This window comes from Hemibagrus wyckioides, linkage group LG08 (assembly GCF_019097595.1).
Source record: "Hemibagrus wyckioides isolate EC202008001 linkage group LG08, SWU_Hwy_1.0, whole genome shotgun sequence".
Classification (NCBI taxonomy): domain Eukaryota; kingdom Metazoa; phylum Chordata; class Actinopteri; order Siluriformes; family Bagridae; genus Hemibagrus; species Hemibagrus wyckioides.
In genome coordinates, this window is record NC_080717.1 from 10703725 (window position 1) to 10974839 (window position 271115).

A 271115-nucleotide genomic window follows, 5' to 3' on the forward strand; every position below is an offset into this window, starting at 1 on the left:
TGACATTATTGAAGCAATCTCAGTATCCAGAAACTCAATTGTTAATGTTGACCAAATATTCCTTTGTCCTCCCTAAGCATGAGGAAAGCCAAAAAGCTTTCAACACATAAAAGACAGATGCTTTTTTGCTGATGTGAAGTAATAGATATAAAGTCAAAGGATAAACATTTATAAGCCACAGTTTCACAGTTAATAAACATGGTGGCTTAGTGGTTAGCATATTTCCCTCACATCTCTAGGGTTGAGGGCTCGATTACTGCCTCTGCCCTGTTTGTGTGGAGTTTGCAAGTTCTCCCTCTCCTTTCTGGGGTTTCCTCCGGGTCTTCTGGTGTCCTCCTCCAGAGCAAAGACATACTGCAGGATGACTGGCATCTCTAAATTGTCCATAGCGTGGGGATGTGATAGCTTAGTGGTTAAGGCATTGGGCTACTGATCAGAAATTTGAATCCCATGTCCACTAAGCTGCCACTGCTGGGGCAATGTGCAAGGCCCTTTACACTCAATTGCTCAGTTGTATAAAATGAGATAAAAATGTAAGTTGCTCTGGATAAGGGTGTCTGATGTATGACGAAATATAATAGTGTGTGAAAGGGTGTGCAGTTATGCAGTGTGATGGGTTGGCATCCTATACATGGTGTCCCCCACCTTGTGGCCTGAGTCTCCTGGGATGGACTCCAGGCTCTCTGTGATCCTCTGCAGGATAAGATGTACAGAAAACATATGGAAGGAAAAAAAAATTAAATGCTTACCATGGACAGAGTACAGTACAGAGAATAGTGAATATAAAAACAGGACAGTTTCACAAATCTTGCAAGCCTCTAGTAGTGTGTTCTTTTGTCCAGTGTACATTATCAGCGTATGTAACAAAAATGGTGTACATGCTGATGGAACATTGATGCTTTTGTGGCTCTTGTGAAAACTGATCACCTCAAAGCCTGGTTACCTCTACCAGGAGGTTCAGACTTGTTCCTAGCTGGATAATGATCCTAACATTAGGATTTGAATAAACACAGAAATGATTGCATAACAACAAAAATGCAGCCCCTGTGCTCAGGTTACTCTCTGTGTGGAGTTTCATGTGTTCCTGTGTTCATCTGGGTTTCGTTCCAACATCACAAAACATGGCAGTAGGTCAAATATATGCAGCTAAATTGCTGTAGGTGTTTGTATGTGTGTGTGTGTGCTCCAGGGTGTATTCCTGCCTCATGCCCAGTGTTAAGCTCGAAAAAGGCTTTAACTAAACATGCTATTTCATATATCTACTTGTTTTCATCAAGGGCACTAGTATATTGGATTTTTATTGTATGTCCTGGATGGCATTTTGTCTAGTATTACAGTTCCATTGCCACAGAAGGTGTTAGATCATTTCTAGTCTTTCCACATTTTGTGCCACATCGTTCACAATCAAAAGCTGTTGAGGAGGAGCGCTGACATATTATTGCTCTTTAGGATTACTCTTAACAACCTGTCAAGGTGGGGAAACGTTGGCAGCTTGAGTGCAGATTCTTATTTTAGAGACACAAACACTTGTGGCAGGTGCCCTGTGGTCCTTTGGCATACAAAAAGAAAAACACCAAAGCAAGTTGAACATGTTGTTCTCCACAAAGTAATCATTCTGCTAAACAGATGTAGAAAGGTACCATAAACAACTTTTTTTCCTTGTTAGTAGACTAAAAGTGAATTGCCAAATTTCCAAAATATCCTGAATCTTTCAAAGACTGTATCGTTCTGATGGACTAGCATAGAGCAGATGTGTCACTTTTACCTCAATCATAAATTGCTCTCAAGGTTTGGAAATCAGTATAACATCTGATCAGTTTAGCAGGATTTCAGTGCAGTCCTTCATGTTCTTCTACATTATACAGCAGCATACATGTTCAGTATGGATTTGGGCAGTGACACCACTTTAACATATATTAAAAGCACTCTCTGGATACCAGAAAGGAAAACCACATGGACCACAGACTAAAGTGTCTAGCAATAACAGTGACTGAACAAGTTAAACCTCTTCAAGATTTTTACACAAGTCCACACACACTGACTTGCTGCTAACAGTCTTTTACAAAATGACTGAAAATGACCTGTTTTGGCTAAAGTGTGACTCCGATGTTTACAGGCGGACTTGTTTACATTTTGACTTAATTTAAGTGTTATTTTGGAGTACACTCTCTCCAGTGCATGCACATGATGATCTTAGAGCTCTTGGTTGTGTCCTATTTCACTGATGCTTCATTTTCAGTTGCATTTACAAATCACTGTCACAAAGCTAGCCAGATATGGACATGGATAAGGCTAAATGGCTGCATGCAATTAACCTTGTCAAGTGAAAATCTGACCTCAAGTATCAGAAATGAAATTCCTTTTACTATATCATTCATGCAGAGATAATGAATCATCTTGTAGGGGTGTAACACAATGCCACTATCTGTATCTGCAAGTAAGTAGTGCTACAAATATCAATTTCTGTAGCTGCATTTAGATTTAAACCCTAAACTGGTGTGTGCTAAGCAGGACTTTTAAACCACCATGAATCCAGAAACACTGAGAAACCCTCATCCTTGTCAGCATGACATGTACATTCTGGCTCTGATAGCTCCACAACTGTAGCTAATATTATTGTTTGTACCCACCCACAATATTCTACCTCCTAAAGTATAAAAATATTCGTACCTGATTTAAATCACCATGACCCAGACCAGGCAGTTCCTAAGGATGAAGGGACTCTTTAATGAAGGGTGTTAATAAACATGGCCTTCGATTGCCATTTGAGCTTTATAATGTATGTCAATCTTGCATCTTTCCTTCTCTTGCGCCTCCTGTTTTTGTGTTTGTTTCTGTTTAGAACACATTACGTAACCATCATTTTAGGGTTTGGGAGACATTTCTTCTGTGTTAGGTATCGAAAGAAATATGAAGCCAATATAATATTGAAATCAAATCCATCCATTCAACCGTCCATCCATCTGTCCATGCAACTGTCCGTCCATGCGTCTGTCCATCCATCCATCCATCCATCCATCCATCCATTTAATCCATCAATCCATCCAACCATCCTCTGTACAGATTATTCTACACACAGTCACAGGGAATCTGCAGTCTAAGGACTCAGGGCACAAGGTGTGGGACCTCCTGGACAGGGTGATGACCCATCGAAGGGCACAGTCACACACACTCTCCCACTACAGACAATTTAGAAATGAAATCCACCTACAACACATGTGTTTGGACTGAGGAGTAAAATTGGATTACCCATAGGAAACCATGAAGCACTATTGTGATCATTTATTTTGCACCAAATCATATAAACTATTTCGCAAATGTAACTTTATCCTATAAAGAAGTAAACAGTGTCATCTCTCTAATATGTGCCTGCCCCTGCCTTACCACTCCCTGTAAGAAAACCTAGACACATCCCTGGGATATTTTCCTTAGTCGCTTCTCAGAAATGGTCAAGAAATGTGATTTAAGAGATATTGGAGAACAGAGGATATATTTTACTGTAAATGGTTGTGATTAGAGAGCTGGATAAAAAAAAAAAACAACAACCAAGTGATAGATTGTGTGATAGATAGTGATAGATTAGTGATACATAGAGTCTTTATCTAACCAGGCCTAAGAGTCATGATATAATTGTCGATGTTGAATCTGTGTAGTCAAATCCAGTTCTTTACTCTTGCTGCTTAGAAGTCTCTCACTCTGTTTTTTGTGAAAAAGACAGAAAAACCTGTCAGCCAGATGTTTTTGCTGTAATGAACAAAGTGAAGGGGTGAAGTAAGCGTTTTGATGAGAAAATTCTCAGAGAGAAATTAATCGTGGACATGACTTTCCATGACCAAAGCTGTTGTTTTATATGCCAAATGATTTATGTCTCAGTTGATTTACACGCCATCTATTCTGTACAGCTGGGATGGTACTATTAATGAAATTCCTGGATGTCTAGTTTTTTTCTTTTTTCTTTCTTTGCTCTGATTTTTTGCGGTTTGAATTGTGCACACCTCATATTCAAAGTCCCTGCATGTACAATGTCTCGTTTTCAGACAGTGAACAGTGCTTAGTAACACTACTATAAGCACATATCAAAAAGACTTCACCCCTTAAACACAACATTAACAACGCTGTCAAACATTGTAATGTCCCACGCCAAACGTTTCAAATTAGCTACATGGTCTTGTGCCATAATTATAAAAGGATTCTCACATGAAATTACTCTGAAGAACTACAAAAGTGTTTAGCAGTATTTCTGATCTCAGTGAGCGTGGAACATATGGTTAGCATTTTGGAAAGGCGCTCGTTTTACCAGGCAGAGCAGACTGATTCCTCGGGCTGTGCTATGTTACGACAGGTTCCCTAAACAGGATGAGATTTTTATGCCTGATAAATGGAGGACTCTGTGTCCAAATCTAAAAGAGCTGATACTGTATCTCCCGCAGAGTCATGCCAATGTATGGAGTAAACAAATTTTTTTTTTCTGGCAAAGCAAAGATCTCCTAGCTCGGCACCGAAGTGGCCCCCTGAATTTCTTGTCCAGGATTTGGCTGTATTTTGTCATGTGGTAGGAAGGCTTTCCCATGGTTTCTATCCAAATAATTTTGCTTGATCACAGCGGGCATCTACATATTGGATGCCTTGCTTGCAGTGTTCAGCAAAAAACTCATCCATCACGAGTGTCACAGGCAAAATTCGACACAGAGTAATGTATAGGTAACAGAGCAAAGTTAGATCATCTGGCTGATGCGGTGAAAAAAAGGAAAAAATCTTACGAGAAAATGGATGATCGGCTATTTCAACACCCTCGAGAACTTTCTGTTTAAGATATTCTCAGACACGGCTTGGGTGACACTGATTCGCTTATACAGTATGTACATATACACTGAGAGCTTGTGAACTTTTTGAACAGTCAGAAATCCTGGCCTATGCAGGGAAGCTAATACAAACTGAGTTGAGTTTTTCATAGACGTATTTGGGTGCTACACAGCAGTCTAATTAGATGTGGAAAAAGTGGAACTTAAATGGAAGCTTTGCATCTCTCTCCGTGTCTTTAGTGGGGCTTTAAAGGGTTTGGGCCTTATGCAAGGTTCACTGTTCGCACCATAAAAGGTTCCCTTAGGAGCCTCCAGTGCCAGAGTTGAAAATGCCACAGCCATTTGTCACAGACGAAGGTTCACTTTACAGGCAAACTGACTGAGAGCATCTTGGCTGGATGTGGCCTCAGACTAAGACAACAGACTCGACGCATTTCTTCACTTCAGGATCTTCTTGCTCACGCTCAAGCCTCTCTCTTCTGAGTTCATTTCATTCTGTAAACACTCATCAGCTTAATATTGGTCAGTGTCCATGTATAACATGCTTCATCTTTCACCCCAAGCTACCATATGTAAATGTGGGGGAGATTTCTCTGTATTCCACATGAATAAGCAGTGAGAAGTGGAAAAAAAGGAGCTAAAATGAATGAATGACCTGCATGTGAATCAACAATTAATAGCCAGAAGGATAGATTACAGATTGCCGTTAGTACCTGATGTACTGATAATATGGATCACTGTGTGCTTTTTAAAGTTGCAAAAACTTGGCAATAAAGGAGGACTGCATGGTGGCTGAAATAAAACACAAGGATCTTTCATGTACAGTGTAAGTCAAGCAAAATTCGATTCTGCATATGTTACTGGAATTGTTTTAAATCATATCCTTTATAAAAACAGAATAATGTTCTAGAGAATAGCCGATATAACAGCCTACATGTACTTCCTGGTAGACTCTGAACATGCTGTAGGCATTTCTTTGACTGTTGAAACAAGTAGAAACAATAAAAGGAGCCTTTAGAACATTTTCATTCTTACTGCATGCATAGAAACACGAAAGCAAAAAAAATTCCCAGTTAAAGTGAAAAACAAATGATTTTACATCACATGGACTAAATTGAAATGAGTTAATGCTAACCACATAGCATATTGCATGTACCTTATGGACTTAATTTAACTTTTTTGTTCTTCATGTGTGTTTTGGTTTTCATTCCTTGGTCAGATGAGATGGATGTAGATTTGAAATGAATGACTTCCTCAGAGTGGAGTGATGGAGCTGGTGGGGAAGATGGTTCCCTCAAAGTACTGAGAGTTGGGTGGTCCATCCTTCAGCAGCCAGATTTGGAGGAAGGGGGAGGCCTGAGAAACACAGGCCACCTCATATCACTTTCAAAGAGTGAAACCTAAACTCCCCCCAGAGCCTCTCACTCGTCCCTCAAGTCTGACAAAGACACCTGTTGTTTGATTTTGAGGAAGCAGTGCTGAATTGAGTGGCCTGTTCACGAGAAAATGTAATATTTAGTAACGCCGGTTCGAGTGCAAACAAATCTCCTTGATAAGATGTCTTCCAGGTGAACTAATGGATTGGGCTTCATAGCTGCTTTTTCTGTCAGAAGATTTTGGAGTCATACCCGAGCCTCTGTTTGCTTTTGATTTTGAAATTGGTGCATGTGTGTGTTGGTTCTGTTCTCCTTCATTTTGCTGTCATTACAAAAATCATTTCCTCAAATGGGTTCTGATGTATTGGCAATGTTATCCTCTACTAATGTTACACCTGTTTGTACAAAGAAACAACCCCAATAACTTTAAGAGTTGTCAGGAGTGTGAAACGATGCCGATAGAAACATCAAATTGTATGAGACAATGCTGTGATCTAGACAGTGAATGAGTTCTCCTGCTATTCGTTGGGGTGGTCTTGTGACAGTGAAATCAGGTATAAACAAGGCCCTTTTCTTTTATTTTTGTTACGTCATACTGCTCTAGTGTGCCATTTAAAGCCTATCAATAATGTGTTGGTTTGCAGTTTGCATGTTTTATCTCTTGTGCAAGACCCAGTCCAAACACACATATTTCATTTCCTTAGAAGAGAACTTGCCTAAAAGGAAAATAAATGTTGTTGATAATGAAGGAGAGAAGTGAAGCATATGAGATCATGATAACTGCTGCCCACCAGCTTGTAAACACTGTTGATGTTAGATGATGTTATGAAGATGTTAGCACTTGGAAAAAATGTTTTCAATAGAGTTTTCCGGGCTGGTGTCATGTAGTCTGTTATCTAGCTTTTGAAAGTTCAATGGAGAAGACATGTGTTGCTCGAGGTAGCCATAGCAGATGAGTAGTGGAGCTTTCCAGACTGTCACAAAAAAGTAAGGTATAAAACACAGAAGTGCATGCAGTCATAGATGTGTGATTAACAACAGGGTGGTGTGAAAGCAGCCCAACATTAAGCAGTGTTACTAGGTGGTGGAAGTGGTAGATTAGTGGTTATGGTGACTCCTCAGGGGAAGCTTGTGAGTTTGAATTCCAGTTTCACCAAGCTGCCACTGCTGGGCCCTTAACCCTCAATTTGCTCAGTTGTATTAAAAATGACATCAAATGTAAGTTGCTCTGGATAAGGGCATCTGCCAAATGGCAGAAATGTAAATGTTATTTCCTATAATGATGCCCTGAAATGTTCTATTCCTCTTATACACCAGCAGTTTGCCATCACTAACAAAATCATACTGTAAGTTTGTTTACTATGTTAGCTTTACCTCGGTACAAAGCACTGGCACAAGTGCCTACTTCCAAAAATGCAAAATAGGTGTCACTTCACAGAAAAATAATCAATGATTGCACAGTTTTATAAAGGTGTTACTATAGTAACAAGAACATATTATAGTAAGTGCACTGACATAAGCATATGATTTGATTAACAGCTGTATAGCTGTCAGTACTGTCTGAGCTGCTAGAAAAAATGAATCCAGACCTTCCGACCAATTAGAATGAAGAATTTGACAGCTTGGATATGAGAGTAAGGGAAAGAACAGCAAGAGTAACGTAACATAAATCATTTAACATAACAAATCTACCTAAATGATGTGGTGTGTAGGTAATGATATATATATATATATATAATATTGCCAAAAGTTTTGGGACATTTTCCTTTATATGGACATGAATTTAATATGGAGTTGGCCCGAATTTTGCTGCTGTAACAGATTCAACTCTTCTGGGAAGGCTTTCCACAAGGTTTCGGAGTGTGTATGGGAATTTTTGACCATTCCAGCAGTCTCCACTCTAATTTTAGTTCTATCAGGTTGAGGTCAGGACTCTGTGCAGGCCAGTCAAGTTCCTCCACACCAAACTCACTCATCCATGTCTTTATGGACCTTGCTTTGTGCACTGGTGTACAGTCATGTTGGAACAGGAAGGGGTCATCCCCAAACTGTTCCCACAAAGTTGCGAGCATGAACTTGTCCAAAATGTCTTGGCATGGTGAAGCATTAAGAGTTCCTTTCACTAGAACTAAGAGGCCAAGCCCAACCCCTGAAAAACAACACCTGAATTCAATGATTTGGAGGGGTGTCCCAAAACTTTTGGCAATATAGTGTAAATATAAACACACTGTTAACTATTAATATTTTTTATTTTTTAAAAAATAGATAACATTTCTCTTTTTGAAATGTAGCCTTTTAACGGCTTCTGTTCATTGTAACATCAGAAGCACTGGTCAGATATACACAGACTGATTCCAGTCAAGCTGATTGAAGAATCACATTAAGCCGTTTGAATTTACATGAAGGCATTATTAACATATAATTACTGCTAATGACTGTGTCATCGAGTTGACTGGGTACTCCTGTCAGACAATGACCTTAATGAGTTCTAGGAATGGACGTTGGAATGGCATATTGTAATGATGAGCTAACAGCGTGAGTCAGGGTGAAACTATGACTTTGAGTAGCCTGCATGCATGTAGGCGTATGATCTGTACTTCCATTCGGGAAGCAACCGTTAATTCCCAGCAGCGCTGATGTATTTTCCACTCTCTATGGAAGTGAACCTCAAACAGAATGACCCAATGGAAAGGAAGATCAGAGAGCATAGATATGATGGAAACCTCCACATTAATGAAAAAAAGAGATGGGGAAACAGGTAGTATTATATAGTCCACATCAGGGGTAGTGATGAAAAAAAGAAGCCATTCATGATGGAACAAAGACCAGCTCCAGACACTGAAGCACATGCTTACCTTACTCAGACAGAATGTGGTATGTAAGGTGAAATTTAGTTTTCAATCCAACAAAAACATTGTCTCCTCAAAATGAGGATTACTCTTACTTAATCTTGGAAAGTATCCCAAACATATTATTTGGTTTAAAAAAAAAAAAGGAGCAGCGATCCACTGCCATCTGTGACTGGCAGCCAAGGGTGTAAAATTGGCCGTGTTCTCTCTCTCTCTCTCTCTCTCTCTCTCTCTTAATCTCTCTATCTTGATCTATCTCTATCTGCCACTAGCCAATCATTGGCGTCTTTGAGCTCACAGGGTAGATAACGCTTTCCTCCGAATGTGTTAAACTGCTCTGTGATACAGCATGAGCAACACTTCGAAAAGATGCGGTTGGCTGCCTTCAAGTGTCTTGGAGGACACCCATGTTAGCCTTCACCCTACCTGGCTGGTAGCTGTTATATGTGAGTGGAGTGCAGGCGGGTGGGTGGGAAGAACTGGCAGGGGACCAAATTGGGGAGAAAATAGCGTAAAAAGACAAAAGTTTGTAAACATTCTTTTCATTCTCTGTGATATATCGAAGCCTATCCTACCGTTAGGGTGCAGCATTTGGTTACATTATACTCAACAAACTGCACAATTAAGAAACACTTAAAGTCATGCAAAGAAAGAAGATACTGATTTGCATCTTTCCAGAAGAACAGATGTAGGTATGAATAGTTACAGCAGTACTGGAGGAATGGCAGTTGTTCATGAGGGGTAACTGGTTTAGAAACCAGGGCTTGGTTAAGAAGAAACAATTTCCAGTGCTTTGTTAGCACTGATGCACAAAAGCTTTAGGTTCAAACTGAGGTAAAAACACAAGTAGCTTCCAATATTTTCCAATATGTTCATGGAACCTGGAAAATGTTGGTCTGACTTTTTTTTGTCTTTCAAAATCTGAAGGATGACGTGTTTGCCTCATTTTAGCAGATGTCCCCTTACAAAACTCTATTTTTTTAATTTGTCATGATTTGGTTTCAGCTATGATTTGGTTCCAAGTTCTTTTTTTTTTTCTTTTTTTTTTGACATTTTCTGACATTTTATCCATCATTACACTTTTCTTTTAATGTTTTGCAGCCTGATATGAGGCGTTCCAAGCAGCAACATCCTCCTCTTCACTCCGCTTTTGTCTTATAGCATAATGACAACTGTAATAAGTAAACTTATTTTGTTCATCTTGCACCTTGTGCCCATGGGAATCAATCGTACAAAAAAAAGCAGATTAACTTTCCCCAAACTGGTGATAAAAAAGATGTTGAACGGATTCTTTAATTATCAGAATGGCTGTTTGTGAGGCTTTGTAGAATATTGTGGTGTAGAATATAATAGACTAAAGTGTTAATGTCATTTGCCATGTGTAAGAAAATTAAACACGTCAGTTTTTGTGTATTGTAGCCTCATAGCAATAGTCTTTCATGTTTATCCAACAGCCTCATATGACATGGGTTGAGTTTTCATTCCCTTTTTGGGGGTTTTCATTATTTTCCACCTGTTACCAGTAATGTGGCAAACATCTGGGCTGTTTGGAAAATTCACAACACTGGCCAGTGAGGATACTAATATTTGTTCAGTATTGACTTTGCATATGTCTTACCGAGAAATTAATTTCAAAGAACTCTGACAGAAAGTGAAATAGTCAGTATTTGAATTTCTCTCAGTGGGCCACGAGTTCAAGTTAGGGCTTAATGAGACTGAGCTTCCAGTTAGTCTGCATATTCCATTTCCATTCGTTTTCTGAAAGACAGACATGTTTTCAAAAGCTGTGTGAAATGAGACTCTTTCTACACAGCATCTGACCTTTTGATTACCTGTTTAATCCTCTCTGGATTGTCTGCCAGAGACTGAAGGGCAACAGTTCAAGGTTTGTCACAGTGATGACTGTCTGGGTCGTGTCTACTCAAAAAAGCATTTGTGTTGGTACACGTGGCCCAGCCCACTGTGTCATATGGGAAGCAGTGGCACAAGTGAGCAATACGAAGAGAGGGATGCTCCAGGTTCTCTTCTGTTTCCTACATTCTCCGTCTTTGTCAGTGTCGTGCTAAATCATTTGCTCCCCAACGCTCATAGCTGTGGCTTCACAGCTGTTTCAGAAAGACACAGTAAATTCATCAGCTCTTATGTGGTGAAAGCAGCCAACCATGATAAATGAAAAAGAGGAATGTTTACAATGGCACAGGGACTGTTTGGACAAGTAGCATGTTCTTGTCAGCTCACGTGCTGCACACAAATGTAAAAATGATTAATAATGCCCTTCTATCAAAAGACTTCTAGATTTATTACTGAGCTCTACTGAGAATAGCAGAGGAAAGGATTAAAATGTCACCCAGATCCAGTGCTTTTCTTCATCATGGCTGATGCCCTCACTGCTCGCAAGTGGAATGCTACTGTTCACAGCAGATATATATATATATATATACATATATATATATAGTATATCGCTAACAGCTTTGTCAAAATGAAATGGCAGGAAAAATGGTGCATTTTAAGAGACTCATCTTAATCATTAAACCACTTTATTCATCATGCAGTGAGACAAATAATAATTCTGCTAAATTCTGTTACAGATGGGACTGCTGTGGGTTAGGTTTTATTTTTGGCATTCATATCAGCTTATTAGCTTTTACCCAGCGTTTATGGTAGATCATTTTTAACATTTTATTTGGAACCAAGAGCCACAGTATTACCAATAGCCAAAAGTAAAATACAAGGAACAGCATGACAAAGCAAAGCTGGGGCTGATTTCTTTCTAAAAGTCAAACTGTAGATTCATGCAGCTCAGTAGAGACATTCATGTCAAGTGACGACACAAAGTGAAACACCCCTTGGATTTTCATATGTGCTGATATTTTACCCATATCTGATTCCCATATCCATAATTAATTCATCAGCAGTGACTGAGAAGGTGCAAATGAAATATCTTTCTTATTTCGTTCCTAAAATTTGAAGAAACTAAAATTCGTTAGACTAAACATTTGTCCAGGTACAAAATACATGGTGTCAAAATGGGCAGCATTACATCACAGCTGCAGGGTCCATGGTTAGATAATGAGCTTTTTTGATTTTGTGCATGTTCTCACCATGTCTGAGTTTCCTCCAGATTCTAAAGTTTCCTACCTGCTAAAAACAGGGCAAGTGGACAGGCTAAGACAACTTGCCCCTAAGCATGAATGTGTGCCCTGAGATTGACTGGCATCCCATTCAGGGTGTATGCCTGCCTTATGCCATGTGTTCTTGGCAAAGGCATCGGATACACTGCAACCTTGAGTTATTTAGACTGAGTGATTGAGTGAGTGAGTGAGTGATTAAAGACAGATGACAAAACAGTATGTTTAATGTTTTCTGTTTTGAAAAAAAGAGGTTACAACTTTGCTATTAACCAGGTCTGGCATTCAGAGGAAACACAACATGCACTGGTTATAGCATTACAACTTACAAACATAGTAATTAACATATGCAGCTACTCGTCTGCTGTTTGCAGAATAATTTGCATCACATTACTCTTATTATGGCACTGATGAGACCTTGTGATATAATGCATTGCTTAAGCCTAAAATATGTCAAGCTGATGACAGCTGTTGATGAAGCTATTGATTGATATTAGATTTTAGCTAAGATCAAGATGAACCATTACAGCATACAGACAGATCAGATGATACAGACTCGATCTTTATGTCATCAAACACTGAAGAATGTCAATAGCATCAAACAAGTAGAGAGAAAACAGTTCTAGGCCATCTGCTCACTTGATGACCCGTGTTTCATGGAACATACAAATGCTATAAAAGAAAAATGCCATTAACTGTGCTTTGTTCTCGATAAGGAATGTTTGTACTCATTATCATCTCGTTGTCTTCCTGTTATCTGCAGACAAAGAGAGCTGACCAAAATTGTCAGGTATGTCCAGGCCACAGAGCCAGCATGTGCATAGGTGAGGTTACCCCAGGGTCAGCAGTTCCTTTGAAGGGCTCACTTAAAAGAATCTGGAATACTTCAGCAGCATGATGTCACTTTCATGAAAATAAGCTGTACAAAAACAACAGTGTGAGGTTAATGGCCAACATTAGTTACCTTTCCGTGCCTTAAGCTCGTTTCTCTACTCCCTCAGCCTGGGCTGTTTTTTGGACTTGATTTCAGTTGTTCCTTTACTTCCTCTTTTCTCAGGCTTTGGAATTTGGACTGGGTTTTGGAATTTGGACTGTTTCACAGTCAGACTTGTCCATATTTCTAATCTGAGAAATGAATCATTTTGACTTTATTTCTCATTTTTGCCTAAAATAAATTAATTATCTGACTGGACTGAACCTGTTGCCTGAAGGAATTAAACACAGTAGCTCATTGCCAATTATACTGTCTTAAAAGGGTGTTACTGTAGAAAACGTGAGAATGCGTCTAGCATTTAGTTGTGAACATTTTGAATCAATTATTTAGAATTTTAAAAAATCATATTGTAAATGAAGCCACTTCAGTTGTCTGTTTTTAATAGCACAACATTCTACACAATACATTAAGATGTGTCGTCACCAAATCTATCAAATTTCCAGCAGCGGGCCATCTTGTAGGAGATTTTCAAATGCATAAGCCAAATAAAAAACATACTGACTGACATGAGGTCAAAGATATAAAGTTTCACAATCTGGTGATTCCTCTAGAAGACCCAGACAAGTCTGTGCTTTGAACATGACCTCCATTCCTCCTGTGGAAAATGATTGTTCAGACTAAAAGGAATGTGTTTATATGGAACTGTCAATCAGAGAGATTCAGATATATTCAGCACCATCTCTTACCACCTTGAAGCTTGCGGTAATGTCTGCTGCACAGTGCTCTTTTACAGTCATGTAGTCTTACAAACTTAAGATGAGAAAACAGACAAACTTACCAGATGAAGAGTTTTGTTTTTCTGAGCTTCTGCTGTAGGTGCAGGATTACCGTGTTATCTTTTCATGTTGTGTGTATGAGCAACCTTCAGAACAAGTTGTTGTGAAGGGATTCTGAAAAGTGCTATTTTTAAAATGTCATTGTTCCTTGAGAAAGAAATACAGGCGATGTAAATCCACAACCAAGCACACTTATCATGTTGTGAGACAGTGGAAGATAAATGGCGATTCTTCTGTTTTATGTAGTGGAGAAGTCCATGGAGGCCGAGCAGCTGTTGTAAGCTGTTCTCTGCAACTGCTGAATTGTTCTCATGACAGACCATCAGTTCAAGACACAGTCCGCGCAGACGGTTTGGGCCTTGCGTGAGCTTTCCCTCTGTGTTTCCCCAATGTTTGTGGTTGCCTGTGCCAAAATGTGCAGATAGGCTAAAAGTGGCCTGTAGCTGATGATGTCCGGGACTGATAGGGGTATCCACTTTCATTAATACAACACTATTAGCCAAGGGTGTGAACTTAATGTTTGTTTTTGAGCCCAAGCCTGAATTGAAGGTTATCTATAGCTTGCTAATTCGATCCAGCAGAGCGTGGGACTATTTCTCCTGCTGATTTTTGACATTTGTCTGCCCCAGTCACTGGAAACAGATGTCTAAAGGATCCTTTCAGCATTTCTGATTCACATTGGCCTTTGGTAGATGGTAATGCTGATGACATTTTGTTTGCCTGTGAACATATTCTTTATTGGATTTATTAGTGCCTCTTTCCAAAACACCTGCTGTATTTGGAATGAACGTGCAGATCTTGGGAAGGGCTTGAGACATTTCACCATTTTTTATATTGCTTAGACTGGGCTATAGGTTTGCCTTGAAAGTTAGGAGGGACACATGAAAGCGAGGTTAACCTGAACCTATGTGAATTATTTTGAAAAACAAACACCTTCAACTCTGAGAACAACATATCTCACAGCACTGCTTGAACTTAATTTGAGCCATACTTTTCAAGTCCATGCATAAGGTTAACCTTATATATAACATGGGTAGAAATTAGATTACTTAAAGGGAAATTGCCATCCTTTTTTAATTTTTCCTTATGTTCTCCCTAGTCTGGTCACCTGCCAATCCCCCTTCACCAGCCTGCATTCTGCCTCCTTCTGCATACATGGGATTACAGATGGCTTGAGTCCCTAAAGATTTATCCCTAAAATATCGTGTCCCTAGGCAGGAAAAAAAGCTATTGCACTTTATTTAACTAAAACTGCACATGGAAAGATTAGTGCCTAAGGAGTAGTACAATTTAAAAATAAGAAATAAACTTGTAATGCAAATAATGATAGAGTGGTATAAAGAGGATTGTAAATGATATAAACACAGAGGGAGGTAGTAGTGCAGAATGTGCAAACTGTATATTGAAGTTGCATAAAACGGTCAGTCTGGTGAAGTCGGGAAAGCCAGCATCAGTTAACACCTCATGTTAATAATACTTATTGGCTGAGGCAGGAAGCTGCTCTTTAGCTATGCAGCATGAGCTGTGATGCTACAGAGGCATTTGCCAGAAGGGAGGTTGGAGAACAAGGCATGAGCTAGGTATGCTACAAAAGCAAAGTACCATCTTGGCAAGTAAAAATACACAATATGGCACAATATGGTTTTTGAAGACCTGACCAAGCATATCCTGCATATTCCCCAATCTGATGCCACAAAGTTGGACGCATGCAAATGTATAGAATATCTCTGTATGCTGTAGCATTACACTAACAAAAAGGCCCAAACATGATAAATTCTATGCAGCCATGCTCCAAAGTCCAGAGGAAAGCTTTCCCAGATGAATTGAGGTTATTCTAACAGCAAAAAGGGAAATAAATCTAGACATGGTCTTTTTTGCTCCCTTGGCTTCCAGCCACAGAGAGTTGTGTGTTGGGGTTTTAACTCGCTATCTCTTGCCGTTAGGGTAAATGTTTTTCTGTTGCACCACTTGGGAGCCCTGGGAATAGCTACATTTAAATGGAAGCTGCACTTAGTTCCAAAGCTTAAAGAACTGGCCCATAGGCACTTTACCATCCATCCATTTTTGTACCTCTTATGCTACACACCTGGAGCCCATGGTAGGGGACATTCTGGATGGGGTACTGATCCATCACAGGGCACAAAAACTCCCACACTTTGGACAATTTTAAGAGCCTACAACACATCTCTTTAGTCTGGAGGAGGAAACCCCCTCCAGAAGCACTGGGAGATTATGCAAAGGGTGGAGGCAGGCATTTGACCCCCCAATTATGGGGATGCGAGACAAACGTGCAAAACACTAAGCCCCCAACTCCCCCAGACACAGTACTAATTTCTGCACATTACAATTAGTATTAGCAAACTAAATACCAAGCTGGGATAGTGTCTATCAATGAGGGAACAAAGAGAAACGATTCCTTGTAACCGTCTGAAATGTCAAAAACAAATCATAAGATAGAAACGAACAGTTCACTCCATTCATAACATATTGTGCTTTGTTGATGAGGTAATTACTAAAACAAGCTTCTAACCAACAAGAGACTGTTTGACAGTCTGTCAGAAGCTCAAATGTTGGTAAATTGTGAAATTTGTTGGGACATGTTGCTACTCTATGACAGAGATCCAAAGCCTGTGAACAAATCTGATAAAAAGGAATGCTGGTAAGAAGAAATCATCCAGCAATGCTCCATAAAAATTCATGCGGTGACATTATATTTCTCTGTGCACATTATAAATACTGAGGCGTGTCACACTTCTCATTTTATTCTCCGCCGTCTTATTTTCTTTGGACAGCCCTCTCCCTTGTATAGTCTTCCCAAGACAAAGCAATCATTTTAACACAGCAAATGACTTGAAACTGAAACATTTTTCTATTGAATTTACTTCTGAGCATCTCTAAAACTGCAACACTTTCTTAATGCACAATCATTCAACATTTAGCACAATATATCTCACTGACTCAGGTAGAGTAATAGAAGCAATATGTATCTCTCTGGTACCTCACACTAACTCTAACTAATAACATTAATTATGTACAGGAACATAGTCAGTGGTGCAGAAGGTTAAACTCCACTGAAATGATAGAAATACTTTCGATGGTATGAGTGTAATGTAGGTGTGGATGGTGGCCTAAAGTGGACTGCTTTTCCATCCAGTGTGTATTCCCACCTCACGCTCAGTGTTCCCGGCAGAGTCTCTAATCCCCCCAACCCTGACCAGGATAAAGCTCGTCCTTTCAACCAGAGCTTGTGTTTTAGTTAGCTAGCTACTTAGTGTGTAGTATGCTATTTGGGGCTCAGCTTTGAATGTGTATTGACTTGCTACTCGCAGCTGTCAGGTTAATCCGTGTTGTGGAGACAGGCACAGAACATTACGAAATTCTCTGTCATGACTAGGTTGAAATAGCATTTTTACCAGAGGGGAAGAAATTCCCAAATCTTTCAGCCAACTTTTGTAGGATATTTTACCCTAGTGTAACCACTGCTGATGATCTTTATGATAATTCAATCATAAAGTGATGGGATATAGACCACTCGAAACATTTATTGTACTGAACTCAGCTGTAGCTTCCCATATCATCTTTTTGATGCTCTGTATAAGGGTCACCATGTGATGTGAGCCCTAGGATAAACAAACGTTATGACAAAAAACCCCTTTAGGATTTCTTCTTTACACCAAGTCCTCTTCTCTTATCAAACCTACTGTATTCAAACCATCTGTAAGTGTTTAATCCGGATAAAATCTTGTAAATGTCTTCTTCTCTGGTTCACATGGAACAATCTGCTACACATCCAATCTGCAGATCGTCACCCAGAAGAAGATGGGTTCCTTTTAGACTCTGGTTTCTTCGTCAGGTCGTCTCAGGCAGTTTTTCCCCTTGCTACTGTCATCTCTGGCTTGCACATTTTGGATCTAAAACTAAATCTATATCCAGATTTCTGTAAAGCTGCTTTGCGACAATGTCCATTGTTAAAAGTGCGATATAAAAAAAAAACTTGAAATCGAATATGTTACTGGTTTAACACCACTGTAAAATCACATCATGATGAATGATAAGCTGGAGTTTTCCTGGCAATGTGTTTAGGTAATGATAGTTTTCTGATGTACAATCCAATAATTCCATCAGGGATTGATTTTAGTGGATTTTGATGGCAAAAAGAAAATCGGCATTGAACATACAGCTCACTGGGATTGGAAAGAAGCTGAAGATGAGAGAACGCTAATTTTTTAAACTGTTGATATAAAAGGATTTTATGATGTAACAGTCAGGGTTGTTAGAAATATTATTCTTTTAGACCCAATATAATAAAATCCATAGACTGATAATTGGGAAAATATGCAGTGTTACTGTTAGGTTGCCATGGAAACTTGCCGGTATTTATATAAAGTATATCTGACTTGAAAGTTAACTTTGAACTTGTCAAATAAAAAAGGAACTTGTGTTTGAAATTTCAGCCCATACCCAAAGGCCCTAAATCATTCAAAGAAAACAGAGCAGACAGAACAAATTAAACATGAATTTTCTGCAATGCTCACGTGAGTATTAGTAGCACAGCCACGAGAAAGTCATTACAATCCTTTTTCTTTCCCAAGGAATGCAGGTTTTAGCTTTCACAAGTCTGTTAAACACCATAAAATCTGTGTGCTTGTTTTTATCTGTCAATTACTGCAAACTGAACATGAAAAATTTCATCTACAGGTTAGATTGTTAAATAAAGGTCAATTATTATTAGCTATAAACATTAAATTAGGCTTCTAATTAGAGGAGTGTATCAAGACCCATGAGACCAAACAAATGTAGCTGGCGGAGCAGGACGTTTTACTCTAATCTGGGTTGTAAACCTAGCAAGATAAACAGAGAGGGAGAGAAAGAAATAAAGCCCATACCATTGGGCATTTTTTTTTAAAAAAGCTTATCATAATGGTGTTATTTTTATGATTTCATTTTCTAGAGATAGAATCTAGCAGATGTGCAAAAAGTTAGCAGCATTTATCCCAAGGACAACTCTACATCGAATTGCTACTCGTTCCAAAATAAACACAATAAACACTGGCTATGTTCTACTGGCTAGTTCCATGGCTACTTTTCCAGGCTGGCAGAAGTCCACAGCTTGTCCTCGTACTCTTGTGGCTAGTGGACGCTCTAAAATGTTGGAGCTGTGGCACTCTGCCTCATTGCCTCCCGGTGAGTAAATGAGGAATGCCCTGTCCTTTCAAAAGTGTAAGTAATGTCATACTACCCACAAACTGTATGACTGGTGATCAGTGAAGGAGACATGGAAAACTGAGATTGGGTTCAGACAGATGCAAGCAATCTATCCATCAGCAATCCATTCACAACTGCTGTTCCTTCTGGAATCTTCCAGATCTGATCTGACTGTTGCGACGTGGCCAAGCAAACAATGCAGATGGATGGGGAAAGATCAGACAGATATAGCAGGGTGGACAGCAGTTGTCTAGAAGGGCCAAAAAATATAATTATAAGGCATATTTGATTTGGCTGATCCACATAAAATGTGTGCTATGACTATATATGACTATATCAGGGCACTAAGAAATGGCTTTGAAAAGGACACAGCCTAGCAAAAAACTTCAAATCAAATCTGCTGGAACATGTGCTCTTAGGGTCCCTTTTCATCCGTACATCAGTCCTGCCTATAATGGACATTTTGGAATATGTTGGTCATGTTTTATTCAACACAAGAGCAGGGCCAGATTGGTGATGGTCTGACATTCCATACACATCTAGTGTATATTCCCACCATGTGCCCAGGACAGGCTCTGGATCCTTCATATGACCCTGAGCAGGACAAAAGTGCTTAGTGGACATGAATGAAGTTCAGGAAGTTCAAGTTCAGTGTTTTTTCTTTCACGTCTGTGGCTATGCTGATTAACATGGGAACATATTGGATGTGGCAGAGTGCTCACGTGGCACATGTATCACATTCATTCATCTTCAGCAGCTAACTGATTTATCTTGGCCACAATCACAGTGGTTTCAATGAATTTGTTTCATTTTTAGGTAATGTATGACCAACTTAAGTTCATTTAAAAAAATATACAGGCATGTACAAACAAAAATAACTGCAGGAACTGGATAGCATAGGTTACTCGGATTCATACAATCCAGAGATGTCCAATCGGATACACAAAGGGTCGGAGAGGGTGCAGGCTTTCATTCCAATCATTCAGGAGCCACACCTGATTCCACCTGTTAAATCAGTTGATCTTGGCTTTCAGTAGACTCAGGTGTGGCTTTTGCTCAGTTGGAATGAAAACCTGTAGCCACACCAGCGCTTGAGATTGAACAGTCTGTGCACACATCCAGCTCAAAGTTTAAAATAAAAATTAGTACTGACCTTTCAAGCTATGAGAAACACTGGGGGGGAAAAAACCCCATCAGAATGAAATTTACTCCAGAAAAATGTGGTAACAATTTCCACACAAATATATTTAAATATATATACATTCTAATTTAGGTGAGGTTTACCACAAATTATTCTCAGTGAAAGAGATACACCTCAGTATGTGATGTAGAAAGAGTTGACTCACATTGTAGAGTCATGGAGGAAAAACTGATTCTTCTTCAGTACAGCTTTAAACATTAGCCACGAAAACAGAAGAAACATGATCAGCAGTGAGGCAGGGCTACCAGCTTTGCATCCAGACGCGTTGACAAGGGTAGTCCAGTTCCTTCTCTTTTTTTGTGCCTTAAATTGAAACACAGAATAAACTGTCTGGTGGAGGCTTTTCAAACTCGCCATTAGTCACTACAGCGAGCATGTCTCAGTGATAATCTACAACTCTAGCCTCACAGTGAGCAATGTTCAAACCTCTTATTGTTTATTATTAAGTGGCAGGTTTGTAGTGTCCAGACCATTAATCAACAGAGCAAAAGCAAAGAAAATGATAAAATAGAAAGTATTTTTAAAATACATGAGAGATGAATATGTCATATTCACACAATACTTGGACAAATTAACAGAAATATTGCTGTCCTTACTGTATAAAGAGGTTTAGGTTTTTCTGGTAGTATAATTCTAACTCATTTTGGTTGTTAAGGCTTAAAATGCTGGGGTGTGTGGCATTTACTTAGCCCAAATACAACACAACACATGCTTTAGGAACAGAGAGAATTTACTAGTTGACAAGAAACAACATAAAACAGACATAAAACCTGACACACAAAACTCATTCAGCCAGCACAAATGTATGAAAATGATGGAGGACATAGCATGCAACCTGAGATTTGCCACTTCCTCTAGGATACAGCGTGTTATGTTCTTACATCTTTGCCTACTCAAATGTTTGCTGTCTCCTTAGCTTTCTTTGTGTCCTGCCCATGCAGAAGTGTTCTGTTAACCCCCTTGGTGTAAACTGACAGGTGATGGCTGTGAAGGAGGCAAAATATTTCTCTCAGTTACCATGAGACGCTTGTGATGTCAGTGTCATGAAGCGGATGCGCTTCAAGAGTGACATGGCTCTAAACTTAAAACCAATAATCCCTACACAGTCCAAACCATCAGGTGGGTGTTGAGATCCTGTTCCGTTGACAGCACCAGGCAATGGAGGATTGTTAACTCAACTCTTTGCTATGGAAATGTTCCAGTATGAGACCAGCCTTCCCACTTACAAAGGGCTTCCTGAGCAAAGGGGTCTGTAGTAAATGAGAAATAGCTTTGACCCAGGACTCTCAAAACTACTACAACTTAAAACCATACACATTGGCTGCGATCTCCCAGGACTGTGTAATAAGTAGAACAGCTTAACTCTGTTTTCATTCTTTCTTGGCCAGATGCCTTTGTCTCATCTCACACACCTGCACTGTGTGTTAACAAGAATGCACCCTGAGACCAGAGCTCTTGGTGAGAGTGGCTGGCTTTTCCAGAGAAAGAGCGAGAGAGAGAGAGAGAGAGAGAGAGAGAGGCAGAGAGAGAGAGAGTACATGGTAACATGCTCATGCTTTCTGCACTAATTCTGCTTGTCGGGCTGCTGAAGCAGGCTTGGGAATAAGCTGTGTGTTTATATGTGTACATGCGTGCGTTTAACTAGCCGTGAAGCATGTTTGTGAGGCTAGAATCTGTTCTGATGAACACGATCATGCTAATGATAACCCACCCTGCGCTATGACGTAAAAAGAGAAGAAGAACCCTGGTGATTGGTTTCCAGTGGTCTGCTAATGCTACGAGTGTCACTGCCAAGAAATTCAAAGCACGATATTTGTCTCCCATTGGCCCAAATTAAGAGTTAGAGCTGAAATTAGGTGGAATGAACTCTTGGACTCAAAGAGAGAATAGGTTTGGGAAAGGAGAGATCCGAATTCACAGATGTCGGTAATGGTTGGAATGCTTTGATTATGTTGAATATAATTGGTTCTTACTGCGTAACAGCAATTCTTTTAAGTTTTGTGTAAATTATAAAGAGCAACAGAGTGAAGCAATGCCACATCAGATGATCTCATGCTTAGTGCAGACGAGACAAAATTGTCTTGATCTTTTGTCCTTCCATCATAATGTCTTTTTTGTCTTTGTTTCTCCAAATGATCGAAATTCTGCCATTCTCATCACATCTGCTGATCCCATTCAGTGCTCCTCTGTCTCCTACCTATTTATGAAACAGTCATGACTGTTCGCGCTTCTTAATCCCCCAGGCTTCATTGTTCCTGGGAAGCGCACTGTCACCATAGAAATCGCCAAAGAGAAACAGCAAAACAAAACAAGAAAGGCATAATACTAACTGAAGGGGGAGGGCAGGAAAAAAGTGGATGGAAAAAAAGAAAAGAAGAAGAAGGGGAAAGGAACAATTGTGAAAAATCTCCAAAGGTCAAAGCACTTGTAAGGGAAAAAAATAATAATAATAAAAAAAAGTGAAGGAAAGAAAAGAAAGTGTCGGCATGGAGCATGTGACGCACTGGCGGAGCGGACGTTGCCTGCTAAAGCGAATGGGTCTCGCGGGCTCTTTATATCTGACGCTCGACTACAATTTGGAGCGCAAACGCAGTGATCGCACATGTCGAACCTGTGCCAGGACTGACAGGCTGGTTGAGGAACGGCGTAGGAGTGGACTGAAGGTCACCATCCACCAAAACAAGCTCTAATGATAATTGATGTCTTTGTGGCCATGCAGGGGGCCCAATGGAACCAGGTTTAATTGTGTTCTCCACTTGTCTCGATTCTGATTTAATTCTGTGCACCTCTGAAACTGATACACCAGTAAACATTTGGAAGTCTTCCCACTGAATTGAGGCTGTAGAATCCAGCAAATCAAAATGTGCACTAGAAAACAAGAAATGCTCAATTTATTTTGGTGAAATGGCATTTTTGATTTAACCTGGACTAATGCGATCTGGACATTTGTAATGTTGTTAATGAAGGGGAGTGAGCAGGGGAATACAGCATGTGGTGTATTTCATTAACTGATACTAAGCGATTGATCCAGTGGAGCTGTAAATCCCAGTTCTTTGAATGCCAAGATGCCTCATCTGAAATAGATATACAGTACAAAATGATTCCATTGCTTTTAACGGCATGAATATTAGCCTGGGCCAAAGGAAGCAGTTTAGACTGTATATTGTGCTGGTTTTGGGCTACTATTAGCATTTTTTAAACTTTTACAAAATTTCGAAACTTTAATGGTTCTTCAGATTTCCCTCTGGAAGATCCCCTAAATGTTTGAACACTAGAAGAGTAGAGCTTTTCATACTGGTGATTGTAAACTCTGGGTAAAGGGAATCTGGGTTATCTTATTTCACATTTCACACTGCTCACACTGTACCTAGGGTTAACAATTAAATCCTGACTATTCATAATCTGACCTTTAACACAGTACATTATTAAACCCTGGGTTAACCTTCTTATTTGAGTTAACAACCACCACTGGATAAATACGGTCAGTGACTGCTTTGAGTAACAGCTTGTCTAGTGCTTTCACATCTGTGACTAAAAAATATCGCCACATAAATCCTCCTTGGCTGTTTTTAAGCCTCCTGAAATGCACAAAGGGAAGAAAGCACAAAAGAAAAAAAGAAATAAAAATTTGAACTACTGTTTACACAACATGCAAGATTTACTAATTTTTTTAAATATAGCAGCAGTAACCGCAGTATGAGTCCCAAATTAGTCCTCTTTTCATAAACTAGGAACCTATTTTCACACATTTCACAGATAGGACATGCTCAGTGTTGGATCTAATATCACACTGGTAACAGTGACAAAAAATAAAGAGGAAGCGTCTTCTCATGGCAAATGGGACAATATAAATAAATTGCAATGTTGGATGCTGGTGCAGTGAGTAGACTTACTGCCTCACAGCTCTAGGTTCTCCGGTTCGAGCTCAGGTTACTGTCTGTGTGGTGTTTCTGTGCATGTTTTCTCCAGGTCCACATGGGATTCCAACAAATTCCTCCCAAAAACATGCCAGTAGCAGGGATTGTCTATGCTAAATTGCTCGTAGGTATGAATATTTGTGCAGAGAAGAAAAGGCATCCCATTCAGTGTGTATTTTTCCTGGGATAGACTTGATTCAGTCACATTTTTCTAGTTTTAGTTGCAGTTACAGCTTTTTTTGTTTGCATATGTTTTATACTTTCTCCCACTCTGTGCTAAAATTTCCACAGAGCAAGAGAACGACGATGCTTTTTTCCCCTTCAGTCTGTTTTGAGCTTTAAAACAGAGATGGGTGTGATATATGTAGTTAATCATAACATATAGTCATGTACATTAAATACTACAGCCAGCAAGTCCCTATTGTGTATATTTGTAATGAAAAGCCCAGCAATAACTCTTCAAATGGAGAAATGCTGGGTGGTTAGAGGGCTAGTGTTAAAAGCATGGTTGCACTTTATTGCAAGTGGGCTTTCAGAAGGGATTAGCTGGTGGCTGGATAAAACCACAGCTATAACAACGCTATATCACTTTTTTTTCTCCCTAAAACTGTCAGTGGAAATAATGCTGTTCTATACCTTAAAGAAATGGCAGGGAAAATATCTTCATAATATCTCTGGCAAGCATGAAAAATAGGTGTATGTTTGCAGCTTGGATTCATTGTAAGCTGAAATTGTGACTGTTGATAAGAGGAGTCTAACAGTTTCTGTGGCCTGTAGCCTCTATGGGAAACATAAAATTAAAGCAAGTGGGCTTAAAAAGGTTTGCGCTCTCTCTCTGTCTCACTTCTTGTTTAAAATATGGATTTATAGAAAGCTGTGATATAATTTGGGGCTTTTGGGGCTTGCTGTAAAATTCATATAGAATGAGGCCAAGATTATGCAGGACATGTAGAACAACAGAGAGAGAGAGAGAGAGAGAGAGAGAGAGAGAGAGCAAGATGAGAGAAATCATAGTTAAATGTCTTAAGAACTTGGAGTGTATAGACAGCTTCCCAGAGTGCTTTGCTGCTCTGACCCAGCATTTTAAATGTTTTGGTGTCAAAACAATTGCTGCCATATGGTTTCAAGAGAGTGTCTCCTCTGTGCTTTTTGAAGCTGCCAAGTTAATCAATCAATGCATTGCAAGCACAATAGTAATTCCATCAACAATAATAATAATTTTCATTTTCCCTACCGATTGTCCTATACAGGGTCACAGTCTATCCCAGGGGACTTGGTGAAGAAAGTAGGGGACAACCTGGACATGGTCCCAACTCATTACAGTGCACAGTCGTACACTTTATGGATAATTTAGAGATATTAGATGGTAATCTGCCTACATTGCATGTTTTAGGACTAGGAGTAATTCTTAGGACATGCAAACTCTGTGCACATAGAGCAGAGGTGTGAATCGAACCCTCAACCCCAGAGGAGGGCCACAAACATGATACCCACTAAGCCACCATGCCCTACAACAATAACAACAACAACAAACAACAAGAGAATATGCATAAAGGTAAATCACACACTCTCACAGTGCACAGCTGTGGTCTGGTGCCACTCAAAAAAAATATTACAGCTTGCTGCTGAACAGCAAACACTGAAGAAAAGCATTAAACATTACAGCAGTGCCCTAATTTTTATGACCTGTTTTAGTAGTGTACATGACTCTAATGCATGGATGACGCAATCTACGTATTTTAAGAGCACAAATCTAATTAGGCTTTGAAGTGTACTGGATTTTACTGCATTTGAGGCAATCATAAGCGCTTATCATGGCTATGTAGTTGTAGCTAAAATGTATAAATATCATTACAATTACAGTTCTGGTTTTCTTTTAATGCATAGTCTAATTTATTTCTAATTCTCTGTTTCCCGCTTCCTTCCTTTCTTCCTTTTCTTTCTTTTATTTCCTTCATGAAATGTGCTATTGAAATATAATTTCCTTGGCATCTGATTTAAAAATTTCCTTTGTAAGGAAGGTATGAACATGAAAGACACAAGTACAACTGTTTCCTAGACACTGAAATAAAGTATAAAGTTTAACAGTCTGTCTTTTTACTTTTATGTTCTTATTGTGATTAAAAACAAGATCTTCCCATTATGATAAAAATAGGCTCTCTGGACTCATTTGCAGTTCTGGGTTTCTCCATATATATACGGGTGTGTGGGGGCGTGTATGTGGCCCTCCACCCGTCCTCGATGATAACCCCCAAAAGTATGAAATGGATCTCGCAGGAGTCAGGCCTCCATACTGCCTAGCACTCCATTACTAGCAGAGAGTCTTTTTCAATCCAAAAAACAGCTGTGCTTCAGGCCTCATGCTGAAAAAGAAAAAAAAAAACTTGAACGTCCCTTTAGAAATGCTTTCTTGCTTTTCTCTCCCATTTTTATCAGAAATATAGAAATACCCACCCAGTTCTGTCATGTGTGATTGGTTTTCCTCCAAGTATGACATGCTACAACTCATCTGGTTCTAGTTAGGGTGGAGCACCCTGTGGAGATGAAATGAACGCAAATGTCATTACAGAATCGATAAAGCCATTTTAGCCTGTTTGGATATAGATGGGAGACAAAAACGGGTACTTGTTCTTAAAAGCCATCTCCAGAAATTGGCATACAGCAAGTGCAATTTTAATGTAAACTTTTCAGCCATCTACCCAGCAGCTGCTGTTACAGAACTTTCACTCCCATCATCTGGAAATTTCACCACCATGGCTTTAGCTGTGTAGGAAAGTAATTGCTTTAATGCAAGGGCTACAACTTCTTTTCCACTGGGACATTATAGTAGAATACTGCTGGAAATGAGTGTTGCATCCATAGCCTGTACATGCAGGAAGCAGAGTAAAATAAATAAAAATCTCCTGGCAGAAAGATTTGCTAATTCATGCCTTGCTGCAGTTTCAGGTCAGTGACCCTTAATCAACAGAGTTCTGTAGTGAGTGCGGACTTCTTTAGCAGAATGATGTAAGAATAAATGTGAAACCAGGTAGACAATTGAACCAGTTTCTATTCCATTCCACCACAAGGGCTGTTTCATTCAGAACTGATTGATTTTGCTAATTTCAAACGGCCCCTGCTCTGCCATGCTTGTCTTCTTGCCCATTATCATCTTTGTGAGGAGCTGAGGAAGTGGATTGAGGATGATAAGAGTAGTGCTCTACTTTGATGTTTTGATGCTGTTATTGTTAAAGTGTGCACTGTCAAAGACAATGCGTAAAGGTACACCACTGATGATGGTACTTTTGATATTACTCATTTATTACTCAGTTGACTATGTAACTGAACAAGACACACGGCTTATTGTAATAGCTGGTGTGCAGCAGTGTGGTTGCTGTGGACACAGTAATTAATCATACCTTAATAAAGTTACAGCTTGTCAGAACTTTCTCAACCCTTTTTGCTTTTAGATATTTCAGATAAGATGGTGAGTTATTTGTCCTGAAGTTGGACATTATCAATGCCTGAATTTTTTTTGCTACCTGAACCTAGTAGCTCAACCTTGAACCATACTGAACATTTATGAAAAGTGAAAAGTAGGAGAAGAACCCAGCAGCAGAATTAAATCAGGAGCACTGAGGCAGAAGGCTGGCTTGCAAAAAAAAAGTTGGATCCTCCACCTCTTCATGTACCAATCTCACTGATGGGCATTTATACAGATTGATCTCTTCAGAAGATATGCTGGTTTGTAAAGCACATGATACACATGATACATAATGTATGTTATATCGCTAATATAGTGGGACACTCACTACTGGCCCTTAAGGAAAGATCTTGTAGACATCACTTCAAGCTATGTGACTCATTGCAAACAGGGTGTGGGAAATAACTGGGGCTGTTAATGCAGATGAGGTGACTACGACTGTGAAATCAATGTGGTTCACAGACAGGGCTGGACCCTGAGTATGGTGACCAATCAGAGGTTCAGCCAGCTGTTGAAGTTACTGGCCTGCCTTGCCCACTACCCATAAAATTAGACCTACTGTCCAAAATAATGGGCTCTAAGAAGTGATCTTAGCATATTGTGTTGTTTGCAAGGGGTCAGATATTCTCTTGTAAGTGCTCTCTGACAGTGTTCAGGGCTCAGACACAGTCTCCCAGTTTAAATGTAGACTAAAGACTTATCTCTTTAGCTTGGCATACATCTAACACTTCCCATAACCTTGTGCCCAAGTACATCTGATTAAATGCAGATTATCATCTAGTGCTGCTAATATTATCAACAGCAGCTACGCTAATGCTGTTCCATTGTTTCCCTTCTTCTACCCATCCCGAGGCATACAGAGACTGTGCTGGCTCCAGTGGCATCCGGAGATGGACCAGCTCCAGCCGGGTTCTGCTTGTGAGGATTGGGATATTCAAGCAGCGCTGTGGACAACAACCTCCTTATTGACTTACATAACATTATACACATGCTGTATCAGCATCACCCAAATGAGGATGGGTTCCCTTTTGAGTCTGGTTCCTCTCAAGGTTTCTTCCTCTTACCCTCTAAGGGAGTTTTTCCTTGCCACAGTCCCCTCAGTCACCTCAGGCTTGCTCACTTGGGATAACATCTAGGACTGTTTGTCTGTTTATATGTTTGTTGTTTTCTTGAGTCGTTTCTCATGTAAAGCTGCTTTGAGACAATGCTCTTTGTTAAAAGCGCTATACAAATAAAATTGAATTGAATTGCCCTCCATCTATTTGTTGGTTGTGTTCAGGCAAGTGGAAAGGTTTTTAGAAAGTGTTAAGCAGTAGTTGTGAGTAAGCTCATTGTCTGCATTATAAACAATGGGTTAGTCTGTCTATAAGTGTCTCTTTCTGAGTCTAATGTATGTGGCAGGATTAGCTGTGGTAGTGTCCCTCACACAGAACAATGATCCCACAGTGGGCTCTGGAATTGTTACTAATCAGCTTCTGTAACTTCCCCCATGAATCTTTGGAAAATGCAGACGTAGCATGGCTTTAGATATGCTTAAAACAGCTTTTTACTAGCCATCACAACAGCTAAATAAGTAAGCTAAATACATGCCTTTTTGGTTGGCATGCATTATCTGCATAGAGGACCAGAATTTGCCAGAACATGGCATGCTGTAGCCATACCCAGCATTTCCACCAAATCAGTTTCCACAGCTGTAAATTAATAAACCTGCAGTTAAAACTGTTAGGAACAATAAGCAACCAACTGCACCACAATCATCTCTGATCCCAGTCCACATCACTTCACAATCAACCCCACACCAACCCCTCTGCTAAAACAGAAGCACAGTGTATCTGGTCAGATGAAACAAAAGGTTGTATGTGTGATCCCAAGACCACCACAGTGAAGCATGGGAGGTGGGAGCATCATGACATAAGGCTGCAAATGATACTGGGGCATTACATACCACTGAAGGAAACATTAATGGAGCAAAGCAGTGGGATATATTAAAGTAAAAGTTTATCTCATTTCAGTAAAACAATAACCCCAAACCTACAGCCAAGATAACTCAAGTATGGCTTTCATGGCCGAGTCAATCCAAATGCTAGATTTTGCCATCAGACATTCATGTCCAATCTTATCTGCAAAAGGCAGGCGTGGGTGCAGGTTTTCATTCAAATCAAGCAGACGCCACACCAGATTCCACCTGTTTAATCAGTTATTCTTGGCTTTTAAAATACTACGAGGTGTGGCTTCTGCTGGGTTGGAATGAAAACCTGCACCCACACTGACCCTTTCCGTATAAGATTGGACAACCCTGATATAGTCTAAGAACAGTTTCATTACAGATTTAGTAATTAGAGGTTAAATAAACAGAATCACTCTTTATTTTCCACAACTAAATAAAAACAAAATATTTTAAATGGCATATTCTGTCTACTAGAAGGATTCAGATACACAGTAAACTTCATAGCAGCCCTAACTGTATTTTTGCAGAACCAAAATCGTCATCGGATATGCATTACTACTGACCTCTATACTTTGCATATCAAATATTTTAAGTAGGATGCTGTTATATTTTTTGTTGCTGCGTACACAATGATACGCCAGATAAATTTTCAGTTTCCGTCTGGATTTGTGTTATCTGTTTTACAGGGATCATGCTCTGACCTTTTTTACCGGCCTGGTATCTATGCAGACTTTTTACATACTGACATCTTCTTTCACTTCCTTGTTGTGATTGTTAGCGACAAGCTTTTATCCATTTACACATTTAATCAAGTTAAGACACTGACAATGTTAAGACAGTGTTCGAATAGCTAACATTTTCCTTGCATCCCTTCTGATTACATATGAAAGGAGGTAATAAGGCATCAAACTGGTTTTTCAGTCCTTCCAAATATGCAAGCTCAAATGCAAGATTCATTCCCATTCTCCGAGGCAGCCTTTGATGCCAGCAGTGAACAATCATTCAAATTGGCCGTGACAATGCTGATGAAAACATGTGAGAACAGGCCGAAAAACATGGATTGGAAAATTGAATCAATATCATTAATCACCCACAGAACTCTCATGATAATTAGTTCTGCCTTATATTAGGAGCCAAAAGGACAAGTGCATGAAGGCCTCAGCTTTCCACGTACCAAGTTCAGCAGAAGATCACCTCTGTGCTGCAACTTACCACACAATCAGTCTGCCAATAACAACATGATTCACTAAGCAGTATTGAGAATAGTTGATAAAAAAAAATGTGTATACTAAGAGAACTCAGGTCACCCTTACAGGGAAGGATGAGAGAAAGTGAGATTTGACTGTGCTCGTGGGTGTGCTCCTTGAATGACAGTCTTTCCTGCTCTACTTTGTTACAAACATGACACAACATTGACTTTGGAAAGCAGATGATATGGAGTTTTATCAGATCTCAAACAGGCGTAGTCATCCTTCCTTTTGGTATTATTTGAGCAGGCCTGAGGTATTTTTCAGTAGACTCACTCTTTTGGGCTGTATCAGTGTGGATCAGCGTGTCTCTAAACTGTTATTCTAGTGCTATGGTTGAATTATAGCACCTTTGAATTTTATTTGGGCCACAGTTATCGACCCCGAGACTCTTAATTATATTGCATCATTACAGATCATTATTACAAAAATGAGTCTCTTTCATACAGAAGCATTTCAGCTCCATTCTCGCAGCAAGCCAACATTTATTCTGTTAAAGTGAGGGGGTGAAGTTAACCATGACAATAGCAGAGAGGAGAAAAAATTTTAACATGACAGATCATGAGCGAAGCAGCAGGAACCTGAACAGAAAAAGCTTTTAACAAGCAACAATGCAATTTTATGAGTGAATGAGTGTGCCTTGCCCAAAGTGACATGACGGCCGGGTGAACTCGTGCCCATCTGAATTCATCTCTGAACACTGAGCCAGACACGGAGGTGACTGGCGGGGCATTCAGTGAGACAATAGCAAGGAACCGCGGACCTGATTATTGGCACTTTTATCAGGCCCTTATGAGACCCTAGTCACTTTGTTTTTTTCTCTTTAATAATTCTGTCTGGAAACTTTAAAGGACCTTGTAAAATGGGAGAGGCTGAGAAATTTTAAAGAAACTACCTCAACTGGAAAGTTCTTATGCAAATGCAGCATGAGCAGCTGTGCAGAGCCCAGAGTCTGCGCTGTCTGCTTTGGCTGACTGTGTTTGCAGAGGATCGTACCATGCCTTGCCATCTTTGAAGTGGAGTTGCTTATGCACTGTTTTTCTTGGCTATGACTTCTGTGTGGAAAATACAGTGCAACAAAGTTCTTGTCACCGCCGAAGCTCATGTTTTCACATTTATTTGTATTTAAAGCACAGATTTAAACATGCCACTGACACATTAATTCTCTTTAATCCCCAACTCAATACAAAAGTTTAATTTTAGGTTAAAAGGATCTATTAACTTAACATGCTTGAGTAGAGATGTCATTGTTTGAATGCAGTCATCACCTTTACCTGCAGGTATAAACAATATTTTGCCTGCCCTTTATCAGAGGACTGAACTAATCCCAGAACTAATCCCTCATCTGTTGTCATAGTGAAAGCCACATCACTATCTCAATAGTCTATATTTTCCTAACATTCCTTGTATGTCATAAAGATGACATAAGATAAATAAACTAATGCGTCAAACACAATGTGAATGTCATTTCTGTTTGTTGTACAGTATTGACATTGCTCTACAATTAATCCCTATCTCGTGGCCCAGTTGTTCATAGTGTTACACTTCAGAACACTTCGAAGTGTTATTCTTCAAAATTACAACTGCAAAAATATAATACATACTTACGGATAAGTGTGAAATGACTGTCTAACATTTAAATATGATCAACAAATTTGGCCATAATCTAATATTGAATGACATAATTCAACTAACGCAATATTCATGTTCATGTTTTTCAACACAGATCAATCTTTACCTCATATATTTTGAGAAATGATTTTATTAAGAATGTCCAGGAGTGGTGATTCGAACCACATCAGAATCAGAAAATAGGCTCCAAAGTGGTGCAACAGTAAAGCAGTCACCTTATCATGGGGGAGATCATGAGTTTAAATGCCAATTAAATCAACAAGACAGTCCTTGCTGCAGAACCAAAAGTCCAGGAGGTTGAGCTGGACATGATCCAGCCTCCACCTATATCCCCTAACCAATGAGATGCTCTACAATATGGAACAACATATTTTTCTAACGCACACATCCAACCTGGACACTGAGCTATCTCCACATCTTGGCCTTTTGGTCTAACTCTGTTCAGGTAAGAGGAGCTGAATCAGATTGGACTCCAAGCTCTGAAGCTCTGAAGTGAGGGTTACTTGAAATGGGCTATGCTTTCTGGGTGGGATGGATGGCATTACTTTTTCCACTGTCGATCAGAGCAACACTAGCCAATTATAGGCACCTCTGAGTGCGGAAGAGGGTAGTGTAATGCTTTTCACCAAGTGTCTTAAGCTTCGCTTATTATGTAGCTTTCAATATAAAATAAAATATTATGGCTTGTGCTAGCCTTTAGCCCCTCTGGTTGGTAGCTGTCCTATGCTAGGGAAGAGCTAACTGACCAAACTGAGAGAAAATTGTGTTATTTGAGCTTATACTTTGCATGCTATAGCTGTGAAAAGTTGGCAAGGAGCAGGAATCTGTTCTGGCCAGTGTTAATGCTTACATCCAGCTAGGCTGCATTCAGTCTGCAATATGATTCTGTAATTAGCCTTTTGTACTGTTGTCATTAATCAGCTAATGACATACAAACACTCAGAGAACAGATGTTGTGTCATACTGTGTTCTATCCTAAATCTCACACTGAAAGATTAGTGTGTCTGAAACGGTCGTGTGTAGTATCTGGATGGCATACTACATCATGTCGAAATCACAGTATGTAAACGCTGCATACTATTCTAACCTATAATTAGAGCAAATGAAAGGGGTCTGGCATTTGAGAGGCTCTATGACCTTTGAGAAGATACAGGGACCTTTTAATAAGGCATCAAAAACTGTTGGTGTAATCTGACCCTGTTAGCAAACTGCCGTTGAGGCATTTCTGTTTGTGGTAATAAAACTATAAGTGAAACAAATACTGGTGTGCTGAGGTATGTTATTATTACTTATAAAGTGTTTATTATCAGGAAATCATGGAAGTCATAGAGTGGGCTAACCGGGACACTGTATTAATTCCTGGGGTAGGGAAAGGACTCATCCTGAGCAACAGCTCACCAGAGTGACACAGAGCACAGATAGGTAAACACTATCACACACAGTCACATACTCCTTCACACCTGGGGGCAATGTAGAGTGCCACCACACAAACTCTAACCTGAGCTTGGAATCGAACCCAGGACACTGGAGCTGTGGAAAGACAGTCCAAAAAAAAGTGACCAAAACCTCCAACCACATAATGTACACAGGACAGGGTTATGGACAAAGGTTTATTATAAGGTTTTTACCTGGCATTCCTGAGTTAGACTTTAAAAAAATAAGGAAATCCGTTTTAATGGCACAGTTTGAAGAGCTTGCTTTGCCTTTGTGTATGTGTTAAGTGATAGGACCATTACATCCTCTTAGAAGGTGTGTGAGGTCAGCCATTAAATGCTTTGACTACCACCCGGCACTCCTGTGGCTACTACTGCATCTGTCAAATTCCACAGAAAGCTAAACACCACAGTGTGGCCCATTTATTTTGCTAACCCAGCACACAAAAATACATCAACAGTCCAAGAAAGTGGCTTAAATGCCGAGGTGATCATTTTTTCTTGTGGTTTACAACTCTTCAGAATGGCCACCTTTGGCTGGCTTTCCCCTCGCAGCTTGCTGGCTGGTGAGACCTGGATTGCAGAACTTTGCCTGATTTTTGAGCTCCAAAATATCCTCCTAAGCCCACTCTTGGCCAATCATTCGGTCTGTTCCATGCTTGACTTGCACCATGCCAGTACAAACTTATCCGGTGCTTACCCTCTTCTAGTTCTAACCACATTCACATGCAACATCACTAAAGTATGATGCAAACAGGTTGCTACAGACCTGGCATTAAAATTCAATCCTTCTTTACTGTTTTGTGATAAGATCCATAGCCAGCTGTCAAAGAAATCGAAACCTTGGCTTGCTAGAAAAGTGCGACATATGATTACTGTACCTCTTAGATAGATAGATAGATAGATAGATAGATAGATAGATAGATAGATAGATAGATAGATAGATAGATAGATAGATAGATAGATAGATAGATAGATAGATAGAAGCCCTTATGTTTTGGGCTTGAAGCTTTTATTTATTAATGTTTCATTTTTGGAGGGCATTTACTTGTGCTGGGTTCAAAAAGGGAGCAGCCATAAATTGGCGTAAGCCGTACACATTTGACACATTTGAACATTCTTGCCCAGACTCTCTGAACGCTACATTAGCATGAGCTCAGTCTTTCTCCTGGGTTGACTCAGTCTCTCTTTCCTCAAAACCGTTCCTCCAACAGACTGGAGAACAATATTGTGGTTTATAATCGAGACCCTCTCTGTGTGACTGCAGGTTCACACACAGCAAAGCAATTCCCAAGAACAGCCTGAGACAGATTTCTGTTGAGTGCTGTGTATTTCATCAAGCAGCCTGGTAGAACCTTCAGAAAGTCTTCAAATTCTCATTCTTTTGCTTACCAAATACCCTCTATATATTGTGATGCTCCTATAACTTTTCTATACCATTGTCTTTCTTAACAAGGTTTTACCCAGAACACACAATAAATCCACCTTTATAGCTCAATATGCCAAACACTGATCATCAAGCAGAGAGCAGACCTGATGCACTTGAACAAAAATGCACCAGTCATAGGTCTGGCTTGGGAAGCAACTGCCCCTGGTGACCTGAATGCAATCCTTCATCCACAAGGCCTTATCATTGCGTCACCTTAGTTGGATAATCAAGTGCTAATGAGTTTCGTTACACTTTACTTCACAATTCCCAACAGAAACTTTGTCAAAGAACAGGCTCCAAGAATCACGAGAGCAGACGCCTTGCCATATCTATAATATAAATCTGCTTCGCTACTTTGTCTGTATCCATGTAATGATTTATGGTAAAAGAAAAGAACTGTATCATAATCCATAATCCATAATCCATGCGTTCTGGGTGTCCGTGTCTATTAACTTGCTTTGTACAGCAATATGTTGGAATGTGCTGTACCTTGGGAATAAGGGTGTGGACAAGTGTCAGTGATTCAGATGATCAGATGAGGCCCAGATGTGGTTTCGTGGTTTGGGACTCCAGCCTGAGACATGGAGGGTTGTTGATTCAAGAGCCAGGTGGGTCGCAGATGGCGTTTGAAATCCCCTCAGATGGCTGCAGGTGTCAGAATTGCTGGCCTTCTGCTCTGCTGCAGTCGCACCCTCTACTAGGCAAAATATACAGAAAAAAGACAAAAGAAGGGCAAAAACATGGTAAATCTAAACACACAGTTCAAGGAGTCAAATATATCTGGTGTATCTGTGATTCATGAACATTTTCTGAGCCTTCTAAAATAATCCTGATAACAGAACCCATGCACTAAGACTACGTGTCACTTCCTTATCCACATCCATTCCACAACACTTGCTGGTCACCTTGGAGACATCAACATTGTGGATAAGAAGCGGTAAGGAAAGATAAAGAGAAGCCGAACACAGGTAAAGCATAGTGATGAGACCAGAGATCAGCAGACAATGAAGTGCAAACAGTCTGTAAACCGCCAGCATGATGGGCTTTCCAGCTGTCTTTCCTCTGATTTCCAAGACACGACTGCACAATCTTCGCACCAGCTTGGTCGAGGTACAGCCGCCATTGTTGTCTTACTTCCTTGTCATTCAACAGAGTGACATGTATCAGCGCTACCGACCGCATTTGTGGAAACCTGATCAGTGAGCGATGAAACCACTGTAAAGGAACGGATTGCTCTTTTGTTCTGGCTGTTTCCTGGCACATGAGAGCATATTTTTAGGTTATATTTTCCAGTTGTTGTTTTGGATTCCAGTGATGCAGCTAACTTCAGATAAAGAGTTTCAGTCAAAGTGTCCATCTGTGAAAAGATTCCAGAAAAGTGTGTGATGTTCTTTAATATTTGTAGTGTTCATATAAACAAAATCTAAACTTATTTCTTTTTTTTTAAATTCAAAAACCAATATGAAGCATTCTTTTCTGTGATTATTAAGAATATCGTTACACACCTATAATTGTATGATTGCATCACTAATATATAATTATATGATATTATTCCCATACAGAGAAGGCTGGTGAGGGTCCCAAGTCCAGCACCGTTTGATGATTTTCCTGTTTAAACAAGCCTCATTCAATAAATTAGTTAATAAACACGTTCACCAAATTCCACGAAATTCCAGGACCAGATATGGAGATCCATGATCTAGGTATTACGCTTTTATCAACTGTAGACAATTTGTTTGCTGTATTTGGCAGCATTTTCAGTAATTCTACAAATACCAGGGTATAAACGTAACCTCCGACTTACACAGCGCTAATTTACTGCCTTTATTATCATGGGCATTCCCTTATGTTGTGGCATGGGTGTTAAAAATTTCCATGATTGTTCAAGACACACTCACTCCACCCATAGAGTGGATTTATTTTCACACATGGTGGATGTGATGTCTTTAAATTCTCCCCACCCGCCTGTTGTTTATTCTGCTGTTAAGGATGAATATAAGCAGAGATGGGGTACAAAGGAAGACGTCCCTTCTTTTTGAACCCTCATCTTATCTGTACCTCCCAGTCTGCATCTTATAGCTCTGTGTAGATGTGTTTATGTGCAGTAGTGAATTACTGTTTAGAAGGTCTGGGGTTCAAGCCCCAGCACTACCAAGCTGCCACTGTTGGGCTTTTGAGTAAGGCCCTTAATCCTCTCATCTCCAGAGGTGCTGTTTCAAGGCTGTGCTCTGACCCTAACTTCCTATATATGAAAAAAAAAAAACATTTCACTCTGTCTATATTTGAGAAATAAAGGCTTCTTCTACTCCAAAGCAGATTAATGTGTGTGTATGTGTGTGCATGGTATTTATTTATATATCTATGTCTAGGTAAATTTTGTATCTATGATTGCAGTAACACACTTAGGCTTTTTCCATATTTTGTTCTATTTGTAACCCACTTTGAAAAGGTCCCCAAAGGGACCAATAAAAATAATCGGTTCCTTTGCACTGGTTTCTATAATCCATTAATCCAAAACAAGGTTTGTCTCATGAAGTATTAGGATCAACTGTAATGCAGACGCTGCCTGAAAGTCGCTTCAGAACGAATGAACTTGTTTTAATCAGCCAGTCAGTAATTAGTATATTCATGTCAAATTTCCTTACAAAGCGAGAACTTGACAAGACTAACTATATAAAGCAAATAGACAAGAGGTTTCTTAATCACCTGCGCAGATTGGTGACTGAGGGCCTCGGTGAATACAAAGTTTCCAATAGGTATTCCATCTTCACTTCAAAAAGTGGCATGGATGATGAATTCTCCATCCAGACATTTGAGCATGCAGGGAATGAAATGGGAATGCTATTACACTCTATTCAGTGTGATTCAAAAAACACTAGTCATGGACATAAACTCTTGCCAAGGCACCACGACAAGAGAGCCACTCAAGCAGACAGCTTGGAATCTGGGAATGTAATTAAAAATAGACACACGTTCACTCATGCTGTTCACTCCCTCTCTCATCCACACAAACACTTACTGATTCATTCATATACATCACCCAGACTCATTTGCAGCCTCATATGTTGTGTATCATAGGCAATATGTCGCTTTACAGAATTACAGAAACAGATGGAGGCTTCATCCTCCACCATGTGTTCCATAAGAGGTACATTAACAACAGAATAATGCTAGTGCAACATGAAGGAAGAAGGAAGATTGTAAGAAAATTGGCCTACTGCACTGCACAGGTAACACACTTATGTTATATGACTGATGAATGCAGAACCTCTCCTCAAGGGGGCCCCTGCTGGATTTGGGTTTCCTCCACCAGTGTGATCACTCTCACTAAAAGATTTGTCCAGACTTGCCTTTGTGAGCTGTTTGTGCTTAACTGGATAAATGTTTTGATCAGGACTTAGTTACTATTATGATAGAAACAAGTGTTTTTTTTAGCACAACGGCTGACATGCTGATGGACAGGCCTTCTTTCCTCTACCTGAAACACATGAAAATACCAAACTGTCAAATAACATTGTTAAAGGAAGTAACTTATAGATAGCTAGGAACATCGTAACAAGCTAGGTCTAATTGTCATAAAAGCTTGACATAATTACTGTATATTATAATATATCTTTAAACTACTTCCTTTAACAATGTCATTATGTTAAAATTCACTCATTCCGAGCCCTCATACACATCTTAAAGCTGCATATTGTCATTGTCCTTCAGCTGCTCCTGTTCAGGGTTGCCAGGTCATTCGATCCACACATTTTTGATTTGGCACAGGTTTTATGCCAGATGCCCTTCCTGACACAACCCTCCCTTTTTTTTTATCCTGGCTTGAGACCGCCACAGAGAGTTAACGCCTCAGCGGCTGGGTTGGCTTCCTGCCTGGGAATCAAACCCAGGCCATGGCGGTGAGATCGTGGGATCCTGTTGCTGGACCACCAGGGACACCAGTGAAGTTGCAAGAATACATATCTGGTACTTGTTGATACAGAAATTTGTAAAAAGTCTGTTCATTAGCATGATGACATACACTGGGCGTAGGTCATATAATATCACATGGTATTGGAAATTTGGTCAGTATTTTGCAAATAAGCATGGCATCAGAGTGATTCTTGATAGCAGTATCTGTATAAATATATACCTGTTTTGAGAAATAGCCTTTCTAACTCCAGGATTACTTCTTAACCTTGCCCCTCCCCAGATTCATAGGGATTATTATAGCACTGATTTGTATAGGCCCGCTTTTGCCATGATTCATCCTTTTCCTTATGTCTGGCAGTCTGGCAATAATATTACATACCTCTCACAGACGCTCTATCCTGGGGGCTCCAGATACTGCTGGCTGACAATCAAATACCACGTTCCTAGAGGTGTGGAAATCCCAATCTGTGGTGAATATGGCTAGCTGGGTGGCCAGCATAAGGGTTCCGTGGTCCATCAGTCTTTTGGGATTACCTTTGGGATGAAAGGGACAGATTCTGGTCTTCCCTAGCCCCAGCTGTTGCAGGATCTCTGCATCACTTCTACCCCTGGTCAATGTGGAACTCTTTTCAAATGAAGCTACAGAATATATACAACATCACTGCTCCACTTAGAGCATGACGTAGATCAAAGACATCAATTAACATTCAATACAAAGAAACAGGGCACATTATGAAGCAAACATCACTGCAAAAATCAATACTAACAATATTCCTAGACCTTTGCCTATGATGAAACATGTCTATCCTGACATTTGGTGTCTTTCAGGAAGACAGGGATTCATTAACAAGGCATGAGGGCTCACAGGATTGCTGAGGATAAACATGACATAAATCCTAGACCTATTTTGGGCCAAATCCTTATGCTGTCTACCACAATAATCAATACACCAATACACCAACTGAGCGAATGTCTTTTTGAAGAGCCGTGTTCATCTCTCCAGTACAGAGCCTTGTAAGATCTGTGCCAAGGTGCATTAAAGCTGTTCTGGTGGCTTGTGGAGGCACTTAGACATATTGGATTTTCCTTTAATTTATCTCTCAGTGGACAATATGAGGGAATAGGTAGCTTGGTAGGAGAGAACACAACCAAAAATAAGAATAATTAAAAGATTTTTGTGAATACCTTATTTTTTATGCAGTCAATGAAATGTCTGGTTGAGATGGAGAACTGGCGAGAATTCATTTTTAATAATCTGGAAAGATTTAGAACTGATGCCACTACCGAAACAAATAGACAGTAATCCTTACAAATGCATGAAGAAGCAAACAAGGTTAAGACAAATAAGTCCTTGTCTCTTGTGGCAAAGCATTTGACAAAGCCTGTAGTAGGCTAGTGAGCTGCACATGTTGCCTCTTTTGAAACCCTCCACACTAGACTGGCTCAGGTTTGTGGGTCTTTAGTGCTAGGCATCTGCCAACAGACTTGTGGCTACTTCTTTGATGGAGTGTAGTCCTTTATGATCTTCATGATTTTAAATGCTTCAGAAACTCTAGTACAGCAGATAGATTTAAAAAGATAAAAAAGACACTTTATATTCAGTCTCATATAGTACAAAGAAACTCTCTGATCATTTAAAGCTGGCAGTGAATTCGAAACATAGCCACTCCAGTGCTTTTACGTTGTTGTCATTTACTTAGCAATTTTAGAGGTATGTTTAGGATCACTGTCCTGCTGCAAGCCCCATTCACGAACAAGTTTTAACTTTGTCCTGTGTCGGTATTTCAAGATAATTCTTCCTTTTGATGCCTTCTGCTTTCTGAATTGCAGCAGTGACTCTTACAGCAGAACACCCCATAACATTATTCTACCACCCCTATGTGTTACAGTTGGAATGGTGTTCTTAAGATTAAAAGCCTTACACTATTTCTTTCATACATATCACTGATCATTTTGGCTTTTTATGCTAGTCTTAGTGTAAAGCCTTCTTCATTGCATGAAAGCCTTTCAGAGCATGGCGATACAGGACTCTTTTAATAGTAGATGATCACATTTTGATACCTGATGACTGCAACTCAAGAACTTCACCAGTTTCTTTGTTGCTTTAGGGATAAGTTGAACCTTTCAGACCAAAACTCTTTCATGCCTGGTAGTTAATTTGTACATGTTTCCTGAGCGATGCGGTGTCCAGGTGGTCCGAAGATTTCTGCATTTGCATTTTAAAAGCCATTACATTGCAAGAGGCAGTCAACTTAGTTTATGTAAACTTTGATTTCTGATATAGTGAATTAAACCTGAAATACGTCTGTCTCTAAGAGTTTATTTTAAAATGACATATAATGTGAGCAAAGCTCTAACTGCCTTGTCATTTTATGCTGGATCAGTTTAGGAACTTTGGAGTATGCTCTGGACAGAAATCCCTGCTGCACTTTAAATAAATATTTGGTTAACTCCAATCTACAACTACTATAACTACAGTTTCTATGTTTTACCAAATAATTTGATTCATATTTCAGTTTTACAAGGTATCGAAACAAAAATTATTTTAAAAACCCTTTAACAAGAAACAATCTAACATTTGCACTCAACTGTTCATCTTAGTGTTAGAATCTCACTCTCTCATATGTAGACTTGCTGCTCTTGATAGAAAATAAAAATAAATAAATAAAAATAATTATTACTGTAGTATCCTAGAGCTGTACTATTTATTGTCTTAACTTGAACAGGCCAATCTTTATAACATTTGTTTGAACAAAATCTAGTTGAAAAAAAGGGTGCTATGTGAAAGAAAACAAAGACAGAAAAAAATATAACGCCTTTGCAGACTTTGGGGTTATGGCTAATAGCCAATGGTGTATGGCTTAAGTTTAAGGACACTGTTATTTACAGTAGTTCATGAGGTTTCTGTTATGGCTGGTGTGAGAATAATTGACTTCTTTTATTTTATCAGTAGTTGTGTAGTGACACCTATTGGTGGAAATGTGTAATGCACAAGTGATACAATACACTGAGCTCTTGCACGGCATTTTATTAGACTAGATACATGATGAAGGAAGTGAATTATTCACTTCTATAAACAACAGTACTGTAAACAACTGTATATACCAGTCAAAAAAAGATCTACTTTGCAACACCTGTTAGTGGGTGGGATATATTAGGCAGCAAGTGAACATTTTGTCCTCAAAGTTGATGTGTTAGAAGCAGGAAAAATGGACAAGCGTAAGGATTTGAGAGAGTTTGACAAGGGCCACATTGTGATGGCCAGACAACTGGATCTGAGCATCTCCAAAACTGCAGCTCTTCTGGGGTGTTTCCGGTCTGCAGTGGACAATATCTATCAAAAGAGTCCTATAAGTGTCCTTTGGGTCCAGTAAGTGTCCTTTAAATCCTGTAAGTTGTGAGCTGGGGTCCACCTCGCAACTTACAGGACTTCTGCTACCATCTTGGTGACAGCACACCTTCTAGTGGAGTCCATGCCTTGATGGGTCAGAGCTGTTTTGGCAGCAAAAGGGGGACCAACACAATATCAGGCAGGTGGTCATAATGTTATGGCTGATACATGCTCGCGTATGCGTTGTGTATCTGACTCTATATTACCTACTGATGTACGTTTGTTTCATTCAAAAAGGTATTTGTTTGTTTTTAACAATAGTGCACTACCCAGAGCATAGACATGGTTGTTTTTTAAATACTGTTATTACTCAGTTTACTTATTTAACAATCAGCCTTTCTGTCCTCTAGGCTGACTTTAAAACTTGTTCGCCGCAGTCTCAGTCAACCGAGTGCAGAATTACTTCCGGTTTCCAAGGCGAGGATTAGCAGTAGATAGCGGAGAACATGATTGTGGTATTAGTCCGACTATGGCTCTGTCGAGAGGACTGAGATGTTGTCAGAGAATATTTTCCTGGATACCCGTTGTCATTATCTCAGCCGTGGTCCTATGGTCTTATTATGCATACGTGTTTGAACTTTGTTTCTGTAAGTATTGTTGATGATGATGTTTTCCCTCTAATTTAGCGCGCTAACCTCAGCTAGCTTGATATCGACCGTAGCTTTGTTGACATTACAGTAAGGAGCTGATTTTCGATCTCGGGTCTAATCGTTGAGGTAATCCATGTGAAATAGTGAAGAAAAAAAAGTTGAAACATAATGCAAATTAAATTCTGTTCACATTATATTGACTATGTAGCTGTTAGAAGTCGTCTTAGCTATCGTTATATACACCTGTACTTATTATATTTACAGGTAAAGCAGCTGACTGAGCTTAGATAATATAAACAAACAGCATACAAACAAAACATCATATTCTTTTATTTATACATTACGTGCTTTCATATCTTATTATTAAGAAAGACTAATTGATTTGGGACTGTATCTGTGTTGCAGTTACTCTCCATAACACACTGGAGAAGGGTAAGTCACTGTAAAGATTAAATCTCAAAACCGGAAAAACTAAAAAAATTAATTTCCGATTTATTCTTCAGTTCATGTCTTATCTTTGACTTGATTACAAATTGCAGTTTTTTTGGGGGGTTGTCTTTGAGTATAATTATCAGAACATGTCTGCTGATGAAATCTTGTCTGATGTGATCTTCTGCAGCTGCTTATCTTCTGGTCTTCCACGTATGCTTCGTGATGTTCTGCTGGACCTACTGGAAGGCCATCTTCACTCCAGCCGCCACTCCGTCCAAAAAGGTGGACATTGAATGCATGTATTTTTTTTTTTATTCAATTCTTTACCAAACTGTGCTCCCAGTGTTCAGCATGTATGTACTCTTCTTTTGCGACAGTTCCACCTCTCCTACAGGGACAAAGAGAGGTATGAGATGGAGGAGAGGCCTGATGTTCAGAAACAGATCTTGACTGACATAGCTAACAAGCTCCCTATCTTCACACGAACTCAGTCGGGAGGTAGACATCCTTAATTTGTCTTTGTTAAAAAACCTCTGAAGTAAAGCCCATGCAGTAGAATGGGTACATCTACACTATATTGCCAAAAGTTTTGGGACACCCTGCTAAATCATTGCATTCAGGGGTTGGGCTTGTCCCCTTAGTTCCAGTGAAAGGAACTCTTAATGCTTCAACATACCAAGACATTTTGGACAATTTCATGCTCCCAACTTTTAGGGAACAGTTTGGGGATGACCCCTTCCTGTTCCTGCATGACTGCGCACCAGTGCACAAAGCAAGGTCCATAAAGACATGGAGCGAGTTTGGTGTGGAGGAACTTGACCTGACCTCAACCCAATAGAACACCTTTAGGATGAATTAGAGCGGAGACTGTGAGCCATTCCAAAACTGGGACGTCTGCCTTTACATGCACATGGATTTAATATGGAGTTGGCCCACACTCTGCAGCTATAAGAGCTTCAACTCTTCTGGGAAGGCTTTCAACAAGGTTTAGGAGTCTGTTTATGGGAAATTTTGACCATTTCACTAGAAGCAAATTTTTTAGGTCAGGCACTGATGTTGGACGAGAAGGCCTGACTCACAGTCTCCGATCTAATTCATCCAGAAGGTGTTCTATCAAACTCGCTTATCCATGTCTTTATGGACCTTGCTTTGTGCACTGGTGTGCAGTCATGTTGGAACAGGAAGGAGCCATCCCCAAACTGTTTCCACAAAGTTATGCCTTGGTATGCTGAAGCATTAAGGATTACTTTCACTAAAACTAAGGGGCCTGAATTCAATGATTTGGAGGGGTGTCCCAAAACCTTTGGCAATATAGTGTATTTCAATAATACATTTATACTGTGATCAAATACTAGATAAGATAAAGGGTCTTTCATAACTGTCTCTTTCTTTCTGCTGTTGAACTCTGTTGAATAGCCTACACATTACATCTGCACATAATGGTCTATATGTTTTAGGAACAGCAGTATATACTGTCTATAGTGTGTTTGCTGAAGCATGGATCTCAATTCAGACACTTGCAAATTTCCTTTCATTTGTGTGTGTTAAGCTGTCAGGTTCTGTGATTACTGTCAGCTAATAAAGCCAGACCGCTGTCATCACTGTTCAGTCTGTGAAACGTAAGTGTCTCTTTCTGTCTTGTACCATTTGATCTTAATGACTGGAAAAGAGGATCTCACTCTACTCGAGACTCATGTGATAATTAGCAGGTTTATTAGAAGTTAAAACACAAGATTGGATTTATCAGAGCAGATAACTCAATTCTGTTCTCTTTACATTAACAGCATTTTAACTTTCTTTCTGTAGGTGTGTCCTGAAAATGGACCATCACTGTCCATGGTAAGTTAAAGAAATAATGCTGTACACCAGTTCTGTTTTAGTCTGGAAGTATGAAGGGTATATTTATTTTTACTTTACATTATTGAGGAGAAAAAAGTTTCTTTGTTGTCATCTGAGGTTATTTTTTGTTTACAGAAGTTGTTGACCATGCAGCTGTTTAGGTGTTGTTAAATAAAAACATAAAATTGAAGGACAGTGTACTATCTTTTTCCCCCATGACAGTATGTGTGATCATAGACAAGAAGAAAAGAAACAAACAGGGAAACTCTATAGGCAGCTGTTGAATTCAATATATATATTTTTGTAAAACAGGCATAACATTATGACCTAATATTGTGTTGGTCCCCCCTTTGCTGCCAAAACAGCCCTGACCCATTGAGGCATGGACTCCACTAGATCCCTGAAGGTGTGCTGTGGTATCTGGTACCAAGATGTTAGCAGCAGATCCTTTAAGTTCTGTAAATTTAGAGGTGGGGCCTCCATGGCCCCCAGCTTACAACTTACAGGACTTAAAGGATACTTCCTAGACCCAAAGGACACTTAGAGGACTTAAAGGATACTTTGTCAAACTCGCTCAAATCCTTACGCTCCCCATTTTTCCTGCTTCTAACACATCAACTTTGAGGACAAAATGTTCACTTGCTGCCTAATATATCCCACCCACTAACAGGTGCCATGATGAGGAGATCATCAGTGTTATTCACGGCACCTCTCAGTGTTCATAATGTTATGCCTGATCGGTGTATATACACAGTGCTTAATGCTCATTTCTGATTGGTCAGAGAGTGTCGAAGAATATTCTGGAACAGCGGCAGCTCTGGAGGTTGTTTCACCTTTGCGGTTTACATTAATGCACTTACACAGGGACTCAGTTGGTAGAAGATCCACCTAAAGTAATTTAAAATTGTTCACTTGTTGATATGGTGAAGTTTTCAGTGAATAGGTGTATAGATCGCTATAAAGATGTATCTAAATGTGTGACAAAAAATGGTAACATAACAAACTCCAATTTTTTTTTATCTTCATAAGAGGGGAAAAAAGGGAGAGTGATGTGGTAACAGCTGTTTATAGCTGCTATAGTATAAGTGCTAACAGGAATGAAGTTGTTTTGATGTTGCACTTTATGTGGATAGGACAAATTGCTTTCAGTCTTTAGTATCAGCTATATATGGTTGAAATGACAATAAAAGCTTCTTGACTCGACTTGACATCACAACCTGAAATGTACTGTAATTTATAAATTGTCATTCAAAAATTGTTAGCTTAGGCAATTGTGTATAAGCAGAATAATACACTTAGAGATGTGTGGTTATAGGAAATAATCAGCTTTAGTGCTTGCAGTAATTCAGTATAAATACCCATGGGCTGTGATTGATTTGTATTTATTTTTCTCCTACCCAGGGTGAACAACTGCGTCGGTTACTCAAACTACAAGTTCTTCCTTCTCTTTCTGTCTTACTCCATGCTCTACTGTGTCTTCATCGCCTCAACTGTGTTTCAGTATTTCCTCAAGTTCTGGGTGGTGAGTGTCATCATAAAGTAAAACAAACAACCCTTTGTCTCAACACCTTCACTTGGTGGCCAATTCAAATATGAAACACTGCTCTTTTTGAGTTTCCAAATCTGATTAGTCAGAAACTGTTGCCCAATTTTCCACACAGCAGCTCTGACTGTAACGTCTGTTGTAATTCAGATCCCAGGGTGGTATTAATGGGCTCCTTCTGATTATTAAAATTCTGATTATTGATATGATGTGATGTTTCTCTCCTTTATTCCATGCATATTAAGATCCTCTGTGAATAAATACTTGAAGCAAGATCTTTGCCCCTTTCCTCAGTTAAAAGATTCTAAAAGGATTTCCTTTGTGTTTTTCAGGGCGAGCTTCCAAACGGTCACGCTAAGTTCCATGTCCTTTTCCTTTTGTTTGTTGCTGTCATGTTCTTCGTCAGCCTCATGTTCCTCTTCGGCTACCACTGCTGGTTGGTGGCCAAGAACAGATCCACACTGGGTATGATTGCTCAAGTCAAAGTAATGCTGTATGATTTGTTTGGCTATATACACCGATCAGGCATAACATTATGAACACTGAGAGGTGAAGTGAATAACACTGATGATCTCCTCATCATGGCACCTGTTAGTGGATGGGATATATTGGGCAGCAAGTGAACACAAAGGCTGGCCCGTGTGATCCGATCCAACAGATGAGCTACTGTTGCTGAAATTGCTGAAGAAGTTAATGCTGGTTCTGATAGAAAGGTGTCAGAACACACAGTGCATGACGGGTCAGGGCTGTTTTGGCAGCAAAAGGGGGACCAACACAATTATTAGACAGGTGGTCATAAGTGGTACTTTTTCCAGTACCCTTTAGAAGCTACATAAGATATGTATGTGTTTCCCAGAAGACTAAATAATACCACTTTACACCTATCACCCTGTTCAAAAGTTTACACACCCTGGCTCTTAACCTATTGTGTTGCCTTCTTGAGCTTTAGCAAATGTTTGCACCTTTTGTAATAGTCCCTGAGAGTGATTAGGAAATAGATTCATAGAGCCTCTGTTGGAAAGGGTTGACTGTTAGCAGTTTAACTGCTCAAGACAAACAAGGAACTTATGAAAAACTATTACAAAACAAATGCATAAAAATGAATGTTTATGATCTTTTTTTAATGATTAACAGATTATGAAAGAATTGATTTTGTAAACTTATGACCATAGCGATGGATGGATGGATGGATGGATGGATGGATGGATGGATGGATGGATGGATGGATGGATGGATAGATAGATAGATAGATAGATAGATAGATAGATAGAATATCCATGAAGACCTCTTCACCCAACATTAAGGCCTGACCTCAGTAATACCCTTGTAGCTGAATGAGCACAAAACTTCACAGACACGCTCCAAAATCTAGTGGAAAGCCTTCCCAGAACAGTGGAGTTTATTATACCAGCAAACAGGAGACTAAACTGGAACTGGATGTTTAATAGTGGGTGTCCACAAAGCAAGGTTGTGGTCATTTAGTGTAAATTGATAGATTATACAGCACATCAACTAAAATAAATGTTTTCTGTGTTACACTCTGACTATTTTCAGAGGCTTTCTCTGCACCTGTATTCCAAAATGGTCCTGACAGGAACGGCTTTAACGTCGGTTTCCGCAAGAACCTACTGCAGGTCTTTGGAGAAAATGTAAAACTCTGGTTTTTCCCAATTTTCACCAGGTTAGTAAACTGCAGTACCGTATGTTGTGTATTATGGGTGGAAGGATATTAAAAAGAATGATAGAATTGTCGTATCTTGGCTTTCAGAATGCAATGTGTGTATATTTAACCTGCATTGCTTGTGGTCTTTAGCCAAGGTGACGGCCACCGTTTCCCGCTGCGGACTCTGAGCGAATGTCGAAACCCTTTACTGTCCAGTGAGAGGAGATGGCAGGAAGATGGCTCAGATGAGGACAGCACAGGTAATGACATGATGATGGAACTGAAAGAACAAACTCTAAACCATTCCAGCTCATTGAAGAGACAGTGTGATTTGTTTAACTGGTTGCAAAGACATATTTGAGTCTCCTCTAAAAGAAATCACACATCAGAGACAAACAAATGGGGGTTTATGCTTAGCTGTTCTATTCAATAAACAGAAAATGTGCTAAAGGTTGACAGATATAAATAAATTATGGCAAGTGCTTTTGATTTCTAATCTCGTTTCTCTTCGCATAATAACAGGTGATGAAATCACACAAACCTGCACCCAGATTTTTCTGAAGGTTTTCTTGGATTTCTAAAACCATGCAGACAAAAACAGATTTATTGCTTCTGTAGAAGTAGTGGTTCTGTCATCTTGTGGCTTGTGGTCTGTTTACATAAGAACACTTAAATATGTGGTTGGCCACAAGTTTGCGTAATTGGCACATCACTGCTTCTTCTTCATGATCTTCCGACATTAGTTACACTAGTTAGTTTATTTAGACATTTAATTTGCGATTTCTATTCTGCCTCATAGCAAATAACAAAAAAATATCTATGCATATATACATATACTGTATAAATAAAAACTGATGGAGGTTTTCATCACCTTCCTCCTGATGGTCTGGCAGCCAAAAGCCATAGCTACAATCTCAAGTCTCCTGAAATCCTTAAATAGGATTTATTGTGCTGGTTTATCTAGAACAGTTTAGATTATTATTATTATTATCTGGTTATGTTGATGTGGCAAAAATAGTAAACAGACTATATCTGCTTCCCACATTAGGTGCTACACACTATGCGCTGTGTACTCTACTACTCATCTAGTGGATGAGTTAAAGACGGTAGAATCATGTCAAATAGAACACTAATGTTTATTTACTGACTGGAACATTGCATGCGTTTGGCAAATGACTTCGATGCGATGCCGCTAGCTTCAGTGGATGTTAAAAAGTTTAAAAAGAAATCAATTTAAAATACATTTATAAGAAGCCTTGTCCACTGGAGTGTTGTCAGCCATCTTGAAAATTTGTAATCTCTGACCCTCTAACCCTCATGGAAATAAGCGCATGGTCTGGGTTCTTGAAGTGCTCTACTTCTTGGAGGGATATTTTAGGGATAAAATAGTTAATAATATTACTTTAAACTTCCTTCTCTGTTTCTATACTTCTGTAAAGCTGCTTTGAGACAACGTCCATTGTTAAAAGCGCTATACAAATAAATTGAATTGATTTGAATTTTCAGTGTGAACACACTACTCAGACTATTTACCCTACAAAATGCAATAGAATAGTTTGGGACACATGTTTGTTATCTTTCTGTACAGATGGTGAAGTGGAGCATGATTCTTCAGTCAGACTGGATATTGAATAGTCATGGTTTGAGGTACATGTCATGGTAAGTATAGACTTTTGTTTGCTTTGGTTATTCGATACTGGATGAGGGAATATATTTGCTCTGACTCATGCTTTGTTTTCTGTTTACCAGAGAAGCACTTTCAGCTGCTTCAGGCTTGCACTGTAGAAGCGACTTAACACCAAATCTTGGATGAAGAGGCAGCATTCCAAATACTTAGAGAATTCCAGAGAAGCATATCCTCATAGAGTAAAATGGTCAGAGGGAGTGGCTTTGTCTTCTTTTTTTCTATTTTACTTTGTACGTTTTCTGTACATCATCATCATCATCACCACAAGCACCTTCGTCCGGTACGAGATTCATCAAGGACAATCACAGACTGTTCCCTGGGGCTTGGATTTGCTTTGTCTACTGTGTGCAAGATAATGAAGAGTGTTCTGACCTTGCATCTCATATTGTATTACATTTCAAGCTCACAGATTCGTCTTACCATGTTCGCTCCAGTGGCAGTTGGTGTCAACAAAAGCTGCCATTTTTTTTTTTCCTGTGGTCACTTGCTCCAAGTACTAATATTTGTCCTGCAAGCCTGATGTCTCTCCAAGCCTTAAAGATTCATCAAAGACTGTAAAGACTCTCCTGTAAAATCACTGTGGTGCAGTGAGATAGTACTTTTTATTTAAATATTTAAATTGTCCTTTTTTTATGACGTATTTACAAACATATGTGTTTTCATTATGTGTATTTCTTTAATGGCAGCTTGCTGCAGCCTAAATCCTAAACATGGTATGTAACAAATGATGAGCGCTGATGTGAGTGTGTGATGTGGCTGACACAGTATTTTCCCTTCAGAGAAATCGCACCTGACTCGGCTTACCAGACTTATTAGAGTCATGACCTGAATCCGGTGAGAGCAGAAATGCAGAAGCAGTTAGAAGCGAGCGTTTCTCGTCATTTCTCCAATAAAGACAAATAATTTTGTACTGTAATCTCATGTCTTGAGTGCCACTAGGTAACACTGACTGTATCCCATATCAGCGTCCTGTCCTTATTTTTGTACTTAAGCCTTTTCTTGGTATTATGGAAAAATGTGTAAGACCTTTACACCCTTCCTGTCGTAATGTGTAACTGTGTTTATGTCATATGATCCTTTCTTATGAGTCATTATGTTGACGTGATCTATTTCATGTGACCTTCCTCTTTTTAAAACCTTTATTTATTCTCACTTCTGGTATAATGTTCACTAATACAGATTATGCATTAAAACAGTTTAATCACTGCATAAAACAAACATCATCGACAAATTATTTTCAGATCATCTCAGTGACCATAAATAAAGGCGCCGTTTCGACCAAACAACTTCTGTGGCATTCCTGAAGACGGGCGACAGTTTAAAGGAAAAATCACTGGCTTTAGTATGCGGTAGGGCATGGCTAAAGGTTCCTGAATGTTGTAAATACTCTGTATTTAAATGTATAAAATAATATTTTTGATATTTATTGGAGATTTTTATTGCTGAACTTTCAATCAGGGGAAATCAATAGATCCTGAGATACTGCTGTTTGGATTAAATCCCATATTCAAACATCCAATTAAAATGACCAGACAAATAGATAAATAAGTATATGAAATACAACAATGAATGTAATAGACTCTGATAATGGTGGGTTATGCTTTCCACCACTGAAACATTAAAATAATAATAATAAATAATAATCTCACCCCAATTTGAAAGAACCACTACTGCTGGGTATTCTGTTGAATGGTTTTGGTTTAAGAATCACTTACTGCAAACCAATACTAACCTCTTCTAACTGAACTAATTTTATTGCTGCAAGTTGTCATTCAGTGGTTGCCATAGCAATAACGTTTATCTGGGGAATGCTCGCGCCGACTAGCATTACAAATTGTCGCTAAAATTAAGCATTTGTTTATACACAAAGTCCATCATGTATATATGCATCATATCATACAAGATGAAGGAGAAACACTGTGTCTCGCATGCACTCGACCTTCTTCCCTCCCATTGTCGCTCCATATTCACATAAAGTTAATCCTTTCACAACTTTGTCACACGCCCACATCTGGTCAGTAATGGTTGCTGTTGCTCATGTCATCAGAAGTCACCAGGTCTCATTGCAAATGAATTGTCTGAGGTCGCTTTGTTGCTGTTTGTGTGTGTGTATGTGTGTGTGAACGCCTCTTTTACCTATGACCTTTATCCTATTGCTATCCTGATGGGAGTGATCTATTTCAGGATGATCCTGCCCACATCCAGTAAGAATTAGGGATCATTATTAAAATTGTTTCAGTCAAATGTTATGGCAGGGGGACACAGCATTATGGATGCAGACCCAACAAAGAATTTCAGCCGAATAAACCTAGTACTTATAGATAATACTGTACTGATACATAAATGTAAAAATAACTGACTGCAGTGAAGCAACTTTTCTTTTCTAAACATAAATCAGCTCTGTTTTCTGTACTGCTGCTGCTTATCAAATCACATGCAATTTTGGAAATTAAATATCTAAAAATCTTCACATATTTTCATATATATTTTTCATTTTACTTCACTCTTCTCTCTGGGCTGCTTGACAAGCTGATGATGGATGAAAGGCAAAGATGAAGATGAAAACAATGCGGACTGGACAATGAAATAAGCATTTATTTTCTGATCAAATTTATAAATGTGTCTCGCTTGTTCGTGGCACTAGTGGTTGAGTGTCATATCGACAGCCATAAAAACAATCATTCATGTTTAAGCAATAAAAAGTAATGGATCTTTATAAACTAGCCCTCCAGTATAGTTCAGAGACTTGAAGTATGGATGCTCAAGACTCACTGAAAGCTCATTGTGGAACTATACTTTCCTTTCATTTGCCACCTATTTGTATTTATAATGTATACTAATGTATCTAAAGGGGAAGAAAATATGTAAATAACAATAATTTGCTAGCTAGCAATCACTGGCTCTTTTATTAGACTTTCATTACTCCAGTGGATACTATCCATTAAACCCTTCAAATACAAGTGAACAGTCAAACACCGATAATGATGGATTGCGATTTCCACCAAAATAAAATCACAGCCCTTTAGCTATGCTTCAGAGACCCTACTTTGAGAAGCACTGCATTAAATAACCCTTCACTGCACTTCTAACATGCTATACTGAGGCACTTCAAACAATTATAATGCAAACCATCTCCAGTCCGAGAGAAACGGAAAGAACTCGATAACGAGCTTCTGAGCTCCCAATGAAAAATCAGTCTGTACCAAAATATTTCTGTCCAAAGTGAGTTGGAGCTACAGAATGGACTTCACTGGTGAGGATAGTGAGCTCTGGAAATTCTTCCACTATTGACTTAATGCCTGAAATCACAAAATGAAGCAAAAATAAATAGCTGTTTTGGTGTTAAAAATGCTAAATGCTACATTGATGTCATTTTACCATGAGGGGTAGAGAAAAGGCTCAGGAGAATGATGTGCGAAGGCTGGACGGCGTGATCGATCAGCACTCGCACTGCTTCGATGACAGCGTTCCCGCTACCTACAGGGCAAAATGATCAATGCAGATTTGTTAGGTCATGTTTCCACACATATCACATGAAAATAAAACATTTTTTATTTTGAAATTATCATTTCAGTTCTATTTGACAATTCATGATCGTGAGTCAAAGTTATTTTATAGTTATAGTTTAGAAAGTTATATTTCTTCTTTTAACTTTTTTATTCTTCGGGTGGTATAATCGAAAAATAACATGGTGCACATTTTTATTTTAAAAATAATTTTAATGTTTTGAGTTGTTTAGCTCTGTGGTATCACCTAACACTGGTATTTTCTGGATAAGCCTGGACCGTCCAGACCTAACAGGATCTATTGATAAAAAGATGAAACTGTTTAATTGTATTTTTTTTAACACTACTATGCTGACAATAACACAATAGCACTAAATCTGTTATGGATAACTACTTCCCCCCCCCCGAAAAATTACTTAAGTAAAACAAATATGTATCTTATGTTTATCTTAATATTAACCTAATATTTATCTATCCTTGAATAGATAAAATAACAAATGATTTAAAACACTAGAAAAAAAGATCATATGGACATTGGACTTGTTTAATATGAAAATTAAACAAATTTCTTTATACTTCATATAAAACTTTTCACATATACTCAGTGGTATTTAAATAATATATAACATTGCCTTATTTTTGCCAGATCTTTACAATACACTTTAGGTCTTATTTTAGGCTAGGTTTTATTGTAGTTGTTTTTTACCAATAAATAAACTAACATTTAGAAACGAAGAGGGGAAAAACACTCTATAATTCAATAACATGTAGCACCACCTCTGGCAACAATAAACTGAAGTAAACATATGAGTTTATCAGTCTCTTACAGCATTACTTCAGTTCACTGATGTTTGAAGGCATTGGTTTATGTACAGCTCTCTTATGATTTCCATGAGATCCACAGCACCTCAGTGGGGTTGAGGTCTGGACTTTCTAATTTCTTCCTTATCCATTCAGAAGCTGGTGTGTTTTGTACACTACTTTTCTATTGCATGACCTTAGCTTACACTGCTGGACAGATGGCCTCAAATTTGTCTCAAAGATATTGTGGTAGAGTACATTGTTGTGTGAATGACTGCAAGTTTCTCAGGGCCTGTGGCTACAAAACAAGTCCAAATCATCACCCCTCCACCACAGCTGGTTTGAAGTGTTTGTAGTGATATGCTCTGTTTGGTTTTCAACAAACATGGCACTGTGCATGATGACCAAACTTCTTGGTCACCTTAGTCTCATCAGTGCAATGGATATTTGTGGTTTGGTCAGATTTTGAAAAACATTCACCATATTCTTTTAAGAGAAAATGGGCTTTTCCATGAAAGCCATACTGCTTACAGAGGTCACATGATGTAGCTCTTGGGTACATTAAACAAACTGATCTTGGACTGAATTTGCTGGGATGCACAGTCCTGGGAAGACTTTTCACTGTAGAAGGTGAATGTTAAATAGTTAGGAGATGGCCTTATAACCCTTATCAGAATGATGACCAGCAACAATTGCTTCTGTAAGGTCATGGCTGATATCCTTTGTTCTTGACCTGATGTAGACACACACCTAACACATCAATCTGCCAAATGTTCTGCTTGTACAGAGGTAGTCACACTTTCTTGATAATCTTGTGCATTTCATTAGGAACTTCTGACATCTGATTACACTGTGTGACTAATAATTACAATGACTGTAGGTAGGATGGGTGTACATATTTCTGAATGTTGGTTCATATATATGGAAAAAAATGACTTTGGAAGTGATTAAATGCTCAGTGGTTAAGGCTTTACGACTACTGTTACTTTCTGAATTCGGACCCTGGCACCGCCAAGTCACCACTGTTAGGGTCTTGAACAAGAAGAGCCTGTATTCTGTTGTAGGTCACTGGATAAAAGCTTCAGCTGACTGAGCAAATGTTTCTTCAAGTGGAGGCTTAAAAATATCCTCCTGTGTTTGAGAAGATTCCAAGAGTGCAATGATTCAGCAGGAATCCTGCTAATAATTTAAAGTATAAATTATCATTTAACTGTTTAAGACTTTTCTGGGTCACTGCATATTTAGGTTTATCCTTATCCTTAGGTTTAAGGTTTATCCTTTAGTTCTTACATTTATGACACTGTATCTTCTTTTTTGTGGTTTTTGTTAAAATTACCTGCAAAATGTACAAATCTGAACGCAAATGAACGATACAGTGCTGTCTAAACATTTTGTATTTCTCTCTCCAACATTGAACCAGATTAATCTGATGCCACCAACAGTAGGACAATGAGTACATGGTAAATATATGTTCCTAACATCCCAGGAAATGAATGACGAGCACTGATGAAGACATTATTCATTGTGGCATTTGACTTTGAACGGCGCACAATGGTTAAGTGTATTAACGTCCAACATAAACCACCCATTACGCTGCTATTTCAAGGGCCCATCCTCGTGCTATTCAGCACTTTGTGCCTAACTGGCAGTGCCTGTATAATTTCCTTGCCAGACCCATAATTATCCTGGGTGGCTGAACAAGCTGGAAACGTGGAACGAGACGCAAAGGTCAGCTCTAACAAAGTGGCTAGGCTATAGTGCTCTGGGATTTTAACTGTGTTGTAGAAGGTGATGTGGAAATTGCAGGTGTCTGTATGTACATGATGGACAAAATGTCTGTGGCAGCCAATGAGGAAACCCACTGGATGTCACTACAGATGTATTCTGGAAAACGTTTAGAAAACATGAATATAATTTACCAATACAAACTTTTTTAAATTATTTTTATTTTTTTTTACACAGCTTTTTAAACTCATCTGCAAATATAATGTTCATTAAGCAGCCAGTTACACAAACACAAAGGGAAAATCAGTCAGTGTACCTGTATGTCTAAAAATGTGTGCAAGAGACTTAAGCTGAAGTAATTTGGTTCGTGATCAGATAACGATGGTCAAAATATCCAGAATGCACCTGCTATGTCAAAGTCTGAAAAGAGTGCTTAAACATTTTGTGCAATTGTGTAAATGGCCTAATAAAAAGCAATATAGCTGCACGGAGAACAGACTCACTGTGTTTCTTCTAATTACCCATGACAATAGTGTTCACCTGAACTGAGATGAGTGGAGTGAAGAGATACCTATGATGCTGCCAATGATTTTTACTTCAGGTGATGAGACATATGTATATATTGATTATAAAGTGATAACTCTGTGTGTTACATTTTCTTTTCAGGTTAAAACTAACTAACTTTCCTGGTTACACAATTGTACTTTTGGAGCATATAGTACAATTATAGACAGGGACTCATTTATAATTACACCCTCTGGTGTCACCCAGGTGAGGATGAGTTCCCTTTTGAGTCTGGTTTCTACCTCATATCATGTCAGGGAGTTTTTGCTATGATTCATTACCTCTGGCTTGCTTAATAGGGATACATTTCTAATACAGCAATCCCCCGCTATATCGCAGTTCATATATCACGGTCCCGGTATACAATGAGGGAAAAAATTATTTGATCCCCTGCTGATTTTGTACGTTTGCCCACTGACAAAGAAATGATCAGTCTGTAATTTTAATGGTAGGTTTATCTGAACAGTGAGAGACAGAATAACAACAAAAAAAATCCAGAAAAACACATTTCAAAAAAGTTCTACATTGATTTGCATTTTATTGAGTGAAATAAGTATTTGACCCCTTTGCAAAACATGACTTAGTACTTGGTGGCAAACCCTTGTTGGCAATCACAAACGTCAGACATTTCTTGTAGTTGGCCACCAGGTTTGCACACATCTCACATCTCAAGGAATTTGGGCCCACTCCTCTTTGCAGATCCTCTCCAAGTCATTACGGTTTTGTGGCTGACCCTTCAGCTCCCTCCACAGATTTTCTATGGGATTAAGGTCTGGAGACTGGCTAGGCCACTACAGGACCTTAATGTGCTTCTTTTTGAACCACTCCTTTGTTGCCTTGGCCATGTGTTTTGGGTCATTGTCAGGCTGGAATATCCATCCACGACCCATTTTCAATGCCCTGGCAGAGGGAAGGAGGTTCTCATCCAAGATTTAACGATACATGGCCTTGTCCATCGCCCCTTTGATGCGGTGCAGTTGTTCTGTCACCTGGGGATGGTGTACTTGGGGTCATAGGCAGCATTCCTCCTCCTCCAAACACGGCGAGTTGAGTTGATGCCAAAGAGCTGGATTTTGGTCTCATTTGACACAACACTTTCACCCAGTTCTCCTCTGAATCATTCAGATGTTCACTGGCAAACTTCAGATGAGCCTGTACATGTGCTTTCTTTAGCAGGGGGACCTTGCGGGCGCTACTGGATTTCAGTCTTTCACGGCGTAGTGTGTTACCAATTGTTTTCTTGGTGACTATGGTCCCAGCTGCCTTGAGATCATTGACAAAATCCTCCAGTGTAATTGTGGGCTGATTCCTCGCCGTTCTCATGATCATTGAAACTCCATGAGGTGAGATCTTGCATGGAGCCCCAGACCGAGGAAGATTGACAGTCCTTTTGTGTTTCTTCTATTTGGGAATAATCGCACCAACTGTTGTCACCTTCTCACCAAGCTGCTTGGCGATGGTCTTGTAGCTCATTCCAACCTTGTGTAGGTCTACAAACTTGTCCCTGACATCCATGGACAGCTCTTTGGTCTTGGTCATAATGGAGAGTTTGGAATCTGATTGATTGCTTCCTTCTGTGGACAGGTGTCTTTCATACAGTTAACGAGCTGAGATTAAGAGCACTCTCCGAGAGTGCTCCTACTGTAATCTCAGCTCCTTACCTGTATAAAAGACACCTGGGAGCCAGAAATCTTTCTGATTGATGAAAGATCAATTTCGATCAAATGTGTTCGAGTGTTTGGTTTTGTTCTGTGTATGCTGTATTTTTACGGTTTTTCTGCAAGCCCTTACTTTCTAAGGCTTCTGGCAAGAAACATACATACATACAGTACTCACTATAAATGTGATATTTCTATGAATTGACCCAAAATTCATCTCGCTATATGCTTGCGAATGTTTTCTGTGTGTGTTTAAAGCGTGTGGGAGGGTCATTTATGGCTTAAACAATAAAAAAAATGCATTTGGGGGTGGCATACGTGTATCATGGATTTTCGTTTATCACATAAACGGGGGATTACTGTATGTATCCTGAATTGAGGGACGCATCTACATGCAGTTTTCTCCTTTTATATCCTTTTGGGGGACTTATTTTAAATTGCTGGGAATGTTAAGGAAAACTAGTTTTCCGAACTACATAGAGTATAATAATGCTGGTCACAGTAGTGAATTAGACAATAGGTTCATAGCATATATAACAGTAGCTGCAGGGAGAACATGCCAGAAAACAGGAGAAGAATAGTTCTCCAGTAGATCAGGACTGGCTCTTGCACTCCAATGCTGGTCCTGTGCCTTCACTGACCTGCCCTAGCTATTTCCCAGAGGGAATTCTCTGCTACTTTTAGCTCATTTGAAGTGTAGATGAGCTTTGGTGGCCTGGGGGATCGTATCAGCATGACTGCAGATATCAGCAGAAGGAATTGTGATCTGAAAGCTGAGTATTAGAATACTTAATATTTAAAATGCATAAACTTTCTTCCTTTAATCTGCTACCAACTTAGGAAGCCAGCTAATCTGCAAACTCATACGACTCATGTGGATAAAGTCAGAAGGACATTAAATCTAATAAAATCATTGCATCTTCATTGTTTCTCCTTTGAAGAGCGAGTATGTTTTGCTCTATGGTCTACTCGCTCGAGTGCAGAGCTGTGTACAATAAGTGACGCATATGTCTAAACTGTGAGGGGAAGTTGTCAAGAGCACTTGGGAAAAGAACAAGGTATGTTAGATTTAATCAGAGGTAAAGAAATATATATACTATATACGAATGAAATAACATAAGATGAAAAGCTTTTAACCTCTAGTAATGTGCACTAAAGGATTTTATTTTATTTTATTTTCTGGCCAAGTAAGCTGCAGAACAGCAAAGCCTCATTTTCCCCCCATTCTTCCAATTAAATACACACAATAAATTGTTTTATTCATTGTAATAATTTTAAATGTATACAATGCTCATTAATGATAAAAATGTAATGTCTATTCAGACATATTTTAACCGTAGATCTATAGAAGGAATCTGTAATGTAAATGTACACATTACACATGAATGTTTTTTTTTCCATTATACAGTCGAGTGCAAATGTTTGCACACCCATAGGACAAAATCAATGTGTTTCATTTATAGCAACTACACATTTAATATTTTAGGCGACCAAAATCAATGTTAGTAAGGTAATATTTAAAAAATATATATATATTTTTTCAGTTCAGAATAAAGTTCAGATTTCTAACCTCTCTGTTGCTGAGTCAGCTTAAAATTAAAGTCTACACAAACTGATTATGTTAATCTGAAATATCTGAAGCTTTTAGTGATTCTAGTGCTTTGTGCCAAGCTGGCATCACATGTGGAAAGTGATAGTGACAGGTGATAACACTCTCACATTGCATTACTACGACCATTAACATAATGATATTCTAGATTCTGAAGGTTCTTCATATTCATTATCTACTGCCAGTTTGCATGTGTGTACTGTGATGTTAATACTGATGGAAATGGTTTCTCAACTGCACTACTATGTTTAATTTATATACACTGATCAGGCATAAAATTATGACCACCTGCCTAATATTGTGTTGGTCCCCCATTTCCTGGCAAAATAGCCCTGACCCATCGAGGCATGGACTCCACTAGATCCCAGAAGGTGTGCTGATGTTAGCAGAAGATCCTTTAAGTCCTGTATGTTGCGAGGTGGGGCCTCCATTGATTGTACTTGTTTGTCCAGCACATCCCCCAGATGATCGATTGGATTGAGATCTGGGGAATTGGGAGGCCAAGTCATCACCTCAGACTCATTGTTTTGCTCATCAAACCATTCTGAGCACAATCAAACTGAACCATTTTTGCTCTGTGGCACGGTGCATTATCCTGCTGAAAGAAACCACAGCCATGAGGGAATACCATTTCCATGAAAGGGTGTAAATGGTCTGCAATAATGCTTAGGTAGGTGGTACGTGTCAAAGTAACATCCACATGGATGGCAGGACCGGAACATTACCCAAAGCATGACACTGCGTCTGCCAACTTGCCTTCTTCCCATAGTGCATGGTGCTTTGATCCAGTCGTCTAGCCATCACAATTTGTCCCTTGTCAAACTCGCTCATTTTTCCTGCTTCTAACACATCAACTTTGAGGACAAAATGTTCACTTGTTGCCTAATATATCCCACCCAACAGGTGCCATGATGAGGAGATAATCAGTCTTATTCACTTCACCTGTTAGTGCTCATAATGTTATGCCTGATCGGTGTATAACAAGATACAATACACGTACACACACACACAAAATATGTACACTATATTGCAAAGTCATGGGACGTCTGGCTTTACATGCACATGAACTTTAATGACATCCCATTCTTAATGCTTAGGGTTTAATATGGAGTTGGCCCGTCCTTTGCTGCTATAACAGCTTCAACTCTTCTGGCTTTCCACAAGGTTTAGGAGTGTGTTTATGAGAATTTTTGACCATTTCTCTAGGAGTGCATTTGTGAGGTCAGGCACTGATGTTGGATGCTTTGTTATAATACCACTAACAGTTGACCGTGGATCCATCCATCCATCTATCTAACAACAGGATGTAATAAGAGAGCAACTATCTTGAAAATAAGGGTTGGGTTAGGGTTAGGCATAAGAGATTTATCAGTCATTTATGTCACAATAAGGATAAATTAAAAAGAAGTCTAAGAGACAGAAAACTCAAATGTACTCAAATTTCCAGAATGCATCTGTTTCAGCCGAGACTTCAGCAGAGCTCAGCTAGTAACTGATTCATGAGTTTGCAAGCGCGCTGGAGTTGACGGAGGTATTAGCATGAAAGTCAAAGCTTTGGAAGCTGATCTGTTTGAACAGAGTCAACAAAGGCTAAGTCCTACTGGTGTCAATCAGCATGTAGTCAAACTGCACTGTGTGTAATGTAGAGATCTGCTCAATGCAGTTAAAACACAATGTGAATTCAAGACAAAAAAACGCATCTCAGAATTTAATTGCAAATAAAATCTTGGATGCTACTGAAAATCATAGATTAGATTAATATTTTTTTGTATCTTTAAAATATTATGGATATTATGTTTTTTAACCAAAAGCATTTCACTACATGTACTGTGTATGTGTCACACCACTGCCATCTCCACACACTAAATACCCAGCATACAATCATGGCCACCTTGCACTACATTACTCCTTACAACACAAGAACACTTTCTTCAAGCTATTCAATCAGCTTCATGCACACAAACTGGACAAGGACTTTCTTCCAGTTGAATCACTGAGAAGTGTTCATGCTATAAGCTCAGTTCATGCTAGTTGTATCACATGACCAAGCTGTTTCATGGTTTGTTTGTTTTCATGTTGCCTGACTTGTACTCTGAATTGTTTGCTAATCACCAGACCCCTGCTTGTCCCACGCTTTTGATTCGGCTTCCCGACTTTCATGACAGTATGTTAGTGTATGTGACATAACATTTGCATTTGAAGACCCATGAGGGACACAACTTTTGCACACAATAGCAATAGATCTGGACCTTTGTTTAGTCTACAGCTGAAACAGGTTCATTCAGCACTTACTCAGGATAGGGTACATGAGCAGGATTTTTCGTCTGTAAATATCCGGTGGGAACTTTGCGTAGTATACTTTAGCTTTCAGCGTCTCCTCATCAGTCTGTATAAGAATCTTGCCGATGCGGATAGATCGACAGCAGTCCCTTAGGCCTTGCTCCATCGCTTCACCTGTTTTGGATGACAGATATGTACAGAGTCACACTAGAGCTAGAAAAACAGGATTGTGTTTATATATAAAGGTATAAAAAGTGACAGACCACTTCTCATTATGCTGACGCCGCAGTTGCCTCTCTTAAATTTGACACCTTCATACTTCTGTCCTGGAAGTTATGAATGGAGATGAATTATTCATGAAAAGTGACATACAGTGGTGTGTACAAACACCTGAACAAACCAAAAACATGAGGGCAAATCAGAGACAACCAAATGACAACAAATCCAACACAAAACAGAACGTTCGAAAACACACACACACACACACAAAAACAACAACACATGAGCAGATCAGAAACACAACATAACAGCAGATGAAAAAGCAAGCACAAATAAAATAAATTAATAACATTATAAAAATAGCAAAATAGCAAAAACAAAAACACAACAGCAAAAAAAAGAATTGACAGCAAAACAAAAATTACAATAGCAAACAAAAAACACAACAAATAAGAAACGAAACAGGAAAACAAAACAGAAATAAATAAAAACAAAAGTGCAATACTAAAAACAACAACAAAAAAATCAAGTCATGAAATAGATAGATAGATAGATAGATAGATAGATAGATAGATAGATAGATAGATAGATAGATAGATAGATAGATAGATAGATAGATAGTTGCTGATTGGCTACAGTCTGTGTCAGTCAGAGACACTGGGGAAATCTGAGAGCTGGAGGATGTTTACACTTGAGAGAAATATGATCTGAATTTTATGACTTGTGACGGTTTCGGACCCAAAAAGCAGAACTTAAACTCAGGGACAGAATGAAAAACTTGACAGATAAATGAAGTTAGGGATGTTTTGGGAAGAAGCATGGCGTGGTATGTCTGTCGAAATCGGGACTCAAACTCGGCTTGGTGAAGTTTTCGCTGGGTTTAGTGTCACTGTCAACATTTATATAAACTGATTTTTTTATTTGTGCTTTTTATATCAAGAACATTTATGTCATGTAATTCAGATATGCTATTGACATTGCACAGGAAGATTTCATATAAGGAAGTGACTTCATGTTATTGTTTTGGCTTTTGCTGACTAAATATCTGACTGAAAGCGCGTGATTGATTTTCCATGTGATAGTCATATGGAGTGCTGTCTCAGCAACAAGTAAGGGATTTTTTTTTTTTACAAGCGAGTTACTTTTTCTGTTTTGACTTCATATTTATATGTTTCTGAGATTTTCACTGTGAATTTTTTCACTTATTTATTTCTTTGGCACTAACAGGCCAGTGTAGACACACAATTCACCGATCAGGCATAACATTCTGACCAGTGACAGGAATAAGTGAATAACACTGATTATCTCCTCATCATAGCTCCTGTTAGTGGGTGGGATATATTAGGCAGCAAGTGAACATTTTGTCCTCAAAGTTGAAAAATTGTGATGGCTAGACGACTGGATCAGAGCATCTCCAAAACTGCAGCTCTTGTGGGGTGTTCCTGGTCTGCAGTGGTCAGTATCTGTCAAAAGTGGTCCAAGGAAGGAACAGTGGTGAACCGGTGACAGGGTCATGGACGACCAAGGCTCACTGATGCACGTGGGGAGTGAAGGCTGGCCAGTGTGGTCCGATCTAACGGACAAGCTACTGTTGCTCAAATTGCTGAAGAAGTTAATGCTGGTTCTGATAGAAAGGTGTTAGAATACACAGTGCATGATGGGTCAGGGCTGTTTTGGCAGCAAAAGGGGGACCAACACAATATTAGGCAGGTGGTCATAATGTTATGCCTCATCAGTGTATTTTAGATATTAACACATTGGAATTTGGAGATTCATCAGCAAGACTTGAGGTATCCATTTAGCTCTAAATACAATAGGGAAAGATTATGCAAACAGACTGTAGAAATGTGGCTCAGCAATGAATTAATAAAAAGAAGTGAAGCTTCTCACCTGTTGGTGTAGTCACTGTGCACTCAATATAAGGCAGCTGATTGAGTCCTTCTTCAACTACAAGTCTAATCTATGAACAGATAAAGCGTGCGTCTTAATGAAACAGCAGCTTAATGTACACTTAGTGAGCACTTTATTATGAACACCTGTACTGCTACTTATTCATGCAATAATTTAATCAGCCAATGGTCTGGCAGCAGTGCAATGCAGCTATGAGCCAGAAACTTCAGGTCATGTTCACATCAAACATCAGAGCGAAGCTACACTGGGCACAGACTCAGTGGGACAGCTGGGAATTAGAATAAAATCTCCAGGTTATTTTCCAGTTTTCAGTTGTCCAGTTCTGGTGAGTCTGTGCCTACTGTAGTCTCAGATTCCCAGATCTTAACAGAAAGAAGTGGAACCTGATGTTGTCTAATGCTGTTGTAGCCTATTCACCTCAAGGTGTGAAGCTTTTAGTGTTCTGACATGCTTTTCTGCTCACCATGTTTGTAAAGAGTGTTTATTTGAATAACTGAACCCTTCTGGTTGGCTTGAACCAATCTGACCTTCAACAACAAACAGAACTGTCACTAACTTGATGTTTGCCCATCCCATCTGGCATCAACAACTATGTCAAGGTTAAATCACAGAGATCACATGTTTTCTCCGTCCTGATGTTAGATGTGAACATTACCTGACGCTCTTAATGTGAATCTAAATGACTGTATCCATTTGATTTGATGGCGTTATGATTGGCTAATCAGATAACTGCATGAATAATTAGTGTATAGGTGTTCCTAATAAAATGCTGAGTGAGAGGATATAATAAATGCTATCAGAAGTACACTGATACAGTTAATCATTTATTTCCTTCCGGTCTTCTACATTTCAGAATACTTATTATTATATAACCCAGGGTAAAACCTGGGCCAAATAAAGACCCCGAACAGGGAGCAGCCGAAAGAACAACAACAACTTGTAATTATATACTTATAAAATATTAGTTTATAACACTGCTTTCTGGGTGTGCATGTGAAGAGAATGTACTATGTGCGCAAAGACTGTTTAAAAAACATGCCTGTACTCAATATATTACTTTTTCATCAGCACTATGCACTTAAACACGTGTCCTGGTAACAGATATAATATATTTATGCACCTCGCTTTGAGATGATCATACATGGTTTTGCTAATATAATCTTGACAGATGGATGTTATTCAATTTTAGACCACAGCGCAGTTCAACTGAAACTGATTGGTCAGATTGGACTGGTCAGAAGGTGTTGATTAAATTTCTATATTAGCAGCTCTGAAAATAATTTTTGGCTGTAAGGCAAAAAAAAAAAAAAATATATATATATTAATGTACTTGTTCTAAAGCATTATTGTTTCTATAGTAACAGCTCATTCACAGGATGGATAATATATATAGCCTACAGCTAATAACGAACTAAACATGGAGGGAAAAGTAGTGCTGTCGTTTAACACAGAAAAATGTAAAGCTGATGTGGTGAAGCTTTTGGTAAAGATATCTCCAGTAGCAGTCTCCAGTGTCAGCACTTTTGGAAGGTCAGTACATTTTCAGGACGGAGGACTTTACAATTTCATGAAAATACAGACATGGGGGAAAAGAAAGTACAGCCTTGTTCAGTTCTAATTTTTTTAGTTATTCGGGCCTAAATAACAATTGTGTGGTCCTCTTCTCATCACGTAGAACTACATTTAGCAACTATAACCTGAAATAAATATTTGCTGCAGAAGTTTATCAAAATCGTATTGATTTGGAGCAATTATTGGCCTTCATCATTGCTTCAGTTCATTGATGTCTGGGTTTATAGCACAGAATCTCACATGGGTTGAGAATGGAATGGCTCAAGTCTGGACTGGGCCATCTCGACACCTTGATGTTTTCTTTATCAGCCATTCAGATGGTGATTTGCTGGTGTGCTTAAAAAACACCACTGCATGAAACTTTGGCCCAGCTTATGCAAGAACATTCCAGTATAATGTGGAGTTCATTGTTTTCTGACTGGCTGCCATTTCCATGTCCTCTGGCTACAAAACCAGTCCAAATCATCACCCTGCTCAACAGTTGGTATGAAGTGATGCATTGTGTTTGGTTTTTTTTTTTGCCAAACATCTCGACCTTGGTCTCATAAGGATAATGTTCCAGTTTTGGGTTGTTTTTGTTCATATTCAGTTTTGAGAAACATTCTCCACATACATTTCAGAGAGAATGAAAGCTGTACTTGTTGGGGTTTTTTTCTGCACATAAACATGTAGGTTACAAGCAGTAGCTTTTGGGTTTTTCATTATACAATATATCTTGGACTGAATTTGCTGGCACTCCCACTCCTGGGAAGTTGGCAACTATCTTGAAGGCTCTCCATATGTAAACAATCCTCACTGTAAAAGGTGATGTCTTTATAAGCTTTCTCAGATTAATAAGAAGCAATAATGCTTCCCTGATATCATGCTGATGTCTTTTGTTTTTGGCAAAAACATAGACACACTTCTGTGCTCCTGAACACCAAATTACCAGAAGTTCAGATTTTACAGCGGTAGTCTTCTCTTCTTGATGATTAACTCACTTTTATACATTTCATTAATACTACCTGGCTGTTAAATTACACTCTAAATGACAATGGAAGTAGGAAGGGTGTACTTCTATTTGTCCTCACCTATTTTTATTATTATTTTTATTTTCTATTTTTCTCACCTTTTATTCTGTAAATAAGCGCTAATAATTACAAGTTGCCTAATACTGTTTTTCTAATACCATATATTTGACCTATATTTAACCTGAATTACAAGAGCATATAATTTTTTTTATTGAACAAAAACAGTGGAATATAATTTAGCAACTCTAATTTGCTAATATAAAACATATATTAATTAGTGTACATACAATATACAAAAATGTTACAATGCCATTGTATACTGCAGGGCTTTATATATTGTAATTATGAGTAAAATGGGTATAAATGTGGCTTATATCCAGTGCAATAAGAGCACATATTAGTTAAAAAAATAATAGTACAAAATAACTAGCACATGCTTTTGAGGTGTTTTAAGTTAAACTAAAAAGAAATCTGCTTGAAATGTGTCATAATAATGGCAGTGACATACAGTACTGTGTAAAAGTCTCAGGAATAACAATTTTTTATCCTAAATTTTAATTTTAGATGTTTATTTTAGGACTTCTGCATTATTGGTCAGTTAAAACAGAAAAGGATCCCCACACTAGGTATGTTTAAATGCAAACAATTAATATGTTAGTAATCCGATTGATATCTCAATCATTAATTGAAAAATAATTGGATTGCAATGGTTATGATACATATAAGCATGTGAATATGCAATCAGATTCAGAAAGACGTCCGCATCTGACCTAATAAAGTCAGTCAGGTTTTGCATTCAACAAAAGAAGCAAGTGTGACTGACTGAGTCTCTAAAAGAATTGCAGCAAAGTCTTCAAGATGCATCATTAAAACTTACAAGCCATTTTCCTTATAAAACTGCACAAGGTGTACCTGACACTACTGATGTATCTGAATGAAGCAAAGCTCTTATCAGACATTATTAAATTTGTTTACTTTATTAGTGCTTAGTGTTCTTTATAGTTGTTTAACTTTGTACAAGCATTTAATTTTGTTATTTTTATAGGCATCTTCACTTGACAGAATTTCTTTACATGTATCCACTCCTTTTGCACAGTACTGTATGCAAGTATATGTAGTATAAGTAAACTGTGAGCTACACGTGTTTGTGTGGAGAAGGTGCACATGTAATCACTGCAGCACTAACTTACTGAAGGGAATCCTACAATGGGATCGGTCAGTGTATTGGTCAGATTCTGTACATGATTGACTCTGAGTCTTACCAGTCTGTCAGCACTGAACACAAAGTCGCCTCTACTTGTGGTTCTGTGGGGAACACATTCAAATGTTAGATTAATTACAAGAGGTAACTTAAGGTCATGCATGATTCAGGACAATGGACACGGTTAAAGCTCACTTGTCCCTGATTATGGTCTGTAGTTCACGGATTTGGTCAGTGAGGGGAAAAAGCTTCAGCTGGATCGGGAGGTCGCCGTTTATTGCGGCTCCACTCTCTTTCTCCAAAGACTCGCTGTCTGAACCATCGCCACTGGCAAAACGCACCTGCTTCATTGAGTGCTGATCACAGCTACTGCCACGTGCAACCTGTTGATTATGGCAAGGCATGGTATTACACGTCACTACGTCTCGTTAGAAATAGGCTATAAAACGTGCAATCGTTCACAGGAACCTACAACACGTGCACTGCAAACTAATGGTCAACGTGTCTTCTCACACCGGGGCAGTACGTGACAAGGCAATCTGCGCTACGACTTGTGTTTTGGTCAAATCGAAACGTCACATCCTTTCGCGGTTGCTTCACAGCGTCAAAGTTGCGTATATTTGTGCAGAAGATTTAAAATTTTTTATTCATTATAAGTAAGTGAATCGTCACATAAATTTGCACCGAGGTATAGTTATCTATCTGTGTAAAAAAATCTGTCACAGAAATGTTAAAGCATACTTTCAATAGCCATGTGTATTGAACTAAGGAATGCGCAGACGTGTGAGAAAGTTGAGTCACTCAAACACACCAATCGTTCAAGCGCAGTATTTTATATATATTATATATACATTAAAATCGATTAAACAAAAGAGTCCATAACGAACATTATACTCTAAGAATAATTTAGAAAGTGTGCTTTTAAACCTTTCTAATGTCTGAAACAGATTAGCAGCAACTTTCCTCTCTTAAACCGCCTAGTGGTTACCATAAAAGCCTGTATATAAACGCAGCCTGAGTTTTTAGAACTGTGAGCTCACCAAAACCTGACATGACAACTTATAACAACCGAATAAAGTATTTGTATACCATAAGTTATACATTAACATTAAGCGTAATTCCCAATTTATTAGCGCAAGACCTAGCGTTTCTCAACAGCGCACCAACAGACGCAAACCGGTGTAACTTGACTGCAAACTTTCAAGTGACTTCCGCGTGATCACGTGACCACAGAGTCTCCATCATGGCGCCGCTCTTGGTCCCGGTATGGTGCGGGTTCAACATTCAGAGACGAAACTTAGCTCTTCTCCTTCAGAGGTCCAGCTCTTATCATACATGGAGTTACAGCAGAAAAAGCGGTGCTGGTGAATTCAAAAGGAAACACAGGAGCGCATATGAGGTACGCTGCAAAACTGAAGTGGGACACGCGTCAGAATATGATGCCAACCTACCGGGAGCTAACAGCTAACTAGCTCAGTAACAACAAGGACGGGCGAGCTAGCTGTGCTAACATCGGCGCTTAGCTATGACTCAATTTCTAATGGACTTCAGGAATAAAGTGCAGCACAGAAGCGGTGTGAATAAGCCACAGCTTGTTTACGATACAAATAAATAAATATAAATACGCTTATGTTATAAAAATGGCAACCGCCGTTTAGTTTAAAAGAGAAGTTGTCGCTGATTATGTATGGGTGATTAGTTTCTAAAAAAGTTTTCAGATTTGCTTTACTAGCAGTATTTTCTCATGTCTTGGGTTACAGCTTGACGATGTAATATCGATATCGTGATAAATGATCACGGTATCTTTTGCCATATCGCTATAATCTGTTGAAAGTTATCTTGTCTTTTGTGCAATTCTACGATAGATAAATAGTTTTCTGATGACATCAGGATTGTACCCCATATATCTCTGTGCCTTCCTGCTCCTTATACAACTGTGGGGTGAAATAGTGGTGTTTTGTTTGTGAACAAATTATTCTTCTTCCTGACCCCAGTAGAGTGCGGGCTGTGAAGGAAAAGGTCATCGGCTGGACGTATTGAACGAGTTCACCTCTTACTGAACAAGACTTGGTGAACGAGAGTGATGATTCTGTACACACTGGACAGCCCGAACTGAATGAACCGGTTTATGAACATACTGGGATTTGTCAGTCAAGTACAAGAAACGAGACTTCGTTCAATCAGTTCAGATGTGAATCTTCCTGGTGCGAAGAAAGCCTAGCACTTTAGAGAACTTTTATATCTCTGTACTGAAGCATATTCCCAGTTTAAAAACAGGCTGCGAAGACGCTTGTCATTGGTTGGTTGAATTGAATGAATCCGTCCCTTACTTTGAGACTGAAAGAGTTTGATAGACGAACTGAACTTCTGAACAAACTGCTAATTGTCGTTTGTGAACGAAATGAATGAATGCATGAGGATCTGCTGACTCACTGATTTTGTTTGTTTAGTTCACCACAAGATAAGAAAGAGACAAGATGAGATCAGTGCAAGTCTTATGTGTTGTACAGAAAGATCTGCTATACACACATCACTATATTAATTTTTTTTTATATTTTTTTTATTTTATTTTATTTTTTTTACTATTGTAGCATTGACAACTATATAAATGTTTATTTTTTCTAATTTCAATAGTATCCTTATTTGCGACCACTCCGTCTGCCCTGACTGACATGTGGATTGGACATGCCGGTTTTAATAAATCATAAACTTGTCTCTTGAAAACTTGGCTGAGCGATTCAAATAATAGTCTACTCATGATATCTAAAAACACATTCACTGATGTGGTGTTCTGTCATTGTCTCTGAATGAATCTGAACATTTTTGGTAAAAGAAAGCAAAAGATTTGAGTTACTGTGATGAATCAAAATGACCATCTCTAGTATGTAATCATATACCCTACCTAGTTCACTATACACTATATTGCCAAAAGTTTAAGGATATCTGCCTTTACATGCACATGAATGTGATATGGAGTTGGTCCTCCCTTTGCAGCTATAACAGCTTTAACTCTTCATTGAACCTTTCCACAAGGTTTAGGTGTGTGTTTATGGGAATTTTTTGACCATTCCACTAGAAGCATGTTTGTGAGGTCAAGCACTGATGTTGGTTCTGTCAGGTTGAGGTCCGGACTTTGTGCAGGCCAAGTCAAGTTCCTCCACACCAAACTCGCTCATCCGTGTCTTTATGGACCTTGCTTTTGCACTGGTGTGCAGTCATGTTGGAACAGGAAGGCTTGAAAGGTTTGCAGACTTTCTTCATGGGAAAGTAACTAATTGGCTTGTAATATTCATTGTAGTAGTGGGATCATTTGGATATCAAAAAAGAAAATTCTGAAGACACACAGTGCAAAGTCAAAGAAGCTTTATTGTCACTTCAACCATATATAGCTGATGCAGTACACAGTGAAGTGAAACAATGTTCCTCCTAGACCAGAGGTGCTACACAACACAGACAAAGTACAGTGACGCAGACAAACATAGAGCTATAACCTAGAGATAAAAAATTAAACTATAATTTAAAAATTAAAATTAAACTATACTTAAGGTGCAGTCTTTAAGGACTAGACATACAACAGAAGTGCACAGGAAGACAAGACAAGACAAGACAAGACAGTGCAGACAAACAACATATAGGCCGACTTTGTGCAATGAACAGACAATGTGCAAAGAACAGTGTATACAGTGATTGCAGATATTAAAGCAACACATGTAAACAGGATTAATATAAATATATATAAATGTAAAGTGGCATGTGCGTGCAAACAGGACAATTTAGTGTGTGTGTGTGTCTGACTATGTCCAGCACAGTTCAGTTCTTTTTTTTTTTTTTTTTTTTTTGTGCGTGCGTGCGTGCATGCGTGTGTGTGTGTGTGTATGTCCGTGTCCAGCACAGTTCCGTTCTCCTCTGAGATCAGATCTCAGTAAGAGTAGAATGTAGAAGAGTAGAATGTAGAGTCTCTTCAGAAAAAAATAAATAATAGAAAATAATAGATAATTTCTGTTAGTTCTATTTCTAGCTCTTATTTCTTAGCAAGAAGTCATATTTGTTCACTGCAACACAAACTAATTATTTCAGTATTTAAACAGTGCCATATTTTCTGTCAAGAGTGCAAACAAAATGAAGCTGTGGAGTGTAGACGTGAAGGAACCAGTCACAGACACAATTACTCACTTCTATTACTTATAAATATAACCAAGAAGAGAGTTCAGAAATAAGAAGAAAAGTGTATTAGTGATGGTCAGTGATTGGTTGTTGTCAGGAGACGTGGTGGACAGCAGTTGGTTGCTGGGAGCCATGGTGGTCAGTGATTGGCTGTCAGGCGACGTGGTGGTCGGGGATTGGTTGTTGCGAGACGTGACGGTCGGGGATCGGTTGTTGCGAGACGTGACGGTCGGGGATCGGTTGTTGCGAGACGTGACGGTCGGGGATCGGTTGTTGCGAGACGTGACGGTCGGGGATCGGTTGTTGCGAGACGTGACGGTCGGGGATCGGTTGTTGCGAGACGTGACGGTCGGGGATCGGTTGTTGCGAGACGTGACGGTCGGGGATCGGTTGTTGCGAGACGTGACGGTCGGGGATCGGTTGTTGCGAGACGTGACGGTCGGGGATCGGTTGTTGCGAGACGTGACGGTCGGGGATCGGTTGTTGCGAGACGTGACGGTCGGGGATCGGTTGTTGCGAGACGTGACGGTCGGGGATCGGTTGTTGCGAGACGTGACGGTCGGGGATCGGTGGTTGCACAAGCGAAACTCAGACTTTACAGTGGTTGATCAGACCTGCTCTTTCAAATCTATCAAGTCTCTTTTTTAAGTAAAGTTTTTTTAAGTCAAATTCAGTTTGATTGAGTTGAGTATTGAGTAAATGAAGAAAATAAAATCTTTGAATTAACTGATGCAAATGTTGCTGTTTCTTAACACAAGCCCTGCTCAATGTGATTAACTTCCTTTAAACACTGTCATCGGGTCATGTGCCGGTATCCGATTACATCGCCGTATCACCCACATCTACTACCTAGTGTGCTACATGTTGCACGGGGAGTGACCTGGACTGCTGAAGGAATGTTTATAAGTAATTAAAAGTAACTAATTATCACTTAAATAAAGTTCATCAACTCGATCAAATCAGTTTTAATGGCATTTTATTAAATGAGCGTGTGTGTCTGGCACGCAGTCTCTAACGTGACGGCTGATCGTTCCACCCACTGCAGTTTCGTGACATGACAGTTTCAGAATAAAAAACGAAGCAAAAGGATTTTACTGTAGAGATAAATAAGTCGTGCAGAATCTAATGATAATTTCTCACACAGCAGTGTGATCCAGCACGTTACACCTACACTGTGAGACGTTCTCATGCATAAATTGTGCTCTTGCTATCATGTTGTCCTTACAATGACCACTTCTGTAGAGATGATCCTGGAGGTGTCAGGATATGAGGCAAACTTGTTACAGATCAAGACTTGGTATGTGATTGGCTGTTGAGAAACTGTAATGGTCAATGATTGGCTGTTGGGAAATGATAATGGTCAGTGATTGGCTGTTGGAAAACTGTAATGGTCAGTGATGAGCTGTTGGGAAACTGTAATGGTCAGTGATGAGCTGTTGGGAAACTGTAATGGTCAGTGATGAGCTGTTGGGAAACTGTAATGGTCAGTGATGAGCTGTTGGGAAACTGTAATGGTCAGTGATGAGCTGTTGGGAAACTGTAATGGTCAGTGATGAGCTGTTGGGAAACTGTAATGGTCAGTGATGAGCTGTTGGGAAACTGTAATGGTCAGTGATGAGCTGTTGGGAAACTGTAATAGTCAGTGATTGGTTGTGATTTAAAGGTGACCACAACATTTCCTCATTAAAATATCAAAATGATTCATCATACCAGCTGAGTTTCAGTTGATTATTGAGCAAAGTAATGAAATACAACAGACGATTGCAGAAGTGAAATAATATTTGAATGATATTAAATTGATTTGTAAGAAAGGCAGTACGCCTGCACTATTTTGCATTTTGGTTTTAATCTTGCTTTATTTTGCTGTTCATCTCAGAAAATCTGAAGTATTAATGTGTTATATGTGTTAATAGTGTTAATATGCTGTAGCAGTATACATAAAGGCTTGTTTAATATGTAATAATACCCTTTTTCTTGGTGCAGTGCTTTGGTTGGATTATTAGTTCTGGCAAATTTTAAAAGCTGGAAATCCTGCCATTTAATGAACAAACCCAGCAGGTGAAGATCAGAGTAAGCTGCTATTGACAGCCAAGAGGGATCAGCCGAGAGGTGACTTGTTGGTTGTAGCTGAAAAGAAGGTGTCTCAGTATTACACTAGATCTCGCAACAAAACGTTGCTTTAGCACAACATGGCTGCTCATGGAGTATGTGCAGCTAGCTTTGGCCCATTGTCACATTGTCACATGATGGCAGCTGTCAAAGCAAATGTTTGTCACATTTTGTGACTTGTGCCAAGCAAAGATAAGGCTGCACAGGCATTCCCTCCCTCCACGAACAAGATTAGGTAGCTCCAGCACTCGCTGGTGTTTAGTGAGTAATGACTGGCTCTGCGTCTGCAGATTATCAGCACTCAGGCTAGAGCAGAAACCTAACACTGTCACTTTTACAGTACTCGAAGGAACTCAAGTGGCTTTCTCATACTGTTTTAACAGACGCTTATTGATTGCTCCTTGACTTTTCCTCTTGATTGAGGTGGAATCAGGGTCGTTCCCGATGCTCTATTAGCTCAGGGGAGGTTTGGTAGGTGAGCTCATGGAGGACAGAGGGATCGAGATTTAGTTACACTGGAAAGTAGCTAACTACCAAAGGTTTGTGCACACCTTTATTATTTCTTACACCTTAAATAGTTGCCAGAAAGTTTATTGCCTACAGTTATAAGCCCATGCGGGCGGTGGTAGCTCTTTGGGTCGTTGACCGGAAGATCGGGGTTCACTGCCAAGCTGCCACCGTTGGGCCCTTAACCCACTCTGCTCTAGGGGCGCTGCATCATGGCTGACCCTGTGCTCTGACCCCAACCCCCAACGATGGGATATGCAAAGAAAGAATTTCACTGTGAAGTAATGTAATGTTACAAGATAAACACAACGTATAATTGTGTAGAATGTCTTTGCGTGCTGTAGAGTTAGTTTCCATTCACTGGAACTAAAGCCGTTTTAGTTACAGCTTTTACGATTATTACTGCTCACACTCTACAAGATAATCCCAATACAAACCCTGTAACAGTCTCTTCAGCTTATTCTTCTAACTTTCTTCCTGTCAAATTAAACCTTGAAGATACACTATATTGGCAAAAGTTTTGGGACACCCCTCCAAATCATTGAATTCAGGGGGTGGGCTTGGCCTCTTAGTTCCATCGAAAGGAACTCTTAATGCTTCAGCATACCAAGAAATTTTGGACAATTTCATGCTCCCAACGTTGTGGGAACAGTTTGGGGATGACCCCTTCCTGTTCCAACATGACTGCACACCAGTGCACAAAACAAGGTCCATAAAGACATGGATAGTGTAGTTAGTAGGTTCTGTCTGGTTCTTCAACTGGAAAGCTTTCACATTCTCATAGTAACTAAACTCTAAAAACAGAGCATTTGCTTGTTTATCAACTAGCTACACATCTAGAAGCTGTTAATAATCCTCTTTTTCATGTCTGATCCATTTTTGTCCTGTCCTGATATAAGTCTGATGAGATTATAAAGACTTCTGGGCTTTTGGAAACACTGTTCTTAACCACAGGTAGAGGAACGTGATGCATTGTAATTTAGAAGCGGCGTTAGTACCAGGTTTTACTGGTTATGAAGCTCGGGGTTTAGTACAGCTTTTGTATCGTTAACCCCACATTCTGTGCCACACGTGTACAGTGTGTACCTAGAAACATGAAAGTTGTTTTTGTCATTTAAAAGTGATCCAGTCATCGTCGATAAATGCGCTGGTTGTAACTTGACGCCACCAGTGAAGACTGGGACGGCCCATAATTTCCCAGATGAGGACGGAGCAGTAAACAATGACTCTACTGTCCTATTAAACACAAGTCTCTGTATGCTTAAATGGAATTAAAAAATATCCTTAGAATTTGCTCCTCTCTTATGTCTCTTTTGTCTTTGTTTTCTTGCCTTTGTGTGTCGCATGAGGCTTAAAACAGCCAAGGAGTATTTACATGCCGACATTTTTTCTCACTGATGCGACGTGAGACAAGTCAGTTATTTAAACCAGTCGCTCACTGTATTTATCCAGTCATGGTGGTTGACAGCACAAATACGCGAGTGAGAAGGTTAACAAAGGGTTAGGAATATAACAGTGTGAAACGACAGTTTATAAATATTATATTAATTGATAACCCCGGGTGAAGTATGAACAGTGTGAAATGTGAAACAAGATAACCCAGGATTCCCTTTATTCAGCTTTTACAATCAACCAATTCAAATGTGAAATGCCCTACTCTGTCTCCTGCCACAATTTAACACACTGCTCTTCTTTTAAATCCCATGTGTTTTTATATATTTTGGCATTGTTGCTACTGTGTGTATAGCTGTTGTGTGTGATCATATGAACTTCTGGTAGATTTTAGATGAGTGTATCACACACTGAAATTTGAAGCATAATTTTCTGACCCTGCAAAATTTTATTTGCTGTCTTTGGTTGCACTAAACAGACACCTTGTGAGCGTGTCACTTTATGTAATCCAAGACCGCTGATCTTGACTTTCAACCAAAGATTATCCTTTGATTAAGTGCGATGAAGTTTGATTGTGCCTGCAAAAGTCGTACAGCATAAAGCCAGTTTAAGAGGCCCGAACCTGTTCCAGCATGTCGGAACCCCTGTGCATGGTCCATAAAAACATAACTTGCTAAAGTTGCAGTGAAGGAACTCAAGTGTCCTGTACAGAGCCTTAAAGTTAACCTGAATGAACACCAACTCGCCCCAAACCTCCTCACTGGACATTAGTGTCTGATCTCACTAATGCTCTTGAGCCTAATTGAGGCAAATCCCCACAGCCATGCTCCAAAAATCAAGTCTTCCCAGAAGATTTGGAGCTTATTATAACAGTAACAGGGGACTAAATATGTTTATAAAACACACATGGGCATGATGGTCAGGTGTCCAAAAACTTTTGGCTATGTAGTGTACATCAGGGCCTTGGGATCAGGCCTTTGTCCTAGCACTCAATAAACCACTGAGTATTTTAAATATACCCGCTTATCTTCTCATTTCGAAACCCAATCTAAAATCTATGATTTCTGTGTCAGTTGTGTATTTAGACACTTAGATAACAGAAAGCTGAGGGTTCAAATTCCCGAGTTTTGCTTGAGCTCTTTATCAAGCCATTTGTCATTCATTTATATTCAGGTGACTTGTCAGTGAAGCAGAACCGAGCATTAACGCTCCTCTCAGTTCCTCTCATTTAAGTCAGTATGGATCGGCACATGAACATTACTTCATTATTGTACATAATGTTTTTACGTTTAAGAGAAATACTCACCCAAAGCAAGGGCCTAAAACATGAAGAATAGTGTTGGAGTGTGTAAAAGTGTTCTTTAGCTAGTGTGCTATCTAATTAACCTTTTGTCAGTGATTCTTGTTACTAGGCGAGAGTCTGTATGCTATAAATAAAGGTCGCATAGACACAAGTTTGTCCTTTCAGATTGTGCAGGTGCAGAGAATATAATACAGATGTGTGGAATTGGCTGCAGTCTGATCCTGTGAAACAGATCTGTTATGTTAATGCAGTATTTACAGATCTATCTGGCTATCACATAACTTTTGTATTCTGTAGCTCACTGGGTCCTCATGTTTCAATTTGGCACAGGTTTATACGCCGGATGCCCTTCCTGACACAACCCTCCCATTTTATCCGGGCTTAGCATCGGCACTGAGAGTTAACTCTTCAGTGGCTAGGTTAGCTTCCTGCCCTGGAATCGAACCCGGGCTGCGGCAATGAGAACACAGGATCCTGACGCTTGACCACCAAGAGGCAGTTGATGCTTTGTGATTATTGCTTTAATGTATTGTTTAAATGTTCAGTTGTTTGGTTCGCCTCAAATGACAGCGTCTCGTGTCTACTCCAGCGCCTCTTTTGACCGCTCAGACGCCACATTGTGAATCGTAATCATATGACCACAAAAGAAAACACAACCCCCTCCTGTGGTCATTTTACTGCTGTCAAGATGTAAGCGTATAACACTGAGGAGTGTAAAAATGTATTACTGGCCTCCCCCTGATAGAAAACTCCAATCCAAACAGGGCTTTAGATTTTATCCACATAAGTAACTTTAAAAAAAAATACAGCTGTACATGTGAGTGCTACAAAGTGCAGCCAGGTTTGTTAAAAAAAACAGCACTTTAAAACATCTGGTTTTTGTTTGGATGCATTAAATGACGCAGTGTTGCGTTTATGCCGAAATTTTCCTTATCTTATGATATGAACTTTACAGAGAGTCAGCTCAGTTAGTAAAAGTTTGTCAGTTTTGTTATAATAACTTTTGGTTAAACTTTTGGATATATTTATTAAACATCACATACACTCACTGGTCAATTTAATAGAAAACCTGCTCATTCATGCAGATATCCTTGGGGTAGCAGTTTTTTCTAATCTTCATCTGTCCAGTTTTAGTGGGTCTGTGTCCACTGTAGGCTCAGATTCCTGTTTTTGGCTGATGGAAGCCGAACCCAATATGACCTTCTGCTGTTTTAGCCAATTGGAATTTTGTGTGTTTCTTTGTATTTCTGTTTACCACGGTTATAAAGATGTGGTCATCACGTCATATTTACCTCAATTCTGATGTTTGTTGTAAACTAGTGGTGGGCCGTGCATTTCACACCTAGGCCTTCACTGGTGTCCTTCCTGAATTAATCCACCTCTATACCATCATTATGACGCCACCATTGGCATCGCTAGGCCATTTTCTACTCAGCCCTCCTAAAATTCTGCGATTCTCAATAAACTGTACACAAATTTGTGATCGCTCAGTCCCCTTTAAATTTCATGTGAAAACGGCGGCAGACTGCGGCTCTTCCCCGTCTTTCAGCACGTTCTTCAATCTGCAGACCGTGGCGTCGCAGAGCAAGGATCAGTGTGTGTGTGTGTGTGTGTGTGTGTGTGTGTGAGAGATCAGGAAGACTCGTATTTGCCTTGTTCAGTACTCAAATGTTATACACATCTATGCAATACAGTGGAATGCTGCAATAAGTTTACCATCATACCCTGTTAGTCAAACCTTTATTTTATTTTATTTATTTATTTATTTTTTACTATTATACCCTCATTGGGGGCTGAGCCCCCCTTAAATGAAAATTCTAGAAACGCCCCTGGACGCCACGGCAATAGATACTAATCAACTGTTAAATAATAAATTAAAAAAGAAATTAGTCTACAGTATTTCACACCTCACAAGGAATAGTCAATTTTATTACGGTTACTTTTCTCAAAAAAGACATTCTTGATGCCGTGTGCAGCAAACTGCAATCTCCGGAGGACGTAGCATCCGAAATGAGTGAATATAGAAACAATGTACACTATATTGCCAAAAGTATTCGCTCACCTGCCTTGACTCGCATATGAACTTAAGTGACATCCCATTCCTAATCCATAGGGTTCAATATGACGTCGGTCCACCCTTTGCAGCTATAACAGCTTCAACTCTTCTGGGAAGGCTGTCCACAAGGTTTAGGAGTGTGTTTATGGGAATTTTTGACCATTCTTCCAGAAGCGCATTTGTGAGGTCACACACTGATGTTGGACGAGAAGGCCTGGCTCTCAGTCTCCGCTCTAATTCATCCCAAAGGTGTTCTATCGGGTTGAGGTCAGGACTCTGTGCAGGCCAGTCAAGTTCATCCACACCAGACTCTGTCATCCATGTCTTTCTGGACCTTGCTTTGTGCACTGGTGCACAGTCATATTGGAAGAGGAAGGGGCCAGCTCCAAACTGTTCCCACAAAGTTGGGAGCATGGAATTGTCCAAAATGTCTTGGTATGCTGAAGCATTCAGAGTTCCTTTCACTGGAACTAAGGGGCCAAGCCCAGCTCCTGAAAAACAACCCCACACCATAATCCCCCCTCCACCAAACTTTACACTTGACACAATGCAGTCAGACAAGTACCGTTCTCCTGGCAACCGCCAAACCCAGACTCGTCCATCAGATTGCCAGATGGAGAAGCGCGATTCGTCACTCCAGAGAACGCGTCTCCACTGCTCTAGAGTCCAGTGGCGGCGTGCTTTACACCACTGCATCCGACGCTTTGCATTGCACTTGGTGATGTATGGCTTGGATGCAGCTGCTCGGCCATGGAAACCCATTCCATGAAGCTCTCTGCGCACTGTTCTTGAGCTAATCTGAAGGCCACATGAAGTTTGGAGGTCTGTAGCGATTGACTCTGCAGAAAGTTGGCGACCTCTTCGCACTATGCGCCTCAGCATCCGCTGACCCCGCTCCGTCAGTTTACGTGGCCTACCACTTCGTGGCTGAGTTGCTGTCGTTCCCAAACACTTCCACGTTCTTATAATACAGCTGACAGTTGACTGTGGAATATTTAGGAGCGAGGAAATTTCACGACTGGATTTGTTGCACAGGTGGCATCCTATCACAGTTCCACGCTGGAATTGACTGAGCTCCTGAGAGCGACCCATTCTTTCACAAATGTTTGTAAAAACAGTCTGCATGCCTAGGTGCTTGATTTTATACACCTGTGGCCATGGAAGTGATTGGAACACCTGATTCTGATTATTTGGATGGGTGAGCGAATACTTTTGGCAATATAGTGTATATGTGCAGCTGGCTGCCTCTGACTACTCCAATTATCCAATCAAAGGACGGGAAATTGCTGACGTAATCGTATGCCTGCTAGATGGCCCCAGTGATGCCAACTCGGAATCTGATTGATTAATACAATTATTGCCACTTATTTTAAGTTTAAGGCAGATTTTCACTCTAGCGACACATGACGTCAGCCACCGGCTGAAATATAATTGGATAAATACTCATCATAAATATACACTACTGGAAGCAGCACAACCGAGAGAAAAGCTATGAAATGTAGAGAATTGACAATTGGGAATAATTTAATACACATTCATGGAAAAATATATTAAAATGCAAGTCAGTGATTCAGATCACTGCTGTTTAGGCCAGCAGAGAAGGCCTTGCTGGCCCTGACGGCCCACCACTGGTGTAAACATTATACTGTATATTATGTTTGCATGATATTTTGCAGTGGCAGCAGCTCAAAGGGGTATAGCTGTTCCTATTAAAGTGGCTTCAGCCTTATGGTTATTAGTGTCTATCTCCTGTGTGGTACTTGTGTGCTTAAGTGTGACCTTTTACACAGCACATTGCTCGAGTTAATGGTGGATGGTATACCGGTAGAAACGAGGCGCCGCTTACAGTCCGATGAAACAGTATTTATTTGGCATTCTGGGTCATGGGTGGGCTGTTCAGACATGAATAAAATATCACTAAACTGAAACTAGTCTCTTTACCACCCACCCAAAGTGTGAGACTTTTCAATATCAAACCATGTATGTGTGTGTACTGTACTAGCATTGTTCCAGTATTCCGGTATAGGCCACTGAAACAGTTGGTGCATTATGGGTCACTGGTGCAGACCTCAGTCTCTTATTCCTGTCAACAAAAAAAGAGACATTCAAATAAGCTCCATGGTGGTTGTTGTGGTGGTGTTTTTTTCTAGGTCATTTAAGTGTAAGAACATGGGTCAGCTGGTGTTTTGGTAAAACTACCTCAGAGCCATTTAAGTAACAACTTCTTTTCACTCAAGCTGTTATTTGCTTATTTTTCGGGGTCATGTGTAAACTTAGGCAGCATTGTCCACCAGCAACCGCCACCAAACAAACAAAAAAAAAAACCCAAAAAAATGGCTAGGATTCATTTAGTATACTTTGCTTTAGTCTTCGCTGTTTCATTTTGTGCTCATATTACTGTTTATTTATTTATTTATTACAGATTTTCCATCTCAGTATTTTTAATCAGCTCTCAGGTGACTCTTCACGTTAGCTAGTAAACGGCTGCCCTCCACACCATTAAATGCATTGTTTATAACATCGCATTGAGCCAAGGACTATAATGTCCAGTTTCACTCATTGACCACAGTTTGATTTTCAGTTCCGATAAGAGTTTTGTGCCTCAGTACAAATTCATAGCAACATTATGACTTGGAAACAAATTTCAAGAACTCTGAATACTGACAGATTCAAGGTTTTTTTTGTAGGTTATTGCAGGCATTTCAGTGTGTCGGTGCAGAATGAAGCTATTAATTAGATTAGGGTCTGCATTTGTGAGGGATATTATGTCAAGGTGCCACTTTGCCAAAGGTCCCGGTGCGTTATTAATAAGATGAGATGAGAAACTATTTAAAAAGTGATATGAAAGCAAAGCAACCGAGTAGCCGTGAGTTGATGGGGTATTTATGAAGAATCTTTTCACAGGCTTTCTTTGAATGCTTTTAGCATTAGGAGTGTGTAATAGATACGAAGTATTAGTTTGGAAAATATTTCTTGGTATGCATTAGTAAATGGTTTTATTTTTCCTTCAGTGGGCTTCTATAGTTAGACAAGTACATGACTGAGAAGCCCAGCTGTGGACAATAGATTAAAAAAAAGTGAGGGAAAAGGTGCATGAGAAGCTTCTTAAGAGTGCATTAGGTTCAGCAAAGTCCTTTTTTTTTTTTTTATAAGTCTGTACTTGTATCAAGTGGTCAGGGTTAGAAAACAGATGCTGATGCATGCAATGCTTTGGCTTGGACTCATTTGCATCGTCATCATGACCTATTGGGTGACTCAACACTGTCTCATAGGTGTATGCTTCCTCCTAAATGTTATGTAAATGAGCAAAATGTAATAAAAAGAGAATGCAAATGAAGAGAGCACAACAGAAAGCTACAGCCCTCAACCTGAACCCAGCTGAGCATGAAGGCAGAAAGAGCCACAGACTAGCAGCAGCTGAAGGCGGCTATGGTACAAACCTGGCAAAGCATCTCAAGGGAGGAAACTTGCTGATATCAGTGGGCTAGGCTTTCATTGAGTACAAAGGATCTGTATCCAAGGAATAAAAATAATGCTTATATATCTAATTGAGCCCGATTAGTTTATGATTTATAATACATCAGACATTGCTTTGCATGTATTCTTTATTAATGCTCTGACTGTTTCACCAGAGTATTGTAAAAATTCTTCTTGAGCTTGTCTTATGCATAAAATTTTAAAAAAGATATCTCTCTCCTGCTTCATCTGCGTTTCTTTTGTGTTTGGTTTAGATCTTCATTTAATCAGTGCCTCTTTATTTTCTTTGATCGTTGCAGGGTCTCAGTCTGTCATCAACATGGACATCCAGTCGAGGAGATACCAATCGACAACTGCTGGAAGCCATAAAAGTACATTTAATGACCTTCCTTCTATCAAGGGTTCCTATAAATGCAATCATCCATGTTTTAAGTGGGATTGTGCCTCATTTCTAGATGAATGTATTCTCGGATATTTTCAAATTATTTAATTAATTATTTTTCTTTTGTCTTGTATCATCTGCTCTGATATAATTTTTGTAATTCATATGGGTTTATAAAGCATTCAAGGTCATTTATTTTCTATTGGAATAACATTTAAAAAATAAATAAATAATAAGATTCCCAAGTCTTGATCTACTGAAGCATTCCTAAAACCCTGTATAAATGCCCTGATGAAAATATCATCCATGCATGTTGAAAATATTATGATTAATCTTTGTCTTTCAGCATTTAAAGATACCAGAGAGAACATGCTGGCATGGTCATGCAGGTGGAGGCCTGAGTGCAGATCCCAAAAATGTGGTAAGCTTTACTTTATGGAACTACTCTTTATAACCATAGTGTAGAAAAATCTCCAAGTTGCCCAACACATCAGGTGTAGGTCACCTATTTAGCTGTCCAGTTTCGGAGATCCTGTGTTGCCTCAGATTCCTGTCTTCGGGAGACCGGTGTAATCCGCATGGCCTTCTGTTGTTCTTCTGTAACCCATCTGCCTCAAGGTTCTGTGTGTTGTGTTGCTCTGAGCGCTTCGTGTTCTGCACACCATTGTCGTAAAGAGCGATGTGATGTAAAGTACAGTCATAAAGACTGTAACCTTCCTGACAGATTTCCTCTGACCTCTCTCATCAACAAGGCATTTCCGCCCACAGAACTGCCACTCACTGGATATTTGCACCATTCACTGTAAACTCTAGAGACTGTTGTGTGTGTGAAAATCATAGGAGATCAGCACTTTCTGAAACACTCAAATCAGCCTGTCTGGTACCAGCAACCATGTCACAGTCACATTTTCTCGCATTCTGATGTTTCATAAGGACTTTAACTGAAGCTCGTGATCTGTATCTACGTGATTGTATGCATTATGCTACTGGAACGTGGTTGGTGTGTTAATTACACAAATGAGAAGGTATTATAGGTGTTTTCTTATCTGACTAGCTGACCAGACTAAATCATCAAGCAGTACTGATACAGAATTAAAATACTGCGTTTTCAGTATTTACACTGGCCTGAAATCAAAACAGTTTTCTTTTCATTGTTCAGACAGAGAAGTGAAGTGAAGCTCATGCCTTTCTTTTTTTTTTTTTCTCCTCATCATCATTTTGCCTCACTGGATGCGACCATGCACAGGTGTTGGCTATTTTTAATTTGATTTATTTTGTCCTCTTGCCTTTCTGTCAGTCCCTCATTCTTATGTTACCATATTGACAGGATTAGAGGGAGTTTGCTCTTTTTTTCGTTCTTTTTTTTTTGCGCAACAGTAATGGCAGCAGGTGGGTTGACGGCGTAAACAGGTTGGCTGGCATGCGCAGGCGCAGGGCGGCTCTAGGGAGCTGAGCTGCGTGGGATGCCAGGCACCACCTGCAGCGGCTACTGCTGCTTTCTGCCTGGGCCATATGACACCGCATCCCTTGGCAATGCAAACGATGTGCGTCTGTTTGTGGCCTCAGAGAAGGCTTTACCTGCTTCTAAACTCGGCTGTCTCTTATTCTCCGATGGCAAACTTCTCCTTGGTCGGAGGGCGCTCTTGAGTAACTTGCGCAAAAGTGCTGATTTAGGAGAATGTAGTTTGTTTAATATAAGAGAGGTACAACAAAGCAAACTCCAATCCAGTGCTTAAAAGAGTTCACAGTGTTTCTCACTCACTAATTTCCTCAATCTCTGGCAGCTTGTAATGAACAGGATGATCTGTAGTAATTGAGCATAGTTGCATGTTTGATTAGGAGATGAAGCAGTCTTTAGCTGGTTTCTGGAGCATCAGTGTCGTGTGTGAGCTGTACATTAAGGGTATAGACCTCTTAGTAATAGAGATTTTGAAATCAAGGAGCCAAGCTGATTAAAGAATTCAAATTCTGCTTAATGTATGAGTCAAATGTGCTCGGTTTAACATCATTTTAAAAACAAATTAATCTAATTATATTCCCGGAGGACCTTAGCACACACAGCTTTAATGTGTCATCAGATTCATCACATCAGTTAATTATCAAGTCCATCATGAGGTGAATTGTGTGTCGAGAGAAAGGAAAATGCTAAACTGTGCACTGCTGTGAGTCACGCAGTGGCTGACTTCAATGCTCGGGTTCTAAAACTGCAGATACATTATTTTTATTAGTAAAATCTGAAGGACCTTCCAGCCCTTGAGTTAACAGCATGTTTTTTTTGCCCCCCCCCATAACTTACATCCTTCATTAATATGAAAAATGGTACAGAATTAACATGTTTTTTCCCCCCTTTTTCTAGCTAAAGGAAGTGGACTCGACAAAGATCCTTTCAGCCATGTTTGCATACGTTTGGCCTAAAAATCGGCCGGATCTACGAGCTCGAGTGGCCATCTCACTCGGCTTGCTTGCCGGAGCGAAGGTAGGTTAACGTCCTTGAACCATGATGTCTGTTCGTTTGTCGCTTCCACCAGAAATTACGTCCGTTATTTGATGTCTGTGATGTCTTGTCTAGCTTCAATTATCTCCAGCTCTTCTGATGTGCTGCTGTTTGAATCATTTAAAAGAGTAATAGTCCAGCTCCTTTTTGAGACTTTTTTTTTTTTTAACAGTCAACAAAGAGTAGCCTTACAATTTAGCTGCTGATTTGTTTTCCTTGTTATGATTTGTCACCAATTTGCACCCAAAAGAAGACTGACAGGAGCACGACTCACAAGTTTATTTCCGCCTTTTTCCTCACTCAGCGTGAGCACAAACGAGCTGCTGCAGCACACACACTCCAACGATGAGCCCAGTCGCAGTAAAACACGGCCTACCCTATATTGCTATTGTTATGGCTTTTGAAGGATTATGTGTCGTGCCTCCAGCATGCCTGAAGTTCTGCAAGGGAAGGGGGCATTAATATTTCTCAGTGTGTTCCTGCTGGAGTTCAGGAGAGGGCGTATCTGGAAACACCAGATAAAGATTGACAAGCGTGTCAGAAACTGATAACCCGCACCGTTTTATCAGCCTGTCTGGTTCTGTGCCACCTAATCACGCTGGGCCGATCCGTATGAGGAAAGCTTGTCCATCAGCGGTCCTTCATTAAAATATATATCACACTGAGAAATCTTAAAACAGCCTCTTTGTCATGACTGCAGAGGATTTTTAGCTGCATTCAAGCTATCCAGTGTTATTCTCCTACTTGCGTTAGTAATTAAAGTTGGTTTCAGTCAAGTCACCCTCAGATGTGTTCTTTACTGAAAAGGGCAGCACTGTAGACATATGGAAGTGAGACTCAAAAATGAAGTTATTAGCTGAGTGTTGGCAGCAGATTCTTTGGGGTTTTTTTCTGCACTTCAGTAATTGGTAATTGTGCTTTTTCTTGCTTGTTGCAAAAACTGTTATTTCGAAGCACTAGTTCTATTCATAGCAGCCTTACATGCATGATTTGTAATTAAAGACCGTTTGCTTTGTTCTTTGTTTGTGCTTAAACATTATGCAGTTCAGGAAGACAAGGTGGGGAGGGAAATAAAAACCACCCCAAAAGCTGGAATGCTGCCATTCACCCAAAATTCCATCCCTCACTTTCATGGTCCCATTGCGCATAAGGGTTAAAACAAAAGTGGGGGAGCAAATTAAAGGGAAATGGCACAGTGCATACACACTCCGGCCCTGTCTAATGCGAGGCAGAGCTCGACAGCCGAGCAGCTGTCCCCAAGCTTTTAATTAGCTTTAATAACCATTTCAATTCCATTAGCGGATGCATCAACCAACTCATTTCCAGATCTGTCTAGAGGAGTGTGCGCAAAACACTCTGCCCCTAATGCAGTGCCACTCTATCTCTCATCAGCATGCTTCCTAAGCTCACTCCATCTCTCACTTACACTGTTTCCCTGTTTTTTTCCCCCTCCTCCCCACTCTCTCCCCATTTTCCTCCCATCCTCCAGCTCACCAATATTATGGTGCCCTTCATGTTTAAATATGCGGTAGACAGCCTGAACCAGATGTCGGGACACATGTTGAACCTCAACGACGCACCAAACACGGTGGCCACCATGGCAACGGCTATTCTCATTGGCTGTAAGTAGTACCCTTCCCCCCTCCTCCTCCTTACTTGGCAGGTGTTTGACTTCATCTCAGGCAGAACAGCATCCTTATGAGCCAAGTGACCTTTACCTAGAAAGATCGGCATCCGTATTGCTTTTAAACCGTTTGTTGTTTTACTGAGGACCCGTCACATCTGCCTGCACAGATGCTAATATAATTTGGTGTTTTATTTGGTGTCCGTTTTATTTCTTCTGATAAGGAGATTCTTTTTTTCTGGACTCCTTCTTAACACCGACGCGGTGCACACTGACACTGCCTCTGTCGCCCAGCTCATATTTCAGATACCGTGCTTTTAAAATTGCATGAATGGGACGGGGCAAAGCAGTGCTGTAATAACCTGATTAGCAAATCCAAGGGCCTTAAATAATGACCAGATCGGTCAGAAGATCAACAAAGTCAGATTACATTCAATGGCACTGCTATTGAAATAGACATTGTGAGACGGTCTGCTCTAAAACACCGCTAACGTGCATGTGAATGCACAAAGGGTGACACTTTTGTGAATTTTAACATGCCTGCCTATGTGCTTGCTCACTTGAGGAAAATAAAACGAACTTAACGAGTAATAGCAACTACTCACTTTGCTAGAGCTATTGTAGCATGCCGTCCAAATGTATTGTCACTTCTCCCTGTGGCTGCAAATTTAATGAGAGCCATTAGGTTCTGTGCACACAGACCATTAATTGGAGCTGTCTGTCTGCGCCTCTGCAAACACACACACACACACAATTTTTACTTTTTCACCTGAACAGAATTTGCCATCGCAGGAACTATGTGTTAGCATTCACAAGCTTGAATGCTGAGGGAGAAAGGATATTATTTTGCTAGTGCAGAATTTATTTTCATATTTGAGGGATAAACAGCCTGTGATCTCTTGTTATTGTCTTGTTGAAGCTTCATGTGAGACTTCAGTAAAGTGAATACGTACACTGTGATCAGGGCCGAAACTACAGGTAGAGGTTTTTTCCCTCCTCCAGGAGTGTAAGCTTTGTAGAAATTTCTGTAGAAACTTAACTTAAATAGTTTAACTCTACGTACTATTTACAATGCTTTAATGGATTTGAGTCAAGCTGCATTTTATACTAGCTTTATATGTAGTGCAGTGTAGTGTAATGTGATTTAATCACGTCCGTGACTGACAGTTGGAACAATATTCTCAACCACGATGTTGTGCTATGTGTTTGGTGAAGCACTGTTGTAAATCACTCGCTGAGAAACTGTTTGTTTGCCTCAGACGGCGTGTCCCGAGCGGGTTCAGCGCTCTTCAACGAGCTCCGCAATGCTGTGTTCAGCAAGGTGGCACAGAGCTCCATCAGGCGCATCGCCAAGAACGTCTTCCTGCACCTGCACAGCCTGGACCTGGCATTCCACCTGAGCCGGCAGACAGGCGCACTGTCGAAGGCTATCGACCGAGGCACGCGCGGCATCAGCTTCGTGCTCAGCGCCCTGGTCTTCAACCTCGGACCCACCGCGTTCGAGATGGCACTAGTCAGCGCCATCCTGGTCAGTACACAAGAGATACGACATCAGTTCTCAGATATTTCAATATTTCAGTGTTATTATATATTGATATACATAATATAGGCTCAAATAGCGTGATCAAGCATTCAGTATCACAAGGTATCAAACATTTATATAACCCATTCAGAAAGCATGGAAAGAGCATTAAGATACCAGACATCTGATAGAGGGCATTAAGATATCAATCAGTTATCTGATTTTAGACAAGAAGCATTAGCTCCCAGATAAACAGCCTTTAGCTACTGTTTGGCTTATAATCCAAAAGCAGTAGTTAAATTTTAGTTGAGCTGCAAGTAAGGGTAGAACTATTTTACAGTTAAATATATTCTCATTAGGTTCTCATTATGGTGTTAATTATCTCAGTGTTGATTTCTCAACAGCTTCACACCATAGTGCAGGGAAAAACCTGCAAATATCTGAAGGGGAAAAAAAAACAAAACGTTTGAATCACCAAGCAGTCATGCTTATTAAAGACTGAATTATCCAGTCTTCTGTTTTGGCTTTTCAGTTCTAATGCAGTGCTCTTGAAGATCACGCACTCACTGCATATCCACTAGCAGTGTGTGATTAACCTCCTCAGCTTCATCACCTTCAAGTCCTTTAACGATGTCCGTGCTCCGATGACTGAGACATTAACTTTGACCGCACCTTTACTTTGTCCATTTGTAACACTCAATTTAATGGGTGTAATCACCAAACGGAAGCGTGTTAAGTGCTAAGGGAAACGACTACTGCTGCTTTTTAGCCAAGGCTGCAGTAGGCATTCCCTCGTGATCTTGTGAAATGTGAGTCTGCTTCAGTTAAACACTGCTGTTTGTCTCTTTGGCAGTATTATAAATGCGGCGGTCAATTTGCTCTCGTCACTCTGGGGACCTTATCGGCGTACACGCTGTTCACCGTGGCGGTTACACAGTGGAGGTACAGTATAACACTTTAATTACATGTGTTATAGACAGGTGTGTGTATTGTTTATTTGTGGTTTAAACATAGCACAGTTGGTCAGAGGGTGCTGTTAATATCCTGTAACAATTTTCTGTTTCGTTACAAGACAAATCTCAGGTTTATAATGCCGCACTGCTTCTAAGACCTGATTGTTTCGATAGTAAGTGCTAATTAACAGAGACTTGTATAGCAGATGCTCCACGTGAAGCAGGATTAATACTAAACAGAGAAAGTTATTTAACAGAGAGAAACATATGGTCGATTAGTTGATGTTCTGCAAAGAGACATTTATTTTTTTTGGAAGGAGTCTCCTGTGTCAGCACTGTAGGACACTCATGAAGAGGTCTTCAGGACTGACATATTTTTGGAATTTCTTTTATTTTGTTTTGTTGTTGTTTTTTTTGTTTTTTGTTTTTACCTCCAAGAGAGAAATAAATTAGAGGTTAGCGAGGCCGTAAATGTTTCAGCGGTTATAATGTAATTGAGAACAACTAATTCTATACTAAACAAATGTTTAATTAATAAGAATTATAATTGCTGTCAGATTGCTGTGGTATTAAAAGAATATAAACACTGTTAGAGAAGAATAATCGACTCATGGGTGGTAATGCATCACCCCATTTTATCGCCCATTCTTTTCCTGTAACACGCGTCACAAAGGCTTTATTTCCTTATTCACCGTGTACCTTTAACATCCCTAATGTGTAATTTCTCTTCTGTCCTGTTTGGCAGCATTGCAGTAGAGTTTAGACCAAGTACAAGACCATTACTACAAATGTTACATATTTGTAATCGTTAAACTCTCCTCGACATGCTGTGTATTTTCGAACAGGACCCAGTTCAGGATAGCAATGAACAAGGCGGATAACGATGCGGGCAACGCAGCCATCGACTCTCTCCTCAATTACGAGACTGTAAAGGTGAGTCACCCTCGTCGTCCCTGTCACGAGCCACCGGCACATTTACTGCCATGAAAATCTCTCTTCTGATTGCCATGTTTAATTAGCTCTTTTAATTCTGTGATGCTTGAACATGCAACAAAAAAAAATATATAAAGATAATCTGCTTTTAGTATTTCAAAGCAGAGTACAAAATAAAGCAATTTGTGCGATAGGAGAATATTAACTCTCTTTAGAAATCCCTTTCCCTTCTGTTTACAGCATTAGTCTTGAAGATTCTCCACTGATGGTTTTGATTAATGCCTTCAGCTTCTTTGTCAGCTCTCCACATTTTTTTATTTTTTTTTTTTATTTTTACTCACTTTCGGCTTCTCTTCTATTCCGCCTGCTTTTTTCTGCCCTTGTTGTTACACGCAGATGTATTTTGTATAAGGCTTTATTTCCAGTCACTGATGTCAATGCAGCTGGATTTAGTATCACTGTAAGCCAGCGTGCATACATAATTAGATCCCCACCCACTCCTAATCTGTTCTACACTCGCAAGCTTCTGCAGAACATCAAAACACACACACACTTTACTGCACACTTGTCTCCTCTATCCTGTTGAGCACATTTCCTGACAGCAAAGAAATTGCTATGAAACTCCTCTGCTTGCTTCTTGATACCTTTCGCTCCCGGAGCTAATTGGCACAGGAAGTTCTTGTTAAGTTTGTCGTGATCTGATGAAATATTCTGATTGTCATTACGGTCCAGGAGTTATATATTTTTTTGATCATGTTGCCAGTGGAGGCAGCCACACACACTGCTAATGCGCTAATGAAGCCAAGTAGCGCTCTCTGCGTGTAGCAAAAAGGGTCTCAAAACACTGTCAGCGTGGACCCATATTGGAGAGTTGGCTTCTCTCATTTGCATCGATGCTTTTTGTAATCATGTCATCAGCAGTTCTGTTGATAAGACCGATTCATTTAATAAGCTACGTTTATCACCTCACCTCTGTTTGTCACGTTTTGTGACTAATGAATGTAGCTGTGATGCAGTTCTGTTTTTTAACAGCACTGTGAGTTACACCGTAATCTCTCTATTCAGCTTTCAGATTCTTCAGTGCAACAGCCTCTCTGTGTGGCCCTTAAGCCTCTACTGAATTTTGTTCATTTGTTTACCTTGGTTGCTTTATAAATCTGAAAGCATCTCCACTTCAATTCAACATATGTTTTGGGTAGAAGAGCACAAGACTGTATTATTCTTTGTAAATTGAGTCTCTCGGTTAGTTACAGTTACAGAAGTTTACACGGTTACTGTAAAGGCAGTTTGTATACCTGTCTGTGGAGAGAGGGTTTGTTTTTGCCATTTGTCCTTGCATGTCCTGTAATAGCTGTGAACTTCAATATGCATCCAGGCCTCTAGCTATATTATGTGTCCTTTTGTGCTTGTTTGTGAGTTTCACACTTATTTTCCTCCATCTCTCTCTCTCTCTCTCTCTCTTTCTCTCTCTCTCTCTCTCTCTCTCTCTCTCACACACACACACACACATTTTTCTTTAGTACTTCAACAATGAGAAATACGAAGCAGAGAGATATGACAACTTCCTGAAAGTCTATGAGTCCTCTTCTTTGAAGACTACCTCGACCTTGGCCATGCTAAACTTCGGACAGAGCGCAATTTTCAGCGTGGGGCTCACGGCTATCATGGTGCTGGCTAGCAAGGGCATACTGGCAGGTGAAAACCATTACTGCATAGTGAACTTTTAGCATATTGCATATAACAATTATGATGTCAAATCATAAATTTATTATATGATAAAGCTTCAGTGTGAGGCTCAGTGTCCTATGTATTCATTGCTTAGAAATCTAAGCTAACAACCCATTAATATCACATTATGTTTGCACCTTAAAAGAAGGCAGCAAGATGTTGGCAAAAGCTTCAGCTGTGATGATGTTCTCTTCTCACATAAAAATATATGATTCATGTCTGGCTCGTGTCTTTTTTTTTTTTTCTTCCTCGTGATGACACTGTAGCAGGCAAGAGAGTTTTATTTCACCTTTGTGTTAAACTTTCTCACCTTCTCTCCACATGCCTGTGCATCACACTTATATATTCATTTAATCTGCCTACAAGACTGATACCTAATTTTGTTCATTGTTGTCTCTGATCTTGAAAGGAACCATGACTGTCGGAGATCTGGTGATGGTAAACGGACTCCTCTTCCAGCTCTCATTGCCCCTCAACTTTCTGGGCACAGTATACAGAGAGACCAGACAGGCTCTCATTGACATGAACACACTCTTCACTCTGCTCAGCGTGGACACCAAGATTAAGGTAGACTGATTTCCTGATGTCTTTATGCCGCACATCATTGCTCAAACAGTGCTAGGCGACCCACTGCAGTTGTTTTATCCCTCATTTAGTTTGATTTATTAATGTGGCCTGCTTGATTGAGCCAATTCACTGTAAATGATGTGGAATTGTTCCTCTTGTTAATAAGTGCAATCCCAGCTTCATCAGGACGTTATTGTTCTGGCTTTCCTGAAATGTCAGTGCATTTTGCAATAGGCACATATTCTTAACCCTGGCTCTTTCTGTGCATCTGAGATTTGCATAACATTTGATATAGATTCATATGCAATATTTTTTTTCTTCGGGGGTTGGGATGGTGGTGGTTAAATTGCATTTAAGGTTGATGACGCTCATTCTTCATTGGACTAATTCTGCATGCAGCCTATAATTATTTCGCATAAAATCTGGCTAGTTGTTCCCAGTGATCAGTAATGTGTCGTAGTCATAAACCCCCACCCACGTAACGCCTCTCTGCATGACTGACCAGCCCATCAACCCATTACACGGGATTTTCATTTGATTTCTCTAATAACATGTATGAATGCAGAATGAGCATAAACTTACCAAATGCTTCTGTTGTGTCTTGCTACAGCAGATGTCTTTACATATCAAAACATGTTCAAAAATATGCATAATTCAGATGCTGGCTTATTTTAAACAATGATGTATGATTCACATGCAGCTTGGCAAGGTTAAACTGGCTAAGCTCACCCAAAGATTATACGTATTTGGTTAAACATGCCTGAGATGTGCACAAGTTTTGCTTTTAATGCTTTTTATAATTTTGTGAATTCTCTATTTTTTTTTTTTTATTATCGAATAATTTACACATTTTATTGCTGAAATTTGCTGCTCAGATGTTATTAATATATTTGTATTATTTTACTAATCAATAAACCCAACCATTGTGTGCTTTCTGTGTCACAGGAGAAAGACCTGGCCCCCCCACTGCTCGTTACCCCACAGGAGGCCTCGATCCGGTTCGAGGATGTCTACTTTGAGTATCTGGAAGGACAAAAGGTCCTCAATGGGGTTTCCTTCGAAGTACCCATTGGGAAAAAAGTGGCCATTGTTGGTGGGAGCGGATCTGGGTAAAGGCATCACTTCAGCTCTTATATATAAGTCCTGTTTTATGATGTTTCTCTAGTTGCTACCGCTAAACATTTTTATTTTATTTTATTTTATTTTTTAAACAGGAAGAGCACAATCGTACGGTTGCTGTTTCGCTTCTATGAACCTCAGCAAGGTAACATCTATATTGCAGGCCAGAACATTCGAGATGTCAGCCTGGAGAGCTTGAGGAAAGCTTTGGGTGTGGTGCCTCAGGTGAGTTTTATTAAAAAAAAAAAAAAAAAAAAAATACAATACATATTTCCCCCCTGTATTAAAAATTCTTATAATGATGATAAACAATTAATATGAATAAACTCTTTGCATTAATCCTGATCTAAATGCAATATCAGTGCAGTCCTGATATATGCAGCATAAAAGCAGATTGTTTGTTGTTGGTCAGACTCTCAGGTGTGTGCCCTCCAGTTAGCTGAGGAATGGTATAAAACTGACAGGAGCTATCTCGAGACACTGGTGGTATCCTGGCAGAATTGACACTGGTATTAAGGCGATGAGGCGTAACCACGTATTTGGGGGGAAAAGATGACACCTGTGACAGTTATTTTTTTTTTTTTTTTGTCTGGGGAGCTTATTTGTAAAATGCAAAATATCAGCTGAAAGAAATGAAACTATGCATGCATTCAAGAAGATGTGCAGATACAGAGCCAGTTTGATAAAGCATATAGGATTGAAAACGTAGGTGGATAATTAAGAGTACAAATGGATTACTGCTTGTGTAACGCAACAACTTGTGTGCCACTAAGTGTTAAACATGAAGACCGCAATTTGATTATACTCATTGATGAGCCTCACATTTGCCAAGGCAGACCTGCTGAATTCCCTTGACATTTATATGGAAACACAGGCTAATAATAGTGCAACCCTACACTGTTTATGTTCCATTGCCTGATGGCACACTCTCATGTTGTAATGATAACATTCAGCTAATTTCGTATCTCAGTGCTCCCAGTGTCCTCTGCAGATAGAGACCAGGCTTTAAAAGATTGAAACAGTCACCAATATTATGCATTACATGTAATGTTAGTATTCAGATTATTACAAAACAAAGCAAATGGTTTGTAAAATGGATATTTAACTGGATTTCTGCGAAACAAAAAGAGTTTTAAATAATGCACTTCTGAATAATAATAGTTTTATTCTTCAGATCTTTTATTTGAAATCTCAATACTGAAATCAGACCTGTTGGACCTAATTGAGACCTCTTGGTAATAGATTTGTTAAGAGATAAATACAGTATATGTTTTGCCTTGATGCAAACACCTCTTTGGTCTTTAGGACGCAGTCCTCTTCCACAACACCATCTTCTACAATCTGCAGTACGGTAACCTCAGCGCTTCCCAAGAGGATGTATATCATGTAGCCAAGCTTGCCGGCCTTCACGATGCCATCCTCAGAATGCCTCATGGATACGAGACACAGGTTGGAGAGCGAGGCTTGAAACTTTCAGGTACATTTTACACCAATATAAAGTGCACATTCTTAAAGGGGTAATTCACATAAAGTGCTGCCGAGAATCTAGCGAGGGCAAGGTAGTATACATAATGTTAACAACAATCTTTAAAATGATTAAAATAGCTTAGATGCCAGTGACTTATGAAATTTTCTGAATTAGTAACATACATGTATGTGGAACACCGATGCCGTGAAAGTGCAGTGCGAAGCTGTAAGTATAACTCGACTGCTTTCTACACACATGCACTCACTTCATGCTTAAACCTGTCGAGAGAAAATAAAGATGCTTAGCCAGAATGCAATGCAAGAAGAGAGCATGGCTAATCACTAAATAAAAGGTGGGCAGTGTCTTGTTTTTTGTCGAGGGTGCAAACACAATGTGCTGCTTAAGACATGGTCTATGTCTACATAACATCAGGCATAACATTATGACCACGGGTGAAGTGAATACGACTGATTATCTCCTCATTGTGGCACCTGTTAGTGGGTGGGATATATTAGGCAGCAAGTGAACATTTTGTCCTCAAAGTTGATGTGTTAGAAGCAGGAAAAATAGGCAAGCGTAAGGATATGAGTGAGTGGTGGCCCCACCTTGTAACTTAAAGGATCTGCTGCTAAGATCTTGGTGCCAGATACCACAACACACCTTCAGGGGTCTAGTGGAGTCCATGCCTTTATGCATCAGGGCTGTTTTGGCATCAAAATGGGGACCAACACAATATTAGGCAGGTGGTCATAATGTTATGCCTGATCGGTGTATGTGCTCTGTCTGAGAATTCGTGTACTCCTCTTTAGCTAGTTAACTAGTGCATTATTACATTTATCAAGTCCATATGGTTTAACTTAATAAACCAATGGTAGTATTTGTAACATTCACTATCTCTATTCTTTACTGTAAGATACAAACTATTTCATACATTTATGTTAAAATGGTTTAATGAGTCATTGTGAACTCTGTGTAAACAAAATCCTGGGTTATCTTGTTTCACGTTTTCACACTGCTCATACTGTACCCGGGGTTAACAATTAATCCTGGCTAGTCATAATCAGATGTGTGGGTTAATGTTCTTATTTGCATATTTGTGGTGTCAACAACCACGATTGGATAAATATAGCATGCAACGCATATTGACGATCTTTTAAATTATTTAAAGAATTCCAGCATTTGGCAGATTATTCGTTATGTAAGGTCCCTCGCTAGGTCCTGTGCTAATAGAGCTTTCAGCTTTTGAGCTTAATTGAGACAGCTGCTCTCATTATAAAGCAAAATACTCTTTCTAATACAATTGCCTAGTACAAAAAAATCTAATACAATATTAATGAGAAACACTGTGATGACGCATGCAAAGTGCAGTGACCAAAGCACTCGCATACACAATTATTCAAGGTCAGGGCATTTTACTGCCTGAAATAAAAGCTGCATGTCAGCAGTAATTACAGCTGTCGATAATAATTAGCACACTTAAATGTGAATAGCGTCAATCGGGCCCTCGGCTAAGAAGTGCGTGTGTATCGGCATAAATATGTATAACGATGTATTACATAATGCCTTCATTAATGAGCTCACACCTTTCTGGCTGCTGATAGGTGGAGAAAAACAGCGTGTGGCCATCGGCAGGGCGATCCTGAAGAATCCTCCTATCCTGCTCTACGACGAGGCAACTTCCTCCCTCGATTCCATTACGGAAGAGGTAGCTCTTTTGGAAATATGTATTATAATACATATATACAAAATGAAAGTGTCTCTAAATAAATTAGACGACTAAGATTTCAGTGTGATATTTTAGCGAAATAGCTCTTATTGGCGTACAGCTATTTATTTGTTAAAAGTGCAGCAGACAATGAACTTCAATAGAGCATAGATAATTTTCTCTCAGTGTAGTTGAACATTTTTCATATTTACATTCAAGAAGGAAGCTCAGTGTTTTTTTTTTTTTTTTCCCTTCATAAGGATGAGGCTTTATAAGTTATTACAGACACAGGCGATGTTTGCTTTTGAAGGCTTTCACTTTTATTTAGCTATTTTTTTTTCCCCTTCATGTGTCATGTCACAAGGAAGTCCTCATATAAATTCTGTCAATCATATTGTTGCAGATGAACAGGAAGGCTCTCGTAGAAACTCCGTAGTGCGGGTGGGTGGAGGTTCATTTGAATGTTTTGAAATTGATTGAATTTTACCTTGTGGATTTCTAGAACATTCTGAGCTCCATGAAAGAAATGGTAACCAACAGAACATCTGTCTTCATTGCCCACCGGCTGTCCACCATTGTGGATGCGGACGAGATTATTGTGCTGAATCAGGTACGATCACATGTAGGAGTAATTAAGTTCTGTTTGCTTCGCAAATAGGAGTTGTTTCTCACACACACACACACACAGTCTGTTTATTCATTTTGCTGAATTAACTACGTCCATCGAAAGTGAGTCATAGAGATGAGCATTTCAGGGTCGAGGACCATTCTCTGGTGGCTGGAGGAAAACTTTCTGGTTACAAAACCCTTAAATGCTGATCGTTTATTTCACCCAATTTTATTTTGTAATAGTTCTAAACTTGATTTAAAATATTGCAGTAGCGCCTGAGAATGACTCAAATCTTGTTATTTCCAAGGATTATTGAAAACAAACGTTAAATCCAAAGAAGACTGATGGATCGGTTTTGAGACGTAACATCTACCCCCTAAATGCTATCATTTCAGTTTAACCAGCTCATTAAAAGAAATGATTAATATGACAAGAAAGTGTTTCTGTTGTGCGCATTTTCCTAGTCACCGTAAGAAAGCAGTGTTCGGGGCGAAGTGGCCTTGAGCATGATGCTGGTAATCAGAAGCTGGGCCTGTGTGCGATAGAGAGGAGGTCTGTGAAACGCATGTGCTCTGTCCTCCAAAGCCGACCTCAAAAAAAAACGAAAGGCTTTTTACCTTTTCATAAGCAGTACTGATTTATTAGTGCACTCGTGGAAATAAGGCCATTTTCTCTGACCAAGAGTTTAGCCGCGGAGCTGTGGAAACCACATCACATACAAAACATGATCACTAGTGTCATTCTCCGTTAGTGGAGGAAAGAGCTAAAATGGCTGGCATGGCAGTTAATTTACGGAACATCCTTTAGTAGCTTTCATTCCTTATTATCGGTTATTTTTGGGTGCTTTAAGTCTAATGATGTGTCTGTCATTACTATTATTATCGTCAGAAACATAATGGAGTCGGTTCAGCTGCAATGGGTTCTTTTTATAGAGTTACATAGAGTTATTTTCTTAAAAACGTCAAGCAACTTATAAACACACTCTTGACTGTTTTTGGTCTACACTATTTTAATGTCAAGAGACAACTCCTTTTATCAGGACACACTTTCATAGACTTATATTGTAAGATAGGCCCTGGGAAACCATAGTGATGTTTAAGATGAGTAAATCATTGTAGTAATGATTTCTGAGCCTGTATTAAAGTGCACAAACTGCGACTTGTTGTCCTGACACCATTCCTCTACTCTAAAGAGATGAGACTTGGCTCCTTTGAATAGGTACTTTTCTGTTCATTCATCTCCAAACATTCTGCTTTCATCATCATTTACAAGCGAGGGTAAAGTCCCTTTCTGACTTCTCCAGCTCTCTCTGTTCTGATGAGCTGCCTTCACTTAAATAGCTTACATAAAAGCATGTGATTGAATAAACCACAGCAAAGGATCTGCTGCAGAAACCAAGCAGATTAATCTAAAAAAAAATAAAGTTTGCTGAACTACAGCTGATTTTTTTCATGCATTCACTTCTACCTGAATTTTTCAAGTGCTTGGTCGAGTCCACTCTTCCTGGCTCGCATCTGAAGTGTGGTCCAGCCATTGAGGATCACGCAACAATAGGTTTTTTCTTCTGATACTACAGCAGTTTGCCAACAATTTATTTTAAAATGTATTTCTTCGACTTTCCCTTACATAGCATAAAGCATAACAAAATTTTTTTAGTACCTTTTATAAACATCTGACTCTAGAGACTCCTAAAAATAATTGAATGTTACTTGCATACAGGGAAGTGGGAGCTCAGTGGTTAAATTGTTGGATTGCTAATCAGTAGGTTGTGAGAGTGAATCCCAGGACCACCAGTCTGCCCCTTTTGGGCCCTTGAGCAAGGCCCTTAACCAAGGCCCTTAACCATCGATTACTCAGTTGTAAAAATGAGATAAATGTAAGTCACTCTGGATAAGGGTGTCTGCCAAATGCCATAAATGTAAATGGCAGATTTTTTATTATTTTTTTTGCCCATATATAATGACATATGAGGGGCTTGATGGCTGAGTGGTTAGCACATTTGCTCCGGGGTATAAGGTTTGATTCCCATCTCCGTCCTGTGTGTGTAGAGATTGCCTGATGCTTTGTTTTTTCTAGGTGCTCTGATTTCCTCCCCCAGTCCAAAGACATGTGTTGTAGGCGGATTGGCATCTCTAAATTGTCTGTAGTGTGTGTGTGTGTGTGTGTGTGTGCGTGCCTATGAAAGGTTGGCACCCTATCCAGGGAGTCCGCTGGGATAGGCTCCAGGTTCCCAGTGACCCTGTGTAGGATCCATGGTTCAGAAAATGGATGGAAGGATGATCTGAAATACTATTTTATTTTCTATAAATTACCTGCTACCCCCCACATCCACAGGCTATTGTTACAATTATAACAGTTGGCCTAGCCTAAACCGTTATTTATGTTCGTCGTCATGGTTACTAGCCAGCATGGTTAAAAAGTAAGCTGTTAGAAGGATAGATACCATTAACCTGATGTTTTTTAGACGTAAAAATAAGAAAATGATGCCATCAGAAAAGAGTAATGTCTGTGGCTGTGGTGTAAATTGAAAGCTCACTGAGAACATGAACAATATCTGTCACTCTACCGTTCCATCTGAGCAATTTCAGCAATTGCAGGAAAACATACGTCACGTGTACAGTGAAATCGTATGATGAAGCTGAATGGTGGACAGACCGTGTTTCTCAACAAGAAGTTGAGAAATCTTGATTTTAATACACCGTGGTAAAAGGCAAGAGAGTTTTCTTGATGTGAAAATGTAATGTAAATAGAAATTTTTCCGACTTGTGTAATTTAGGGCGTAATGACTACGCACACACATGGACGAGATGTTCGGCAGCATCAGTGGTGCTCGGGAGAGGAGGAGAGGGAGGATGGGGGTTGCTGGAGCTCATTAAAATAATGAGTGGTAGTGCTTCATGCTTGGCTCTAGCTTCAACACCTCCATGCATCTCTCAAGGGTGGAGACCTTTCAGCCTCAGGAATGGGGGAAGCATCGAGACAAAGGTCAGAGGTTGTGCCTCATGCCTTCTGGAGGTCACAGATCGTCTTGACACTGCGCGCTGCAGGAGATGGTTTGCTGTAAATCGTTTCTTGAAAGGACGGATCTCAAAATTGCTTGTGTCTAAAATACAGCCAGCACATTAGTGGGTATGTCTGTAAGTAAGTAGTTTCAGACATATTCAGCTGTCATTGTAGGAACTAATTTAATATTTTTTAATATATATATTTTTTTGATTTTCTCTTTTTTTTGTTGTTGTTGTTGCTGGCAATCTTTTAGGACCTGGTGCCGCGAGCGCGCCCACACACAGCCTGTGTGAGCCTGCTCAGGGCCGTTACATGTTTTCGCGGTCTGTGTCTTCTTTCTCTCATCCGCCCTCTTTCTTTGGCTCATCTGCCATTGCCCCTCATCTCAGTGCTCTCATTTGCTTCAGAATCACATCCATTTAAGACAGTCGATAATGCTCGGCCGAGCAACACTGTAATACACTCATACAGGCTCTTCAAGCACTCCCAAGGCAAAGCCTGTCTGAACTGCCAGATTTTGTGTGTGTGTGTGTGTGTGTGTGTGTGTGTGTGTGTGTGTGTGTGTGTGTGAGAGAGAGAGAGAGAGAGAGAGAGAGAGAGAGGGAGCGAGAGCATGCACAGCTTTTGTTTACTTACTGCACAGAACAGTATGAGGAACAGAGAGCTCTAGATCGCCGAAGAGGAGGCTACTGTCACGACAGTTGTGGCAAAAATAGATACTGTAAATTGTCATTAACCTCGACTGCTCTGTGGAAGTTTAATTGTGAGTCTCTCTCTCTCTCTCCTCTTGCCTGTACTTCTCTTTCATGCACCCTCTTAACCCACCCCCACTCATCACTGCCTTCTATCTGATTCTTCTCTCTGTCTTGTATGAGCTCATGCCCCCTCTTCAATTTCCTCCTTTCTCACCTCTTCTGTTCTAATACCTCCTTCTGTCTTTGTCTTAAGCCCTCCCCCCTTATTTCTCTCTTTTGCCTCCTCCTGTGCCCTCTCTTCTCTCACCCTCTGCTATCTATCATGCCTTCCGTCAACTCTCCCTGTTTCTCACCTCATCTATTCTGTCCCTCCACTTATTTCCGCCGTGCACTTCTCTCTCTCTCTCTCTCTCTCTCTCCTCTCACCCTCCCCGTCTCACCTCTGTTATCTCTCATTTCCCATGATGCTGCAGGGTAAGGTGGCAGAGCAAGGCGATCACCACACACTCCTGAGCACGCCAGGCAGCCTGTATGCCGAGCTGTGGCACACACAGAACAGCAAAGTGCTAAACAACAACGGAGACAAGATGCAGCCGGCTTCAGCCGAGAGAATCTCACAGAAGGAGGAGGAGCGCAGGAAGCTGCAGGAGGAGATCCTCAACAGCGTCAAGGGCTGCGGCAACTGCTCCTGCTGAAACACACACACATGTACACACAGGTTGTGGTTTTTTTTGTGGAGTCAGACTTAGTGAGAGCGTGTGTGCACATACAGTCATACCTATGACAGACTTTCTCTGATCACGTGCCTGAGTTTACTCAGAACTCAGCAGCGTTGTTCAGCTCTGTAGCTTCAGCAGGTCTCCTGGCTTGCCGTGGTATTCTGTAGTCTTTTTCACGTGCACAATACATGCCCTTCACTTAGCACATTATATACGTGTTTGAACTTTTAAAACATTTTCTGTTTTCCATGTGGAAAAAGCTTTTTATCATGGATGTGTAAATATATGAACAGAACATGCAATGGGTTTGTACATGAGAGAAGAATCACATTTGTACAGCTGCACACGTGACTCTGATGGCTATTTTGTAAGTGAAATATTCACTGGAAGTAACAGGAACATTTTATATTTGTCCTTCTCAATATAAAATTTGGGTTCTTGTTATATCAGATGTTTGAACCAACCTTCATTTATGCCACAAATATTAATGGATGTTCACAAATATCAACGTGAAAGGAAATTTCATGAAATTTGATAGGCTATTTAAGGGGTATAATGATTTTCACGCAGTATTTGACCCTAGCCTTGATTTGCTCGTCGTGAGCACTATTCAGCATAATGACTACTTGTTTAGCACTGTTTCTTTTTCCCATCAGCCCAGTTTGTGGATAGATTGACTGGAAATATTGTCAAAAAGCAATAAATATGTAATTTAACTCTAATTCAGCTTTCTGGATGGGGGCATTTATAGTAGTGCCTAGTGATTTCTCCTCATTGAAAGACACTCAGAAGTGTTAAAATACACCGTAATGTTTAAAAAATATGATGTGCTAATTTAAGAAGTGAAAAAACATTGTCCCGTCGAGGCATTGCGTTCCTGGTCCATAAACACCAGGAGCAAAGGCGACTGAAGTGTTGGAAATAAAAACCCAAATAATTACGTCAATTTCAGCACAGTGTGTTTGCACTAATTGTTTTGCTATGATAAATGTGTCACTCCAGTTTATGATTGATGTCTGAATGTTGTTGGAGGTCTAATTTGGAAGCTGTTGGCTTGTGTGTAGGAAGATAATATTAGACCAGATGTTCATGGCTAAATCTAATTGAGCACATGTTCAGGAATGCATATGTTTATGGAGCAGAGATACTGCAGTGAACGCGATTGGATTCCACGAAGGATGAAATGGTGGGACTAGAAACTGCATTTGGAAACCAAACCTCTTCGCAGATGTTTTGGGATGAAATGTGATAGCTGGACTAACACTTATCTTGCCGTTCAATTAGACCTTAATTTTAATTTGGTGCAACTAAAGAAACATGAAACACACTGGATTATTTTGCCATCTTTCTGCTTGTGATAAATTGCCAGAAGCCATTTTTGGGAGAAAAATGCTGCATTATTAGTCAATAGGAAATGAACAGTTTTAGCCATTTACAGTTTTAGCAATTTAGCCCACCTTAACAGCCAGTGATAAAATAATTGACAATTGTCCAAGTAGCTAAAATGAAATGCCACTGAACTCAAAAAATCACATACTGATATAGCCACAGGCATCAGTTTTCAGGGTGCAAGTACCCATAAAAAATAGCACCTGCAGAGACCTGTTCTTACCAAAATACACACTGTGGACATCTGATCATCACATCCAGATATGACAAACTCTCTTGCTACAATGTTGGAAGCAAACAATTGCAAAAAAAAAGTCTCTATATGCTGTAGTTTTAAGATTTCCCTTCACTGGAACTAAGGGGCCCAAACATATTCTAGCATGACAACGCCCCTGTGCAAAAAGCACGCCTACAAAGTAATGGTTTGGACTGGAGGAACTTGAGTTTCCTGATCTCAACCCCACTGAACACCTCTGGGATGAACCATCAGTGCTTGAAATTCACTAATGCTCTTCTGGCTAAATGAGCAGATCCCCACAGTCACGTTCCAAAATCTAGTGGAAAGCCTTCCCTGAAGAATGCAAGTTATAGAAGGCAAAATAATCTCAAATGGAATGTTCATAAAGCACATGGCTGTGTCAGGTTTCCATTTTTAGCCATACAGTGCACACAAAACAATGAAGAGACTAGAGATGAACGTACTGTCCATATCATGATGGTAGCTCACCGCTTACCTTGTAAAATGAACCTAAATTAGAAATCCACTTCAAAATGAACACACTAATACAGAATTTTTGATTTCAAAATAGAAAGTGTTTAACATTTTTGAATGGCTTTGTTTGCACACCTAATGCCTTCTGACCACACTACATGGGATGGGAGGTAACAGGTTCAAATATTTAGGACCCTTTAATGAACTATCAATCAATGAAAGTACCATACCATGCATTTTTATTCTCACAAATGTACATTCCAAAGATAAGAGACAGATTCCTGTTTCGTCAAGCTTGCTCACTCTCACTCTCACTCATGCCACTACTGCTTGAGTAGCTTTACTCCCTGTCCTGTCATTCAAGCAGCAATAGCACAAGGCTGCTTTGTTTTAAACCAAGCTCTTTTTTTCCTGAAGGGCATACCTGCTCTCATCTTTCTGCTACTATACACTATTAGATGTTCACATATGGTGTGTTACATGCTATCTTTCAGCCATATGCTGAATTGCTAGGATCCTATAAATGCATTTGAAATCATCTGTTTATTGTGCTGTTGTTTTTAAACATATAAATACCTCTTAGGATCTACTGTATCTTGCATAAGTATTCCTGCAATTGGACCTCTCTATGTTTTACAGTGAAAATCTGAGATTGAAATGGTTTAATTTGACTTTGTATCATTGGATTTACGAAGTATGTGTAATATGCTTTTTTAGTGTGCAAAATATTTTTATTGTGACACAAAGGGTAATTAAACAATAAATCTGACATTTCTTGGTTTTATAAGTATTTGGTTTTTTTAATAGAACCACCTTTGGCTGAATTTACAGCTGCAAGTCTTCTGAGATACATTACAATCAGCTTTGCACATCTGGATCCAGACTGGATGCAGACCGTTGCTGAATCTTGCTGCCGATTCTCAGATCCTGGGTCCAATCCTGGCATTAGGTGACTATCTTTCTAAAGTTTTGTTCCCATGTACATGCCACTTTCCACTGGTTATCTTCCACCTCCCAAAAACATCCAGGTAGGTGGATTGGCTAAGATAAATTGCCACAATGTGTAAATGAGTGTGCTGGATTGATATGTCCCAGGATAGACACTGGATCCACCACATAGCTGATGAGAATAAAGCAGATACTATGAGTCAGCAAGCTTTGGATTATTTTTTTATTTCTTAGTTCTTTAAATGTAACATAGTAGATTTAAGTAGGTCACAGGATTCTGTACTTCGTATCCTACACTTGGTCACAGGGAGGCTGAAACCTATCCCGGGGGCACAAGGAAACAAGGTAACCCATCACAGTCCACAATCACACACACTCAGTTTCACACACTTATGGTCAGTTAAGTGTAGCAAAGAATAAACAAAACGCAAATGTGTATGCAACAGCTGTACTCAAAGCAATTGATTTGAATAAACCTGCCAGATGTTTCACTGCAGCTTTGTGGTTGTCCTGTGACAAGTATGAACCCCAGCTCCACTTCCATTTGATGGAGAGCCTGGTTATGACCGGTTTAGGTTGTGCCATATTCTTTCTATTTTTAAATTAACAGATTTAATGGCACCTTGTGGGATGTTTGGGATAGAACTTTGTCCTAAACCTGTTCTGATAGCTCTGTTGGTCTTCATGATACTGTTTGTGATACAAACTCTAAGATCTTCTGGGATAATGTTTGTTTATACTGAGATGACCTTGACACATAATTCATGACATGCAGTTAATTAATCAGATAATTAATGAAAAGTACAAATGTAGAAATGGTAATGAGGGCTGAATATTCATGGAAGGCACTGCATTTAGAGAATGGCATAGAGGGACGGGTTAAACTTATTTACACTCCCATTGTTTGAATACTGAGAATTGACAAAGGCCATGGAGGACTCAGCTATGCTCATTAACATTAAACTACTATTTTCTGGTCAAGCAGCTTAAACATTACTTACAGTAATGACTCTTGGTATGTTATTACCATTATTATAAAGCAAGTCCAAACTTAGGTTTCATTCCAGACTAACCTAACGTTTAAACTCTCTGTATTTACAGACTGTCTGCCATTCAACTCAATAAATGAACTGAGTCATCATACTGTAGAGGTAGTAACTGTGCCAGTGTGATTATATTTTAATCCAGAAAATTATATGACGAAGTGGTCTTGACCTTGTTTTAGTCTTCAGATTTCTCCTATAATAATAATAATAATAATAATAATAATAATAATAATAATAATAATAATAATCCATCTATGAATTTTCTGTACTGCTTATTCTACACAGGGTGACTGGGAACCTGTAGTCTATTCCAGGGTCTCAGGGCACTTTGGACAGGGTGCTAACCAATGGCAGGGCACAATCTCTCACACACATTCCAGTCAATTTAGAGATGCCAATGATCCTACAACACTCGTCTTTGGACTGGGAGAACACACACAGTGCAGAGGTAGGACTCGAACCTCTAGCTTCAGAGGTGTGGATAAACATGATAAGCACATGGAGCATGTGCCACCCACCTATTAACCAGCCACTAGTGCTTTAAATGTCTGATTGAAGTTTTTTGGTAAATCACATGAAATGTGGGACTTCACTTTATTAAACCAGGAGACATTTATTCAGTAAATATTCTCAATTCTAAGTGAGCTAGGCAAAATGCTTGGGAATCACCTGTTTGTTTTTATTTATTTGTTTTTTCTATATATTAGATATTAAAAACGAGATATTTCTCTTCTCACTGTGGCTGTTTCCCAGTGGACTCGGTACGGAGAGAATCATTTCTGCAAGGCAAAATGTGCAACTTTAGCTGTTTTTTTTTTGTTTTGGACAGAAGGGTAAATGAACTGTACCAGCCACAGATGTCCGTGTCCAACAAGATCTGCGCCTGCATAGATTCAAGAGTTCAGAACATAATGAGGACTTTTCTTTTCACTGTTTCCCGGGATAATGTTTCAACGTAGGCAGGAAATCACACAAAAGGCACTAATAAGGCCAAGTGTGAGTGTATTTGTGTGTGGTGGTGGGGGTTTTGGAGGGATGTAGGACGAGCCAGGGCAGTGGGAGATCTACCACTGATGCAAACGCAACCTTTGATGTGGTTATCTGTAAAGCATGGCTGGTCATATTCAGTGGATATGTGATTAGGTTTCATCCTTTAGTTGTGATTAAGTCTTGTAAAAATTCTTTAAACTGGATAGATGAGGTTTGGGCAGTTCTTATGTCCAGCCACACCAATTTTTTATTTGTTCTTACACACAATCATGCTGTGCACAAAGCAAGAAATAAAATATTGTTTTAATTTTTTATCACCTTTAGACTAATATAATAATAATAATAATAATAATAATAATAATAATAATAATAATAATAATAATAATAATATATTAACATTCAGGTAATTTCCAGAAGCTGCTGCAAATGTTATTTTATGTAAGATTCAATACTTTTTTTTTTTAAAAATCCCTTTTTTCCCCATGTTATTCTTTAAACAGTTCTGTACAGACATTTAAATGAGAAACATTCCCTAAAAATCAAATACCGAAACTGTCACTGGAAGCAAAAACGATCCTTTGCTAAGAAACAGTATATGCAGCTGTATTCCATGCTGTATTCAGTGTTTATCCTCATATCCTCCTCTGTCACTGCATACAGCCTGAACCAGGCTCAGTGTGACTCATGTTGGCTTTTGACAAGCTGAATATACACTCGATACCCAGTCAGAGCAATTCTCTCTCCACATGATAAAAATGGCATGTCTGCCTTCTCATAACCGATACGCCACTGACCTCTGATCCTTCTATTAAGGAATGCAGTATAGTAATGAACAAATGATGAATCTAAAATCACAAATACAAATACAAACAGTAGGTGCAGTATTCTGGTTTTTTGCTTTGCTTTTCTTTTTTTTTCTTCTTTTTTTAAGGGAAGCTTGCCAGAAAGGTTTACAGGGCATCTCATTGAAACTAGAGGTTTGCATGAAGATTCTAATACCACAGAAAATAAACACACAAGTCGTGGGAGCTTTTTATTTTCATAGTTGAATAGTTTAATAGTTTCATACGTCGTACTCGCTACAAGCGTGAAAAACAACGATGCGAGAGCATGACGATACTCACTTATGAATGGGAGGTGAACGATTTTGTTTAGGATCAGTGGCATGCTGCAGTATTCCAACCTAAAATACCGCCTCTAAAATTATTCCTCTATAGGTCTCTACAAACTGGCCCAAAATTCACAAAAGTCAAGCACTGTTATTGATCGAGCTGCAGCTTCATTCCAGAGATGTGCACAGAGCTGCACAGAGTCTCGAATAAACATTTAATTAACTTAAAAATAAATAGCATTTCATTGTGCATGTTTTGCGACATTCTGAAATAAACCTTTTTACCTCGCCACAGCTTTCCGCCTTCTGATCGCATGTCCAGTAAAGTTTTCTGACCATTCTGGAATATAACAATCCTAAAGACTGAAGTAAAGCAGATCAAATATTATTTGGTGACATTAAAGATGATGAAAGATAGTTCTCGAATTTGTTCAGTCACATGAGATAGAAAGCTTGCAAGAAAGTTCCACAGGGCAGCAGAGGGACATGTAGAAGTGATGCGAACTGAGCATCACTGAGAATGAAAAAATGACTTATTCCCAACAGCTCTGAGGTTTTCTTTTTTCTCCCCAGGCCAAGGTAGTAAGGTAAGCATAATATTCATGCAGATAAAGATCCAGCTATTTTCAGCACTAAAGAGATACAGATATAGTTAAAGCATTGTGTTATACCTCTAAATGCTGGATGTCACTTAATCAATTGTCTCCATAGAAACCAAGAAACTCTTACTTAAAAAAAATAGGATTAAAAGCTTAAATAGGTAGGTCTGACTGAAGTGATATGTAACCCCAAAAGATATCATTGGCAAAAGATCAAATTAAGGCAGAAATTACCCTTAAGATTGAGTTATTGGTAGTACACTATTTGGTAGCATCAATACACTTTGGAATGATTATGTAAATGAGCTTTAAGACAATTCATTTATGTGCCTGGGGTCAGAGAAGCTCAACAGCTGTTGTTAATGGGTAATACAGTGAAGCATCAAAGAGTCTGTGCAAATACGCATGCTTGTGCGTGTGTGTGTGTGTTTGCATTTGCAAGATGAATATTCATTGTAACCTGTAAGAAGATGCAGTTATTCCCACTGCTCTGTGTAGGAGGGTAAATCCATGTGGGTAATGCATGTGTAAAGTCTCAGCGCTTCTGGTCAAAACAGATATGAATATTCACATGAAGCTAAAGCTCTTTTCATCACCCATCGCTGTAAGGTGAAGTCAATAGCAAATGCAATACAACGGGCATAGCAAACAGAAGTGTAGTGCAATCTTAACATCGCTAAGGTCCACCGTACGCTTATAAATTTCATGTCTTATTAATGCGTGATCAATTGAAAAAGGGGTGCCAATAGTTCTGGAGCTGTAATATGGTCACTAAATCTATCATTTATTATTGTTATCAGTTACTAATTCAATCACAATCATTAATTGATTGACCTGTTCTAATACCTTTACTAGTCCCCCCCCCCCAAAAAAAAAAATAAAAAGGTAAAACTTTTTTAATGACGATCATGAAATTTGAAACTGGGTTTACAGAAAGCATGGGCCACATTCATCTTATCAAATATAAAACTGACCTTTTACTTGATCTTACTGTGGAAATGTCACTGGGGTCACAGGAAAAAATTAGAAGTTTGCAATAAGTCACTTCACATCTGAGTCTCTTCAAATCTATCTTCAAATCTCACATGTAATAAGATTGAAACCTGAAATAGATTTAGTGAAGGCAATAAACAGCTACTTTCACATATACACAAGAGTTTAGCAGATTATACATAAATAAAAGCGGACCAACAATAGAGCCTTGAGGGACTAAGTCTGAGGTGGAAAAGTAAAGAGTAAATAGAAGGAAAGATTTTTTTTTAAAAATATATATAGTTATATTCTTTAGCTATATTTCAGTGATCTAATCTTACCAGTTAAAGGTATATGCTGCTGACTGGAAGGGTTATGAGGTCAAATCCCTGGACTGATAAGGAATGTTGGACCTCTGACCAAAATTCTTGAGGCATATGTTCTAACCACTAAGCTACCTGTACCTAACCAACTGCAAAAAACAAAACAAAACAAAACAAAAACATTATTGTCTAGAAATTTACCTGAAGCAAAATTCCAGTAAGCATACAAAATACCAAATGCACTAGTTTAATAGCACCATTTAATACATTTTTCCAAGTAAGTAAGTGAGTAAGTGATTGGATTTAGATAAGTTATCAGATAATTCACTTAAATGCCATTAATATGCCATTAATCTTGCAGGGAGTAGTGTTACTTTGCCACATCTCCAGGTTCCCTGGTTCGATCTAAAATGCTGATTGCTGACTGTAAATATCCTCTAGATGTAAATGAGTGTGTGTTTGTCTTTGCAGGCACGAGTTCCCCACAACCCTGACTAGGATAACGCAGTTACTGAAAATGATATTTAATTAAAATGAAAACTAATTGAAAGATCAAGAACCATGTGCTTAGATGCAAAAAAGTGAATATTTTTATTTGATAGTAAAATTATTTCCTAAATATTGACCATAAATGGGTGCAGAGGGCAGATATAAGCATCACATTTTCTTTTATGAAATATTACTATTATTTTTATGAAATATCCAAAACACTACAGCCAAGTACACACTGAAACACAGACAAAAAGCAACACATAACAAGACAGGGACCAGACTAGTGGCTGGGTTATAATTAGAAAATGCATCCACTATTATGAGCATGCTAATGTTGATTAAAATGAAGAAAAAGTTATGAACCCTAGTCCCTCAGTGCCAGTGTCAGAGCTCATATTAAAATAATCTATAGTAGTGTTTTTAAAATATCATTTATAAACATAATTAGATCATTATTTGAAAACATATGAGTGATTTTAAGAGAAGGAAAATGGCCAGTAACTATTATTGTATAATGAAGGCCATTAGCAAACAAAACTGCAGTCCTATTAAAAATGGCACAGGCTTGATTAGGTAGATTTCACATAGCTAGGCCAAGGTGTTGAACATGGAAATCTAAAATCTCATCCACAAGGCAGCACGACTCGTTCCATGCAGTCTTGGAAATTGATAGCCTTATTAAAACTAGCTCCCTTATGAAGATTAGAAAGGAAAGTACAGAAAAGTGTGACTTACTGTGCTATGCCCAGTTTGATAGAAATTGATTGTTGGAAAATGGAGGTTTTTACTGTGTTTTTTTTTTTTTACTCGTCTATCAAGTACCTTGTGTCTTACCAGAGTTTAAGACAGATGTAATGCTACCCCTGAGCAGAAGATAAAGACCTGAGCTCTTCTCCATCAATTTATAATAGAGTGGCTGTGTTTCTCCCATCTTCAGCTGTCCAGTTTGAGTAAGTCTGTGTCCACTGCAGCCTCAGATTTCTGTTCTACACACACAGGCGTGAATCCCAATGTGGCCTTCTGTTCTTGTATCTGCTTCAAGTTGCGATGATGTGCATTCTGCTATGCTTTCCTGCTCACCACGATTGGAAAGAGTGGTTATTTGACTTACTGTTGCCTTCCAGTCAACCCAAATCACTCTCCTCTGACGTCTCATCTACAAAGCATTTCCTCCTTCCTGTCTGCCTCCAGCAACCATGCCTTCACTTGGAAACATGGATACGGTGTACCTTTGACACCCTAGACGGATTGCCACACGCTACGGATAATTTAGAGATGTTATTCAGCCTACAGTGCATATATCTGAACTGGAGGAGGAAACTGGAGTACCCAGAGGAAACCCTTGAAACAGGGAAGAACATGCACTCGAAAACCCCCAACACAACCCCCCCCCCACTAAGCCACTGCACCCTCTGAATTATTATTATTATTATTATTATTATTATTATTATTGTTGTTACTATTATTATTATTATTATTATTATTATTATTATTACTGTTGTGGTTCTTGTTGTTGGTCAGTTGCTGTGACCTAAATTTGTAATTGTTCTTGAGCCACACGGGTAAGGGGGCAAAGAAGGAACGGTGAGTTAACGAGTGCGCGTGCGAGCAGAGCAGGTGGGGGGGATACAGAGAGAGAGAGAGAGAGAGAGAGAGCGAGCGAAGAGGAGGAGAGGAGAGGTCCAGCTGCAGAGAGAGAGAGAGAGAGAAAGAGAGAGAGAGAGACGACTTGATACGACAATGGAAGCAGCCTCGAGCACCCGGTAGAAGACGACGAGAAGGCGAGGAGAAAACGAAAAGCACGCACGAGGAAGGCTTGTAAAAACGAGGGATTTAAGACTCGGCTCGCGCGCCTAACGCGGACTTCTGTTCTAAAATGGAGCAGTGAGATTTTGGGGGGGGAACGAGGCTCTGTCTCCATCACTGAGAGGCGCGTCCACCTGCTACGAGCCGAGGCCCGGAAAAAGAGAAGAAAACATGGAGAAGTGGTTGCGCTGAAGGGGGGAAAACGTTTATCCGACCGGCCCGAGCTTTGATTTTATGTGAAGTGAAGCGACATCTCAGTCAGAGGTAAGGGGAAAACCGTGTCAACTTCACGCGCTTACGTTCCACTTCCGCTCCCGGACATAAACACGCGTGCATTTGATCTCGCGCGTCCATAAAAAGAGGTATATCGGGCTGCATGTGTACGGGGTACCGGCATCGTTTTGAATGAAAATCATATGTTGTATGCCTAAGAGTTGAATAATCCCCACACTGTCCCATCGTAAGGCGCTGGGAATCAGAATTAATGGGCAGTGTGTGTATGTGTGTGTAGGATGACTTGACAAGGCTCTGCCAGGACAATCTGTGCCCTTAAGAGATTTTATACTGGGGCAGCTCTGAAACATTTATATTTCATTGCTATCAAGACTCTCATAGCACAGATCACATTAAATCGATGAAGAAATGCGGAATGGCATTTATTCCCTTGTTTAAAATGTGAAATTAGAGATGTCATGTCTTTCTTTTAAAAGTCATCTGTTTTTGCTTTGTCTGTGATTCATATTTCTGGTCACTAAAATTGTACACACTTTGGACATCACAAATCCGGAAACCTACTGTACTTTGTTCTAAATGGTGTGGTACACCTTCTGGCGTGTGTTAAAAACTATGCAAAAAGCCCTTGGTTTGGATGCAGCATCAAGACATACTGAATATAGTATTATATCACTATCTGTCTGTTTTGCTCACTGGCTGACTCACAAGTCCATCAATGGGACAGTCTTTCTTTTTTTTCCTCAGGATTTAGTCATGTGCACTTGTTTGTTTTCACAGTGGTCATCATAACAATGTTTGTCTGGACAGTGGCTATGAATATGAATTCATTTAGAGGTTGACCAGATGGCAAAATCAAATGGTGGTTGAACCAGGAACTAGGCTGAGCTGCACAATGTGTAAAAGAGAGAAACACGCTTATGTAAATAGAGAATAAGGCTGGCGCTGCACCCAGCAAGCGCATCTCACTGATGCACCATTACATCAATTTTGGGTTGATATGCCTTAGTAAAAGCTAGACTTTTGTTATTATCACATCTATTTGTTGCCTTGAATCGATAATAAAGATAACATTTTTTGGGCTTCAATTCAGTCTTCAGCATTGATTCTTTTTGAAATTTGCAGCTAATATTGATTTAACATACTATACATTGGACGAGCCCTGCCTGGCGGGTAGGCTTTTAGCAATGATTGTGCGTCTTTTATTAGACTATTGAATATAGACCTGCCGTACCAATTAGGGCCTGCTTGAAGACATGCTGTGCCTCTTGTGCTCCTTCATATTGGATGTCTTATTTAAATTCTACTTTTGTCATTGTGTTTTGTGTTTCTTTCCCCATTCTGAAACACAACAGCTCATATTCTTATTTTGCCGTATATACGTCTTCACGGCCGAGGGTGTACATCCTCCGTTAAAGAAAGTTGTTCAAAAGACCTTGGCCTAAGGCATGCTTTATAGCGTGCCATACATTGCATGCATGAAGAAAAAAAAATTCTTATTACTCAGATGAAAGCCAAAGCTAATCATTTTCCATCCCACACGTGATGACTCGCTTATTCCCATTCAGAACAATAAGACGTTGATTCACATTAGTGTAGTCTATTTACACAGGAGCAGTGTATTTGTATCATAGCAACATTCAAAAAATAGGTTCAAGTTGTTAATTTAATTAGGAACAGTTTCAAGCTGTGGATTAAAACTTAACATTCACGGCTCATGTCTCATGTAATTTGATAATAGGAAGGGTTTGTTATATATAGTTTTCCTGAGTTTCTTCCAACTTTTAATCATTTTCTACTTTCCAACCACTTGCTAGTTCTTTTAATTCAACTAGCTACTGGGGAGGGTGATGATTACCGTGACACCGGCCACCAAACTGATGCATATGGGACATCACAGGACAGCTTAATAAACTCAGAAGAAATCGCTCTCTCTGCCTCCAGACTGCAGATTGCTGTGTCTTATAATGCTTTTCTCTTATGGCATTTGAAAACACTAAAAGAAATGTTTAAATAGATTGGTAATCACAAACATTTCCATCAGGACTTCCTCACACTTATCTATGTCTATGCTTGTATAGACTACACAGGCAAGCTTTTCTAAAAATATTTTTAGGATGATGAGCATAATGGGTAATAGATAAATATGTATGCAGTCATACTGTATCATAGGCTTTCACACTGGCAGTTTAGGCTGAAACAGTGCAGGATTTGCATGAGAAATTGGTCATGTCAAAGGTGTTATACAGACCAGGAAGCACAGCACGGTACTGAACCCGAGGCTGTAGGAGGTGGTCTGAGTTCTGTTGTACCAGAACTGTGCATCGATTCTTGTGAATGTAGCTTGTCCACATTTGTTTAGGAAGTAAAGTAACCTGCACATGTGTTTTAGTCGATGATGAAATCATTTTCCACAATACATGTGAACCATCAGTGGCAGGGGAATGCTGTGGGCACAGAAGAGATGCTCTGCCATGTATAACAGCACCAAAATAATAAAACAATGAAAAAAAAATCCCCATAGTGAGACGTGCTGTGTTCTTCATGTGCACGTTTGTGATGACATAAAATGAATGCAAATTCACTGAGGTTTGAGTGAGTCTGAAACCCGACAAATGCTTCAAGGGCTGCTGGGAAAAATCACACTCAGATTTGGTCCCAGTGTGAAAACCAGCATATAGAACAGGGATAGCTTAACTTGTACATTGTTCCTTGTACAGCGAGGCTCAGAAAAGCTCAGAAAATCATGCGTGAAATGTGACGATTGTACATTTTTAACACTTAACCATTAGATTAGACATTTGAAGTGGTTATATATTGGTTTGTTGTGACGCTTCACTCACACAGCATTTTTGGCTAGTGCCACAGACCCTGAATAGATGAGACACAACTGATTTATTTTTTCATTTTATTGAGGCAGGTGTAAACACATACTTCTCTGAACAATCATCTTTAAAAATGCTTGTCAACTCTCCCCTTCATGAGCTAATGTCTCCAGACCTGTAGCTAGTCTAGATATTCAGCTTAGTAATGTACATGAATACATATGTGATTAGACAAACCACAATCTGCGCATGTGGCATACCGGTTCATGTTTATAAAACTGGATTTAATGAAACAGGACTTTTTTCTTTCATACACGATTCAGTATTTGATTAAAGTCCACTGTTGCATCTGCATCCAGACTGCAGATTTCTAGTTGCTGAGTGCTGATATAGAAGCTCAGGCTATAGGTTCACACACACAGCCTTGTTGTTCTTTGATCACATTGTGTCTGTGTTGGATATGGAGCCTCTGCATGGCAAGCCATGCTGTGTCAGGAACAGGCAAGCACTAAAACACTTTAAAGTGGGTCACGGATGTTGGTAAAAATGCTGACGATGGCTTTCCGGACTGGGTCTCTGTCTCATGCACTATCACAAATGAGAGCCCTATTGCACCATGCTAATATATAAGCTTCGTGCCCTCTCCTAAACACGCCCTCCCCCAACATGGGCTGCCGGAGCGTTCTGTAATTACATAGAGGTGAGATCCAGGGGAGATTTGCTCAGTGCCTTGATTGCATTTCATATCCGCGTGCACTCTGCCTTCCAGACTTACTCTCGCTTGCTTCCGTATTTGCTTCTATTCAGCATTTTTCCTCTTGCCGTGTTTTAGCACACTTTAATTCAAGCTGCAGTAGAATGGTAGATTTTTTTTTTTTTTTTTGAGACACAGACAGAGATGCCTCAGTATTGAATGCTGGTCATGTTTGCGATTGACCAGGGCTTAATGTAAACAACAAACATATTATAATGGTGTTACTGAGTTTGCATGTCTGTCATTGTTCAGTATTCTAGCAGTTGCCGCAGTGTAAGTGTTCTTTTCAGTCGAGACGTAGCTTTTTGCCATTACAGACAAGCAGACAAGCAGAGTGCACATGGCACAGACTACCGTGCAAATACTGCAGTTTCCCTCACATCCTTCACATTCAACAGCTCTCTTATTAAACACCTCATATAGCACCCGATGTCTCTGTTCATGAAAAGCTCGATTCTTCTTTTATTTTCCAATGAAATAAATATGACTGCACTAACTTTAGTCTATAACTGGATAAGCAGCACTATTTAGGGAGAGTGACTTTCGAGTTTTTTTTTTTTTAAGTATCAAGCCAGCATTTTCATCTCCATGTGAGTAGTGCACAGATTTTACACCGCATGTAAATTACTCTACTTTAGTAGTTGTGGTCAAGAGCTCCTTGATTAAATTATGGCCCCATCATGTGACGCTCCAGCGTTGTTAGCGGCGAAATGACTCAGCTGTGGATGATTGCAGGTGCAGAGGCATGGATTATGTCTCTGAAAGCAAAGAGAGTGATAAGCATGTGAAAACTTCTGGACTTATTTCTAGTCAGAATGTTTTAGATGCCATGTCTTGTGTTCTGTAAAGTTGAAGATGGTTTGTAATTATCTTTCTATTTCACCTCCCTGACAACTTCTAAAGGGGAAAATTAGCCTTTGTTAGCAGGCTTTGACTAGGTGGTAAGTGCACGTCCCCCTTAATGGGCATTGTAAGGACTGGGAGTGCAACTCAGATAGGGGGGTTTATTCCCTCTGGATCAGCAATGGGCAGGTCCCATGTGAGAAAGAAACCGGGACCTGCCCAGGACTCGAGAATGACAGGAGCTCCTTTGTGCACTCGGGCCCTTCATGCTGCAAAGCTCTTGTTTCAGGCTTTGGCACGGGGGCCAAAGAGGCCGCTTTTTGGAACAGAGGGGACCGGAGAAGGGGCAAAGGGACGTTGTTAGGATGTTTCCTGCACTTCTCATTCTTTTATGGAAGAAGGTGGTTTTGTCCTCGCAGAATGGTTACAACTCAACAGAATTCTGCAGGCAGGAAGTAGGAGGGCACTTCATTTGTTTAGATGCTGTGATGACATGTACACTGGCGTATATTTTATGTAATCATGAAAAGACAAAATAGAAATAAGTCTAAGTAGAAATTTACATCACCTTTGGTGTGTCTAATTCGTTTTTCCTTTCGGCTCTTCACTGACGTGATAAACCTGTGAGATATTTAGAAATACATATGTCATTTATTAATGATTATGTAACACACAACACTCAGAACTATACAAGATAATACTACAATCCATTTTTTGTTCCTTTTGCACTGCTCTCGGTTCTTCCTAGGTTTCAGAATCTGAACTGAGGAATCATTACGTTGCTTTTTGCTTGCAAAAGGACAACCGCCACTTCAGTGCCAATAGTGTTGAAAGCACTACACTTAAACATTTAAGCAAACATTTCAAACACGCCGATTTTACGCTCAGCCTCACACACTTGAAAACCTTTACATAAACATGTTGTGAAAAGGATAGGTTTTTTTTCTCCAACTTTTAACGTCCTCCTCAATTAGACACCACTGTGACTTCAATACCTAATTAATTTATGCGTTATTATTGTGCTAATAAATGCACAAAATATAATTAGCCATGTTAATGAATCAGTTCAGCTCCTGCAAGGCACTCATATATTCTTCGTGTTTAAACTGAAAAATCATTTTAGCGTTGAGCAAATAATAAACTCATAGTTTGGGTGGAAGTTGTAGATATGAGGTTGGATTTTCGGAGGATTTTATGATGGTGAAGTTTATCATTTTGGCATACGAGTCGGTCCTGTGTTAAAATAAAGTCATATCAAATACAGTGTCCTTTCTATCCACGAATAAGCAGCAGCGATTAATCACACACTGGTGTTAGAGATAAAAGACCTTACCTTGGAATACCTTGGATTTATTATGCTAATTAGTTCCTACAAGTAATGTTAAATAAACACGCGAGTGTTACAATTGCTTACTTTTGTAATTAATAATTATTCAAACAAGTAAATGTAAGACACATGTCTGATGATACACAAGCCAAATCATGAGATTCATTCCGCAGTGGTGTTGGAGCTTTATTCTGAAAAAGGGATTTTTTAAAATAATTTTTCTTTACTAATATATGAAGTATTTATGTCAGGAGGTGAAGGATGTGCAGACTTTTATTGTGTGTGGTGTAAAAAAATAACAACAAACGCGAGTACAATCCAAAATAGCAAAGCACACGGGCTACGAGCAAGCCTATGGAAGGCAAAGCCGCACACAAAACAGAAGCATGACAAAGACGCTGACAGAATCCAGATAGCGATTCGGCATAATCATGACAATTTACTTGCATCATTTTTATAGAAATTGATGTGAATGGCCAGTAAAGTAGAGTGAGTAGAAATGCTGCTGTGTGTCGACGATGAACAAAAAAACCTGCATAATGATGTTACTATATAGTGATATTTATATCATATTGCTATGGCCTGCTCTTGTAGATCTTGTTTTTTTTTTTTTTGAGGCAGAAAAGTATGCTTTCAGTCTCTGACAGCCCTATAATTGTCTTTAATCGAGTATGAGGTTGTACACAACCCTGTAAAATCCTTTTGGACTCCTGGCGTCTGTCACTATGAACAAAATCGAAGAGCATTCCCCTAAAGAAACACAGAGTTGTTGACCATTGCGATGTGAATCGTTAAGCAGAATTAGGATATTGATAAAAAGTTTTAAAAAGATGGAACAAATGTGCCAGAATGGGGATAATATTTGGAGTGGATTTGAAGAAATCATCAAATGCTTTAGGTTTATGGTCCTACATCATAACATACTGGCTCACTGATGATTATACTAACGATTAATAAAGGAACACTGAACAGATATCAAGTCATAAAGAGACAAACAGAAACAGAAGAATAAAGAATAGCTATAATCTAAAACATTCCAGACTGCATGTGAGCTAGTCAGGGGCATCATCTGGGAGCCGTGTAGGAGAGCTGCACCACTCAGCTGTACAGCCGACCGAAACTTTATTTTTAGCACTAACATGAATCCACATCTGAATCGCATTCTGTCATCATGTGACATTAAACTCACCTATGATCAGGTCTGCAGAGTTCCCATTTCACATCATCTAACACCTTAAACGTTTTTCTTTTTTTTTTTTTGGCGGAGCTTTTCAGCTCTGCATCGTCTTTTCTTCCCCTTTTCTATACATGGGAATCAGTGTCACTGTCTGTGTGAGGTAGATGTGAAAGGGGGTGTGTTTGAAGATATGCAATGAAGCGGACCATATTAATATTTTGGATGGGTTGGGGGGGAAGGAGATTAGACGGATTTTGAGGGAGACAAACAGCAAAATACATCCCTTCCCCACCAAGATGGGCCATGCTGGTGACTCACCCACACTGACGGAAAGGAGACACAATATTATCATTACTGTTGTTATTTTATATATATATATATATATATATATATATATATATATATATATATATATATATATATATATATATATATATATATATATACACTACTCACAAAAAGTTAAGGATATTCCGTTAAGGATATGCACTATAACCTTTACAGGTGAACTTAATTTGACTTTCTCTACACTTTTGAATGTTCAGTGTTTCAGTACTTTTTTCATAACTTGCTGTTCTCTAACAAGGTGCATAACGGCAAAATTCACAACTGGTGTTTGATCCATGAATCGACCAATAAATTTTCTGGTTCATTTAGAATTGGTATTTAAACAGTCCTCTTCATCATGCAGTTCACATTTTGACATCATGAGACTAAGACCACACCCAACAATTGATCAACAGTACCTTGCCATTGTGAGGCTTCAAACAGGATGTTCTCAGAGGGAAGTGGCCACTGAGCTTAGAGTGTCACAGAGTGTCATCAGCAGGTTGCGACAGAGATACAGAGACACTGGAAGAGTCACAGAAAGGCATAGAAGTGGACGTCCTTTGGCCACATCCCACTTTGATGACTGCTTCATTGTGAACAGTGCCGTGCGGAACCGGATGATGAATGCCACTCAACTCCAGGCACATTTAAGGGAGGTGAGAGGCACCAAAGTGTCACGTCAGACCATTCGAAACCGTTTACATCAGCGTGGTCTGCATGCTAGACGACCTGCAAGGGTACCTGACCACACCACCAGACACAGGCATCGGGCCAGGTAGCAGTTACGCTGGACGAGGGACCAATGTACCTCAGTGCTGTTCTCTGATTGATTCACGTTGAGCAGAAATGATGGCCGCCAACGATGTTGGAGACGTCAAGGAGAGCACTATGCATCAGCTGCTGTTGTGTTACAGTCTACAGAACTGCCCTACATCTTGTGAATGGTACAGTGACAAGCCAATACTACCTGAATAACATCATTAATCCAGTCATTGTGCCCCTGCATGAACAACACAGACCTAATTTCATCTTCATGGACGACAATGCTCCAGCTCATCGAGGTCGCATCATTAGAGAACTAAGTAATTGATGGTCAAGGGCACATGACAAATTATTGAGACATTGATATTTTTTGTTGTAGTATACCCACCACTGTTGTTGGCTTTTGTTTCAATAAATTGTTTGAGATGAGGAAATCACCATTTCATGCTTCTACTTAAATGCCCTACTTTCATGATACAATATCACTGTAGCTTGAACTTTTTACATTTTCCATAAATTTCACCGAAAATCCAAATATCCTTAACTTTTTGTGAGTAGTGTATATATATATATATATATATATATATATATATATTTCTGTAGCACTGAGCCATCCCACTTTGCTCAGCAGCCCACTGGGAGAACATGGCCAGTCTGCCCCTTGATTTTCAGTAAAGCACCAGGATATTTTAGATCAAATCCTGATTACCTTTGCCTGAAGGAATGGCTGTTGATGGATCTTGCATCAAGATAATGACCATAAACATCAAAATTAACACAGAAATAGGTTTGGGACACAAAATCAATGTTAGACTCTAATAGGATTTAAAAACTATTAAAAACCCTGTGCTTGGAATTGTAGAAAGCTGTTCGCTTGCATATAAACATTAATGGCTTTGAGCTGTTAAATTGTTGAGTCTGATTGGTCAGAGAGTTTTGATTGATTTTCTTTAACAGCAGCTTGGTTATAGTTTCCTCTGCAAGACTAATCACAGGTTTATATTAATGCACTATTGTTTCTATTGCGATAGAATGCTTCACTTTATCTAAGAATAGTTATAAATGTATTTGTTAGAATGAAGTGTTGTTTTTTTAAACCATGATAAACATGCAGGGGTCATGGTAGCTTAGTGTTAAGCACAAATCCCTCATACCTCCAAGATTAGGGGTTTGATTCCTGCCTCTGTTTGCATGTTCACCTCATTCTGTCCCCTGCCTCTGGGGGTTTCTCTCTGCGCTCTGGTTTCCTCCCCAGTCCTTTGACATATGTTGTAGACAATTTATGAATTGTCTGTAGTATGTGAATGCAATAGACTGGCTTCCTGTCCAGGATATACCCTGCCTTGTGCCCTGAGTCTCCTGGAATAGGCTTCAGGTTCACTGAGACCCAGTAGGATAAGTGGTGTAGAGAATGGATGGATTGATGGATTTAAAATATATAAGTGGTTTTCTGGTGAAACTTACTGTAGGAAATATTTATGTGAACATATACGACGAGACTTCAGTGTCAGCGCTTTGATCTAAAGCTGTTCCTTTAAGCTTTCCTTGAAGACTTCTGGATAGAGGATTTGCACTTATGGATCTCGCTTATGTAACAGACTTTTTCCTTCTGGCTGAGAGAGAGAGGTTAAGGTGTTTACAGCTGTTATAGTGAAAGCGATAAATGCGAACTTGCTTTATATAGTAGATGTTTCACCCCTGTTAAATATAACTATAAATGGATTAGGTAGTAGGTCTTTGGCATTGGTTTCACAATTCGGTTAGTATTGCAGCGTCATTGTCTTCATTTCTGTTTGAAATGATATGTTATAAGTGCATGGTGATGCCACGTTCATTTCTCTTCAGTATTATTTCATTCTGATGAATCCAGAGTCTGTTCCTGGCTTGAGGTGGGAATACACTGTGCATAAGATGTCATGGAACCATGCGCACACTCATTCGCATGCTACACTCGCATGCAATTCAGCACAGCCAGTCCATGCTGTGGCATGTTTTTGGCGGTTGGACGAAACCAGAGTAAACATATGTGGACACATGGAGAACATGTGAAGCAGTAACACTCAGGATTGAACTCTAGGGCTGTGAAGTTGCAAATTTGTCTGTGCCACCCTTCTGCCACCCTTGTATTGGAGCAGTGGTGATTATGTAACAGTTGTTGTGGTGCATAACGTTCACGCTACTGTATTTTGTTTCATCTAGTCATGGTCACTGTGCATTTTTGAAACCATAGTTAGCTAACCAGGCTACAGCCTTGGCCCTGAAATGATTATGTGTGGTAAAAGTCTCACCTGGATTCCTGCTTCTAACTAGTCACAACATTTCAAATGATGAAAGATTTGAAAGAAGACACTTGACACGTGAAAGAAATGTAATTAAAATAAACCTTAATTGACACATTTATTATGCTATGTTTATCGAAGTAAAATGTTACATGCGAGTTATTCCCAGCATCAGCAAATTGTCTTTGAGTAAAACATAAAGTTGATAAATCCTACCTTTATTTTATTTTATTCAAAGTTACACAGAGATCTCGTTCTGCTGTGTTTAGAGGTATTAGCGCTATTGCATCATGCGTTTTCAGCTCTGATGTTTTTGCAGTATGGCCAGAGAGAGATTGTGGGCATGCCGCATTATAGCAGTCAGGTAGAATATAGTAGTGTATGTATATATATATTTATATATATATATTTCCAACGTATGATTTATTCATGGTGTTTAGCTCAGATTTTCTCCCCTGCACTTCACTTCACACGTCAAGCTTTTCAGTGATCTCCAGAAGTTCTGATCTTTTTTAGGAATGTTTGTCGGATTCGCATAAAACCACTCCATGTGGAAATATCTCCCAGACTTCGCTTGTAATTAAATATCAGAACATAAATATCACAACCATGTAACTATCTCATTAAAACTGGGACAGGAGAGCTAACATTATGCATTATGCTAATTTTGGTCCGTTCGATTTAGTTGGTCTTTTTTTAAAAAATTTGGGTGGAATATTTCTCTGATACATGCCGCAGATGCGCAGATGGTAATGTATGTCGCAGATGCAAACATGGGGGAGGAATCTCGCTAAATGAATTTATTTCTCTGGCGAACAAGGATGAGTCATGATTCTTGAAAGCCGAGCCTTTTTATCACCCTAAACTCTCTCGCTGGAGTGTTTAAATGGGGACAGGGAGCGTGTGATTAACGAGATTAAGCTCAGAAAGCTTTCACCTGTTTGCCGACACACTGTCTTCTCCAGAAACCTCGAGCGGCCTGGCAAAGCATGGATGAAATCAGTATGCGTCGCCACATTGGGACCTGTCAGGGTTTTACTGTCAAGGTCTGTACGGTCTGATTATAATTATTTTTTTTTCCCTTTCTATTCTTACTTCCCTTCACTCAGGGGAACGGAGTATCCAAAACATAGATCTCAGCCCATTTCGTTCATTATTCCATTAAAATGTTTTATCAGGTTATCCTTTGGCATGGACGATTAATTTTCCTGTCAGAATCAATTTGCATTTCTCACAGGGCAAGTCCTTGATCAATCTGTAGGAGATGAAATACAGTCTTTACTACTTGGATATGTACTGTATGTTACGCTGCATTCTGTTTGTTGTTGTTGTTTTTTTCTGTAGTAGATTTTTTTCCCCAGGCTGCACCATCACAGAACTTTATATTTGCAAAACTAATGAATTGTTGTACCAAGACAAATGCCATGTCAAAATGACTCCCAGGAAGGAAAAATACATATGAGATGTGTACATTATGACTTTATATTCCGCTCATGTCTTGATGTATGTCCTTGCCTTCGGAAGACAAGTCTCAGTATGACATGTTTCAACACCTCCAGGCATTTACTCAGGAGTACCACATATGGGACAAGGCTGAGTAGAAAAACAGTCCCCTCCCACCCCCTAAAGAAATGATCCAATGGAGAAATGATCCAATAGAGAACACCCCCTCGTTCTTTCCCTTGTTTGTGAGCTGCTTATAGAAAGCATTAAGGCTGATGGCGCAGAGTGCTCACCTTTTTAATATCCTTTTGAGCAGGAATTGAAAGACCTATAATTCAGTGGTTCCTCAGCAAAATAAGTAGAAAAGCCTGGTGCCAGTGTAGCAGTTAAGCAAGAAAGAGAGGGATGTGAGACAGGAGAGGATGTAAAAATGGGTGTGTGAGCACAGGGAGATGGCCTTTAGCTTTAATCTTTAGCACATGAAAGAGAGGGAAGACACATTGAGCTCTGGGGATTTGGAAGATCCCCTCAGCTCCAGGGTCTGTTAATGAATGTAGTCCGTTTATTGCAGTGGACTGATAACCTTGCTTGGCAGGATTCTGGGTTTTCTCCTGGCACCTGGCAGGCGCGCTCACTCGATTAGCGACAGGGCCACCTCTTTTGGGTGGGCAGATTGTTTTTTGGAAGCATTAATGCATGGATGATATCAAAAATGAAGGAAATCCTGTTGTCCTCATGGTTTGTAGCTCCAAATAGATAAAATGTTATATATGTCTAGGATGTTTTGATCGATCAGAAAAGTTTCATATTTAGACCTCATGATTCATGTGCCACTGAAGGAAATAATTAGCTTGGCAACTATTGCTGCATTTGCTCACTGCTAGTGGGTGTGGTATTTGGCTGTGCAATGCAAGATGCATAGAGCAAAATAAATCTGTTTTTGATACAAATTATTTCCTAAATGGACCATTTTGGATGTTTCCTGGATATGGGATTAAGTTGTCAAGTTGACACATTTAAGAAAAAATATTAAGTTTCACAACAAAACGTGATCTATACTAAATTAATTTAAACACGCTTCTATGTACTAGATTGATTGATGTAATGTGAACGTGACCAATTCACATAGTACTAATGAAAACCAGTTACATTGTGAAATCTCATGATGGAAACTATAGTATGGTATTAAATTTAAGGTAAATAAAGCCTGTGTCTGTTGACAAACACTAGCATTGTGGGTTCGATTCTCAGCTCGGATGTGATCTTGGTGTTTGCATGAAAATGAATCCTGTTAATGTTAGTTCAATCATGTGAAAGCCTTGTTTTTGCCATTTAGTAATCTCTTGTCCAGACCTTAAAGTGGTTTAGTTGAAAAGACTTGTTCTGCAGTGACATGTTCTTGTAAAATAAAGAAATGTTAAAAAAAAAAGAATAATGTTCGTTCGGATCAGGGTGAGCAAATTCAAATGAAAACATTTTTTTTTCAGTCCATATGCTGTATATTCTGAAAGAAGAGCTTCCACATGTTAAGGTATCTGGTTATCTAATGTGCAAACATTTTAAGAGCATTGATGTGAAGCTACGAAATGAAAAAAAAAAAAAAGTTTAAACACTAATGATTTCATTTCATCAGTGCTCATTCTAAACTCTTTTCCTTTTCATTTTCCAAGCTGTAATATCTGTGTTAGGAGACTATCTAATACAGGCTGAAGCTTTATGATAATATTCGTCCAGCCATGTTCCCCTGCCACTTCTGTGCTGATGAGCTCCAGATCCCCCCGGAGACTGTGGCTTCCCCCGTCACTTTTTAAATCAATTACTTTTTCTTCACCTGTGTGTCCCCCAGTTCTCCCTGGACTCTTGGTTGTGGCTCTCCAGCAGCAACCCTTTTTGTTCTGAGGCTTTTATATTTTTTGTCCTTTCCAGGGCCGTTAGCATTGAATAATGAATCCTCCAGAGACCTAAATATCCATGGTTGACTTGTAGTTAGCTATCGATTCCAATTTAATTCCTTCCTTTGAGATGGCTATTTCCACATCTTCCTTGGGTCGACATATGGCCATATGACAACACGTTTCACTTTATGCCTTGTATATTACGTACATAGATCGAAGCTGTTTTTGTATGAGCTAGGGAGGGGGTTAGTCCCCTAGGTGCGTTGACACAATGTAGCCTCTCCACATATGCCAAGGTGCACTTGTCGAAGGGAATTAGCGTACATGTTCTTGATGGCTCCGTCTTATTTTAGCACACAGCAGGTAGGCGGATAGCTTGAACTGCGGAGGCTCTCTGTGCAACAAAGTCTGCGTCTAATTAGTTTGTCTAATTATGTCTTTGTGCTGGAAATTTCTCAAATTAGTGGTATCATGCGGAATGTGAGGATGCTCATTAAGAACTGTAAGGCTGTTGCATTGTTCCAAGTGGGTCCCTGTTGGCTCTCATGTGGTCATGGTCTTCCTCTGGGTTTACCATCCAAGATATTCAGTCACCTTGCTGGACTTTTATAGTGCCTATACATGAAGCATACTCTGTTTGTTATTTTTGGTGGATCACACATGATGATTCGGTATAATAACAATAACCAGAGAACTCATTATCATCTTCTATCATGATGTCTTTTTTACATTTCTAAATTTTTAAAAAACATTCCCCTTTTAACATTTTTTCTTATCATATATTCTGTGGCGCACAAGGCAGATTTCTTCATTATGATATGCTGTCATATCAACTGTACACTATATTGTCAAAATTATGTGGACACCTGACTATCACATTCTTTTGTGCTTGCTGAACATCCCATTCATGTTTAGTTCCCCTTTTGCTGATATAATAACCTTCAAATCATAGATTTTGGAACATGGCTGTGGGAATTCATTTATTCAGTCATTAGTGAGGTCAGGGTGAGGAGATCTGGGGTGCAGTTAGTGTTCCAGTTCATCTCAAAGGCGTTCACTGGGGTTGAGGTTCGGGCTCTGTGCAGGACATTCGGGTTTTTCCACTCCAGCCTGGGCACATCATGCCTTTATGGACATCACTTTGTTCACAGAGGCATTGTCATACTGGAACAGGTTTGGGTTTCTTAGTTCCAGTGAAGGGAAATCTAAATGCTACAGCATACATTCGAGACAATTATGTGCTTCAAACTTTGTGGCAACAGTTCAGGAAATATCCTCATATGGGTGTGATGATCAGGTGTTCAAAAACTTGCCATATTTATGCAGCACTTTTAACAACTAAATGTCATTGTCACAGAGCAGCATTACAGAAATCTGGATGGAGATCTAGATGCCTAATGAGCAAGCCAGAAGCGACAGTGACAAGAAACAACCCCCTTAGACGACACGAGGAGGAACGGAACACATACTCTTCTGTGTGACATCGCATAGTAGAATTTTTATTGTACAGAGTTCATATAGTTGGGGAAAAAGGATGAAATGTCTTCAAAAATATAGGCATGCGAATGACATATACAGTATTTCATCAGCAAATGGAGTGCACACACTTTTCTGCTTGCATGTTTTCACAAAGCAGCATGCACATGTGGAGCTCAGGGACCTCTTGTTTCTCGGTGCACTCCCACTGCTGTGCGATGACTGCTGTTAACCCCCCTCACCCACCGTCCGTCCATCCGAAAGCACACAGTTATTGGTATTCAGACTGGCTGCTGGGATCCACACAGCCATTGTAGACAGAGAGCGAATTCAGTGAGTCAATACGCTGGTTCATTAGAGCACTGAGTCACTGCGAGCTGCCTCATTTGTTTGTGTTTGTCCAATACTTGCTCTTAAGAAGCACCCGCTGCCCATTCATATGACAGTCCTGACATACAGAGATTGTAGCTGCCTTGCATTCTTGTCCTAGACATTTGAATCAGGCTGAATTGATTGGGCTAGTTCCATGAACCTTGCATTTGCTGTATGAATGCTATAAAGCTGCGTATACAGCCTGAAGACAAGCTATTTAAAAACGCATACGAAGAAAGCAATATATGGTGTCCATTTAGTTTGACTTCTGAACTGGGAGTCACAAGCCGCTATACGTCGCTTCCCTTTTAAGCGGGAAAGACTATGTAACCTTGTGTTGAGTGCAGCACGGCTTACCTTAGTATGTTCCTTTAGTAAAATAGAAGAAAGGGCTGGTGGGAAAGGGTCTCGGTGTTCATCTCTCTTTGGCCTGCTCGTTTAACGCTCTTACATCCATACACACAGTGTGTCTCGACCCTCATTATGGTTGCTTGGAAGAGCGTGTAAATTCGTGCATTTTAACCATAACTCCAAAGGGCAGCAGGATGGAGGCACCTAACCTTTGAAACCGCCAGAAGACATCAACCATACAAATAACTCATTAACCTTATCCACTTAATGAAATGACCCCCCTTTTCCCCTGCATTAGATTTGTTTAATTGGGCATTGCTGAACCTAAAATGGCAAGTTCTCTTTATGAGCCACTGTGAAAGTAGGAATTGGCACCTGCTTACCCTAACATTCGTCCCGCTTTGCTAGCAGTACGTTCAGAGGTTGTCTCTCAGCTCTGTTCAGGATCACAGAGAGCCATTGATTAAAGGGGGGGAGCTCAATAAGAAGGCACTTTTAATCACCTCACTCAGAGGCGCTATTGTCTTGAGGCAGCACAAATAAACCTGCCAAACACCCCCAAAGTATATACGCTGATCCACGGATGCAGAAAGCCCTCTAGAAAGCTCCCACACAGACCGATCAATATGGTTGATTACGAAAGGGAAAAGAGCAGGGGCTTTGGCCTCATTTGTTCTCTTGAAGCATGGCCCTGCAGATATGTTGCTTAGCTTAAAGCAGTCTGTCCTCTCTGCAAACCCATGGACTGTTTAAATGTAACAAATTTAAGGTAATGATCCTCAATATGTGTCTACAAGGTTGAGCTCGCTAACTTATCAACGCAAGGTTCTTATTTTGGTAGCGCTCTTAAAGCGTATGATTATTATGTTATTGTGTGCCAGTAGTAATCAGGTAATATGCAGTAATGAAAGATTCATCAGATGTAGGTTTCTGAAAGGTACTAGGATTAAATCATTCCTACTAATAGAGTCTCATTACCAGTTTGTTTGGTATAATCAAAAGCAGCAATCAGTGGAGAGTCAATAATCATGTTCTTGTGCACATGTTGAAATATGTACTGCAGAAATTTGATACGTCTAGCATTTAGGTTTATTTGTATTGTGTTGTGCCACTGTGGAACAGCTGATAGTGACAGAGTGGTGTCAAAATATGGAAAATGCTCCACCTTGCTGCCTGGTATAACGTTTTATTTTCTTCCAAAGCCATACAGTGAATGGCAGCATTCCATGTGATGGGCTGCCAGTCCGACGGCGGTAGATAAACATACCAAAAAAAAATCAAATGACATGAAAGCTCTGACGGTCTGCTTGTCTATGCTGATAATGAGAGCTGCCAATTTATTTCAAAGAGAGCATTCTATCAAATGTATTAAGAACCAGTCAGAAAGGATATATTACAGACACGGTGATAGATATTTATAAAGCGCATGTTGGATGGAAGAAAAGCGTAATCAATTAAAATGAACCCAGTTATTACAGAATTGAACCGGCCGGTCTGTACAGATCTGCTGTTTGAGTCATGCATCAAAAATAATCATATCAGTGAAAGGCAAAAGCACATCAAAGACAATGTTGGAGCCAGTAGTCTAGCTACAGTGTCTTAAGGTTAGAAAAAAAAAGAAAAACATCAGAAATGATGCTACCTTTGAGAGATGTCCTTGGGGTGAATCCAGCTGAAAGGGTTGTTTTCTTAAGCTATGGCAAAGGTTCTGGAACATAGAATAAAAGAAACTAATTATGTGCGAACATTTTTTTTTTTTGTGTTTTTGTTTTAGACAGAATAGCTTTGGCATAAATTACAAAATTTCCCATCTGCTATATCCATCCATACGTCTACACATATATGAGCAGCATAATAAGGACTAGAGTCCATGCCTATGCACAGTGCTAATTTTTTGAAGTACTATATTAGATAGATCTTTACAGCGGGATATCATAAAGATATGACACTCAGATGAAAGCTGTATTGTGTCTAGCAGACACGCAGTTACAATGATGAGCCTGAAAAACCACCAACAACAAGGACTTGCGGTGTATTAGATAGAGCTGTTTTTGGGTGAAGCAGCTGTTGGTTCTTCTGCAGGTCAGTGCTAGGAGTTGATGTGGATGGGTAATTATACATGCTGCTGGATTGAGATGGGGGGTTGGTGGTTCCCTCTCTCAACCCTTCTGCTGTATGCTGAGGAAACTAATGAACTGAGAATGCTGGAGTTGTCCATCTGTGCCATTAACTAGCAGCTATCTCTGAACTCTGTCATGTGTCGCATGTCAGGAAAGAGGTATACACTTTGGAGTTATGAAACCTTGTTTGAGACAACAGAATATCCCACAATCCACAATGTCATGTGGTTCATCGAGTCATTTTTACAATGCTCCTCTCAGTAGCTGAAGTCTGCTGCCTGTTACAGCTGATAAAGTTGGACAGCTAGCTTCATTTGATAAATAGACTGTTTACTAGCATCAGATTTCATGTGCCGGAGCTGCCAGAGACGTGAGAGCTGTGGATCGGCGCAACGAGAGGAGACGCGAAGGAAAGATGAGGAACAGCATCCCATTGATCCCTCTCTGCAGCGTACACAGCAAGAGTTGTGCCAAGAGATTCTTCAGTCGCTGACAAACACACACATACTTACACACATACACTCACACACACACACACACACACACCACGGCGCAGTCTTTCACACGGGCCCACACACGGCTTATTGGCACTTTTTTCCCTCCTTCCCTCATCACTGCCGGTTCAGTAGCAGCAGAGATGTTTGTAGCGGAATACGTTCTCATACGTCATTTAATGGGTTGGTGTGAACTCTGCTCCCATTGGCTGAAAGAATTTGCGTGGATGTTAGTGTAGACGTGCAAACCAGGCTAGGCTTGCTCGATGAGCTTGTTTTTTTGTGTTTAGTGTCCAGACTCTTAAGAATTACTGTGCAATCATTGTGCAACCTTTTGTCTCCCTCCCCCTTCCTGCACTGAGCCAAGTTCAATACCCTCCCTCTTTCCCTCCCTCCTGTCATTTGAAATGTGCCCTGCATAAATGGAGGCAGCTGCTTGAGCATAGACCAAGGGGAGAGAGGAGAGGCTGAATCACAATTAGCAAGGCTTTTCCTTTTTCGATGCAACCCAAAGCTAGGTATGCTATTCAAGCTAGACCATTCAGCCACAACGACTGAAAAAATGACCGGATGTTAAGGTGTTCTATTTAATTTTTTTTTTGTCAAGATTCACTGTGTTTAGAAATCCTAACCCCTTTCTGTGACTCCATTTTTATAATTTGCACACATTGAAGTGAAAGCTTTTTTTTTTGTCATGCAATTTTAATGCAGCTCTTTGTATTTAGGATGAACACCATGTGCGTTTTTTCCTTTTTGCAATTTGCAAACCTCAAGGCAGTTTTGTGTCTCTTTTAAAACAGTGCAAGGACTGAAAACTAACTCAATCCACTGCAGATGGCATTACTGGTGTTTGCCATATGGAAGCTAGTATTCTGGATGTGTGTGTTTTTCAGTGAAGCTTTCACTGAAATGCCTGAATCGGGAGCAGCTCTGATGGGTGTGTTTGCTGTGTTCACTCACTGTATCCTGCGTATTTCTTTAAAAGCATTGGCCAGCGTGGGGAAATACACAGCACCAGTGACATACATCCAGTCGTTAGCGACTGTCAATCAAAGTGCTAGCAGCCTCAGTGGAGACGATCATGGTGAGACGGAAAGCCATGGTGATATGTCATGATTTAAAGAAGCCTAACAAGGTCAACGTGAAAGCAGTGAGCAAAATGGCTTTCAGAGCTTTTTGACATGGCGTCTGGAGACCCTGATGCCAGTTAAGCGTATGAGTCCTGCAGTTCATGCAAGTGCCCCATAGTGCTATATCCACCGCTGGACCTAATTTAGGTTTGCAAGAATAGCAGGTCTATTACTAGTGAAGTCGGGGTAACAGCACAGGTCATTGTGACTTTCATTACTTCCTGCTTGTTAACCGAACTTAGTAGCCTGCTAATCTAGCTGTTTCAAGGGAATACTGATTTGTGGAAGACTCTGCTCCATTGGTGTTTCCATTAAAGTTTCCATTCTTGTGTCTCAAACCCAACACTGTTGCTAAACTGATTAGAAAAATGGCTTGCAAACTTGATATGCTAAAATAGTATGTTTGGAAAGCTATTAGAATGCTGATAAGGGCACACAGGCTGTATGGAATGTTGCTATTTGTGTTGTGAAATATAGCTATAAAATATCCCACTTTCATTTACCAGTCGCATTGACATGCTGACGCAGTGGGCAACAATATTGCCTCACAGCCCTGAGGTCCCTGATTTAATCCTGAGCATGGATTAGTGTCTCTTTCTGAGATTCTGTGCATGTTCTCCTCGTGTTCACATGGGTTTTACTGTTTTCCTTCTACCTCCCAAACATATGCTGGGATGGCAGGTGGACTGGCTACGCTGAATTTCCCTTGTGAATGTGCATGTGCTCTGTGATGGAGTGGTATGCCATTCAGGCTGTATTCCCACCTTGCTCCCAGTGTTCCCATGATTACCTCTCTATCCATCATGATCTTACCTGGTTAAAGCAGTTACTAAAGATGAATGAAAATTCATAAAGTGAATGAATTTTCCAGAGGTTGTTGTTATCAAAATATCTCCAAATGCAATGTTACATATCAGAAGAGAGAGCAAATTTCTAGCACTAGAGTTAAAATTGCATAGAACTGCAAGCTGGCTAAATGCATGTTCTTTGTCTGGGTTAGCTAGCTATTATGTTTCAATCTGTCTTTTGTTAGCTAGCTATTTTGACGTTTAGAGTAAGAGAAATTTTGTCAATCTTTTTCGAATAGATTCTGTGCTATTATAGTGATACTCTGACAAATAATGAAAGATAATGCTGTTAACCAGGAACAGAGATTTCAGATTAACTTTTATTTTCCAAAATAATTACGATTGTGTTTGATTTTGTTCCTTGTTTAGAGCCCTGGTGGAAGCATGATCTACTGTTGCTTTATGCCAAGGGAAGAGTCATACTGAAATGTCATAGAACTTATATTCTATAGTTAAAGCTTCTGTACACAATGCTAACTGAATGTGTTCATTGCTCTGTGCCCTTCATCAAAGCTCTTATAACTTGTACAGATTTTCAGGCAATTATCTGGTGTTAGATTGACAATATTTAATAGCTAGAAACTAGCAGATAATTAAGGTGTGATGTGTTAATGTGGTTTTCTAGAAGATCCAGTAGCACAGACTTGCTCAATGCACCCAAAGTTAAGGGAAACAGCCTTGTGTTTTGTTTTGTTTTTCATCTAAAAATGTAATAATGTGAGGAAAAAAAGGCAACTACAGTATATTCTTTTTTAAAAGCAGCTAAAGATATTTTTTATTTATTTACTTATTTACTTGTTTTTATTTACTCAGATTCTACATTTTCTCATATTGTTTCTTAATGATTTTTAGTTTATTATTATTGCTGCATATTATATCTCTACTAGATTCTTATTCTTATCTCTTTTATTGCCTTTTTAAATTCATTGTGAGCCACTCTGAGCTGTGGTTTATATATGAAAAATCCTTCTCAGATTAAGATTCTTATTATGATTCCTTGTACTTCACCAGCTGAAGAAGATAGAAGATATACAAAATACAAGGCCAGCATGGAGCTGAACTCCACAAAATATCAATGCTAGCATAGAGTTTAAATGTGCTCTGTACAAGGCTAGCACAAAGCTGACAATGTACAAAAGCACAAAGTTATTGCAAAGGAGAAAACCTACAAAAATACAAGGCTTGTCCAAATCTTAAAAATGTACGAATGTACCAGGATAAAGTCGAACATTCACAAAGGTACCATGTATAGCAAAAAGATAAAAAAAACAAAAAAACCAATTAATAAAGTACATATATACAAGGCTAGCATAATGCTGTAAGTTTATAGAGATACAAAATTAGCATAAAGATGTTTAGAATGTTTAGAGCGATACAAAGCTAGCACAGGGCTGAATGTTTAGAGAGATTTAAAGCTGGTATAAGGCTGTAGGTTTCGAGAGATAGAAAGCTAGCTTAAGGCCAAAAGTTTAGAAAGATTCAAAGCTAGCATGAGGCTCAAAGTTTAGAAAGATTCAAAGCTAGCATGAGGCTCAAAGTTTAGAAAAATTCAAAGTTAGCATGAAGCTGAAAGTTTATTTCATATGCTAATCTGATGGTTTTCATATGTCGCATCACTGTTGCTAGTAATCACCTTTTTATACTCTTCAAATGCAGCGGTGTTTTCCTTTCTGTCATTGTCTTTTATTTTCGGTTTATTTCTCTGATATTCAAACCAGACAAAGTAGTAAGAGTTCGGGATGACACTATTTTACTTTTTGTTCTTTAATTTGATCTGATTCTTGATTTGGCTCATTCTTATGAACGCCATGGTGGATTTTATTAACAACAACAACAACAACAAAAAAAAACAAAACAGCCACAACAATATCAAGTGCTGGTTTCTCACACTAGACATACAAATGAATATAAATGAGTAGTTCCGGCTGAAACAAAGCCACCTACATGCATGTGGTTCTCCTGAACACCCTTCCTCCAACCAACATACACACACACAAAGGCAATGCAGTGTGAACACCATAATGGCATGTTCTCTCACTTATACTTAACCAGGTGTGGGAATGGGCATTTTGCAAAAGAGATGGAACACCTGCAATATCCATGAATTCTCCGTTATTACCAGAGCACAATGTTCAATACTGCTACTAAGCTTAAAGGATTAAAAGATACTCACTTAACCTTCAGCAGGAGGAAAAAACATCTTTAATTTGATGTAATCAAGTATCACTTTCTACTGGAATTAAACATGTCTCAGAACATGTCTTGACAGATGTAATACAGATGTATGCAATTGGGAATAATGCCTTGTGGATTTATGTGTTCTGTTTTTTTCATGTCAACATGGATTTTTTTATTTCGCAAAAAAACAAAATGGAAATGGACCTTTTGCATATGCGAATGTGTGCGAGTGTGATACTCTGTGTGTCTGTGTGTATTACTTATTATATTCTTGCCATCTTTGTGTATTTTGAGACCTTTTTAATCACTTCAGACTTGTTTTCATTCTACAACGATTTGGAAAGCTGCATCAGTGAACACCTGGTTTTCGAACCTTTGTGTTGTTGGTGTTATTTGACTTTAGAATATCTTTATCAATGCTATCACTAGGGGACATGGTGGTTTAGTGGTTAGCATGTTTTCTTCACACCTCTGAGAATGTAGGTTTCATTCAGAGGTACTGCTTCTGCTCTGTGAGTTTGCTTGTTCTCCCTGTGTTTCTTCCAGGTTTGCTGGCTTCCAGTCCAAAAGAAAAGTGCTGTAGGCTGATTTGCATCTCTAAATTGTCTGTAGTGCATCTCTAAATTGTCTGTTATATATATATATATATATAATTTTTTTTTGTACATTTTTTATACTTTTTTCCCTGTCGGAATACCATCTAAAACCATACTATTCCAGACCTACACAAAAACCATGCATAGCTTAATCAGTTCCAGTGAAGTTCGAGTGAACTAAACTAATAAAAATGCTACTGCTAATGACTTCACTGTTAAATCCATTACTCCTATGCAGCTTGTTAACCTATGTGATAACTAATGTGCACTCTGATATATAAATACATGCACAGGAGACACAGAAGCACCGCATGTTCATGTTTCTGGGTTATGATACTCAAAGGGGCATAAGTGCAACTCTCATAATTTTTAATTTGTTTGACAGAAATACAGCTATGTATAGGCACATGTATATAGTAACAACATAATGATTTTATTTACACGTACCTGTGTGTTTCGAGCCGTAATTGATCAGTAGCTGTGAGCCTTAACCACTTGGCCTTAAATTCTTTAAATTCAAAACAGTTAAAGCTACTTTAATGGTGTACATTTGTATTTGTACATGATGTACGAGACAGAAAATGTCTTTCAGAAGAAACAGCTGAAAAGAAATTCTACATTTTACTGAAGGCAGAATGTAACAGTGTGTGAAATGCATATTTCTGCTTAAAACAGCTCTATCAGGGTGAACATATGAGGTAGTGGAAAACAAGAAGGCAGGACTATCCTCTTTGGGTGGTAAAAAGAAATGGAGTAGCTGCTTATTACTAAATACTTGATCATTTTTGCCTTCTGTTACACTAACAGATGTATTTCCATTAATGCACTTTAATGAAAATTGCCATTAATGGAATTTAAATTAGCATTTTCATTTTAAGTGGCCCACGCTTTAACACGGGCTTTAATTCATAGCATTTATTGTGAAATGAGGGTTAACACTCTCTGAGATGAACTAAAGCGCTTTACAACTATTGCAGAAAGTGGCATCACAGCTTTGGGTCAGCAGGAGTGCATCACCTGCTAACCAGATTGCACACAATTCAGTGATTTTCTGGCTGTGCACCACTATTGCAAAATGCGCACCATGTTATCGGCAATGCCAAGTACATAGTGTCACTCTCTGTCACTTTGTCTCTTGGTATTTTTCCAAAGTGAATTTTTTCTCTGGTTTTTTTTTTATGACTGACTTCTCACTGAGCTTCTTTTTTTTACACTGATGTTTGTTTAATCATAAAATACTGTTGTTCCAGAGGTTGAGAATGTGGAATTTCTCATTTCTAATTAACTGTTGTAATTACTGAGTCTGTCTGCTGTAGTTATGTTGATTAAGATAATAAAGACAGTAGTTTGCACTTTATGATCATGCCATTTATTATTATTTTTCAACAATTAAACAACTGCATTGAAAAACAGTATGTTTACATGATTCTTGGATGATTCAGTTGGATTGGATTATAGTTAACTCAGAGGTTTGAATGGCTGTCATGGACTGATTATCAAGACTATTGCAGCATGGTATCCAGAATCAGTAGCCACTGAACCTGCATTCTGTACTACTCACAGGTGACAAGAAAAAAAAAACGGGGTCACTGTTGTGCTTTTTGAGGAATTTTACTTCATGGTTTGAACTTGAAGACATTTGTCCTTTTATAAGAAAGAGTCATTGTATATGAAAGTGACATAAATCATATGGTCTTCACAGTCACCAGAACTCAACCCTTATTGTACACTGACACCCGCTGAGGGAATAACAGGGTTCATGCCTGTGGTACAGTTCCAGTGACTTGCTGAACAAGCTGTTCCAGAGGCTCATTATGGCCCAACACCTTACTTTAGTTTGTCACCTGTTTGAGCTAGCTAATGGACTTCATTCATTTGTTCATTCATTCCTTGATTAATTTGTTCATTCATTCGTTCATCTTTACTGACCACTTTACTAAGTCAGGTAGCAGTGAATCTGGAGCTAATCCCAGTACTGGGTGAGAGAATTTACCCTGGATGGGATGCCAGACCATTGCAGGACACCTTGCACATGGACACACACACACACACACACACAGAATTTAGCATAGTCTGCACAGTCTGCCATATGTTTTAGAGAATGGAAGAAAACCAGAGAACCAACAGGGAACCGCATGAACATGGAGAGAACATTACCCACACAGTTACACCACAACATGCAGCATTAACTGTTCATCTGATCATAAGGTTCAGGTCAAGATTCACCAGACAAGGTGATGTTTCCTTCAGCTGTCCAGTTTCACTAAGTCTTTGCTGAATGGAGCTTTGCTGTTCTTGTCTGTCTGGAGTGGAACCTGATGTGGTCTTCTGTTCCTGAAGCTCATCTGCATCAAGTTTTGATTTTTCTGATGTTATTTTTTTACTTGCTTTTCTGCTCACCACGGTTGTAAAGAGTGGTTATTTGACTGTAATCTTTCTCATTAACAAAGCAAGTCCCTGAAAATCCCAGGATATTAGCAGTTTCTGAAATACTCAAACCAGCCAATCTAGCATAAACTGTGCTAGTCACTGAGATGACAGTCCACTCTTTCTGATGTTTGATATGAACATAATCTAAATATATAGTTTAATAGCCTGAACAAGTATGTAGGGTTTCCTAATAAAGTGGCTGGTGAGTGAGTGTATGTATTTGATCTGAAAAACGATTTTCCAAATGATCATGTCAGGGATTTTCAATAGCACAAGAAAGCCATAATTTAAATCACAGTTAAAACAGCACTAAAGCAGCACTATCCTAATCACTGAGCGCATTCATTCATCCCTTAGTTTGACAGCGTCACATTTGATGTCTGCTGTTGAAATGAGAAATACAGCATGATTCAATGCAGGCCTGCTGGTAAGCATGAATAATTATAGCAGTTCTGCCACCTAAGGCAAGTTGCTGACACAAAAGGCAACATTTGTGTGTGAGGTCGGCAGTCAAAGGTGGCAGAATGGGCTTCTACACACCAGGAGGTCAGGGTGTAGAGCTGCAGCTTCAGGCTTCAATGTTAACACAAGCCTTTCCTAAACCAGGGCTAACACTAACCCTGCAAATACCCTGGCCTTTATAGGCATTGGAGTTTTGGATTAAATAAAAAGTCAAATCCAAATCTTGTTAACACAATGCTGCTTTTTATTCAAATGTGCTAATGTAATATCCTATTCTAAGTGGATAGGGTTTTATCAATAAAATTATTTTTAATTTTATTATCAATAAAATAATAATGAGTAGTGTAGTGTCATTTAACAAGAATCTCAGACCACAGTTTGGCTCGGTAGCTTGCTGTGGTTTAAAGCAGCTTTTGCTTTTATTTTTTTTAAAACCACTATTGTGGGAAAATGAACATGGTTGATTGTCATTACAGTTATTATTAAATTTTAAAGGCAGCAGAATATATATATATATTGCTTTTAATATGTGTGGGGTGGTCTGGACAACCCATTAGATATCACTGTGGCAAATAGTTTAATGTACAGTCAGTTTTAAGGCTAACCAGTCATCAATTTGTAAGCAAATACCAGCAGTTTTCACAATTCCTGTGATGCTCCTACGCACTATTTGAATGCATGTTTCTCTCTTTTCAGTTGAAAATGCTATCATTTTATTTCTAGTTCAAATACATGCCAAAGAAAAACATATTTCAGTTCACATGAAAGCTATAGTTTCCATGTAATAGAATATGCCAGAAGGCCACCACACATTTACTACACTGGAAACGGTTCACTACAGATGAATTCATATAAGCATCATGTTTTATGCCATTGTTCAGGTGCAATGAAAAAGTCTTGGAACTGGAAGGAATGCAAAAAAAAAATATATATATATGACTATTATTATAAATGATGGTCTTAATTTGACTCTTTATTCCTTTTGAGTGGACGAAGGTTCTGTAATCACTTTCATTTTCCTCACTTCTGAAAAGGATTCTTTTAAAGATTTTACCCCTAGCTCTGTTTTTATTATTTGTCACTCACATTGATTGACAAGGATCTCCCCCTTCCTCTTTCTGCCTCTCTCTCTGCATACTGCGTGTGCGCTCGTGTAGAACTAAAGATAGCTAGCACTAATTGATGATCGCATTACCGGAGTCCAACTCAACAGTGGGAATGCGGCTTTGTCAATTTGCCAACAGGTTCTTGAATACATTGTGTGCTGTTTATGTTTTTTTTAATGCTGCTGAACAGAAAAGATGGTAGAACAGTAATTATCAGGGGCTTCTTGGTTTTCTTGTCTTGGAGGAACTTCATATTGCTGGAGCTTGGAAAGGGTTAAGGGGACGATAGCTGGCACTAATAGGAAGTTCCTCACAAGGAATTCATTAAAAGGAACAAAGCCAGCTAGCTGAGTCTGCCTGACGCAATGTGCACCTCTGTTCCTATATATAATATATAATGACTATGACATCCATAGCACCTTTTATCTATATAAAATAATGTCTAGAAGTCTAAGCCCCCTACCAACAGTGGAGGGAAGGAACAAGTACAATTACTTCACCAAAGTCTGTTTTTTTAAGTATCAGTGCTTTATTTGATTTTTTTCCCTAGACCTAATACATTTGACTTTTCTTACTGCTTTTCAAATGTAAAATCTCTCATTTCTACTCACTGCTTTTCTCTGTAATCATATTTCTGATGCTAAAAAGGTGACAGATGTATTCCCACTTCGTGCCAAGCGTTCCTGGGATAAGCTCCAGATCCTCTGCCATATAAACAGTTACTGAAAGTTGTGTGAGTGAGTGAGTGATTGAGTTAAATATTATGGGTGAGGATGGTGGTGCAGCAGGGTTGAGGGTTCCAGGCTTCGATCCTGAGCCCTCATTACTGCCTACTGTGCGAAGGTTTTCATAGATTTCCTTTGGTTTGTTTTCCCTCCTTGCGCCTATGTTCCCCGTGTAAGTTCAGGATCTATCACAGTCCTGACCATGACACAAGTGAAGATTTGTTGATCACTTTTTATGATAAAAACACATTTGGTGCGTCCTTTAACTGCACATGTAGCCTTTGAACAGTAATCCATAATTCATAATTTCTTCATAACCTCTTTTAATTAATAATCTCATTCTCATTAGTACAAGACGTCCTAGTGAAGGGTGGTGATATAAAGAGAGACAAAGTAATATTCCTGTTTAAAGAAGATAGAACGTTTCACTGAATGTTTGACCTGTTTGACTGGGCATTTCGGCATTAGAACCTCGAAAGCTTTTGATATTGATATTCCATGGATATTGCAAATCTGTCTCTTTATCTCCTTGTTTTTCTCACCACAATGGTCAGAACAGCGTCCTGGAACAGTCGCATTATCGCACTTCATCAGAATTTTTCCTCAGACCTGCCAGCTTCTGTGTGAGGATGCTCGCTCTGCCAAGTAGGCGACTGGCACGTGCCCAGGGGCTAGTGACAACAGCCGATAGTAGAGAGAGATCCGTGTGGCAGTGCCAAGTCTATTCTTCCGACTAGCGCGTGCACGCCAAATAGTGTTGATTTCCTGACTATATATCTGAGAAAGGCTTACTGAGTGCTAAGTGTGAGTTTCTGTTTTACATGTTCCACAATATGAAGCAGTATGTCCTCTTTGCAGTGCATCTGTGGGGTTTGAAGGTAGGACAATTGTTACATGACTAGCATCCATCTACCCTACAGTAAACACTGAGAAGGTATAACAATAGCAACACACGGTTCTTTTGACTCTTGGCCTTATCAGCCCTCACAGCGAATTCCTATGGAAACAATTTTCTGGCATTGAAAAGCAAAGTGATTTTCCCCCTTTCCCCTGGCTGTGTCACAGATGGTGGAAAAAAACCTTTGTAATGCTAATATAATATCAAACTGTGCAAGGGCTAGCTCAGCCTGCGCTTTCTGTGCTCCCAGTGCTATGGCACGATTTAACAGGAATTATGAAGAGGAAAACGGCCGCCCTTGGACATAGCTAAAAAGCCAGCATTGCCACTGGGTTCTGTTGCACGGCCTTTTTTTTTTATTTCTCCTTATTGCCTCAGTGCATCGTTCAGTTAATTAACTCTGGCCCAAAGCGCACTGCACAATGTATAATCCTCTTGCTTTATACATTAAAAAATGTCTGATGGAACCTAATAAGGTTTGTACCTGATAAGCAGGATTTTGTTGTACTTTAATTTGATCTGATTCTTGATTTGGCTCGTTGTTATGGCTGATTTTATTTTAAAAAAAAAACAACAACAACAACATGACACTCCTAATTTCTCACAGAAGACATACAAATGAATATGAATGAGTAGTTTCGGCTGAAATAAAGCCACCTACATGTGTGTGGATCTCCTGAACACCCTTCCTCCAACACACACACACACACACAAATATAGACTCACACTCCTGTCTCTTGAAGCAGCATTGGTTCAGAAGATAATGAAAAGAGTCAGGCACAGTAGTTAAGAAATGAAGTGTGGAGAAGGGTGGAGAAGGCTGTGTCAGCAGTCAGACGAGACGTACAGAAGGAAGAGAGAGAGAGAGCAGACATCCACCAAGTTCCTTCAGCACTTCCCTTTAAAATCATTTATGTAGCAGTGCTTTTGGTCAGGCTGCTGACTTTAACTGTAGAAATCTATCAGCTGTGTTGGAGGTAGAGTGTGTGTGTGTGTGTGTGTGTTAGGAGGATGCTGGGTAAATTGCTCCTCCTGGATTATTGCATCACTCTGTTTTGGCCGGTATCTGAATCACCAGCAAGACTTTCATATTCTTGTTGGAGGAAGCTGCTTGTCTGTCAGTATAATAGTTCACGCTGGATTAAGAGGTTATTTCCCTCGAGTGCAGATAGAAGTGAGAGTTTTTCCTCTCCCTTCTCTCCTTCCCTCCTTCTTTCCTTCCAACTTTCTGTTTTCCTTTCTCTTTATGTACCTCTTTCTTACTCACCGCTCCATTTTCTATTTCCATCTTCCTTTGTTTTTCTACGAATTTCTAGATTTCTACAAATCTACCTTCATCAATTCTCCTTAATTCTTGCTACGTTACTGCCTTTGGTTTCTTTATGCTTCTTTTTTCTTTCACCTTCGTCCCCTATATTTCTTCTTTCTCTTCTCTTTTCTCCTCTCCCCATCTGTCTATTCTCCTCTATTCTCATTGTCTCTCTTTTAGCTATTTTTTTATCTTCATTTTTCCATGTTTCCCTCTAATTAAATTTTTCTCTCTTTTCCTCATTCATCTCCACCCCATGCTCTTTTCCTTTATGCAATCTCTCTATCCATCTCACTTTTTCATTCCTATTTGTTGTCCTTTATTCTTTCCTTCTCAGTGCTGTCAGTTATCCCTTCATCTACTTAGTTATCCTTTTTTCTTCTGTCCCTGTTTATGCTCTTCTTTTTCTTGCTCATTCCTTCACATTTATTTTCTTCCTTTTGATTTCTTTTTTTGCCGTTCTCCTCTGTTTCTCTCAATATTCTGCATACATTTTTCTTGCCTCTTTTCCTTTCTCTCTCCTTTCCACAACTTTGTCATCAGTTCTTAATTTCTCATGCTTTCTAGTTCTCTTCTTTATACCCTCCTCTGTCCTGTCTGTGTTCTTCTCTTCTTTGTTTTTGTTCAGTTTCTCTTTTTAAATGTTCTCTTGTTCATCCACTCCTATATTCTTTCTGTTTTTCTTTCTAGCCCCCTCTTCTTCCTCTCACCTGATCACTTCTTTCTTATCTCTTCGCTCCTTCTCTCTCTCTCTGTAATACTGCGTCTTTCTCTCATCGTGCTCTCTCAGATGTTCTGTCTTCCCTGCCCTCTCTCTCTCTCTCTCTTTCTCTCTCTTTCTCTCTCTCTCTCCCCGTCTATCTGTCTCTGTTTTTGGCATGAGCTACGGCGTTGCCAGGGAGCCTTCTTGCACCAAAATTTTTCTCGTGCCTGTGTTCTGTACACTTTGCCATGCGGTGGTGAAGGAGCTAAAATGTGCCATTTGGAGATTCGTTGTTATTCCAATCACACTTCAGAGGCAGCAGGGTCCAATAAATTTCAGAGTAATTGGCTGGCTCCAGCAGCTATAGACAGGCAACGAATAAAGCCCAGGTGGGGCTTTTCAGAAGGATTTATTATAATGGCTATTTCATTAATTAGCAACTCTAATGTGCATGTTAATCAATACGGAGATGTGATTCAAATGTGGCACAGATTGCAAAATGTAGATTAAGCACTAATATGTGCACCCTGGTAGTCTAATGTTTAACTTTATGGCGCATGTGAACAAAGCTTCGAAACTATTTTTTTTTCTAAATTATATTTCATTTGAAGATTTCATTAAGGGACTTTTCTAACAGCATACTATTTCTGTGCAACTGTTTTTGCACTCCTTGGGAATCAAAGACTTTAGAATGTTAAAGAAAGGAATGTATTTAGCGAACTGAGACACGCTCAACAACTGCTCAAACCAGATTAAATTATAAAAAAAGCAATTAAATTATAAAATATATATATATATATATATATATATATATATATATATATGTATAGAGAGAGAGAGAGAGAGAGAGAGAGATAGAGAGAGAGTGTTAAAAGTGCTTGTGAAGTGCTCAGAGTCATACAGATTTGTCCAGTGATAACAGAATGTGTGGCTTAATGCAGTCAGAGTCAACCTTCAATAGCAGAGGAGCAGATGTGTAATGCAAACACTCTTAATCAGCCAAGGCTGGTTTTTGGTCAAAGGTCCTGCAATAAACGAATGAACAGCCTCTCTCTCTCTCGCTCCCCTGAGAATAGATGATGGACTAGACTCCTGCAGCACTGCTTGCTGATCGGTGCTTGTCAATGGGCCGGAATAGCGTTTTAAGCCCATCACCCAGAGATAGACGAGATATTTCTGAGCAGATTTTGTCACTGTTGCAGCCGAAATGCAGCACAAGAACCGACCTAACTCCCTCAGAAAAAACAGAGAGTCAGATTTACATTGATTTTAGTAGTAGTCAAGTCAAAATTGAGATCTCACCCACACGCTGCCCTCATCAATGCAAGGGTGCATATTATTTTTCATCTCTGCGTAGATATTCAGGCACTGCAGCAAATTAAGTGTGACTGGTGTAAACACTGCTGTCATGGTTAGGGTTATTTTCACACCTGCCTGATGCTTCAGCCATATATTCCTAATAACTTGCCATCACCTGAATAAAATCAGGCTTGTACTTAGAATATTCATGTCATTTACATGATCAGATAAATGTAGAACACATTTGTCAGGTCTGTATAGCAGTTTACTGATGCTGTCTAGACACCCCACTCCACTCTGCCCCCCCCCACCCGCCACTACTGTAACTCCAGCTATTGATGGCCTGCTTTTACAGCAAGCATGCTGCTATTAAACTCAATTACATTCAGTTTTATTTTGTCTATATAGCACATTTAACAATAGACATGCAGCTTTACAGAAATACTGGCACTGCGGTAGCTAGGAAGAACTCCTTGACATGACATGAGTAAGAAACCTTGAGGGGAACCATGACATTATGTGATGACATTATAGGACTCGTTAAGTAGATGCAGGATGACTGCATTCACCAAAATGTGAGACAGTGGTCTTGTCCTTATTACGGAATGTCTTGAACACTGCTTCAAACAAACCTAAGAAAAATAGTGTTCTATATCTTCCAAGATGCAATGGTTTGGTCATCTCCCCAGCCGTCTGCTGTGTCAAGCTCCATCACCACAATGGAAAGTGCTAGTCACTGCCCCAAACAGGGGAGGATGTTATCAGAGGTGAACTCTTAAATTGAATACTCAACCTCAATGATGCTGAAGAAGAGATCACTGGTTAAATGACTCCAAAGCACCAGCTCCAAAGGGCACTGGCTTAAGCCACACCCACTGTGACTTGTGTGCTAGAAGACAATCCAGTCAAATAAATATGACTATAAATGATGCAACTGTAAACAATAGAAAACACATTGCACTTTGACACATTATGTGAATGTGTCCTATTGGCACCCGTTGTTCCCCCAGTGGTCTAGATTGAAACACATCTTATTTGAACATGGCTCGTAAAGTGACAGATGTTATTGTCAATCATAACATGTCCTGCTAGACGCTCCCGCTGACCTGCACCTGTACAGCTATTTCGAAGGCAAGGGAACTTTTTTAATACTATAAATGTTGATTAGTTTGCAGCTTGTGCACAGGCAGAACAAAGTGGCTGTAATAAAAAATATTGATTGAGTTCAGCAATAATGTGTCGGTCCAATAGCGTGTGAGTAGAAAAAGACATTGATGGAATGCCTGAGCTGCCTGCAACACCTTCAGGACATGATGTGCCTTGTATTAGCAGTGATCACTGCAGCATTACCGCAGCCTACCCCCCCACCCCCCGAGCTCCTGATTTGGATTCAGGCAAGCAAACAGAAATGGCGTGCAGAGAACCAAGTCTGCAAGTGGGATAATTACATCTCAGATAGATGACCTTTTTTGCCTCCTATTAGATATCATTTAATGCACATGCTGCACACAGATATGATTATTGCCATTCTGGATGGCCGTGTATTTTCCAATATTTGATCAAGACAAACAAATGTGTTTTTCCCTCAATTACTGTTATTTTTCCGGCTGCATTATTTCATCAATCAGTGTATTCGCCGCTACAGCGCACCTGTCCAGACCTTTGTGACCAGTGAGCAGCAGATACATTAGCTGAATGCAGCTAGCTTTGGCTCATTAAACTGTGAGACTGTGGGACTCTAGGACGCTGACACGATCGTGGGTAGGTGACCTTTAGACACCTAATCAACTTTTAACACCTCCCTGGATCTGGTCACCTGGTGAGACAGGAAGGAAGATGGCCAGTGGCCCAGAATCACCTGGTACCGTCATGACAAACCCTTTACTCACTTAACTCCAGAGAGAATCTGCTCACTTTAGAGGGTGCTAAGCGCGAGCTTGTGCTACAATCATATAATAAAAGACAGAAGTGTTATGCCAACGTTCAGTAAATTTAGAAACAAATAAGGTTGTGTGATCTTCTCTGTAGGGATGGCTGTTCTGTTTTGACCAACTCACGTGCTCGGAGGGTGGTTATTTGTCGCGCTTCTGCCTCTGCATAAAGAAAGAACGGCTCGATTTTGAAAGCTATTGTTAGCACCTGCCACTGCTTCTCTGCCTCCTTTCTTCTTGCGTTGCATGGCTTGTCAAAACCCACCCTCACAACATCGTTTTATCAGTATTGTCATCTGTCAAAGGTGAAGGCTTTGTTGGAAACAGAGAAACGCGTCAGGGAAAGAATTAGGAGGGAGTATTAGGCTCTCGGCGTGTACATAGCCTGTATTGTTTTCCTCCCTGACAATGCATTTATGTACTGTTCTCTATTCACCAATCCAGGAGTATTCAAACATTAGGAACAAGGCAAAAACGACAAAACTGTAGGTGACTCGTTCAAACCTCAGAATACAGGAAGCACCTTAGTGATAAGGTCACATATAATCAGGTCCTTAAGTATCCACAATTTTTGTGTTTTGCCTCTGTTTAGCACCAGAATGGATTGTAAATGAAGCAATCAAGATGTGATTGAAGTGTAGAGTTTCAGCTTAAATTCAAGTGGTTTAACAAATTTATTGTAGTAATCGTTCAGGAATGACAGGCTGAAAATGATTGGACAAACTAAGATAATTACTGGTATAGAGGCATTTGTAATCAATAACAGAAATATGAAACCCCTAGACTAAAAGTTGAGTTTTTTTGCTATGCCAGGTCTTTACTGCAGCTGCCTTCAGTTGCTGCTGGTTTGTGACTCTATCTTCCTTCAGTTTAGTCTGCTGTAAGTGAAAGCGAGCTCAGTTAGGTTGAGGTCAGGTGACTGACTCGGCCATTTAAGAACATTTCATTTCTTTCCTTTAAGAAGCTCTTGGGTTGCTTTCACAGCATGTTTTGGGTCATTATCCATCTGTACTGTGAAGCAGTTTTGCAGTATTTGACTGAAACTGAGCAGAAACTATATCTCTGTATACTTCAGAATTCATCCTGCTACTTCTATCAGCACATGCCTGTGCTGTATCACTGCCTCCACCATGTTTGACAGATTATGTGGTTTGCTTTGGATCATGAGACCGTCCTTTCCTTCTTCATACTCTTTTTCTTCCCATCATTCCCATCAGGTTCATCTTGGTTTTTCATCTGTCTAAAAAAAATCATGTTCCAAAACTGTGTAGGCAGTTTTTAGATGTTTTCTAGCAAATCTGACCTTTCTGTTCTTGAGTGTTATCAGTAGTTTGCATATTGAGTATATTGCACCTCATGTATTTACATTCATTAAGATGTCCTTTGATTGTAGACAATCTTTAACAAGGATACCTGCCTACTTTAGACTGTTCTTGACATGGCTAGATGCTGTGAAGGACAGAATTCTGCACCCATCCACTTCACCAAATTCAAATTCAGTACAACTCCAGACCTTTTATCTCCTTACATGAAATAAAGAGGAAACAGGCCACGCTTGGCCATGAAACTTATTAGTCAGTTGTCTGATTATTTTAGCGCATGTGTAAATGGATGAAGCATATTAAAAAAATGCTTCCTAAACATTCCTAAACCATTGAAGCACTATTTTTGTTAAACCTCCTGAATTTAAGCAATTAGATCCATTGTAGTGATGTATAGAGGAAATATTATGAAAAAATCATAGTCTTACTGTCCTCATATTTATGGACCTGACTGTATGTACCTCTGAAAGGGTAAGGCTATTCGGGCTTCTCTTCCATGACCTTTTGGAAAAGCAAACAATAGGACTATTTACTCTTGCAAGTCGTATACACGAGGCTTTTCCTGAGATCCCTGTCACAGTACAAGGAGAGCCTCTCCAAGCTACCCATCAATTAACAAGTGAATGTCAACAGTGGGGATAATGAGAGGCAGATAAGAACAGATGGTGAAACTCAACCCTTCCCCATCCTCTTGGCTTGAACATACAGACGAATATGCAGCACAACACGATTTCACAGGCTAAGGCTGGAGTACGGATGGAATCAGTTCTCTGTTTTTTTTGAAATATTACAACTCACATATCATCCATTGTTGAGTTGATTTTTGTGTGAACAGCATCCCTAGAAACTTTCCAGAGCTGCAGCACACAGAATATTAGATGTCAACTGGCTGACTTTAGAGGATTAGTGTGACCCTCTGACTGACGGCTGAAGTGACACTCTACTGAGAATTTGACTAGATCAGAAAGAGCGTGATATTTGAAGAAATGTAAAATTTAAAGCTGCGTTCACAAAGCCAGCGTGACGTGATAACATAGTTTAAAATTGCATTCCTCAGTTTGTTAGCACTACAGAAGACCCTGAAGGTCCTCGATGTGGCTTGACAACCTGTGCTGATTATAGAAATGGCATTGACATGTTGAGTACAAAGATGAATATTGCCACAACCCAACTTTGTGGCTTAAATGGCCTGCATATAATAGCCTATTATGTTTCAAGTACTGTCTTCTGCATGACACAACTCATTTTTGCCAACTCCAAACCACTTCTATTAGGTGTCACTGCCTCTCTATATCTAACCCACATTAAATCTGAATGTACCCACTGACTGCAGATTTCGTTCTTCTAAAATAAGACTATTCATTAAAAAATGGAGACAAATAAAGGAAATATGAGCACGTTTTCAGTGTTAGTATTTGTGCTGCTTCGGTTAGAACTAACACAGCAAATGTCAATGAATTTACCATTTGTATTCTTGCATATTTCTCTCCAGGGTAAAATCCTTTCCTTTGCATTACTAACATGAAAACAGGAAGGAGGTGCAAGGAAAACGAGGGGGGGAACTTTTGTTCATTATTGTTAAGGCTTTGCATTAGTCTTAAAACAGCATGGTTATGGACGTGATCTTTAAGAAGTGTAAATAGTTGTAGGATGACACATTACTGTCACTAACAGCGACAACGTTTCCAAGAAAAGGCACCCAGTCGGGTGAGATTGCGTCAGTGGGCGCCTTCGCCTTCTGTCCGCAGTTAGCATTTCCCAAAAGCCTGTGCACCCTGTAGACAATGTAGCCTGTATAACGACATTACTTAAATTAACCAGACAGACGCTAAGAGAGAATATTTATTTCTTTAGCACCAACAAATCAAATTGATCTCAGGTTGATTAGCTTGCTGGGCTGCTGCACAGTCTAGCTTGGCTGCCAGAATGATTTCTTCTTCAGAAGTGTGAGGTTACATAAAACGGCAAAGCAAATGCTAAACCTATTCTTTTTAATTAAACTATCTTCATTTATCATAGCATGAGCGTGCCAATAGATTCAAGTGCATTCGATTTTTTTGCATTAGAATGTGAAGTAGAGGCCCAGTGTGAATAAACCCCCCTTTCAGTCATTGCATAATAAATATGTGACATGGTGGATTTATGTTACATTTAAGACAAGAGCTAGTTTACAAGTGTTCAATCCCTGAAGCTGTGATTCATAGTCCATACAAATGTCTGCCAGATATCTTGATAATTAAAGTGAGTGACTGAGGAACGAAATATGCCAGACAAAGGCTCGCAGAAGCTGGACAAAAAGCTTGGAAAAGACCTGGCAATATTTTTCCAATCTTCTGCACTCCAGTTTTAGTGAGTTTGTGCCATTGTAACTTCAGACTCCTGTTGGGTGAAAAGGGGTGGAATATGATGCGCTCTTCTTCTGCTGTTGTAGCCAATCTGCCTGAATGTATGATGTGTTTTGCATTCTGCTATGCTTTTCTGTGCAACATAGTGCAGTTGTGTTACCATAGGACATTGAGTAAGCTCAAATTAGTGTAGCCAAAAAAAAAAAAAGCACTTTTGTGTGTGAAAATACTAGTAGAGCAACAGTTTCTGAAATATTCATTACACCCTGCTACCACACAATACTGTAGGCACACTGGACAGTCCGTACAGGATTTCATTGATTGTTGCAACCAAAAAGAACTTTAAAAAAATTCAGGTTTTTTAATATGCAGTGCAATCTTTTGTGTTTTTATTTATTTATTTCTTTTTTTTTTTTTGGAGAAATTACTACTATTGAACTACTAACAGTGATGACACATGTAATTACTTTCTATGATAGCTGTACTCGTGTTCCACACATGAATGGAACAGGGCTTTGGCTGAATGTGTGTCGTGTCACATGGTGCCACAGGACATGTCTTGGCCCAAATCTGTGGAGAAGCTGTGGTAGTTTTGAAAAACTATCAAAACTACCACAAAAATATCTAAATATCACCTGATTGCATTCATTTCAGGGACAACAAAATCTCAAAAACCTAAAGGGACTGACTGGATACGTGTCTCAATGGGCATGTATAGGTGTTGATATGAGTACTAATAATTAGCTTTAGCATAAATTTTTGCATAAATTGCAACTAAATAATTTTTTAGGTTTTCGAATATTATTCTTTAATTCCATTTGTTTATTAATGCATAGTTAGGAAAAAACACTTTCCCTTATACATCAATAGTGAGTACAATTTTCAATGACAATTTCCTTATTAATCTGTTTTTAACCCTGAAATTACTGATTTGCTGTTAATTAATCAAAATCAGTATCAGTATCATCAGTAATTATAGCAAGCATAGTAAGTAGAGTAATAGAAATAATAACGATGGCAGTCGGCAATGAAAATCACAACTGCATATGAGTAAACCTCGTACTAAAACATAGGTAATGGTTTGTAGTGTCAGCATATAATTTGGAAATGTGAATCAGAGGCACACATGATGGATTATTATTAGTGGACTTTCGGCTCATTAGTTCTTCATTTGGGTAGCGGTCGCATCCTCTGACCTGGATGCAGACTGCTGGAAAGATGAAGGACACGCCCGAGTTATTTAATAATGCATTTCTTTAAAAAGTTGTGTGTGTTATCAAGTCCTCAGACACAGCAGATGCTATTTCAGTTTTAATACATTCCTTTCAAAGTTTTGTCTATATGAACTAAGGATTTGTTTATTTGATAAGGATGAAATATGTAATTATACTTAAGGCTTTAATTAAATCTGAGCAGTTTGAGTTCTAAAATGAATAAACACCCAACTATAAATAGAGTTTACATAACCACCTGCAGGTGAGGCTGGGGCTCAGTTTTCTACCTGATTCTTTTTAAAAGCCAACTTCATTTCTTTTTTATCAGAGAAACTTCAGAAAACATCATTTCCATGTTGTTGGTTCTATGTAGAACTTAAAATGGTTCCATCACTTGGTTTAAGAAAACCCTCAAAAACATTCTTTTATGATGATGAAGAGGATGATGAGGATGATTGCTGTTGTTATATTCAAAAATTGTATAAATTTAATTCAAGCAGCAATGTATTATGAAAAATTGTATTATATTGTATTAATAACAGCAAAATTCCTCTCTTTTATTTAAGTATTTTGCCGGGATGGTTTTTAATTATTTCACACATTTAATAAACTATTTGATCGTTTCTAAAGTCCTAAACATGTCATTATAACACATCTTGAGCATTTTGGGTTGGGTAAAATTTGGGTTGCATATCTCTTTCTTTGCAATTAATGCATTTGTTGTTTTGGGGAGTTTCTCCTTTCACTCTCCTCTACTGGATCTAAATTGCTGCTCAATTGGGTTAAGGTCTGGTGACTGACTTGGACAATCTAAATTCTTCCACTTTTCCACTTCCAAATTAGCAGTGTGTTTTGGGTCATGGTCTTACTGCATGATAAAGTTCCTCCCAATTAGAAATCTTTTCTAAATTGGCAGACAGAATGTTTCTATAGAATTTAATGTTAAAACATGCTTGTGCAATGGCTGTGGTTGATTTTCCCTCTTTTCTCAGCTTCAAAATGGCTCACTTTTCCTCCCAAAGCCAGCTCTCTGGTCTTTGTGTTGGTTTATCCTTTTCAACCGCAAATGCAGACTTCATAGGCGAAACCCAAAACTTTAACCAAGACCATTCACAGCTGTTATTTATTTATTATATTTGTTCTCATATTTGTTTGTATTAAAACAAACTCAAAACAACTTAAAACAACTTGCTATTCAGGGACTTTTAGTGGGGACTGTATACAGAGTGGCTTACACAAGTATCCACCACACTTGAATTGGGATAATAATATGTCATTAATATAGCTTATGAATAAGTTATTTTTAAATGAGTCCTGATCAGCAAGTCAATTTTTCTGTTTGCTAATGAAATGATGTTTATTGCTCTATTTTGCCCTCTAGTGGAACAGCAGAAAAGCAGCTAAAAGTCTGGTCCAAAAGGTGATTTTAATTTAAATGAGATTAAATTAATTAAAATCTTAAATTCATTTGGTGGGCCACATTAGAAGCTTCATGGTCCCAGCCAGGGGGTTGTACATTTGACATCCCTTCATAACATACACTATATGACCAAAAGTATGTGGACACCTGACCATTACATCCATATGTAGGTCTTCCCCATACTGTTGCGGAAAGGGCAGTATAGAATATAGGTTATATAGAATGTCTTTGTATGCTATAGTCTTACAGTTTTCCTTCACTGGAATAAAGGGGTCCAAAGCTATTCCAGCATGACCATGCATAAAGACATAGTTTGCAAATTTTACTTTGAAAGACCTTGAGTGTCCAAACCTCAAAGCCCACTGAACACTTTTGCAATCAACTGGGACTATGACTGTATCCCAGGCCTCCAAAACCATGATCAGTACCTGACCTCACTAATGCTGTTGTGACTGAATGGACAAATCGACACGTCCACGCTTCAAAATTAATACAAAGCCTTCCCAGAAGTGTGGATCAATCAATTTATGTCATTGTTCAGACTTTGTAAATGTAAAGTGCCTTAATGGGATATGGTGTTATTTTGTAAGTTTTCCTTTGTTTTATTAAGTTTTAAATAAATGAAAAATGAAATGAAAATTAATTGATATTTCAGCTATGAGAGATAATAACATTATTTGCTGAGCTCAGGAGACATCGGCTTGCAATTTTCTTGGTGGCATCTTGCTGCAGCTTGATGACCCTTAATTCCCTCAATCCTGAAAATATACAGAAAATGGGGGAGATTGTGTGCTCATTAGGCGCACTGCATTTCATCATTTAAAAAAATATATTTTTTGTTTGTTTTTTTTTTAAACAATATTTATTTAAAATGACTTTCCTAAAGTGACAAAAATAAAGGGCCTCTAATTACATGCTTTTGTCCCTTCTACATAATACTTACTTTAGTAATAGTACAAATACTTTTGTAATTATGTAGTTTGTACTGATATTCTGTATTGTCTGAAAAAATGTATGACATTATTATTACGTGTGTTGTCCTGTGTTTCTTGCTACATAAGAGGTGGTCTGTAATGAGCCAGAGGAGGCAGAACATAGTCACATCTTCATTTTGGGATTTTTAATTCAAATATCCATATGGGGTGAAGTGGACAGCCACTAACAGAGACACCACTGGAAATAGCAATTCCAATATAGAGATAATAACAAGTGCTTTATTCTGCCCTGAAACAAGGACTTGCAGCTCCAGTGTGTGCCCTCAGGTTTCTTTGTCTGGAGCGGATCAGCAGCATAGAGCATGGGGTTTAGGACCGCAGCCAGTCAGACTGATTTGCGAGCTCTTTGGAATAGTTGGTGAATGAAGCAGGTATTATGGCTGGATAAAAATAACCAGAGTATGTTACGATCTTGCTCTTTATCTCTGGACCATAGAACAGATCCTGATGTAGCATGGAAGAACGAGCCCAATCTCACTGAATTTGACCTTACATGATTCAGTTATTTCTTGAGGTAAGGTTCCTACCTAGTTCCCAGAACCCCTTTTAAAAACATGTTATACTGTCTGTAGTTGAAATTTGTCAAAATGATGCTTTAAATTAAAAGGGCCAGTTGGAAGTGAGAGCAGTGAATGTAGGGAAGGTCATACTGCTTATAAATATCTACTGCATCCACGTCTTGGCCTTCTGCAGTTCAGGAGTCTTTAGTTATAGGTTTTTAAAATCAAAGATATAGCCAAAGAGTAAACAAGGGCAAACTGAAAGTCAGGGACAGGTAAGAAACATGACAAAAACGGTAATTACATGATGACTGAAAAATAAGAAGGGCAGAAAATACTGCAAAATACCTCTGGATCTTCTGGAAGTACATCTTTATACACATATAAACACGTTTGTTTTGCTGTCTTTGTGAGGACCTTAATTTAATACAGCAAATAAATGCTGTGCTTTTTAAATGAACCCCACAGTTTTTGTAATCTTGTTGAGACCAACCAAATATACCCACAAGGTCATATATTCATATGTTTATGGGACGATTTGGTCCCAAACAAGATTTGCATTCTTTGGAACTAAGAAAGTAAGACTTATCACAAGTTTTATCACAAGTTCCCACAACAGCCATTCGCTTGTTTTATTATGGCAATTAAACCTCACTGCAGTGTTAAACCAGGTAGAAAAGATTTTCTGCTCACTAAAGCACATACAGAGCAGTTCTACTTCTAATCACTGTATCAGAGCATGATGGCTTGAAAAATCTGAATGATAAGTGTGTGCATGTAGGGATATACATATTTCATACTTCTTTTACGCGGATTTAATATGTAGTATAATCAGTGTCAGCGAGGCATGTTTCCTATAGCCTTTCTTGATAATCTTTGCTTCCTGTCTTCTCCCTCATTCTGCATCTCTGCTGGTGCTATTGTAGATGTGTGTATGAATCATGACAGGGACACTCAAACGCTATTCGTCACACGAGCAAAGCTATGAATGAACAAGAAGCTGGGATGGTAATTACGGACGTGGAAGTGAAGGGCTGAGCGGGTTTCATGTGCCTGGTTGTCTAAATGGCAGGCTTTGTAGATAATGAGTTCAGGGCCCACTTGAATGAATCACACTGCTGTCCAGGCCTGTTAGCTTTGCGTTTAAGGCACGCTCTCCTGCACTATCACACGATCAGCCGTCATCCCTTTAATTCACCCTGTGCGTGCTTCTTGTTCTGTTAAATATCGGGGTTATTTTATATGCCATTGAACATTTCTGGATGATGCTGGTCAAACATCTATTAAAAGTATTTGTCATTTAGTCATTACAAGTCAGTCTGAGGATGTTGAGTATTAAAAATAGGAATTTGTGGATAGTGTGAACTGCATCAGCCCTGTATATAAATGCAGTACTCCAGATGATATGGTGTTTAAACTGTATTTTTAAGTATGAGGGCAAGCAGCCTGAGCCTGAGTGCAGTGTCGGAGAACATTGTCATTAAAAATGAGTGCTGTACTGTAATATGCACCTTGACTCCTGAGCAAAGGAAGCATGTATGTCTCAGTGCTCACAAAACTGAAGTGCTTTTACATCTGACAGTTTCCCTGCACTCTCATTTTAGTGCTCCATGCTCACAAATACATGTTGTGCATGCAATTCACGGCACCATGCGCTTGCGCTTTCTGGTACTGCTCTGGGCACTCATGCTCCAAGCTAAACACCATAAGATGTTTTATCACATTATTTATATTGTAATAATTCCTCTGACATTTTCAGCAGCAATTTAGATTACCATTTATAATCGAAATACATTTGTGCTCTCTGTTTATTAGCATACACTAGCCTACTGTCATGTATGGTCTCAGATGTTGGTATTAATGCAAAAAAATATATAACATCTTAGAACAAAAGTCAACAAAAAGCAAAAAAAAGCTAAACAAAAACAGTAAAATCAAGACACAAAAATAGGTCTTGATGTGCCAAGAAACCCCCAAAAAGCACCATCTCTGTGATTCCTGTTGTCATCAGCAACATGTTATTCGCTCTTGTTGTGTAAGTCAAGAACAAGATGCTTTGTTGTATTTCTCTGCTGTGTGTTTGTCTCTTTTAGTGAATATCCCTAAGTGTATACTTCCTGCCTAGAAGCAATACAAATGTAAAACAGCCTAATTGACTTTCTGCCCAAAGACGAGGCTTACCACACACAACATGGTAATTACTCAGTGACCCACTGAGACTCTGTGCGGAGGAATTGCCCACTCGCGCCCACACCGTGTCTCATCTATTGTTCTACCTGGAGATTGAAATGACGTCCTACAATTGACTTTTGCTATGTTCAACTTCTGTCGTATAGATAAGCACCTATTTAATGTTATTAATGTTAATTAACGTTAAGGTTTATTATCAAACTGCAGATATATTTTGCAAACCGTCTGAAAAAGATTTGGCATTTATAACTGCTCTGAAATTCATGGCTAATAAATTAGTAGCAAATTGGACGTTTTAAAGGTTGCTGCAGGAAGGGCAAGGCACTGGTTTTGTAACTAATTCATTCAAATGAGTTTGTTCTTAATTGGCTATCCTAGTTAAGTAAAGGTTAAATAAACACTGCATTAAAAAAGTTGAGTGACAAGCCGGCTCAACACAAAGCCAATTATGGAAGGATTTCCTGTGCTAGGGGGCCATGGGCACATTGTTGGATGTTGGTTTATTCTTCAGCTGAATGCAAAAAGCCAGAGGGATGCTATTTCATGCAATCAACATCCCTCAACTGACATTTAATACATTGTGTGCATGACTGCACGACTGCAGAGGGCCTCTCTTGCTATCCACCGCTTTAGGCAGCCTTCACTGACAGCACACACAATGCACAGTGCAAACTGTATTATTTCAGCCCTGTGGCTGACTTCCCCGCTCATAAACTTCTGCTCACGTTCATTTTTTTCTATAAGCACAATCTCTTCATCTCCATTTTTTATAACCTTCCCTTTTGCTTTTGCTGACCTGTCTTTTTATATATAATGGCTAGAGTTCTACTTAGAAATCTCATTTTGCTTTCACCTAGTGTAACTGAAATTCAGCTCCATGGTTCCCATGATCCTTCATTGCATGTTAATTCGACACATTAGGAGGCGAAGGTTCCCAGCTGCTTTATTTATAATAGATTGAAATCTATATTTACATGCCAAGGTTCCTAGGGTTAACAGCTACGATGTCAAGTTGAAATTGATTGGAACATGTTTTAGTGTGTTACCTTGGAGATGGTAGATACAGCTATTTACAAACTTAACTTAATTCTGTGAGTGACTCAGGTGCATGACAGCAGATACTTATTTAAATAAGTGCACAGGTCAGTATACTGCATAATGAACTGTTTTTACTCTCTACCAGTAGCTTATATGGATTGCCACAGTGGCCAAGGAACATGTTCACTAAGAAAATGATATGTCAAGTCCTCTTTGCTTGTCTCTACAGGTGGGACAGTGGAGATGATGCACAAGCGGAGTGACGCCCTCTCTCATTGATGGATGTCCTAAAGGAGACCGGTCTCCTTGTGCCGGCTTTGAATTCAGTGCAGACCAATGCATTGGACCAGACTGGTAAGACAAAAAATACTCTGATAAAATCTGATATCTGGCACTTATTTCTTATTTTTCTTCTGACCCCATTAGCATTTAACTCTGTGCCATCTATCAGTCCAAAACAAGTCTTAGCTTTGTGATTATGGCTATTGTTCAATGAAGAACAAAAAATGAAAATGCTTTGAGGTAGTGCAGCTCCCATGACATTCCACTTTCTCATGCCTAGATTTATCTTATTGTGACATTAGTCTCTAGTCTTAGCTCACTGACTCCCTTGTTCACTTGGCATACAGTGATATGCTCCAGTGCAGGTAGCGTCTCTACACCATGACTATAAGCCTGTCAGGCTTTCGTTTATCATGAGCAGCCCCCTCCTCGCTTCCAGATGAGGGATTTGGAGCTAAGAGCTGAGCCGACCCCACTGTCATAGTCACAAAGATAAGTACTGGAACTGCAAGTCCTCACTCTGACCAAGTGAAAAACGGCACCATTGAACTCTGGATCTGAGCCTTTTTTCAGAGGAATGGCGATGAATCATACTGCAATAACTCGGCACTCATTACTAAAATCTGGTGTGGATAAATTGATCTTTCGCCACCATTCACAAATGCCAGAGGCCATTAAGGACCAGACTGACAGCTGCTTTAACAAATGCTGCTAGTTGCTTGCTCACACGTTCTCTACACCCCTGGAATTTAAGTGCTTTGGTGTTGTGTAGTGTCGGATGAGAGAACACGCGAGATACTGGAAATGTCAGGAAAGAAAACAGTGTTAGTTCACTGCAGCTTTCACTTCACGTCTGTGGTGCGAAGTTATTGGGAAATTGCCAACATGATATTTTAATTTGTACCAGCTGTAGACTTCCTGCTGACAACCCAGAATGTATTCACATTTGTAAATATTTCAACATAGGAAGATGGGGTAAGGTTTGTGAAAAGCCGTATTATAAGGCTTTCAAAGCCTGTTAGTTGTCTTGACATGCTTAATTTTTGGCCAAACTTAAATCAATGGAAGAGAAACTTGCTTTCCTGAATACGAGCATATAATCCAGGACCTTCATCCTGCCAATTCAAAACAGGCAGGCATGTGGTCATTTATTCACAGAGCTATCTGGCAGAAACCAAATCTGGCCTGGTGATTGGAGACTGACTACAAATTGCAAATGTCTGGGGATGCCACCACCAGTCTGGGTCCAGACCATTTTAATAAACCAGCAATATTTATTTCCACGCGTGTGTGGCATTAGAGAGGGTATTTAGTTAGAACCTGTTAAATCCTAACAGTGAAATAAGGTTTTGGTTGTTCATCTTACTGTGTGTCTAGCATAAACTGTGTTGGCAATGTAAGGCTCAGGACATTGTAACCAATTGCCAAAAGTCAGGGTAACTCCATATGCTGCTTTATGTCTGCCTGGAGTTAACATTGTAAAAATATTGTTACACAGTTGTAGAAAATACACTGATATGCATAGAATAAAAATAACAACTATTTTTAAAAACCTACTTAGTTTTTTTTTTTGTATTTACACTCTTAAATGTTTCAGATATCTGAGAGCAAGCGAAAATATGTGATGCTACTTTCCTCTCACCCTCCAGTGTCAGAACCAATTAGTGAGCTTCTGTCAACTCCCTGTGATACTCTGCTCCACAGCTTGGCAGAAAGAGGAGCAGTCGGCTGTTGGAACAGCTGAGGATTCTGGACGAACATGCAAAGTCAAGTCCAATACATAACAACTAAAACTGTTACATTAGATGAATTGTCATGAACATGGAGTACATCCCATTGTCTAAAAGAATAAAATGGAGTACAGTCAGTGGTCTTGAAAGAAGAAAAAAATGTTTTTCTGGTTCTAACCCAGTGTTAACGTATAAAATTTTGGATTCCAACATTTCATACCGACTTTCTAAGTGCAAGAGTTTTTGGCTGCAGATCCTACTGAGTCATAGGGACAAATAGGGCCATTATCTATGAGATGTTCAAGAATGCGGCACTGTCTATGTTATATTTACACAGTGAATGTGACTGATCAAGGACAACATGCAGTTCTGTCTTTTGCATCATTTGACACATCATTCGCTGATGATGTGGAAGGTCAACTCCATTTACGTTTCTTCGCTTTTGAAGTTTCACCTTGAGCTGCATTTAATATCAAATATATTATGAGACATTCTATTCCTACATAGCATTTTTAACAATAGATATTGTATAAAGAAGCTTTACAGAAATCCAGATGTACATTTATATTCCAAATGAGCAGGAGAGAAGCGACAATGTCAAGAAAAATCTTCCTGAGACAACAAAAGGTAGAAAATTTGACAGGAACCAGATAGTGGATAGTGGGGTTATAGATTTAAATACGGGTTAATACAGGTCCCCTGGTAAGCACAGGAATGTCTTTATGATTGCTACAGCAATTTGTAGGTACAATTACTGGTTACATTATTGGTTACCTTTGTTTTTTTACTTTGTTTCCGCCCAGTTTTAGATTGTGACTATCTTTCAAAACAAGCATTTTTCATAATGTTCATGTGGTATTTTGATTATATTTGTCCATTTGTGGTCATCGATGGTTGTGGTCAAGTGTTTTGGCTTTGAGGCCTATCATGCTCATGCAACCTTCTGTTTTCAACTGGACCAAAAGGTGTTTATACCAACATTTATCCTAAAGGTGTTTAGTGGGGTTGAGGTCAGAGCTGTGTGCAAGCCACCTGAGTTCTTTATAGACCTCAGAGAGAAATCTTAATGCTATAGCATACAAATACGCCCTAGACAATTGTGTGCTTCCAAATGTCTGCCAACAGTTTGGGGAAGGTCCATATAGGCATGATGGTCAGGTGTCCACATACATTTGGCCATAATGTGTACAAGAAAAAAAATAGATTCAACGATAGACTTCATTGTTTAACTTTACTTTGAGAAATAAAACTAATCAAATAATGCCATTATTTCTTAGTCATATCTATATTATGTGGCGCTGATATTATGTTTTTTCTTTCTTTGTGTAGGATCATGTGAGCTGAGAGGTAATCTAAAGCTGTATGCTGCTGCAGATAACACCTTTCCCCTATCCTCCTCGGTTGCTGTATTGAGTGCCCAAAGAGGTGGTTCTGACGGCCACAGAGTAGCACTGGCATTAAGAGAATACTGCATCACTAGCCCACCCTCACCACAGACTCTAACTGAGGCTCCAGAGCAGCCCACTGATGAATCCAGCAGCTGTGCCATATCCCTCACAGCTTGCGTTACCAAGGATGTAAATCCCTGGTCCCTGTCAGAGGAAAGTAATAAACCACCCCTCACCATGATGGAGCCAATGGGCATATCTGGGATGACAGAGGACTGCCTAATCCAGCAAAGCCGCACTTGCCTGGGCTGTATCATTGAGACCAAGGATGCACTGGATAATGAGCCCATTATCAACCTGAAAATGACGGACATGAACCGTGAGTATGATGGTTGCTCCATCTCCAACATGCAGTGTATGGGCCTCAGTGAAACAGGCAATTGCTCTGAGCAGCTTCTGGCTGACCAGCTTTTGAGCTTTCCAATGCCCAAATCACAGATGGAGGAGAAAAAGAATTTAGATAAAACAGAAAATGACCCAGATCAGACATCCAGAAACATGTATGAAGGTCTTTTGCTGGACAAATGCAATGGAGAGGATGGTCTGCTCCCCAGTTCAAACCAGGACTGGGGCTACATCGAGTCCTTTATCAGTGAGAGCAAAATGGAATTACTGGACCTATGTTCAAAAAATGAGCTCTCAGTAAACCTTTTCTCAGAGGAGGATGTGGATAACTATATGTTTGACGATGATGATGATTCTGCCCTGAGCAGTGACATGTGCTCGTTGAAAATCCGCTACGAGTCTTTCCAGGACAACATGAGGGAAAAGACAAATGTCCTGCAGGAGGAAACACAGTTTAACTTCTTTCCCAGTGTTCTGGTAAACTCTACGAAAAGTGTGGATAGTGTGGTAAAGAAGAGTGCAGATGACCTCTTACCAAAACCTGATGACCTTGCACTCGAGAATGAACATAAAGAAAATGACAGTGAAAGCTCCTTAGAGCGGGCATCTGATTACAGTCCAAAAATGAACTACTTTATCGATTCTAGCAACTCAACTGAAGACTCAGAAGACTATAGCGATGACAGCTCTAGCACAGGGTCCTCCATTGACACTTTTCATGAAAGCAAAGAGAGAAATTTATTTTTACGAAAGAATGTTTGCTCTTCCAACCCACTAAACTATGGATTAAGAGCAAAAAGAAAAGTCAGGTACAGTGATGACTACCTTTATGATGTTGACTCCATTGAAAGTGAAAAAAACAATGAAAAGCGTGAACAGACACCTTCTGGTCCGAGACAGGAAGAGGATGATGACTGGTGCCCTAAAAAGAGAAGAAAATCTTCTCGCAAAGAGCCACCGGTGATAGTCAAATATATTATTGTCAACAGGTTCAAAGGGGAAAAACACATGTGTGTAAAGCTGTGCAAAACTGATCCAACAGTCACGACTATAAGTTTAAATGAGAATGCAATTAGTGAATATGAAAAATTGGCTCCTCTGAAGGATTTTTGGCAGAAGAAACAGAGGGAGCATGAAGAACAGCTTAGACTGCATGCAGGAGATCAACACTATTTACATCTTAATGGCCGGAATCGACCATTTAGTTCTAGTCCTCCTAAAAGGAAACATAAACTAGCAAACAGACTTAGGTTTCAGAGGATTCGAGCTGTGCTTCAATCACCTCACAAGCAGGTCTCTTACTCTGATCTGAGGCTGGAATCTGGCTCTAAAGAAGAGACAGCTCCCACAGCAAGACCATTAACAATATCAGACCCCAGTTGTTCGAGTACATTAGACCCAAATGACATCATACACACTGTTACCCCAAAGAGCAGATCACAAGAGAGGGAGGAGAGGAGAATAGGGAATAAAATGGGCAGAATCCGGAAATTCAAAAGTGAAGCAAGACTCAGAAGTGAGAAAATGAAGAAATTTGAAGAGAACAGTGAAAGCAAGACAAACAAGACTGAAGCATGTGCTGAGACAGAAAATAAGGACACTGCAGGGGGTGGGAACGAAACAGAGATCACCTCAGCTGCACACAGTCCTCAGAGTCAAACAGCTGAGACTGCTGAAAAAATAGTTTTCATGTCTAGCACCTGCTCGTATAACAAAGCTACATCATCTGATGATGTGGCCACAGGTATGTCTGTTATCCCTGGGGGCTATCTGCAGACATTGCTGGAAGCCTCTGAATCCTTAGGTGGCTCTAGCGGCTCTTTTTTCCCTCAGCAGAACAACAATCCCAGGCAACAATCTCTGGGTATCTCTTTGGAAGAGCAGCAGTTTGCTTCTCTTCAGCTGGCCCAAAGCTGTGTACTGTCCCCACCCTCTGAATCAGAGCTCCAACAGTCTCCTCAGAACTGCCCCAGTCTCTCTCAAATGTGGCACACCCAGCTTGATCCAAATCAGCAGTTCACTACAGATATCCCTGAGACAACGGTCTTGCCCAGCAGCTTCCCTACTACCATGTCTTTGCCAATCTCAGAGAACCTTGCAGTTCCAGGGTACAGTCAGATGGAGCTGGATACCAACAGAATACTTTATGAAAAAAATTACATGCCTGAGCAGACACTGCCACCTGATTCAGATTTCCAAGCATGTCAAGTTCCCAATGTGGAAGGCCAGCTACAGTTTCAGAGAGGGACACTGCACAGTGACAATGGAAGGCTCATAAGTTTCGACTCAGTTGGCTCGTTGTCAGCTACTTCCAGCAATTACAGCTCTCTAAGTATCAAATCATGTGAGAAAGATGGTGAGAATGATGTGAATGAGAACTTTCTGGCCCACTGCAGTCCCAAACTGGTGATTCAGCAGAGCATTGATGCAATCACACCACTGAGGGAGTCAACAGACTTGCTAGATATCTCCAATTTCACTCCAGATAAATTCAGACATGCATCACTGTCAGAGCTCTCACCTCCTGAGACACCCAACTTGTCCCCGCAGGTCACATGGCGAGAGCTGAAGATATTGGGAAATCCCAAGGTTCTACAGAATGGGTCTGAGCTGACATTGGAGGGTGCTCAAGAGGTAAAATGGAATTGCAGTATGATAGAACACCAGGAACACCTGGGTGGATTTGCAGTAGATAATCACCAGTATCAGTTGAACAGCTCTAATAATGACAACCATATAAACTTGGAAAAGAAGTCTATGAACGAAACTGACTTTGATGAGCAAGGTGCTGACCTGACCAGTGGGAAAAAAGGCTCAAAGAGGAAAAGCAGCAACAAGCAAACTTCAGGACAAAGTGCTAAAAAAAGCAAAGCAACCAAACCAAAAGCCGCAAAGGGAGAGAAGGTCAAGACCCCACGACAGAATTCAAGAGCATCCAAAAAGCTTAAAGCCTTATTGGATGAAAAGGCTAAAGGCCAGCTCGGGGACTCAAAGTGTATGACACACCAGCTGACAGATAGCAGCTCTGAGGACTGGACAGGAATAGGCTGGTCAGAGACCAACAGCTACACGGATGACCAGCGAGAGTTTGAAGAGCCATCCAACATCCTTTCTAACATAGTATCAGGAATGGCTGAAGTGCAGCGTTTCATGATGACCTCAATTGAGCCTATATGGGGCCCTGCAACAGACATCTGTTTACCCTCAGAGGCAAATAGTCTAAAGTTAAAAACTCTCAAAATCCTGGCAGGTACCTCATCTGAGCCCAAGAAAAAAGGTGCTGTGTCTGCTGAAGGTGCAAAAGGCAAAAAAGGAGGGGGCAAATGTGGCAAAAATCAAGCTAAGTTCAATGCCTCTCATCCCCTTTTCCCCCAATTGGCTCTGGGCTGTAACATGTTTGATAAGTCTAATCTTGGGGTACCAGGCATAAATGGACCTGCACACAAAAAAATGTACCGTCACAAAACCAGCGCAAAATTTCCTCGGATCGAAAACCTTAAAGGCAAGCGGCCCGACCCAAATAAGGACATAGCATTGATGACCTCATTTGAAAAACTGAGGTAATATTTTGTAACTAGCTGCTGATGCACGTTTCTCACTTTCCCCCACTTCCTGCTCAGCCCTTAATCCCTGGCATACCTGCACTGACTCTAAGCCAGAGATGCATGGAAATTACCCTTGACCCACCCTCCTTATTTTGGCCCTCTGAAGAAGATATAGATATCTTGCATGAGAAACTACATGTACTTACAAACTACCTATTGAGTGATTGTGCAAGGCTTGATTGAGATTTTAACCTACCATGGCTGCATTTTCATTATGCTTTTGCAATTTTTCCTTGTAGTTGTTTTGGTTCTTTTTGTCTGAAGATAAAAAAAAAAAAAAAAAAAAAAACTTCATAAATGCAGTGTGTCTTCTTGGGAGCCATTTTTAAAAGTTAAATTTGCTACCCTAAACGTGTGTTATTATACTTCTTTGTTTGAAACGTAGCTATTTGGAGAAAAATGATGTTGTGTAAAGTAAGCTCCCCGATTTGATTTTGTATGCAAAACAGGATGACCTCGTCTTGCGCTCTCCCACATACTGCCTGACTTTTTCCAATTCTAAATGCTCATCCTGCTCTCTTGGATAAGCAACATCCTTTGTAGGCCCTAAAAACATCGATAGCACATATTGGGACCATTTTGTATCAAAGACATATCAGATTTACATTTTGTCCTATTTTTTCTTACTGATGGCATGGAATTATAATTTTATTCTTATGCTTTTACTATGCTTTTACAGGAGTATTACTGGAACTTATCTTAGAGGGACATTTCTAAGCCATGGAAACTCACTTTTTTTGGTGTCCCTGTACAGAAATGCACTATTTAATGACAAACATGAATTCTAAAGATCAATGTGCCAAATGTAAACTCTGTGCAAATTTATTATCGATATAAATACTGGCTGTTGAATTTACTACTCATAAGAATTTTGGCCGTACCCTTTCAAGACTGTGAGAGTTAACATTCCAGATTTTTTCCATTTTCCTTTTGGGATCCTATATTGTGAAGAGCACCTGCAGCTGACAGTGGTACATAGCCACTCACATAACCAAAACAACAAGACTGAACTGTCGACTTTTTTCCACTGACTTGCCAAAATCAATTTACCTCAGCATTATGTGGCTTTGACAAACAAGGAATGATGAAAAGCACAGAAGATATGGACACTGTCCCATCTGCGTAATCAAGGACACCATACTGACATTAAAGGGTGAGCACGGTAATGATTATGTGATTCTTTTCACTGAAGTTCTTGGGAATGCCAGTTTCAGGTTATTTTAAATGAGTGCTAAAATTAAATGGAATACTTTTGGAGAAATTTACATATTTTCTACATGCCTCCAATGAAGGTTCAGGAAAGATGAAAGTGTACAAAAATCTCAAATGTAACTGAATGATTAAAATATTTGCTATTTAGAGTTCATTTCAGGAACTACATGGCTAACAAACACTTAATGGAAGATTATGACCACTAATTTATGAAGGTCCAGAAGGCCATCCATTATTTATTTCGCCCCAGTATTCTCAAGACTTATTCTTCACATATTATTGAGGTAGGAAATTGTTTTATCAAGACAGTAATCTGGTCAGTTAGACAGAGATATATACACTTTTAAGAAATGCAAATTATTAAGCTTAAGTGTAGCACAGTGGGTAGCGTTGCTGTCTTTCAGCCCCAAGGTCCCGGGTTTGTGTCTGAGCTCACGTCATTGTCTGTTTGGAGCTTTGTTTAGGTTTTACGGTTTCCTTCTACTCCTTCAAAAAATGTGCAGGTAGGCAGATTGGTGACACTAAATTGCCCCAGGGTTTGAATGTGCATGAATGACACCCTGCATCTTGTTGTTATTTTCTAACAGTTGTGGGAGCTTTGCACATTAACAGAGTTTGACACAGCATACTGTTTCGTAGCCAGTTAACTGACACAGCTTGAAGGAATATGCAGAAAGCTAGAAGCGACTTGGTTAAAAATATAGATTTAACTTTAGTACATACTTATTTCGTTACATAGCAATTGGTGTCTGAGGACTTGGGTTTGCCTTTATTGGTTGATAATAATTGGTGATCATAAACTTCTACTACTTGTTACCATTATCCATCCATCCATTTTCTATACCCACACATTGGGCGAAAGGCAGGGGTACACCCTAGACAGGTCACCAGTCCATCACAAGGCCACATATAGACAGACAACCACACACACTCACTCTATGGGCAATTTAGAATTACCAGTCAACCTAATGTACATGTTTTTGGACCATGGGAGTACCCAGAGTAAACCCGCACAGGCACGGGGAGAACATGCAAACTCCACACAGAAAGGCCCCTGCCTGTTCGAACCTGGTATTTGAACCCAGGACCCTCTTACTGTGAGGCAACACCACCAAGCCACTGTGCTGCCCTACATTAGCATTATTTCAGTGAAAAACAAAGTCCAGTTGCATCTGAAGTAGGTAAGGCATTTAGGGTCCACAAATTTGAAAAGTACTGTATGTGAATCCAATTTTCCCTATTTTGCATATCACATATCTGGTGTACCACTAACACTGGTGGAATAATGTCAACATCCAGCAATTAAATGATCATTATCATCCGTGTGTTATTTACATATACACATATGCACAACTTGTTACTGCCTGCATTTTGTACATCTGAATGGAATTATTGTTTACTAGATGTTGGCATTTTTTCTGCAGTTTCATCTGTGAAGTTTTCACTCATAAATGCTTACTATTCAAATCTCTTGTGTATTGACTAACTAAGTCAAGAACCAGGACCTGTTGCTACATGCTTACAGATATATTAACTAATATCAAGTTAGGGAGAGCACGGAAATTAAACATTGACCTTGAATTATCCATTTACACCCATCAGCCAACACCTGTACACCTACCCATTCCTGCAGTTATCCAATCAACCAATCAGGTTGCAGCAGCACAATGCATAAACTCATACAGATTTTTCTCCATACAGGTTAAAAGCTTCAACTAATGTTCACATATTCACAAAATCAAAGACGGTTTCTCAAATGATTAGTCTGTCTGGCCCCAAAAAACTATGGTCAAAGTCAGATCATTGATTTTCCCCAATTCTGATATAAGATATTTAAGAATATTAACTGAAGCTCTTGATGAGTGTCATGATTTTAAAGCCTTGCACTGCTGCCACATGATTGGATAGCTGCATGAATACAGGTGTTTCTATTAAAATGGCTGGTATGTGCATGACATTGTATTTATCCACATTTGATTTAAAAAAGCGATATTCTAGAAAATATTTAGAGGGACAGGGGACATGGAAAATGCCTTAATGCCTAAAAAGTATGCTCGTTCATTACTGCAACATTTCAACATAACATTTTTGCTCAGTTTTGCTCTGTGTCCTTTTGCCTCTCTACATTCTGTCTAGCATGCCATAATTAAGGACCAGGACATGCTGGTGATGGAAAAAAACTGCACATGGGCTGTCATGCCCTCTTGCCTGCCTTCTTTCATTTCTGCCTATTTTCAATTGAATGTACTTCTTTGAGATTTGTACAGTGTGCCACTGTTGAGCTGCCTCTTCTTACTGGTGCTAAGAAAGCAAATGTTCATCTCCCTGATATGACTATATCTAAATATATATAGTTATAAACAAGAGAAAACCCTAATCCTCTCTTTATGAATGTATAATATATGGTTATGTTTGATGTATCCACACCATAATTATTTGACGTTAATTGGATTACTTTTTGACTGAAAAGATTATTGAGCTTTATAAGTATTGTCTAGAGTTGATATTAGAGGGATTCTTAACAAACTCTTGACATAACAAAAAATACTGTATATTTTTCTCCGTGCCAATTTGTAACATATTTTCTAAGTGTATATTTTTCTTAGAAAGTGCTGTGAAGTATTAGTATGTGTGAGTAACCTTTTTTGTGCCTATGCAGGCAGTGAAAAGGATGGATAATAAAAAGGTTTCTGGTTTTAAAAACCAAAATATCAAGTAACCTAAAAAAAAAAAAAAATTATCGACATTTTTGTTGGGAGTTTTGTATGACGAAATTGACCTTGTTGTGGGAGTATTGTGTTATTGTGAAAAACACAAATACAAAATCGAAGAAAAATGAAGACAAAAATCTAATTTGTGAACTATTTGCTGTTTTATAGATTTTTTCATGTAAATTATTCTAGTATTTTTTGGTTTATGTTGTAACTGTTGCAAAAGTTTTAAATATTTGTGAACCCGCCTGTATGGTGACAATGTAATATTGGTAACTTGCTGAGTTTTTGTAATAATGTTTATGGAGTAAATATACAAATTAAAATGAGATTTTGAATGCTGCTTTTGGAAATTGTCAACATTTTTCCTGTCACTATTTTTTTTTTAAACTGCCCAAATCTTCTTAGTTGCTTGACTTGTATATGTGAACCATGGCACTTCACATGCTGTTCTTAATCATGGGCCTAATGAACATTTGTTACGTGGGTGCACTGTGTGCCATTTTTTCTTTTTCCTTGTTTGCAGCATTAAGAATTAACTAGGCAGTTCTTGTTCTCCAGAACACTTCTACTCTGGTCATTTAACACAATTTGTAACTTCTCAGGTCAACATCTGTCTAAATTGAAAAGTTGAAAACAACTTGTGTATTTTAAATCATTGTGTAGGCTTGTGCCTATTCTGATCATAAATTACTTCTACTTCCACCAGCTAAAAAATGAATTTATTTTTGCTGCATTTCTTGATTAGCAAAACACAAAGAAGAACTGGATAAACAGTAATTAAATATAAAAGTGTTACTTTTATTTATTTCAGATACCATATGTTTGGGGTTTTATTTTTTCTTTTGTAATTTTGCAGGTATGAATTCAAATTATGGATCTAGCACAATGCAGACTTACATGCATTATAAAGCTGTTTGTCTGGACCGCCACTCATGACCCAGACTAGAAAATCAGCCACATAACATTAGTGGCCCCAAATATCCAGTGCCTTGCATAAGTATTCACCCTTGTGAACTTTTCAGCATTTTGCAGTGTCAGAGCCTTGAAGTGAAATGGACTTAATTGGGATTTTGCCATTTAATCTAAATAATATTTCTAACATTTGAAGGTACAAAATATTACAGAAACACAAAGGGTAAAAAAACAAACAAGCAGAAATTTGTTGGCTGTACATTTGAATCCTGATATTGTGCCCGAGCTCTGTCAGATTGGATGGAGATTGCTGGTAATTCATACTACAGATTTTCAATCAGATTGCGGTCTGGCACAATGTAAGACATTGTAGTTTAGCTGGAGCAGTGGGCTTAGAGTTTTGTTAGAAGGTGAACAGCCTCCCTAGGCTAAAGTCTCTTGCAGACTTTTTTCAAGGATTGTGCTCTGTTTGTCTCCATCCATCTCATCTTCAGCTCTGACTAGTTTCCCAGTCAATGCTGATGTAAAGTACCCTACAACATGATGCTACTAGCAACATGGTTCAGTTTTGGCCTCAACAGATCTGTAAAGCCTGGCTTTAGGAAGTGGTTCTGGTGCTATGGGCTATGGTTGTCCTACAAACAGCTTCAAGGTTACCCATGGCCTCTTGGTTGCTTTTAATTCCCTGCTTACCACTGACGTTTCGTGGACGTGCAAAACAATATGCAACTATATAAGAAGAATTCAAAGGTACATCTTACACTCCAAAACTAAAAGCATGTTGGAATTATACAAATATGAGAGAATGTCTTACCAAAATCATTCCTCTGTAAATTTATCTAGGGCCTGAACAATAACAATATTTTGTCAGTTATACTGATTTTCAGGAGAGAAATGAAACTATCAACAAGAGCAGATCTATAGCTCGCTGTCTGGAGTTTCCAAATGGTGCTGGTGTAGAATCAGACAGATGAACATTAATATAATTTGCCTGGCAAAATGAAAAAGATAGAAATGAATAACTTGTAGTATCGGTTTATTTTGCTTAATGCTAAAGTTATTATGGAGGAACTAGTGTACTCTCACATTAAAAACTGATGCAGAAGACAAGTAGAAGAGGGTATATTTAACAATATTGGAAAGCAGCCTAGATGTTGAGTAATCATAAACACTTGCTCATGTATAGAAAATAGCTGGGGTTACCTTAGTAAGAAGTAAGAAAATGGAAGGAGCTGGATATCAATAATTGTACTTATTTTAGAGAAGCTTATGTCTTTTATGAGTGTAACCAATTACTGTACAGTATACTATACATGAGTGGATGGATACTATACATAAGGCAGTAATTAGTTCCATTTACTGCCTCATTGATGAATCTTTTACAAATGTGTAGCCAAACCAAACTCAAATTTTCTAATTTTTCAAGTTTACCAAAGTTTCACAAAATGCTGATTTTCCACATAAACATATGTTGAGTATGTAATGTACAGTGTATAGTATCACCTGTAGTGTAAGGTGCATTCTCAGCACAGCTTATATGCATTTAATGTCCACAAAACTCCAAAAAATGTCAAGTGCAGAGAGGACTGGAAACGTGAAATGACTAATCGATGATGAAAGAAAAGGCAGAAGTGGAAGTCATTTTGACTCATTTCTATACCAATAATAAATATATTTAGTAACAGCACCATGGAAAGGTCAGACTCTAGGTACAAATTACAGGTGAATTAGATGTGAAAGAAAAAAACGGTGTAACATGAAAGCAGAGGAGGAAAAAGCTCTAAATTGTACCTTGCACATAAAGCATGTTACACAGGGAAACTGCTATTTTAAGCTCGTTTTAACGTGTCAGCCGATTGAGTCTTGCAAAGCCTAAGAGATATCATGGCATACAAAATCGATTTATAAGCCAGTTTCCATCCTTAAAAAAAAATCACACTGGTCTTTAGACATCTGTTCCTTCATAAGTGTGTGTGCTAAATGCTGTACATGTGATAAAAATAAGCCACTCATGTTTGACAGTATAATCTATATATATAAACTTGAAGAAATCTGTACGGGTCCAAAAAAATTTAGACAGTGACAAAGGAATATTTGCTCAAAGTGCAGACTTTTAGCTTTAATTTTGATATTTATACCTTAATCTGGTAAATGGTATAGGAATTACAGCACTTTTTACATACAGGCCTCCTGTTTTTTAATAGACTGCTCAGCTATTCCATGGCAAGTTGTATATTATTCCTCCATTATTTTTGCACAGAAGTTTAAAAGACTGAAGTTGATCTGAAGTATTGATTTTGGATCTATCTATCTATCTATCTATCTATCTATCTATCTATCTATCTATCTATCTATCTATCTATCTATCTATCATTAGGCTGAGAAATCAAAACAAGTCAACTATTTTATACATTCTTGAAAAGGTACGAATGCAGTAGTGAGCTCCAGGAACACCAAATGTCCTGGAAAACAATAAAAAAAAACAACCTTGGGAGAAGACACACCCAGCACTTTACACTTTATTAGACAGACCTATACACCTAATCATCACTATGTAAGTCTGATGAACGCAACAAAGCCCACAGCTTACAGTATGTGTGAATATATATATATATATATATATATATATATATATATATATATATATATATATATATATATATATATATATATATATATATATATATATATACACACTATATTGCCAAAAGTATTCGCTCACCCATCCAAATAATCAGAATCAGGTGTTCCAATCACTTCCATGGCCACAGGTGTATAAAATCAAGCACCTAGGCATGCAGACTGTTTTTACAAACATTTGTGAAAGAATGGGTCGCTCTCAGGAGCTCAGTGAATTCCAGCGTGGAGCTGTGATAGGATGTCTCCTGTGCAACAAATCCAGTCGTGAAATTTCCTCACTCCTAAATATTCCACAGTCAACTTTCAGCTGTATTATAAGAATGTGGAAGTGTTTGGGAACGACAGCAACTCAGCCACGAAGTGGTAGGCCACGTAAACTGACAGAGCGGGGTCAGCGGATGCTGAGGCGCATAGTGGTCGAAGAGGTTGCCAACTTTCTGCAGAGTCAATCACTACAGACCTCCAAACTTCATGTGGCCTTCAGATTAGCTCAAGAACAGTGCGCAGAGAGCTTCATGGAATGGGTTTCCGTGGCTGAGCAGCTGCATCCAAGCCATACATCACCAAGTGCAATGCAAAGCGTCGGATGCAGTGGTGTAAAGCACGCTGCCACTGGACTCTAGAGCAGTGGAGACGCGTTCTCTGGAGTGACGAATCGCGCTTCTCCATCTGGCAATCTGATGGACGAGTCTGGGTTTGGCGGTTGCCAGGAGAACGGTACTTGTCTGACTGCATTGTGCCAAGTGTAAAGTTTGGTGGAGGGGGGATTATGGTGTGGGGTTGTTTTTCAGGGGCTGGGCTTGGCCCCTTAGTTCCAGTGAAAGGAACTCTGAATGCTTCAGCATACCAAGACATTTTGGACAATTCCATGCTCCCAACTTTGTGGGAACAGTTTGGAGCTGGCCCCTTCCTCTTCCAACATGACTGTGCACCAGTGCACAAAGCAAGGTCCATAAAGACATGGATGACAGAGTCTGGTGTGGATGAACTTGACTGGCCTGCACAGAGTCCTGACCTCAACCCGATAGAACACCTTTGGGATGAATTATAGCGGAGACTGAGAGCCAGGCCTTCTTGTCCAACATCAGTGTGTGACCTCACAAATGCGCTTCTGGAAGAATGGTCAAAAATTCCCATAAACACACTCCTAAACCTTGTGGACAGCCTTCCCAGAAGAGTTGAAGCTGTTATAGCTGCAAAGGGTGGACCGACGTCATATTGAACCCAATGGATTAGGAATGGGATGTCACTTAAGTTCATATGCGAGTCAAGGCAGGTGAGCGAATACTTTTGGCAATATAGTGTATATATATATACACACTAATCACAAAAAGTTGAAGCATGCAATTTATTGAAACAAAAGCCAACAACAGTGGTGGGTATACCACAACAAAAAATGTCAACGTCTCAATAATTTGTCATGTGCCCTTGACCATCAATTACAGCTTGACAACGATGTCTTATGCTGTTCACGAGTCCACTTATGGTCTGCTGAGGCATGGCATTCCACTCTTCTTGAATGGCGGACCTCAGGTCATTGAGGTTCTGTGGTGCAGGGTTACGAACCTCTACACAGCGACTCAGCTGATCCCATAGGTTTTCTATGGGATTCAGGTCTGGAGAAAGTGCAGGCCACTCCATTTGAGGTACCCCAGCCTCCAGCAGACGTTCCCTAATGATGCGACCTTGATAAGCTGGAGCATTGTTGTCCATGAAGATGAAATTAGGCCTGTGTTGTTCATGCAGGGGCACAATGACTGAATTAATGATGTTATTCAGGTAGTATTGGCTTGTCACTGTACCATTCACAAGATGTAGGGCAGTTCTGTATTGAGTAGACACACCTGCCCAGACTGTAACACTACCACAACAGTGGCTGATACATAGCGCTCTCCTTGACGTCTCCAACATCGTTGGCAGCCATCATTTTTGCTCAACGTGAATCGACTTTCATCAGAGAACAGCACTGAGGCCCACTGGTCCCTCGTCAATGCGTAAATAGGGAGCGTAAATGCTCCCTGGCCCGATGCCTGTGCCTGTTGGTGTGGTCAGGTACCCTTGCAGGTCGTCTAGCACGCAGACCACGCTGATGTAAACGGTTCCAAATGGTCTGACGTGACACTTGGCTGCTGATGACACTCTGTGACACTCTAAGCTCAGTGGCCACTTCCCTCTGAGAACATCCTGTTTGAAGCCTCACAATGGTGAGGTACTGTTGATCAATTGTTGGGTGTGGTCTTAGTCTCATGATGTCAAAATGTGAACAGCATGATGAAGAGGACTGTTTAAATACCAATTCTAATTGAACCAGAAAATTTATTGGTCGGTTCATGGATCAAACACCAGTTGTGAATTTTGCCGTTAAGCACCTTGTTAAAGAACAGCAAGTTATGAAAAAAGTACTGAAACACTGGACAGTTGGACATGTGCATTCAAAAGTGTAGAGAAGGTCAAATTAAGTTCACCTGTAAAGGTTATAGTGCATTTTAGGTAAGCCGAATATCCTTAACTTTTTGTGAGTAGTGTAAAATATATATAAGTATAAAAGTATAAAATATAATTATAAAATATATATATATATATATATATATATATATATATATATATATATATATATATATATATATATATAGTATGTAAATGTATAATATAAATATATATATATATATATATATATATATATATATATATATATAATATGTAAATGTATAATATAAATATATATATATATAAAATATAAAATAAAATATATTTTAACTAATACTGTAATGTAGTCACACTTGTCTTTCCTCTAACGATGTTGTTTCACAAAGGAGTCGTCAAACGATTCCTGTCTTTCGTAAGATTTCCCATCATTCCTTACACACCGGAAACGGAAACTAGCGCGAAGATAGCGGATGGTCTGATGTTCGAGAAAATAGATTCTTCCTAATGCCGGAAAAGATCGCTGTTTTTGAAACACACACTAAGACACATCGCCCTGAAGATTAGGATCAAAATCAACGGTTTTGAAAAAGGTAATCTTTCAGTCGTTGTTTTATATATACCGACCAAGGAGCTGTAGCTCGTGTCCTGCTAACTGTGCTAGCTGACTCGTTGGCTAAAATACGCAGTTAGAGGCCAGAATATCAAATCTGACCCCGTTCTCCTGTATTGGGGTTCTCTTTAGCTAGGGTCTGGAACAATAGCTTTTAATCCGTAAATAGTGCAACACGTGCTCATTTTTTAATGGATCCTTAGCTTTAGCTTAGCTATAAAACTGTCGGAAGTGATAAGGCCTTTGAGAAGCTAACTAGCAGGTAGCTCATTTCAAAGGAAACGGGGTTTGTGCAAACAAAGGTAATGATCCCTTTATCTGTTAACAATGGTGATATTTCACTAGTTTGATCATAAGTGACATTAGTGTTCTCGTTATGTTTTGGTGAAACCCTGCTGACTTTTCATTTTCGTGTGAGAGAACTTGTTTAGCTAGTTTACTTAGCCGAATGGTTATCATTGACATGACTTATTAGCTAACACTAATAACAATGGCAGTGTTTTTCGATAACTGCTCTTACATGGTCTTGCCGTAGATATGGATGACTAAATCTTTCAGCGTTATAATGGATGTGGTGATGTTTAAGAGTAAGAAGCTTTGGTTTATTGTCTAATTTTGGCTCTTTTCGTAAGAAGCTGCTCGCTAGCTAGCTAATCAGCCGGACTTCTGCTTTAATTGGATCATCTGTCTGAGGATGTGTGCAGTTCAGGATGTGTTGCCTGGTCATTGGTAATCTAGTTGTCACGATTAGTTGCCGTGTTGGATTCCTTTTACGATGCCATTTTGTTTTTATTTCCTCTGTCAGTGTCCATTTTTAAGGCCAGCTCGTAAGATACGTATTAACACGTTATAAAGGGATCTGATGGAGTTCACGACAGCTACCAGCTGCCAAAACACAGGCGGAGCTGGTTAAACTGGCAGACCATCTTTTTATTATTTCACTTTTTATTGTTTTTATTGGTGGTGAAATACTTGATTCCACAAGAATCCAATCACTTAATAGAAATAATCTGATGTGCATGGCAACAATGAAAATTATGCAATGTACCAAAAAGGAGGTAATCCCTGTATGACCAGTTATACTAACCATCTCTAGATATTGAAGTCATTTGGACAAAAAACATTGTCAGTGCAGTGCAGTATGGCTTTTTACACTGCTTTTTACCCCAGGTTATTGTTGTTCTATACCCAGTTTTTAATCCCAGGTTATTTTCATTCAGTATCCTGCTTTTAATCCCAGGTTATTTTTGTTCTATACCCTGCTTTTAATCCCAGGTTATGGTCGTTCTATACCCTGCTTTTAATGCAGGGTTATGGTCGTTCTATGCTCTGCTTTTAATCTCGGGTTATGGTCGTCTATACCCTGCTTTTAATTCCGGGTTATTTTCGTTCTATACCCTGCTTTTAATCCCAGGTTATGGTCGTTCTATACCCTGCTTTTAATGCAGGGTTATGGTCGTTCTATACCCTGCTTTTAATCCCAGGTTATGGTCGTTCTATACTCTGCTTTTAATCTCGGGTTATGGTCGTTCTATACCCTGCTTTTAATTCCGGGTTATCATCGTTCTATACCCTGCTTTTAATCCTGGGTTATTTTCATTCTATATCCTGCTCTTAATCCCGGGTTATCGTTGGTCTATACCCTGCTTTTAATCCCGGGTTATCGTCGGTCTATACCATGCTTTTAACCCATGGTTATCGTCATTCTGTACCCTGGTGTTAACCCATAGTTATGGTAATTCTGTACCCTGGTGTTAACCCAGGGTAGATTATATTTGAAATTTAGAAGTGAGGGTAATGCATCTTTTTACCCGGGGTAAAGAAACACTGATCTGAAGCAATTTTAGCATGGCTTTTGCATTCTTAACCTCGCATTGTGGTGCCAAATGTGTAGTGTTTAAATTGGTTGCATGCTGTCTTTCTTTAATCATAGTTGTTGACAGTGCAAATATGCAACTAAGAACCCAGGGTTTAGAAATGTCCCGTGTGAAATGTCAGACTATAAATAACCAGGATTAATTGTTAACCCCTGGCTAAAGTATGAGCCGTGTCAAACAGAAAAAAGATAACCATGGATTCTGGTCACGTGAAGTTTACGAAGACCCAGAGTTAACTATTTCATATGGATAATCATAATTTGCTTGTTGTACTTGTGTTGAAAACATTTGCAGATCTTTGCCTTTTCATCCTTCCAGGTGGTGCTGACATATTCTTTCTAGGTTTGACTGCAATGGAGGGCTCAGACAATGCAGAGCAGGGCAGTAGTGAACAGGCTGATTCACAACGCAGGCAACAACAGGACCGCCTTCACAGAGAGGAGGCCTTCTACCAGTTTGTTAACAATCTGAGTGAGGAGGAATACAGGCTTATGAGAGACAACAATCTTCTTGGCACACCAGGTAACTATACTGTTCCTTACTGTTTATTTCTGTTTGTAACATTTGATTTTTAAAGGTTTTAAAACACAAGTGCGCCTTACTCCATTACAGTTTGGTCCCTTTACATGTAGATATTTTTTGTTTCTTTTTTTCCCCCCATTTCCTCCACTGGTGGCTTACCTTAAAATCTTTGTAGTTGGGAGAGTTATTGATACTGTGGATATTGACACATTGGATACTCTTCTCTCATGTAGAATCTTGTAGCACACAAATTAAGGGTGGTACTTTGTGGCAGTCGTCCTGGATAATTGTAAACTTTAATGAGCAAATTGATTATTTGTGATTTTCTTCATTTTTCTTTATTAGGTTTATGTATGGCATTTCACTAGTAAAAGACTACTGGAAAAGTTATTACCAAAAGGTTTATTGCCGAAAAGGAGAGCTAACTTTTTTGTGTGTGTGTGGCTGGGTTTTTTTTTTTTTTGTCCTCATGCTTTGAATTTCGTTTTGTGCTCAAAACGAAACCACCACACAATTTCACGGCACTCTGAAGATGTCCAGTTCATTTCTGTCCCAGGATAGTGGCAAGGAATGTTGTTTTGGAGCATCCTTTAGCCGAGGCCCCTGCCAGGAGATGGCATTGATTGGACAATTCTTGTCCTGGTAAGTCCGGTGGTTTTCAGTAATGTCCTGTTCCTGGTTCACAAGTTTTTTATGAACAGCAGTTATAAACTGAACATACACCATCTTATTATGTTGGAAAGAACAAACATTCATAGTGAAATTCTGCATATTCGACTTTGTCTTGACATCTCTAACTTCCGAGTATTGTAGGATTTTTTTTATACTTGTAGTGGTGGTACATGCTTTTGAGCTCTTTCAATCATGTATACCTTGGTTTTGTGTGACAAGATATGTGGAAATAAAGGCTAGTAGTTGGCTGTATTTATAAATTAAGTTTTTATGTGATTCCTCTACAAACATATCTTTGTGATGAACTTTATAGTGGCTGATGAGTCTCTCTCTCTCTCTCTCATATATCTTTTATATATGTTTTATATATAACTATATCTGATAGTTGCTTCTCTGACAAATGCCCTCCTTATCTAGCCACTAATGTTTGGTGGTCTGCTTCCGGCTGTATGGTCAGGTACATACAGCAGTACATTTTCCTAGCCATACGCTGTAGCACCCACTGCTACTATATCTGGGGAAAATGTAGTAATATTAGGTTGTTGAGCACAATGCAAGCCCGTAATGTTGCACAGAAACCAACAGCATTAATGCCTGGTTTAAGTATTATTTGTGTTAATTCTTTCTATAACAAATTGGGAAAGCAATATAAAATAAGGGAACCAGATGAGTCTTCCTTCATAAACACTATATGATGTGTCACTCACAGTTTTAAGCAATGCATCACTTGTGGCTATGAATCACCTGCCCTATTCATTAATGTCTGCAATTGGGCATGCAGTCTTCAGTACATTGTATTGAATAATTGCTTACAATATATTTGTTCCTTCTCATTACAAGTGGACATTTGATTTTTTTATCATTTTTATATCTTGTAGCTTAGCGTTTGGGCATTCTCTGTTACTTCTGTAAACTGAATCTGTGTGCTACTGGTACAACCTGTCAAGACTTATATAATCTATTGTTTTGCTTTTATTTTCTTTCAGTGTATAGGTTTCTTTGTTATACAATATGCCCCCCCCATTAAAACTGAACTAGTTTTGATCAACTCAAAGACCAAAAGTCGGATATGCAGTATTTTACAAGTTTTCTTTTTATAATGTGTATTCAATGTTTTGTTTATTGATGTCATTATATGTCATGAATTTCTAAATAAAGAATTGATATTCCTGGTGATGTTTGTTTATTTCTGTCCTTTCTTTCAATTTCTTTTGTTGTTCCCTGATAAGAAGTCACTGAATAAAGAGATGCTTACCAACCTTGGCATCTCATCTGTCCTTAAACAGCCATATAAGCATACAAACCATTTCACAGACACAAGATATAAAAATGGATCATTATTTTAACATGCATTGTATGTTTTTTTATCAGGTGAAATTACTGAGGAAGAGTTGTTGAACCGCCTTCATCAAATTAGGGATGGCCCTGAACAACCACACAGTAGCAGTAGCAGCAGCACCAACAGCAACAATAGTCCTGAAGTCAGCAGGGCAGAACCCAGAGGTATGTTTGACTGCTTGCCCTCACGTATAAATTATTAGTTCACATTGTGCAATTGGTTTTTTAAACGTGTTGGACACTCAGATCTAAACATGTCTGCAAAATGTGGTTTTCTCCAGTTTCAGAGGCAGAGGGTACAGATGAAGCATCTAATGGTGACACTCTTCTTGACTGGCTCAACACTGTTCGTCAAACAGGCAACACCACAAGAAGCGGGCACCGGGGCAACCAGTCGTGGCGGGCGGTGAGCCGAACCAATCCAAGCAGCGGAGACTTCCGCTTCAGCTTGGAGATAAACATCAATCGCAACATTGCTGAGCAGCAAACACAGACTGAGGCCGATCGGCTAGATGCAGACCAAAGCCGTGCTAGTGGCACTGCGCCTGAACCTGAGACACCCATGGAGGCGGCAGAGGTGGTTGAAGAGCCAGTGGTGGAAGAGATGGCTGTTATAGTTGAACCAGAGCTTCCTGCACCTACTAGCCCAGTTGCAACCCGGCCGGCAAGTCCACAAATTCAGGTTCCACTTCCTCCAAGTCCTCCTCCAGTAGAGCGCCCAAGTAGAGGCCAGATTAGAGCTCGTAGTCCAAGCCCAGAACAGCGCAGAACCAGGGCGCGAACAGCTAGGAGTCATTTAGCTCTCAGTCTGGACCAGTTAGATGGGCTTCCGCAAGCTCGCCATGGACTTCCCTCTCGAAGTCCTGATCCTGTTCCAGAAGTTCAGGTAGGCAGCAGCTACAGGACACGACTACATGCTTTTTCTCGGCAGAATATACAGTTAGAAAGTGAGGAAACTGTAGCAACTACAGAGCCCCAACCAGCACCTCAGTCTCCCCAGGAAACTGAAGCATCTTCAGGAGAAGCAGGTGCTTCAGCCCGTCGTCCTCCAACAATAATGCTGGACTTGCAGGTTCGTAGGGTGCGACCGGGCGAGTACCGTGAGAGAGACAGCATTGCCAACCGCACCCGCTCTCGATCACAGACCTCCAACAACACTTTCTTGTATGAAACAGAGCGTGGAGGCTTTCGCAGGACCTTTTCGCGTTCAGAGCGAGCAGGTGTGAGGACGTACGTCAGCACTATTCGCATTCCCATCAGGAGGATCTCAGACGCCGGTCTTGGTGAGGCCACCTCCATGGCCCTGCAGTCCATGATCCGTCAGATCATGACTGGCTTTGGTGAACTCAGTTACTTCATGGACTCTGACTCGGACTCCACAGACTCAAGCCGTGGCTCCAACCCCGCGGCAGATCTCGCAGATGCTCTGGGAAATCCAGATGCTGGAAGCCCCTCTACTGAGCCATCACCTGGGGCAGGAGGCTCAAATCAGAGTGGCTCTGAAGCACAGACTGAAGAGAGGGAGGACAGTGGTGCAGCTCTCCGAGAGAGCAGGGCGAGGCAACGAGCTCCTATCAGCCTAGAGGATTCTGGCTCTTTGCCCTTTCTGCGACTTGCACATTTCTTCTTGCTCAATGATGAAGATGATGATCAGCCCAGGGGCCTCACCAAAGAGCAAATCGATAACCTCTCCATGCGAAATTTCGGTGAGAGTGATGCACTCAAGACCTGTAGTGTCTGCATTACAGAGTATGCTGAAGGCAACAAGCTTCGTAAACTTCCCTGCTCACATGAGTACCACGTGCATTGCATTGACCGTTGGCTTTCAGAGAATTCAACTTGCCCCATCTGTCGCAGGGCAGTCCTTGTTTCTGCCAACAGAGAGAGCGTTGTCTAGACTCTTATCAAACTTCATGCTATTCTTTCGCCTTATTATAACATTTGGTACCTTGTAATGAATCGTGTCTCACAGACACGCAAACTATGTTAGAGTATCAGCTTGATGAGATGTGTAGAGTACATTTACAGAGACACTTCACTTCAGCTCAAATCCAGACTTTTACATACTTAAGGTTCCAATAAAATAGTAAATGTTATTTATCCAAAATATGTTTGATTACCTTGCAACCTTGTGATTAAGAATTAAGAACTAATAATTTGTGCTTATACGTTAGACTGGGTGCAGTTTGATTAGGTGGAAAGCAGGCATTCTGGTAGTCAAAAGATATATTTATGTACGATTTATTGCTTTTGGATTACCTAAAGAATTGTTTTACTCCATTGTAATTGCAATTTGGACACCATTTTTAAGTTCTCAGTGAAAGTTAATAAGTAACATTTTTCCTTCATTATACATAAGTGTAAAAAGATTTAATGCTATTAAATGATCTATAATTGAGTTTCCAGTTTGGCCAACCAGAAGCTTTACTTCAGCTAAGAACTGTTTCCTCACACATTAATGAAACCTAGTCTAATATATTGTCATTAGAAGGTCTTGAAAATCCATTTTAGCCTTAATTTAATCTGTATGGAATATCTTACTGATTTCTTTTCTTTTTGTAAAGAAGGAGCGTTCCTGAGTATTGTTGTGTGGCAAATTGTGTGGCGAATGTGACTTTCAAGCCCTATATAATGCCATCATGCTGTATTTACTCCCAAGGCCCAAGATCAAATCATATCACTTTCTATTTCCGACTAAAAGACTTGCCTACATATCACAAATGCTAGTGCAATATTTACAACAACAACAAAAAAGTAGAATTTGATCTGTATAAACTTCGAGATTCAAGTTCGAATTGAAGAGCTATCTCCTGGAAACAACGTTTCTCTACGTCTTCTGTGTGTTGCAATAGCACTACTCTGTTGTGGCGAACTGAAACACTGAAGGTTATTTTCTTCATCTTATCCAATAATAGGTTTTTAATGTATTTGTTAAATAAAGTTTCTGGTTGAAGAGTTCTGAAGAATGAGTAAAGACAGACAAAAACAATCAAGTTGTCTTAATCCTTGGAACCCATCGCAAGTATTCTGACTTTTTTTTCTTTTTTTTTTTTTGCACTATTGGCATGCAGCCTCCGATGTCCTTTATTGCAGCCCAAATATAGTTCAGATTGTTTTATAAATGCAAGTTGCATTTTATTCAACAGGGTGGCGTTGTTGCTTTTTTTTTTTTTTTTTTTTTTAAGTATGTATAGGCTTTCAGTTAAAATATTTTAGTTAGTCACTTGTATGGCTAACTCACTAATTTTAGGTCTCCAATTATGCTGACAAACTGAACACATTAAAAAAAAAATCACCCTATACCAGTGTGTTGTGCTAATTGAACCCAGAGTGCTTCGAACTCCGTGCACTTTCCGAGACTGTGGTGGTGACATTTAATAAATTTGAATGTGGTACTCCTTGGACTTTTGCTGAAATGAATTCTAGTTCTGCACATTGTCAGTACTTTCTCGCGTTCTCTCACCTTATGTTCAGTTTGCTCTATTATTAACCTGAATGAGTCATAGTATGAGCTTCTGAACTTCAGGAAACAATGTACGTAGGTGTGCATTTCTATCTTAAATCAAGCAAGAAAACAAGTTTTATAGGCTTTAACCAATAATAGATGTTCCTAAAGTTGTTTTGTGGGGGTTTGGGCTTAACGTTGGCTGCTGTATTCATTACTTATTTCTTTGGTTGAAAGTTTTGTGCACCTGTTCTCTCCACAAGCATTTTTCTGCATTGTTAGACACGGCAACAACTGGGAAATATGGGTTCCTTTAAGCCATGGTGTGGGTGTGTGTGTGTGTGTGTGTGTGTGTGTGTGTGTGTGTGTGTGTGTAAAATATCTAAGTATGTGAAAACACTAATTATTTATATATAACATCCTATTTTTATTCTGCGTAAACCTGGGTAGTTATGCATGAGTGAGAGCTTTTTATTCATTGGCTATAAGAATAAGATCTGGATCGTGTTTGTAAACCTGCATTCTGGTGACTAAAAAATCAGTCACTTAATGTTTAACGTTGACAGTAAACCATTTCAGACCCTGTGGCTATTACAACGGACATCATGTGTTTGTATTTATTTATTTATTTATTTATTTATTTTCTGTCTTATTTGGTACAAAAAAAAAGACACCACCTGGAGCTTTAAACAGCAGATTAGATGCCAACACAGTGCTTTCTATTATATTTAACAACAAAAGATTGAGCTCATTGCAATCGTGTATGATTTGAAAGTGTAAAGCTATGGAAGTCTGTTTATTAAGCCATTGTAAACATTTATGGCTATTTATTCATTGCTTTAAGTGTTTGTTATATTATTAGAAAGCTGCCAATGAAATAGAATCCAGTATAAACCGTACTATAAATGTCTATACAGAAAGAAAAGAAACCTTTTCTTAGACTAGTCCTTTAGCTAAATATACCACTGCAAACATTTGCATAAATATTTGCATCCCAACAAATTTGAGCTGTTGAGATGTTGATATATATATATATATATATAATTATATTATTTATATTTATATATATCTATATATAATTATATTATATTATTTATATTTATATTTATATATATCTATATATAGAGAGAGAGATAGAGATAGATATTTATATATATATATATATATATTTTATAGGAAATAGGAATATAAAATATAATAGGAAATTGCTATGGACTATTAGAAATTAATCACATGCTAAAATTAGAATTTATCCATCTTCAGGGTAACCAGTATCTCACTGTCAGTTAACTCAAGCACTTCAACATCAACAGCTCAAATTTGTTGGGATGCAAATATTTATGCAAATGTTTGCAGTGTATATATATATATATATATATATACATACACACACTATATAAATGACACATTTTACATCCATTTATGATTTTGCACAATAGGCTGTTTTCTACTGTAATTTCTATCAGTGCTGTGCAAAACTTCATTAGAGACAGCACCTAGTGGGCAGAAAGTCTCCATAGTGTGCCATCTTTGTCTTTATGGACCTTGCTTTGTGCAATGGTGTGCAGTCATGTTGGAACAGGAAAGGGTCATCCCCAAACTGTTCCCACAAAGTTGGGTGCATGAAATTGTCCAAAATGTCTTGGTATGCTGAAGCATTAAGAGTCCCTTTCACTGGAACTAAGGGACCCTGAAAATGAAATTCAGTGATTTGGAGGGGTGTCCCAAAACATTTTGCACTATAGTGTACTGTCAGGTTTGGTGGTTAGCACGTTTGTCTCCCACCTCCAGGTTGGTGGTTTGAATCCTGTGGAGTTTGATGCTCGCCCCCTTGCTTCAGTGGTCCAAGGTAGACTGATTAATTGTTAGTGGTGGTGATTGTGCCCTGTGATGGACTAACACACTGTCCAGATCTTGTGTCACGAGTCTCCTGGGATAGGATCCAGGATCCCTGAGGCCCTGTGTGGGATAAGCAGTTCAGAAAATGGAAGGATGGAGGATATAGTCATTGTTTGAGAAGTTTCTGTCATTACGGTAAAAGGTATTTCACATTGAAACGGAACGAGGTTATCGAGCTTTTCCAGAGTGTTTAGCGAAGAAGCAGACAGTTTATTGACTGCTGTCATGGCTTTACGAATCTGTGGCTTTTTCCGACAGGGAATCTACACAACGGTAACTATCGCCATTGTAACTTAACAAATTTCCTGATTTCATTACTGTATTATAAATTTGAATGACTGAACACTTCCGTACTTTAACAGAGTATGCGCTTTTGAAGTAAAATTTCGAAAACATAAAATTATTGGATGTGTTACATGTCATATATTATTATGTTTTTATGAACAATTTAAACCTAAAGCGAAAATTAGATTTTTAGTTTAATAAACCTGTGCTTATTCCGTAAGCGAATTTCCTTGTACCGTAAATATGCTAGTACTAGCGGAAAAGTAAAGACAAAAGTAAAAGGGTAATACACGTGATTGAATTCTGCTGAATACAAAGGCAAATATATGTGACGTTTGAATGACATATTTCTTTTTATTCATGTCTTATAAAGTCGGCTGTTTGGAGTGGAGCAGTCCGAGCTCGCCTGAAAAGCTCGTGTCCGGTTCAGATCAGCCATCTGGATCATCTCGTGCTGACGGTTCGGGATGTGAAGAGAAGCACGGATTTCTACTCTTCAGTCTTGGGAATGGGTGTAGTTACATTTAAGGTAGATCTAGACCACCTGTAGCACCCTGACAACGCATGCAACAATGGCCTCTCCAGTCTCTTCTGTTAGTGATAGAAATATTGTGTTGTTGTAATATGAGTTACCACACGGGGGCAGCAGTGTACCAATAACGCGCATTAAGCAGTGGATGAGTTTTCAGAAGAACAAGCTTAAACGGAAATGTTTACTTGCTGACAATTGATAATGCATGCATTTTCACCGCTGTGTATTAGTTAATCCTTCCTTCCTTCATTCATTCCTTTTCTTCCTTCCTCCATTCCCTTCATTCATTCATTCATTCATTCATTCATTCATTTCCTTCCTTTCTCCATTCCTTTCCTTCTTTCCTCCATTCCTTTCCTTCCTTCCTTCCTTCCTTCCTTCCTTCCATCCATCCATCCATCAAGCCCCCTGTTCATCTTCAGTTCAGGAATTCTTCATTACAAATCATTTAGAATTGTTGTGTTCTTATGTTCCCTACACTGTGATGTGTAATGTGAATGTTACGTATTTATCAGCTTTATCCCACAAACATATTTACTCTGTTCTACATCTTAGGGAAACCGTAAAGCATTGAGCTTTGGAGAGCAGAAATTCAACCTACATGAGGTTGGGAAAGAGTTTGAGCCAAAAGCCAATAATCCTGTGCCGGGCTCAGCCGATCTTTGTCTCATCACGAAGACCCCACTAGAAACAGTCGCTGCCCATCTGAAGGTGCATCTAATTCAGAACAATCCAGTCTTTCACACAAAAGAACAATATGCAATAATGAGTTCTATTTTTAGAAATTTTGATTTGCTTATATTTTTTCCCCTTAACTATTAACAGGAATGTGGTGTGAAGATTGAGGAAGGGCCAGTCGAGAGGACAGGAGCGGTCGGCCCCATCAAGTCCCTGTACTTCCGAGACCCTGACCACAACCTGATAGAAGTTTCCAACTATAGCAACTAAGACTTGAACAACAGCACACTAATTGTGGAGGAATCTGATATTTGTCTGTTACTCTCTTAACAATAAATCCTGGACCAAAATCATCCGAAAGAATTGTGAAAATACAAAACTGTAACACTTTTGAAAATGTACATTTCTGGTAGATGCCTATGGCAAATGCAATAAAATATATCATGTTTTTTTGAGAGTTTCTGTTCTGGAAATACATTTATTACATTTGTTGGCTTAATTATATAGCAAATCTTCAAAATATTGACACCAAACTAAGGGTCTCAACTGATCCACAAACTCTATTAGCATACCCTTGTGTCACAATGTTGAGCTAATCTGTAAATCCATATTTTCCATTTCAATCACTTCATTTAAGGTCACTGTCTTAAAACAGTGTTTCTTTAACTTCAGTATTGAGAGTCACTATTTTACATTCAGTATGGAAAAAGTTAGTGCTTGGATACCACATTGTAGTAACTGTAGCACCCAGTGTTCAATAAAACTACATAAGTACTATTTTAGGAGCATTTAAGGCTTCCTCTTGGGGGTATATTGGCTTGGTGGTTTTCAACGTACCTCAGCGGTTTCCTCTGGGTACTCTGGGTTCCTCCCCTATGCGTTGTTTGTTGATTGGCATCTCTAAATTGTATGTATGTGTATGTGTGTGTGTGTGTGTGAATATGATAGACTGGCATCCTTGTCCAGGGTGTGCCCTGCCTTGTCTCCTGGGATAGACTTCAGGTTCCCCGTGACTCAGTAGGATAATCGGTGTAAAGAATAGATGGAAGACTTTCTCTCATGTCTGTTTCATCCTCTATTAACCTCTGTTGTTTGAGTGTAATGGTTGTCAATTTAAATTCACGTCACACAGCTGACTGTATTAAATGTTTGTTTTTTGTTTTTGTTTTTTTTTTTGCCAGAATTCAAGAACAGCCCTTTGACTACCATTATAATTGAATTTTGAATAGACAGGTTTCCTTGTCTTGTCAGTAAAGGATAGTTTGAGAAGTTATGGGACTCTCACAAAGACTGGAAAACTATTTCAACCTGAAGGGGGAGCTGTTTGTTTTTTAAAAGCCTAATTACGCTATTTAACACATCTTTACGTATTTCTGATGCCAAATTGTCATATAAAAGAAAGCCTTTAATGGTTCTTTTCTTACTCCAGCAAGTTATTCATTCATTTATTTATTTATTTATTTGCAATAACACAAAAACATATGAAGAAATAAAGACTCACACAGCAACTTTACTTCATTTCACCAACTGCAATAAGAACATTATGCATACAGACATATCTTTGCTACATATGCAGTAAAATAAATTATTTCAATTAAGGAAATCAGTAGGAAATGAAACATGATTAATGAGACTGCTGAAACAGGTCCTTTTTTAGATACAGGCTACAATATTGATTTACTTGATCATAATTTAGAAATAAATAATTGCTTCTAAATCTATCTGTTTAGGGCTTAAATGGATGTGTGTTGAATCGGAATATTGTGCATTATTTTCGTTCATCATCATCAAGGTGTGCAATGGAAACTAAATGGGTTCTGAATAACTGTATTTAATACAGTCACATGTGTTTGTGTGTACGTGTGCCTGTGTGTGTGTGGGAGAGGCTCCAGTGTTTGCACTCTGGCTCTGTGGAATGCACTCAAACAGAAGTTTTTCCAGGAGGGTAAGTCCCATGGTGTGGTCTCATGCCTCATATTGTCATGCTGTTTTGTTTCCCTCAAACACACCCTAGTGCCCAGAGCTACATCCTGTGCTCACGTGGATAAGAGAGAACAGCACACAGAACAGTTTCTCAAGTCTGTTCCAGGTCAGGAATGTTGTTCTGCTACAGAAGATGAGTAGAAGAATGTCAAAATCCAACAAAGCTTGAAATGTTAATATTTATAAATGTACAGGTCAACTGTTAGAGCACAGATTCCTTTTTTTTTATGAGCTCTAATCATTTTGACATTCATAATTTTACATTTGCATGAGAGCTAGCTAGGAGATTCGGCCAGTAACTGAGAACTAAATAGTAAAAATGGTTAGTGAGGAAAATGGAAAAAGGATATTAGCAATCTCCACACTGTACAGTCATGCATTTGTTAAATAAAATGTAATATAAACCAAGCAGGATGTGAAAATAAATATTTATATTTGCAAGTTTCACAGCTGATTCACTAGAATGGACTGGACTTTCAGGGCCCTGAAATAAATGTCAGCTATTATATCAATTACATTACTGTCACCTTAACGTTTCCACTGAAACATATTCATATTTTGCATAAGTAGGTAGTGTTCCTTTTCTATGAAAGTAATTAATAGTACTAAGGAAATTGTCTACTTTTCAGTCTACAGGGGAGGTGTAAAGAAATTACATGATGTTTCCCTTACTGCTTACAAGCCCTTCAGAATTGAACTTAAAAAGACGAAAGTAAATGAATGCAAATGAGTTGGCATTATGCAAATATGAGTAAGCAAAACAGTACAATTTCTTCTAAGAATATTTAACTATATATAATTGTTAGAGTACCTACTGCAATAGCTTCCTGGTTCTTTTGTATTCTGCCCTTTGCTGATGTCATACAGGGAAAATGTCCAGATTTCTGTGTCAGCCATCACGTCACCTTTCTTACTACCTGTAACTCATTTTTCCTTGTACCAGACACATAATGTTTTTATATTTCCATTCCATATCAACCCCAGTCCATGTACAAGTTTATTGTCACACATTTCATGATTTTTAATTGAGTTTTTTAATGGTAACCTTGTAGGATAGGGAAATCTGTACACTGAAGCAAGACAATAGGCAAGAATAGTATAAGTTTTAGAATTTCTCCTGGAAATACTGTGAATATTTGGGGAGAACATTTTATTAAAATGAGTTCCTCTTGATCAATACTTACCTTTAAATTGTATTTCAATACAATGTATGGTTAATGAGATTATTATATTATTTTATATAATGCCACATTATCACTACCTTTATAATCTAAACAGCTAGACTGTGGGCAGTGAGAAATAAAAATTTGTAATAAATACACACTTATATATATATATAACCAATATACAGTATGTCAAGCCCTGACCATCACAATCATATGCTGGCCTTCCCCAAACTCTTGCTGCAAGGTTGTATAATTTTGTATAAAAAACCCCCACAATGTTCTTGAATCTTGGTAGGATGTAGAATTAAGAAGTAAGATAAGTAAAAGAGCCAATACATGTTCCAGCATGACAATGCCCCTGTACACAAAGCGAGGTCTATCTGGAGTGGAGGAACAACAATAGAGGGACTAAATTAAATGCTCTCTGTTTTAGAATACTAAATATTTTTCTTTGTGTATTTGGTACGGATACAATGCCATTTAAAATCTTTCTTGGGTGGTGATAGCTCCAGTGGTTAAGACTTTGGGTTGAAGATCGGGGTTCAAACACCAACACTGGCAAGATGCCACTGTTGGGCCCTTGAGCAAGACCCCCAACCCTCCCTGCTCCAGGCGTGCTGTATCATGGCTGACCCTGCGCTCTGACCCCAACAAAGAATTTCACGGTGCAGTAAACAGCAAAACAATACAATTTCTTCTAAGGATATTTAGAAACTGTTAGAATACCTACTTATGCAATAGCTTCCTGGTTCTTTTGTATTCTGCCCTTTGCTGATGTCATACAGGAAAAATGTCCAGATTTCTGTGTAAGCCATCACGTCTCCTTTCTTACCACCTGTAGCTCATTTTTCCTTGTACCAGACACATAATGTTTTTATATTTTGATTCCATATCAACCCCAGTCCATGTACAAGTTTATTGTCTCACATTTCATGATTTTTTTTATTGAGTTTTTTAATGGTAACCTTGTAGGATAGGGAAATCCTGTACACTGAGGCAAGACAATAGGCAAGAATAGTATAAGTTTTAGAATTTTTACTGGAAATACTGTGAATATTTGGATAATATATAATATAATTTAATATATAATTTAATATATGGATACAATGCCAGTTGAAATCTTTCTTGAGTGGTGATAGCTCCAGTGGTTAAGGCTTTGGGTTGAAGATCGGGGTTTAAACACCGACACTGGCAAGCTGCCACTGTTGGGCCCTTGAGCAAGACCCCCAAACCTCCCTGCTCCAGGGGTGCTGCATCATGGCTGACCCTGCGCTCTGACCACAACCCTCTAAGGATGGGATATGCGAACAAAGAATTTCATGGTGCAGTAACGTATATGTGACAAATAAAGGGTACTTAAGCCAAAAATATTTGATTTTATTCCATAGGATTATGCACAATTACCTGTTTTCCCCAGTCAGCATTTATGTATTTTAATGATTTACAATGAACTGAAAATCAATCATTGTGTAATTTTGAACATTTGGCTTTAAACAACAAAACGAAATATAGTGTATTACCAGCAAAATGTAATGTAGTTCAGCTGAACGTGACAAAGTCACATGTTAAGGGCATTACGTTTGCCTCTGTCAAAGTCATCCTCATTTGTATTACTCATTGTGGGGATTTTATGTGGCTTATTATAAAAATATATGGTCATGGAAAAGAAAAGAGAAGTTCCTGAAATGAAAGTAAAAATAATCTGTTAAAGTCTTACTCATATAAAAGTGGAAGTATCCATTCAACAGTTCACTCAAGTGACAGTAAAGAAATTGGTAGAAATCAAGAATTAAAACCAAAAAAACAATTAAAAAACAAACAAACATTTTACCGGTGAAATTAAAGTGGAAGTTAAAGTCACGTAATGTGAATAGTAAAGCTGCTATGCTGCTTTGACAGAAAATATGCTGAATCACTGTATGATTGCTGCTCTTTAATGCACTTGGCCTTGTCATTCACAAAATACATGACTAACTCCATACTACATAGTTTGAAAATTAATTTATTAAAAAAAAATGTTCCTTTAATTAAAAACCTTTACAATTAGCTATAAACTGACTGGCTGCCTATTATATTAGCCATTGAAATCTCGTCTAACCTGGAATTCCAATTCATATATAACCAGTTCATGTTAAATAGTTAGTTCAATTAATCAAGTGCCTTTTTAGAATTGGTTGTGTTTTAGGGAGTCAATGGAGACTTTTTATGAGTCTTTGACAAGAACAACATATTGAAACAATCAATATCTTATGAGGTAGGACCCCAGGGTGCTCATCCTCAAGTTTAACTGCAGTACCCATAACCATTTCATTTCACAAGTCTATATAGACAAATATATACAAATCTATATAATCTATATCATATATTATTGAATTTTGAGGAAAAAGCAAAATTAGTTACAAATTAAAACAGTAAAATTATTCACTGCTTGTGGTGTGAAAACCCAAAACTAGCCTTTATTAACATCAGAAAGTCCCTTACCTAAAAAGATCCCAAAGAAATCTCTATATATAGCTCAGCAGCTTATTTTTGCCTGTACCATACAGTATGCACAGCATGTACTATATACAGTACTATGTACTATATCAGAATAAATGAGTACACATTTTCTATGGGATACTATAAATACTCACAGAAATGTGGGCCATTGATTGCAAACAAGATTTGTTCTGGCTGCTGCATGCAACTGCCTTCTATCGTAGCCATTGTGGATATGTAAGTTGATGTGACTGCAGAATAAAAACAATTGTATTTGCTCATTTCTATTTCTATTCTAATATGAAATGTAGACACTCAAGTCTCAACAAGGGAATGAAAAGAAATTAAAATGTAAACAAAGTGGCTTTCTTATTTAACTTGTACTGTAGGCTCCTTTAATAGAGCATCTCTTATGTTGCTGTTTTGAACTCTGGCATATAAATAATAATAATAATAAAACAATATAATAAAATGATAAAAAAAAAAAAACCTTTAAACCTACAGTATTTTCTTTTATACAACTAGACACAATACCTTCCATCGTTATCGCGAAGGCCTTAGGATTAGCAAGGGATGGAACTACTTTATTAAAATTTATACCATCAGTTTTAAACCACATCATTTCTAAATTTGGAATTCTATAGACGTTTTATTACCTCCACTTATTTGGAATTGTTTTTAGAACATTTGCTTGAGGTAATGTTTGCTATAGGCGTGGCTTTATACTACACATACTCGGTTAATTATAACTTCTGTCATTTAAGTGTTTGAATTTCTAGTTCATTAAACCTGGGGATTATTTTACAGAACCATAGTTACATAACAGCCATTTCAAAAGACTTCAATGAAGCTATTTAATCACTTCATTATCTCCCCCTTATCATAAGGAACAAGGACCTGATGTGTTTTCAGAAACAAACAATGTGATGTGACAAAAAGGTTTCTGTGGGAAAAATCTATAATGGGGCTTTTCAACACGAACATTTACCCTTTTCCTTGTATAGTCAAAGTTCAACAGACCCTCAGTAAACCATTAAAAAAAAAAAACTAACTTATAAAAACATTATGTTATGGGATATCTGTGAGACACGAAACCTAGGAACCTTCCCCATCAGGTTTTCACACTGTAGACTTCCATACATTATAAATCAATATATTCTTATATCAATATATATTCTATCAGAAAATCTAGTCATAGTCATATCTTTTTTTTTTAAAATCAATTATTTATTATTAACCTTAGATGAGCCGTTGTCATGGCATGATTAAACATGCTAATAAGATGAATTCACCTAATTGTTTTGCTGTAAAAAGCAGATGGCGTCAGATGATATTTCACCCTTTTTGTAGTCACTTTTATTCTCGTTTAGAAATGACAAAAAAATAAGCAGTGGCTTTCACTCTGAGATTTCACTCTGGATAAATTTAACAAATAATCCAGTGGTGACAGATATATTGACTGAAAGACGCTAATGCATTCAAGCCAAAAGTATGGGGAAACGTTCCGCTTAGAAAAAAGGCGTAAGCCATACAGGTCATTTTTTTTGTGACAGACAATGACAGTATTGTTCTTTGTATGAGGAAACATGCCTAGTATGTTCTTTTCACTGTGAGGTTAAGATTTATAATCCAGAAGGATTACCAGAACTCTTGACACATGACAAATGACTAATCAGTAAAACTATCATGTCATAGGTTTTTGTTGTATAATTGAAAGTAAAGGCTTGTGAGTTGGGGTTTCAGTAGAGTCAATCTAACCTTTTCTGAGTGGGTGTTTCAGAAAAAACATGCATTTTCTCTGCCCATTATATAGTCAGCAATGTTTTGCTTTATAAGTGCCTTATATTTGAAACAGCATTGTCTAAGGTTTTTATTTCATTCTATTTATTTCAGAAACCATGGTATCTGTATACTGATCTGTGAAAAAAACAACATTAAGACTCAAAGAAAAAAACCCAAAAGTAACCTAACACCAGGTCTATTTGCTGCATGGAGGCTTGGGGAGTATTATATGGCTATTGTTAAACTGGCCCACTGTATTCATTAGTTATCAGTTTTCTTTTATCACTTTTATCTCCTTATTTCACACACAAATAGACATAGTCATCAGAAAGTCTACCCGATCCAGGTCCTTATGTCTTTTCTTTGGATTGCCTTGGTCTCCTGACAATATCAGATTATTTCTTCTTTATACCCCTTCACTGAAAAAAATGACTTTTTTTTTTTACATACATACACATTTAATTCATGTAATAAATTAATTTTAAGTATATTTTAAACATTTTAATAGTTGTAGGGCTCTGATGACATGTCGTTTCATGTATTGTTTGCTATTATTGTGTGCATTAAATGTATACGTTTTTTGTTGTATGTATTATTTATTTATTTATTTATTTTATTAAGACGTTTTGTTTAATTAAAGGGTTCCAGTCCCTGGCATCATGCAGTTGTTCCAGTTCCAGTGAAATTTCAGTAAATGCACTTTAAAAAAAACCCTGTGTTAAGATTGTGTTAAGACTGTGAACATTAAGTTACTTTTGTTAATGATTGGCTAAATAAATCTTGCCTCACAGCAAGAAGATCCTGGGTTCGAATCCCGGGTTTGACATCTAAATATTAAATATAATTAAGTAAATTTTACTCAATTTATTTATGAGTATCAAGTTAAATATTAAGTAGATTTTACCTAATAATGACAGGTGAGTTGTACTTAATTTCAGAACAGTAAAATTTAATTAAAATGTGTGCAAATTGTTACAAGGATTTTAGTAAGTAAATCTTACAAGTTTGTTTTTTCAGTGTTCTGACACTTGTCAATGCAAAAATTATTATTATTTTTTTTTATCTTGTTTTTTATAAAAACAACCATTATTTATATATTTTATAAAGTTTTGATAACATACTTTGTATGAATCTAAGATGTAGCTGGAGGAGAAAACAATGTGTCATCGTTATGGCCTTATTCTTATTAAAGGTTTGTTGATCTTTATTGTGTTTATCAGTAGACTAACTTGGCTGGTGTAACCTGGTTTTAAATATGTACTGTACAGAGAAACACCAAACACACACGTTCAGCTGATGCATCACTCACTCAAATCAAAACTGCAGTCTAATTGCATGAAGTACAACTTCAATATAATATTTTTGCTGTTGTTGTTGTTCTTCTTGTTGTTGTTGTTACTTTTCAGCAAACTGACATTAATTTTAAGTGCCTGCATTTCCCTGGTCTATGCTAAAACTGCTATTTTTCTGAATAAGTTTACATAGATTTGATCCTTTCCTTGGCTGCTCTGCAAAAAGTGACTAGATAGCCAATGAGAAATTTTGGTCAAAACGTTATACCGGAAATGTATTCATTTGATGAACATTTAATTACAACTAGTATAAAACATGAGAATGAACAAAAATTAATTAAAATTAAATTAATTTAATTTTAAGGATCAGCTGGAAATTACTTAGAGTAACAAACTGCACTGGCTGTGGAGTCTATGAAAATGTTTCCTTTTCTCGTCTGTGGTCATTGCTCTAACTTTGTGTTCTGAGGGAAAATAGACATGGTTATAGTCTGAACTATATTAATAGATTGGGGTTAAATGGAGGAAAATTATTTGCACAGGTTCATGTCTTTGTTGGAGAACACAGGAGTAAAATTTTCATTGCATTTCAGTACAGGCATACTTGTGCACATTAAAGATTTTTTTAAAATATAAAATGTTATTTTGTTTTTTTCTCTCTCTCTCTCTTCTGTCTATTATAAAGATTTTATTTGGGGATTTTATTGGGTGAGCAATAGTAGTTTTCTTCTTAAAGTTTATGTATATGATTTTAATGTATACATATTCATCTAAGTAAATATAAATTCAATCATATATCTAATCATCACAGCTCAGAAATGAAATGTAATAAGTCACAGAAGTGGATTTAAATATCTTTGTTTTATTCATTTGTCTGTTGGCATATTGCAAACAAATAAAATAATATCATAAAAAAACGAATGAATACAATAGATAAAGAGGATCTCACAAACAGAATTGCATGTATTACAGGTAATATGTTATATAGTTACAGCATTACAAATATTATTATCTACAATTGACTTTACTTCTCAGTAAATTACAGTACCTTATGATTCAGGGCTACTGTTTTTCAGTTTCAGCGAATCAGCTGCAATCTGCTATACTGTCATTGTCTAGTATAGTATTTTTAATAGGCAAGAAATTACAAGTGAAAGCAAACATGTTCTGCAAATAACACTTATTAAACAAATAATGAACAAATTGTCATACATTTTCCTTCTAAATAAGTGTCCTTCAGTACTTCAGTTGACAGTTCAGTAACTGCTCCAAGCTAACATTTATAAGCTGTTTATTGCAGCTGAGCTAGCAGTGGTTTGCAATCAGACATGAACTCCAACTGCTCTACAGCTTCTATGAGTTGATCTACCCTCTCAGGTGGCAGCACTGCACTTGCATTGTTGCGGAACTTGTTTTGTAGGCTCTCATCACTCAGTGGTTTCCTCCAGTGGCCATAGAAGGTGTCACAATGGCCGCGTAAAACAATGCCACTTACCAAAGTGACCTGCACCTCGCCATACATGCGGTCAAAGTTGGCTGGATTGTCCTGGGGGTGCTCTACTCGTACACGGGAGAGCAGTGCATGAAGTTCTGGTCTCAGAAGTGCTTCAGGCTGGAAGGATTGCACTGTTACCTGGCCGTCCAGCAGGGTGGTGCAAGCATTGAACTGGAAGGAGTGACGAGCCTGGTGCTCTGACTCTGGGAAGGGCCGATTAATATACTTAGAGCGGGGAACCCGTAGCAGGATTTCCTGCACTGAGCTTGGGGAGATGATTCCTCCAGAAAGACCCAGCAAAGCTTTGTGGACATGGGCAGCAGCATCAGAAACCCAGTGCATGCCCAAATGGGCTGGAAACCTCTTGAAGGCAATGTCTTGTGTCTCAAGAAGAAATGTGTGGTCCCCCTCTTCAGGGAATATCATTGGAATTGGGAGGTAGTCTTCATAAAAAGCACTGAAGCCAGCTACCCCAGGTATTGCATCTAGGACGAGGGAACTTGCCTCCAGCCCACGAGAGGCCAGCAAGGCAGCTTCAAGGCCCAGACGAGAGGCATTGCCAATGTGCAAAGGTTTGGACTGAGTGGCAGCATTGGCCATTGGGGCCCCTGCTAAAGAGGCAGCAATGGCCAAGGCATGGCTGCACTGAGTATGGTTGAGGCAAAGGAGCCGGGCACAGGCAGCAGCACTGCCCATTGTCCCTACAACACTAGGGGGGTGGAACCTTGGGAAAGAAATAAAAAAAGAACATCAAATTCATGTCCAAACCCTGAAAAGTGACGTACAATTGCAAAATCTTAAGCCTCAAGTGGGATATGTTCAGGTGTTATTTAAAGACTAATAAGACCAACATTTTCTTAATTTTGCAAAGTAATATAAATTCAAATTGTTGAAAAAGTTACATAGGATAACATTATTTTAAAATAACTTAAAAAACCTTTTTATTGATATGAAATTCACATCTTCCCTGTTCATTTGAATTTATACAAATTCCTAATGAGATTAGGTTGGTAAAAAAAACCCATAAAGATTCTCTTAAACCATTTTAAAAACAAAGGCAGTCCTTTTTTAAATGAGTTTTGCTATCATTTCAAGTTATAACAGTCCTATGAGTTAATAACCACAGACGTCCACAAACATCATTGAAATGGCAAAGGTGTTTCTGTTTAAAGAACATTTAAAGGAAATAACAAATTATTAGTCATTTCATTCCACTCTGGGAGTAAAAACATCACTAACAGGGCAGTATGGACAGAAACAGAAGCGGTTTGTATGAACACCTGTGTGAATGATTTCATCATAACCTCCTCTCAGTGTAAATTCAGTTAGCGCAGCCTCTCCCGTCTCTGTAAAGGCTTGGAGAATACCCATGTTGTTTACCACAGTGGCTGTTCTGTTGAGACTACCCTCAAAATATTTCTGTATTTAATAGTATTATTACTCATTTAGAGACTATATTAGAAGACTGAGGTATACTGTTATGATGGCTTGCTCACCCTTGTTTTTTGGTGTTGTATGGAGAACTGTGTGTGCTATAGAGACAATTCTCACCTCTTGGGAATATTGTGAGCCTCACTGGAGAATCTCATCAAGCGACCTTGGACCTCAATGCCAATATTGAAGGCCATCAGGAGGTCCAGACCACTTGGTTTGCTGTTTTGGGACAGCATATCACAAATGGCAAGAAGAGCAGGAAGCACTGCCCCAGAGGGATGAGTTGCAGGGTGCCAAGTATCGTCAAAGTCCATGGAATGAACCTGAGGAAGACAGGCTAATCATCAACGGCTGGTGCATCACTTCAATTATTTATATATATATGTATATATACATTTATATACAGTGAGTACATGTTTTGACTTATTTTTAACAATCCAAACTGTCTGCTAGACATAGTTCAGAATTCTGTCAACTCTATTATAAAGGTCAAGATGTAGATCTTAGCCATCTGCCCTACCCTACTCTAACAATAACACATGGATAGGTTAACACTTGACCACAGGAAAATATGACTAAGGCTTAATAATAATTCCATGACCTGTCTGGCTTTGAAATGACTAATACAAAACCCAGATGATGGTAATGCTGTTGGTGTTAGAGTTTGGGTTAGAGAACCAAACTGTTTTCAGTCCCTCCTTTCAAACCTGACTTGAACTTGCTATGTTTCTTTTACCCCTTTATTCTGTCTGAGTCACGAAAGTAGTGAAAATGAAAGTGACAAACCACAGTGATTCATCTTTTCATAAACCATGGCGATCAGCATTACACAATATTTATTTCCAAGAAAGTGAAACAATTCTTTTGGAAAAGACAGTTCTTGTTTTTAAGATGTAAAAATCTATTTAAACAACACAGTATAAACAGGGATACTTACTGCTACTCCATTTACTAAAGCAGCCAGGGTTGGGGAAAGCTTGGTCCCACTTCGTCCGTAGACAAAGCTGATGTCATCGGGAGCATACATGTGCTTTTGGAGAAAAAGGAAAAGGAGGGTCATTTGAATGCTTGTTGCTACACACACTTGACTGGGCCAAAATTGTCTGTGGACAGACTTGTGTAAGCATTGAATACAGCACTGCTTCTGTACAAATGGGGGTTCGGTTTTGGAAGCTTGCAAAAAAATATTTGAGTCTAGACGATGCACATACATATTAAAGTCAAATAAGGTGGTGGGGGTGAAGTAAAGTATAAATTACCTGGCAATGCTGAAGTATCAGATCAAACACTTCAGTGGTGCTTCCCAGCAGCCCTACACCAATGTTGTCCAGCACCATGCGTTTGCTTCTCTGGAGTACGACCGGTGACAGATGCTTTGGCTGCACACTCTGGATGAATCTGCCAAAGCTGCTGGTTATAGTCTCCTCAGGGGTTGGCTGCTCCATGACTGAAAACACAGGTTGAAGAATGGAATGCTCACATTGCTGATTTACCAACCAAGTGATCTGATAAATAGAGTATGTCTTGGTTCAAGCAGTTAATTTAAATCTTAGCCTGATGTAACAAATTAAAAAAAGAAAGCAATAAGTAGTACTGGCTCACCATTTAGTGCAGTTTTATGGAGTCTTCTGACTGCAGACAGGGAGGACACTGGTCTGATCAGTTTCTAGATAATGTAAGAAATCAGGGTATTAAATGTAGATGTATAACATTGAGACAAGACACATTCCATGTTCTTTATTCCACCAAATATGAAGTATTTGATTGAAGATGATTCTCCTAAAAGTAATTTCCTCTTTCTGTATAATCCAGCTAATTAGATTCAACCTTTTTAGATTACATATTACAACTAGTATAGCATTCTGTGTATTTTCCAAGAGAACATGCATGCATGTATATTTGTTTGGCAAGAGATAAAGAAAGTGGTAATATATAAGCAGTTAGGGCTTACATCACTAAGCAGGTTTTATTTTATATATAAAGTGAAAAAGCACAAAAGTCGAAAAAGTCAAATTACCTGCATTGTGGAAAGCATATTGTGTCTCTGAGTGGTAAAGATTTCTGTGGATGTCAAGTTGAAGTATCCTTAGGTGTGCCTCTGTCTCTGCGCAGGAAATGTTTCGTATGTGATTCCCTTGCTACTCAGGTGAGTCTTCATATTCTCTTTATATAGCATGGTGCACTCAGTGAAGGCAAGACTGGAATTTCCAAAACCTTTTTTTAGCAACATGGGTGGGATTTTTCATGATCTTTACCGGAACCTTATTGTTTTAGCAGTTGACCATTGATGTCATCATTCAAGATGAGGCAAATGATTGGTTGGGTACCTTCAAGCTCCTCCTACTTTACTTAAGCATGTTGCTTATAAACAAAAAGCATCCCACTGCCATCTGATAATGCTAATACTACAGGCCTTCAGCAGGTAAGTGAAGTTTAGATCTGTTATGTATGATTTTGTAATGTGTCTTAATAGACATCAGTATAGTAGAGAATAATACTATCTCTTAAAAGAAAAGAAAAGAAATTAATTACTCTTACCAAGGTACCCATATGGGTCCACTTGATCTTCATCATGCATTGGTACTAAGCCAGCCTTCATCATACCGTTAACAGTGTCAATCTGTAAAGAACAAATCAGAGTCTTAAAAAAATGAAGCAGTGTTATCCTCTGCCTCTATGTGGAGCAACATAGTCAGTATCAGTATCACTATCATTGCTCTGCCTGAGTGCTGCCACTGTTTTTTCTCAACCGGCCGCTAAACAGAGCACCTGTGTAAGCTCAGAGCAGAGGCGGTGTGTATAATGAAATAGATCTGTGGCTAGCCTATGACTGACTGTCTGTTTTACATGCTTTGGGTGGAACAGGAATGCAAGAGTTAGTGACAGAGAAGGAATGGAACATTTTCATGATACATGAATTTTAGAAGAAAGAAAACAAATCCTAGCCAAATGATTTATTAACTCTATTTCATTAGAGATATCAACAACTTAATTGGGTTACATTGTTAATTAGAATATGTGTAAATAATCATTACTTTTATAAATTCCTTTACAAAATGGAAATCCAAGATATATAGTCAAGTATATCAATACATGATATGTGATTTAATCATTTCATTATGTGCAGAACCTGTATAGTAAATTTGTTTACTATAGATTAATGTAAAGAATACTTAACATATAGAACATAAAATACATTTGTTAAATAAATAACCAGCTGATAAAAGCATCAAATTTCCAAATCAAATTAAATGAGCATTGATAGTGGTAGGGATATTCAGTGTCTTACTGAAATACTTGAAATCTTACCATGTCCTTATCGTCTAAGGTTAACAGATGTAATGGCATCAGCAAGTGGGTTTCCTGCCAGCTTCTACAGTGAGCCTGGTGTGCTTGGGTTTTTGGCCAATGGCATAAGTGCACTCTTAGTACTTCTGCAGAACTTCCATGGGGCCAGAACTGGCATTCCAGCATTTGGAGTGGAGAACATCCTTGCAGGTCTTCTTTACCTGGATTTTATTTGTATATCCACCCCTAAACCATAGAACACTTAGGGTTAAACCCCAGCCATTCAGTAGTTTTATGACTTAAGCAATGTCAGTTGTAACTTAGTAGTTAATGATTTGAAATGGAAATGATTACTACATGTAATTATCTCCATTATTATCTATTGCATTATACAATTCCAAGTAAATGTACTACACTTTCATTCTAATAATTATGGTAATAATTTATACTGATGTGTTATGAGATATAAATAGCAGTTGTCATCACAAAAAAAACCTTTCTATACACCTAAAATATCTGATATCTCTCTGTTTAGGTGTTCATCTGATTCTAATTGGTGGAGTGTGCCAAATGATTGCTGGTTTATTGTCCTTCCGCAAATATGATCATCTTAGTGGCACTTCTTTCATTGGCTATGCAGCACTTTGGGGAAGTTACGGTGCCACAAGAATATTTCTAGGAGCAAACCAGCACAATATAAACAGCACCATGATAAATAATACGCTGCGGAACATTGACTTAAATGCTTCTTCTGTTATCGAGATTCCCACATACATCAAGGAGTCGGCTATAGCAGGACTGGTACCCTACATCTTGCTCTCCTTACTGTTGGCATTCTGCTCAGCGACAGTAAACTACATTATGCCCTTTGTATTTGGGTCTATCACCCTTACACTGGTTTTTGAAGCTGTGGGACTAGTGGCTGGCTGGGGTCTTGTGGTATCAGGAGTGCTAGAGCTTCTCATCTTGATCTTTGCCATATATGGCTCAGCAGCACTGCTCATAAAAGGAGTGGCCCAACGCTATGTCCTCAAGGGTTTTGGTAACCCTCTATTTAATGTGCTGCTTCTTGGGACAACTAATGCCAGCAGCTCCAAGAGTATTGGTCAGGAAAAAAAGAACACCAAATATGCTGAACCCATGGCCTTAGGCTTCTTCTGTGACACAGTATCACCATTCATATTTGCCTTCTATGCCTTTGGGTACTTCCCATCAATAGCAGTATCGGCAATCTGGATATCAATCAACTCTGCTGCCCAGCTCCTCTCCAGTTATTATGCTTATTTGCGCCAAGATTGCTATCATGCCACCAAATTTGGTATGCACTGTACCTTTTGGCTTGTGAAGACCTGGGAAGAGTATGTGATAGCTGTGGTGACTGAAAGGAGTGAAGCAGCTACAGCAAGGCAAGCTATGGTGGGAAACTGGTTTTTTCTAGCAGCAGCTCTAGTCCTTTGTCTCGCCAGTCTGAACATGGACATCCTGGAGTTGATCCACAATGGCACCTTCGTTCTGCTAACTATCTCAACAATCTCCCAGATTCCTCTCGATGGGTACTACATCTTTTATGGAGTGGCTTGCTCTATCTTCACGGCTGTCTCATTATATGGCACCTTTGCACGTCTCATTAACACCATTGCTGAGAAGTCACTGATTCCAGTTGGACCCCAGCCTGTCTCAACTGATCGACTGCAGAGTGGCATTGGTTGTCTAAGAAAGTCTCAAAATGAGCAGCACCAAGGAAAGGGTACCCAATTGCCTGAAGCATTGTTTTACCTCACCAATGGGGTGGCAGCTCTCTCAGCTATTCAGAGCAGCCAACCCCACCAAAATTTTCTGGACCTGACAGTACCCTGGGTGTTAATACCAGGGGCCATCATCCAGGGATATGTAAGCCGACTGCAGGTTCAAGGAGGGCAGAGGTTTGGATCGGTTATTCCATCCTTCTATTTGGCCATTTGGGCCACCTGGACCTGGTTCAGATTTGCAGGTATGTTATTTTGTAAATATTGAACCTTTTTGGAATTAAAGTAACTAAGTCACCAGTAACATTTAATGAGAATTACCTATAATCTTAAATTAATTAGAGAAGTCTAATATTAATAGCAAAATATTGAATTGTTTCCTTATAGGGCATCAGCTGCAGTTTACACCAGCATCAGCAAATGGAGTTGCAGCAGGAGCAATAGCATTCTTGGTGATTAATGGTTTCTTTATACTAACTGGTGAGTTTTAGCACTGACTTTTTAATCACTATTACTATTTTGTGGAATTTCTACTGGGTATTCACATAAGTATTTAGTATGCTACTTTTGATTTAATCCTATTTGTCATTTGCAGCTGCTTATGGCAATCTTGTTTTGCTGGCATTGACCACTATCATGGAGGTCATAGTGGTTTGCCTTCTTCTCTCCACTCTTGATAGACTACCATACCAGTTGGAAGGTAATGTTTGTTTCAAAGCAGACAATTCATTGCTTATATCCATCAACTTTGAAGTATGACTAAATCTTCAATTACTTATTTTTCAAATATTCTTTTTCAGTTGCCATGCTTTCAATATTTGCCATAATTTGCTTATATGGGACTCTGGCATCACTTGTTAATTGCATATTCTCCAAGACCCTAATACCAGTTGGACCTGCACTCATAAAGGTTTTTTTTTTTAACTTCCATCAGTATGCAACATAGAAGTTATTATGTGTAATGTAAAGTTATTTGATTATAACAAGATTCTTTCATCTTAGAATAATACTAATAAGAAAAAAGCTGCTGCTACAGCTCCATGCCCAACTCCATCCTCTCGTGGGACCAGTGGGCTCCTCCAGATTGCCAAATTGCTGGAAAACAGTGGTGTATGTGGTATTCCAACAGATACTGTCTATGCTCTGGCTGCTTCTTGCAAAAATCCAAGTGCAATAGAAAAAATCTACAATATCAAAGTGAGTACTGAGGGATTGTTAATTTATATTTGATGCGCTGAAATATTTGAGAAAAAATTAATTATGCCTTAATCTACACTCCACAGGAACGTCCTGCAGAGAAGCCCATCTGCATCTGCATCTCTAGTCTGGAGCAGCTTGTTGCAACCAAACCACCATTTAGTCCTTTGCTCTGGGAGTTTATGAGAAACGTCTATCCAGGAGGCATCAGCTGTATTGTACCAAAAGGAGATTGGCTTCTCAAACTTGGTAAGAGAGCTACATCGGAATATGCGATCAAACTTTCTGGGTATTTTTGCTTGGTAATAATTTGCGGGAAATGATTGTTCCTTAAGGCGTGGGAGCTGCATACGATCGTGTGGGAACCAAGGACAGCATAATGATCCGTGTTCCTGACCACACAGTCACTGCCCACCTGTGTGACATCACTGGACCTTTGGCTATCACATCTGCAAACCCTAGCGGTGAACCTGACAGCACACATCATGACATGGTGATCAAGTAAGCTGATTTTCATTATTATTAATAATTTTTTGTACATAAAACTGCAATATACATAAAAGTCAAATTCACATTGTTTGTAGCCAAATATTATACTTGAACATTTTTTTTGACTCATTCATTTAATACATAGTGAGGAAACTCTTAGATGTTCACTTATATAACACATTGACTGTTTTCTGTAAAAACAAAACCATTGTGCAAGCAAATAGTTTTGGCAGTAACTGATGATATTGATATCAGGGCGTAACAGAAGCACTTTGTCACAATTGTCTTACAGCCGCCTTGGACACAAGATCCAAGGAGTTCTGTGTGATGGGCATTCCAATGAGCTGGTAGGGTCAACTGTGGTCAGCTGCCTTAAAATTGATGAAGGTAATCTGGGAACATAATTTACCATATGCCAAAGATATTTGTAAGTCTTTTCAATGTGCTTACTAATACGATTTGGATTTCAGGTGCGATAAATATTCTGCGTGAAGGTTGCGTCCCTGCAGCAAAGGTGCAGCAGATTTTTGAGAGGGTGAAGAACAGCATGCTATAAGAAATGAAGCTACAGTATCAAAATATGCAAAAACATTGAAACTGTAAAAAGTCTTTTGAAAAAGTTTGAGAGCAGCAGTTTCTAGCAGATTGTTGATAAATTGTTTTTAAAAGAGAAACTCTTATGTAAATATATATATAACCATGGGAACCATTAAAAACATTTAAAAATGCTCTTTTTTAATAATATGGCCAAGGGTTCTTTTTGAAATCTATATGTTTCTACATATGTATTTAATTTTCATTGTTTTACAGTTTTGTAAATGTGAAATTGTAAATATGCTATAATAGTATTGTTTTTCTGCTATACATACATACATACATACATATATATATATATAGCTTTGTTGTGCATGTAAATGAAGGACCATTGATACCATTTATAAACATAGACAATAAAGACAAAAAAAATTATATGCTAAATGATAAGCTCTCTATGAATTATAATTATATGTGTGTTTTTTTTTTTGTGACCAGGAGTGTGAGAAATATTAATAAAGCAGCAGCAGTGTGTTATTCAACCAATTTCTTTTTCAGTGTATTTATTTATAACAATATATTTATAACCAAAGACCAGCATATTTTGGGTGACTGCTGTGCAGTTACATCAATATATTTGAGCTATAAAATATTTATAAAATATATAATATAAAATATATATATAAATATCCATAATTTATTGTAATTTAAATAATCTAATAATTAATCATCAATATGACCTTCTGCTTCAAGAACACGGGCAAAAAAAATAGATAGATAAATAAATAAATAAATAAATAAATAAATAAATAAATAAATAAATAAATAAATAAATAAATAAAAATGAACAAAAACATTTGCAAACACATTGCCACTGGCCCAAGTGCACTATATGGTCAAATGTATGTGGACACCTGACCATCATCACCTGACATACATCACCATCATCACAAACATCACCCATATGTGCTTCCTGAACTCCCATTCCAAACCCTCACACACCATTTGCCACACCACTGTTCTGGGAAGGCATTCTGGGAAATCTTTCCACTAGACTATGGATTGTGGCTTTGGGGATTTGCTCGATCAGCTTTAAGAGCATTAGTGAGGTCAGGAACTGTCAGGGGAAGAGGTCTGGGGTACAGTCTGTGTTCCAGTTCATCCCAGTGGGGATATAAGAGCCATACAGTGTATGTTAAAAATGAGCAAATGTGAATACTAAGTGTGATTCATAAACTGCTAAACAGGTTTGTTATTTTGTTTATCCTCTTTGCTTCTCTTGTAAAACTCTAGTAGGCCTGTGGGTGAAAATTCCGAGCTATTCAATGATTTCTAGTATTTCATGTGTAGTGATAGTTGTGGTATCAGGTGAGAGTCAGTTTGACAGTGAAATTATTATTGTGCATAATTATATAAAAGGTTCAATGGCATAATAAGAATGATGTCGGCCAAACTATTTCGCACCCACACCCACACCCACCCACCCACAACATTCACATATAGGTAGGTTAAGGTAATTAAGATAATGAATCAAACTGAAACCTAACCCTAACCCTAACCCTAAGAGCTATTACTTTGCTAGAAAACCAAACCAGCTGTTCAATTAATGATAAAGAAAACCTCACAGATTTCCCCTTGTATCTTTTATATTTGCATATGCCACTCTCACAGGATTTATGCTACTGAAAGGATTATTTTCTGTCACCCCTGAATGCATGTAGATTATATTTAATATTGTATGACAGCTTGGAGTTTCCACTTGCATGAAATTGCATAGACACACCCTGCACTACACTATATTTTCCTAGCAGCAACAACCTGAATCACACAAAAAAATGCCCCAAGATAGCAGATTATGTTGCCTAAATGTGAAATTTGACTCTCCATGTGGGCAAGTCTTTTGCATTTATTTCAAAAGCAGCAGCTATAAAGTTAAACTATGGAACACTTGTTTTCACAGTGCTGCCTTTCCAATAATATCTAGTGAACAGAATCTGTACAGGAAATCTGTGACACTATAGCACACACAGCCACTGAGACCCGAATGTGAACAAGGAAGTTTTTTCAGCTGTGAGAGGCATCAGCACACAGTCTGAGAATTCTAATATCTGGCTAAAGCTGGACAGGCAGAAAAATAAATTTTCTTCCTTCCATTAACTGGGACTAGGCAACATGTAGGCATGCAATTTAGAGAAGGTGCAGTTCCTTTTCCTTGTAAACTCAGATGGCTATCTATGTACTATTAAAAGTACTATGGGGTCTGTAACTCATTGTTTAAAGGTATGAGCTATAAATACTTAACTGCACTTCCTTGTCACCCACGAATAATGTACAATCTCTGTAGATAAGGAAACAAAATAAACCTGGTTAGCTAATTAATAATTGAAATAGAGGATGTTGTCTGTCTCATTGAGGGCTCTCTGGGAACTTTTCTGAAATTGCTTATTAATATATACTCATCACGTCTATTGACGTTGGTCACTGGTGCTGGAAATGACATAAAGGAAAAAGAAATAAAATGGCAAATGGTATCATTGCAGACAATCATTGTAATCCGGTAAGCCTATTCAAGCATGTGTCAGACATTTCGACTGATGTCGGAGGTGTGATTTTAACTGAATACAATAATCCTTTCTGACTTTTGTTTCCTTATAGGAAATAGAGATGGATTAGCTAGTATATTACAGAATGATGGCAAATATATAGTAGTAGTAGTTTGGATAGAGCATTTTGACATTCACTCTATTACTACATGTAATTTATTTGCCTTTACAACCTCACACTCTCAGTTCTTTCATCCATCTATCATAGCTTCAGTATCATAATCATAAATTTGACTGCTGCACTTAAAAAAATTTGTGAGCTAAAACACATGACTCTATTTTATTTTACTGAGGGAGCCCTGACCTGTCACTGGTACAAACCTGTTATCTTAATTAATTTTTAAAAGTTTGCTACAAGCACGACATATATGGCTGTTAATTAATTTAGTGCTAATTGAGTAAAGTAGGCAAAAACGAAATAAAAAGATGAGAGTAGTAGTAAAAAGTAGCCATTAAATTACTAATAAAACATCTAAAAGTAGCACATCTAGTAGCACATTGGATCAAATTTAAATTTCAGAACAAACCATGACACCATGATAACTTTTGTGACGTTAATGTTGCTGGAAAAAACTAATAGATCAAGGCAGTCATCATAACTAAATGGTTATGTAAAAGTGTCAAATATTTCTCACTTTTTTTAACTTTCAAATAACTTCCATTTTCACAGAAATGTTTTTGAATTTCTTTTGCATCTTCCTTGTAAACACTTGCTTATTCAACTCACAGTTATGACAGTAAATGTTTTATGCCCTGTATCACAATGTTTGGGTGATTCATGCACAAAGGTCTTTCAGCTATCTGCTCTTGAGAAATGTGTGACAGACACCAACGTAAAAAGAAAATGTATAAGGAAAAAATAATAGAAACTTTGATTAAACAACACTCTTTGTTCGCTAAATATCTTAATATGATATAATAATAGCTTGCCTATTCATAAATCATGTCATATCTTCCACAGCATCAGAAAATGCAGTACGTGCAGCATCAAGATGCAACTCACTTAAAAAAACCAAGGATCTTGAAAGACTTGTTTGTGTGGTTTCACAGGAACATTTTTTAAATTGTTCTTTCTACTGCATTTTATTATTGTTAAATGTTTGACAATGAAATCTCTAAACAACAACTGTTGACTTATACACACAAATAAATTTACTCAGTTAATCTTACTTACAAAATGCTTATAGGAATGTGGACACCTGACCATCACAGCCATATATATGGGCCTTAGCTAAGCTACTGCCACAAAAAGCCAACCCCTAGAAAAAAAACACTCAATATCAGTGCCTGAATTTAATAGTATTTTTCAGTATGTTTTTGTTATATTCCTATTTTAATTTTTTATTTATTACCTTATTACCTATGCTTGCGGATACTGCTGGAAGTTGTAAATCTATCTATCTATCTATCTATCTATCTATCTATCTATCTATCTATCTATCTATCTATCTATCTATCTATCTATCTATCTATCTCTCTATCTATCTATCTATCTATCTATCTATCTATCTATCTATCTATCTATCTATCTATCTATCTATCTATCTACTAATGTTCATATAATGTCCCAATGTCCCTAATGTCCATGGATTTAGAATGGGCACATATGTTTATGTTGATCGGACCTCCACATGCTTTTGGCCATATAATGTGCTTAAACTTACTAAAATCCCCTCGGTTTAATCCTTTCTATCAGATGTTTTCGATCAGCATGCCTGTTATAAGATTAGTCGGAACACTCTGTGCTTTTTGTGTTTATTTGCTGGTGAGCAATATGATGGGAAAGAGGAGGGATGTGAGCCCACTGCTGGGCAAACAATTCAACCATCTCCATAATAACACTGGTACAGAGAAGACAAATAAAATTGTCTTTATGGTAAAACACCACATACAACTGTCCCACTAAAATTCTAACATTTAAACCTAGTACAAACCTAGATTAAAATTAGATTAGCCATGGGTCTCTAATTTGATATGAACCATTAATCACTACTGTGGAGAGTGACATCACAAATAAATTCCATGGGACTCATAGAAATCCCCAAAACAGGCAACAATTCCATTTACTGGCCTCTGGCATAACCATAAAAAGGACTGATTAAGTTAAAACATATTAAATAAAGCATTTATAATCATAATGTAGCCATAATAGGCTCACAATATCCAAAGTTTTCAACAAGTACTAGTTATTTTATGAATTCAAGAGAGTGCTTCATAAGAAACAGTAAGAACTTTATAAAACCAAGCAAAAATTTGGATCTTCTCAAATCTCCTTTGCCCAAAATAAATGTAAAAAAATCCCAGTACTTGACCTGTAAATGTACATTTCAAAATTTATATAGTTTTTTGTTAAATTATTGCTAGCTGGAATGTCAAAACTTTGATGTCCCATGCCACACCCAAGATTCTTCTCCAGTTAGAAACATAATACTGTAATATATAAGAATAAAGTACTAATGTAAGAGTATTATTGTAATGTAATAGTAGTAATCCCTCAAATAATGATACAGCAACAGTATACGTGCCTTTTTTATGCCTACTTTACATCTTCTACAAATATATTTTCATTTTAGCAGTAGCATACAAAAATAAAAATTTCATTTCAATTTTATTAGTACAATATGCACTACAGATAAATAAATAAAAAACCACCAGATAACTCAAACTGAAGCCAGGAATAAATTAAATGTTGAAAATATAGTGCTTTGTGAATAAATAGTGTCTTATAAAGTGACTCAGGGCTGTGCATATAAGTATAGAATCATCCAGAGTTGTATGCTGTTTGGGATTTGTGCTTGGTGACTAATGTAATGCTCTTATATGCAAAGACTATATGCAGAAGATATTTTGTGCTGTTTGTGAATAAACTATTTGTATTGCTATAACATAATCTTCTATACAACCATACAATATGCAGCACTGTAATACAATTAAAAGCATGTTGTATCATACTATTAATATTTATAATATTTAACAATATATAAATATTAACCTATATTGCTGTTAACACTGCATCATTTTACTGGGGGCTTTATTGTCATTGTCATGTTTTTACCCATTGCTATAATTGTACAATATGAAATATGATATTTACAGGTTTATTATTTACATGTATAAATCTGTCATTACACAGAATCCAGCTCTATGATTAATCTTTGTCTTCCATGTTGCCGCGTTGACTGAGGTCAAGTGAACTCAAAGAGTCTGCAGGAGTCGGCTGACATAAACCCGAATCAGTTTCAGAACCTGTTTGAGAGTTTGTGCTGTCTCTTTGAGGATTAGTGATGTCTGTCTCAAAGCCATCATTCATGTAGCCACGCCGATGTCTTTTCTGAATTTCTTCAAATAGCTGCAGGACCTTGAAAAGATCACGGAATGTTAATTTGACTTCCACTGAAATAATGTAATTATGTGAAACTCATACATTAAAAATTTGTATTACAATATTTGTCCATGAATGAATAAATGTTACCTTAGACTTGGGAATTAGGCCGACTCTGAAAAAGCCAATTTGGCCACTCTCGATCTTGGTGCAGTCCACAACAGTGGAGGCAATATTCTCTGGTGAAGGCCCATCACATAACACGCCATCAACCTAATCACAGAAATTATATTTCTTGTTTGTATAATCTAAACATTCCACATAATTAAATTTATGAGCACTCATTCGTCTCTGCAAGACTAGGATGTACCTTGTCACCCAGCTTAGAATACACCTGGTTATGATGGGTCGTGTCTGCTTCACCTGTCGGATTTGCTGAGGTAACAGCTATAGGGCCCACCTACAGAGAAGATAATTATATTTATTTATGACATCAAGTAAACTAGTCTCACTATTAATACTAATTTCCTTATTGAATATTTAAGATGATCCAGCATAGCATTGATCAGGCAATGAAATTCTAAGGTTTAAGAGAGTTGTAAGATATAAGAGGCATATTCCATCAAAATAGCTAAAAGACAATCAGATATTGAGAAAATAAAACAACCTACCATGCTAATTAGATGGTTTACAACAGTGCAGTCTGGGTTTCTGATGGCTATGCTTTGTGGTGTGCCAATATATTTTGATGAATCATTTAAACCAAAGAGGTCCATCCATGGTGCTAAGTAACAGGAAAACACTACATGTTGGTCCGAGTGTGATTATCAACAAAAAATATTTTGTGTTACAGTGTGTTGGCAATTGTACAGTATAGATGGATCAAAGGTAACCAACCTCTAGGAATGACCAGGCTGATCGATGATGGCCAAGTCACCTCCATGAAGTCCCAGAGAAGGGGACTGATCTGATGTTTGACTGGTTCTAGCTGTTTAATAGAAGAGAGCCACAATGACATTGGACGCTCTTGTGCCTGTTTCTTCACCCTACATATACAAATGAATAAGATTAAAAGTTAGAGAATGTCATACCATGTATATTAAAGGTTCTGGAATGTCCACAACACAAATATTCCATATAATTATTAGGTGCTAGACCATTAAGTCCGTCTTAATGAGCTGTTAAATGATAACAGATCATTAATTGAATTTATAATCTGAATTATAGCTGGAGGGTGACTGAAGTACATGTGAGCCATATATTACTGTGAAAATTAATCAATGCCTTCTAAAAAATCAGACTAGGGAATTCAGTAATGCTCTGGTATAAGGATTGCAATAATATATTAGGACATTACTTGTAAGCTTTCTCAACAGCGTCCGGTCGATTGCAAGCTGCTACAAGCACATAGACAGTGTCTGTGGGCACTCCACATATTCCTCCATTCTTCATGATGTCTATAAATAAAAAAAATTAATAAGTGAGTGAGTAAGTAAATACATAAATAATGTGCCCTGATTTAATAAAAAATAAGCATCTCACCTGCAATCTGCTTCACTGATGAGACCTTTCTGGAAGAAAGATGTGGACAGCTGTCCCTGCCTCCACCAAATCCTTTCAACTTGATCAAAGGACCACCCAAAGGAAGTTGCAGACTCTCAAAGGTGCAGTTTACTATACTGGCCAAGAAGAAGTAGAAACTAACCAGACCAAAGATGATCGTCACACCAATGTCATAGCCATAGGGCAGAACTCCTAATACATCTAACAGGAAACTAATGAGAATGAGCTCAAAGGTAGCTGCATAGACAAACCATGCTATATTCAAAAACAGGGCTCCAACAGCCACAAGCACATTAAAAACCATAAAGCTGATGATTCCCACTGCTAAGTGGAACCCCCGGACATCACCACAGAGACCACTAAAACGTGTCACGCCCCATACTGTCCACATCATGCCATAGAATATGAAGGCAGTGCTTTCTAGGGTCTTACCTCGAGCAAAGGCAACTGAACCACAAAGAAATTGCAGGATACCACCTGCAACCACAGCCCAGGGCAAAATTAGAACTGTCAAAGAGTCCTGATTAGCCACACTAGCGGTGATAGCAAAAGCTGCCAGCACACTACAACCATGAGCCAACACCTCAGCATCTGCATATTTGGAGTAACCCAAATAGGGAGCATGCAGGTCTTTGTCCTGAGCCCGTAGTGTAAATTTATTGCTGCGAGCCAGAAGATTCTTGAGGACACTTTCACCTGTGGGTATCTTCTTTTGGGAAACCTGGTTATAGAGCGTTATCAGAAGCATGAGGGCAGATGCCACAAATATAGCTGCTTGCACACCTTGTGTGCCACCCTGGAAAAAGCCTCTGGGCTGTGCAGCGATTGCTATAGAGTAAGCCACAAAGAAGAGCAGGTACAGGCCATCAACTAAACTTCTGATGCAGCTAAACAAAGCCAGGACAAAAAAGAGAACTGCAAAAACAGTGGGGAAAGGTACTGGGGAATAGGGGATTTGGCCTGTTAAGTCTTTCACTAGCACACTATAACCTTCAGAAAACTTTAGTATAGCTGTGAAACCATAGAAGGTTGCTGCCAAGGTGTCCATGGCTCTGTAGGAGAGGACAGACACACCTAGCTGAAAGACACCAGCTGTCCAAAGCCATGGGATATGGCCAGAGAAAAGTACAGGGACCACACCAAGTAGTGGACAAGCTAACACACTGGCTGACAACAAGTTCATTACCAAACCCACAGCAATTACATTGATATGTTCTTGACCCTTTGCTGACTCCTGACTGTTTTTATTCAGCAAACTGGTCCCTGGTAAGTTAATCTTACCATTCGAGATGTAGAAAAACAGACGCCCGCTGCCAAAGTAGGCACAGACAAAACAGACCAAGAGGTAACAGGCAGCTGTGGCTGACTGGCCAAAGTTTACATTTGTCAGTCCAGCGATTTCATGTGCACATGCCAAACATATGGTGAGGGAAATAAAGCAGAGGAAGACCTTCTTTTGCAGAACAGCTATTAAACTAATGATAAGCAACGCCAGAGTAAAAGCAGCAAGCCCTGGTACCATGGCATTTCTCAGCCCATTTTGTCCACTGATTATACCTTCCCCTGCAAGTATATGAACAAGCCCTGAGCCACACCACAGAGCTGACACAGTCAGACAAAGTGTAGCATAGAGAAGTCTATGGGACAAGCTCTGACACAAACCTAAAACACAAAACAGGAACAGTGCCGTTTAGGAAGAGTATCTTTTATATTTTATCATGATTACAGATTATTGAAGCAAGACAGTATAGGCAGAAATTACAATTTAGTCAATCATTTGTTGGATTTTTAGAAAACTAATGATACATTATAGATGTAGCAATAATAATAACACAAACTCAATAGAGAAATGTCTTGTACTTTTCATTCAATCACCATCACAACATTATTATCTGAAATGTAGCAACTTTAATCTCTGTCCAAATGTCCATTTCTGTGTCACTGTGCTACATGTTAATTTCCATAATAAACCCCACTAATTAGAGTGCAAACACATGAAATCACAAGGTATTTTTAATAAATATTAATATAATATATTTAATATGAATATAATTTTTTTTATGGGTTGTTAACCAGGCATTTTCCAAAATATTTATAATTGTTGGCTATGTTAAATTCTATACTGCATTTTTAAAAATGGAAAGCATGGTATTATCTTTATTAAACACAAAAGAAATAGCAAACTGTTTTAAAGCGCAATAAATCTTTTAATTTGATATAAAATATATCAAAACACTAGATTTTTTTGTTTTGCTAAATATATGTTTGCATACTTAATTAGACAAAACCTCATTTGTATAAATAAATGCATTTATGTTAAAGGTTCCAATGCAAAATAATATTGCAATACTATAATAATATAGGCAATTATCTGGCAAAGATAAGTGAGATATCTATTATATGTATTACCCAATTCACCTGTAGTGGATTGTCTTAAAATGATTTCAAATCAAAAACATGTATTTAATAAATACAACAGATATTGGTTGCTGAATCTGTATTTTCACATTATTAGGACTTGTCATATTATAAGTTAATATCATAAACATCACTAGCAACCACACTTCTTAACCAATTACCCCCACTCCCCCACCCCTTCCTGCGGCCTTCCATTTAGGGTGTTTCCACAGCAATCAGAACAAAGGGCTAATTTTTAACTTGATGGAACTGTACATAAATACATCAGTATGTCTGTCGCTGATGAATTGTACAGATTTACAATTAGAATTTATTCAAAACATAATCTATACATTATGTAAACAAATGTTACAATATGCAATATGCAATATCTAGAGTAATATGAATTTTTGTTTTATAATATTATATACCATTATCCTAAATCTGCTAAATATATGATCTAATATGTATAAGTTTTATAACAATAAAGCATTGTTCTTAAGTGGTTGTTACATGCAGCTTCATACACCCACCTGCATAGGCCACCAGGGCGGCGATAATGATCAGCTCAATCCCCAGTGCTGTAGCAGGAATGAGGGCCTTATCAGGAGTGCTGGCATAGTAGTTTACCAGAAGCAGCAAAGAGCCTTGATTGAAAAAAATTAATACATTAGGTGACTGGATATCTCGTTTTTAATTTTCTTGTGTTACTTTATGCATTCAAGAATTACAAATCAGCAGTCAGTGAAAACTATTTTTGGACAATATTATATATTTGTATTAAACATGTTAAAATCTGTTAAAAACTCACGTTACATATAAATATTTATTTATTATTAAAAAATTTTTTATTTTGAATTGTGCCCTCTACTGGCAATATTTAATTAGCCTATTGAATCGAGAAAGCATCATGCTATCTAAAGAAAACATCCATTATTTTAATGTATTAATGTATCATTTCTAACCCAGTCATATTTTAATAACCGACAAACATTTACAGATCTTAGAGCACACAAGTTTGCTTCGAAGTAAACTAATATAATTAATGAATTATATTTCATTTGGAGGAATGCACTGAATAGACGAAAACAATTTTGACGCTCTTAAAAATCAACAGAAAACCTAATGTTTTCATATTTAGCCATAACAAAACACTGCTTCTGAGTTAGTTAGCTTACAAAATGTGCAACATACCAGCAGATATACCCAAAATACCGATGGAGTAATGCAGTGACTCGGAGTCAGACGGAGATTCTGCCATCGTTACAGGCGCTGCTCGTCGCCACGCGCACCGCACCTTATAAACCTTTCGCAGGATGACGTCACACCTCTTACTCGCCCGCCTGGATTACGGTATGATCTCTGAAATTCCCTAACCGAGTTGTCTAAAAATAGACAAAAACCGCAGCTTTTTTATTTGTATTATTAATATTATTGAAAATGGTTTAAAAGATGCTAATAAAGCCCATCAGTATCAATAAATATCAATAAATTAATTAATTAACGAATTAATAAAATATAAATACACTCCTTCTTTGAATGTTTATTCAAGCAATAAAAAAAAAATTATACCCCAAATTATGCTATTATCTAATGTTACAGTTAACAGAGTGACGTTTATTTCACTTTAGGTGTCCATTAACTGTTCCTTGAACCATGAACAAGGAAGTTTGAATTTTGGTTAACTTAATGCTCGAATGCGGTGTGCTTCAATAAATGCAACTTTACACCAACAATGGAAGCACTGTTGGACTTGACTCAGCATTATGTCATTAAGTAAACACGCTTTTCCTCCCTCCATGGCTGCACCCTTTCCGAGCTCGAGTCTCTGAAAGAGGCGTTGCGTCTCGTGCGGTGGGCGGAGCCAAACCTCAGAATATGTATATAAAACAGATGAGCGCGTCTAAGAGTCACTCTGGTTACTGAGACCTGGAACGTGAGCACAACCTTGAATTTCATCTCCTTTTTACTAGGTGAGTCATGTTTCAAGTAAATCTAACAATACAAATAATATAGCTTTTAGGGGTTATGAAAACTAGATTAACCTGCTAAGGCTTTTATTTCTAGTGACTGGTATACAGCTCCAGCAATCATACAGATGATGATCTGTAGCTTTTCTGTACATCTGTCCTCTCTACTGTGCCTTTTTTTTTTGTGTGTATATTACCTACCTGGAGACCGATATGATTAAAGTTTACCTGGGAGAAGGGCTTCCAGGTCTACGTGAATATTTAATACAGGACAGTGCGGTGTCATTGACACCTGTTGTTCACCTTTATCTCTCATTCATTTCCTGGATGATGTTAGCAACCGAGGTGGAGTCTTAATTTCCACCTTCTACGTGTTTGTCAGGTGCAATGTCAAAGCGTGTAGCAGTGATCCTTGCTGGTTGTGGAGTCTATGATGGAACTGAGATCCATGAGGCTTCTGCCCTACTTGTACACCTTAGTCGGGCTGGTGCCAAGGTAAAGCAGGCTCCACACCTAAACACAAAACATGTTGAATATTGATTGATGTAGAGTGTGACTACCAATTCTTGGCTAGTTACTTGACTAGGTGTCATGTACCTCTATGTTTAGGTTCAGATGTTTGCTCCAAATGCTGAGATGATGCATGTTGTGAACCACTGTGAAGGAAAACCAGTGGGGGAAAAGCGCAACGTGATGCAGGAAAGTGCCCGCATTGCTCGAGGAGACATCACTGACCTGGCCAAGTTAGATGTGGCTAATCACGATGCTGTCATCATTCCTGGTCAGTTCATCAGCCTGGAGAGAGTATGAAGTCAAAAACATTAAACATTTCAGTAGTATTACACTAGCCTCTTTTTTAGGTGAATGGAGAGTATTCATGCCATGCCTGTCCTAAATATACTTCATTACTGTCTTGAAACCCAATTTATAAAGATTCTAAGGGAAAAATAATTCACGGTTGCCTTTAACTGTACTGTTTAGGAGGCTTTGGAGCAGCTAAGAATCTCAGTGACTGGGCCACCAAAGGCAAGGATTTCTCAGTGAAGCCCCTGGTCGAGAAGGTCATCAAGAACTTCCACCAGGCAGGAAAGCCTCTGGGCATGTGCTGCATTTCTCCAGTACTTGCAGCAAAGGCTATTCCTGGCTGTGAACTTACTGTCGGCCATGACACAGAGTGTGAAAAGTAAGCATGATATATATTTTATACTTGCCAATTAAACAGACTTAATACTGTGGTACTGATGTTCTCACTTTCCATTACCTTTGTAGATGGCCATATGCTGGAACAGCTAAGACACTGGTGGAGCTGGGCTCTAAGCATGTTAATAGAAATGTTGGAGAAGTGCATGTGGATAAGAAGAATAAACTAGTAACTACTTCTGCCTTCATGTGCAATGCCCCATTACATGAGGTGTTTGATGGACTTGGGGTTATGGTAACAGAGGTTCTTAAACTCGCCTGATTTGGTCATTTAAAAATCTGTGAAGGTTGTATTAATTTGGCGTGATTTTTATTCACTGGAAAACAATTTTAAGCAATTACTGTATTACTGAATGCAGTGCTTTCAGTTTAAATAACTGCATGTAAATGTTATGTGATAAACATATCAATAAAGTCTATGTTTGTGTGATATTGTCAGTGTCCTTTTCTACTTCTTATTGCTTATCATTTGTATTTTACCCAAATCAATCCTTTATCAAGTCATTGTAACATAAACATTATATGTAACATTATATTTAGACCAATATAATGAAATTAAGGTCAAGCCATAAGAAAAAATAAAGCACAATGGGGTATACTCTTCCAGGAAAATAATCGATCATCAGTGATAGGACGCGTTGACCCATTACTCTACATTCCAAAGTGCTTTATTACTCTTATTCTTTATTTCTTATTACTCTTACTCTCATGTAAAATAAATATATAATTCAATGGTTTTTTTTTACCCATATGTAGTTACATTAATGTGGTGGAACCTCAGTCAGAAACGTTATATAGTTATATAGTTAGCCATATGCAGTTATTCCCTCAGTAGCATATTTTTTTCTCTCTCTCTTAATATGGTGCAATTATTAAGTAAAATTAGAAACAGGTCTACAAAGCATTGACATTTGACCCTCCATCAATACATGTCAAGCAAATCTTTACCTAAAGAAAGCATCACCATATCAATGATTGTACATTTGTTCTTGATCAAGTACAGCGTACATTATAAATCTCTGTGAATAAGCTTTTAATATAGCAATAATTACTATTAGAATGAGTCCATTAATGTAAACATGTCAGTTGAATTACAGCTACACTGTGCTATCAGAGCTATCTCTACTGAATCATAAAGGTATTAAAATTATAAATACCTTCTGACCAATGAGATTCAGTAATTTACTAGTCTTTTAGATATAAGTGGATGATGTAACTGTAACTATCTTAAAGAGACTAATACTAAAATGATCATTTATTTAATCATTATCTGGTTCGCTGCTTGTAGTGTACTTATTTCTTGCACAACATTTGTATATTTGTTCATGCAGTGAATGATCAGGGATTTATTTGCTTTGTATCCACATGTGTCAATGCTAAGAATAGTGTTTAGTTACACAAGGGTCTAAAAGATATTTGCCAAAACTGCCAGTAATCTTCCTCTGTACAGAACCACTGGAGATTTTCCACTCCAACCTGAACGTGTTCCACTCCATGTCATGCTGTAACAGGTTTGGGCCACTTAGTTCCAGTGATAGTAAGCTGTAAAGCTGAAATATGCAAATAATTTTCTATAATTATGTAATTATGATTATGTAATAATTATAATTATGTTTTTCCAACTTTTCAATGTTGCTTTCAACACATGGGTGTGATCGTCAGGTGTGATGTATGCCCCTAAATATAAGTCCTAATGTCATGTATAAATAAACACTCCATACACAATGAAACATTATACACACAAGTGGCTGGTACGTGTTGAGGGACGAATAAAAGTTTTATGAGGTGCATCAGTTTAACCGTGATCATATTCAAATTAGCTTAAGCACTGTGTTTTAAGATTAAACTCCAATTGTATAGCCTTGCAATGTTAATTAAAAAGAATAAATATCCTGTATTTATCAGTTGATCAGTTAATGTATTAATTGATGATTATATAACAATATATGTAAGTGAAAACTATAGAATTACTGAACCTCAGCATTTTATTATTATTATTAATTTATTCATTTTAATGAAAATGAATACATAAGATAATTATTTGACATGAAAGCATGTGGTACAACCATTTTTTTTTTTCTTTCTTTCAAATAAAACAAAATGCACATTTCTGAAAGCAGTGAAGTCCATTCATATATATTAAGAATTTTCAAGTAATACAGTGGAAGAAACTGAAGTACACTACTTACTTTATATATTAAACTAAATAGTTCATGAATTTCAAACCCTTTATTATCAGTAAAATAATGAGTAGAGTAGAGAGTAGAGAGTAGAAAGTAGAGAGGTAATTTCAGGTGTCCGATATACAGTACAGACAGTTACATGCTACACCTGATCAAGCATTTCAGTCACAGTTAAATCACAGTTCAGGTTTTTGACTTGAGAAGTGGTTATACTTGTCATGTCCACTAACCACTACTGTGGCATGGAAACACCTTGGGCGTTCAGGATCCTGTCAAGAGTGCAAAAAGTATGTTAGTGTATTCTATTAATAAAACCAACAGCAGAATTTTTTTAAATCAATATTTACAGAACATTATTTTGCTTGAATTTTCACCTGAATTGGATAAGCTTCAGTAGGAACATAGCGGATCACAAAGCCACAACGCCTCTTTCCTGATGTGTTGGGATCACTGCCATGCACCAGGAGTCCATCGTGGATCTGCACATGACAATTTCCAAGAAACATCTTGATATCTTGAAATGCAACCACATTCTGAACTGAATCAGGATCAAGATATTATCCTTCAATGTGTTCTATTATCTTTCAATGTATATTGCTCTGTATTATCTCCATCATAATATAAAAGGAATAAAGAGGAATCTATGCAAGTGTAAACTTACAGACATTTGCCCTGCGAAAAGGGGGCAGAGCAAGGCCTTCTCTTTCTCAACCAGCTCCTCTGGGATTTCTTGATTAACACTCAGCATGTTGCCTGAGAGCTTGGCTTGGCGATGGGGCAAAAGGCCAGAGCAGTGACTTCCTGTTAGAAAATGAGCAAAACCTAGAATTCATACCTATTCTACAGTGATATTTATCTGGCAACTTGTCCATCAAGATAATGTTTGTCCAGACTGAAAGGAGCTCCCATTTTTTATGGCATGCAGAAGTTACAAAAACATAATTAAAAGTACATTTTTGCATTGACTTAGATAGAGATCAAGGTTGCTGCAGTGACAAACCATAAACTCAGAGAGCACATTTAGAGGGTGTAGTGAGATTTAAAAAAGAACAGATTTGTGTATTATTGTATTGGAGGGCACTAATGTACCTGGAATGACCTGTAGGGCACCATTTTCTTCCTGTGAGTCATCCAAAGCAAGCCAGACTGAGACAACTGGCCCTCCATCAAGTCCCCAATACCTATGACCATATAAGACATGCAAATAAAATATGACTCCACTCATTATATTACAGCATCTAATTCTACTCTAGCATGTGAAATCACCTACTTCATGTCCTGATGCCAGGCCACGTACGGAAGTATGGAGTCACTTTCTTCTTCAGATCCATTCTTCTGGTCCTCATCCTCTTGGTTGCTCCCTTGGGTTTTGCTTTGTTTTGAGACTGGGTATTTGCAGATGAAGCGGGAGTCCAGCAGGAGAACATCAGGACCAAGGACTGCAGTGATCACCTCAAGAACTCTAGGGTGTTTGGCTAGTGCCATTACCCAGCTGTACTTCATATGCACATTGTGCAGGCTGTAGGCAGTATAATCCACACCTGGAATGAGAGGTTGAGCATATATTCTGTTAAAAACAAATTAAATATGCAGATATACTATAGTATAGTAACAGTGGAAATGATGTAGAGCAAGGATGTCCAATCATATCTGCAAAGGGCAGTGTGGGTGCATTGTCCAGTGAAGCAGGAACCACACCTTATTTTACCTGTTTAATTAGTTGAGCTTGGTTTTCAATATTATGAGGTTGGGATTAAAGCTTGCATCCACACTAGCCCTTTCTGGATATGATTGAACTCCTGATGTAGAGACCATAACAGTCTCTGGCTTTGTGAGACACAATGTTCTCATTGGCATTTCAACAAAATCTCAGTGCCCTTGTTCATGCACATGGGTTTTTCCCCACAAATTAGTTCCTGCTTAAAGGCTCTGCTTAGTTTGCATAAATAACAATTACTATTTGGTACAGATAACAAGTAGAAATTAAAAAAGCAGATTACAGGATAACCTATTTAGCTAAAATTATTTAGCGCAACCTATTTAGCTCATCATCATCATCATCATCATCATCATTATTATTATTATTATTATTATTATTATTATTATTATTATTATTATTATTATTATTATTATTATTATTATTATTCATTCATTTATTCATTTTGGACTCACCAAACTTTCTCTCCAGCTCAGCAAAGGCATCTCTGGCTTGTTGCAGCTCCTCAGGGCTGAGGATCGGAATGCCGGTCACATAGCCCTCTTTCTCATACAGAGTCTTAACTTCTGCTCTCTCGAGTCCCATGACTATAGATGTTGGAGAAGTTTGTCTGTTGTTCAGGGGTTGACACGTGTCTCAGTAGGTGTCTTGCTTTCTTTCTGTTCCTCAAGGGCCCGAAGACTGCAGTAGATATGTCTGTGTTGGTGACAAAATAATCTGCTTTTATTCAGTGTAGGCCTCTGGAGAGAGATAAAGAGAGTGAGAGAAAGCATAAAAGTGTGTGTGTGTGTGTGTGAGAGAGAGAGAGAGAGAGAGAGAGTAGACTGATGATCCCCCCCACCCCCACAACCAACACTCTTTCAGAGCAAATTTATTCTTGGCTGTTTATGGAGCAGTACAGAAGTCACTGGTAGCCAAGACCTGTGCCTTCTGAGAACTCTAATGGGAAAAATACCTTAATATTTCACAAATAGGTGGAGACCCACTAAATTCTTAACCACTTGGACAATCCATAGCATTGTGCTACTGGACAGAAAAAAATGTTACACAAAATACTGCTATACGAGTTTGTAATTGGAGCTATTCTATGCTACTGAATTAATACATAATGCTATATGACTATCTCTGAACATTCACATACTTTATAAAGAAAGTTGGGTGACAAAATTGAATTTTGGTCATAAAAAGATAACAAAAAAATAATTGAACAGCAATGCAGCGAAGAGTAATAGATTAAAAAGTACCCACACAGTCCAATTATTATTGATGTAAGATTAAGAAAGCAAAGCTTTTACTACCTGGTGAGCGTAAGACTGGCTGCTCTATCAGCGGAAACTTGCTGTCAATTGCAGAAATCATCGTGCTTATATATATACTGTGAGTAAACCAGGAATTTCCAGAATTAAGACATCACAATAGTTCTGGCCCCATGCCATTAATTGCTGTCTATTTTTAACTCTGTTTGGAAATGGGGTGTATGTTATGTATGAACTCATTACAGATAATCTTTGAGGAGTAATCGGGTGGAAAATCTCAGAGAAGTGAGAAACTGTTTTGAAGGGCATTTCCTCTTACGAAATACTTTGAACAGAAAGAACTGTTCAGTTTCACAGTGAACGAGGAATTCACGTAGCATCTTTAAAAAAAAAAACCCAGAGAGGTGGAAGAGACAGGTGTTCTGTGGTGCCATCTACAGACTGTTGTGTAAATGTTATTCACTTATATTTTTATATAAAATTCCTATTTAAATAAAAAATATTACAAACTAAAATACGATTATATAATTAAATTATATTCAAAATAAGATTTTAAATTGAATGATTATAATGTAAACCTGTCGGTGAGTGCATTACTATTACTATTACTATTACTACTACTTATAATAATAATAATAATAATAATAATAATAATAATAATAATAATAATAATAATAATAATAATAATAATAATAATTTGTGATTGACGTAAAATAGACTGTATGTCATTCTTTCTTTCTTTCTTTCTCAGTTACGTATTGCATAGAGGTTGTTCAGTAAACAAACTTATTTGGTTAGTCTTGCTAGATTTTGGAATTTCTTAGTTCCCCAGCAGACTTCATGTGGCAGACAACCTTTTGTCAAACTGAAACTATTGAATGGTGTTGAATTCCTTCTGACCTCTTTACTCCTACACCCTAATGCAACTCTTCTTGTGACATGTCTCATTGGACATGTGAGCTTTTAAAAACAAGATGACAATGGCAGTGTTGTCCAAGGTGTAAAATTATGGCGTGAAATTATGACAACAGCACAGAACTGATGAACTGATGAACATCTGTTGCTGTTTGGAAGGAATGAGGCACATCAACATCATTATGGTGTCACAATTTTACACAATGCCACATATTATCAAAATGGATTTTTTTTTTAGGAGTTAATAGATTAAATATTGTGCTTTCTGAAATGCCATTTTATTTTGCAATCAGTAAAATAGAATTTTGTATAATAATAAATAATAATAATTTCATATATATATTAAATATATATATATATATTAAATCATTTTAAATGTGCATGTCATCAATCATACTTTATTACTAAAAGAAAAAGAGTATTTTTTTTTGTAATTTGGTTGTAATTTGGTTTAATTACTTCCAACCAGAAGTGTAAACATACTTACAGCTATGACTTCAACACCAGGTTATTTCATAAAGTGATGTAATGATGTAATGAGTAAATGCAATTTCTGTTGCAGAAGTAAGCAAGTTTCCCTGAAAAGAGTATGTGGTGTTATTCAGAAGACAGTCGGAAGACAGACACGTTTTTTTTCAAATTGTTCTTCTCTTCAGTAACAATGGACTGACCTAACATGTTAGTTATTTTTCAAATAAGTGACCCTGCTTCCACTTGTGTTAACACAAAATGACTCCATGTCAGCAGGCTGATTGTGTAAGCTTTAGCAAATTATTCACAGATGAATACTGTAGTGCATGACCCCATGTCAGGTCTTTGGCAAGTCAGTAAATGATTATGAAATGTGTTTGGCCTCAACAAATAAAACTATTAATTTATAAGAACAATTCAACAAATTATACTAATGCTATCTATCTATCTATCTATCTATCTATCTATCTATCTATCTATCTATCTATCTATCTATCTATCTATCTATCTATCTATCTATCTATCTATCTATCTATCTATTACAGAATAAAAATGTAAAATAAAAATAAAATCAAATCTGTATAACTCAGTGTACTCTTTTATATCATGACATATGCACATTTTCTAAATGAAGATGTTTGTTTGTGGTGTTTAATAGGAAAATGCAAGATTATTTATAGATTTTGATAAAGAAAATGACAAAGTATTGATTTAATTGAAATATATATAATATGCAGTATGAAACATACATTAAATCTAGTATGTTTATTCAAAAAAGGAGAAGTTTTAAAAAACAGGTAACATGTATAACAATAAATAGAAAATATGGTGTAATCATTTCAGATTAGCTTATAATGGTACATAATACAAGGCTTGTTATAACCAGGATGGCTTTATATGGCAAGTAAAAAAGAATAGGATTAAACTCTGAAATGCATATTGTTATATAAAATGCATTTATTCAGTAGCATTCCTCTAATAAGAATAAAAGAGGGATAGTAAAAATTAAGCATAAGAAAAGTCATACAAATCTAAATATAAAGCCTCAGAAAAATACATTTTTAAAGCTAAATTATTTCTCAAAATGTTACTATAAGTGTATACTGTGCCTTTAGATACAAAAACAATATTCTTTGCTGAACCTGTCAACATACGCGGATCTGTTTTTAGGCCCAAGCAACAAGCTAAAATGTCTGATAAATGCATTATCACAGTTATAAAAATAGTAATACTTTTAGCCTTAGATACAATCAGATTTAGAGCTGAATCTGTGTGTGTCTCAGGGGTACTCCAGATGCCCACGGTTCTCACAGTGTTTTGGACACATGAAAGCTCCTCTGTGTTCCTCTCTTAACCTTCTCCTCTCTCCTTTTGGTCTCTCCTGGTCATTATTACAGCGGTGGATTAGTGCTGGCTCCTGCGCCGCTGGAGTTTTCTTCATCAGAAGGCGCTGCAGGAGCTGCTTATCCGAGCGCTCCTTCTGGAAGTCATCCTCATATACCTTCAGCTGGATAGAAGCATAACAAGTATCCTGTTTAGATCATTATTTATAATACCTTTGGACACAAACAATGTAGTACAAGGGTGATATATTGATTGGGGTATCAAACATTTTCTGTCCCATTTGATATTTCATTTACAAATATAAATAAAGGTAAAATATATTTTACATATAGGTAACATGTTCTTGAACTATGTGCATGATTCAAATAAATAAGTTTAAACAGAACCTCTCTATTGTACTTACAACATTATTGCCTGTCCCAACCCAACTTAACTACACTTTATCTAAATTAAAGGACTTCAACATGGAATTACTTTTGAATTGTTAGTTCATTTGTTAGCTCAAACTACTATTACAAAATCATTAGAAAATCATTATAGCATGCCCTTCTACTATTATGATGAGTAATAGGTAATCACATTTTGTGTATTTTCTAATTCTGTGACAAAAAATGAAACCTGTTAATTTCAACAAAATGAAGCCACTGACAACAAAGACATCTTAAAGACAAAATATTATATTACTGCCCATTTCTAAATGATAAAATGCATGATTCATTCAGAGTTGAAAAAAAGATTTTTAAGAGCTACAAGGGTTCAGTGGTACCCCAAATACTGAATCATCTATACACTCATGTTCCTAACCCCACAGCTAACATAAACTATAGTAGGGAATAAAAGTCATATAATCTATCAAAAATGAATTAATTATTACTATTTAGTTATTTAATAAACATTAATGGGCCTTGTTTATATAGTTTAGTAAACTATGGTTCAAAATTAATTTTATGTTAATATTACTATTACTATTACTAAATATTAACAGACAAATTGATTTGTTGAACATTAACAAAAATAAGACAACAAGACAACAAAAGATCCTGGTTGTAGAATCATGTTTTTTTAATGACTGGACTTATTGTTGATGTCTCTTTTACTTATTGACATGCTCAGGGTAGACTGAAAAATTGAACAATTGCCTAAACTTCACGAAATTGAATGGCGTCTTGCTCTTAGACTGAAAGTTGATCTTTCAGTAGACTGGGGTTTTAGGTTTCAATAAGAATAATAATGTGGATAATGGCAATAAGAATGGACCATCTTCTGGGGAATAACAACACCTGTTGGTGTGCTTATCATGTTACCTTTAACTTAGCCATCTCTTTTATTCTCACTTGGGGCAAAATTCCAATATGTATTATACCTTCTTTCATCTTTATTTAATCATATAATTTGTGAAGATTCCATGCAAAACTGTTTAAAAAAATAAGGTTAAACTTGCATACACATACCACTGAACTGCAGTATACTTACAGTAATAAACTTTTATTGCCTGTTTATTATGTATAATTGCCCTTTGCTGTCATATAAATGCAATTTTTAGGTACTCAATTACAGACAGTGGCCCGTCTACCATTCAATAAAAACCCCATCAACGCTGCTGCTCACTCATACCTGTGCAGCATACTAACAAAACACTATGGTGTCAGTAACTCTGCTGTGCTCAGAATATTCCACTACTCAGTGGTGGTACTATAGTTGTCCATTGTCATTGATTAAACAAATGGGTTACAGTCAGTAATAATAGACCTATAGAGAGTCTATACGATGGGTTCACCTGATAAAATGGCCTGAAAAATGACATGATAGTACCACAACCTTCTGTCAGAAACTTGTTACTGGAACATCTATTTGAATTACAAGTTTTTGTATTTGCTTGTTCTACCTCTTCAGTAGAACATTAGCATGCTGTACTTTGCAGCAATCTTTTTCTTTCTTTCTGTCTTTCTTTCTTTCTTTCTTTCTTTTGCTTTGTTATTACCACATACTAGCGATTCGACACCAACAAAAGATGGTTATTGTCCCTCCTTTTAGCTGGAGGGATGGTAGAGAATCTATTGTTCAGATAAGCTGTGCCTTTCCTCTTAGCCAACTATCATATTAATGAAGTTTGCACGTTCAGATTAAGAATAAGAAACTAACAACTGCTTGCTAACTAGCTAACATGTCTAATTTAATTGCTTTAGCAAAAAAAAAAATCTTGCCAAAATTCTACATTAAAATATCAATGTTCTTACTGAGGAGCTGCCTTTAATTTCTCTCTAATATAAACAATCTGAGTTTCTATGCAATATATATTTATGTCTACCCATCACAGACTAGGCCACTGCTTAGAATCATTTAGTCATTTGACTCAGTTACAGAATCGAGGATTTCAGCTATGTCTGCCATCAATTTATCCACATGAGTGTAACATGACACACAGATTTATTATTTTGAACATTGATTCATGTAGTTCTTAAATAGCCTAAAATGAATTGAAGCTGGAAATATAATTTGTTGCCTGCATTTTCAAATAACCTGATATAGTCAGTTCTTGAATCAAATTAACCTAGAAAAGACTTTTTTTTTAAATGCTTGACTAGTAAAAATGAATAGTCATGAAACCTGTAGTAAACAGTGTATTGCAAGCCAAAACGCATCTGAATCACCCTACAGACACAGTTAGGTGGCTGTGCACCAACTCACCTGCTCTTGCAACAATGCCATCTGCTGTCTCATCTCTCCTTCACGACGTCGGAGTCTCTTGTTTTCTTGGAGCATGCGTTCATGGTCTTTGTGCTCTATTTTATAGTCTGCTTCATAGATTTTAGTCTGGAAAAGAAAAAATAGAAACAACACCCATTTAACCTTAATTTAACCTTAGTGTGCTTCACGTAAATCAGGAAGAATGTAGCTCTCCATGAGCAGATACAGAATAAAAATGCATTAAATATCTACTACACAATACATCAGATGAGTAAAACAAAGCTGTCAGAGTAAAACACAGTACTTTTTTATTTTTTAGTGTTTTTAATTTGCTGATATTGCTGGAGTCCTAATGCATAGCTAATATCAACAGTAGGTGTCCATTGACCAAATCAAATCTGCACTACAGTAACCTTATGCTATCTCTATTTCTATAATTTTTGAAACTTATTTCAACTCTTACCCTGATATTATATTTATCTCCTATGCCCTGACAAACACTTAAAATATCTACAACCCCATAGCAGCTCTGCCTGTTAGCAATCCAGTTAAGTAGCTAACAGAAAGTAAACTAACATTTTCCCCGTTTAGTTTCTGTGTTTATTTATTTTTAAAAGAAATTGTGCTATATTTCCTTCAAACAGAGTTTCAGGCTGATGGTATCCTAAGTCTGTGAACCAGTGTTGATGTATTCATTGATGGAGACCTCAATGCACTTTTGTATGTTGCTCTGGATAAGGGCATCTGCCAAATGCCAGAAATGTAACTCTAAATGTAAGTTTGATGAATAAACAGACTGATGATGTTGAAACCATTATTAAACAGGTATGTTTTTTTGTAATACAAATCTATCCTCATTCTTCATGTTGAAAAGAGAATAGTTAAGACGTGGCTGCAGTGTTCATAATAAGTCTTCAATGTTTTTATAGAAATGCCCATTTGAAGAATATTCTGAAAGTACCGAAAATCTTGACCACTGAGACTTTTACTAACAATTTTCTCTTGAAACTGCTAAGAGGAACTTTTACTAAGGAATATCTAAACTAAATGGAGGAATTGAGTATTTGACCTGTTGCTGTGGGTCTGACAGCTGTAACAGTAATCTCATAACTGAAATCCCAAAGCACAGTATTATAAAAGTATAGCCATGTTTAATTGTTTCTAGCAGCTGGAGAGGGCATCCGTTGTAATTATGAGATAAACCCTACAAAGATCTTAATCAGCTTATCAGTTTATATTTTATTACCACATCTGCTGAAATTTGCATGTAGCAAAGTAGAGGAGATCTGTGTAAACGTAATAAAGATGGCTGCCCTTACAACTCCAATAAAATACTCCTGCAATGGGCACAATACCTATTAAAAGCTTGTCCTTATTATAACACTTGAACTTGATTGTACTGTTAATAATCAGAATTAAACATGCCCCTGTGAGTTTTAGTAGCTTCAGGGCCAGCATTTAAGGCTATAATGCTTTGAATTATTCTTAGAAGAAAATAACTAGAAAATAACTAGAATTCTAAGAGAATAGAATAGGAGAAAAGGGGAGTTTTAAGAAGAAACAATTTCTTGTAAAAATGGTTTCGTTATTAATTTTAAAATGAAGACCATTTTTTTGTAATTTACAACCTAAGAGCAAAAAAAAGTCCAGGATTCTGTGAATACTGTGAAGAATTCTGTGATGTCTGATTATCAAATCCACTGGGTGGTGCTATCTATCCACACAGATTATCACTGAGTCTTGCAGAATGGTGTGCAGTTTAATTTGAGAGCATATAATTTGGGAGCAGGCTTCCATCTGATCTTTCAGACACTTATCCTTCACACAACCCCATCTGTCCACAAATTTATCTCTATATTGCAATCTGGTGCAATATATTCACTCACCTGGCACCTCAAGGCTTCCAGCTGCTCTTTAAGGTCCTGAACTTCTTTACTTGCATCATTCTGCTTCTCTTGGCTCTCTGAATGTGCTCGGCTGGACCTAGTCCTGTGATGGAGCTCTAAAGGTGGAGCAGTGGAAGAGGAGGATTTGGGACTTCGCTCCAGGACATGCATCTCTGGTGGACTGGCAACAGCTGATGTGTTCTAGAAAGGAAGAAAATAAAAAATGTGAAAATCACAAAGATGAGAAAATGATGAGTCATGCTATGTATAGCCAGAACACAAAGCAAGCGGATTACACAACCAAACAAGAGGTCACCTGGGTCCCTAAAGCCCAGTCTTTCAGGGTATCAGTGTGGTGAAGACGGCTCTCCAGGAGGCGGATGTACTCTTGAAGATGTTGATTTTTCTTTAGCTCTTGCATCAGCGTGTGTTCATAATATTCACTTTTGTTCTGCAAACACAGATTTTAGTCATAGTGAACATTTGCAACAGTACATTGTCTAATAATCTGAGTATTTACATGCTGCAAATGGATATGGAATCTGTTGACATGCCAAAGCAGGGGCATTTATATTTCCCGAGCATCTGGTGATTTCCATTTCATTATATAAACAAGTCAGAAGCTGCAGCACCTACATCGTGTTATGTTTACTGCAGGGGTTCAGTCTTGCAAGCAATATCTACAAGTATTTGTTTCAAACCCTTTACAGCACATGATTTCACTAATGCCTCCACTCCATAATGCTAAGAGGAAACCTAATTAGTGAAACCAAGTGTTGCTGTGCCTGACTGGATTGGAAACTTGTACACGCTCCAGTCACTGGATAACCGAATGCAATGCCCCTGATCAACTGCCTGCACTTCACAAGCCCTGAAACTCTGCCAAAACCCATAATACCTGGCACATTTATTTATAACAATTCACATTTTATCTCTAAAGAAAATTTAAGGTTCTAGAATGGCGGTTCAACAAGCTTTGAAATACCACAAATCTTTACAATGACCCAAAACAAGTATCCAAAGGCAGAGAAGTGATGACTGTGAATCCTGGTTTTGCATTCTCAAGCAATCTGGACTTGCTAAATGCTGAAGAACCAAAGACTTTCCTCATGTAAATGAAACTATAGAGTATTTGTTAGTTTAGCTTTATATTGTAATATAAAATTTAATACAAATTCTACCCAGTTATTCCCAGTTAGGGAAAATGGACTAGACAAAATTGAATAAAATTCAAATTGACCTATTTGATTCAGGTTTAGAGTTAGATTTACTAACACAGTTACTGGTGGTGTTGGTGTTGGTGGTATTAGTCATTGGGGACAGCGTAATTAGGTTGTTTCATGGAGAGGGGCCCCACAGGGTTTGCTGTATTAGGAAATATATATTTCTATATGTTTCTCCAGTAGCATTTGTACAAAGCAGTGACATTGGTGGCCTCAGACCAGAGGATTTTAGAGCAGGATAATATCTTCAGCCATGAATGAACTGCTCAGACAGTAATCATAGTCTGATCTAATTCTTTAGTAATGCAGTGAATCTATAGCATCATTTAGAGAATTGTCTCTCCAAAGTGGGACCTGGGAAAGCCCAGGAGTATGTGAAGTTAAGCCAGGTGCCCATGATTTTTCCACACATGTTGTTATATATTGTGGAAATCATAACCTACAGTATCAAAACTGAAAACAAGTTAACAAGATAAACAATGGCAGCTCTGACCTAATGTGCTCTGTCTGTGAAAAGTTCAGGGATAAAAAATCTCAATGGCTGCAATAAATAGGCAAAATATTATTGTATACATTTGAATTGGCTTTTATTCTGAATTAGGGAAAAGCTTTCACATACAGAGTATCTGCCAATTAAGAAACTGGAAAACATAATAAAAAATGACTGATTTACAATTCCTTGTGTTTAAAAATGTTTAAGTGTTTGAGTTTTTATTCTACCATAAAGAGATGACCATAATCTACCAGATAGATTAGAGATGTTATTCAGAATGCAACAGTGAAAACTATTAAAAAGATTAGTCAGTAATTTTGTCTTACCCTTCTTGGCAAAATCTGTAATTCATAACTCAGATGAAAAGTATAGTGTTAAGTCAACCTTTAGACACACTAATAAAGTGAAGGCAATCATATATTTTTTATTGGGCTCTTAATCAGGATATAGTGGACACTGTACACTGAGAGTGTGTACCTGCTCATGTTCCACTTTGATCAGCAGTCTGCTATTGAGTTGCTTGAGGGCCGAAATTTCTTGCTCGAGATCCGCCACCCGCTGCTGCAGGCCTGCACTCGTGCTGCGGTAAATGTGGTCCCAGTCCTCATTTAGCTTCATAAGCTGTGACACACACACACACACATACACACCATAGAGAATCAGTGTAATCCAGGAGGGTGAGCATCACATTCTCATTCAGACCTCCTGCTAAACTGTTCTCTGTATATCCTCAGGCCTATTTTATTCTTTTGTGATGCCATAAAATGGAAGAAGGATTGGAGGCAGACAACACAATATAAAAAAAAAAGAATAATTTTAGCACAGTGAAATCCTGCTGCAGCATATATACACACAAACGCTCACAGCTGTATATATGCAGGCAGGGAGCATTTCAGATGGCTTTTTGTGATACCCCAATAAATCAGAGAATGCTTTTAAAATTAGAATGAAGAAAAGCTGTCATTTCTGCACTGCTATCCATTTTTTAGAATGAAGCTTAAAGTTCACTTTCCTTTGCAACTCACTGTTTACTCTGAGTGTAGTCTCACCCGGCAGCCATTTTTGTAATGCAATTGAAATCATTCATGCTAATCTATTTTACATGAGTTAATTAAGAGAACTGCACAAATGAAGGCTTGTCAGTAATGGTAAACAAAAATGGAATGCTGTGTTTGTATATGTTGTGCTGTTGATTTGGTCTACCTCTTTGTTGAGTCTGCGAAGCTCTGTGTTCTTGTTAAGCAGCTGAAGTTTCTCCTGGTCTGCAGATGTGATGGACATGCTTTCTGTGATTAATGTTAACTGGTCCTCTCCAGAGATGAGTCTCTCTGTTTGGGGCAAATCCTCCACTTGTCTGTAAACAAGCATATTAAACCTAAGCATCATCAAGCCTTTATACCACAGCAATGTGGAATTGTTGAATGCTCAGAAGGTGCGCTCCATCGAACACATTATCGTTTCTATAGTAAGAACGTTCACAGCCATATGTACAGCAGACACTCCAGATATATGTGTTTAATTGTATTTGTATATGTGTTTTTTGTTTTCTTTTGCAAGGACGTGTTTATTGATCATTTTATGAAGGGGTCTTCAGTTTAGATGCTTTCAACATTCAGCAGTAAATCTGTAATTTAAAAATTCCTAACTCTAGGTCTAACTCTAACCTTTAAGGAAATACTTTACTAGACTTTACAACTGCAATAACCTAAGTTATAACTTGTTCCATGGGTGTTTAACACAACCATCAGTGAATGAAAAATAAAATACAAAAACACAATATGTGTTCTTTAAAAAAAACAAACAGGTTATGCTATTATGTGCATTCTCACTTAATTTTCTTTTTTTTTTTTTCCGGAAATTAATTCCAGTATACACTACAATACCTTTTAGTGTATGTACATGTAAAATACACAGATAAATTACACTTCGGCTTATGTTGTCATTGAAAACAATGACAACAATAAATGTATAATTTTCTAAGTGTTATTTTAAGTAATGCTTGTGTGCATTTTCTAAAACGCATTGCAATATATGTTATAAATCTTGTGCTTTAATGAATATTTGATGGCTCAGTTACTGCAGTGCTTTGGCATTGCTTTTGCTGTTGATGAAAATAAATGTAGTCTTGTATTCTGTTTTAGGTCTATATATGGCATCTAATTGTAATGATAAATAATGAGTGGAAGAATATTTTTTTTAATAAGGTTTAATTTAACCTTAATAATGGTTAAACATTCAGTATGTAAAGTAAAAAATTTACACTGTCAGATATTCATCCTCTCTTCTATACTGGTGTGACCTTTAAAGGTCATTTTCACTGTAAATACTTGAATATCTTACTAAGGTATATAATAAGTTATTAATAGCAAAAAAGTGACCATTAATATAAATCCAAGTGGAAACAGGGTTGTTTTGTCCTTTAAAAAAAGTACCGAAATGACGTACTGATAACTTTCGTAACTTGACTATATGGCATATTTATGTCCATTTATGTGAAGTAACCAGTAGTATTTCATATGTCTTCCATCTGAGGCAAATGACACCTTGAACACCAACATAGAACTGTGTTATACCAGAAATCTGACTTGTAGAAAGTTAAGGAACACTGAATATAAAGAGACATGTCCAGTACTGTGGCCCACTGGGAACACCAACAAACCACAAAACCTGTCCTCCTCTGAGCATATCACACTGAGTACAGCACATATCACACTGTTGCAGAAGGTTTTGCTTCTCTCAGAAAAGATCAGCAGCTCCAGTGCTACCAGAACAAAACATATTATATATGTGGCCTATAAAAATGTTCACTGTAACAAGCTTGTCATGAACTTCTGACATTCTACTACTAGTGATGGTGCTAAAATAGTACACTTTTCAGCAAAATCCCATGCAGTACATAATAGTCATTTCAGGCAAAGTTCATAATGAATGATTTCATTACCCTCCTCTAACATGGAGGCATACAAGTTACAGTAATGCATAACATTTTGCTGTACAGACACCTAACTCCCACAACACATTAATGTAACAGTTTGCAGTAGAGGGGATTTCAGATTTAGGTGGGTGCTGGAGCTCCTTGAATGAAGCTCATTTTAACACTTCTACTCAGAAGATATGACACAAATACACTCTGTTTCTCTGAAAGACCAACCCTTCCTTCTCCTGTCAGTGTATTTTTCCTCTCATATCTTTTTTTGTCTTCTGTGCCTAAGCTAAACAGGATCAACCAACTGTTTAGAATGAATTGCAAAAGTGGGTTGAAAAAAGAGATAAAAGTAATAAAATGAATAGCAAATACTTCATATAAGTCACAAACTGCAAAATCTATCGAAACTGGCTATAATTATATATATGACCTGTCAACCGTCATTAGAAATTATAAGCTCATATATTTCAATAAAATGGTGTGGAAACATTTTATTTACTTTCTAATCTTGACTTGGCTATCTTCCTGCAAACATCATGTTTGGGAAAGAAGCAAACAACAATCATGGTACTAAAAACAGCAAACATGTCTAGTTTCCACATATATAAACTAACAAATAGAATGAAATAAATAATAGATGGCATCTCCTCATATATTATTAAGTTCAAATGGTTCTAATTATCATTTATAGCCTAGACTTTGATCACATTTAATATAAAATATGATTACGGAATAATAAAAAAACTGAAATGGACCTACCCTGAGTGGAGTGATGTTCTTTCTTCGTTCTTTTCTTTAGGGAGAGAAAGCTGTTTTGAAGACTCCTCCTCTGACAGTGATGATAATGAGCTTCCATCCATGGCAGAATGTTTTATTCTGATTTATTCTGATAATTAAAACTCTTGCCAACACAAACAACCGAACAGGAATGTATATATCTGAAACCACTCAGCGCTTGAGCAGGAAGTCTAAATATAATTCCCCTATACTTAAATGCAAAGCATGAAAAAAGGAAGTATAACTACTAAATGTGGTGTTTAGCAGTGTTCCAGAGCTTGATGAGAAAGTTTGATGAGAAAAGAAAATATTCTCGCTATGATTTTATTTCTCTTGTCCTTGTTCACTATCATGTGATTAACACCCTGAAATGATAAATGTTTTGTTGATATGGTTATTAAAGTGAGGGGAGAATAAGGAAGTGTGACGCAACACATCAGGGGAATTTCCTCGCTAACGTGCTTTCAGAGGACTTTCTGTCTGCAAACCCTAACCTTATTATAAAACCACAGACTTCTCACTCTTACTGCAATGCTTGCTATGTGTCACTATTTAACTCTTAAATACATGGAAAATGTATGTAAAGCTTTTAGATATAATCTGAAATGTTGGCGCCTTGGTGTTTGGATCCTTTCTAAATCTGATTTTGTGAGAAATAGCTGTGAAGCAGCATGTAACTCTAACAAAACAGATGATGAGATACTAGATGCTCATTAACCCCCTTGATATTAATATTGTTTAATCATACATGAATCTTGATTACCCTGGTTGAGGTAAAATAATTAAATGGATGTCAGAATTTTTCAGGTTTGAGAAAAAAAATCTTAGATTACACCATTTGTGTCAATATATTAGTAAATATTAGCATGTTTGCAATAATGTCCTACATTGCATTACTTTTTTTGAGCAACATGCCATCTGTAGTTAGTTCTGCATTTTAGTATGCTTTTTTTTTCTTCAAATAAACTGTTACGTAAGGAATGAAGTGAAGCACTTTCTAATAATAGTATAATAATTTCCTGAAGTGTTTTTGTATTGTTTAACAACTTAGTCCTTATTATCACTTATAATAACAGCCATTCCTGCACCAGCCCCTCTTTTTTTTCTTTCTGTTGAGGTTGATACAACAAAGAAAATGTCCTGAACTCACTGAACAGCTTTACCTTTAATTATTATGAAGTGCTAGAGACAGATTAGAAATTATAGTTTATAGAAAATTAATCAAAACCTTTTTACCAATTAGATTAGAAAATATAATAGTAGTGTGGTTTAAACCTGGGCAAGGTCTGCCAATATCATTAGACTTTACTAGCCCCCTGAGCATATAGTTAATAGATGCAAGGTAATATGCTCTTCCCCTAATCATTTAAAGTACATATTATAAGTACACTTGAGCTACACTGCATAATACCTAAGTGAAAATAATTTCTTGCTTAATAACTGTTACAAAAATGCTGTTATTAATAAATTTAAATTATATCTGATTTCTAAAATGATGATTAAATTATGTATTGAACAACTACATAACAGTAAATTATGTATTGAACAACTACATAATTTATTTAATTTATTTATTTAGATTATATGTATTTAATTACAACATCTATATAACCATACCCACAGCACTTAAAATATGCTATAGTTTTCTGTGATTACAGAAGGACATACTACACATTTAATATGGAATGTTATGGTACTTGTGGTTATAAAACTTCTGTGATATTTTATCTAATTATTTTAAATATTATATTTGATTTCACTATGATGCTGACACATAATATAGTAGCTAATTACACCCATGGCTTACATGGCAGTTATACTCTTGACTCTGTATCCATGACATTGTTGAAGGGTTTTATTTAGTAATTATTAAGGTATTATTTAGGTATTTACACTTAAAAGTTGCTTTAATGGAATATTTTACTACATTTCCAGCTGGTCACTATATTGTGCATCAATCAAATAGGCTCATTTCACACACACACACACAAATATTTTGAGTCTTTTTTAAAGTTTCATTGCATTCATAAGAAAAACACACAGAATGATACGAAAGGTTAAGTCAAACAAGCTGTAGATTCATGCAGCTAATCACTGACAGTCTTGCCAGAGTGGCAAACCTGCTACATGTGAGATTAATATGGGCTGTAATTTTTGGCTTGTTTCATTGATGCTTCAATAAAATACCATCAGCAATCGCATTACGGACTCAGTTATGAGTGTATTGGACATGGTGGATTATTATGTTGGCTTGACAAAGCATTTTGTTTTGCTGTTTTAGCTTCTTCTTCTTCTAGAACTGTCAATCTACAAGCACCAAATTGCCCATAAACGTTCAACCTGTTCTGACTTACTGTGTATGGCTTTTGTAACTGACAGGAATTATGGTTTTTCTGTTACAGAAACTTCCCAGTGACCAAAATTCCCATTGACCTCTAATGAAAAATTTGGACAGTTCTAACTCCAAAAACATTTCAAGCTACACTCACCAATCCTAGCAAAGCCCTTTTTGCTGTTACGTGCTGTATTTCTTTGAACTGATCCAATGTATGATTTTCCCATAGTGGATGATAAAAAAATCGCAAAAAAATCCCCATTGTTACATTGATGGGATGTTCAGAGCCTGGCTCCAATTCAAATACACACACACACACACACACACACACACCTGTGTGCATAAGACCTGCAGCTCCTCTCACCCTTCTTGCCCTCTCACTCAGTCAGTGTAGCTGTAACAGAGACTTTCAATTCATCTCACCTTCTCTATCAATGTCACACACTCTCTCCATCTATCTCTCTATCAATCTACCAGTAACTCTCTCTCTCTCTCTCTCTCTCTCCATATTTCTTTCTATCAATTTATCTATATCACTCTCTCATTGCTTCTGTCACTCCATCACCACATTTGACTTTTTTTTTGTATAACTCTAATTGTAATTTAACGTTCTACCAGTATCTGTTTGTCTGTTTGTCTTTCTGTCTGTCTTCCTTTTAATATTCTGCCATTCAACTTTACACTATCTTTCTCAAACTTTCAAATTTTTCAGACTGGCATTATCAAGCCATCAGCAGTTTACTCTATCATCCGTTTTCCCCTAAGATTCAAGATTTTATTTGTCGTGTACAAAGTTATATACAGCATACAACTTGAAGTGAAAGGTTACTCCTTCTTATGCAGATAAATAAACTACATTTAGGAATAAAAACAATAAATGAGATAAGAATAATATAAATAATAGAATGTGATGTGCAATTATATTACGTGTTACATGTCACAAGACAGTACAGAGGTGAACAGTGTGAACCAAATGTGCAGGTGTGTTACATATAGCAACAATAAAAGAGCAAGATTGAGGAGACATAGACAGAAGACATAACTATACATGTAGCTTAAAATATATATATATATATATATATATATATATATATATATATATATATATATATTTATATAACAAAACCATGTTTATTATTCAGCGAAAACACCAGTGGAGTGCAATGTCTAACTTGAGGTTGAGTGCCCCTGGCCCTACCTCAGTAAATTATGTCAATATGCTAGAGTAAATAAAAACTCATATAAAATAACATGTCTCTGCTTTTCCTCCCTAGAAGGCATGAACTCTATCTAATTTGAAAAAGTCAGTTTGAGACTCTTTCTTTTGAGGTTTATAGAGAGAATTTTAACAGACTATACAGTATTTAACTACATTAGGCTGTTTTCTTTGCTAATGAATTTGTAGTGAATTTCCCTTTGGGATGAATAAAGTATCTATCTATCTATCTAATGGCAGGTTGGATTAGCATCAGTGTAAGTAAGCAAGCTAATGTAATAGGCTAGGAGGCAAGTCAAATTAGATCTAATAGTAAATATTGGTCATTTACAGGATATTTTACTACTGACTAATTCATTAGCAAACTACATAGCGTTTGCCATGCATATAACCAGCAAATCAAAAGAGATTAGGTATTAGCAGAAAAAGATACTTTTTACATTCATACATTCATCTCAAGTAACTGCTTTATCCTGGTCACGGTCACGGTGGATTCAGAGCCAGTCTTAGTAACACTGGGCTGGAGAACCCACACAAACCCACACAAACACAGACAGCTACAACGTTACTGCCCCCATTCTATACACCATTCTGTCCACTATTTTATTTGTGTGCTAAATGTTTTCCAGCTTGTGTACTGTACCTTTTTGTTCTTATTATACATCTGGTAATGCTAGCTGTAAGAATGTTTTGAATGAAAATCTGCAGTGCTTGCTGATGGTTCTTGCTACAGTAATATGTTCTTCTCTGTTACAACTGTATTAGCCTTCATGTGACCTTGCATTTTTCATAGTGTCTTTAGAGGGAGTTTTTTTCTAGTAAACCATGGTAGAATATGGCATTGAGCTAGATAAACACTGTTGCCTCATTTTGAGTCAGTAGCCATGATTCCACAATCCATTTGCCAGATCACCAGTCAGTGTTTTTCTGTGTCTAGCATTAGCCAACTAAGGCTGAGAGAGGCGTGGAGGTGCAATGACTTTATTGACCCAAGCCTGTCAAAGCCAGGGACAAATTACACAACATTACTCTGATGATTGATTTCTCTCTGCCCCAAACACCAAATAGCTAGATTGAGAAAAGTCTAGATGGATGAAAAGGAAGTGATGTTTACTGGTAAGCCATGGTCCAATGAGTGCTGTATTTTAACTTATTACCACCTGAGTCAATAATGTAGGATTTGGGTAAAGACACATATAGAATCCTGTCTGTGTAGTACTGGTAGCAGAGGCATTCTACAAACTCTGATACATTCAGATTCTTTGTGTTTGACTGTTACAGAGTCCTGCCACAAACAATCTATGAGTTTGTTTTGAGTCGCTTTCATGAATCAATACCTTCACAAATTTTGATGGTTAATTGAGTTTGACTTTGATTAACTGCTGTAAGTTACTATTGGCTTGTTGTTTAGAACTGCACTGTACTATAGCTAGATCTGATGATTAAACCACAATAAGCAATTCGATTAATGGTAGTAAACTGGAGTAAGCACAATGACATGTCTTCGCAGTCTCGGCCCACGCTTAGTGAATCATATAGTCCACAGTGCTCACACAGGCATTAAGGTGTTCATCTGCGCTTCCAGTCCTCGTCAAATGTGCCCTCTCTACCCACACAAAGCTATACCAATCTGATGATGTTTCTCTGTTGTCTGTTTCTACATTACTTAACACTGACCCTGCTACAACAGAGTTCCAGTAAATGTTTTCAGCACTACACAGATGTACAACCATTATTAAATTGACTATATATAGCAGGGGCAGATCTATTATCAAAGGTAGCACAGATAGCAAAATATTTCTTTCTGCATTTGGTTAGCCCAGAAACTGTGTCCAGTTTCTCCCAGCATATTCAGATTGTATTCAGATTATAGGAACCCTGCACATTGCAATTTATTTAATCTAACTGAAAATGTATTTAGTTATGAGAAAGAGGAGTTTCAATGTTAAGGAGTTAACCTAGTATCTTAACCTAGTATATTTTCACCCTTTTGAGAACCTGTATGTCATTTTTAATAAAACAAACAAACAGAAAAGAACAAATAATTTTTCATCTGAAGCTTTGTGGCCTTTGCTTATTTTCTGTGAGGAACATGTACAAGAACAATAACATTTTAACACACATCCAATACCTCTCTTCTCTCTAATATGATCCTCTGGTCAACTAACCCAACAGTTAAAAAAAGGTTAAAGATAGTACTTGAAAACAGACAGGTCGTTGTAAATCTAAAACTAAAAACCTGAGTTCATGTCAAAGACACAAGGAAAGGCACTTGTGACCCCTTATATCCAGAGAAGGCAACAAGTCCTGAGTATTTGCTGATGTCACTACCACAATTTCCAGTGCCTAAAGTATATTTTACATGTGTGTGTGTGTGTGTGTGTGTCTATCTGGTGAAAGAGCACCATATAGAGCAGTGCATAACAACAAAGGTCACGAAAACACCTTCTACACATACCAAGTCCAGCAATGGAAATGTAAATTTGATTTTGTGTTTTTTCCATTTGTTCTTTCTAGGCATTTGTTTTGTCATAGCCAATTACTCATTAAATATAACAGGAAAGAGATCAAAAAAAAATTTCTGAGTGAAATTTATACACAATAGTTAGTCACACATCATTATTCACATCACTGCTTTACCTACTAATGCTTTTTAACATAATTCATAAAACACTGTCTTTATATTTTCATTATAGGTTCATCATTAGTAACTTAATTTTAGTAAATATATTTTCCAGTCTTTTCTCAGTCTCAGGGAAATGTGTTGAAATCCTTATTGGTCTTATTGATATTAATCACCCATACACTAAATAATCTTTGGGTTAATGAGATTTTATCATGCTGTATATGCTACATCATGGTCACTGGAGCTATGAACTTCAACAAAAAGAGCCTCTTTTCAAATTAGTCTATATTTACTCATTTCTCCACTAGCTGAATGTTGTTTTTAATCAACATTTTATGTGGGCCAACTTTGACAAGAAAACAAATTCAAAAATCAGGTCAAGCACAGCTAAGTTGGTGAATGCATGCCAATCCTAACCTTTAATCCACAGCTACAAGGCCCTTAGTGCATAAAACTAGTGAATCATTCAAAGCCCATTGCTCCAAGTTGCTGCAAATGTCTTCTCTTTCACCTTGAATCAGAACCACCTGGGGGTTTAAGTAAAGGTCAGAATTATTTATTTTGCTGAAATCTATGCTACATACTGAGCCTAATCTTGCTGCCTGCTCAGTTTTACAAGTGACTAAAGCTAAACTAAAAAAAAAAAAATTCAGTTGGCTATCATGTGATTTTAGGCCTAAAGTCAAACTGTGACATCAAGATCATTTAACCTCAGTGGGAACCGTGTGATATTTTCAGCATGCTGGGGTGGAAGGTCTTGCTTGTTCATTTGCATGCATTTGGAGGAAGTGTGCTAGAAGCTGGTGGATAAATCACTGTGCCTGCTCTAGATGATGAATGAGTTATCATGCAAAACGCGCCCACTGAAGGCCTTTTTAAATACACACAATGTAAGAACTAAAATGGCTTTTTAATTAAGAGCTTGACATGTGCCCAAAAACCCATCTAGGTGAGCGAAACATATAGGGCCAGGATTGTGACAGGCTTATGACTTATGAACAGCATCCAACTCATTACTAGTGAGGGAGATAAAAAGGAGACATAGCTGTGTTGCAGTGTTGTAGTTATTTTTTATTTGATATGAGAACCCTGGACAATGCCACATACATTTTTTTGACAGCAGAAAATTTTCTCAGATCATGCACTATCATGCTAGAAACTAATTTGTCCTTGTGTAATTGAATGCATAAAATCCATTACTAATCCTGAACTAGTTCTTAACCACAGATTATGATCAGTCCCATCGCTCTTGGGATTGGGCCTTGGCATGCAAAATGACAGTAAGAGGGAAATTTCATAATTTAATTTGTCAAACCTTTGCACAGGCTTTGCATCACCCTCATGAACATGTACCTACATACTCCTGCATATTTTCATATGTATTTGCGCTTTCACATCTAGAAATGCTGACCTATGGATTTGAGTACATGTGATATTCAAGAACACACACACACACACACACACACAGTTTTTTTATGATTCTGAGGACCTCTTAGTGATGCATCCAAATCTTTCCAGAAGTTTAACTTCAGTAACTAAATGACAAGAGTCCATACATGGTGAAAACTGTCACAAATTCCTGACCTTCTGAGGACATTTGGTCCCTAAAGATGTCAACACACTTAAAACAGACAGGACAAAATGTTAGAGAGAAAGAAGAGGCAATTATGCAGGTCTTACCATAAGTGCTTAACATAAAAATACTCAGCAGCTGAAGACAGTCAAAGGATGAAAATGACCTTCATCCATTAATTTAGAGGAGAGATATGAGCAACTGAGTCCTTCATAGCTGGAATTAGGAAAACCAATCAGATTGTTAAATGAGGGTGTAAAACCAGGTGGACTGTGAGATAATGAAATGACTCATTGAGGAACAGAGTTGTAATCTGAATGCTCATAAAGTACTTGTTTAATCCCTCTGATTTACCCAGGATGGAGGTAAATTTTTCATAGCAGAAAAAAGTGTGTGCTGGATTTAGCTGTAATTGCATTATTGTAAATGGCAAATTTGCTTGTAGCAGATACAGACAATTATAGTTTTTTTCCTAATGATTTAAACCAAGCATTCTTCACTGATATATGCAAAGATTTTGTTCTGCATACAATACAACTTGAAATGGACAAATTAGAAACTAATGTACACATAATTGCACACATGCATAAACTGGGAGATTTCTATAAAATACTGTCAGCCAAACAGTAACTGGACTGTAGCAATTGGACAGTAATCATTCAATAGTGCTCTCTTCCTTCTCTGTAAATCTGCAAGGTCCCAGGCTAGTGGTCATGTGTGTGTAGCATGCTAATCATGCTAGTTATAATGCCACAGTATTTCTCTATTCATGCTTGAAGTGCTCACATCTGAACACTAATTTGCCTTATTAATGTCTCCTTACATCAAGATGAATAAACGAGTGTTAAGAAAGATGCAGGAAGGAACATTTGTAAAATTGTTGTGGACTTAGGATTCATTAATTAGCGCAAATTATTGAATATGTGATATTTTTGAAAGCATTCTTAATAAATAAACACAGAATTTGTAGTTATGAGAAAATTAAAAGCTTGGACTCTCTTTAGATCATTTTTTTTTGTAGTTTTCTTTTCCCCCACAGTTTCTGACACATTATTAATCCACAGTGATGCATGGTTCTCGAAATAAGAGTCATTTTTTTGTCTTAGCAATTTGGATACAATTTCCCTGCAGTTTACTCTAATTTATGGGTCATTTTCAAAGGTGACTTATGTGAGTGTGTAGTGAGGATTTAATATTGAAATTGCCCACATTGGTATTCAGACCTCAGACATAACTATAGACTTAAGAGATACTAGGGGTGATTTATATGCAGGATGGAGTATGCTGAAAACAGAGGCATGTCTCATTTCCATGCAATTCTTGGACTTGGACTTGAACTTGGACTTAAGGGCAATTCCATACAGGATTAGTATGTCCAGACTAGTCCAGTATGGAGTCCAGTGCTACTGTCTGTCAATTTGACATAAGCACAATGTGTCATGCTGAAATTGATGTTTTGGGCTGTAAATATGCAAAAATGGAATTTTAGCCCAAAATTAATTATCTAAATATGGCACTATCAATTAATTAATGCTATTGTCACTCTAAAGTACATGAAAAGGCATGAAGAACAGCTGGAGAGTCAAAGACATTTCCTATTTCATGGAATTAAGCATTTATGGGTATGAAATTATAAACAACAGTTAATTTAATGATTACTTCCCATGGCCTATTCAGTGAAGGGTGGAGGAAGAAGTGTAATAGTTTGGGGTATGTTTTCTGCAGTGTCTGCAAGAAACAGGAAGAATCACACCAAAACATGATCACACCAGAGCAGTGTGAGAAACTACTGATGTCCTGTGGTCACAGATGTGCTGAAGTCATTCAAAGCAAGGACTTCCAGACTTCCTACAAATTTTTGACAGCTGTAAACCGTTCTGTTGTGCTACAACACTCTAATTTTAAACACTGTGTTTTCTGAAAACATAAAGGTTTTTGTTGAAGCGCTTTGGTTATTTTGTAAAACATGCTAGTAGAACATTGGAATACCCATTTAATATTCCTTCACATTTTAAGCACTGAAGATGAACAATATTTCAGAAACAATCAAGTGTTTATAAATTGTTCTGTAATTTATGTAGGGTTTCTTTTAATGTGGATAAGACACAAAATTTATTAAGAAAGCAAATTTCCAGCTACTGATCTTACAAACAGGACTGATTAAACATCAATACACAAGAATTAAAAGTTTTGAAATGTATTTATTTGGCATACAATGTTATAGGGTAAAGAAAACATGGAAAGGAAGAACAGAGTATAGAGACTGAGCTAAAGGTGGTTTGATTTGTGTCAGTGTTTCACTTTTAGCACCGGCTCATGACTGTAGAATTTGGTGTGGCAGGAAGACATTAATAACAACATAGCCTCAAACAAAATTAAATTGGATAGGTTATCACACTTGACTTGGTCTATAGGCTAAGTTCAACAAACGGTGTCACATTTAGAAAGGAAAGCAAAGCAATGGAACAAGACTCAAATCTGTCAATTTTTTAAAAATTTAAGCTGTTGGTCTTAGGAAAGAGGCAGGTATTATTTGTATGGTGTATGGTTTGGGAATACGGAAAATTAATATTTATTGCAATGCTTGTTAGGTAAGACGTGTGGCAGAATGAATGTGTGATAGGATGTGAGTAGAGAATTTCTTAAAATCAGTTTAAGAAACTGAGACAAAAACTATATCACTCATTCCTAGTAGTATATACAGTATGTGTGACATTTAACTGTGTAGTCATGCACTGTTTTTAAGCAATATAATGATTGAAAATCTATATCTATTTTAAAAATCAAATTCAATTCCACACATCATTAGTTGCCATGAAACACAATTCATAAAACAGCATCTCTTAAATTGTTCTAGAAAGATTTTAGAAGAGCTACTTCATTGGACAGTCAAGTTTTGTTCGGAAGAAAGTCAAAGCGGAGAAATAGATAAATAGGTTGACAGCTGATGTTCTGAAAATATCATATTTTTAAAAATATGTGACTCAGTGACTCTGAAAAAAAAAATTCTGATGATCTGAATACATCACTACTGGAAAAAGATTCGTGATTATATAGAGAAGACATTTTTGGTAAATGTACAGAATTGTTTTCCAAAAATCAACAAAAATGAAATGCTAAATTATAATTCCCAATATAAAAAGTCCCACTGTTAGTTCCACTATTTAGTTAATATAAGGGTTCAGTTACTTTTTCATTCCATTATTTTAATTTGTTCTGACGGAAGTTATTACTTTGCAAAGTGTTGTGCCATTTATTTAATAAGATTGATATTAGTTTAATATAAGTTTATTCATCAGAACTGTTCATGCAGAGATCCAGATAAATCCAAGGGGTTCACAAACTTTTCCCACATAACTATAATAGAACTTTGAATGTCATTGTATGTGACATTTACTTCAGTATAAAGTGGTTGAACGCTTTCTACTGGTGCCCACAGGGCTCCTTTTTGGTATATTATTTATTCGTTTCATAAAAAATGTAATGAATGCTGAAAGAAAAAATTAAAAAGATGGAGGAGGAAAGGTTTGATTTCAAGGCTGGACCATTTCATAGAGCAGAGGAATAGTAGCAAATGTGAATTGCAATTACAGCAGCTGCTCCAGGCTACAGACAGATTATTTATCAAGCCTCTCAGACAAGACGCTCCACAGATTTCATTTGCAGGATTTATATGGAAAAGCGGTTCAGCTCCTTCAGGGTGGGGAAATCCAACTGTAGGGAGGTTCTGTCGTCACTCGCCTTCTTTATTCTTACACTATAATTTGGAGAAAACTCCTTTTTACCACAGAACCTTAGTAATCCCAAAGCAGATTGTGCATAAGGGGCTTCAGCATCAATTATTTACTACATCGCTCGTCAGGATAGTAGCATGTACGCTCACCAGTACACCCTCACGTGAAGAGGGAACATCACTATATATATGAGGGGAGACCAAAATTTCCCAGAATTTGAATGAGGCATTCACACTCAGCATAGTTAGGTTAGTACATGCTTACAATGCCATCATACCACATCAGGCACATGTATTTTAGTTCTTCAATCTCCATAGCAGATTAAAGACCAAAGAATGTTTTTTTGTTCAATAACACTGCCGCAGAAGCAGTGACTATTAAAGAGCATCAGATTTTGGACACAATCCAGGACACGGTGGACTTGAAAAGCTTGCTCTAGTACAGTCACAGCTTCTGCAGCAGTTTATCGACCAAAAAACGAAATTTCACACAGATTCTTTGCTGTTTAAAAGTTAACAAAATTCATGTGTGTGCCCTTAAAAGAAAACCCCACAAATAAGGTATGATGCCACTCAGGATACTGACTCACCAGACCATTAGCATGTATGGCCTAACTACGCCGAGTACATCTGCCACATCTGGATTTTGAGAGTTTTTACATCCCCCTCAAGCATCATATGATTCCCATAGCTAAGTTAGCAATACTGACACCAGCTGCACATGTTGACTGGATGATACCCCATGGTGTTAAAAAAAAGAAAACCTTGGGGGGGACAAAAGGTTATTCAGAAAGGTTTGGGGAGCGATAAACTCCTTTTAAATGGAGATTTCTGAGTACTGTGAGAGTACCTGAGTCTTCAGATTTATTACAATGGAAATAATCTTATCCTGACCAGATGAGGTTATCATACCTTGCCAGTGCTATGTGCTTATTCAGATGTTGCCTCTCATTTATCCTTCAAACACACACACACATACACACACACACACACACACACACACATTCTCTCTCTCTCTCTCTCTCTCTCTCTCTCTCTCTCTCTCTCTCTCTCTCGCTCTTTCTCATCTGATTATGTGCTGTTGACAAATGCCTTAAAGTGGATTATTTTGTACTTTTTTTGGAACCAAGCTCAACCAAAAATGTTCATAGTAAATATACAGAATGGTATGAAGAAGCAAGGTTGGGGATGATTTCTTTCTAGGGAATATTGTAGATTCATGTTGCCTGTCAGTGACAATTGTAATTACACAAAATGAAACACCCCTTGAATATTCATTTTTGAACTAGTATTATTCAGCCTATGTTACTGACACATCCGTATAATGTCATAAACAGTGACTGAGAGGCCAGAAGTGAAATACAGCTGCATTGTATTTAACTCTATCATTCCTTTTTCCATTAGGCCCAACTGTAATAGTTTCATTGTTAAATTATAGACAGAAATTAGATTTTATACCTCTTATCTAACATCGTGACCAGTCTTCATTAGATGTGATATAAGGATGCAAAGCATAGTGGTAGGTGAAGTAGTCATGCCTCTAGAGAGAAATAATTAAACATAGAGGCAGCTTTGAGGCATAGTAATGAGCTGACCCTTTTAGTCCAGCTTGGGCTAAAAGAGTCAATGGAATCAATGACTCAGGGAGACAGATAAGAAAAAAAGGAACACTGTAATGAACCTATGTATAACCCAGTCACTTCATGAAATGTGGTTCAACTCCTCTTTACCTTCAGCAGTTTTGAGGAACCATGGCAACTTGAACATTGTGTTCACAGCAGTGGTTTAACCCTTTATAGATGATTGTCCTGTATGTAAGACACACCCTTGAGATTTCAAGTTTAAACCTAAATTCAGTGAAAAACATTGCTGTCATGATGCTGTCTAAATGTTGCATGTTTGCCTGTTTAAATACATGAACTGCATTTTCTGGTATTTTCTGGTTGAAAATTCCACTATCTTAAAACAATCCAACTTTCAGACGTTGTAAAACAGTGTAACATAAAAACAGGGAACTGAAATCAATGACACTAGTTCCACTTCAGCTTTTCCTGGGCTAGAATGCATTCAACCGAGATGAAGGACTCAGCATTAAGGTGAGAGTATATTGGAGGGTTTGTCCACAATGAGTCAAAACTCATGTGCTCAATGACTGTACTAGTGTTATATGGAATTATACGGTGAGCTTGCTAATTTTGGTTTTTGAACTAAACCTTTTCATCATGTGAACATGATGCATAAACATTTATGGTCAAGCTTCTAGGCAGAGATAGAAGACCCAGTGTTTATGAAGCTGAAACAGAGAATGGTTGAGCAGTTTGGGAAAATTTTCAATATATCACCCTCTATTAATTAATTCAAGCAATATTTATATACTTTTTTTATACATGTTCTAATCAGACAGAGATCAGAAGAAGCCGTTATTATTGTCACATATATATTACAGCACTGTGAAATTCTTCCTTCATATATCCCAACTTTGTAAATTGAGTTCAGAGCGCACGGTCAGCCATGATACTCTACCCGTGGAGCAGAGAGGGTTAAGGGCCTTGCTCAGGGGCCCAACAGTGACAGCTTGGCGGTCCAGAGAGCTTGAACCCCACCCTTCAAAGCAACAACCCAGAGCTTTAACCACTTGAGCTACCACTACCATAACATTTTCTTGTATAACTCAACACCCTTTAACTACTAACTTTACTGTTTTACTTTTGACTTGTAATGTTCACAGTGTTCACACATACACATACACCTGCCCTCTCTGTTCACACACACACACACACACACACACAATAATTATTAGCTCTTATAGTAGCTCTTATAGTAGATTCTTCTATTTTCCTGTGATTAAATAAATGACATTTTATTTAACTTGATTGTTTGGATATTTTGATATTACAAAGAGCCAAAGTATTTAAGAATCATTGTTTTTTTAAATTTACACAATTTTTATGTATTTTAAGTTAAACAATCTGACTTACAGTATGTAATAGAGCCATTATGATTTTTAATTTTCAAAAATCCCAAATTTATTAAGTGCATTTACCGTGCAGCACATTTATTGATCGTAGGTATCTTAGATTTCATGTGCTTCTTTTATAAAAAGACATGTTTTCCCCCACAATAAACCAAAACAGATACATGTTCCACATGCTATGGTAAAGTTAGACACAGTAGATTTGACCTCTCTGGAAGGAAGATACCTCATATACTCATGACAAACACTTGACAGTCACAGATGTTATGAGCAAAGGGAATTATTTACTCTATCATCCTTTTCTACCCTCAGAATACCTTTGGTAAAGAAACTAAAACCAGGTATACTACAGCATACACTTTCCAATCAAAGTACAAATTACACAAAAGGCCAGATGACAGAACAATACATTTCAACCCAGTAAAGGTCTGATGAATGCTTTGAGTGTTGAGTTCAAGATAGATATTAGATTTTAGCCTCCCATCTAATATCACAACCCGGAACTCATTATCTTCTGAATATTGCCTCCACCAGAATTTCACGTTGGTAATGATTTGAAGTGGAGACTATGTGCTTTGGATTTAACTGCTTGCATTCTGACTTGCCCTAAAGGCCAACAGAATGACCAGCAGAAGTACAGTAGGACATTACAGTGAGCCACCACTCGTACCATTTGGCCTTAGAGAAAACAGAAAGTTTTTTCCCCTGCAAATAAATTTATTCCAAAGAGGCCCTACAAAATCAGGCATTAATTCCAAACACATGCTGAGATTTAATATAATATGCACATTCATCAATATCTCATAAAACTGAAGTATTACCATTGAGGCACTTGAATCAGAACACCACCTTGTCATTTGCAATGTAATAAAAAGTGAAACAGATGTTTTAGTAGCATAAAAGAAGAGAATATCTAAGTGAAAAGGTACAAGGACCTGCCCTATTCAAAGACACAAAAGGAAGAATCAGTAGTCTTTCTGCATCATCATGATTGATTACCGACATGATTCCATGTCCTCTAGGTCTGCTCTTCTCACATTTTATAACCTCTGTTACCTGTTTATCCACTAACGAAGGAATAGTGCCTGTCCTGGATCCAGAGCTCATTGACAGAACCAATAACCAAGCTCAAGTTTATTTCTGTCTTTGAGAGACTATACTGTATTACATCGCATAATAGAGTCTAAGCTTTTTATTAGCATTAGGAATGTGTACTCTCTCTAATATGTGTTCTCATTACAGTACTGGAGTACACGATTCATTGTAATTTTTTGTATAATTAAATTGAAGTATCATTTTACTTCAAATAATTAGTTAAATTAGTAAAAAAATAAATAAATAAAAAATAAAAATACTAATGCATTTAATCCTGCAAGACTGTAAGTCATTTAATACAGCATGTGCAAATTTTAAATAATTCAATTTTGAATGATGGTATTAGTGAAAGTCTACACCAAATGTTTAGCCAACAGCAGCCATGTCTAAGACAGTGGAGACAACAGATGTGCGTACCTGGATAAATATATATATCAGATATCGTCAGTTTTAAATGCTTAAATGCTCAGCATGCAACCATTAGCTAGGTCAATGATCTCAAAAGCAACCCAGATATTTCAATCTTTTACAGAATTAAAGCTCTGTATTAAACTTCAGGATATTGTATAAGAGGCATCTTGAATAGAAAGCTCTTTCTAGAAAAGTATTAAGCTAGAAACATATCTATATTGACATGAGCTAGCTACACACAAAGCAAGCGACTGAATCCCCTTCAGCATTTGGCTACATAAGCTAGCTAGCCAAGGTTATATTTATTTGCTGTTGATAATTGGTGTGAGTCAGTGTGATTTGAACTACTTCCACTGCTGGAAAGCATTCTGGCTTTCTAGAACGTTTTTGCATCCCTAGAAGCAACTGTCTTAGACATCAATTACACACAAGATGGGAGATACACAATACACATTTTTATCATTTTCCCTCTTTATTCTGAATGTGTTAGCCAGCTGTGGTATTAGCCATGTATCTTCTATCAAGTTTCTGGCTAACTACCTTTGAAACAATTTAGCTATTTCTTTGTCTGCTGGGATATTGAAAATGTCAACATTACCTTATATAAATTAATAATAAATAATAATATAATAAAGTTGTGACTACAGGACAATACCCAAACCGGAAATTTCAATAAATAGGAAACATTTTTCCAAATCTATTGTTCTCTTTGGGTAGTCTCTTACAAATGTTTGATAATTTAATGTCACATCCATAACTCTAAATAAATCTAGATAAATTGCTAAATCAATACATCAGTTTTATGACATAGTCCTAAAGATGTTAAATGACAATGTATGCAAATTGACTGATTGATCTTAGCCTTGTTTCTGGTGTGAGACATTATGTTAGCTAGTGTTTTCCCCTATATTTTTTTAATAGCTGTGATGAAAATAATTTGAGCTGTGTGAGTTGTTGATATGGTACTGTAATGATGCCACCCCGAACCCCTGAGGTTCTAGGATGCAATATTTCCATGAATTTGCTAGTTGATAACATCCCTTTTTCAGTAGAAAATGTTTTTTAGATTAGCCGGTTTGAGGTTGCTGAGGACAGACACAGGGTATTAGAAGAAAGAGACTGAAAAATTGTGTATAATTGTGGGGGCTTTAGTTTGTTCTCTTTCCTCTCTCTTTGCTTTTGGGTCCCACCTTTATATTTATAATCAAGAAGGTTATTGCTATTTTTGCAAAGTTGGCTGTTGGCTGCTGCAATGTTATAAACGAGTCGATTCACACAAAGCAACGCAATGTAATTACTATGACTTCTAAATTACGTGATGGAATTCGCTTGTCTACTGTGTAGAGCGCAACCTCTCTTTTTATTTTTAATAGGAAACAGTTGAAGCACAGAAGCATAATACTAACAGAAAGAGAGTGTGAATGTGGTTTAAAAAGCTAATGGTTCCTCCAGTTACCCTAACTCTTCAGAAAATTGAAGAACTATCTGGAGGCAGAGACAAGCCATTAAGTAAGTGGGTTCCTGCATTTGAATGTCAATATATTAAGCAGTGCTGTTGGCCTAATTGGGCTGTATCTTCATAATACCTCCTACATTTTCCTGAAAAAAACAAGAAGAGTGTTTTACGTTTCTGCTTAAAGCCAAAGGGGCTTTCAGTGACTATTCCACTAACTTTGGGTTATTCTATCTACATGTCTAAAGCTCTATGACTTTGCATCTCTTACTGTTATTTTTTTCCTATTTCTAGACTAGCGAGCCCAAACCTTGTTGTCTTCTTCTGTCTGGCTTGCATGCATAGCCATAATGTTGTTATTAACCTTTTCTCTGAGCTAAGTGAACCAGAAAGAACTTCAGTACTTCACTCTAAATGCTGTGGGTCACTAGTGCACCTTTGTAACTGGCACTGTGGGCTGGAACAAGCTACACACTCCTCTGATGTTCACAAGGTCATTTTTGTTTATCTTTCATTTAATTGAAGCCAGCTGAAGTAATGTCTTCACACATGCTTTCAAACACTTTTGTTTTATTATGGGCCTGTGATCATGGCACATATGATTATGTTGAATATGAGCCTTCTTTTTGATTGTGATTGTACTCTGAAATGCCTTCAGATGGAAAAAGTAAATAAATTTCACTGTCATGCAGAGATATGATTTTATATTAGAAAAATAATTATGCATAGAAATTAAGGGCTAAGCATGAAAAACACTCAGATGATAAACGATTACAATTATGCTTATTAGCTCTGTGGCTGATTGCTAGTCGTCTAATTATGTTGATTACGCAGCTTTTAATGATACCTTTCTTGATAAAGTATTATTGTGGTGCAAACAACAATGCAACAATGATATATAATAATAATTTAAGTTTTAAATGGTTGGAATAAGCAGATCTTTAAAAATAATTGTTCAAATGATTCACCTACAGTCCTTTCTGTTGTGCATCAGTTTGCTAAATATGATTAGTGTTGGGGTTGCTGTCTTCTTGGTCTCATCAAAGGCCAAAATTTACATTTTCAGTGCAATAATTTATGAAACTCATCTTGCTCACTCACAAGTGTCATAGTGTTGTGCACCAGAACAGCTTTACTGTACCTTAGGCATAGATTCTACAACTCTGTAAAACTGTACTAACCACCACACCATTCTTTCAATAGATATTCCCTCAGTTGGTGTTTTGGTGATGGTGATGGAGTAGACTGTCTATCACATCACTTCAAAATATCTCATCGATTTTAATTTGGTTTTGAGACTGTGATGGCAGTACCATAAGATTCTTTTCTTAGTCACTAAACCACTGACTGAACCCTCGTGCCCTATTTGATGGGGGTGTGGTCATACTGGAAGAGATCATTTCCTATCTATCTTCACAAGGAAAAGAAGCTAGGTGAGATTAATTTTTTATTTATTTGCAGTTGCACTTCCCTGTAAGAGGACAATAAATTGCAAATCATACCAAGAAAATAAATAAAATGTTTCCCACAGCATAAGCGAGAACATGTTTTCCTTTAATTTGTCACTTATTTCTACATCCTAATTCCAGTAACAGGCTCACATGTGCACACACACACACCCACCCATACCACAGTGATCAGTAAAAGGTGAGTGCTGTGTCAGCGTGCTTCAGTAAAGGCTGTGGGTGATTTTCTTTACAACCGACTGCACTTCTCTTCTAACTCACTGACTTCTTACAGCCCTCATCTCTCTCCATCCTGGCCCTGTCACACTCCAGCACATGTAGAATGATCCCTCAGTCTTTCTTTCTTTTAGTGGATAAATAGAACAGCCTTAGAATATGAACTCCATATCTTCTCTTTTTCTATACAGTCTATACGAGTCTATACGAGTCTAAACATACTCTTAGTGCACTACATTTCAGTCACATCTATTTTAGCGTTGCCTACTGTCACTCTTCCATATACTCTACCTTCTTCACCCAAAAGTCACTAATACACCCAGAAACACATGTAGGTGAATTGGCTTTGATTAGGTTTGGTTTAATGCATCATTAAATTTCAGAGTGTCATCCAGAGTGTCTTTCAGCCTCACAGCCAGTGTACACGTGATCCATCCAGGCTCAGGATCCACTGCACCTCTGACCAGGATAAAGTTGTTACTGACAATTAATGAATAAATACAAACCTAGCAAAATTATGTGATTATTTTTGGCAAGTACCATTAAGGAAAATTAATATAAATAAATTCATGATATATTTGGCTAGGGATTTATTTGCCTTTTTAAAATGATTTTAATGGTTGGATTTCAATTAAATAACAGTGGCATGAACTACATGCTGGCAATTTTAATAATTTGAATGAGCTGCCAAGAATATCAAGTTAAGCATCTGCTTCTCCCCACAACCGCACCACTTACTCCCTTCATTTCCTTTAATTTTCTGTATTGTGAGGATATTGTTAATACAAAACTACAACACATTAACTTTCATTTCACTTTATCTATGTGCTTCATACTTTCATGAGTGGTACAATTTGAAAAGATATTTATATTTAATCTGTTCCTCTGTTTTAGTAAAGGCTGCTTTTCATCTTTTCATCACCAGACAAACTTTTTAAGGCCTCCCTACCCACCTTTGGACTAAGGGGTCTTCATGTATTGCTTATTTTATTATTTTTTATTTAGATATTTATTATATTTTATTATATTTTTCTTTGCAAAGCAATCTTTTATAGATGAAAAAACCATCCTTCTGCCTCTGAAGTGACTTGCCACAGAGGTCAGTCTCAGTGTATATCTAGAGTGAGAAATACAAGCATACCTTATGTGTGTTATCTATTAAAAGCCTCCTGATTTGTAACAATGTCAGCAGTATGCCACTCAGAAACAGAGCATACCCATCCACATTAACCTTTTTTTATTTGGACTCATGCCTCTGGTAGTCAGTTAATAACTTAAAGCTAACTTGCTACTGTGTGCTTTGCTCTACCACACACACACTCACTGATCAGAGAAAGACACAGACATCCGAGATTTTCTAAAATGCTTATCCTACAGTATCACAGGGAGACTGGAGCCTATCCCAGGGGAGTTGGGGCCAACCGTGGAAGGGGTGCCAACTCAATCCAGAGCACAATCAAACACACACCGGAGAGTGTGATGAGTGTGATGACACTTACACACCACACAATGGTGTGGTGTTTATGGTAATTCACACTCTCTGTTGTCACCCAAATGTAGATGGTTTCCCTTTTGAGTCTGGTTTCTCTCAAAGTTTCTTCCTCTTAGCATCTAAGGGAGTTTTTTCTTGCCACAGTTGCCTCAGGCTTGGTCATTAAGGATTGGGGATTAATACAAATAAATTTAAATGTAAGTCTAATATTAATCTTGTAAACTTGTTGTAGTATATTTTTCATGTTCTGTAAAGCTGCTTTGAGACAATGATAAAAGCATTATACAAATAAAATTGAATAAAATTAAATCCAGTCACTCACTACAGAAAATTTAGACTTGCCAATCAGGCTACCATGCATGTATTTGGACTAGAGGGGGAAACCCGAGTACCTGCAGGAAACACAGGAACATACAAACAAAGCCCAGTAAACTCAGAGATCACAAAAAGTAGTATAGACACTGGGCTCATGGTTGCCATGTTATTTTGTATCCTTGTAGCTTCCTTCCTCTTTCAGCACACTCCAGCTAAACCCAACCCGCACCTGCTTCAGATTTATTGCATGTTGTAAATATTATTCCATTATTATATGTCCGGAATGCCCATATAGGTTTGTTATTGAGTCATAAGAAGGTTATTTGTTAGGTTTCACTGATAAAATGTATAAAACAAGGAAAGTGCTGATTGAACAAGAGTGTTTAAAACTAATTCTTAATAAATAATTGTCTTTGATGTTGATTTTCTTGTAGAAGTTAGTAGCTGTGTTAGAAGAAAAGTTTAAATGTGAACCTCCCATATTATCAAAAAGAAATAAAGAAAGAATAAAAGAAAATAAACTTACTATTATCATTACCACTTTTAAGATAAAAACATATTGATGTTAAGTGTCAAAAAGGTATATGCCAAATTCTCCAAAAAGTCACCATCCAATTTTAAGAAATGGCATTTGCAAGCATACTTAAACGAATGGATGTGGTTTTAAAGTCAAAGGAATAATTAATAGCTATTTTATGTATACGTAAACATTTCATTTTATTGTATTGAATGCATGGTTGCTATGCACAAATTTCCTTACATGCCCCTAAGACATTTGCACAAAGCGTCTATGTGTAATCACACTACAGTGTTTCAGTAACATGACTTAAGCCAATTGAAGGAGTGTCAGAAACCACAATAGTGGGCAATATATCACCTGAGATTTAACCAATCAACACAGAAACAGGACTAATAACTTTTTAGAACTATATGCATCTGTATCTGCTTGTGAAGCATTTTCATTTGACTGTATGTTAAAAGGAAATTGCTAAATGGTCAGCCTGTCTGCATAAATTGAGTATGTGGATTGCGTGGTTTGTCTCACTGTAAGTTAATGTTCTGGTATATTCTGGAGTCAACACCGATCTCTCATACACCCACCCACACACAGAAATATTGCCAGCCTTCGTGTCTAAAGAAAATATTCTGTACATTTTTTACTTTTAACTGATTATCTTTTCTATCTATGCCCAAGTCTTAAATTCCTGGCAATGGCAACTAGGTTTCAAAATAAAATATGGCATTTTATTTATAATGCCATCAATATTGACAAAAACCTCTTGGCCACTGGCTGCAAAAAAGTGCCAAAGCAAAGTGATCCACCACCATATTTTGTGTTGGCTGTGGGTCCTTTCCCTAGATTGTTTATTTATTTATTTGCCAAACATAGTGGGGTTCATATCTAAAAAGGTTTCATTTGAATGTAATCTGACCACAACACATGGATTTAACTGTAGTTTCACTGCTTGTTGAAATCTAGGTGCTTTTTTTTTTTTTTACTTTTAAACGAGTTTAAACTAGTTTTGAGGTGTCATAAAATAATTGTCTTCGAACCCTATTCAGATAAAAAGACATTCATGGCATAGAAGGTCTTTGACAGCAGGGTGTCTTTCCATTTGGCCTTCCAAACTCAGAACTAACACCGCCTAGCTGATGTCCCCTGGTGGTTGAATCCTGCAAGTGCACTGGATTAGTTTAATTAGGTTTTTCAGGGAGCTGGTACACAGCCAGAGAGGGCATGGCTTATGGAGAGATATGGAGGATGAGACTAACAAAGTGCATAGGAGGGCTTGGCAGGGACTGTGAGCCGTCTGGATTAGAAAACTGAGAGAGGGAGAGCTAATGAATAGCAGGCCAGGGAGACTGTGTTTTCATTCAGGCTGAATGGGAAACTTGTAATGAGAGGGACCATGTTCTGTGTCTTTGGCAAGTTAATGAACCCAGGCCTTAGGACTAGAGAGTGAGAATTTCACAGTGTGCTTCAGAGTGCCAGGCAGGCAGTAAAGGATTTCCATCTCAGCAAAATTTACTTCAAACAGGACATCACATATTATCTCAATTTACTGAGTTTAAATACAACATATTCATTTTTTGTGGGGTGTGTGTGTGTGACTATTTCAGTCAATAAAAAATAAAAGTAAAAAACAGGTGGTAAGGCTGCTTTCATATTAAGCATCCCCAACCGCAAGTTCCGTTTTGCATGTAATCCTATGAAAAATAGCTATAAGGGAGGTTGATTACTTGCTCTTGGGATAATTGAAGTTGAACCAGTGTATGTGAGAAATGTGGGGACTATAGCATTTTAGAAAATATATCACCCAGCTGCCTTTGTAAAATCCTCAATTAAAGACGGCTGAGGCTGATTTGTAAAATCTAAATAAATCATGCTGACTTGTCATCAAAAGTACACGAGCTATTCTAGTATTTCAGGTAAAATAATAATTTAAGTTAAGAACAAAGACAATAGGCTAATAAGACTACAGTGAGGTCAAGAATATCAGAATAATATACAGAATAATTACAGAAGGTCAACAGTACAAGGATAGCAGAAAACCTAATCGTCTACTCGAGTAACTACTTTAAGCAACTACTTACTTTGATTCATCATTAATTTTTTTTATTCCAAAAATAAATAAAAGATTTAAGGCACTATTATTTCACCATGTAATTTTAGGTCACCCCACATGGCTTGAGAAAGAAAGAAAGAAAGAAAGAAAGAAAGAAAGAAAGAAAGAAAGAAAGAAAGAAAGAAATCAATCAATCAATCAATCAATCAATCAATCAATCAATCAATCAGTCAATGAATCTCAGAAACAATGTTGGGAGTGTTTAGTAGTAAAGCTATATTTAGATACTTAGGATAACCCAGTTAAACTACCCAATATGTGGAATCCAGTGGTTTGGTTAAAAGAACAAACCAGTGCTTTTTTTGTAGACACTTGATATTATTCTTAGATATAGTCAGTTAGATTTCATACCAATGTGTGTGAACACATTACATTTTTTTCTGTTGAACCATAGACATTATTGCTACACAGAGCTGTGTGTTCTCTGGACTGGTTTCAGGAGGAAATAGGGTGAATTCTGTTGTTTGTTTCTCCCTTTGGTAGCAGCTTGTAGAAAATGGATGGCTGTGCAACAAAGTGCCTTAATTAGGGAAAGATTTTCCATCAGCTACTATGTCCTATGTGGATTTCTGTCCATCTGCCTTTCTCTCTCACTACACCTTATGTGGCACTGATGGTGAAATAGAGCATGCTGCTCACATATGTGTCTGACTCGAATGCTGCTAAATGCTCAGGGATAGAGTTGCTAGTGCAGTATGTGGTTGTCATCGAGCAGCAAACCTGCATAAAACAAGCTAATAGTTTCTGCCTGCCATGTAATCTCATGAACAGAAAGAGGATGGTGGGGGGAGAGCTATGGCAGGGCATTTTACTGTCACTGTTGTCATTAGCAGGCAACAATGGGAAAGTTTAACATTTATAGTTAAAGAAAGAAGTGATTTGTTTGGTCTTTTGTATTTTTCTTAGAACATCTGTGTCACTGTGACCTCTGGAGTAGCAGATTATAAAAATCCTGGGAATGAGAGTCAAATCACATTAAGAAGGCAAGACCATTAACACTGTTTTCTTAAATGGTAAAGGCCGGCGTTGTATAATTTATAATTATGTTCGGTTCAGGTCAAAATGATCATTTGCTAAAAGTGGAATAATGCTAAAAAGCTTTCACAGACATGAATCCTCATTCTGTCTTCCTATGAAAAATCTAAGTTTAGGGACCACAGATAATATCAAATAAAACTTAATACAAGATTCTTTACTGTCAATACATAGGTAACAAAATTTTGAGACAGACAAAGAATCCTATGTCATCAAAGTCAAAGTCAAAAGTCAAAGAAGCTTTATTGTCACTTCAACCATATACAGCTGATGCAGTACACAGTGAAGTGAAACAACGTTCCTCCTAGACCAGAGGTGCTACACATAACACAGACAAAGTACAGTGACGCAGACAAATATAGAACTAAACATAGAGATAAAACTAAACTATACTTAAGGTGCAATAAATAAACTAGACATACAACAGAAGTGCACAGGATGACAAGACAAGACAGTGCAGACAAACAACATATAGACCGACTTTTGTGCAGATAACAGTGTATACAGTGAGTGCAAATAAGAAACTGACACTTTGTGCAAAGAACAGTGTATACAGTGAATGCAAATATTAAAGTGACACATGTAAACAGGATTAATATAAAAAAAAATGTAAAGTGAAATGTAAAGTGACATGTGCATGCAAACAGGACAATTTAGTGTGTGTGTCTGGGTCCATCAGTAAGACCTCCCAAAAATGCAACTCTAAAGTTAAGAGCTAAGAGTTTTTCCTTATAACCTGTTCACAAAACTGCACTGAGCACCATTTTCTAAACTAAGTGGAAAGGCTGCTTCTCCTTGATGAGTCTTGTTTGCTATATTTTTTCCTTCAGAAGCTTCATGTAAAGGGGGGGTTTCCTTCACAGTAGTGCCAATGGGTGGAGAAATATACTGCCCATGAGTCCCAGCATGTCACGTCCCTCACTAATCATTCTCACCTGTGTCCCATTATACCTTGTTGTTAGCACCGTTATTCAACTTCCAGTTACTCAGTTTTTCATCATCAACCTTTGGCAGCAGTTGTTGCTTGTTGTCGTGTGTGGGTCACATTAACACTTACAGTCTGTATGGTTTTTTTTGTGCCTCATTTCTATAGTTGGTGTTTATGGTTTTGACAAAGGTTTTTAAAAAAGGTTGTTGTACTTTACACAGTTCCATATATGCACTTGCATCTGCCTCCCTCTACAGTCCCTGACATTATAGCACGCTATGTTGGTAGGGGAATAATGTGATATAAATGTGGACTTCTGGATTTTGTAGTATAGCTTTTACCATTTTAACTCATATTTAAATACAGTGAGACTAGTGAAATGTATGAAAATGAAGATAAGAGCAGAATGAATAAAATATTAAATAGGAGCATTCAATGAAAAACAGGTTGCCATGGCAACCCTGCTCTAAAGAGACATACACATGGGGTGGTATTGTGATGTATTATAGGCTGGCCACTTTTTTTTTAAAGAACATTGTGATGGTTATCTTTGATTGTCCAGTTCTAAAAAAGCAAAGCCGTTTGTCTCTGATATTACATGATTAATTAATGTTTTTGTTTCTGTGGATTTAATAACTATTTTTCTTACTTGTATTGCAAAATGTACAAGAAAAACAGATCCAAAGGTTCAGTCTGATCTTAGGTTTGATCCTTGAATAGGTTCTGTGCATGTTCTACCTGTGTATCTGTGTGTTTCCTTTGGGTGTCAAAGTCTCATTCATAGCACATCAACGATGACTGAGAAAGCCCACACAAATACAACTGTGATTGCAGTAAACATGTACAAGGTTTCAGATAAAAGATCATTGATTTTTTTATTCAAATATCTTTGCAGAAACTATATTTATTGTTTAAATAGTCTATACCATTCTGTTAATTCAAGGCAGTTGAAGCCAATCTTGCTTTAATGGTCTATTGGTCTTTGAGTAAGTGTTTATCCTGTGAATATATATGAAATCAAATAGTGGTGATGTGCTTGTATATTGTTCAGTAACTTTGCAGGAACAAATGTTAGTAATAGTTCATTATTGATTGCGCAGTAATTAAATGAATCAAACAGTTGTAAGTAGAATCTTACATTTCTTTTGCCGAACTACTGGATAACAATTGATCTTAAATTAAGTACTGATTACTGATCACAATTACAAATAATTACAGATCATATGAATTCTCAGTATGAATTCTTAATAGCTAAGCCATACATTCCTCCTGGAGTTTTACTTTTTACTATACAGAAACTTATTCCAATACCTCAGTATTGATATTTGATATTGATATTGATAGTATCTGATATTTAGGTCTCCACAGAGGAGCACTGGGTTGGAGTGCTGTTTTAATTTAACCAGTCAGGATCTAAAGAGAGACATGGACAATAATCTACAAAAGTACAAAGCTGAAATGGAGCAATTAGTAAAAATTCTCCAGTAAGACACTTGCAAATTTGTTTGTAAATAATTCTGCTGATGATGAACTCCTACTCACAGGCGAACTGAATAATTAACCAGTAGTCCTTAGTATTTTACAGGAATAAGGTAGGTGTTAACAACCTTTTGATTAATTCCTGCTATTAACTATTTAATTCATTCCTGTTTAGTTCCTACATAGTTAACTATTACTTATTGAACAGTATTGTAAAGTGTTACCCAAAGAGTAGATTAATCCTAAGGGTTAAAAATGTATTAGATAATAAAAAGGTAGCTGGTTATTTTGAGATGTATTACATTTATTAAACCCTCATAGAAGGAAAGAGCTTGTGAATAATTTATTACTGTACAGTGGGCAACTAATGTTTAAAAACAATTGCCAGGTTATTAAGTAAGTCAGCTTCTGCAGAGGGATAAAGGGAACACAGGCCATGTTTGTGTGTGTGTGTGTGTGTGTATTAACTGGAGAAGTGCAGAGGGGGCATATGAATCACCAGCACTCCTGCTTCCCATTTCTCAGAATCAATACACATTTATAGAAATGGAATGCAGTAGGGAAACTGAAGTGTTCATTAAAAGCAATAATGATTGGGCCAAACTCTAGAGCCACTAGTATCATCTGATATTCTCAATTTTACCACTGTGTTGTTCAACCTGACAAATACATAACTTAAGATTTTAGATTAGGCTAGATTATGTTCGGAGACACACATTACGTTGTCTATGATTAACTACACTTCAGCACATAAGTCTTTCTCCACAAATGTAAGGGTTGCAGGATGGAGTTTGCCAAAAACAGAGCTGTTTCTAAGTAACACATGATTCTGACCTTGACGTTAAAATCTTTAGTTCTGGTATGATATCAGCTTGAGCAATGAGCAATAAGTGGCACCAATGTCTGATAGTTTTATGAAGCCATCCTGAAATGTTTTGGGCTGTTTCACAAGAAGACAAGTTGACAAACACATGACAACACAGAAGCATGCACCATAGCACTGCAGGCTGCTTATGTACAGTGAAGATTCCTGACAGGCTATAAATACACAGAGACAAACTATTCAATACAATTTATATATTCTATTGAAATCTATATATTAAATACATAAATATGATCCTGTTAACAAATTAATTGTAATTAAATGTTGCTGAACAATGAGAGAGGAAGGACAACAATCTGCAAATTCTGTAGGCCAAAACAAGTGGAGATATCAACATTTCAATTCAACATCCAACATATACAGTGGAAACGTGCCCAGGAAACCATTTGCTAGCTAGACTAGCTAGCCAGATCTCGGAGAATTTAGAATATGAAAGCACTGTATTAAACTTAAGATGTCTATTTTCAGTAGTGATTACTTGTTGTTTTATATAAATTCAGAAGCTGAGAGAGCCTAGGTAATGCTCAGAATGATGTGTATGAGGTATCTTTACTAGATAGCTAAATAGATAGCTAGATTTATAGATAGATAGCTAATCATCGGCGCTAACCCAGCCACTGAAGAGGTAACTTCCCAAGTGGTCCCAAGCCTGGATTAAATGGGAGGGTTGCATCAGGAATGGCATCCAGCATAAAACCTGTGCCAAATTAAAACATGCAGAATAAATGATCTGCTATGGCGACCCTGAACAGGGAGCAGCCGAAAGAAGAAGAAGAACAACAACATACTCTTATAAATTTACTCTTTTTGAATAAGTTAATCATTATTACAGTAACAGTACTTTTACTCATCAGAGTGTTTTGTAATCTTTCCACCACTGATTGGGTATTATAGATTGCACATAGTTATATACTGTTAAATACAATTATTATTTATTTATTGATTGATTGATTGATTGATTGATTGATTGATTTAGTTAACTATTTATCTGTTTATTTTTTAAGAATTGAACATTAGGACATGTTAAAATTATCAAATACTGTAAATTCAGAAACTGAATAGTGTGGAGAGAAGATTTATGGTGGAGTTGAGGTGAAGATGTATGGTGGTTATCATTTTTATTGCAAGGTAATAGGTATAAAATCCCATTAAATGAATCTTGATTTTGACAACACCTACAAATTTTGTGTGAGATGTTTTGTGGGTGACCTTTAAGTCCCCAAAGAGCTTCAAATATTTTTTTGTGGATGCTCTCATTCTCTGTTCCTAATTATTTTGCTCATATCTATGAACCAGAATCAAGATGTATTTATCGATAGAGACTTCAAAGCAATTCTGTAAGTTGTTCTGGATAAGGGCATCTGCCAAATTCCTTAAATGTAAATTCAAATGTAAATTTATGGCTCAGAGTACATATAAATTTAAATTAAAGGACCCTCACAGATAGCTAAATTCCAGGCTTTCACACATTTTTACGTTAAAAACAGACAGACAGACACACACACACACAGACACACACACACACAGAGCAAGGTTCCATTGACAAGCAATGTGAAATTGTGCTCCAGAGAGTCACACAGCTGGACAGAGATTTGCCTATGAAGACTTTGGCATTACCCCTGGTATTAAATAAGGTTGGATGCTAAACACAGTTAAGCAGCTAAGCAGTTCTGTGGTTGTACATGACTGGAGTCATCACTGTCCTAGACCCTTGTCAATTTCTTGCTATATACACACAAACACCTCAATGCACACACACACACACACACACACACACGGCTGCTAGGCAACATCTCCTCAGTGGAGGACAAGTGCTGCCTCATTGTTCCACAGGAGCATCTGTCTCAAGGATTTTCCTTCTGTTTTCTGCTTTGCTTATAAGAGAGAGAGAGAGAGAGAGAGAGAGAGACATAGCCACATGTATATTTAAATGAATACATAGAATGTTGTTTCTTAAGCTATAGAAATGTCTCTAAATGCTTCTACTCATTTACCAGCACATTCATTTTGTTCTTTCATACTCAGGGTACATCAAGTACACCTTCTGCTCTATTACTGTTAAACATGTTCTCTGTCCTCAAGGACACAGGGTGCATCAAGTCTAAAGCTCATCAGGAATTGCACATGCTTCAGAAAGGGTAACAAGTTTTTATTCAACTTTCTCTGAAAACATTTTCTCAGAAAACCATACAAATTATTATAACTCATCTTATAATTTAATTAACTTACAATAATTTTCATATTTGTGCACTCTATTTTAGTTGGCTAATGTAAGCCTGTTGAAACACCTGGCTACTACACTTTGTCCAAAAGATACAAATTGTTATAGAAAAAGGTAAAAAGAATAGGAAGAGAGAGAGAGAGAGACTTTCAATTTAGCTTTCCTTTGTATAGCAGTGGTCTTAGCAACGGAAATCTGTCTTCAGATCTCACTTATGAGCAATATGGTCCTCAATTTTTGCATCATCTTTATTTTATCTTAATACCTAATGCAAAAGAATAGGCATTGTTGTTCCAATACTTCCGAGTGAACTGTAGCTACCATTCTGTATCGCTCCTCCTAACCACCAGGGTCATGAGATAACATATGTCACAAGTGATAACATATGTCATAAGTGACATTTGGAACTGACTCATCTTAGATCTCAGTGGGAAGGTGTTCAAAGATAAGGTGTTCAACCACTGAACTCATGCCACAAGGAGGGGCAATTTATTACTACTCTTTATTATAACTCTAAGTAATGTCCACGAAGAGGGCATTATATTTTCATTCAAAGGCCATTGTGGTGATCCACCGACCACCGTCTGTTGAGATAAGGAATCCACTTGTGACTTTCCTCTGTGTTGAACAGCAGGTTTGTGGATCAGATAGCTGCTATTTGGTTAATAAAAAGTGTTGTCAGATGCATAATAAGTTGTAATAAGCTTACAGACCGGGGCGATTCTAGGATTTTCATTTAAGGGTGGCTCAGCCCCCACTGAAGGTATAATAGTAAAAAATAAATAAATAAAATAAAATAAAATGAAAGTTTGACTAACAGGGTAGGATGGTAAACTTATTGCAGCATTCCACTGTATTGCATAGATATGTATAACATTTGAATACTGAACAAGCCAAATGTCTTCCTGATCACACACACACACACACACACACACTTGTCCTCTGATCCTTGCTCTGCAACGCCGCGGTCTGTGGATTGAAGAACGTGCTGAAAGATGAGGAGGAGCCGAGGTCTGCCGCCGTTTTCATATGAAATTTAAAGGGGACTAAGGCGATCACGAATTTTGTACTTTATGGAGAATCGCAGAATTTTTAGGGGGGCTGAATAAAAATGTTTCTAAAGCCTCCCTAAAAATGGCCTAACGACGCCCATGTTATACACCCCAGATGCATGCCATACAAAGTCATGTGATGTGCCACAATGGCAGCCACATACACATTTTGTGTAGATGGGGACGTGCCTCTCTCCAGTAACCCATAATATTGAATATCCAGAAATACTGAATTTGTCAGTTCACTGGATATAGTTGATGAGTTCCACACCATAAGTGGTGATAACAGCTTCCTACCACAAGACCTGTGTCCTAGCTGCTCTTGTGTTCAGTAGTGTCTTCACAACTTGTCCATTGCACCATTGCAAACTGCAGGTAAGTCAATCACACTGAGGCAAATTGTGACCTGTGGAGCATCTGTGCAAGTTGAAGAGAGCTGTGGGACCTTGTGCCAACCTGATGAATGATGTACCTTGACTATAATGATGATGTAGAGCCGAGCTAGCACATGACAACATTCTAGCCACAGGCTGATTACCTACTTCTGAAAATCTCCTACTGCATGCCCAGAGAAACTACTACTGTGCATGTCATCACCAATCCTAACATTCTCAGCAGAAGCTGGCACTTGCTGGATCCAGTTGGCAAGTGCAATGTTGAATTGTGCTGATGAGTTGTTTGGTCTGTTTCCGGGTTAGGGAGCTCTTCTGTGAGACCAGTGTCATAATATGAGTGAGAAGTGTAGACATTTTCTTAATGGTTTAGTCTTTTGTTGGAGGTGCTAGTCATCTGAATACAGTAGCATCCTGATGCCTCTGTTCTCCAGAGTGGACAGTGCTGCCTGCAAACATATTGAATAAGAGTTTAATGATAGGAAACCATACTCCAGCACCAGATCTGTGTGTTAGTGGATCTGGTTAATGTAGTAGGCACAACAGTGAACAGTGTACAATACAGCGTGAGAAACCCACTTGACCAGACCACTAGGGGGAAAAAATCAATAACTCTAACACTATAACAAGAGAAGACCAACTCTGGCAGAGAGAATGGGGAACCTCCAATATGCACATTAGTCAGCTCACTTAGCAGGCTCAAGAAAAGAATGCATTGTGGTGAGAGAGACCCACTCCACCATGCTACCATTGGATAGATGTCATGCTCAGAGAAGATGGCCCAAAGGGAGACTCAACTTCAGCTGAAGAATAAGGTGTAAATGCTGCTAGCTAATCACTATGCAAAACAGCATACTGAGTGGTTCATAAGGCTGTTCCCTAAGCATAATACAGGATGGGCAATAGAATGTAAAAATGAACTCAAAAGAAAAGATAACACATTATTGGAGTCTATTCTTTGTAGGAAAGGATATCTATTGCTCCAACCATACTCACAAGCTGTAAGGCAGATACTATAGCTCCATATTGTGTATGTGTGGTCCGATGGGAACGAAGAGAGACGATGAAAGGGTATATGGCTGTATCACAGAGGCATTTATTACTGTGTCATATGGCACTTTGTGACTTGCTGTAAGGTCTTGGCATGCATGTACATGCACAAAAGCAGGTATCTACTGTATTTACCCTTGGTGTTTAGGAGGGGTGGAACAGAGTGGATTATTTATCTTCTATATATTGAGTAACTTTGTTTGTGGCTAGAAAGGCCACTAAAGAACATTGAACTAATTATCATGTTCCTGAAACAAATTTGAGATGCGTTTTGCTTTGTGAGATGGTGCATTATCATGCTGACAGTTGCCAGTTAAATGATGTTTTTGTTTAGATGTATGTTTAGTGTCTGTTGTCAATTGTTGATAATATATATATATATATATATATATATATATATATATATATATATATATATATATATATATATATATATATATATATATAATGTAAACTTAAAATAAAGTAAAATGATTACTGCTAAAACATTGACTGGTGTTAATGGGCTCAAAGTGTGCCCAGAAACATCCCCACTTAATTATAGCAGCACCAATAGTCTAGAAATAAGTTTGGGTCCATGGATTCATGCTGTGGATTTATCCTACCATCTGTGTGACTCAGCTCAATTTGAGAGTGTTTGTGAGGCTGTGCTGGCCACAGTCTAAAATTTCTTTTATCTAGCTCAAGATTCAGAATATTGTGCATTCTGACATGCTTTTCTGCTCACCAAAACTTGTGCACTGAGTGGTTATTTGAGTTACCGTAAAATTGGACCAGTCTGGCCATTCTCTGTTGACCACT

At 38.2% G+C, this 271115-nt stretch overlaps 12 protein-coding genes and 1 long non-coding RNA gene across 20 annotated transcripts; 7 read left to right on the forward strand and 6 right to left on the reverse strand.

Annotated features, from left to right (window-relative positions):
* Positions 1-21004: 21004 nt before the first annotated feature.
* Positions 21005-38244, reverse strand: LOC131357498 (uncharacterized). Of its 3 annotated transcripts, XR_009205278.1 has the most exons (5): positions 38107-38244; positions 36306-36757; positions 35890-36094; positions 26703-26782; positions 21005-26611 (listed from the first exon to the last, which is right to left on the reverse strand). It is a non-coding gene; the product is annotated as an uncharacterized LOC131357498 (long non-coding RNA). The 3 variants fall into 3 exon arrangements; XR_009205279.1 differs by lacking the exon at positions 36306-36757; XR_009205277.1 differs by having other exon boundaries at positions 35890-36757.
* Positions 38245-42378: 4134 nt separating this feature from the next.
* Positions 42379-51368, forward strand: zdhhc15b (zinc finger DHHC-type palmitoyltransferase 15b). Of its 2 annotated transcripts, none has more exons than XM_058397844.1 (12): positions 42379-42842; positions 43699-43725; positions 43913-44007; positions 44103-44223; positions 45275-45344; positions 45532-45564; positions 46966-47086; positions 47440-47572; positions 48662-48788; positions 48921-49030; positions 50359-50429; positions 50520-51368. In XM_058397844.1, the coding sequence occupies exons 1-11, from the start codon at positions 42794-42796 to the stop codon at positions 50403-50405; spliced, it is 933 nt and encodes a 310-aa protein (XP_058253827.1). In that variant the 5' UTR covers positions 42379-42793; the 3' UTR covers positions 50406-50429; positions 50520-51368. The 2 variants fall into 2 exon arrangements, with proteins under 2 accessions (XP_058253827.1, XP_058253825.1); XM_058397842.1 differs by lacking the exon at positions 42379-42842 and adding an exon at positions 43108-43290.
* A 1661-nt stretch (positions 51369-53029) lies between these two features.
* On the reverse strand, positions 53030-69621 carry LOC131358240 (uracil phosphoribosyltransferase homolog). Of its 3 annotated transcripts, none has more exons than XM_058397846.1 (8): positions 69603-69621; positions 68709-68896; positions 68575-68617; positions 64710-64779; positions 62864-62926; positions 62613-62774; positions 53836-53934; positions 53030-53756 (listed from the first exon to the last, which is right to left on the reverse strand). In XM_058397846.1, exons 1-8 carry the CDS (start codon positions 69603-69605, stop codon positions 53650-53652), a joined length of 735 nt encoding a protein of 244 aa, XP_058253829.1. In that variant the 5' UTR covers positions 69606-69621; the 3' UTR covers positions 53030-53649. The 3 variants fall into 3 exon arrangements, with proteins under 3 accessions (XP_058253829.1, XP_058253830.1, XP_058253828.1); XM_058397847.1 differs by lacking the exon at positions 69603-69621 and adding an exon at positions 68986-69551; XM_058397845.1 differs by lacking the exon at positions 69603-69621 and having other exon boundaries at positions 68709-69554.
* A 105-nt stretch (positions 69622-69726) lies between these two features.
* Positions 69727-103992, forward strand: abcb7 (ATP-binding cassette, sub-family B (MDR/TAP), member 7). 2 transcript variants are annotated; one of them, XM_058397840.1, is made up of 16 exons: positions 69727-69912; positions 83821-83892; positions 84250-84324; positions 86260-86379; positions 87887-88019; positions 89281-89549; positions 90397-90485; positions 91342-91429; positions 92950-93124; positions 93567-93724; positions 94670-94833; positions 94939-95068; positions 96149-96320; positions 97913-98016; positions 98519-98626; positions 102801-103992. In XM_058397840.1, exons 1-16 carry the CDS (start codon positions 69757-69759, stop codon positions 103020-103022), a joined length of 2235 nt encoding a protein of 744 aa, XP_058253823.1. In that variant the 5' UTR covers positions 69727-69756; the 3' UTR covers positions 103023-103992. The 2 variants fall into 2 exon arrangements, with proteins under 2 accessions (XP_058253823.1, XP_058253824.1); XM_058397841.1 differs by lacking the exon at positions 69727-69912 and adding an exon at positions 75241-75325.
* A 9305-nt stretch (positions 103993-113297) lies between these two features.
* nexmifb (neurite extension and migration factor b) lies at positions 113298-170549 on the forward strand. Its single transcript, XM_058396199.1, has 3 exons — positions 113298-113698; positions 158982-159106; positions 162094-170549. The coding sequence occupies exons 2-3, from the start codon at positions 159031-159033 to the stop codon at positions 166119-166121; spliced, it is 4104 nt and encodes a 1367-aa protein (XP_058252182.1). The 5' UTR covers positions 113298-113698; positions 158982-159030; the 3' UTR covers positions 166122-170549.
* Positions 170550-176488: 5939 nt separating this feature from the next.
* On the forward strand, positions 176489-184098 carry rlim (ring finger protein, LIM domain interacting). Its single transcript, XM_058397617.1, has 4 exons — positions 176489-176657; positions 178873-179076; positions 181120-181251; positions 181368-184098. The coding sequence occupies exons 2-4, from the start codon at positions 178908-178910 to the stop codon at positions 182981-182983; spliced, it is 1917 nt and encodes a 638-aa protein (XP_058253600.1). The 5' UTR covers positions 176489-176657; positions 178873-178907; the 3' UTR covers positions 182984-184098.
* A 2424-nt stretch (positions 184099-186522) lies between these two features.
* glod5 (glyoxalase domain containing 5) lies at positions 186523-188382 on the forward strand. The gene is made up of 4 exons (XM_058396478.1): positions 186523-186703; positions 187089-187244; positions 187803-187958; positions 188073-188382. Exons 1-4 carry the CDS (start codon positions 186656-186658, stop codon positions 188193-188195), a joined length of 483 nt encoding a protein of 160 aa, XP_058252461.1. The 5' UTR covers positions 186523-186655; the 3' UTR covers positions 188196-188382.
* A 9100-nt stretch (positions 188383-197482) lies between these two features.
* irg1l (immunoresponsive gene 1, like) lies at positions 197483-201727 on the reverse strand. Its single transcript, XM_058397932.1, has 6 exons — positions 201573-201727; positions 201158-201221; positions 200815-201002; positions 200493-200585; positions 199673-199878; positions 197483-198845 (listed from the first exon to the last, which is right to left on the reverse strand). Exons 1-6 carry the CDS (start codon positions 201588-201590, stop codon positions 197918-197920), a joined length of 1497 nt encoding a protein of 498 aa, XP_058253915.1. The 5' UTR covers positions 201591-201727; the 3' UTR covers positions 197483-197917.
* A 93-nt stretch (positions 201728-201820) lies between these two features.
* On the forward strand, positions 201821-207339 carry si:ch211-153b23.3 (uncharacterized). The gene is made up of 11 exons (XM_058397931.1): positions 201821-201977; positions 202884-203053; positions 203379-204833; positions 204976-205068; positions 205184-205288; positions 205389-205498; positions 205591-205785; positions 205872-206034; positions 206121-206286; positions 206567-206661; positions 206745-207339. The coding sequence occupies exons 1-11, from the start codon at positions 201952-201954 to the stop codon at positions 206828-206830; spliced, it is 2664 nt and encodes an 887-aa protein (XP_058253914.1). The 5' UTR covers positions 201821-201951; the 3' UTR covers positions 206831-207339.
* A 4355-nt stretch (positions 207340-211694) lies between these two features.
* On the reverse strand, positions 211695-217996 carry si:ch211-153b23.4 (uncharacterized protein LOC335392 homolog). The gene is made up of 9 exons (XM_058397756.1): positions 217888-217996; positions 217227-217340; positions 214276-215958; positions 214091-214190; positions 213631-213779; positions 213405-213517; positions 213104-213193; positions 212884-213006; positions 211695-212769 (listed from the first exon to the last, which is right to left on the reverse strand). The coding sequence occupies exons 1-9, from the start codon at positions 217952-217954 to the stop codon at positions 212560-212562; spliced, it is 2649 nt and encodes an 882-aa protein (XP_058253739.1). The 5' UTR covers positions 217955-217996; the 3' UTR covers positions 211695-212559.
* Positions 217997-218514: 518 nt separating this feature from the next.
* si:ch211-153b23.5 (uncharacterized protein LOC321177 homolog) lies at positions 218515-220293 on the forward strand. Its single transcript, XM_058397757.1, has 5 exons — positions 218515-218666; positions 219046-219158; positions 219273-219444; positions 219645-219846; positions 219933-220293. The coding sequence occupies exons 2-5, from the start codon at positions 219051-219053 to the stop codon at positions 220123-220125; spliced, it is 675 nt and encodes a 224-aa protein (XP_058253740.1). The 5' UTR covers positions 218515-218666; positions 219046-219050; the 3' UTR covers positions 220126-220293.
* Positions 220294-222077: 1784 nt separating this feature from the next.
* Positions 222078-225196, reverse strand: zgc:174917 (uncharacterized protein LOC565650 homolog). 2 transcript variants are annotated; one of them, XM_058396317.1, is made up of 7 exons: positions 225062-225196; positions 224219-224503; positions 223317-223587; positions 223136-223227; positions 222708-222847; positions 222421-222525; positions 222078-222315 (listed from the first exon to the last, which is right to left on the reverse strand). In XM_058396317.1, the coding sequence occupies exons 2-7, from the start codon at positions 224346-224348 to the stop codon at positions 222223-222225; spliced, it is 831 nt and encodes a 276-aa protein (XP_058252300.1). In that variant the 5' UTR covers positions 224349-224503; positions 225062-225196; the 3' UTR covers positions 222078-222222. The 2 variants fall into 2 exon arrangements, with proteins under 2 accessions (XP_058252300.1, XP_058252301.1); XM_058396318.1 differs by having other exon boundaries at positions 224219-224459; positions 225062-225175.
* Positions 225197-227127: 1931 nt separating this feature from the next.
* Positions 227128-238130, reverse strand: si:ch211-153b23.7 (centrosomal protein of 55 kDa). The gene is made up of 7 exons (XM_058396326.1): positions 237725-238130; positions 235243-235393; positions 234517-234660; positions 232640-232774; positions 232324-232524; positions 230438-230563; positions 227128-227912 (listed from the first exon to the last, which is right to left on the reverse strand). Exons 1-7 carry the CDS (start codon positions 237823-237825, stop codon positions 227685-227687), a joined length of 1086 nt encoding a protein of 361 aa, XP_058252309.1. The 5' UTR covers positions 237826-238130; the 3' UTR covers positions 227128-227684.
* Positions 238131-271115: the final 32985 nt, after the last annotated feature.

Bases quoted from the DNA above. Each gene is read 5' to 3' on its own strand.
- si:ch211-153b23.3 (XM_058397931.1), top strand. From the start codon at position 201,952: ATGCTAATACTACAGGCCTTCAGCAG. The intron at 205,069-205,183 runs GTGAGTTTTAGC...TGTCATTTGCAG, and splicing joins TGGTTTCTTTATACTAACTG to CTGCTTATGGCAATCTTGTT. The intron at 206,662-206,744 runs GTAATCTGGGAA...TTTGGATTTCAG, and splicing joins CTGCCTTAAAATTGATGAAG to GTGCGATAAATATTCTGCGT.
- irg1l (XM_058397932.1), bottom strand. The intron at 201,003-201,157 runs GTGAGCCAGTAC...CTGTGTTTTCAG, and splicing joins CCATAAAACTGCACTAAATG to TCATGGAGCAGCCAACCCCT. The intron at 198,846-199,672 runs GTGAGAATTGTC...TTCTTTCCCAAG, and splicing joins GCTCACAATATTCCCAAGAG to GTTCCACCCCCCTAGTGTTG.
- si:ch211-153b23.5 (XM_058397757.1), top strand. From the start codon at position 219,051: ATGTCAAAGCGTGTAGCAGTGATCCTTGCTGGTTGTGGAGTCTATGAT. The intron at 219,445-219,644 runs GTCAGTTCATCA...TGTACTGTTTAG, and splicing joins CGATGCTGTCATCATTCCTG to GAGGCTTTGGAGCAGCTAAG. The intron at 219,847-219,932 runs GTAAGCATGATA...TTACCTTTGTAG, and splicing joins CATGACACAGAGTGTGAAAA to ATGGCCATATGCTGGAACAG.
- zgc:174917 (XM_058396317.1), bottom strand. From the start codon at position 224,348: ATGGGACTCGAGAGAGCAGAAGTTAAGACTCTGTATGAGAAAGAGGGC. The intron at 223,228-223,316 runs GTAGGTGATTTC...ATATGGTCATAG, and splicing joins GCCTGGCATCAGGACATGAA to GTATTGGGGACTTGATGGAG. The intron at 222,316-222,420 runs GTGAAAATTCAA...CACTCTTGACAG, and splicing joins CTGAAGCTTATCCAATTCAG to GATCCTGAACGCCCAAGGTG.
- abcb7 (XM_058397840.1), top strand. From the start codon at position 69,757: ATGGCGCCGCTCTTGGTCCCGGTATGGTGCGGGTTCAACATTCAGAGA. The intron at 69,913-83,820 runs GTACGCTGCAAA...TGATCGTTGCAG, and splicing joins AACACAGGAGCGCATATGAG to GGTCTCAGTCTGTCATCAAC. The intron at 88,020-89,280 runs GTAAGTAGTACC...TGTTTGCCTCAG, and splicing joins AACGGCTATTCTCATTGGCT to ACGGCGTGTCCCGAGCGGGT.
- zdhhc15b (XM_058397842.1), top strand. From the start codon at position 43,173: ATGGCTCTGTCGAGAGGACTGAGATGTTGTCAGAGAATATTTTCCTGG. The intron at 43,291-43,698 runs GTAAGTATTGTT...TCTGTGTTGCAG, and splicing joins CGTGTTTGAACTTTGTTTCT to TTACTCTCCATAACACACTG. The intron at 49,031-50,358 runs GTAATGACATGA...CTTTCTGTACAG, and splicing joins CTCAGATGAGGACAGCACAG to ATGGTGAAGTGGAGCATGAT.
- glod5 (XM_058396478.1), top strand. From the start codon at position 186,656: ATGGCTTTACGAATCTGTGGCTTTTTCCGACAGGGAATCTACACAACG. The intron at 186,704-187,088 runs GTAACTATCGCC...TGTCTTATAAAG, and splicing joins GACAGGGAATCTACACAACG to TCGGCTGTTTGGAGTGGAGC. The intron at 187,959-188,072 runs GTGCATCTAATT...AACTATTAACAG, and splicing joins CAGTCGCTGCCCATCTGAAG to GAATGTGGTGTGAAGATTGA.
- nexmifb (XM_058396199.1), top strand. From the start codon at position 159,031: ATGGATGTCCTAAAGGAGACCGGTCTCCTTGTGCCGGCTTTGAATTCA. The intron at 159,107-162,093 runs GTAAGACAAAAA...TTCTTTGTGTAG, and splicing joins CAATGCATTGGACCAGACTG to GATCATGTGAGCTGAGAGGT.
- LOC131358240 (XM_058397845.1), bottom strand. From the start codon at position 68,917: ATGCCTTGCCATAATCAACAGGTTGCACGTGGCAGTAGCTGTGATCAG. The intron at 62,927-64,709 runs GTGAGAAGCTTC...CATAACTTCCAG, and splicing joins CACAGTGACTACACCAACAG to GACAGAAGTATGAAGGTGTC. The intron at 53,757-53,835 runs GTAAAATGACAT...TTGTGATTTCAG, and splicing joins CCTTTTCTCTACCCCTCATG to GCATTAAGTCAATAGTGGAA.
- rlim (XM_058397617.1), top strand. From the start codon at position 178,908: ATGGAGGGCTCAGACAATGCAGAGCAGGGCAGTAGTGAACAGGCTGAT. The intron at 179,077-181,119 runs GTAACTATACTG...TTTTTTTATCAG, and splicing joins CAATCTTCTTGGCACACCAG to GTGAAATTACTGAGGAAGAG. The intron at 181,252-181,367 runs GTATGTTTGACT...GGTTTTCTCCAG, and splicing joins CAGCAGGGCAGAACCCAGAG to TTTCAGAGGCAGAGGGTACA.
- si:ch211-153b23.7 (XM_058396326.1), bottom strand. From the start codon at position 237,825: ATGGATGGAAGCTCATTATCATCACTGTCAGAGGAGGAGTCTTCAAAA. The intron at 230,564-232,323 runs GTGAGTGAATAT...TTTCTTTTCCAG, and splicing joins TGGAAGCCTTGAGGTGCCAG to ACTAAAATCTATGAAGCAGA. The intron at 227,913-230,437 runs GTGAGTTGGTGC...GCTTCTATCCAG, and splicing joins TGGCATTGTTGCAAGAGCAG to CTGAAGGTATATGAGGATGA.
- si:ch211-153b23.4 (XM_058397756.1), bottom strand. From the start codon at position 217,954: ATGGCAGAATCTCCGTCTGACTCCGAGTCACTGCATTACTCCATCGGT. The intron at 213,518-213,630 runs GTTGGTTACCTT...CCTGTTACTTAG, and splicing joins CAGCCTGGTCATTCCTAGAG to CACCATGGATGGACCTCTTT. The intron at 212,770-212,883 runs GTAACATTTATT...GATCTTTTCAAG, and splicing joins GCCTAATTCCCAAGTCTAAG to GTCCTGCAGCTATTTGAAGA.